At 38.1% G+C, this 288358-nt stretch overlaps 2 protein-coding genes across 3 annotated transcripts; both read left to right on the top strand.

Moving 5' to 3' along the window:
• Nucleotides 1-102476: 102476 nt before the first annotated feature.
• LOC120306619 (protoheme IX farnesyltransferase, mitochondrial) lies at nucleotides 102477-225508 on the top strand. Of its 2 annotated transcripts, XM_039340206.1 has the most exons (8): nucleotides 102477-102640; nucleotides 102737-102938; nucleotides 106136-106262; nucleotides 107057-107378; nucleotides 113381-113505; nucleotides 176362-176432; nucleotides 204722-204954; nucleotides 224913-225508. In XM_039340206.1, exons 3-8 carry the CDS (start codon nucleotides 106170-106172, stop codon nucleotides 225317-225319), a joined length of 1251 nt encoding a protein of 416 aa, XP_039196140.1. In that variant the 5' UTR covers nucleotides 102477-102640; nucleotides 102737-102938; nucleotides 106136-106169; the 3' UTR covers nucleotides 225320-225508. The 2 variants fall into 2 exon arrangements, with proteins under 2 accessions (XP_039196140.1, XP_039196139.1); XM_039340205.1 differs by lacking the exon at nucleotides 102737-102938 and having other exon boundaries at nucleotides 102479-102640.
• A 21201-nt stretch (nucleotides 225509-246709) lies between these two features.
• Nucleotides 246710-285816, top strand: LOC120306618 (heparan sulfate glucosamine 3-O-sulfotransferase 3B1-like). The gene is made up of 2 exons (XM_039340203.1): nucleotides 246710-247446; nucleotides 282728-285816. Exons 1-2 carry the CDS (start codon nucleotides 246887-246889, stop codon nucleotides 283344-283346), a joined length of 1179 nt encoding a protein of 392 aa, XP_039196137.1. The 5' UTR covers nucleotides 246710-246886; the 3' UTR covers nucleotides 283347-285816.
• The last annotated feature ends 2542 nt before the right edge of the window (nucleotides 285817-288358 follow it).

Here is a 288358-nt window from a genome sequence, read left to right as displayed (position 1 = left end):
AACAGGACAAACTGAAACTTGAAAACAGGAATTGCAATAGGAAATTGAAATTGAAGATCAGTGGAGATGGTTGAAATAAACAATGCCTGAGTGAAGGAGAAACAATTGGATAAAGGAGAGCAATACAGAAAGAATGTTGCATACAATACAGAATCTGGCAATTGATTGATGAAGACAAAAATAACAAAGCTACAAAAGGACCCAAGTTGCTAAGCAAGAAAGCAAAATCTATGGAAAAATACCAGTCCTTGGACTGTAAAGTCAAAAGAAATTGCCAGCCTGACAAGAAAGAATGGTCAGGACACAAAGGAGCCAAAACACAACAAGTAACAACAAAATTGATACCAAGGTACTATAGTGCCATGTTCAGAAATTAACAGGAGCAAGAAATAATACAAGTCTTCCTATTCAGGAAAGCATGGGAAAATTTTGCTTAATAAAGATCGGGGGACATGTTAGGCAGAGTAAAATTTGGTTAAGCAGTGAATAAATGAAGATTATACAAGTTGATAATTCTCAAGGAAATGCATGGACACCAATACATTGAGGATGTGCAGAATTTTATCTACTTAGGAAGCATCACCTCTAATAATGAAAGCACTGAGGCAGGTGTTAACTGCAGCTTTGGAAAAACAGCACTATTCCAGCAAATTTGCCAATTGGTCTTTGTAAATAATCAAGACTGAAACAGAGGTTCAACTCTTCACAGCTTTCTTGTTCTTTGGTAAAAGAATGCAGTATTAACTTGGCTGGTCTTTTTGAGCCTCTAATGAGCAAATATTAATTTAGCAGAAGGAGAAAGCTTATAGACAAATTGCAGGATGAAGACTGAGATCAGAGTGACTATCATTTTGTTTTCCAAAAACAAGCAAGGTAACCATAGTTTGTGAAGTAACTTTTCAAGAACTGCATGATTCTAATCAAGCATATATACTTGTTTTGAGTTATGCAATTTTTAAAATGGCACGCAAAAGGGATCAACTTCCCTTGTCTCAAAGCAAGGCATTCACAGAAACCAAACTCATGGACTGGTTTGCATGGCTGTAGCCTAGACTTGGATACAGCTGCATGCAATGTATATAAGTTTCATTAGCATTTGCACCAAGGTGGTAGTTATTCTTTCCATCTTTATACCATCTGTCGTTGTAATAGATATTATGGAAAATGCAATGAATGCAATGAATGTCGCAAAAAAGGATATACAATGGGAGAAAAGTGGAAATTGTAGCAGCTGCTGAATTAATGACATAATGTGTGATTCTTGGTGCTCTCAGAGCAGAGCGGTTTTCTTGCAGACATTTCATTATAAAACCAGGTAACGCCATCAGATGGTGATGATGTTACCTAGTTTGGTAATGAAATGTCTGCAAGAAAACAATCAAGCTTAGGGAGCACTAAGACCCGACAGTTCAATCCCAAGCTACAAATATTCTCTGCTATTGGTAATGGTACATAATATGTACCAGCATATAAGACGACTTTTCCAGCATATAAGACGACTCGGCGTATAAGACGACGAGAAGATTTGCATGGTTTAGAAAGTCATCTTATACACTGGAAAATACGGTATATTAATGTATAATAAATAGCAGGAATATGGTAGGAGAGTCTACAGATCTGGCAGGGAAGAGGGTATAACAGGATTTCTGACAGAAGCAGATGGGGATGGACTAGGTGAGCTTTATGATTCCAGTTCTGTAATTAGAAAACCACAGCCCAATTTGATAGGTCTTCATTATCTAAATAAAGTCACAGAAGTTCCATACTTAGCTGCAGCTTGGTATTTCTGTCCACACAGAACAGTCCAATAAAATATCACTACAATGACCCTATCAACTGAAATGTCAATCCAGTGATAGTAAGCACCTGCAGGGCAGTGCTAAGCCACTGAAGCATCCATTGTGTGGTAGCTATTTTGATGTAGTCTCAAGTAAAGATGTTGTTAAACAGAGTGGGAGGGGGAGTGTCCTTTCCCATTATTATTATTTATTTTGGCTGTTTTCTTTGTTTTTTATCTTTTTTGTCTTCCTCCCAGGGCTGGTGTGAAATATAATAAAGACAGAAGAAGATTTTCAAAATGATAGAAGGCCCAAAATAGATTTTTTCTCTTCCAAACAAGCGTTTGCTAGCAAGAGGAGAAAAAGCAAGGATTCAACTCTCTTTTCATCCTGTTTTGCCTCAATCTTCTTCATTTCATTCCAGGCCCTCCCTTTGGTACTTAGTTTTTTATTGTTATAATAAATTAATCTACCGAGCTGTTCAAAGTTTTTATTGTTTCCCTAAGAACACAAAGTTTGCTCTCTTCCCAGGGCTCCTGTGATGTTCGTTGATGAAATTTATCTTATTTGTCTGCAAAACTTGTGCTCTAATGAAGCTCTTGCACGTTCTCTTTCTGATGCTTTATGACTTTCTCAATTTGGTACCACATTAGTCAGTGAGGCTGGAGTCCAGCTCATCAGCTATCTAGCCAAGTAATAAATCTACTAGGGGAGTGTGAAAACCTGCTTCAATTAACCTGATGAGCAGTTTGGGGAGCAACAAGCTGGTAATTTTCAGTATTTACATAGTGACGTGCCAGATCTAGGATGCGAGATACATTTTTATGCAATTTCTTCTCAAGAGGTATGCAGAGTACAAGCATATATTTGGTGAATCTCTAAAACGCTAAGCACAAGTCAACTTGTATGGGTAATTTACTTTATTTTACTAATTTACACTGCAATCTTCCTTATACCAAATAAGAGTTTCTCATTTCTGAATCTCAACAATGGGGGCTTGCCTTAGGTCTAGAGTAGGGGTGTCAAACTGCTGGCCCAAGGGCCGGATGCATCATACCAAAACCTCACCCACCCCATTGCTGGCAATGGCAAAAAGTCATGATATGTCACGACACGTCACGTGACGTTGCAAGTTTGACACCCCTGCTCTAGAGTAATAAAATATGCCCTCTCCCTCACAGATAAAGCCAGTTTTGTAAATCTCACCTGCACATCAAATGGGAAGAGCTGCTAGAAATTGTAGGTCTCCTTTCTCTTTGCGGTGCCTTATGCCTTCAGAAAATGGAGGACTCCTTCAAATAGCACAGAAAGTGATGTAGAAGCTAAAAGAGAAACTATGAATTTGAGAATGACTCCTACTTCTGTTTCCTATAAAAGCCTTCGTTACACTCAAGAGTCTTTTGTGAACTAAAGGATCCAGGTAGATACACAGTAGTGTGTTATGCAGGATGCTGATGAAGAAAAAAAAGATCCAAACTATAAAGCTGTTTTCTTGATTGGTAGCCACTGGTTTAGGATAAGATGGTATAAGGGTTTTTATTAAATAAGTTATGCATATACACAGGCATATACTGTATGTATCAATATATACATATGGTGAGAGGGAAGTGTTGCAAAAAGACAAATGCATTAAGTTTACTTACAAAGTAACATTTAGAGGCATCTTGTCCAATTAGTTTCCTTTTATTCATGGCCAGGATAAATCCTATTTATTTAATAAATTTATTTGCTGCCCATCTCATTGCAAGATGACTCTTATGCTCTAACACTGGGGTAATCGCATTCACAACCTTAGATTAGAGTAGTCAGTTCTACTTTAAAGAGTTGCCTTTTTATAACAGAGATTATTTACCACATCATGCACTAAAATGGCACAGTTTAGCTTGATGAACTCCATTGCACTGAGATCACAAATCCCAGTCGTAGTGGTTCTAGTCTCTCTAGAGCTAAAGGATCCTAGTTTGGCTGATCAACAAAGAAGTGAATTCTATTTAGCTCAATGGGACTAACTTTCAGGAATGCATCCCCCAGGCATCAGGCAGCTTCCATATATAGATATGAAAATAGTTTGTGCCTCCCACAAAATGTTTATCTTCTTGTTTAATGCTGGATTAATGCTAATTATATATAATAATAAAGTCTATTGATTAAGGCAACCAGAAGGCATTAAAAACTTCTTTGGCTTGCCTCATCATCAGTTAAGCATCCTGCCTCTATCACATGCCACGATGACAATGTGCCAACAGTCTATGAACTATACTGGACATAAAGTAGCTTTTGCTTCTGATGCCCTTCAATGGAGGTGGAATGGACAGAAAGGGAAATTATCAAATAAATGGAACAACAGGTTATTTTCATATACAGGTCGTCCTCAACTTATGAGCACAATTGAGCCCAAAATTTCCGTTGTAAAGCCAGAGTTTTGTTGAGTAGTTTTGCCCCATTTTATAACATTTTTTGCCACAGTTGTTAAGAGAATCACTGCAGTTGTTTAGTATCATGGCTGTTAAGGGAATCTGGCTCCCCCATTGACTTTGCTTGTCAGAAGGTCGCAAAAGGTGATCACATGATCCCCCCCCCCGGGACACTGCAACCATCATAAATATGAGTCAGTTGCTAGTCATAAGTGTGAAAAATGATCATTTTTACAGTGCCATTGTAACTTCAAACAGTCACTAAATGAACTATTGTTAAGTCAAGGCCTGCCTGTGCGCTGATTATGACTATCCATTTCATAAACCCAGTAATGGTTTCTTTTCCTGAAACTGCAAACTCTTAAACTAAAATTGAAAGTTCAGATTAGAGCTTGGATTTCCTTTTTGTGTTTTTCACCTGTCTATTAGCATTGAACTTGCAAATATTCCCTGAAGGAAGTCTAGAAGCCTATTGTTTAGAGACAAGAGAAATAAGAAATAAAAACCATAAAAGCTGCAAAAAACTCCTCCTTGAAAAGATAAGAGCCTTATCTGTCTCTCAGTGCACATGAATTCTACCACTGGATTTTTAAAAAAATAATAATGGAAGAATAAGAATTTCTTCTCTCCTTATCATTATTTAAATTTTAAGCCCAGCAGCTGTGTGGCTCAAAGGGGATATACTGTGGCATTATGGGAGAATGTTATAGGCCAGTAGCAAAGCATATGCTGTGCATGCAGAAGGCTCCAATTTTAATCCTGGTGTCTCAAGGATAGTTAGGAAAGATTCCTGTTACAGATGATGGACAACTCAACTATTTGCTCCATATAGAAAAGAATAAAGCAAATGGATTAATTCAGAAGAATGGCCAATTGAGTTTTGTACTGGGGGCTTTCTAGCCCCTGACAAAAAAGGAAAGGCCTCTTTTCTCCATTGGAAAAGAGGTTGGAGCAATTGTTATTTAATCTTCTTTACCAAGAAAATAAAATATTTCCAGGAAGAATAGAGCTATGGCTCCCAGGCCCTTTCTTCATACAGAAGGAAGAAAAGAGTGATTGCTCCCTTCTTCTTTCCATACTGAGAAATAGAATCCTTCTTCTGTGCAAAATGGAAGATCAGGACAATTTTCCTCTCCCTCTTTCTGAGCAGAAGTAGAAGTAGACACTGAAAGCCCACCTAATATCTTCTTCCCTGCTGGGATTATGTGAGAATACTCCAAGGTTTGTCTGGATTTCACTTGCTCAACATTGTCTTCACTGATCTTTGTTTCAGGCGGAATCAGAAGGTGTCAGAAACTGAATCTAAGATCTGTTGAATGTGTCCTTCCTAACCAATCCTCATGAAGAGTCCCAGCAAAAATGTTGGGCATATAAATAGTCTTCAAGTTATGACAGTAATTGGGACTGGAATTTCCATCACTAAGCAACGTGTTTGTAATGTGCAATAGCATGTGACTTTATTACATAGCAATAGTGTTCCATTTCATGGCTGCTGTTAAATGAATTTCACTGATCATTTGCTGAGGATCCACCCCACTCCAAACATTTCTAAGTTTTGTCCCTCCCATCCCCGATCCTCAGTTCTTTTAGGGTAAGGATCTGTCTCCTTTTCAACTCCTCCCTAATTGTCTATTTCATCTATCTCTGACCTTTTGACCATCCTGCACCCAGCCTTGTGGGGTGGCCAGAAACCCCAGAACTACGCAGGTCTGAGGCTGTTGCTATCCTGCAGCTCCAGGGCTTCTTGCAATGGTTTTGGAGCTGGAAGATTCCCTGAGCCACAGCAAAGCTGCAATCTCCCCTGGAAGCCTTGGATGCCCCAGCCTGGCCCAGCAGCATGGCATGGTGTGAAGTCGCAGCTGCTGCAGACAGGCCCAGCCTGGCCCAGCAGCATCATACACAGCTTCAGCTATCCTGGGAAGCCACAGCTGCCTCAGCCCAGTTCCAGGTGCAGTCACCCTTCCCCAGTGGTGGGATTCAAATATGTGAACAACTGGTTCTCTGTGTGGATACCACTACCAGAAGTCCATTCTGGGCCTGGGCAACAAAAAAATAGCTACCGATTCTGCCAAACTGGTGCGAACTGGCTGAATCCCACCACTGCCCTTGCCACTCTGCACCCCAAAACCCTGCTGCCCCTATGGTCCTCTCTGCCAACTAATCTTCACTGTCTTTTTTCTCCTGCTGCTCAGAGCTCAACCCGCTTTGGCTCTTTGTGAAGCAACTGTGGTGAGCCATCTTTCCCAGGAATGAAGGCAGGATAATGTTGCAGGATCCAATCTGCGCTTGTCACCAGGACCAGAGGTTTAGTCTTCTGAGATTTTGAACTCGTGCTGGAGCCCATCCTTAGGGAAGCTCAAAAGACAAAACCTCTGATCCTAGTGACCCATCCAGATTGGATCTTGCATCTTCCCCCGGTGTCATGAGGGAACCTCCATATATGATCTGGTGGCTAGCAATGGGTGGAGGCTGGGCATGCTTGATCAGCAGTGGAAGCAAGAAAACAGTGAAGGTCAGCTAGGGTGCCAGGGACACCACAGAATTCGGGGGGGGGGGCTAAGGAGCATAATTGGCTGGGAGATTGACGGGTGGAGCAACACAAGTTCCCCTGTGGTTGTAAGTGCAAACGGGCTGCCAAGTGCCTAAATTTTGATCATGTGACCACAGAGGCTCTGCAATGGCCATAACTTCAGGGACTGGCTGTAAATGCCTTCATTCAGTGCTGCTATAAGTTCAAACAGTTGCTGAATGAATTATTGTTAAGCAAGGACAACATGTATTATTTTCTTAATATTTGTGATTCCTGTTTGCAAATGCCTGTGGTGCTATGTACTTGATTAATTTGGCTCCTGTTCTGTAATGTTATTTTGGACTTGGGTCAAATTTGCTGTTTTTTGCTTCCAGGAAGGATAGTGAACATGTAGTATGTTTCTTCAATTGAATTGGAATTAATCTAGGTTATGCCTATTAAATTCTCTAGCAAACAGAATGGTTCCCTTTTTTTGCAGAAGAAAGAATACAAAATATCTCTCATCTTCAATTGGATGAACTTTCCTGAAAGGGTCAGAATCCTCTATCTTTTTGGCAAGGAAAAGTATTGTAATGGTTAAGATGAATGCCACTAAGAGGCCAGGCTTTTAATCTTTCCCTGAGGTTTGAAGAAGTTATTATACTCAGGTGAAAAGATTAATGCGTCTATTATTTAAAGTGTCTCACAATTTGCTAGGCTGTATAGCTCATGGCGTCTAAGAATGTCCCAGTTCTGAAGAAATGAAGGGAAGTTGTTACTACCTTGTCCCAGATAGAACTCTGAGAATTGCCAGCATCTTGAGACCAAGAGGTTAAAAAAAAAGTCTTAGAAAAAGGCAATATCAAACCACTTCCATATTTTTATATTAATAAGGTGAAAACATTTTCTCCCTTTTCCGTTGTCTTTCTCCAGGATTTTTTAAAAAACTTACTAGTCTTCTCTGCAGTCATGGGATTTTTCTAGTAGTTTTGTATACAGTTGCTAATGAGGTCTGATCCTACTTAGCTCTTTTGAGATCTGCCAAGCTCAGCTAGATGCTACCATCTGCCATAACTATCTGTAATTGTCACAACCTGGTTTAAAAGTTTATCTGTACTCTAAGATATTGTGTCATGAGTATGAGCATCGTTTTTCCTTTCCTTTCCTTTCCTTTCCTTTCCTTTTGTGTGCTTTCAAGTTAGTTTTGACTCCTGGCAATTGCCTGGAGAGGTCTGTGCAGTTTTCTTTTCTTTTTTTTTATTAAATTTTTTTTATTTTCCATTTATCTAACATATACAACAAAATTCACTTTACAAAATAAAATAAATTCATAATCATAACCATAACCATAACCAGCCGAGCCGAGGTGGCGCAGCAGTTAGAGTGCAGTACTGCAGGCCACTTTAGCTGACTATGTTCAGCAGGTCAGTGGTTCAAATCTCACCGGCTCAAGGTTGACTCAGCCTTCCATCCTTCTGGGGTAGGTAAAATGAGGACCCAGATTGTTGGGGGCAATGTAAATATATACATATATTGCTTACTGGTGTACACCGCTTAGAGAGTGCTTGCACTTAAAGCGGTATATAAGTCTCATAAATAAATAAATAAATAAACCATAGGTGTCGCTTGCTCATTCCCCCCAAGCTGCATCCACCCTCTCTAATACCTTCCCTACTTCCCTCCTCTTTCTCTCCTCCCCTCACTACTCTCTTCCCCTCCCCTTCTCCTCTTACCATCCTACGTCCTTCCTTCACCTTCCTCTCCTCTCATCCCTCTCAAACGCAGGAATACAGCATAGGGGAAATGCCCAAGCAGCACCTCTCCATAAATTACCGTATCTATATTATTCTATTCTACCTATTTACCCACCCACTCACCCACCCTCAAACCCCCCCTCACTTCCCAGAGCAGAGTACAAGATTATTAATAACAAAATTAACAATATACAATAAAGAGAGAAAAAAGAAAAGGAAAGAAAAAAAACATACTTAGCCCTTAACTCCCCTTAAATTACATCATCATAAACAAATCTCTTATACAATATTTTCTATAAAATTTACTCATAAAATAAATGAAACTTTATAGTCCCATACTTCTTTTGAATATAATCTATCCATCTTCTCCATACAATAATATATCTTTCTTGTGTATGATCCTTTAAATAAGCAGAAATTTTTGCCATTTCTGCAAAATTAGAAACTTTAAATATCCACTCTTCTAAAGTAGGCAACGAATCTTTCTTCCAATATGAACCTACTAGTAACCTTGCTGCAGTTAATAAATTCAACATTAAAACAGTTTCTTTATCATCTAAATCCACAAAAATACCCAATAAGAATAATTGAGGAGTAAACTTTATCTTCCTTTTAAAAATCTTTTGAATGTTCCACCAAAGCATAATCCAAAAAGCCTTTACCTTTTTACAATTCCACCAAACGTGAAAATAAGTCGCATCCGTGTTACCACATCTCCAACATTTAGGTTGTAAATTAGAGTACATACAAGATATTTTTTTAGGATCTAGATGCCACCTATAAAACATTTTATAAAAATTTTCCCTCAAATTTTGAGCTTGTGTAAATTTAACATTTCTGATCCAAATGATCTCCCATAAATCCAATGGGATCGGTTCCTGGATATTCTGAGCCCATTTAACCATACAGTCTTTAACCAATTCTGTTTCCGAATCTAATTCTATTAAAACATTATAAATTCTTTTTATATGAGCCTAATTCTGATCTTTAATCTGAATTACCAGATTTTCATCTTCTAATGTTATTCCCTCTTTCTTATCTACAGTCCACCTATCCACTATTTGTAAATATTGAAACCATGACTGTAAAATATTTTCTTCCCTTAATACATCTAAAGATTTTAAATGCCAGTCCAAACCTGACCAAATTAATAATTCTTTATATGAGATTTTGTAAAAGTTCATCCCCTTAGAAATTCCCTCAATTGTGTGTCCAGGAATCCCCCAGATAGGTATTTTGTAATTTAACCTATAATAATACTTTTTCCAAACTCGAAGTAAGGCATTCCTCAAGATATGTGATTTAAAAGCCCCGTCAACTTTCTTGTTAAAAATTAAATATGCATGCCAACCATACATTAAGTCCCACCCTTCAAGAAAAAGAATATCCTTATTTGTAGGTCCATGCAGTTTTCTTGACAATGTTTGTAGAAGTGGTTTGCCATTGCCACCTTCCTAAGGCTCAGAAGGAAGGATTGGTGTTTGGTTGTGGCTCTGTATTATTTTACATGTTTAAAATGGAGAATTTATTTATTTGTCTTGTGTTGTACTGTACCATATTATTGTTATTAGCTTTGAAGAGATGCAGCTGCATACATATTTAGAAAATTAAAAAGTGACTGGCATTTGAGTAAAAAAATGTGATGTAAGAGACAGAACAAGAAGCAATTGGACTTATGACATATTTTATGGCTGGATCACAAAGCCCTTTTCAAACAAAAATAGTATTATCTGCCTCAAATTCCTTGTGTGTCTAATCACACTTGGCCAAATAAAGCATTCAATTCAATTCAATATGAAAGAACACAAAGAATATCAAATGTGAATACCTACTCAAGCAGGATGGTGAAACTGTGATCAATTTCAAAGCCTGTAATAAAACAAAATCCTTATTTTAGTGAATTTTCATTAAATTATTAACAATAACTCTATCTTTATATAAGGAAATCCAGTCCCTGTTTTTTATTTGACACTATCAGGTTTAAGTTTATTAGTGGCTTGGCCATTGGTTCAATAGCAGCACTGATAACTCTGCATTAGTCTTGACTGTTATGTATTGAGGGTTATTAAATTGGCTGGCAGGTATATAAATCTATCAAGCAGCACCTCCTTCTTTCTCTTTGCAGTTTATTTCCCTCCACTCTCTGCTAAGATACAACATAAAGGGGAAAGGGTGTATTGAGGTACCGGTATATTTCAGAAAGGCTGGAACTAGGGAAGAGAATTCCAAATGTATATTTTTAGTTAGGAGGGTTTTTTTGCAACAAAATAAAATCAGAATTGACAAAAATGAACACTCAGCAAAAAGGATAGTGAGTGAGCATGGTAGGAATAGTTGCAGATGAAAGTAAAATAGTTGAGAAGAGGAAAGAGGGTAAAATGAAGAAAATGCTAAGGATGTGTCCTGTCATTTTTCCATGGGGTATTTTTGAATGTCTTCTCCTCTTTAATCTCTGGACAAAATACGTTCTTTTTCTGTACCAATCATATAAATATATGACCAGGGACCTTTCCATTCTAAAGGAAATGACAACCTGATTAAGTATCCTGAATTTTCTATTGATGGCATAACCAGATCCTTTCTGGTTATCCATGCATGATTGGCAAATGTTAAAGCACAGGGTTTTAAATTAATGACTTCAATTAATCATTAAAGTCCATCGATTTCAACAGACATATTTCATGGATGAGTATATCTGAATGTAACAAATAATCTATTAGGTGCTCTTGATGATAGAATTTAAAGATAACTCTATAGATTCCATATTTTGAAATTTAGGTTCAGCAAGTATTCTGCATATTTGCGCATATATGCACTAGTGTGAGTGTGGGTGAATTCAGAATTGACGTATTCTAAATCTTTAAAATAATGCTTGCTGTGTGTGAAGAAAGAATGTAGTGACTTGTCAGGTTGAGATTAGATTCTTCCAAGCAGGCAAAAGGTTTATTGATGGGTGATAGGATTTATAATTAATCTTCAGGGAATGGCAGAATCAGTTACAGAATATGGTTTATGATCTGCTATCCCAGCACATTATGAAGCTCATATGTGATTTAATTTCAGCTTTATTTATAACTTTGTTGTATACTTTTTCTTGTCTGAACTAAAAGAGTGTTCCCACAAGCAAGTTGCCTTGAGAAAGTCATGAAGATTGTAAGAACCAGAAAGAAATAGAATCCAATTCTGTTTTTAAATCATGGGTAAGTCTATTTCTAGGATGGGAGAGACCTTGGTAATAATTCTTGCATTACTGTATTAAATGGTAATGATTTCCCGAATCATTATTGCACATGGTCAAAAGTTAATGAGTCTGCCTCTTCTGAAGCATCAGAGCGAGAAGTATTCACTGAGTTCAGCTGACGTTCAGTACCTGGCATTATCACTCTTTAGTCAGAAAATACTCTTTATTAATGAAAATACTGTCTGTTCTGTCAAACATGCTTGAAGAACGAGGATATACTTTGTTCCAACATGCATACAATGCCTTATTTTTCATTATATACCAATATGGCTTGTGTTTGGGTCTTCCAGAAATAATATGTAATAAACATTGTGTACTTACATATTGGGATTTTGCATGCATTCAACACGCACTGAGTACTATGAGACTTGGGGGCAAAGTTCTACATTTCTGTAAGTACTAGACACAATTTTAAAAGACCTGGAATTGGAAACTCTATGCCCCACTGGGTATTTCATCATCAGACATAGAATCAAGATCATGTGAAGTGTTAATACCACTTTATAACGTATTGGTAAGGCCACACTTGGTATGCTGCATCCAGTTTTGGTCACCACAATGTAAAATATGTAGATGTTGAGACTCTAGAAAGAGTACAGAGAAGAGCAACAAAGATGATTAGGGAACTGGAGGCTAAAACGGTTGCTGGAATTGGGTATGACTAGTTTAATGAAGAGAAGGACGAGGGGTGACATGATAGCAATGTTCCAGTATCTCAGGGGTTGCCACAAAGAAGAGGGAGTCAAGCTACTCTCCAAAGCACCTGAACACAGGACTAGAAGCAACAGATGGAAACTAATCAAAGAGAGAAGCAATCTAGAATTAAGGAGAAATTTCCTGACAGTTAGAACAATTAATCAGTGGAACAACCTGCCTCCAGAAAACATGGGTGCTCCAACACTGGAAGTTTTTAAGAACTTTGTCTTAAATGGTATAGGTTTCCTGCCTAAACAGGGGGTTGGACTAGAAGACCTCCAAGGTCTCTTCCAACTCTGCTATTCTATCATTGTCATTGTCATCGTTGTCACATAATATTGAGAAAAATGTTTTAAACACTCGAGGTAAACTCACTCTGCACACCGTAACTACTAGCATCCTTTCGATATCCAAATATAATCTATACAGATTCACACACACTACAAAAAGTTATTATTCATTTAACTATGATTTGTTAAATAAACCTCATTCAGCTGGTTTCACTCAACCACGTTAAAAAAAGAAAACAAAAACAAAACAACACATTACAATTTGAGCATGAATTTAGTCACTCTATGAAACTGCTGTTCTTTGTGTTCTTTTGATTTCACGTAAAAGTATTTCTAAACCACAGATTTTAAAGACTCATTCAAAGTCTAGAAGTCCACAGTGAAAAGGATGATCTCAACATTACATTTTATTATCTGCACCAAGATCAGTTGGTGAATGTTAAGAAGACTCTTGATCAGTCTATGGTTGAGTTTGTACATCTTCCTATACTCTTAGTTAGTTAGTTAGTTAGTTAGTTAGTTAGTTAGTTAGTTAGTTAAGTTAGTTTACAGCGTATCATACATGGACTATCACAGCTGCATCATTAGCCACTTTAAACCCCTCCAATCCATACATGAAGCAAACTGACACCCACCATGAAGATGAGGCACGACCACAAATGCGAAGCCAAACAATAGCAATGCAGCTCACCATCTCACATCCCCCTGCAACTCAGACTAACCTGAGCACAACAAAGCCTCCACCCAAACAGAACACTCCCCCATCCAATCAGAGCACAGCCAAACCCCTAACCAATCAGAACACACTTCCACCCAATCAGAACACAGCCAAGTTCTCACCCAATCAGTTCATACCCCCACTGGCAGTTAAAAGGAACAAACAGCTATGATCACACATTGCTCCTAGAAGCACAAAGCCGAAAACAGCAGCCTGAAGATGACGAATGGGACTTTGTCGAAACGTCGCCAAGACGTTTTATTCTATTCATATATATATGAATAGAATAAATAATATGTGATCACCAGGAGAGTTTAAGTAAGAAAAATACTTTACTAAAAGCTGCCAAGCTTTCGTTGGGAACTCCCAACATCGTCAGGGAGGATCTAACTGCAAATAGGAGCGTTCCTCATTCATTGCTTCTCATCCATTCATGAAATGAGGGGGAGGAGTTTTTCTCCCTCCTTTACTGAATGAGCGAGTCATCATTCCACATCTTCTCTCCCTCTTCCGTACTGGGAATCCCTCTCCGTTACTGCAAACAGCACCAAGCTCAGGGATCTCACCATTAGATCTTCCGGATTCCCTATTGTCATTGTCATTGTTTCTCTTCCACCTGAAAGGTGGGGATCTATCGTGACACTGTTGAAGAGTATACAAGTTGTCTACCCGGTGGATTTCCCCCCCTTTCTCTTCCGGAGGGAAGTCCACCATCAGTGCGCGTCTACGTGTGTCCAACAGCGGGGGATTCCTCAGCTGTTCAGGTTGTTGTTGATTGGATGTTGAGGAGGCATCAGTGGAGTATTGGTGGTCAGTTGGAATTCCATGCACCCATTCAGAGCAAGAATCAGATATAACATCATATCTATGATGTTGTAGATGTCGGTCTGGTCGTTTACAATGAGTGGGGTGATGATTAGAGTCCCACTTTCTCAATGCTTGTTGTGCTGGACACAGGTCGATATGGCAGTTAATTGAATTATTTTCGAGAACCAAGCTTCCGTCAGCAGCTGGCCTCCTTTGTGGTGTCACTGGATATAATATGTGTCTTATCAAAGTCAAATTGATGCCCATGTTGTGCCATGTGCATCCATATTTGAGAATGTTGTTCACCCCGTCATATGGCTAGCTTGTGCTCGTGGAGCCGAGTCTTTAGCCGTTTAGCTGTTTCACCCATGTAATTGCCAGGGCATAGACGTAAACGTGCACTGATGGTGGACTTCCCTCCAGAAGAGAAAGGGGGGGAAACCCACCGGGTAGACAACTCGTATACTCTTCAACAGTGTCCCGATAGATCCCCACCATTCAGGTGGAAGAGAAACAATGACAATGACAATAAGGAATCCGGAAGATCTAATGGTGAGATCCCTGAGCTTGGTGCTCTTTGCAGTAACGGAGAGGGATTCCCAATATGGAGGAGGGAGAGAAGATGTGGAATGACGACTCACTCATTCAGTAAAGGAGGGAGAAAAACTCCTCCCCCTCATTTCATGAACGGACGAGAAGCAATGAATGAGGAACGCTCCTATTTGCAGTTAGATCCTCCCCAGGAGGAACGTGAAAGATCTACTCTGGACACTAAACAACGAAAGACGGTTGATGTAGAGAATGCTATGGTGGGAGGTGGAAACATAAGCACCGGAACGCACAATGCCCGGATAAATGTTACTCATATGGTTAAGGGAGAGGGAAATACAGAACAGGAAGAAAACATCGATCCACAATCAAAGGGGGTGAAAAGTACCTGGAGCCCTAATGGAATGAGGATTAACACTGAATCAAACGCCCCTGAGACCCGTAGCAGAAAGAAGGATGTCATGAGAGTAAATATCACCGAAGGGGAGGGGGATACGAGGGTATCAATAGACTTAAAAATTAACAACAAAGGGGCAGGTAGGAAGATCCGAAGGAATGACAGAAGAGAATGTAACACCAAAGAAACATCTGGAACATTAATTGACCGGCTGGGGCCGGTAACGTGGTCTAGGAGCCGGGTGCAGATGTCAGCCAAACCCATTTAAGTCATTCTTGTTAAACTGGCTTTTTAGCCCTGAAGATGTTGGGAGTTCCCAACGAAAGCTTGGCAGCTTTTAGTAAAGTATTTTTCTTACTTAAACTCTCCTGGTGATCGCATATTATTTATTCTATTCATAATTATGCCCAGGAGTTGTATTTTTACAGATATTATCGAATATATATATATGTTTTCTGAGGTTTTCGCGGGTGTTTGTATGTAGGTCTTTGGTTGTTCGGGTTTTCTCCCGCGTAAAATTGGAAGTGTCTTGGCAACGTTTTGACGAAGTCCCATTCGTCATCTTCAGGCTGGTGTTTTCAGCTTCGTGCTTTGAGCAGCAATGTGTGCTCTTAGCTGTTTCTTCCTTTTAACTTCCAGTGGGGGTATGAACTGATTGGGTGGGAGCTTGGCTGTGTTCTGATTGGGTGGAGGTGTGTTCTGAAGGGGCTTGGCTGGTTAGGGGCTTGGCTGTGCTCTGATTGGCTGGGGGCGTGTTCTGTTTGGTTGTGCTCAGGTTAGTCTGAGTTGCAGGGGGGTTTAAGATTTTGGGCTGCCTTGCTATTTTTTGGCTTCATGTTCGTGGTCGTGCTTCATCTTCATGGAGGGTGTCAGTTTGCTTCATGTATGGATTGGAGGGGTTTAAAGTGGCTAATGATGCAGCTGTGGTCTGGCTTCTGGTTTGTGGTCGTGCCTCATCATCGGTGTGGCTTTGGGTTTGCTTTTTGCGTGGATGTGTGGTGGTGACATCCTGTGTGGTTTTTGTGAGTGTGGGTCTGGTATCATTTTTTGTGTTAGGGAGTCGTTTGTCAATAAGGGCGGGTTTCCAAATGGCTGGTAGGCGGGAGGTATCATCTCGCTTGTTCATGCTGTGTGGGCGTTTTTCTATCTCGATGGCTTCTCTGATTATTCTGTTATTAAAATGTTCACTTTTGGCAATGGTTCTGGTATTTTTAAAGTCAATTTCATGTCCTGTGGCTTTAAGGTGTTGGACCAGGGAAGATGTTGGTTCCTCTTTTTTGACTGAGTTCTTATGTTCTTCAATGCGTGTACTTATTCTTCTGTTGGTTTGTCCGATGTATGTGGGTGACAAGTGGTGCATGGGATTTCGTATACTCCTTGATTTTCTAATTCAATTTTATCTTTGGGGTTTCTAAGGATGGTAGATATTTTTCTGTTTGTGCAGAATGCTGTTTTGATGTTGTGTTTATGGAGGATCTTACTGATTCTGTCTGTGGTGCCTTTTATGTATGGGAGGAGGGCTTTGCCGTTTTCTTGTTCTTTGTCTTAGATTTTAGTGGGGGTTTCTTTTTGGATTAGGTTTGTAATCTTATTTCTATGGAATCCATTGGATGTTAGTACATTGGTGAGAGTGTGTAGTTCAGGTTTTAGGTGTTGTTCGTCAGCTAAGCGTTTTGTTCTGGAGATGAGTGTCTTGGCTACAGAGTTGATCTGTGATGGGTGGTGGTGTGAGAGAGCGTGCAGATAGCGGTTTGTGTGTGTTTTCTTCTGGTAGATGGTGTGTCCTAGGGAGCCATTGGATTTCTTGTAGACTAAGACATCCAGGAAGGGAAGTTGGTTGTTAGCTTCTGTTTCCATGGTGAACTGTATTTTGGGGTGTAGGCTGTTGAGGTGTGTGAGGAACTTGTCCAGTTTTTCTTTCCCATGTGGCCAGATTATGAAGGTGTCGTCTATGTATCTGAGCCAGAGTTTGGGTTTGTGATCCGATTTTTCTAGAGCTTGGGTTTCAAAGTGTTCCATGTAGAGGTTTGCAATGACAGGTGAGAGGGGTGATCCCATGGGTGCTCCTTCTGTTTGTTTGTATTTTTGTCCATTATAGATGAAGTATGTGTTGGATAGGCAGTGGTTGGTCAGATCTAAGATGTGTTTGGGGGGGTTTATATTTGTTTTGAATAGCTGTCAAGGCTTCTTTGATAGGCACTTGGGTGAAGAGGGATATGACATCGAAGCTCACTAGTAGGTCGCTGGGCTGTAAGTTTTGTTTCTTTATGATCTCTATAAACTGGAATGAGTTTTTTACGTGTGAGGTGATGGATTATGCATAGGGCTGTAGTTGTTTGGCGAGAAATTTGGCTAGGTTTTGTAGAGGTGAGCCTATGGAGCTGACTATAGGTCTGAGTGGGTTCCTTCTTTGTGTATTTTGGGGAGACCATAGAGTTTGGGGCATCTGGATGATTTCTCTCTGGGAATGATTCTTTGCTGGATCTCTTCGCTAATGGGGGAGGCTTTTATTTTGGATCTGGTGGTTTTTTCCAGGTAGGTGGTGGGATCTGTATTTAGGGGTTTGTATGTGGAGTCTTGGAGTAGGTTGGTTAATTTGGTTTGGTAGTCAGATGTGTTCATAACCACCGTGGCGTTGCCCTTGTCTGCTGGTAGGATTATTATGCTGGTGTCTTCTTTCAGGTTACTTAGTGCTGTCTGTTCCTCTTTTGGTAAGTTGCTTTTTGGTGGCTTGCTGGTGCAGAGGATGTTGGTGATTTCGAGTCTGATTCTGTTAGCGTCGTCGGGGTTGATTTTGGTCAGGCTGGTTTCAACTCCACATATAATGGTTTCAGTGGGGATGTGTCACCACCACACATCCACGCAAAAAGCAAACCCAAAGCCACACCGATGATGAGGCATGACCACAAACCAGAAGCTAGATCACAGCTGCATCATTAGCCACTTTAAACCCCTCCAATCCATACATGAAGCAAACTGACACCCTCCATGAAGATGAAGCACGACCACGAACGCGAAGCCAAAAAATAGCAAGGCAGCCCAAAATGTTAAACCCCCCTGCAACTCAGACTAACCTGAGCACAACCAAACAGAACACACCCCCAGCCAATCAGAGCACAGCCAATCCCCCCAGCGAATCAGAGCACAGCCAATCCCCTAACCAATCAGAACACACCTCCACCCAATCAGAACACAGCCAAGCTCCCACCCAATCAGTTCATACCCCCACTGGCAGTTAAAAGGAAGAAACAGCTAAGAGCACACATTGCTGCTCGAAGCACGAAGCACACATTGACTGCTCGCCAAGACACTTCCAATTTTACGCGGGAGAAAACCCGAAGCTATATATATATATATATATATATGTGTGTGTGTGTGTGTGTGTGTGTGTGTGTGTGTGTGTGTGTGTGTGTGTATACATACATACATACACACACACACACATACATACAGAATGCTATTAGCATATATGTATATGTATGATATACATATATGCTAATAACATTCTGTATTCTACCTTAACTGGAAAAAAACAGGAACCTGATTTACTAAGTGTGCAACCTGATTTAATGCATGGTGCATTTGAAACAGGATTAAGAAGGGCAGCACCAATGAAAACCAGATTTAAAGCTTATGCTTTAGTAGTTCCTGAATAAATTAATTTGAGCGGTTTCCTTTGCTCTTGGAGGCAGCTGCTTTGGGTACATCACCAAGATGCGGCTTGCTTGCACATGGCACCTGCAGGCCTCCCAAGATGGCTTCAGGAGGTGGAACTGAGCCAAGTACAGCAGGCTTGTGTGCCTACCCTCCAGGCTAGCAGCTGTGGAGGTATGAAATGCTGACACACCAGCTGCCAGGACCATTTATAACTCTGAGATTGCTCTCTCAGGACAATAATGGATGTTGGACAAACGACGATAGGGAGCAAAAAGTGCTATTAGTCATTACTGAAACTTTGCATTGCTCTCTGGCCAGAGCTAAAGCCATAAAGTCAGCATCCAATGGGCAAGCTTGTCTTCACCTCTGCCTCTAAACTAAAAGCTTTGGGAAGGCGAGCTGAAGTGCCATCAATCCTGGGGAGGCTGACAGTCAACATTTGTCACCGAAACATTTAAGGCTTGGCTTAATCTCTTCCTTTTGGAGAGTTCATCATAACAAATAACTGGGTGGCTTAACCTTGGCCAGCAAATCTCACTCCAGCTGAAAAGAAAAAGTGGTTGTCGGGTTGGACTGCTGGCTCGCAAGCTGGCAATGTTTTTGCCTTGTGTGGTCCTAGACACATCCTAAATGGATCCAGAGTTAGCCAGTGTTTATGTGTTCTGATTGTTACTGAGATACCAGCTCGGCCCACACATCTTAAAATCTTGCACATATGCATATGCTGTTATCCATTAATCTTCTAGTGTAAAGCAAAGGAAACTATTTGTATTGCGGATATTCTAAAGAATTGTTCCTGCATTAATACTTCATTTAGTGGTGTTCAATCTGTCCATCAGAGTGAATGAGTGATTTCAGTTGTTGGATAACTCGTCCTGAGATAGCATCCATCCCAGAAGCTCATTCAGGAATAAATATTCCACCCACTGGAAAATGAAAGTTGTCTCCAAATTGTCCACTTAAAAGGAAGCTCAACAGTCAGAGGATACAATTATAGATCCAGAGCAATGTAAACAGGAATTGGGTACACATATTATGATAACATTGGTTTTGATAATGGCCATTTGAATCCAACCTTTCTTTCTTTTTTTTTCTAAACTACAGCTTGAGGCTGAGAAATTCAACAAATCCTAACTTACTTTCACATGCCAGGTCACTGAGGCTCCTGCTTTAGTACATAGAGCAACAGAAGAATGACTTGTCACATTATCTGGACATTATAAATCCAAAACATTTTGTTGACAAATATTCTTCTCAACTGTATTACATCTCTGAAGCAGCAGCTGTATTAGACATAAACTCAAACTGATTTTAGGTAATTTATATACTGTAGATAGATTCTGCATGCCACGTAAGACAACAAATAGAAAGCAGATGGGTTAAGTCAGTTTCAATATTTAGACCAATGGCTAGCTTCCATGAAAATCCATGAGATAAATTGGGCACTTGGTTGCGGTCTACTGAGAAATAGTTGCTGAGATCAAACACAAAATTCTAAGCACAAGCAAATTAAGCTGCTGTGCAGAGTAGTCTGGAATGGAAAGAGATTTTTTTTTCTTCCATTCAGTTTTGTCCAATTCTCAGAGACTGCCTGAACAAGTTTCTGCAGTTTCCTTGGCTATATTTTTCAAATGTAGTTTGCCTTTGCCTCTTTCCTTGGACTGAGAGAAAGTGACTGGCCAAAGGTCACCCAGCTGGCTTTGTGCCTAAGGCAGGACTAGAACCCACAGCCTCCAAGTTTCTAGCCTGATATCTTAACCACCACATCAAACTGGCGCTAGCAATTCTGAGAAGAGTCACTGGCACAAAGGAGGGCATTAAATCTACTATTAGCCCATTACAGATTCTGGAGGATGCTCTATGCCGTAAAGGGGAAGGTCTGTCGATTGCCACTTGAACATGTCTGGCTTTTCCATCTTTAAGGCTTGGTCATCTTGTTAAATCTTTTCTAACTCAAGGAAACTTGCTTAGTTTTCTCTGTTTGCTTTTTTGTTTCCAAGGACAATTGTCCAATTAAAGTCAAGTGATGCTGGAATAATAGTATACGAACAGCTGGGATTATGAGATAGATTCTAGAGCCACTCATCACTCTGAATAAAACACCTGGAGCCATTCACATGGTTTCAGCATTATTCTCTTTTTACATAGCTCAAGAGTGCTGTTCAGGATGAAATAAACCACATTTCAATGCACTTGAATGAAGCACGTCAGTTGATGCTTAGTCTCTTTGTTTTCCAGAGAATTAAATATGATATATTTCTTGGATTCAAAAGTCATTCTAGTCTCATGATAAAAATTATTATAGCTTTTAATTTGTCTTCTAATTTTCCAAACACTGAATATTTTAAGCTTTGTGGGGTGAGAGGGGTTAAGGAAAAATGCGTGTGAGGGGATGTTTAGCTTATTTTATTGTTGGAGTGGTGGAGATTGCTGCTTTTGTTGTGTTTTTTTTTTTTTCTGTTGTCTTTCTTTCTGTATTCTGCTTTAAAAAGAGCCCAAGTTAAGGAATTCCTTCCTGATGTTTTCTCTTACAATTTCCACGATTGCAAGCCACTGCAGGAAAAAAATGCACAATGAAAGAAAGGATTTTTATGTATGTACTATGTAGGCAGATTTTAAATACAGGAGCCCATGCTCATTAGGAATATGCAAGTCATTAAAAAAATCAGCTCATTTTCATTAAGCAGCTTTCTGTTCCATCATTTCTTCGTAAGGGTTTTTTTTTCCTCCTTTCCAAAATTCATAAATAAAAAAGGTCCAGGTGTTGAGGGTTCTTTGCTTTCCAAAGACTGGACACATCACTGCACAAATTCACCAACAATATATGGCTCTCTCCCCTTTCTAAAACTTGCAAGGGGATGTCGCCGTGTAAAAATGTCTTTAATAATCATTGCTTTAGTACTTAGTTCAAGCAAAAGTATAGCAGTCTGTAATTTAATCTTTGCCTCCTTCCGAAAATTCTTATACTAGTTGGGATGAGGTGCTATTTCAGTGTGGTTGTTCCACTTCTAGTGGTTACTGACTCTGGCAAAGCTCCAGGCAGGACCCCCACCAGGATATGCTACTCACCATAGTTTGTGATCCTGGCAGTTGAATGGTAGTCTTCTTGCCTGCTTGTAATAGCTGCCAATCTCCAGAGGTCATCTCCTCTGCATGTCAGTTGCTTATCTCCTTTTCTTCTGAAGACCTTCCATTCTGTCTTAGCATTTGTATTCGTACCGTTACTCACCTGGGTGAGTGCCTCTGGACAACTGCATCCTTGAAACTGCCAGGGTGTGGCTCAATTATTGCTGGTGAGTAAAGTTGTGAGCAAACGAATGAAATCCATGAGCAAAATGGGGTGAGAAGCATTTCTGCCTGGCTGCAGCTACCCTTCCCAAATGCAGACAGCAATCCCAACTTCATTCCTTCACACCAGGCCAGATGGATTTCACAGCTCCTTTTTTTTTTTTTTTTTTTTAGTGTGAAAAGTGGCTGACATATTTCTTCTAACTTTTAAAATCCTAGAGCACTTCTAGGGATATAGGGGTCAACCCATTTGTCAGAAATGTTATAGGATTTCCTGCTGGAGCAGGATGTTGGATTAGAAGACCTCCAAGATCCCTTCCAACTCTGTTATTTTGTCTTTTCAAAGGAGTTTCTTCCTTTTCATATTGCCTGGGACAGTGTTTCTCAACCTTGACAATTTTAAGGCACGTGGACTTCAACTCCCAGAATTCCACAGCCAGCAATGCTGGCTATGGAATTCTGGGAGTTGAAGTCCACGTGCCTTAAAATTGTCAAGGTTGAGAAACACTGGCCTGGGATAACTTTTATAGGTAGGCTCAGTGATGGGATTCAGCCGCCGGCAGAACTGGTAGCTAATTTTTTGTTGCCCAGGCCTAGAATGAACTTCCGGAAGTGGCATCCACACAGAGAACCGGTTGTTCACATATTTGAATCCCACCACTGGGTAGGCTGCAAAGGTGATAAAAATTGCACGCACACACACTGCCTGATCAATCATTGCTCATTTGGGGGCTAATAAGACACAAGTCACACCTGTAGCATTCTATGGTCCACATTCAACTGTCCTGCAGTTGCAAAAATTTAGTCGGATCTGCTGGAGGAAGATACCAAAAGAAATATAGCAATGAATGTTGGCTAAAAGTCCCATTACAACCTTCCCAAATGTAAAAAGACTGCTTTCTCTTCCATGATTTGCATGTAAAATTGTGAGATTTCACGGACCCTGCTTTTGGAGAAATGGATTTCTGTGTCTGCATGTATTCTCCAGAGAACAACCATTTGCAGAGTCTGTTGGAAAAAGCAAAAGGGCAGGCTCTGAAGATCTGACCAGGGAAGATGAGTCTGTTAATGGAAATATTGATTGTCTCAGAGGTTCAGTGCTGCCAACCGCCCTGCGCATATGGTACCAGTTTTATTGATATATGAATAAGATTAAACATGACACCTGTGTCAAGCAAATCCCCAGGTACCATTTAACTAACACTTAAAGCAGCTGCTTTTGAAGGATTACCTTCAGGCACAGGCCACCCAAGCAGAACAATATCATCACCATAAGTACTTTCCCAGTTGTCGACAAATGGGAATTCTTGCCGTATGGCAGCAATCATTACAGTCTATTAGTGCAAACCAAAGAAGGGGGCACTTAAGGCCTGGATTCTCACTCAGCCTTACATGAAGGCTTACAGAAAGAGCCATTGGTGATGAAGCCCAGAGAGGGTTTGCCTCATTCCTCCATCACTGAGGCAGAGCGCCATTTTATGGGTGAATTGGGAAAGAAAGAACCCAAGAGTTGGGAGGGATGTTCCAACAAGGTGATAGCAAAATGAAGTCTGGTTTTCTTTCATGATAAAGTTACCTAAACCTCTTTGAGGTTTGAGCCACCTTTGTCCTCTATGGGCAAATTTCAAAAAGCGGGCAACTTCCAAACTTCCTGTTGTTGTTTTCCTTTATTATCTTCCCATTCCTATATTTTAAATAAAATCCGGCAATAGCCAGATTCTCAAATAACCTCATTATCAAGGGCATCCTAACTGACCCAACTTTCTTTCTTATAGCTAATAATGTTGAGGCACACAGAATATCAGTTTTTTCAACTTTTGAAGAAAAGGGGTCTTCTTTTCCAGGATTTGGAATGAACAGGAGTATATACATCAGCCAAAATTCAGTTTGGTGGTGACATGGCTCAGTTTGAATTTGTCTTCTGAAATTCAAGATTCAGTTTGAACCAATTTGGGTCATAGACTATAATGGATAAGCATCCAATTCCCCATAACACTAATGTGTATTACAATTATTACACACACACACGCACGCACGCACACACACACACACACACATACACTATGATACTTTATATTATAATGGAGCAGTCTGTATTATATGCAATAACTTAACAGCACACCCATCTCAGATCATCTCACAAGAGTTTTTTTCTTCCTTTCCAAGTAAATTTACTTAAGTAAATTCTGTCAAAAGAGGAGACAAAAATACATTTCCTCAAGTGTTCTAGCAGGCTATAGAATCAACTAGCTACTTACTATCACAAAATTTAATGCTCTTTCCATTTATTTTTCTGTATATGGAAAAATGTTATACTGCGTGAGACTCTTCAAAGCCAAACAATCTGTCATATCTCCAAATTGCCTTTTTTTCTGAAGAGAATTGAAAGCACCCAATTTGATTTGATGCTTCAACCAAATTTGAGGACTCCCTGAAGTTTCAAAGATTTGATTGAATATCCTTTAAATTAAACCACCTGTTTGAAGATTCATAGAGCCCTAATAATAAATTGATAATATAATAGTTTGACTGTCTAATTTCAAAAAGTATATCATAGAATAAAATAACAAACAGAATCATTATAAATTAGAAGTAAGATTCTTGAGGCTTTGTACATCATCTGAAAGACAAAAACAATGGATTTGGGAGTCTCAAAATATCATACCGGTAGTTTGAAGTAGAGTTTATTTGCTTGTTTGTTTTTTTGGACTCATGGATCATAAATCACACATAGACATCATGGAGTGGGAGTACACACTGTTCATCCATATGATACCAGGAATTTATACGCTGCCATTGTGATGGCCACTCGCACAGATAATTTTCAGCAAAAGCATATGCAATTTTATAAAGAATAGGTCTAATAATTGAGGGATATTTGGATGAGTAACAACTGGAGGGTGTTTGATGCACAAGTCAAATAAGTGAAACAGACAAAAGCTCAACATTTGTACATTTGTATGGGTTACAGCAAAATTAATATCTTTCTTACCTTCCATCCTTCAAGTAAAAATGTGAGGCCCTTTCCTTGTGGCTCAGCTGCAGCTGATTTCACATCCTGCTTCAGAGTCCCATAACTTTCCACTGACACCAAGAACTTTAAAAGTAAAACAGACTGTAAAGTAAAAATATCAGCGTATTTATGAAATTTCTCCATTATCATCATTATTCATTATGCAGGTCATTAATGCCACACCTTGCCACAGTATACCATTGGTAATCTCAGATACTAAATTAAATGGATCTTCAAGTAGATCCATCAATAATTCATATATTCTTACTGTAAAAATAGTCTTTGTTACCTTCATGCATTTAAATGTTATTTATGTCTACTGAATATAGCAAAAATGAATATTTATACATTTCTATATTGTGTCCTCTCAAAGGACTCCATAGCAGTTTAGAAAAGAAGGAGAAAAAGATAAGTATTGTTTTAAAAGATAGGAACAGAATTAACAGTACTTAAAAACAATTCACAAGAGGAAAAAAATATTCATGAATAGGAAAGGCAAGACTCAGCTGAGTCTTTCATGACAAGGATCTCCTAAATCTGGACAAAAAAAAAAAATAGTCAAGGAAATCAAAATAAATCACAGGCAGATTTAAACCTGGCTAGATCATACAATATTATTACCCTGTAAGTGTCTCTGCAAACACCCACATCTTCAACTGTTTTCTAAAACAACATGTGTGGTGTCACTGAAGCATCTCCATTGAAAGGATTCCATCACAGGAGTTGTGCCTATAAGAAGGCCAGACTTCCAGCTGCCATCTTGTTGGCCAGACCCAGTAATGTGTCAGACGTGTTTCTTCTTAGAGGTTTCTTAATCCAAATTCTACAATAAAATTTTAGACTCATAATAATTTGGGACACTCTACTCCCCAATCTTTGACATATCTGGGTCAGTCATAAACTATTTAGGGCCTTATAGATGTCAAGACCCCGAAGGGGGAATGGTCTTTTCGGCAAAATATTTCATTATTCCATGTAAAACTCCACCAGCTAAAATGGTTGCTAGCGTTGAATCAAAATGTATTATGGTGCAATTTCTAATTAAGGTGCTTGTTATTTTAATTCCAGTCCTGCTTTCCTTTTTTTGATGTTATAATTTAAAAAATTATGAAGATTTTCCTAATTTGCAGTTTAAAATATACCAAGGAAATGTTTTCCAGTTCCTCATTATCAGTTTTATTTTTGGTTTTTATGTTTTTTTCTTTATTTCTCTTTTCAGTATGAAGTCTGTTATTAACGTGCTGGAATGATATTAAAGAGGCAGTGGAATGGTGACTGCCATGCATTTTAACTAGTGTGTTTTTAACGCATGACTTGAATCTTTTTAATCAAAGCAACATTTATGGTAAATCAACAAGAACAAGGCAAATACTTTTCTGGAGAGATTGCAAACCTGAACTGTATCATGACTACATTATAGTTTTTAAACTTTGTTAAACTCTAGAGCAGGGGTGGGCAACCTTGGCTCTTTTATGACTCATAAACTTTTATGACTCTATGCTGACTCAGGAATTCTGGGAGTTGAAGTCCATGAGTCATAAAAGAGCCAAGGTTGCCTACCTGCTCTAGAGTTTAACAAAGGTTCCCTAACGAGACAAACAGGGCTGAGTTTTCTGAGGAATGCTATATCTGTGCTGTAAAATTTTAGATAACAGGCTGGATGTTCATAAACTCTCCTTGCTGCACTGAGTGATAATTTAGATTTTTACAGCTCAGATAGGGTAGACCCACTTAAAGGTTGGCTTGTTTATCACTTGGAATATACCAGGAAAGAATGATCTTCAGCTCCACAATCTAGGCTTTATTATTGAGAAGCAAAATTAACTGTCAATATTAAATGTAACAGAGACAAAACTGGAAAAGAGCTATGAGATGAACTTCAGGGACAGAGTGGTTCTGCATTAGATTATATCATATCAGGCTTCCTGTACTGTAACAAGGAATTTGAATTGCGTCCCAAAAGTTTTTTGTAATCAAAGCAGTTATTTCAACACAGAGTAATAGATTTCCCATATCTTGTCCTTTTCACCCCAAAGACAATCAGATGTTATTTATTGATTGGTTCAGTACATAAATTCCTTTCATTCAGAAATGTAAGCTGTGTACATAGTCCTCCCACTTCCTGATTTTCCCTGCAATAACAATCTAGTAACTTCGATTCATTGTGAAAAGAGTGACTGGCATAAAGTCGCTGGATTAACTTCCATGGACTAGAACTTGGTTCTTTCTGCTGCCCTCTGTATCTTAAGCTGGTCTTCCGGAGTGTTAGCTAGTGTTCCTGCCAGCCTGGTGTCATCTGCAGGTTAACTGATTTCCTTTTTTCATAAGCAATTAGGAATTCAGCTATCCTAGTAATAAGTTAGATAGACAGGACTGGCTTGTTTTAGCCATTCTATCATGTTATAGAGCAGTGGTTCTCAACCTGTGGGTCGGGACCCCATTTGGGGTCGAACGACCATTTCACGGGGGTCGCCAAACAAGACTGTCTGCCATTTTTCCCCCTTTTCTTTGGCCACGCCCCTGGCACCTGGTGATGTATAAGTGGTTGGGGGTCATCACAACATGGGGAACTGTATTATGGGGTCGCAGCATTAGAAAGGTTGAGAACCACTGTTATAGAGGCTCTTCAATGTGGCAGTTAAAACAACCAACTTAGGAAACAGCGCCATTGTTGGTCCATAACAGTGGTGTCATGTATGTAGGCATTGACTCCAGTATAAAGTAAGCTAATCATGATATATGTAGGGCAGGATTTATATGCAATATTTCTTCATAATTATATAGGAGAACAAGAACATCCAGACTCAGCCAGAGGTTTCCAACAACTACGCAGTCTCTGTAGTAGAATAAAACCGTTACTGAGCTCACTGGTACATTCAAGTCTGCGTGTGTGTGTGTGTGTATGTGTGTGTATGTGTGTGTTTGTAATTGTGGTGGTAGTGGTGTTCTTGTGGTGTGATAGAAAGAGAGAGAGAGATCAGCAGATAGTTTAATTTCCTTGTTGTGACAGGTGGAATTAAAAACAAGGAGGAAAGTATCTTGTCTGATCTCATCCCAGCATGACTCCAATGACCTCTTGAGGCTTTGAAGGAACATTCAGAGTCTTCTGTGACTGTTCAAGATGTGACTTCAGGCCAGACTTTCTTAACAGGCATCTGTAGTGGCCTAAGATCTTTTCATTAAATATGAAAAGACTTCCCTGTCTTTCCCTTTCATAATATGTGCAATTCAAAGAAATGTGATCAAAGTTCTGGAAATTAGCTTGTTGACTCAGGATAATGAGTTTCTCAGAAAGGATCTGGAGATGTCACGGTTGCCACAGGAGTGCATGCTTTGAATAAGCAGAAAGCATTTTTAGCCCATCAGATGTCTTTTGAGATATTTGCTGGTTCTTAATGTGTCTAACTCCTTCTGTGGTTAGAAACCTGTCTGATGATGGGGAAGACGAAGAGAAGATAACAGCTTTGTTTTTAACAAGCTTGGATAATTCAGGTGCAGAGATAATAATCAAATCCAAAAATAAAACCCCAGTGTCCTTTAGAATGCTGCCTGATAGAACTGCTGAACAATTTAGTTCTATCAGTAAGTAAGAAAGCAGGCAACACAAAGAGAAAATTAGCAAGTCACATGTACAGTTATTATAATAATGTGTTCTTTTGGCATTATTTTTCATCCTGAGTAAGATGAACACATTGCAGGAAAAGAGGATGCTATAGAGAAAATTAATAGAAAAGAGTTTTAAAGGAAGCAGGTGAAGTTGCAACAAAAGCTCCATGAAAAGTTATTGTTGTTGTTACAGATGCTGGGCAAAGAGTGAAGCTCTCTGCCAAAATCAATCAATCAATTAATGACACTGTAGTTTAGCATGGTATGTAAATCCAGATGGTCAATCTAAGATACTCTAGAACAGACATGTCAAACTCGCAACGTTATGTGACATCGTGCAACGTATCGGAGCTTTTTTGCCATTGCCGGCAATGGGGTGGGCGCAGCTCTGGTATGATGAAACTGGCCCATGGGCCGGCAGTTTGACAACCCTGCTCTAGAATCCAAGGTTAATTTCTATCTAAGAGAATGTGGGTTCAACCTGATCCAACTCAGTTGTTTTTTGTGTCCCCAAACAGTGTCATAGCTTAGTCACTCAAAATCATCATCAGTTCAAAGAATACATTCTGTCTCCAAGGTAGTGTGGACTTGGATGAGCAGATTACATAACATGGAAAGTGCCAACTGGAGAAAGGACAGTTTGGGAAAATATTTTGGGATTCATATAGCCTATAATACAGCATGCAGATATCCTCACCATAGGACCTCATGATTCCAAATGACAAATCTGCATCATGACATCAGTCCTGCTTTTTTGTACTTCCATTGCAAGTAGATAAGAAGAGACTTTGTGATGCACTGGTCATTACTCACCCCCTTGCAAGTGCCTATGTGCTGTATAATCAAAGAGACAGGCAGTTGAGATGGACTGTCTAGAAATTTGATAAATAAACAAATAAAAATAATGTTTCAATTTACTGTATGTTATTAACAATAACAGAATCCAAGCCACTGGCGAACTTAACGATGAAAAAGGAAAATCAACAAAACCTATAGGTACTTTATTCAGTTCTGTCTCGGTGTAATGTGATAAACTCAGAATTGAGCTATTTTTTAACTGCTTTGCAATTTAACCAGAATTTGAGATGGTTGCTCTGATTCCTAGAAATCTGTCAGAACCCTCATTTATTAATTCCCCTATTTCCCATATTCTCTGTGCAATCGCTGTCAGGTTCTGCCATTCTCCCTGGGGAGGAAGAGGAGGGGGAGAAAGTTTGTAGTGTTTGTAGTGCATGCTTCCTCTGTCTACTTTGATGTATCCTTTTCGGGGTGTGAATGAAATGCTCGGGGCCATCTGCCTTATCTCAGTGCAGAAGGAGGAAACCTCAAAGACCTGAGATCCTTAAGACAGATGCCTTATCGGCCAGTTTCCATGGCTCATTGTCATCTATGGATTGGACTGTTTGAACCAACTGGATGGAGAGTTGGGGTGGGGTTATTATTATGTGGTTTTTACCTATTGATTTTGGCAGGAAACCCTCAGATGCTGCCTAGCTTTCCTGCTGTCTGTACCTGCCAATAAAAGTTCCTTTTGAAATGATGCAAGTTTCAAGAGTTCTGCTTTCTTGGTAGGGAAACAGAGGCAGGTTCTTACAAAACCTCTGTCCCACTCACTCATCTGTGTAGACTAGGAGAAGATAAAATGAAAAATCCTCCTCTCATTCACTTCTTCCTGGCTGACTGTACTAAGAGAAAGACAAATCTAGCTTCTATAATTTACATGGGACAGTTACCTCAAGGATGGCAACAAGGTAAAAATTAGGTTATTTGGAATAAGCAAGGAACCAGCTTTATTTAAATTGCCCCACATTATCCTTTTGATCTTCTATTGCATAGATTGTAGGAGGAAAAAAACTTAAATAGCACATATCCAGGGTTCTGTACTTATGTCTAGACCAGTGATTCCCAACTTCGGCAACTTTAAGATATGTGGATTTCAATTTCCAGAATTTCCCAGCAAGGAGAAATAAGGAATGTTGACTGGGGAATTCTGGGAGTTGAAGTTCAGACATTTTAAAGTTGTCAAGGTTGAGAAGCACATATTTGATAGTATTTTTCTGTCTAGTGATTTTGAGAAGTGATGAAACTATCCCATCAATAAGAAAGGACTGAAAGTCATTACTACAGAAATATCTCTTGATTGGTTCTTGGTCACCAAATTATTCACCTTAATCATTCTTTCTTGTCAAAGTTAATATGCTTCCCTGATGGGTGGATTGACTTCTTTATAACGATCAACCCACCTGCCAAATCTGGTGCTTCCAGGTGTGATGGAATACATCTTCTAAAATTTCTAGCCAGTATATATGCTAGTCAATACTTCTTACAGCTATCAAACCTGGCTGTGGAAATCCAGACAACCACAAAAAGCATCCAATGTCTTCAAATTAGAGTTTTCAGTCTTTTTGCTACCATCTAGAAGTCTTTTTTTTTTCAGCCATAGCTGACCTGTAGCATCAGGCTATATCTGGATTGCTGGCCTTATGCAATATTCTTTCATTTAGCACAAGGTTACATTAATTTCAGATGTATGATTTTTCAGTATATACCTCTATTGAATAAATGCTGTGATCCAATTTGAAGAACTTTAGCTAGTAAAAGAAATTAGATATCTCTACAGATTGTGAGAAACATATGTCAGCCTACCTTACTTTGGCTTCAGGTAAGATTGAAATTATTATTTACTTATACAAAGAGAAATTTGTACTGCAAAGTGGTGGTGCAGTGGTTAGAATGCAATACTGGAGGCTAATTCTGCTGATTGTCGACTGCCAGCAGTTTGGCAGTTCGATTCCCACCGGCTCAAGGTTGACTCAGCCTTCCATCCTTGTGAGGTCAGTAAAATGAGGATCCAGATTGTTGGGAGCAATATGCTGATTTGGTAAACTGCTTAGAGAGGGCTATAAAACACTGTGAAGTGGTATATAAGTCTAAGTGCTATTGCTATTGCTATTTATCTGGCAGTATATACTCCTCAATTCATATATAATCATGTATCAGATTTTACAACTAGTGCTAATTGAAACTTTCAGGAAAAAGGAAAAGTTTAATATCTATCTCTATAAAATGGTGAAGAAAAATTAGCATTCCACAATTCACAAAATCTTTGTATACATGTGTGATATTTCCAATGGAATTTTTATGCACATTTTCTCCTCTTGCACTACACTATCGTTTATATAGATGGCTCAAAGGCACCCAACCATACCAGTTCAGGCTTGATTTGCATAGATTGCACCATTGCCATCAGCCTTCCTAGGAAATCATCCATCTTCACAGAATTATGTGCAGTCTCCCCGCTTGGTTACATCAGAATATGACAGTTGGAAAACTTTTTCATGTACTCTGCTTCAAGTAACCTTGTTTTAGTGGTTGTTTGAATTCTTTCCACACACCCTACCTAGACTTGCCTTGATTTGATTTCAGCCAGCCTCCTTTTATTCTCTTTTTTAAAAGTGTTCAGCCATTAAAAGTTGTCATATCTACAATTCTGTTTTTGAAAATTGATCTTCACAGACTTTGTATCTATTCCAAGGTCTGGAGTATCTGTAGACAACTACAGATTAATCTGTACTTTCAATAAAAAGGTGTACAGTACATATGTGTGTACCTGTGTATGCATGTATAAGTATGTATGTACATACATATACACATACAATATAGAACCCTACAGTATAGAAATGTGGAAGACATCCAACTTTTGAAAGTTACAACATGAATTGATATATTCAATCAACTCCAAATTAATGGATGGACTGGAACCTAATTATCAATTAGCTTTTTCACATGTCACAGATTCCATTTCAAAGACAGAAAGAAACAAATTTAAAAATTAGAAATGTGTAGAGCAGTGATGGCGAACCTTTTAGAGACCGAATGCCCCAAAACTGGCCCCACCCCTGCGCAACCCCCCTACCCCACCCCCGCTCTGCCCCCCCATCCTCCACCCCACCTGTCCACAGGATCACTCACCACCTACAGGGCCTGCTGCAGATCGCCCAGGCCGCCCAGTAGCACTATGGCAGCCACACCCTCTGCCGCGCCCTGCAGTATCAACTGCATGAGGGCAGAGTCTTGTCTATGCTGCCTGGCTGTCATGTCCTTGGCTGCGCTGCTCCGTGTGGGCCATGCTCAAGGGCAACTCTCCTTCAGGAGGGGCTTCTGGAGGGGAGGGGGTTGCAGGGGGAGGCAAGACTGGGGCAACAACATGTGTGCCCACAGGGAGGGCTCCAAGTGCCACCTCTGGCACCCATGCCATAGGTTCGCCACCACTGGTGTAGAGTCTATCCAATCTTGTTTAAAAGAATCTATTTGGAGCTCTGAAAATCTTCCATAGTCCAGCAAGTACATGTGATAGAGGAAGATGAGGAGGAGGAGAAAGAGGAGGAGGAAGCAAAGGAGGAGGAAGAGGAAGAGGAAGAGGAAGAGGAGAAGGAAGAAGAATCACACAAGATTGAAAAGGAACCATTTTCAAAAGTGCTTAGGAGAGCTGATTACATGGAAGCTGAAAATCACATGTCTTGTTCCTTCTCCATCTTTTTTCCTAGACATCTGACAAGTTTATTAGCCATGATGGTTGCACAGTGAGTTTTCATTCGGCATGGTTTTTTTTCCTCCTGTATTAATACAATGAAACTTGAAACCAATGTTTCAGCAGTTTAGGCATTAGTTCTTGGCAGTTTGAGCATTCTTTAATTATTTTTGTTTTGTAACAATGAACTTTTGTCATGTCCATAAAGCAGTAATGTTGGTATAAAACCACATCATCAAAATGCAGATGAATAAGCCTGATGGTGGTTGGGCAACAGAATATGTGAGAGTATTTGGGCACAAAAGGCTCTTAACAGTTGATTACATTCCTTTCCCACACTACCTAGCCTAATAGGTCATAATTCTGCCTTAATAACATGGCCTATTGCTCCGCAAGGAGTGGACTGTGATCTGGGAAAAGGATGATCTCTCAGACAAAATGAGAGGATACAGGTTCTTACTCTAAGAGATAAATAAAAGATTAACAAGATGTGAGTTCCGGCACCTTTTTTCTTACAAAAAAAGCACTGGCTACAATGGACAGGTGGGCAATAGGAAAGCAAAAGTTTGCTTACTTTTCTCTCTCCATTTTCACTTGATTGGTTCAGAGCAAAAAAAAAAAAAAAAACACCCCTAAATGAGTATGACAAGATTTTTGACAATATACTCTGATGTGTTTCATTCGGGCTTTTAAAATTCAGGAATGTAGGCAGTGAATATCTGTAAGTTGTGATTTGAAATCAAAGCATAAGCCATTATTTGGTATCCTGATCAAGTGTTGTGGTTAATGTGTTGGCCTTGGACCAGAAAAAAAAGATTAACCCTCTTTCTTACAGACCCCACTGTGTAGCTATCAACCAATCACACCTACCTACCCATCCACCATCCTTCTTTCTCTTTCTCTGTCTCTTAAATTATTCTATTTCACACAATTACTACTATGGTATAAAATTAGAGGGTATTGTCTTGTACTTCACCTTGAGTTTTAAGAGAAGAGGTAGGATATGAATGTGATAAATTAACGATCTGGAACATGTCCTTGATATTTATTGCAATAAATGTAAAAAAGTTGGTCTTGAACCACAGGATTATAGAATTGGATTACAGAATTGGAAGGATCTAATCTAATTAGATCTGCACTCACAGGTCTAATGCCCTGTGAGTGCAAGATCTGCTAAAATATTTCTGATAGATGACCATCCAGCTTCAGTTTGTAGATCTCCAGCAAAGAACTCATCACTTCATGTGGTAACCTGTTCTCCTGAGTTGATAAATCATATATTAGGAGAGCCAGTTTGGTCTAGTGGTTGAGACAATAAACTAGAAAGCTAGTGAACTCAAGTCACCTAAGCCATGAAACCAGTCACTCTCTCTCAGCCCAACTCACCTCACAGGATTGTTGTTGTGAAATAGGAGAAAAGTGTGCTGGATATTTTCTACAAATAAATATAACAGATAGATGGACGGATGGACGGATGGACAGACAGACAGACAGACAGACAGACAGACAGACAGATAGATAATATAGTCAGGAAGTTCTGTCTATATTGTAAGTTTGGGGTGTAATCAAAATTTTCTCCTTGCAGTTTGAACAAATTTTGTTCTGGTCGTGCTTTCTGTGGCATTAGGGAATTTTCATCCCTCCTATGACAATTCTTCTCATATTTAAACCTGCTATTATTTCCCTCAGGCATCTTTTCCAGTCCAGATTCTTTAATCATACCTCACTGGGCTTGATTGCCAGAACCTTCATAATCTTGATGAAGTTTTGAAACTTCATCAATTTTTGATAAACAAGTAGAAGATAATTATTTGCCCAATCTTAAATCACAGACCCTCATTTTTTAAAGGTTAAAACTGGGTAGATGACTGCTGATTTAGCAAGAGAGTTCTGAGATTATCGATTAATGTATACAATCTTCTGACATCACTTACAGGAATAGGAAAAGGAAGCTAACCTGGTATCAAACCTCATGTTGATTTTTTTTTCCTATTTCTCATTTAGCAGATTTTTTTTTATTTTTTTTTAGCAAAAGAAACATATTGATAGTGGCAACAGCTTCCTGAGCTGGATTAAATTTTGTAAGAAAAATATACCAAACACCAAGTGAAAGTGATCCTGGGAAATATGATTCTTTAGTCCTATTTCTTTATAGTGTTGCAATGAGAGAGAGATTATAACAATGTTATTGAACCTTAGCAACTTGTCTGGAATGTGGAGTTCTAAGGGTTGAAGTCCAGACATCTTAAAGTTGCTAAGGTTGAAAAAATAGTGGACTATGCTATAATTATACAAGTTATGACCAGGTCCAAATGCTATGTCATTCATCCTTTTTTTTCAGTTCAAGTTAAAGCAATGGCTGTATTGGCCATTGATAAAAAAAAGACTGAGATGAAAATCTGTTTGTCTAAAAATGCTGAACTACAGTTTGATTTAATCTTGTGTGACATCCAGATGAAAAATGGAAAACGTTGTTTCCCAAAAGTGACTAATGCATGCATTGTTAATGTATCCATTTGGAAGAATAAGCTTCTTTTCTTCCAGCATAACATACTTCTAGTAAAAGCCAACTTATGATCACAGCCTTGAAAAAGCAAAACAAAATTAAGGGCCAGTGGGTGAAGTCAAGATAATCAAGTGTGGTGAATATGGTCTGGCACTTGAAGAATAAAGAAGCTGCTGTTTTGAAATATAGTCTTTGCTTCTGAGGGTTTTTTTGTTTTTGTTTTTGTTTCCTGGAAGTCTGGCTTTTTCATGGAATGATCAAGCCAATGGGGCTTTTTTAATGGTTTTTGTTTTTAACTTTCAATAAATTAATGTCATACTTAGGTGGCTTTTAAATGTTGTTAGCCCTCCTTGAATATTACTTCCTTGAGTATTTTTATCTTAAACTATGTTGCTTCTAAACAGATGGCTCTTAATACTAATACATCATTTACCTTTTCACACTGTTGAAGACATTACACCTGTTTGTATTTTTTTCCTTCCATGCTTTGGGCATTCCAGTAACCAAGAAAAAGCTAATGTGAATGAATGAATGAAAAAAAAATTGGCAGTCATCAAAGAAAGAGCTATCATATTTGAGCTGCATAAATCTGGATGACTGTTAGACAAAAAAAAATCATTGCATATATGTTAGTTTGAACATTTCCTTTTAAGATGTATATTATTATTTTCTTATTATTTTGCTTTTGGTACACTATCCAAGTCTTATAGACCCAAAGAAAAGGGAAAGGGAAAGGAAAAACAAAAGAAAAGGAAAGGAAAAAGGAGGAGGGAGGGAGGGAGGGAGGAAGGAAGGAAGCAAGGAAGGAAGCAAGGAAGGAAGGAAGGAAGGAAGGAAGGAAAAAATACATTCAACATTCTAAGTTTTATTTTTACTTTTTTTAATGGATTGGCTTATTATGTGGCTTATTTTAGTGTATGTTACAAAAGTGCCTAACTGTAGCATATGCAATAAACCATAGCAAACAAATTGGTGACTCAGAGTGATCTTTAAACCTAGCTAAAGTGTTTTAATATTTATTTGGAATAAGAAATATAGACTTCTTTAGAATTTTATAAAAGGGTAGTAACCATTTAAAAAGACTGTAATGCTATACTATTACTATACTGTTTAATTTATAAAGTGTGAGTGTATGTGTGTGTGTGTGTGGAGAGAGAGAGAAAGTGAGAGTAAAATTTTGCACATACACACACAGAGAGACTCACACCAGATCAATCCATTGCAGGATGAAGATATCTGCAATGAAGGTTATGGACTATAATCTACAATGTGGATCTAAAGACAGTTGGAAGATTGCTTTTTAATTTCCCATGCTAAAGCTGAAACAGAATGATTGGCTAAAAGCCATCCTGTTGGCTTTCATGTTTGAAGAAAAACCAGAACATGGGTTTCCTCACTCTTGTGTGTGTGCATGTGTAATGGTGTGTAAGAAAGACCTTGAGAGATAGAGCAAAGAAATGCTGCCTAAGGAATAGTCAGATAAGAGAGGGCATAGCCTGCAGCTGCACAATGGGCAAAGAAAGAGACTCAGAGACTTCTTAGCTTCTCAGGCTGTTAAGGAGATAGCAGGGTAATTTGTACTTGTGGAAGTCTGTTGATGTAGCCTTACAGTTAAATAGAATTAGCTGGTCTGGTCATATTTTCTGTTGATTTACCTGGAAAGGCTGACAGCATCTGTATCCACACACTTCAGAAAAACACTTGGATACTAATTATACTATCAATTACAGAGAAACAGGCTTTATTTGGCTTCTGTCTCAAAAATTACAGCAAGTTCTGTGATATGATAAATTTACCTGTTCAGTATTTTACCAGACTCTTGTGGAGTTGGGAAATTTCTAAATCAAATCAATCAATTGGCTGCAAAAGTCTTGATGACCACCAGAGGATAGCAAAGAGACATGGAAAATCCTAATTTTTGCCTGTAGTGTTTGAATAGATAACTTTAAAAGATGCCCAAGCATAGAATACTATAGAAGATATCTATATCTGTGAGATGGCACAGCCCTTGTATTCTTCAGAATACAGACTTTCAGCAGTAAGAAAAAAAAAATAAATACAAATATACAAACCTACTTTATTTTATCTGACCGGTTTTTGGATTGCATAAGATAGATGAGCTTAGCTACATCAGATACGGTGATAAAGATCAGAAGACTAATAGTGACTCAGCTTACCGAATGGCTAGAGTTGTTGCTGTTTTCTTCCTTTTCAATTTTCTTTGGCTTGCTTACAAAATCATAACATTCTGATAAACTGCAGCATAGATTGAAAAAAGGCTAACAATATTCCTGTTGTTAACATTAAAAGACTCCTTTCAGGGATGATAGTTACTTCCTAATTAAACTCTTCTTAATCTCTCCTTCACTCTGCCTTCTCTGAGAAGCTGTTTTTCAGTAGGATTGAACTTTATCTCCCATGATCCCTGCAATTTCACAACAGGCTGCTGCAACCATCCTTCCCATTGCTGGGTAAATATTCATGAGCTCTTTTTGTTTACACCATCGGAGCCTGTTCAGTGTTCCATTAAACCTAAGAGAAAGAACTCTATAGGTAGATCATGGATTACAGTAACAATTGGGACCTGAATTACTATCACTAAGTGACATGGTAATAAAGTGTGACTTCATATAACTGTGTCACTTAGCAAAAGCAATCCTGGCAATCTGGTTGCTGTCACTAAGCAAGGACCACATGGCTCATTAGGTGAGGAACTCTCCTGACTGCAACTTTTGACTTCCTGCCAGTTTCCCCATTGACTATGCTATGGGAAGCCAGCAGGAAATGTCAAAAATCACAATTGTGTGACCATGGCTTGCTGAAACATTGTAATCATGAGCTGTTATGTGACTATGGGGACACTGTGACAACTGGAACTGTGATGACTTGTCCTAGGTTCCCCCTTGATCAGCACAGCTCAAGTCTGAATGGTCACTGAGTGAATGCTCATAACCTGAAGACCACCAATATGCTGATAGCTCCTGCAAACTACAGTGTTCCTGCTGGAAACCTCCTATGGCTAACAACTAGATGTCTAACCCATTTTTGCCTCTCATTCCTTATAAATGTCGCTCCGCATCCACCAGATTCACTTACAGTTGATTAGAGCCACACATTATACTGTTTCATAACAGTGTTTGGCTTTGAGAATGGATGGTTCAGTTTGAAATCTCAGTGATGTCCATGGCTGAGGGTGGGACATTTGTTTATTTGTTTGTTTAATTTTTATGTTGCACATCTGTCCTAAAAGATGACTTGGGGTAGCTTACAGGTCATAAAACAAGCAAAAAAATAATTAAACATTTAAAACAACACAAAGTTAAAATATTATTAAGAACTATACTAAAACAGAACTAAGAGAGCTAAGAACTGGATGAGATTGGGGATGAGGTCTTCTTACTGAACTGATGAAAAATGAAGAAGGTAATATTTGATCGGGAAAGATTCTGTGGTTTACATATAATAGTTTCCAATCTACATCTCTGCTTACTCTGTAGCTTATTCTTACACAAGGAAAAGCAACTGGTATCAATAGGTGTATGATAGGCCTGAATTTAACCATATCTGCTGGTTTGGTCATGTATTCAATCTTCCAAGCAAAACCCAAGCAATACTCTGTACTTGCTTTGCTGATAACAAAAAGCTGACAAAAGTTAATAGTTAGATATTTGATTCTCATAAGATAAGCAGCACTTAGGCAATAAATGTGGCTACAGATGTTGAAATGGCAATGAGAGACCTGGCAAGGGAAGACAAATGAAAGTAATAGTAGATTGTGAATTTAGATGTTCCACCTGTTAAACCCCCATGCTTTTTAATAAAGAACCATCCAGGTTAGTAACGTTTAAAATGTATTGGCTGGTGTTACATCACTGGAGTTATATTGCTGTTGTGAGAGAACCATATGTGTAATGAAATCAGAAGAGGTGTTTTAGGGATGTATCAACCTGATGTTGAAAGGCTTTAGGTGTGGGTGAAGATGATGGAGCAAGAAAATTGCCACTATATTCTCTAAATCCTTCTTTAAATCTACATCAGGATATCAGCAGTGTTAGAAACAAAATGGTTACATGTAAGTTAAGTTCACATCATAAATAATTGATATGTGTTTGTGTATGTGTGGGAAAATAGCAAGCAGTAGCAGCAGTTGCTTTGTGAAATCATAAATCTCCTGCACATTATCTCCTGCTGGAGAAACGTGACTGGCTAAAAGCAAAAATAAGTAGACTATTGTGTGTTTTATCAGATGTCTGTGTAGTTAAAAAAAACTTTGATGGTGTGTGTGAGAGAGAGAGAGACAATTTGGAATGCTGCTTTGTTTTGTACTGAATTTTAATCAAAATTTCAAACGCTGTACCTATATGCTGTGGCAGTTACTGAACCCGGGCTGCAAATATCTGAGCAAGAACCAACAGAAAACTAATTTTTATTTCTATTTAGCAGTTATCTTTATATTTTGCAGCTGTGATCTAAGAGCCATGTCTTAGAAAATATTCATAGAATTGTTATGAGTTTGGTAGACTGGGTGATGAGTATGGGGGGGAGGAGAGGGAACTGCTTTACAGTGAAATGTTTTATGGTTAAAAATGCTCATGTCTTAAGCCCTATAAGCACACTCTACAGTTTGCCTCGATGCCTTGGAAAGCCTCCAAATGAATGGGTTTAGGGTCAGGGACTTCAAAGTTGCAAACAGCTTCTGATCTATACTAAAAAGAAGGAATTAATTGCATTTATTTAGATGTAGTTCTGGAGCTGGCTAGTGTTAGTAGCTAGGAAATGTGCTAGTAATTTATATTCAATAATAATCACAAGCTGCTATTTTAGCTTCATAAAAATGTAGTTAAGAACTTTGAAACATACAGACTGCGATGGATTTTCCCTAAAAATAATAATACTGCAGTATTTTGGTGTGATCAGCAAACAGTGAATTTCCCCAAAGGCTTTGGGATAGAAGAAAGAAATACTGGGTTTCTTGTTCTCATAAAAGCCAGGATCCTGACATACAAAGTTGCCTCAAATTATAGAGTCGGCTCAACTTAAATTGCAGGATGGGTCACTTTAATGGCCCACCAAAAGACAAATCAGGACATCCCAAGGTGGAACTCCCAGCTAGCTTGGGAAGAGATTTAAAATTATGCACCACATCAATATATGGGAGATTTCTTTCTCCCATATTTGGGCCGACAGGGTGCATCAAGAAACACTCAAGGTAAATCTCCTCCCCCTGTCTCTTCCCTCCCTGATACAGCTGACAAAGTGAGAAGGAGCCTCACTCGAAATAGCTATCCCATTTTCCCTTAATTCTTTGTTAGCAGTCCAAATTTTATTATATATAATATATATATATATATATATATATATTATGTGTGTGTGTGTGTATATGTATATATATATATGTATATATATATATATGTGTGTGTGTGTGTGTGTGTGTGTGTGTGTGTGTGTGTGTAAAGAGGTGGTAGGTTAATTCCCCAAATTCTTACTTGTTGATTTAAGAGGACAACAGAAGCATTTCTTCAGCATTGATTATACAGAAATATCCAGAAATGTGCACTGATTATCAAATCCACATCACCATCAAAAACATTCCCTCAGCTGTAGACATCTGAGCTTCAAATAAGATATAATGGAAAGGTAACTTACAAGAGAATATACAGTATGATGTTGGAATAAGCCATACAATGTGACCCAACATTCCTTTTAGCTATAATGCTAATACATTTCTCTTTTCTAGACCTCCACATTTCTTAAAATTATTTCAATGTATTTCAACAAATATTTTTTTTGTATATAGAATGAGGTAACCTTATTTACATTTATGGAATCTTTGAACTGAAATGAATTTCACAGTGTATAAAAAGAATGCAGGAAGGAAGACAGGAAGGACAAGCTACCTCTTGCATCAGAATGGCTATGTGGTCTTCTAGTTAGCTCAAAAATAGTGATGAGTAATGGTGTTTGAGTGCAACAAGATGGAAAAGAATGCAATTTATCTTCCCCTCTTTCAACTCGTAATGTGTAAGTAGACAGACCATAAGTTCAGCACCAAATACAGATGTTCACTAAATGACTTCAGAAGAATATGGGGGGAAAAAAAACAAGCTCCTTCTTGACTTCTGGTGATTTCTGTATTTTTGCAATCCAGCTATGATAATCCTAGTATAAATACATTTATTTGGAGGGATATATAAATATAATATTCCTTAAATCAGTGGTTCTCAACCTGTGGGTCGGGACCTCATTTGGGGTCGAACGACCATTTCACGGGGGTCGCCAACCCATGCTGTCCGCCATTTTTTTCCCTTTTCCCTAGCTGTCCTACTCCCTCTTATTGGTGGCCACACCCACTTGGGGGTCACCACAACATGGGGAACTGTATTATGGGGTCACGGCATTAGAAAGGTTGAGAACCACTGCCTTAAATAGAAGAAGAGCATTGTTTAAATTTACTTTGGTTATTTTGTTCTAGACATATAACTCTGCATAATAGTATGGAGTCAGGAACTATTCTGCATTTTAAGCATTAAGACCCCCACAAATGGGTTAAGAGTTCCAGGTATAGTGTTCAGCATTACCTGGAGGCCCACAGATTGTCCATTGTCATCTTTGAGGCTGAGAAAATATAACAATTCAAAACAGCCATTAATCATCAATTCTTTCCAACTGATGAAGGCTCCATCCATTGTGGATCTGGTTAATCACCATCACTCAATGCCCGATTAGAATCAATGGGATTCTTCATGCTTCCAAAGTTGAAAGTAGATCCCCAAATTAGTCCAAATGGAATATAGCACTGCATACATAGTTTAGTCATACCATAATAAATAAATGGAAAGAACCAGTGGCCCTGCAGAGATTAATGAACAAGGGTGAAGTCATTTTTTAAAAAAAGTCTAAGCATCAGTGCTGAAACTTCTTTCATCTTTTCCTCCCTCTTACTGTTAAGAGTACATTTGCTACACTAAATCTCGCCTTCATTTAGCTTGTATAAGCATTCTGAAACAAGATTTATCAGTAGTTTAACCCTTTGCTAACATTACCTTGAGTCTTTGAGTCTAACCAGAAATGCTGTGACAACTTCAACTCCGGCAGTAATTAAAAACTTTTTAAAGATCTGTCGCAGGTGCCAAAGGAGAAGTGCTTTGGCACTGTGCCATCCATTGACATTGTTATGTGTTAACCACAGCATTTTCTTCTTTAGAAAGACTTGCCTCTTGCTTTTTGCTGAATAGTGTTCCTTTATAACAGGGGTGTCAAACTTGCCGCATTACATGACGTGTCGCAATGTATCACAACTTTTTCCCCCTTGCCAGAGCTGGGGTGGGTGTGACTTCTGTGTGACACATCCAGCCTGCAGGCCAGCTGTTTGACACCCCTGCTTTATAAGTAAACCTTGGCTATGACTCGCCTCAGGGATAATGTTTGATATTAAACTGTATAGTCTAATCTGAAGAGTGTAGAGAAAGCCTTCTCAGAGAAGAAGATGAGGGTGTTCAGAATCAATTGATTTCAATTTATTTCTAGGAATCAACATTTCCATTTGGGGGGGGGAGAAACAGAAGAATGCAGTTACAGGTAGTCCTCAACTTACCACCATAACTGAGCCTGCAATTTTGGTTGTAATTCATGATGGTCATAGAGTGGATCATCAAATGACTATCCCAATTTTATGATCTTTATGGAGAATTTTGTAAAGCAAATGCCACGATTCTTAAGTGAACCCATTGATCGCTGTGGTATATTTTTTTCCCAGACATTCAAAGTAAACACCAGTTTCTGGGGGGAAAATTATAAATCATGACCATGTGACTGTGGCGTACTGCAAACTGTTGTAAATATGGGCCACTTGCCAAGTACCCAACCAGTAGTCATGTGATTGCAAGGAGGAATAGACGTCAGAACTTCACATTTGGGTTGTAAATCCCTTTTGCAAGATCTGTCCTAAGTCAAGGACTATCTGGATTTAGATTGGGAGGTCCGTGATCAACCTCAGTTAAAAATTATCCAAGTGAGAAGTGGAACATTATCCTGGAAAGTGATGAGATGCTTCTGGGATTAGCATTACACTTCAACGTCTGGGAAATTTTTTAATAAGTATGTGAAAAAATGAGATGGTTTGGAATCTGAAATAGAGTAGAACACTAGGCATTTAGGAGCATAGTGTATTTGAGTCATAACACCTAATGAATTCAATAATAAAATAAAGCAACACACTTAAGGGCAATATTGTGATAAAGGCAAAAGAGACCATCACTATATCTTTCCCCCATAGACGTGAATGGCAGCTTTTCCCTTGGAAGAAAGAAGCATTTTGTTGTTTTGCATATTCATCTCCAAAGGCAGGATACTGGCTCTGAATCCATGATAAAAATGCATGCTGATTTTCTATTTATATAAGGTTTATCTCACTTCGAAGCCCTAGTAATTGGTTTCAAGAGTAGCAAGAAGTTCTTTTCCCAGTATGTATGTATGTATGTATGTATGTATGTATACACATACACCCACATGTATATATGAGGGGGCCTTGGTGCTCTCTAAGCTTGGTTGTTTTCTTGCAGATGTTTCATTATTCTAACTAGGTAACATTGGCAGTGCTGTTAGCCATGGAATGACTAAACTATCTGTTTAATAGCAATGGTCTGCCTTTATCACAATACGGCAGCAATTCACTTGGAAGAAAGATAATATGAATCCATGATATAAAAATGCATGCCCATTAATGATTTTCTACTCTCCGCTCTTGTGTTAGAAGAAACAAAACCATAATCAGAGCTGGTCTGAATCGATACAGCAGATGATGTATAAACAGGATATCCCAAAGATTACCTCCCTCCTTCTGATTATCATATAATTCTCCACTGGAGTTTCTAGCAGTACTATATACTAAGACTAGATTGGCTTCAAAAAAAAAATTGTAGCAGCAAAAATTGTATTAATTTTATGAACTTTTAATGGTCTCTGATGACTTTTAAATCTGTTTTTTGGCTTGCATTAAAGTGTATTTTGTTCTTGCCTTTATTTTATTGTGATTTATTGTGCCTTGCTTCAAACAAGCTAAGAGGTAAAATGTTATTTATAAACCCTTGTTTAGAAAGAAAATAAAATAACTAAAATGCTAACAAGAGGAAGGTGACATTTTTTATACCTCTACTGCAAGGTTCAGCATGAAATACTAATCAGCTGAGAGGACATAGCAGAGAAGGATTGCAGCAAAGTCAGGGACTTTTGTACTGCCTTGGAGTGCTAGTTAGGCTATGAATGATCAACGGCTGGTTTTCATTTCCATGGGAAGTGTGCGTGGGCTGTAGCACTTCAACCTGCAGGTGGGCTCACACAAATGAAAGCTGTTCTCCCCCAAACCAACAAAAACAAATTCCCATATTCTAAGTGGCAGGATAAGGGTTGAAATAGCCTTTTCCATAATTATCTTATTTTCTGCTTTAACAATTTCAGGGGAGCATCTAATTCTCTGCACCCCACTATGAGCCACACGGCTTCGCAGACCTCAGCTGAAGTTTTGTTCACTGCTCAAGTTGGGATTCATTTTATGAAAACAAAATGGGCCGCCAAGAGCAAAAGAGGTGGCTCAGTAATAAAGGCCAACTGCAGATTGTTCAAATCGGCTTGATTTGAATAAGCCAGTACAACTTGGCAAGGATGCATAATTGAAAACAATTGTGAAAGGTTATGCTTTGGAGAACAGTGCCATCCTTGATTAAATAACACATTTCTTGGTATGGGCTGTGTATAAGTGTTGGAAGCAACAGCTGGCTCAAAGGCACGTGCAAACAAGTTGGCTTGCTGCAGTGCATGAAATTCTGTGGTTTTACCTCTGTGTTTCATGAGTGTTGTGTTAATCCCTGAGAAGTAGAAAAACAAAATAAGCAAAGTGATGGATCAGCTCTCATTGACAATGGAGCCCACTTTGTTTCCTATTGTTTTACAATTGGCATATGCAGGAAGGCATTATACTTTTCTTTAAATTCATATTCATACCTGCCTACCAAAGAATCCCAGAATTTATGGACATTACTTAAGACAATAGACTATACTCTTATTTTAATTCAACCATTGCACTGGTAGCTCTCCCATGTGTAGATAATGAATTATGTCTTTCTTCATCACAGGCTATTATTTAACTGGTAGCACACCTGACTACCTTTCCTTGATGGACTTGTACCTGAGCAAGTGACAGTCACAGCAGTTCTTTCTTCATTCTCCACTGCCATCCCAAGCTTCTGGCCACCTAAGTGAACTAGTCTCATCTGTTTTTAATTGGAGCCTTTATGGCAGGGCCCAGATATACTGAGAAGAGGAACAACTCATTGCTTCTATAAACTCATTGAATGCCAACATCCCACCTATAGAAAAAGAGGTCCCAAGCCTCCTGAATGAATCATAAAACTTATCACCCATGATGGCAAAGAGAAGATAACAAACTGAGCAGAAAGTCCAGGAACCTGCAAATGGCCTAGGTGACTATAGGACTTAATCTGTTCTACCAGAGAGATGAGAAGGGGAAGATAGGGACTCCAATCTAAATAAAATCTCCATCTAAAACCAATGAGTACGCATACAAAGATTTCCTTGGGGAGTTCTGTCAGGCTCATCCTTGTGGTTGATCAGGTGGTTGGTGTCACCTATTTGCTTCTGTCGTGGCATGGATAACTAGGTAGTAGGCCTGGGGAGATCCAGAGCTGACCTATGTGAATTGTACATTCAATATGGGAATTACTCCATATTTTTCTGTAGGCAAAGTTTGCTAGCAAGAGAAATACTGGCAGCATCAGTGGATATTTTGACTGTGAAATCCCTTTCTTATACAATTTACCTACATTTCAGGGCATAATGGCAGGTTATTCATTGCACAATCAAATGCTTGGCTAAGATATTTGGGAATTAGTGCTGATCTACAGCTTTAGCATTACTGCCAGCACATGAGAGACTTCGATCCACACATTTTTGGACTGCTGTTTCTTCCTCCCATTTGAAAGGAGAGCAACTACATAACTCCATCCCAGTGCATGGCATCCTAAACTGATCCCCAAATTCCTGAGCCCAATTTAAATTGGACTTTATTGTGTTTAATAGAGAACAGTATGAAAAACCATTACAAGAACCAAAACTTTGCTTCGACTTTAAGCAAAGCACATTTGCCTGCACCAAAAACTTTATATTAGCCAGAATAATATAGAGCCATTCAATGGGCAGTCAGGGCAGAAAAAGTATGGCACATAAAGCATATGTAGTATGTGAGAACCTAGAAAAAGTATTCGGTAAAGTCCAATTTTGCCCACATTGTCAACCATAAATTTGTTGGATTCTAATTCTATTAGAATCTTCCATTTTTATTTTTTTTTTAAATATCAGAAATATTCTTTCCCCAATGTCTCTCTCCCCTCCCCACATATACGTTTTTTTCCTTAATGAACATAGTTTTTGCCAGCTTCTTTTCCCTTCAATGTTTTTTTAATATGCATATTGTATGTATTGTTTCCCATCTCTTTTGCAATATTTGCATTTTATGCACAGCTTTTGAATTACTAGCAACATTGAAAAAATTGGAAGGGTGAAGAAATCAGCATATAATGATGCCATGTTTATATTCAGGAAATGAAATTAGGTGAATTTGCATTACACATTTCTCCCTAACTTTAGTGAGAAGTTATGGGTCAATTCAAAGGTTCAACACAAAATATATCCATATATTACCATAAATAGAAAGCGTAACCAGTCGTATTATGTTCTTATATTTGCACTCACTTTATAATCCCCACTGGCATTTAATCAATTTCTTTCTCCTTAGCTGTGCCTTCATTTCCTCCAATGTATATCCTGCCTGAACAATTTCTGTGAAAGAATGCACGTATTTAATATCGCTTTAACACCAGCACTTACTCTCTTCAAAGCATTTTATGATGGGATTGTCAAGAACTTCACGGGCTTTTCCATAACTCCAAATTTATATGGAATAATATTATTTGATCATTCAAGAGGGCAGGCTGTTTAAAGGGGCTTCCTCTGGAAGACTGAACTTCCCTTTCCATAAAGTATTTGAATGCAGTCATGTGTGTTTTATGACACCTTTTCCTAGTTTGGTACCTCCAGATATATTGGGGAAACAACTCCCACAATTATAGCTAATAGATGGAGATATTCCTGCTTATTCTCACAATCCTCTTCTGCTACGTTGAACCTGCTAGCCTATTTCCATTGCTCCAAGCAACTAAGTGTGATTTCTTTTATTTGAGGATAATGGGGTGCCATGTGTTCCTGTACCTTTGAAAAAATGGACAGATTGTCTCCTCAATCATTTCAAAAGAACTTCTAGCCACTACATCACATTTATTTTTCCCCCACAACTTTAAATGGGGATGACAGATATAACTATAGCTGAAGTGAAACTGAGCACTTTCCCACAAGTGAAGATCAGGCAATTTAAATTTATTTTATCCATTTATATATATGAAGAGGCAGATGTCAAAAAAGTAAATGTAGCATTACTGATTATTAGAGATGGAATGAAGTAGCAAATGTCTCTTTTTGCATGTAAGGTCCTATCTTTCTCTCTCTCTCTGACTTCAGTTTGAATATTTTATATAGGGCACAGATTCTTCTAGAAAATATAAAGGGCAGGAAATCACTAGGGGTTTTTTTTTTAAGGAAAGAAATCCATAACCCTATTTTTAACCTAACAAATCATGACCTCAAATATAACGTTAGAAGTTAGGTTGTGCGCTCTGGATACAATAACTTTGATGTGGTTTTTTGACTTTGATGTTTAATATCTTAATTTCCAGATCCATGCACATGTTATCTAAGTCATTCAGTTTCGCCTATCCCAGTTCTGACTTTAGAGGTTTGAGAACAAAAAATATATACTTTACATGGAATGCTGTCCGCAGCGCTAAATGATTATAAATGTCATGGTTCCGACAGATGAATCTCTTCAAAAGAACTTTGAGGCATTGTTTACCTTAAATAATCTTTTATTCGAGAAACAAAGTATCGGCACTACACAGTTGAAACCAAAAACTAAATTCCCCTCCCCTGGATACAAAGTAACAAAGCACAATTCCCTCCTCCAATAAATAGTCATAAATCACATTCCTCCATTAGCTTGAAGTGCAGACTTTCTCCCCAGTTTTCCAGCCTGCCAAAACTCTATCAACTTTGGCCCAATGACCTTGAGTTCCCATGGCTGAGTTATTATTGTTATGACTAGCTGGACTCTCATCTACATTCCCCCTCCCAGCATCAACTAACTCTAAAAGCAATAGAGAAAAATGGCTTCATTTCCATCTGTTGTCAAAGCAAGAACATCCAATGTTAGCAGCATTGACAATAAAACTGAGTTTGGCTCTGCTAAAATTCAACAGCTTGGTATGTTCTAGTGGGAATTTGGTATTAACTAAGCTACGCCTATTATAATATTTGAATACGTTAACCTAATTATTAACTTCTACAATGCTTTGCTATCAGAAATGGGAAAGTCATCCTTAAATGTGTAACAGATGTTTTCAGTATCCTAACACTGTCCTATAATTCAGAAAGTGAGCAGTCTTGGATTGAATATATTTACCTGTTTATTTGAATTTTAGGGCTATCCCTCTTGAAATAACAATTGTAAGTGGCTAGCAACAAATAAAACCACAATTAAAATATCAAAGCAGCATAAAGTAGTAAGGACAAACATGTAAAAGCCAATTGGATAACTTGAAAATCACAATTACTTGCACTACAACTAACTACCCAACTTCAAGCAACCTTCCCCTAAAGTTTGAGAATGGTATTGGATGTAGCTCTCTGATTTATTTTATTTTATTTTATTTTTTTATTATTTTATTTTATTTATAAAATCTATTAGTTGTCCATCTTACCTCAGGCAAGGTAACTCTGGGTGGCTTACAATCATAAAAAAATAAAAACTATATAAAGAGAAAACCATGAATAAAATACTACCCACAGCAAATGCAACAGTCAAATAAAAAGATGGGGAGGGCAGAAGCAGGAGGATGGGGAGGTGGAACCTGTTGTTAATCAATGCTCAGGTTGCTGCTGTGGCTAGAAATGGCTGATTTTTAATACTATATTCCTAGATAAGATTGTTTTTGGACTGGAAAAGCTGAGACACAGTTGCCCAGGCGCAGAATGGACTTCTGGAAGTGGCATCCAAGGAGAGAAGCAACCTAGAATTAAGGAGAAACTTCCTGACAGTAAGAACAATTAACCAGTGGAACAACCTGCCTCCAGAAGTGGTGAATGCTCCAACACTGGAAGTTTTTAAGAGAAGACTGGACAGCATTTGTCTGAAATGGTATAGGGTTTCCTGCCTGAGCAGAGGGTTGGACTAGATGACCTCCAAGGTCCCTTCCAACTTTTTATTATTATTATTATTATTATTATTATTATTATTATTATTATTATTATTATTATTATTATTATGGATCATCGCACAGTCAGCCAGATGTTCAGACTGGATTTGGCATTTTGTCTACCTATCAAGTCCTTACCCAGGACCTGGGATAGGCAGATGTGGATGTTTGATGGTATTACAAATATGGTCGCAGGATGGAAGCAGTTCCTAGTAAGACCGCCTTTTGCAATTGACTAATAGCGAATTTGTCAATGCCAATGGTGTTCAAGTGGTGCTCCAGTTGTTTTGGGATTGCACCCAAGGAGCCTATGACTATTGGTACTACCCTTGCTTGCTTTTGCCACAGTCTTTCTATTTCTGTTTGCAGGTCTTTGTATTTTGTTATCCACTGCTGTCTCCAGGACTGCCACATCCACTAGCCAGACTTTTTTGTCTTTCTTATTGACAATTGTTAAGTCTGGGGTGTTATGTTGCAGGTGCTTGTCTGTTTGAATTCTGAAGTCCCAGAGCAGTTTAATTTTATCATTTTATATGACTTTCTCTATTTTATGATCCCACCAGTTTTTGCTTACAGGCAAATGATACTTTTTGCAGATCTTCCAATGCACCATTGTTGCTACTTTGTCATGCCGCTGCTTGTAGTCAGTCTGTGCAATCTTGCAACAGCTTACCAGGTGGTCCACTGTTTCTTCAGCTTCTTTGCATAGGCGGCACTTACTGTCTGTTGCTGTCTTCTCAATTTTGACTTTATATGCATTTGTCCTTAAGGCTTGGTCTTGTGCAGCCAGAATTAGTCCCTCGGTCTCTTTCTTCGATTTTCCTGCTCTTAGCCATTGCCAGGTCTTGTTATTATCTGCTTTCCCAGCTATTTTTTAATGTATTGGCCATGTAGTGCTTTGTCTTCCCATGCCTCTGTTCTGTTCTTCATTTTGGTCTTTCTTGTAGGCCAGTTTGGTCTCTCCAGTAGTCAGTAAGCCTTCCTGATATACTAATTTCAGTGCATCTTCATCATTGTTCTTCAGATATTCTTCCAAAGCCATTTTTTCTTCTTCAACCATCTGATGTACTTGTAGCATTCCACGCCCATCTATTTGCCTTGGTAGATAAAGTCTGTCAATGTCACTGCGTGGATGAAGGGCATGATTTATTCTCATTATTTTTCTGGTCTTCCTATCCATTGCTTTTAGTTCTGCTTGAGTCCAGTCCACTAGTCCAGCTATGTACCTAATGACTGGAATTGCCCAGGTGTTGATTGCCTTTATGGTATTTCCTCCATTGAGTTTGGACTTTAAGATCTTCTTCATTCTCTTGATGTATTCACCTCTAATCTTTTTCTTGACTTCAGTGTGCTTGATGTTGTCAGTTTGAAGGATACCCAAGTATTTGTAGTAATCTTCCTCATCCAGACTCTTAATGTTATTTTTGTGGGGCATCTTGATTCCTTCAGTTTTCACTACTTTTTCTTGTTTGATAGTAAGTGTGGCACATTTGTCCAAGCAAACTCATTATTATTATTATTATTATTATTATTATTATTATTAACTTTTTTTCACATATTTGAACCCCACCACTGAATCTACTATAGAATGACTCCAACAAGTACAACATAATGTGGCAGTTGTGAGATTCATAGGACTGGATCCACATTTCAAGTATTTTCAGAGATGTTCTCAGGCTTCTTAAAAAACATAAGATGTTAAGAGTAGGGATATTGGTACTAGCATTTTTATTTGTATGTTTATACCTAGGGTTAAGGTTAAATCTAGCAATACAAAGAAACCAATAATTGTACAAAAAGTACAATCCGGTATCAACAATAAAACAGAAGTGTTATGCAATCCCATAATTTAATGATAACAAGTATTCCCACAGAAAAGAAAACTTCTTGCAATTTTTTAAAACTCCTGAAAAAAAAAAGCATGATGACAGAACTTTTTAACTCTTGGGAGTTAAATGTAATTCAAGTGGGAGCCATTAAGCAACTTGAGCTTAGACCTTTCTCACAAAGTCTTGAAACATCACAATCTTTGAAGTGACCCTTGTTTTTGCTGCTACTGGAAGGCAGTTATCAAACGGGATTTTCTTGGTCACACTCATCTTGGAATGCCTTGCTTCTCCTGGGATATTGTGCCTTTTTAACACACATCTCTTTATTCATATCTTTGATTTGTCTTCTGGACTGCTATAGAGTGTTTTTTAATCTTATCTTCTGTTGCTGACACCTTTTGTTATTGTGATCTGTAACAAAATACCAAAGACACCTTGGTATAAATAATCTTGTCTATGGAGACAAGCCCCTGCCACATAACACTTCAGACTTAACTCTTGATATGAAAGACTAAAAAGTCTGGATGAGAGATGTCTAGCAGTGCCTGAAGACAGCAGAACAGAAGAAAAGGAATTGGAGAAAATCACAAAATACAATGAATACAATGCAATACAGGACAATTGTGGCAAAAGAAAGCAAAAACAGTACCAATATTAGTAGGCACTTTGGGTGCAATCCCCAAACAATTGGAGCGCCACTTACATCCTGCGACAATACCTCTAACACCATCAGACCTCCATATCTGCTTATCCAGGTCCTTGGGAAGGACTCAAGAGGCAGACAAAAATGCCAAATCCAGTTTGAACATCTGGCTGACTATGTGATGAACAACACCAACAACAACAATAATAAAAATTGGTACCGTTGCTACATGATCTACAATGTTTATAGCTTCCCATTCCCTCTGGCTGAAGGGGAGGTGTATTGGGATGAATTGGCTTCTTCCATCATCTCTTCAAACTTATTGGGCTACTCACCAGCAGCCATTCCTCAGCTAGGCAATTTGCCACCTAATGGATTCCCAAGATAAATTCTGTCCAGCCCCCTTCTTCACAGCATTGAACAGCTTTCAGACAACTCAAGTGTCCCACAAATAGAGCTATACAAGGGGAGTGCAGGGATTCATTCACTGATCATGGTGCCTCTGTTGAAATGAAAAAAACAAACAACACAACCCCCCCCCCACAGCTTTCCATATAAGGCTTTCTATGCAATCAGGATTCTAAATAATGGGACACGTCTTTGCCTCACACCTTTGCCATCTGAACCAAAGAAGGGGGTGGATCTGAATAACCCAGGGGACAGTATTAATGAGCATGCTGCTGGTCTCTCCTCAATCCAGAAAGATAAAAACATTAGAAAGGGGCCATTTATTTATTTATTGCTATTGTTGCCACTACTATTATATTAACCATTAATAATGAAGGTCACAGCCATCCAGCTACTTTTAAAAATTAAGTATGCAGTTTTACTCTTAATCACAGTGGATCTTTCTCCCAGGTAAAATGATTACTGTACAAAACTGTAGCCTTAGGCTTGCTCTTGGCATATGCAGAGAATTTTCTTTGAAACTGATTCAGTTCAAGTTCAGTGACAGATTTCCTCCCTAATAATATCAGAAAAGGGCGGATTATGATTTTTGTGCCTTTTTAAGCTATTTGCAATTTTTAGCTTCCTCTTTATTCTTCATTTTTTCTCTTTCCATTTATTTCACTATGCTGCCAAATCAAAGATCTCTGGACACTTGGTACATTTTTTTTAAAAAATAATAAAGTGCGCTTTTCTACCATTCATAATACCAGGAACGATTCAGAGACATAAAATTATCTTTTTTCTTAAAGCAGTCCTGGATTGTTCAAATCAGCATGAGCCGCTGTGGAAGATTTGAAAAGAAGGCCTATATAGCATGGGAAAGGGTTACTTCTTCCACTACTAGATACACCTGATTTAACTTTTGAGAGAAAAGAAACGCGCAAGACATTAAACCTCTTACTCCACCTGATAGTGCAATATTGGGAAAAAAAACCCTGTTATTTGGCTGCAAACGGGATTATTAACTTCTAAAAGACACCATGTGTTTGGATGAGATAGGGAAAGAAGCATTTGGCAGAGTGCTCATTGGATCAAAAGATGAATTAATCCTTTGAAGAAACTTAGCATTTCAAATCTGCAACTTTAAACAATCTACTAGGCTACAGACAGAGCCTCGGAAATACAGCCTAATCCTTTTCATCACACTGAAAGTTGATATGCTGTTTTTGCTTTCATACCTAGGAAGTGGATCGGCTGCTCCTGGTTTGGGAAAGTGAGGGCAATCTGGAATTCTTTGTAGATGGAAATAGGACTGACTTGAAGATAGCAAACATCTGGCAGAGTGTGGTAGAGGGAAGACACAAACATGTTAGGAGAATAAAATAAATGGTAACACAAGCTTCAGTGCACCATAAGGTTGAGGAATTCCATCATTGTGAATTCTAACACAAGCCACCCTGATGCATTCTTCTCAGCTCAAATTTTCAGCAGAGCAAATCCTTGATATTCTTCTACATATTGCCATTCCTACAACTCTTCAAAAGAAGTACTTATATGGACTTAAAATATGTACTTTGAGATGAAATGTGTTCCAAAACAATACAATTATTAGTATGCTGAAGATATCTAGATTTCCCAAGCCACTGAAGCTTTGTCTCATTCCTCTATGCTGTGAGGGCCTGGGATGAGATAGAATAGGCTAACACTAAGCCTAAGCAAGACACAGTTCATTGAGGTTTTTTGTCTGCTTCAGTAGTACTTAATAATAAAGAAGTCCAGACAGAGAAGATCCATGAATCAGAGATATTTCTAGACTTATTTCTCTTGCTTGAATAACAAAATAAGACTGTTGTGGCAGGGGCCTTTGCTCAACTTTGATTAGTGTATCAGTTTTGTGGGCCGACCCAAGGCAGGAGGATCTTACTACAGTCCTCATGCCTTCATCACCATTTGTTTGGACCTCTGTAAGATGCTCTAGAGCCTTTAAAAACATTGCATTTAAAACACTTAGAAACTTCAGATAGTCTCTAGTGCTGTAGCCAGTGGTGGGATTCAGCCAGTTCGCACCAGTTTGGCCGAACCGGTAGCTATTTTTTTGTAGCCCAGGCCCAGAATGGACTTCTGGAAGCAGCATCCACACAGCGAACTGGTTGTTCACATATTTGAATCCCACCACTGGCTGTAGCCCATGTACTCACTAACATCTGTATTGTGAGCACATTATATTTCTGTGGTGTTGGCTCTTCCTGAAAGAACTGGAAAACCCAATTCATTGATTAAGAAAGTGATGTCATCTTTCAAAATAGTATTACTCCCCACTGTTTCCATAATTTTGCTTTGATAGACATTATAATAAAGGACCTCTTTCATATCTGAGTAAGTGAATCCAGAATTAGCAAACAAGGACAGCTAACAAGAGTTTAATGGGAAAGTAAGAAAATATCAGATCATGGGAAGATTGCAAGTTGAGGGCTAGAATAGTCTTCTGAATAGTTGCTGGTTGAAAGAAATTATTCTATGAGCTCTTGATCAAGTTATTGATTCCTGCTGAGTAAACAGAGTATTAAAAAAAATACAAGGCAGCCAAGTTCTGAAAATCAAGCACAAGGAGTAAATGTGCAAGGAGATTTAAGAACAGTTTGCCAGGGGTGTTTAAAAGCCAAGACTTTGTACTTGATCATCTTAATAGCCTGTAAAGGGATCAAGAAGAAATAAAAATCTGTTTGTTGGCTTTGTCCTAGGAAGTAAAAGTGAAGATGAAAGGACAGGAGTCTGTAATTGTCTTTTGTTTCTCTTTCTATCAATCTGGCATGCATTTGCAGGAAATGCAGGCTCTGGTAGGAACGAAACAGTTAATTATACTTTAGTCGATAAGAGTTAAAAGTTATTAGTTCAAAGAAAGAAAGCTCTATAACAATAGAAAAAGTGGAAACAACTTTATGGTACTTAGTGACTCACTACTATGAAAAACAAACAAATATAATATATGTGGATATATGCATAATTCTGTATTTATTTATTTTTTTACATATTTATGTGGTGTATATTGGAGGTGGTGACCCTCTGAGAGCTGTATGCAACAAAATTTAATTTTAATGTATGCCGATTAGTATACATTCAAAATGACAATAAAGTTTCTATTCTATTCTATTCTAATTTTTGCTGACCAGATGCATCAGCTCATGATATGAGCAGGATCAGGGACATGATAGGACTTCACTCTGCCCATTGACAATTATCAATTCCTGCTAATAGATGGGGAAATAATTGTATTTGTATCAGCGTAGACTTTGAAAATGAAAAAAAAATCAATATCCAGTCATTTCAAATGGTAGATTTGTTCATCCTTTGAGATCATGGAAGAGAATCAGAAAAGGAATACTTGCAAATCATTAACTATTTACACAAATCAAGTTGATGGGAAATAGTTGATTTCTGGGATGATGCTTTGAATTTCTAGATGATGGATTATTATCCAGGATGAGGTTCAACTCATAAGAATCAGTAACAATGTGTCTGTATAAAGCATTGTAAGTTTGATTAGGAGGGCTTTAAATGGAATCCTGTGAAGATGAAAAGTGTGAAGTAAAGTCCTAGATAAAGATTTGAGCACTGTGGAAAATGGAAGTGTTGCTATAATTGAGCCTTTTAAGCCACTTAAAGAAAAATCAGAAAGAACATTGGCTTCTATAGTTCATGACCTTCATTGTATATACACTAATGCTCAGAGCGTGGGAAATAAATAAGTTTGGTCTGGACTTTTAGATAGAGAATGAGAACTATGATCTAAAATGTATAATGGGAACCTGGTGGGATAACTCCACTGACCTTTAATTGAATCTAATTAAAAAATACAATTTGTTCAAAAGGAACAGAAATGATAAAATGGCAAGAGAGATAGTGCTGTGTGTTAAAAATATCCAGTCCTGCTGAGAAATCTAAATGAATGAATTTGGCAGTTCAGTAAAGAGCATATGGTTCAAAATATGTGGAGAAACAAATAAAATATTGTTGTTGGTAACTACTATTTCTTGCCAAGGCAAGGAAAAGATGTGGATGACACCTTCAAAAGCAAAAGTGCATTTTTCAAAGATGCTTGCACTGAAATTCCAGTGATTTTTGTTGAGATACAACCCTTGATTTCTTTCAGGTTTGAAACTCTTGGGTCTTGTGAGAAGATAGGGTCCTTGGGGGACTGTGAGCTCAGCTATCGGCTCTTTAGATTCATGCCACTCCAGGCTTGTTAAAGCAAGCATGAGGAGCCATTTGTGTATGGGCTCTCATGATGGTAAATTCCTTCCTGGATGAGGAGTTTGTTCCTTTACCTCTTAAGAAGACTTTGGTCTAGTCCTGCCTCAAGAAGCCAATGCTGAGCCACATGATTCTGGATATTTTTGTCCAGAATCCAACTTTCCCTTTTAGGAGGCAGGTGATTGAGAAGGTGGTTGCACAGCAGCTCCATGGGACTGTGGATGAAGCAGATTATCTGGTTCTTTTTCAGGCAGGATTCAGAGCTGGATATGGAATGGAAATAGCATAGGTTGTACTTTGGATGATCTATGCCATGGGTGGGATGGGCATTCACTTTTATCTTATTTGATGTCTTGGCAGATTCCATACAATTGATCATGGTATCCTTCTAAATCAACTCAGTGGATTGGGGTGGGCAAAACAGTGTTGTGCTAGTTCACCTCCTTTCTTCAGGATCAATTCCAATCAGTGATGATTGGGGAGGACATCCTTCCATAGACTCTAATTGTGTGGGATGCTGCAGAGTCCATGCTCTCTTCTCTCCTATGTAACATTTACATGAGGTCACTGGGTGAGCTTAACTGTTGCTGGTGAGGTATCATTAATATGAAACCCATTTATACATCTCTGCCCTAACACATTGAGCCATGTTGTGGACATATTGTCCCAATAAATGGAAGCTATGCGAATCTGGATAGGAAACAACAGACTTCAATTGAATCCTGCAAGACTGAGTGGCTTTGGGTTTTGAGATTCTCAAGTCCAGAAACTATGCCATCTTTAGTATTAGATAGGGTTACACTGCTCTAAACAGACCCTATAAACAATCTGTGGGTCCTGGATACATGACGTCTGCTCAAAGAGCAGGTAGCAGTCATGGCTAACTGGGCCTTCACACAACTTTGTATTGTAACCAGTTGTGCTCATTCCTAGATCTAGGGGCCCTACTCATGATCACCCGTGCTCTCTCAGTTGAACTATTGTAATGTACTCTATGTGGGACTGCCCTTGAAGAGTACCTGGAAACTTCAGCTGGTGCAAAATACAGTGATGTGAGCAGTTATATAGTTCCTCATAGAACATGTTACACCTCTGCTCCATGATTGGTTACTAGTTTATGTCTGAGTCCAATTCAAGGTGCTGCATTTGACCTTTAAAATCCTACATGGCATGGGACCATGTTATCTGAGGAAAACCTCTACCCAGTTACATCTTCCCATCCCACCCAGATCTAGTAGACAGAACATGCTGCAGGTTCCATCATTCGGGGGGGATGTTTGACGGGTCGTAGGTGGTGGGCCTTCAAGACTGGGATGTGTATGTTGTGGAAAATCCTCGCTCCTGAGGATAGGCTGGCACCATTGCTCTTAACTTTCTGAAAGTCCCTCAAGACCTGGTTGTATTATTAAGCCTGGGAACCTCAGGAAATGTGAACAAGTGAGGTGACTCCATTATTATTAACATCTCTTCACCCATTATTTCTTTTTATCTGTATTTTACAGTTTGTAATGTTTTTAATAATACTAGTTGTCATTTGGGTATTATTGTTTCTTTACCTTTGTTGTATGCCTCTAAGAGTCACTTGTTTTGCAAGATGGGTAGCTTTATAAATTTGAAAACTACACAAATAAACTAATAACCTGGTTTGCTGACAGCTTTCTCCTTGCAAGAGTGGAGAACAGTACAAGGGAATCAGATATCATTGCCTTGATGCAATCATCACAGAAGAATTAAGGAAGTAATAAAAGCAGGAACAATGGTGAAAGGTAATCATATAATGGTGGAATCCTTACTTCTAAGGGAAAACAGAACTGAAAAGAAATTATCAATCTGTCAGTGCTGAAAGAACACATTAAGATGCTATATATATAGTATGTTCCACATGAAAACTATGAAGAGCAACATGAAAAAAAAGTAAAACAGGAATATGGCCAGGGAATGGTGTGGGTTTTTTTTAATTGTATTGTATTGTATGACTAGACCAGGTACTGGGACAACTGTTAAAATAATAGACTAGATAAAATGGGACGTGAGAATGATCTTGGGAAATAAGATGAAGAGCTGCATATTAAAAAAAATGGTCAGACAAATGGCAGTTTAGTCTGCAGAAGGAAGAGGGGCAAATGTCTCAGAAGGGACCCTCCCACATTTTGTGGACTGTAAAAATGAGGGAAGAGAGATGTATTTTCACTTGTGCAAGAGTCTGTTAATGTAACCTTACAATAGATAGATGTGCTTCTTATCTAGACTCTCTTACAAGGCTGACACAACCAGACCCAAGTGTAATCCTATTTTCACCACTGGCTAGAGCTTGCAGTTTATAAATAAATGTATGAGTCTTGTGCAACTTTTCAGAGTGGAACTGCTCTTATTATGGTTTTTATTTTTATTTTTTAAAAAATCCTCTATTAAAAAGTTTGTCAGACCTGCAGCATTCAAATAAGTGTCCTGATGGCCCTCTTCTTCATTTTTCCCCATTTTTACACCATCCTCTCTAGGATCAGCAATCACCTGTGTGCAAGAATTACCGTGCTAACTCTATTGCTTCATTTCTCTTCCTTGTCTCCTAAGAATAGCTGTGATTTCAGACTTTGTAGTTCATATTATTTTCTGGAGGGCAGATTAAAGGTATTAAAAGGTAACACCCAAGAATAATTAGTGATCTAACTGGATCAATGCCCTGACTGTTTATAGCCTGCAGGCACCAATCCTCTTAAGTTTGCTTCCTGTGGCTTCATTTTTTCTGCAGTTGCCCTGCAGTGAAGCTATAAGAAGTCTAAACCTTCCTGACTCACAGATTGATGCCTGTTATTCTGCCTGGTCAGGATTGCAGTGCTCAATAAAGAATTTCCAGTGAAATTACTGGGATGGTAGGAATGATAATTTGGCCAAAATCAACCACAGATTGTGAATCTTAAAAGAGAGGAAACAATTTGTTTCTTTGTTTCTGAGTAGGCTATTTTTAATCCAAAACATTGTAAGATCAGTTTTTAGTTATGCATAGCTATCTTTATATTGAATGTGCTCGTATAGAGTGCATATAAAGCTGATGAGCATAGTGATTGCTTGAAGTATCAGATGAATAGATTTTCCTGGAAAAAAAAGAGGCTTTTAAATACTATGTACCTCTTTAGTTTCATGGAAATGTGACTTCGGGGATGTTTTTTTCCATAATGTAAGATCAGTTGATAGGATGCTCTAAAACAGTGATGCAGGAATAATTACGTAAGTCAGGATATTTGATCTGAGATAGCAAAGCAAGATCACGGATGTTATATGCTGAAAGCTCAGTATCAAAACACATGCTATCACAAAGCATAGTTCTCTATGAAGCTGGTGAAAATTGCTTGATACTTTCTATTTGAAACAAAATTCATTGTGAACTTTATCTGAAATATAAGATGCAGTCCTACTTTTTGGGGCATCATTAACAAGTATATTTCAAACAAATTGTAGATGAGACTGCTGTTTTACATAGACACATGTATTAATTTTTTGCAGGTTCCAATGGACTTCTAGATGTTGCTGAACTACAACTTCCAGAAGTCACAGCCAGCAAAGTTCAGCAACATCTTGGAAGGCAATATATTCCTATCCATAGTTAGAAAGATGAAGCTGCCCCCCTATGATTATTTTTCTATAGAATAAACATTCCCAAATGTACAACTAAGACAGACTACTAACGCTCATTGTTTTACTTCCAGCATAAAATGCATGGCTAAGATGCACATTTTTGTTGCAATTATTTGTTAAAAATTTTCCAGCCTTGAAAATGCTTTGAATATTGCAATTCAGCCTTGGAGATCAGATGTTCAGATATTTTTGGCAAGCTCTAATTCATTATGGGTTAATTCTCTAATGCTATTTGATTATTCTCCCATTTTGGCTTTGCAGAATATCATTAATCAGCATATCCCATATTTACGTATATGTGTATACATGTATGTACACACATACACAAACATATATCCATTGATATTGCATATTTGGTATATCCATGGTGGAATTCTCATTGTAAAGAACTTTCTTTGTGTTCCCAAATCAAGTACATGCTAATTGTCTGCAACAATGCCTTATAAGCACAGAATTGGTTTGTGTTAATAATTGACAGGAAAGTAGGGAGAATCAAATTATCAAGAAAAGGTTGAATGAAAATTTTAGATAAGAAGTTTAAATATAAGTATTTAGTTTAATTATTTAAATGGGTATCCAGTTTTGATGGTATAATGAATGTTTATATGCTTATTTTTGTGTCCAAGAGTAAAGAAAGAGGGAGATTAGATTTTATATTGTAGGTACAGATATTTAAAGAAAGTAATGTTTAAATTTGTGTTTTGGGGATTCTTTATAGAATGATGGATAATAACATAAGTACAATATTAGAAAAGGTTTAGAGTATATTATAATGTGTGTTTAATGTTTGCAATTATTATCTTTTAGAGAAGATATTTTGTTTAATTTAATGTATTTAGATTGTTTAGGATTTATATGTGTTTTAAGTTTTTTTTTATTTTTTATTTTCTTTGAAAAATTTTAATTAAGCCTGTACTCAGCTCTGGGAAGGTTGAGGGAGGGTATGGGAGGGTGGGGGGTTTGGGGAAGGAATTTGCTTTGTAAAATTCAAAAACTTTCAATAAAAAAAAGAAAAGGGAGGTGATCTAGAATGAAGAATGGGTTATTCTTTTATTTTCAGCCACTGACAAAGTTGTAGCAAGGAATAGACCATTTCCCCCATTTTGAGATAATTTCGTAACAGACAGCCAAGAGGAACCACTTCACGATGAACAACCTGGCAGTAATCCTTCAAGTTTAACATAGTTTTATTCAGCCAGTTGTTATGCACCCAGTAAAACTATTAATGATCTTTACAATGCCTGTGATGGTAAAGAAGTACTTGAACATTACCCAGTCATAGACATTTTTTTTTATTTTTTATTTTTTTTTGCTGTCAGTTTTACAACGACTGGAAATTTGAGCAATGAGCCTGCACAAACCAGCAATGAGAAACTATACCAATTTCTATTTTAATAGCAGGTTCCCAGGCTTATAAAAATTCAAAGTTATGGTTTTATACAGTCACCTGCAAGTTTCTTTGTTATCTTGAAAAGGACTTGCCAGTTGACCAATTCAACAGACAGAAAACGAGACAAAAGATAGACTCTGCTCTAACATATGCTAGGAATATCTTGATTGGATTTTTTATGTAAATATTTCAATTCCTATAGCCTCATCCCTTTGTTCTTAATAGAGTGAAATATGAGAATTGTATTTAAAGAAATAATTTTGGTTTTAGGAGAGGTGAAGAAACTGATATTCATTAGAATATATATACTGTGTAGTATTTGTGTAATATTTCCTTAAGTGGTCTCATATTTTATTTATAACTCTCACTATAGGTTTTTCACTCTAGTTATGTTCTACAGACATTTTAAGAAACATTATGCTGTCTAGTTCTGACATATTTATCAGCCCCAATCACTGCTGGTAAGAAGAGAGTGACAGTTTAGTGAGATCTAAAATGTGAGCAGACAAAAGAAATATGTTGAAATTTAGTAACAATTACGTTTTCTTTCTTACATTAATCCAAATGACCTCTTTCTTTATGAGATTGCATTGGAAAAAAATGCCTTTTATAGTGGACAAAGCCTGTTGCTTCTGTCACAGAAGCTCACCAAACATAGGAAACATATACCATGGTTTTTATTCCATATAAAGTTATCACAAGAGAGACAAGCCAACCAAACATGCCTGGACAGGAAATGCACCCTAACAGATGTGTAATATCATTAAAGCTGCCTCTAATATAATCTAAGCCACAGTTTGGTGTATTAATGCTTTGTTTATATTGAAGCACAGATGGATATTTTTATTAATATTGCTCTGTTGATGCAGCATCAGGAAAGGTTAGTCCAGGGGGCAGAAATCTACATTATGCAGGGGAATTTGTTCTGATGCTGATAAGTGGAAAAGGTAAATGTCAATTAGTGAATTAAATCTCACAAATATTGGCAGCCAGGAATGGTATCACAGACCTTAGAAGCAATTAAACCCAACCACATATATTCTCTATTCACTCCTACTCCAGGAAATAAGTTTTTTTTCCCCTGGACCTTTTTCAAAGATGGTAATCCAAGCTTTTTATTTCAGTAAGATTAATGAGCGCATTCCTTTATATCCCTGTGGGCAGGTCAGTGGAAAATATTTCCCCTGGTTCAGGAATGAAGGAAAAGAAAGGAGGTGTTGAATCTGAGGTCCTTGATAATGGAAAGGACATGTGTAAGCCTTTTTTCATTCCCTTTTAAGGACCACTGATGTTAGGACTTTATGACTTAACATGTAATACATGTAATTTGGGAGTGCCATTCCACAGGGTTTAAGGGTTTATGGAATTATTCATATAGGAAAGAGTGAGTCAACTTGTCCCTGTAGCCAAACTGGAACCTTTGAGAATGTGTCAAGTTCTGGCTCATAATATCCTAGCTCTGATAGGCAGATGAGCTCAAGTTTCAAACTATTGCTCTTTAAATGAAAAAAATAAATTCAAACTTAGTCACCCTTAGAATCATCCTTAATATTGTTCTATTGGTTTCAATGGGTCACTCTAAAGTATGAGAACCAACCCCCTGAATTCATATAATAAACTTTGTTTTTTTTCCTGAACAAATTAAACATCAAGACAAAACTAAGAATAAAATGTTTAAAATACAAATCAAGTATAAGAAGAACATCAATCAAAAAGAAAATAAAGAGATTAAGCAAAGCTTCACAATGTGTGTAAGTTTAATACACATGCTTTTTTTTGTAACTTATTATAAAAAAACATGTTTAAAGACATATCTTATTGAAAAGTAAGCCTCTGTTACTTAGAACCTGAAATAAAGGGTAAAAGATACAGTTTCTCAACTAACATCTGTACTGCAGGTTAGACATATAAGAAATCTAAATGAGATACAAGATAAGTTAATAAAACTTCAATCTTTAAAAATATCATAACAGATAAATTTGACATCCTTCTTGGGAAAAGTGTTGCGTTTCTATCTTATTTGGACCCAGGATCTTTGACAGAGTGATAGATGAGACTTAAAATATGAAATGTGGGGAACTATTGATAAAAGTTAGATATGGATTTTTCATACCACATCTTTCTTGTCTCATATAAAAAAAATGAGATGATATTGATATAGTTGTCCTCTCCCTGTCCCAAGGCTGACGTTTAATTACTATTTTCAGAGAAAAATCTGGGAAGGAGACCATACAGAATAAAATTAAGTCAAGACATCTGTTTCATTTAATAATTCTATGTTATCTTAACTGCTATATTCTTACAAATCTATCTTTCCTAGGAAATAATCATTTTTTTTGGGGGGGGGAGTTATCTTTTCCCATTCCTATCTTTTCCCATTCCTAATTAATGGTTGCCAAAGGGGATCTTTCCAGGACTTTCCACACAGCATGCATGAGATTTGATATTATTTTTTTCAGTCAAAACTCAATAATGTCTTTTTGTTGGAATTATTACCAGATCCATAAAGTTATGATAAGTAGAACAGAGCTAGGTATTGAAATACCAGTCCATTTGTAGCTGATAGAATCAATGACTTTTCCAGGTCAAGCATGAAGGGGTGTGAACTTGATTCACCATTCAGAATCTAATCTAAGTTAGGTTCAAAGTGATAGGGGAAAAAAATCAGTATTGTACTCATAACTACATAGAATAAATTAAGATGAAGTTAATTTCACTATGAAAATAAGAAAAAGGTGACTTGCCATGTTTGACCCTCCTTAACAAGAGATTTAAACTTCTTCATGTATATAGTACATGAAATGTGTTTGTTACCAACACTTATGAAAACTAAGTATTAATTATGGTTCTTCATCATAACCATCATTATACTAAATGCTATGCAAAAATAAAGCAGATGGGCAGACTGATACATGAAAAAACATGTTCTACCATTTTTCATGTCAATCAAGATAGCTTCTTCATATTAAATTGGAGTTTTCACATACACACCACACATACTGGGTAGCCTGATACTATTATGTACCATTATATATAACTACAGTATATAGTATACCAACTGACATAAATTTCTACTGCTTTGCCTATAATACAAAATGTTTCAATATTAGTTTCTTCCTTCTCCTACATGTACTAATCAACAGCAGAGGCTTAGAAATGCTAACTATCTCCCTCCTTCTCAATACATTTTTACCCTGTTCCTCAGCACTTAAACCACATGGTGTTTGCAACTCCACCATCCAGAGTTCAGGGTTGTGTTTTCTTTGTGCTGGCACTTTTCTGCAGGTTCTTCTTTGACTTCAGGTGCAATATGAGTATGTCTTACTGTGGCCCCAAAACCCCCACCTTGGTCCTGGTAGAACTGGAACTATGTAGCATCTCGTTTGGACTGCACAAACTCCAGCCATAGCTTCCTCCTCCCTATCAAGCGGTAACCATGAGTCCAGGAGGACCGACAAATACCACCTCCCATCGAAAGTTAAGGCAATGATAATGAAAACATGGAGGATCTAATGCAAATTAGGTTGCTTGACAGCCACATATAATAAAGGCAACTTAAGACTGGAAACTGGAATTTGATGAGATGCAAGATGTAGAACTGCAATGTGATTTCCATTTTTATTTCATTGCTTTTGGATTGCCTGGGAAGAGGGAATGCATAAACCATTAACATTTTTTCTGCTATGAATTTCTCCTATCCCAATCCAGCGACGTGCTTTTTATTAATAGGTGAGATTAAAGATAGACTCACTCATATGCTTTGGATCAATGTGGATCATCTACTTCAAGGCTATCACAAACAAGTATGTCATCCTTAGGTGATGCTTCTTTTAATTAATGACAGAAAAGGAGGTAGCAGTTTCCTTAATCAGAATAATGTGCATGCCAACATCTGTTCTAGCAGGAGGAGTAAAAGGAGGAGGAGTTCTCAGTCATAGAATGAGACTAGAAGTTTTTTGGAAAGTCATTGAGGAATCGAAGAGTGCAAGTGACATTCTAAAGCTGTTTTGTAGATACATCTAAAGAATTCTACAAGATAAAACACTCTTCCTACCTTTCTTACATTACACACAACAGATTAATGCTAATTGTGTTCATGCTCTGTTACAGTTAGTCAGCTTTGTGTGGAGAGGTGAAGTCTGTGCTTTGTCATCTTGGCATTTAAAAAAAAAAATGGATGAAAAATCATCGGGAGCATACACGGAGCCAGGAGGAAGAAAGATAAATAATGCCAGGAAGCTGATAGCTGCCCCTCTATCATAAAATTTCATTAGTTCTGACAGCCTGTACAACATAAGCAATGAATGAATGCTAACTATACTTCCTCTCTGTCTGCTTCCATATTTCACTCATATCACTTAACTTACAGAAAACACTAAGCTTGGCTGGCCAGAGAAAACAGTTGCTAGAGCATTCACACACTAAATTATAGGTAACCCTATTATAGGATTATCTATGAAATAAAAGAAAAAAGTGGTGATGATAGCGGTGGTCATACACAGACTTTCCCAAGCTTGATGTGATTCATAACTGAAGACTAGAGGAATCACTGAAAAATTAAATTAAAAGAAGACACTGTAGTCACCCCACCTACTTATTTGTGATTGCTTCTGTGATCACATGGAAGACAAATAAGCATTTTTCTCTAGTTGTGGATGTTGATGGTGTTTAATCTAGTGCATGCCAGAAATCAATTGCTATCTATTTCATCATACTGCCAAAATGATGATAAAAGTGGGAGATTATTGTGTAGACCTTCAACAAACTTTCCACATGGAAAGAGGCTGGAAGGGAGATGGAGTGGAAAAATAACTTTAAACATCCTTAAAACCTCTATACTTGTTCCTTCTTGTTCCTACTTTTCTCCATGAGAAGTAATCATTGGTGTTGTATACTTGTTTGAGTGCAGTGAATTATTTTGATTGCATGTGCAATAGCTATAACGTGTTTAACACAATTTAGCTGCTTGAAAAATTATTTCCTGAACGTTTCTGGATTCCCAGAAAATTATGATAGATAGATAGATAGATAGATAGATAAATAGATAGATAGATAGATAGATAGATAGATAGATAGATAGATAGATAGATAGATAGATAGATAGATGTGTGTGTGTGTGTGTGTGTGAGAGAGAGAGAGAGAGAGAGGGGGGGGGTAGATTCAGTACATAGGTAAATAATTTTAAAAAGGACTCTACAGTATGTTTAGGGTCTATGTATAAATAATTATTTTTGGACATATCCTTTGGGGCTGATCATCCCCATCTCTATCTTCAAGTTTAAGTAATGAGGATGAATGGAATGAGATCTTTAATCACCCACCGGAGATGGCATATTGCATTATTGTATTAATTGCTCAAGCTGTTGCTATTACAGCTGCTACAATGGAACACATTCTCTCAAGGCAAGCTTTATATTTATATTTAAACATAAGTGACCTTCACAAGAATACAAAGGAAATCTGAAACACAAATGGATGTGCTGCAGTAGGTAGCAACTGATAATTCATTTTATAAGAAACTTTATATTTCATGTATCTGAAGTCATTCTTCAGAAGCAAATCTATTCATGAAGTTTCTGATTATTTCCAAAGCATCAAGGTGAATACCAAATGAAGTCTCCACAATTTTAAGTTTATTTTCCTTTCAAACAGAATTACTAGTTATATAAACTTTAAGGTTTAAGTGTAAATACTAAAAATATAAGGAAGTTTTCACAGCTGTTATCTGAATCTGTTAAATGGGTGCTTTCATTGCACAGTATTTATCATAGTAATTATAATAATAAGAGGTACATCTGATCTGTGACTATTTTTAAAGTAAATTTCAATTGCACAAAAATCAACTCAGTTATTTCCCCATGTAATCAGAATCAACTGTAACACCTATTGTGCAATTGCAAAAAAAAGTATTTAGACTTCAGTGTCCTTTGTTCTAGTGCAGGAACAAGGGCTAAAGTTTAGGCTTGATTACAGAAGCAGTAAATCAGAATGTTTTGATGGAAATGAAAATAATGTTCTGGAAGTGGATGAAAACAGTTAAGCAAGGGGACACCAGTAGTTTAACTGAATTAAAAATAAAAGTAAAGAAACACAGTGAGAGAATTCTGTAAGAAATGTTTTATTTGTACATAGTATATCCAGAGTCAACCCCCATAGGCCAATTAAATTATGTTTTAACTTTTTTTTACAAAAATGTTAATATTTTTTTAAATATTATGCATTAAACAAGAAAGGAAATCTTCAGAGAAAAATGGCAACCAATTTGAACATCATTTATATAATACAGTATCTATGGATCTTGATTTTGTGTATGGAGCCCGACTTTCGGTATTCCAGGCATATACATAGAAAGGACAGTAATATTTTGAAGTGTAAAGCCAAAACTAAAACTATAAATATTATTGTCCAAGAAAAAATGATGAACATGTCATCATAAATGCTATGAAAATGTTGAAAAATTGTAAAGATGCGTTTGAAAGGTGGTACAATTGGAGAAATGTTGAAAACAGATCTATTGAAGTTTGCTAATTGGAGTGGCTATGTTCCTGGAAGGATTGAGACAGGAAATTTTAAAGAAGCTATTTGTCTATTTGGAATTAATGGAAATCTCTTATGATCTTGTCATGCTAAGGGTTACTAATAAGGTGAAATAGTCTCAGGAATATCCTGGACGTAGTCTTTCAGTGCAGCTCTAAAAGACTTTATTCACTCTGGACCTAAATATTTAATTAATGACATTCATTTTCACCTGGCTTTCAAACTAGCTCTGGCTCCAGTGGGTATATTCAATCAAACAGTTTCTTCTGTTTTATTATTTTTATTAAGGATGTAAAGTTTATTCACAGTTATTAGATATGTTTTGCAATTTTTTACTGGGATTTTCATATATTCAGAACAGAGAAGGCTCTTGTGTGTCCTGCACAACAAGTTTTCTTCACCAGCTTCTTTACAATGCACACCATTCCAAAGCAGGCCTTGAGTGCACACCCCCCTTCAGGGTTTCTGGCCAACCAGCATGGGATCTCACAAATAAACAGAGCTGCAGCTCGAAAGGTGAGCTGAGAATAAATCTGTTTTGCTCCAAAATGAGATGGAAAATAAAGGTCAAGCTTGCTTAGCAAATTGGTGACCAAATGCCAAATCCAGTCACCTCAGGGCAGCACAAATGATTCATTGGTTAACTTAACCAAACAAATGTGCATTTTTGGGGAGGGGAAGTGGAGGGGGGAGGTGGTACACCTTTCCACTTAGAACATTGACTGAAAATGTTTTTTATAGCGGTGTTTTCTGAATGCTTACATATGTCCATTAAACATTCTCCTCCTTCTACTTATTGTGTTATTATTATTCAAAACACATTTTAGTTGGGATTCATTTACCTTTGGTATTTTGGGGGATAGCAATGGGAGAAGGGCTGCTTTAGGTTTCCTGACACATCTGGTTGGCCTCCAGATGAGACAGAATACAGCTGGACGGGAGCTAGGACTGGTCTAGTTCAAATATCTAGTTCATTGTCAATTTTTTTTCTGACATAAATTTGAAAGTATAGTGGAGGATATAGGTTTTGTTGAGTAATATTGGAAAATTTCAAGGTTAAGCAAGAAAAATAATCAGAAGCACTAAGGAAGAAGAAGCTAAAGGAGTTGTTATAAGTATAAGTAACATTATGGATACTAGCAAAAGCACTTAGATTTATGTACCACTCCATAGTGCTTTACAGCACTCTTTGAATGGTTTACAATGTCAGCATATTGCCCTCAACAATCTGGGTCATTTTACTGTTCTCGGAAGGATGTAAGGCTGAGCCAATCTTGAGCACAGTCAGGATCATATGCCAGGCTGTAGGCAGAGTCAGCCTGCAATACTGCATTCTAACCACTGTGCCATCAGGGCTCTAAATTGGGGGGTGGGAATCAAATAGAGAGCTCTTTCTCTTTTTAGTGGGGCTGCAACCAATGCAGTCTATAAAAGGTTAACATAAGCAAATTTAAAATGAAATCGTTCAGCTTAGCCAGGTCATCTCCTGCAGAAATATTGCCGTTTGAAATTTGCCTCCATCAGAAGCAGTTACAGGTAGACACATTTCTGAGTGTATAAAATAAACATAGTTTTCATTTAGGAACTGCCTTGTTTACCAAACATTCGCAGCTAAGGCGGTGATGAAAACTTTATGACCAGTCCTCACATTTACAACCTTCGCAGGTCTGTAAAGCAAAAGAAAGCTGATCATAAACAAAATCACAGCTTCATTTAGAAATTGCTTCCCTTAACAACTAAATTGCTAGTCCTAATTGTGATGTTAAACAAAGACTATCTGTACGGGAATACCAGAAATTCAGTCAAATGAATAGTCCACATGTGGCATATTGGACTTTATGTCATATAGAAGTGATGGAAGTGGAATGCAGAAGATTTATTTATTTATCACATTTATATAGCTGCCCAATTCATATAGTGACTTTGGGAGGTGTACATATGGTATAAATTAATTCCATAAGAGTCCAGATTTGCTAGTTTTTGAATGATGGCATAATCATTTTCCAATAGGTAACTTACCAAAGAACACTAACAATACCTGGAGGGTCAGCTCTATTTAATGCCTGTTGGATACCTCAAATTGCTCCTTTTATTGTCCAGAGTAAAAGTGGGATCATCTGGTGTCTTACCTTTCATCTCTATTGTTATGCAAATAAAAAAAGTTTAAAACTGAGATAGGCCATACAAATGACACACAGCCATTTTTCTGGAAAGTTTTGATACAGATCAGGCATGTCCAATCGGCAGCCCTCAGGTTCATAAACTTTTAACATTATTATGTGATTTATATAGATTTAACTATATAATTTGTATGTAGCCCATGACAATTCCTCTTCATTCAGTGCAGCTCTGACAAGGACAAGGTTGTTGTTTAAGTCCTTGTGCCTGTTCTCGTCTTTCTCTTCCTGCTTTTGCTTGACTTTTATTTCATTTTCACCAGTTACAAATGTTTCTAATATTTACTGATGTTTAATAAACAAACATCATGGTTTTTTTTTTTTTTTGCTGTTTTGCTTTCCTTTTGCTAGCTGAATTGAGTGATATGTGTGCTTGCATTGACCTCACCTGGATATTGAGAGTGTGCTAGGTGTAAACTAAACCAAAGATTATCTACAGTATAGATATAGTTTATAATTTTCTTTACTCTCATGGTGGGGAGAATTTGATAAAATTCTGAAGCTAAGTGTTTTATAAAATCTATACACATTGTAAATCCCAGGTTTTTTTCAGTAATCTATAACTATAGTAGATTCCTAAGACAATAAATTGGGCTTTTCCCCATTGATAGCATAAACAGAATATAAACTATATTGCTGTACAATTTCAATAAGCTTCAGTAACAACACTAAGTAATTTCCAAAATAACCCATGACATATAAAAACAATTTGTATTCAATATCAAGTGTCATCAACAACCTTAATATCTTGAGATTGTCTAATGGGAAAAACTAAGTGTTCAAGAACCAGATTATAAATAAATGGGGACAAGGGGCATCCTTCATGAATGCCACAATATAATAATGTGTCAAAAAAGAAAGCCATTTGTAATGACTCTGGCCATTGAATAAAGATACAAAATTGCAATTTAGTGGATTAAAAAAAAGATGGAAATCTGTATCTTCTTAGAGCACACTTCACAAATTAAATCAAAATCATATCAGATGACTTTTCAATGACAACAAGATTAGAAAAGTGGATTCTAACTTATCCACTGCAAAATCCAACATACCAATAGTCATATGATATTAGTATTTTAGCATCCACATAAAGATATTAGTCTATAGCGATGGTGGGGGTCTTTCTTAGGCTTTCCTATAATTGTAATATAAGCCTCATAAAGTGAGCGAGGGAAAATTTGGACAGTTTTAATGATTCTTTATAACAGGGGTGTCAAACTCGCTGCGTCACGTGACGTGTCACGGCATATTGTGACTTTTTTCCCCTTGCCGGAGCTGGCGTGGGTGCGGCTTCCGCATGATGCATCCAGCCCACGGGCTGGCAGTTTCGCATCTTCTGAAAACATACATACCAATAGTCTATAAAGGTTCTATATCATTCTGTTAGAAATCCATCAGGTTCAGCGGCTTTCTCAGATTTCATAAATTAATTTGGTTTTTTTCCTTGTAATTTTAATGATTATGGCACTTTAAAAAAAAATCTTCTTGATAGATCTTTTCCACTTCGATACTTCTCCCAAAATTTAATGAATTGTTGTTTAATTACAACACACACACACACACACGCACACCTTCTTTGTGTCATAATGAGTTCAGTCTCAGTATATAATTATTGTCAGTCTTGATTCAAGCTATAAAATGCTGTTTTTGTTGTTTCAAGCTGATTTCCAGCTTTCTTTCCTGAATCCCAGTAATTTAATGCATTTTAAAGAATATTCAGACTTATCCGAATATAATAGCCCCTTTTAGCTACACTTGGCTTTAGTTTCCTTTATAATCAAGAACTCCAGGATTATAGTCATTTTTCATAAATAAGTTCAATCAGGAATAGGTAATCTTCTTGCTCACTTCCTCTTCTGCTGAAGAAAACATTAACTAGCAATTTCCAGAATTTGGTGGAAGGTCCACACCCTCTACCCGCATCCCACAGCATCATCTGTGTGCGACGGGGCACGAGGGTGGAGTTTGTCCTCGCTGCCCAGCTGCCATGTCCTTGGCTGCACTGCTCCACGTGGGCCATATCCAGGTGCGACTCTCCTTTGGGGAGGCTGCTGGTGAGGAGGGGGCCGTAGGGGGAGGCGGGGCTGGGTCGCGACGCACGTGCCCACAGAGAGGGCTCTGAGAGGGCTACCTCTGGCACGCATGCCATAGGTTTGCCACCAGTGGCCTAGGCAACATTAACAAGAGAAAAGTGTATTTCAGAAGCACAGCAGAAAAACACACCCTAAGAACACTTTAATGGTTGAAATGATAAATGAAAACAAGCAATGTTATCCATTTCTATCCTCCTTGAAATACTTGTCTGCCTGTTCTGGCAGCAGGACATCTAGGCAATGCTGATAAACTTTGATTTCATCTGGACTTTGGTCCTAGTTCTTTGGTTTCTCATTTCCTGCCCATTTATCTCATTCTTCTATCTGTAATTAAACTCTGGCACTATTGTTCATTATCAGCCTTGCCAAATGACAATCCAATAGAGAATTGTGAACACAGCCCAATCATAAACACCACTTTCATTTATGGCAGCTCCACAGTTTAGGACAAGGCTTTTCAACTAGTGGTACAGATACCACCTGTTGTACATTGGCACCTGGCAGATGATACGTGACCATCCTAGAAAAGTGGTAGCGGGGGAGGGGAATGAGCTCAACTGGTGGCAGCACTGCACAAGCCTGAGCAAGAGATGGCTGGAGCTGCAGGCTCAGTGGAAGCACCAGGATCAGCGCCAGGCTCCAACTGGAGCTCAGCGCTGATCCTGGCACTTCTGCTGAGCCCAGAAGAAGTGCTGATCAGCTGGAATTTGCAGCATCTCCAGGGTCTTGTGATTTACATTCAGATGCTTGGCAACTGATTCATATTTATGACGGTCACAGTGTCCCAGGGTCATATGAAGTGACCAAAACCTGCTGAAACCACCCAGCAGATGGGGGGGGAATAAAAACCAAACAGCCCCCCACCCCACCCCCGCTGCCAATCCTCAACAGAAATAGGGGTTATTCCTCTATCCTGGTGCTTCTTGACCTCTCAGCGGCTTTCGATACCATCGACCATGGTATCCTTCTGCGTCGTCTCGGAGAGGTGGGGGTGGGCGGCACCGTATTGCTGTGGTTCTCCTCCTACCTCTCTGACAGGTCGCAGTCGGTGTTGGCGGGCGGACAGAGATCGACCCCTAGGCGCCTCGATTATGGGGTGCCTCAGGGCTCGGTCCTGTCCCCCCTCCTTTTTAATATCTACATGAAACCGCTGGGTGAGATCATTCGGCGACACGGGGTGAGGTATCATCAGTACGCGGATGATACCCAATTGTATATCTCCACCCCGTGTCCTTTCAGTGAAGCAGTCGACGTGATGTGCCGGTGCCTGGAAGATGTGAGGGTCTGGATGGGGGTGAACAGGCTTAGACTCAACCCTGACAAGACCGAGTGGCTCTGGGTCTTGCCTCCCAAAGGCCAACTGGATGGTCCATCTTTAGTCCTGGGGGGGGGCAAATTTACCTCCCTCAGTGCAGGCACGCAACTTGGGTGTCCTCCTGGACTCACAACTAATTTGGAACAACATCTATCGGCTGTGGCCAGGGGGACCTTTGCACAGGTTCGCCTAGTGCACCAGTTGCGGCCTTATTTGGATCGGGAGGCTTTACTCACAGTCACTCATGCCCTTGTCACCTCAAGACTGGATTACTGTAATGCGCTCTACATGGGGCTACCCTTGAAGGGCGTTCGAAGGCTGCAGTTGGTTCAGAACGCAGCCGCGAGAGCGATTGTGGGTGCACCAAGGTATGCCCACGTGTCACCTATCCTCCGCGAGCTGCACTGGCTTCCTGTGGGTCTCCGGACGCAGTTCAAGGTGTTGGTTATCACCTTCAAAGCCCTTCATGGCATAGGGCCAGGTTACTTACAGGACTGCATTCTGCCGCACAGCTTCCAGAGACCAGTGAGGTCCCATAGATTGGGCCTCCTTCAGGTCCCGTTGGCCAGACAATGTCGGCTGGCGGGCCCTCGGGGAAGGGCCTTTTCTGTGGTGGCTCCGACCTGGTGGAATCAACTTCCCCCCAAGGTTCGAACTACTCCCACCCTGCCGGCCTTTAAGAAAGCCGTTAAAACTCTCCTGTTCCGGCAGGCCTGGGGCTGATGTCCCCGGGGGGCCGGGATATGATCGGACTCGCGGTATGACTGGATTATTTTATTGTTTTACAACTGTTTTTAACTTTGTACGCCGCCCTGAGTCCTTTGGGATTGGGCGGCATATAAATATTTGTAAATACAAATACAAATACAAAAATGCTCACAACAATGAAAACCTCAGACAGGAGGAAGAGCACCGCCGGGTGGACAGGCAGGTGTCTTGCTCAGCTGTGACTTGGGGGCACTTTTTTCAGTGCAATTGTAACTTTGAACAGTCACTAAGCAAACTGTTGTAAGTCGAGGACTACCTGTACTTCATCACTTCCCCCCCCCCCTTTTTTGGTTATCAAGTTTTGCTAGATGACTAGTGGTACTCGGATATTGCCATATCCTAAAAGTGGTACAATGAGTGAAAAGATTTAAAAGTCCTGGTTTAGGAGACAATGAATACAGTTGGGAGTTCCCCCTGACAGTGTTCACTGAAAAATCAAAAAGTTGGGGGAAAATACTAATTGTGTATTCTTCCAACCAAACTTGAGAGATAAGCAGGACAAAAGACATTGTTGCTTTAAGTTTGCAATGTGGTCCTGGGTCTATGCGACCCTCACTTTTATATCTTGAAGTATATCTTGGTATACACTGTATGTAGTACATTTATGTGTACTACAGACTCTTCCATCAACACTTATGTGTTCATGAAAGGGTAACTCCAAAGACCAATTTATATCATCAGGGACATAATATATGGCTAAAATATTGTTTGGACCTTATCTCTTCCAGACACAGTAGAGAGTTGCGTACTTGAATGTTTATTATGAAATGTTTATTATGAAAAATCTTGGGAAAGTATCTGGGGAAAGTATTTATCGATTTCTTGTTCTAGTAGATTGCAATTAATGTATGCAAGTCGGTGGGAATAAGAATTCCGTATGGAGTAAGCAAAAGTAAGAGAGGATATCAGCAGCTGCGTTTAGAGCAGTAGTTCTCAACCTTTTTAATGCCACGACCCCCCAACTGGTTGTAAGTCGAGGACTACTCAACCAGTCGTAAGTCGAGGACTACTCAACTGGTGCAGCACCGTTTGCAGAATGGAACTTTTGGCGGGCTCAGCAGGGCAGAGACAGCCTGGACAATTCCTATTGGCTTTTGAAAGCCAATAGAATTAGACTCTATTCAAGAGAGTCTATTCTATTGGCTTTCAAAAGCCAATAGAATAAAAGGGAGTAGCACAGCTAAGGAAAAGGGGGAAAAAATGGCAGACTGCATTGTTTGGCGACCCCTGTGAAATGGTCGTTCGACCCCAAATGGGGTCCCGACCCACAGGTTGAGAACCACTGGTTTAGAGCAACATTCAGCCACAACTTCACTGCCATGATTATTCTTCTGTTTGCTTCTTAGGAGCCACAACTTTGCTAAGTGTTCTTTCAGACAGATTTTTTTAATGCAGTTGCAAACATCATCACAACAAGAAGTTAATAAGGATACATTGCATTACAGCTTTCCATATTTCTATCCTAATGGAAATATCCTGACTGCTTGGGAGGGGGGGGGAAGCCTTTCAGAATAGAGACTATGAACATCATCATCCAGTTTTACCACCCATGAGCTCTGTGTATGCATCATTTCAAGCTTATTTGCTATAACCCAGTCTCGTTCTTTGCAGGTAGTCACTGAAAACTAAGTTGCTTGCATATATGAGGTGTTTTACAGAGAGGAAGAAGGCTGTGGTAAACATCCTAATAAGTCTTATTGTATTATTTGCCTTGCATCAGCTTTAGCTTCTCTGCAGAATGGATATCAAAATGGTTCTGTTTTTTCATCCGGCATTGCATCAGCTTTGTTTGAATTCAGCTATTTTATCTCCAATGAAATTCTATCATGCAGCTTTTCTGCTTCTCATGAACTTGCTGGCTTCTGCCTTTCTGTCTTCTATCAAGTGTTTACTTCATACACTGAATAACCTACAGAGGTTTATAGAAAGTCTCATATCACACATGGGTGGCAAATGAGACCTGGAGTGATTACAAAGAAGATATGACACAAAAGGAAATCATAATGAGTAAGTGACTGGTGGAAATTCAGGCGACTAACAACACTGGCAGTTTAAAAATAAGAAAATGAATCCAAACAAGCATATGCCCATCTCCAGACATCATGGCACCTCTATTTCTTTATGGCACCAGTTTCAAAAGTGACCTCAGCTTCACATCACTTCATAGACCTTTTCTAGCTGACATCCCAGACCCAGAGTATAATTCTCACTTACGTTAAATTCTTTCTTAAACCATTAAAAAATGTTTTAAAAGGGTGAAAATGTAATGCACAACCATTCCTGAAGGCGTACAGGAATTCAGTCATTACAAAGGTGATTTATGCCACTTTTTGACTGCAGATGAAAGTGGCAATATACAAAGAATTGTTTATGAATCATTGTTGACAATATTAAAACTAACAGTTACTGTAAAATTGTATTAATAACGAAGGTAGCCACAGAGGATTTTATATTATGGAGCCAAAGTCACTGCAATTACAGTAGCAATGCAATAAATAAATTTGATGTTCAGTAGCAGCCATGAAGTAAAAGCAATGACTTTTCTATAACAATGGAATTAAGATGAATGCTAGAAATGTTAATGTTCACAAAAATGATATATGAAAAAGTCAGAAATCTTGTGATAATGTTGAAAAACTATAAAGCTGCAAGTATAGCCTTGGACAACAAGAGTATAAATTTAATAAAATGAATAAATGAATGAATGAATGAATAAGTAAGTAAATAAGTAGGTAAGTAAGTAAGTAAGTAAATAAATGGAGAAGCATTAAAATAAAGATGTGAGTTTGGTTATAGCATGACTGTATGTCTTGTCTAATATTTGTATGAAGATTGCATCTGTGCCTGACAATTGGAAGATATAATGATTGTTCCCGAATATAAACTGTAAAGTAGCAAGAATAAATTGAAACATTATAAAAGGATTCTTTTCCTAATTGTCCCTGGGAAAGTATTTGGAAGAATTTCCATAGAAAATAAACAAGATGCGACAATGAGCAAAATTTGAAAAATGCAGTGTGGCTTTCTGCTCTGGGACATGCACACCAGAGTTTAGCTTTTAAGTAGGCCATTAAGAAATGTATGAATGTGAAAAAAAAAATTGCATATTTGTTCACTTAAAAAGCATAAAATAAAGGGAATAGACTTGAATTATGGAATGTTTTGTGCAATTATGTTTAGTTTTCTGATGCAATAAAGAGTAATGTAAAGATAAAACATGTATGAGAATAAATGGAATGCTTAGCAAATATTTCAACATTTAGCAGAGAGCAAATGTTCATTGTAGTGTTTGTTGTTTAATATATTTATGGTTAAATATATAAGGAACATTTGGGATGACATTGGAGATAAGTTAGTTGGAAATACGAATGTGTAAATGCATATGTGCAGATGATATTATATTTTTGGCTGAGAACTTGCATGATTTGGCTGAGAACTTGCAAATATTAGAGACTGTATAATGCAATAAAGGATTATGAATCTGAAAATCAATGTATAAAAGACCAAGTAATTGTGTTTCATAAAACAAATGCAGTGACCAATTGTGAATTATGCATAAATGACAAAAAGTTCAACAAGCAGATGATTTTTCTATCCTGGTGAAAAGTTTACTGAAGTTTTAAAAAGGAATGGAGAAAGTTTAAGACAGGGGTGTCAAACTTGCAACATCATGTGATGTGTCGCGACGTATCATGACTTTTTTTCCATTGCTGGCAATCCGGTGGTTGTGGTTTTGTCATGATGCATCCTGCGTTTGACACCCCTGGTTTAAGATATGCAAATGCTACTAAAACAATAGTGGATAGTTTGTGGTCTTTTACAAGGGATGAATGTTTGTTGAAAGAAACAAAAATAGCTCTATCTAATAGCCTGCTTCTGCCCATGATGTTATGTGAAAGTAATACTTGGGTATGCCTGGAAAAACATACTGTAAATAACTTAAATACAGAGAGGGAATGGATTACTTAAGAAGTGCATGTAGTAAAACAAAAAGATGATTTTTAGAAAGAATGGATATAGGATAAATATGGAAATAATACAAAAGTGACTACACAATATTTATTAAGTATGTTGAGGTATTTTAATCAGAAAGAGAGAATCAAAGAGGATCAGATCACTAGGCAAATATAGGAAGGAGCATTGGCCACTTTCAGGGAACTCTTCAATACATAAGTTTGTTTAGCGACCATTCAAAGTTACAACAGCACTGAAAAAAGTGATTTACGACCGTTTTATGCACTTAGGACCATTTTAGCATCCCCATGGTCATGTGATCAAACTTCAGACTCTTGGCAACTGACTCACATTTATGATGGTTGCTGCATCCCTAGGTCATGTGATCACCTTTTGCAACCTACTGACGAGCAAAGTCATTGGGGAAGCCAGATTCACTTAACAACCATGTTATCAGCTTAACAACTGCAGTGATTCACTTAACAACTGGGGCAAGAAAGGTCGTAAAATAGGGCCAAAATTCACTTCATAATTTGGGCTCAATTGTGGTCATAAGTTGAGGACTACCTATATACGGACTACAGAAAAACCTAATGCTTTGCACCAATGTTTTTCAACCCTGGCAATTTTAAGATGGGCAGACTTCGAATCCAAATCCCCAAAAGCATGCTGGTTAGAGAAATCTAGGAGTTGAAGTCCACCCATCTTAAAAGTTGACAAGATTAAGAAACACCACCCTGTATGATTATCATTGGAAAACAAACTTTTTACCCTTATAAACCTATGTGGCTTTCATGCAAGTTTTTATTCCTCAAGGGATCAGAGATCAATTAACATGTTTTAATTACGTTTTTACCCATGCTTTTGTTTTTGGTTCATTCTTACGTTAATTACCATAATGATAGATGACCAACCAAATAAATACAGACAGGTTCAGTTCCGCACAATAAAACAGCATTTCTCAAAGTGGGGTTTCACTGGAGTCCCCCAAAATCCTTTCAGGGGAGCCACAAAAATCAAATAAATATTTTTAAATTTCTAGTTTTAATTTCTAATACAGTAAATATCAATTGCACAAACCAAAGTTCTTTGTGATCCCCAATCATTTTTAAAAATATAAGAAGCCCTGAGACCAAAATGTTTGAGAACTGCTGCAGTAAATTATTGTTACTATTTCCCTGGAATTCCCTTTTCAATGATATTGATCAGTTATTCTCCACTGTTTATTAAGTGATGCAGTGTGACATTGCTGGTTGCAGGCTTTATTTTAACCCAATAAACAGTATTTTAATTCTAAAGTATTTTAATTCTTCTAGGGTTCTCCTGCAGGCTGCATTAGGGACTATTCTCTCTTAAAGCATCACATGCTCCATAAACTTATTTTAGCTTCAGCTGTTTGTGATGCCTATACCAACTCTGAAGTAGTAAAGTGGATGTTACAGTTCCCCAGGCAACTCCTGAACTTTCACTATGCAGCTGGAAGACACAGGGATACCCAGAGACAGTAGCAGTATGTTCTCAAGGGCATGACCATTTTATTACTTGCTACTTTTTTTCCCTGTCATCTCTTCTGTCATTACTTCTCTCTTTTAAAATGCATGATATTAAACATAAAGTTGAACATTGTTGTTAGCAATGCCTGGTGATCCTGCAATACAGAAACCATAAAAGGTGATGGGATAATCTTAGCTCTCACATACACACAAAAAAATGAACATCTGAAGGTGCCTTTTGCATTAAGAGAGAAAGCGTTGACTATTGCCGCTGAAAATTACTCTCAATGCCAATACCGGCTTCTAAGGAGCTCATGAAAAAGTTATTTTAAGAGACAGCGCAGTACCACCAAAATTATGTATTAAAATGTGGGTCAAACTCACAACCAATGCCCAGGTTTCTCAAAAATGACATCCCTCTTCAGTTCAATAGACTTCCAGTCTATTGAACTGAGTGAAAGTTCCTCAGCTGTGAGTGGAAAGTTGTGTCTACAGTTCATCTTCCACTTACAACCACAAGTTGGGACCAGAATTTCCATTGTGGCTGTTATATATGTTGTGCCTCATTTTATGACCTTTTTTGCCAAGGTTGTTAAGCAAATACTACAATTAAACGAATCCAGCTTCACGCATTAGCTTTGCTTGTCAGATATGGTCTGAGAAGGTCCCAGATGGCCATGACATGACCGTGGGACAATGCAGCCATCATAAATACATGCACCTGAATTTTGGCCATGGGGATGCTGTGATGCAAGAACTGGTTTTAAGTCACTTAATAATAATAATAATAATAATAATAATAATAATAATAATAATAATAATAATAGTAAAGTTGGAAGGGACCTTGGAGGTCATCTAGTCCAACCCCCTGCTCAGGCAGGAAACCCTATACCATTTCGGACAAAGGGCTGTCCAGTCTCTTCTTAAAAACTTCCAGTGTTGGAGCATTTACCGCTTCTGGAAGCAGGTTGTTCCACTGATTAATTGTTCTCACTGTCAGAAAATTTCTCCTTAGTTCTAGGTTGCTTCTCTCCTTGATTAGTTTCCACCCGTTGCTTCTTGTCCTGCCTTCAGGTGCTTTGGAAAATAGCTTGATTCCCTCTTCTTTGTGGCAGCCCCTGAGATATTGGAATACTGCTATCATGTCCCCCCTCATCCTTCTCTTCGTTGAACTAGACATACCCAGTTCCAGCAACTGTTCCTTATATGTTTTAGCCTCCAGTCCCCTAACTTTTTTCAATGCTGTTGTAACTTTGGCACTAAATAAATGGTTGCAACTTGAGGCCTATCTGTACAACTTTTACATTTCCTATATGTTCCAGATCCGTGAAAAGATGGCATGCATTTGGGTAGTATTGTTTCATATCAATGGCTACTATATAAATCAGGCAAGTGACATACCTCCCTCAACATACAATATCCTAGCATCTCTTTTAATTTTCCCTGCAACTTGGAAATGTCACCCTCAGCTTGCCTTCTCAGACAAATGAACATAAATAAATTAGAGTGCTAATTTGCTTACCACTTGTAAATCAACGTAAGATTATCAGGATAGATACTCTGATGTCAGTGTAGAGTCCCTATTATTATACTGGAAGAATCATCATCAGAAGTAAGGCTACTAATAACAGTTATTTTTAAAATAAATGTTATAATAATTTATCCAGGAGGAGGACCTCTATCTTTTCCAACTGGTCTTGAGTTTTTCAGGGTATGGTTGCCCTTCTGACAGTTGGAAATTTAATGGGAGGATGGATTTTTCCTTCAGCAAGAGGTAACTGCTTTAGTATAGACCAGGGATCTCCAAACTTGGCAACTTTAAGACTTGTGGACTTCAACTCCCAGAATTCCCATGCTGGCTGCGGAATTCTTGGAGTTGAAATCCACAAGTCTTAAAGTTGCCAAGTTTGGAGATCCCTGGTATAGACAGATGAATGTATTTCATCATTAGACCTTGGCTGGTTTGACCCCCCCCTCCCCAATCCAGAAACATAGGTTAGGAATCATCAGCATTGACATTTTAATAAATGTGGAGATACTGGTTTTCCAGATTTCCAAACAGAAGCTTGTTTTGAAAACTTCCCTGACAAACTCCTCATTCCCATTTCCTGAGCTATGAGAATTCATCAATGTAGTGTTTCTGACTGGAATAAACACTTGGAATACTACATCCAGTTTTGGCCACCATGATGTAAAAAAGATGTTGAGACTCTAGAACAGTGGTTCTCAACCTTTCTAATGCCGTGACCCCATAATACAGTTCCCCATGTTGTGGTGACCACCAAGTGGGTGTGGCCACCAATAAGAGGGAGTAGGACAGCTAGGGAAAAGGGAAAAAAATGGCGGACAGCGTGGTTTGGCGACCCCCGTGAAATGGGGGTCATTCGACCCCAAATGGGGTCCCGACCCACAGGTTGAGAACCACTGCTCTAGAAAGAGTACAAAGAGCAACAAAGATGATTAAGGGACTGGAGGCATACAAGGAACGGTTGCTGGAATTGGGAATGTCTAGTTTAATGAAGAGAAAGACAAGGGGTGACATGATAGCAGTGTTCCAATATCTTAGGGGTTGCTACAAAGAAGAGGGAGACAAGCTATTCTCCAAAGCACCTGAAGGTAAGACAAGAAGTAATCAATTGAAACTAACCAAAGAGAGAAGCAACCTAGAACTAAGGAGAACCTTCCTGACAGTTAGAACAATTAATCAGTGGAACAACCTGCCCCCAGAAGCTGTGAATGCTCCAACACTGGAAGTCTTTAAGAAGAGCATTTGTCTGAAATGGTAGCAGGGGGTTGGACTAGATGACCTCTAAGGTCCCTTCCAACTTTATTATTATTATAAACAACCTTGGAATCTCCCAGTATTGAACCTTAAATGATGGCTTGAATGCGAACCACAGATTTTATGACTAATGCAAGAGCTGGTATTATATTGTGAACTGCCAGGTTTGAGAGGGAAGTTTGCAGCTGTTCTGAGAGAAGACTGCTTTATGCAACTGGGATGGCCTCTTTGTTTTTCAGATGGGTTATAGATGGCTCTGTATGCTATAAATGGCAGCACAGCTTTTTCCTATAAAGTATATGAAAGCCCTTCACTGTTCGCATGGATTTAGCTTTCCCACCCAGAGGCCACCAAGAAGGAGCGCATGGAAACTTTTAATTAAACAGAGGACTGAATTCCTTTCTGATAGAGCCAAGTTATTTTCTGGGCTGCTGGAGAAAGTTAAGAACATTTAGGACAGAAAAGAAAGCTTGCTCTTCAACTTAGAAGTTTTGATTAAACTAAGGCAAGAGAAAGCCTTTCTCATATCTTTGAACTCAAGTTGAAAAAGCATAATTATGCTGTGTGAAACTACTTTCTATAAGCAAACGAGTATGATTATGTGTAGCTCCCATTCATTTTAATGGTATTACACAGAAATACTTCCAAAGGGACTGATGCTTAGTGGTTTTGAAAACCACAGAAAATATGGCAACATTGGGGGGGGAAAGAATTAAGAGAAAAATTGTGAAAAAGAAGCAGAAACAGCAATATAGTTATTCCTGGCATGATTAGCCCTTATGTAGTACTTTTCATGTTCAGCATTCAATATTCCTCATCTTTTCTTCCAAAAGTAATCTTTGGGAAGTTATTATATTTCAATGACAGATAACATGATTTGCAATGCCTCAGTTCAGACCCTGACATCTTAAAAAGGACCATGAAAAAAGAAAGTGATGAAAAACACCTCAACCTGAGACTTTGGAAACAACTGTTGGAAATATCACATACCTAGATGGAGTACCAATCTGAGATAAATAAACCATGTTAATTTCTTAAGTATTATAAAAGTATTTGGTATATGGCAAGAAATTGGCTTGAAAGTAACCAGTTTCACCTTATGTTGATTGGGAGAATACTTCAGCCTGACTTTTACCCAATTCTGGATTCTGAATATGGAACTTGGAGGTTTGACTTCCCTTCATCTACATGGAAATACATAAATGCATAACAGTATTTACTATTATTTGAAGTTAAATAGTCAAAATTCGTAGAAAAAGGGCAGTATTAGAGGACAGAGTCTACCATATTTCCTAGAATTCAATGTAGGAGCTCTTGAGATACATTCTTTTATGCTTTTGGCTTTCTGATGAACTGTCTGCTGGTTACTATATTTTTGAGTTCTTCTAATCCAATACTGATGCAATAAAAAAAATCAGCCAATTGAACCTTTGCTTCTTTTTATATATGTGATATATTTGTGGCATTTTTATGGCTTGGATTCTGAAGATATTGTGGGTTTGTCTGGAATGATAAAATCTTTATGGAATTTTGAAAAACTGAAAAATGTTAGAACTTGAGTAGAATATGAATAGGCAATAAGTATAAAGATATATATCCTGTCCCTGTTTAAAATTGATGAACATGGATTTTTAATTGCTATTTCTTTAACAATAGCTGCCAAATAATTCTTTCCCTCTTCTACAGAAATTATGCATCTGAAATTAAGATGGGTGACGATAACCAAGAGTGGATGTTTATGTAAAAGGTGTGAAAGCTCCTTAATTTTTGTACTCACAATAATTTCCTGGGGTTAGAATTATTTAATACAACTTCCTTTATTTTGGTTGGAGGCTCTTGAAGTTTTAGAGGAAATAAATAGATCCCTCTTGCCAGAAAATACATAGTCAGATCACATGCACAAACTGTTTGTATATATGTATATAAAATGTATATAAAAATCAACATGACAGAGGTCTCAACTTTTCAGTATTATGCTTTGTTCTCTAACTATAAAGTTGGTGCCATTGACTCAGGTGAGACTTACTTCTAGAATGCTTGACTGTTTGCAACCATTGAATAAAACTTGGAATAAGCCTCATTGAATACAGTGGAATTAATGATCTAGTCATTTTGCACATTTTGTACCTATGGAAAAAAGATCCAATACAATTGAAGAGAAGACTAGAAGCAGCAAGTGCTTACAGGGAAGTGATAAGAGTAGCAACACAAGATAACATTTCTCTAGTGTTGAAGGAAAAGTCTTCATCATGGTTCAGTCCAAGCTGGGAATAAACAACATGGCAACTGCTTTAGAAAGAAGGTTGCAGTTTATTGAAGAGGAGAGCCAGACAGAAAGATGGTTCTGGCAGAAAAGAGAGAGAAGGCATATGTAGGGAGTTGGTTTTTATACCCTCTGGATCCTTTTGTTTGGAGTTGTTCCTGTGGCATGAACTTTGACCTGAGTCTGAATGTGCCTTTCTGGTATTCTGATAGTGGTGGGTTGATCCTATTATGCTTCCCTGTGGCTGTGGCTGATGACTCTTAGATTTTTGGTGTGAGGGACTGTTGATTCTAGGGATCTTTCTTCCTAATCCCAGTTTCCTGACTCCAATCTGATAAGATTATCACATCTGCATTTCTGCAGACTTGGTTTCTGTTTGGGACAGAGAGACTTGGGGGGGGAGGGTTGGTTTCTGCCTTTAAAATCCTTTAGGGAAATATATTCTGCCTTTTAAATATTTCCAAGAATATTTTTTTCTCAGGGGGGGACTGACTTCCCACATTAAGTATTAAGAACTTTTAGAAACTATAGTACAGAAGGGCAACTAAAAAAACAAAAGTGGTTTCTATAATAAACAGAGATGAAATAAATTGTGACTTCAGAATCACCAAACTGATGAAACTCCTTTAAAGGAGCAAAATAAAAGGTAAGTAAAATAAGACTACTATACAGGTATTCCCCAACTTGCAACAGTTTAATGACCACTTGAAGTTATAATGGCACTAAAAATTGATTTATGACCATTTTTCACACTTACGACAGTTTCAGCATCCCCATGGTCACATAATCAAAATTCAGATGCTTGGCAACTGACTCATATTTATGTTGGTTGCATGTGATCGTCTTTTGCAAAGTCAATGGGGAAGCCAGATTCACTTAACAACCATGTTACTGACTTATCAACTGCAGTGGTTCACTTTACAAGTGTGCCAAGAAAGGTTGTAAAATGGAACAAAATTCATGTAACTACTGTCTCGCTTTGCAACAACATTTTTGTTACAATTGTGAGTTGTTAAATTGAAGATTACCTGTATTGCTCTGCCCTCAGCCCAGGAGGGTTGGATCACAGGTGCTTTTGGTTTCAGAAGCAATGACATGAGCACTGAAAGTTTTCTGTAAAGGCAGTATAAGACACTAACATAAAAACAGAACATGATGTAATAATTAAAGCATATTCAGGAATACTGAAAAATGTGATAAAACAAAGAAAAAAAGTATGTCCTTTCTGCCAGTTAGGGAAGCCCCCCCCCCAAAATAAAGATAGTTGGTGAATGCTTTCAAGGCCAGTAAATACGTAACACTCCCCCAGCCAGCTCTGCATCAAAGCTCCATCCCAGAAAGATTTCTGATTAACTTTTATAGGTTCTGAACCATAATTAAGTACTCCTGTTTTTCAATGGTCTTAATTCACTGGATTTTGCTAAAGTAAGGAGGACATGTCTACCTTAGATTGGAATGTTTTTGCCCTCTTACTAAGAATGCAGCTATCAAGGTTCAAGGCTTGGTTTCCTGCCAGGAATGAGATAATCAAGGTTAAGGAGTCTTTGTTTATACCAGGTGATAATGAGACTAGATCACAGTTAGGGACTATTTGTCAGGTTTAATTGGATTGAAGATGAAAAAGATCATCTTTCTTACACAGGTGTCTCACCAGGGACAAGGTAGAACAAATGTAACCCAACTATAATATGTCAGAGACGTCTGTATTACAATATTGACCCATAACATGAATATATAAAATCATACAGAGCTCTATGTACCATGTACCCTAAGGGAAAGGGGTTCATGCCTCTGCTTAATTTATCTGCATCAATCTTCTGGCAAAACCACCAATGCAATAGCAGTCTCAGAGTTAATGACATAGTATCATTCTCTGCCTTTCTCTCAGACTCAGAAACATCTGGACAAATAACACCCACACCAATTTACATCACACTAAAAGATATTTAAAGGCCAGTGCTCTGACAGATGAGCACAATCCAAAGCTACTGAAGATGTGCCCCCCCCCACAATGGAGGCGAAATGTTTGCAGCCAAATCACTAGGCTCACAGATCAAAGTAGCAGCCCAGAAAGGCATCTTTAAAATAAGTTCATTTAATATGTGGCTGGAATTGTCTATGTTCACATGCAAGGGATATTCAATCAATTTCTGTAATAATATAGGACAGTACAGTACAATGGCAAAGTATTTTAGTTGTTTCTCAAAAAGATGAGCCAAGGAATTTACAGGAGAGTTAATAGTGTATATATGATCGTGTCACTCTGCATCTGTACTAAATGAGATGGGCAGATGATTGACAATACTTCATTAAAAACTGGGAGGTAGGCTAGAAAGAATTAGGCAGCACTAGGAAGGAGCTGGGCTTAGACCTTGATATGGCTGTGCTTTTGAAATGTGTGTGTGCGTGCGTGCGTGCGCGCGCATGCGCCCACATATTCAGGCTGTAAAAATTGAATGGACAATATTGCTTCATACAGAGAACTTCTCTAAAGCAATTCACTTCACTGCTTCTAAAGAGCAAAACAAAGCTGCTATGTTTGTCTTATATCTGAGGCTTCTTTCAGTAGTCCAGCAGCAGAAGCAGATATTAACAGGTTGTTAAGTGAAGTATACTGTGATCAGACTCAATTTTATGATATTTGTTTTCCAGGGACATTAAGCAAGACATCAGGTGAACGCAACTTGTGACTTTCGCTGCTGGCTTCCCTGATGACTTTGCTTGGAATCCAGTTGGAGACCTACTAGGAAAGGTGGAAATGATGATCATGTGATTGCAGAACACTATGACCATCATAAATGTGCGAGAGTTGCCAAGCTTCCAAATCATGACTGTGAGGTCACTGATGTCATAAGAGTAAGGATCAATCATAAATCATATTTTTCAGCGCCATCGTAATTTCAAACAGTTGCTAAATAAATGGTCACAAGTCAAGGACTACCTGTAGGCAACCTTGCACAAAATTTAGAGCAGAGCAGGAACTTCTGAGAAGTTAGGATTGTCCTTCTTCTAAAGGGGTTCTCAGGTAAATAAAACCACTACTAATGCCTTTCCTCCCACCCCCAAGTCCAAAAACATATTACTGAAAACAGAAACCAAAGTTTGAAGATGTAGTCTCAGGGTCTGGGGTCCATAAGTGGGGTTCTTGGAGGCTGAATGAACTGTGGTTTGTTCTTCTGACTTAGGGAAAAACATGATGGTGGCCTTGCATATGGATGAGTGACAACAGTTATTTGCGAGTTGGCTCCACAGTTAGATAGAATGAGAAAACCATCCCAGGTACGTAATTTCAGACTTTTTAAAAGAAGTCAATTTGTTAGTTATTTCTTAGCATTATATTTTTAATGCTAAGGAGGAAAGTATCATTTTACAATTTTTTTACTAGTGCTTTCAGTAATATAGGGTGGAGAGTGCCAACTCTACCTCAAACCTTCTATAACAGAGGTATAGAAAAAAAAAATGCAGCCAGCTTTTCTTTGGCCAAGAGTGAATTTTGCACATGGATTGCTTAAGTACAAACCCTCTCATAAACTATTCAGTCATTTTGTGGTTTGTTAAGTCTTGGCTTAGCCTGTTGTGTGAACCCAGCCAATTGTGGCTTATTCAGCCAACATGGTAAAGCAAGCCATAGCTTAGCTCTTTCTCCCTCACAATAAAATGAAAATGAACAGGGATAAATCAATGAGTTGCTGCAAATTAGCTATTTACAAATGATTTGGCATAAATAGAGTTTCTTCCATGTCTTACTTTCCAATTGGTTATGGATGGATGTTTTTCAAGCAAGATACTTTGGCAGGAATAGTGAATATGTTTGCAAGGTAGAATATATTCTGGGTGATTTGAACAACTAAGAAAGAGAGGAGGCAAATTCAACAGCTTGGATTATAGCCAGAATTAAAGAGTGCCCTGATATAGGAAAATATACTGCTCAAAAAAATAAAGGGAACACAAACATATAGGATCCTATACGTTTGTGTTCCCTTTATTTTTGTGAGCAGTATATATACTATTTTCTTAAACTAATCAAAAATTCGCTCCAGGGAACAGAAACACAAATCTACAAAGAATGTAACTGCCATCATCTTTGGCGGGCCTGATGGACAAGAGTTTTCCATAGGATAGATATTATTCTTCCTATCGATGTGGCTCATGAAACAGCAATTGCGTCTAGCTTTGAAAGAGTAAGGGAGGAAAAATAAATAAATCCTAGCATGAGCTTTGCTGATGCATTTTCTCATCTCTGGAAAATGGAAACGTAAAAACATCAAGGAAAAATGTGTAAAAAAAAACCCCCAACCAACCAACCAAACTCCAAATAATGCCTGTATGATGATGCAAAGAAATTGGCCATATTCTGTGTGCTACAGAGGAATATTGTGAATTACAAACTGGCAGAACAGTCTGAAAAGAACCTCTGCTTGTCACTGAAAAGCATTCAGCTGCTTTCAGAAATTCAAGAAAATGTTGAGCCAAGGAGAGCTGCTGCCAACAGACTGGAAGAACTGCAAATGTTTTCAAATGCCATGAGAATGAGGGAGAAAGTATATATTTGGGGACAGACATGAATTATTCTGTGTACATATAAATAAAAAAATTTCCCCAGGTCTGCTTCGGGCTCCCATCCAGCACATTGCAGATTTTAAAGAAATGAATGGCACAGTGTGTTAACAAGCGTTTGATGAAGAAAACTACCCTAAGGGAACAGTCTTAAAAATGGAGCCTTCGGTGGGAATTGCTTGGCTCAAAATGGTGATACGAGAATGAAAACACTATTCCTATACTGATGTATGCTGTTTTTAAGATTTTTGAAAGAGGTGTTAAGGAATGTGTGGGAGTGGATATGAAACACCCCCTTTTTTGAATAGTTAAAGCATTGTATTGTTTTTTGTGGCTTACAGTTACATTTGAAGCTGCTCTTGGATCTCTTTAATATGACTTGAAGTAGACTTGAAAGTCTGAAAAAAAGTCTGATTTAATGGTTCTGAGTTGTACTGTATTGCTCTACTAATTTTTATGTCACCCTCATGATGGGAAAGGCTATTTGTTAAGAATTTTCAGAAATCTTTAGATTCACCTCTCTTCTAATAAAAATTGCATTAAAATAGAAGAAATTAAGTTGTTTTGAATGATTTTTCTGTTTACTATATTCTGTTTCCTTAAAAAATTAAGGTTGTTTTTAAAGAAAAAACTCAACATTACCTTTTCTATATACTGACTAAAGAGTTCTACAAATTTTATCTGGGAATAAGTCTCACTGAATTGGAATTTATTTCCAAGTAGGCACAGATCGGTTAGAACTGCAATCTGTTGGAGATATAGAAGATTGTGTTAAGAGACTTTTTACGCATCTTGATAATCTTTTGATTTTCCTCAGCATTTCTCAGGTTTTTGCCTGAGAAGATTCCTCCTTTCAAATTTAATCAAAATATTTGTTTGCCTCTGATTTCTAGGCCACCCAGTGTTAAGTAGGTTCTGTTGGCAATAACTCTGTGTTGGGCTTCCTTATTATGGCTTTATGTGTATTGTTTTCTTCATTTCTGTCTCTTGCAAGATAATCTAATTTTTGCATTGACCATTCTGTAGTATACATTACATTTTCATCACATCGCTTCATCTGAAGAGCTGTAGGCAGCACTGATTGTTCTTCTCGTGTCACTCATTCATGGACAACAATCTTGTGAAGGTGAAGCTGTAAGACAACTAGCCTTTAGACATTAATGTATTACATTAATGTATTAGTATTATGACTACAGGAGAATCTGAGCCTGAATCTACCTGATGCTAGAATGATAGGAAACACATTCCTCATCTTGAGGCCTCTCAAATATGTTGGATTTCATCACTCATCAGCCTAATTTGGGAGGAGTTGTAGTCCAACACATCAGGAGGGTATTAGCCTGGGAAGGTTGCTTTGAAGGACATTATCACCTGGGATTACTACTACGAGACTACTGGTATAATGAAACTCAAGTCTATCAAGCATATGTATTACTTCCATAGCCTATAACTAAATGGTTAAAAATGGTTTGTTTATGGTAACGTTAGTCCTAATAATAGGTATAAATGACTTCAAATGATGTTTTGAAATCCAAGATCCTATTTTTAATTTTTAAAGGTTCGTTGTAAAATACTTATGGATCATTCATTTGAAATCCTTAACATATTTGAAATTATTTGATTGGAGTTCCATTGATTTTTCCCATTTTAAAAGTGCCATTTTGGCAACTAAACAATATTTTATAGGATCTTAACAAACCTCTCAAAACTTCCTGACATAGTCAATAATAATATCACTGCTCTGGGTTTAGGGTCACTCAAAAGAATAAGTGACGCTTAAAGAAACACCGGTTTCTGCTAGTTTTGTCTCATTCAGATTGCTAGTTCAGAGCCTCCCCCCCCAAAACATACTGTTTTCTTCTCTGTCAAAAACTGGCTTAATTATTATTATTATTATTATTTGGCACTTTTGGTGGTATCAGTATACTGTCATGATCTCATCACCAAAAAAATCATCCAAAGTGCAGAGCTGGGATGTGAGGAAGGTTTCAACCCTCTGCACAAAGCTAAGCTACAAGGTCTGGAGATTTTCAAACCTTATCAGAAAATAGCAGTTTGTGGCACTGAGTCTGTATAGTATGAAAGAGAATATAGAGGGTACCATGTTAAATAGAATTTTGGGTAATAAGGTGAAGACATTTGTCAGACTGATAAAAATGAGTGAATATGTTTTTCAATATCCTGAAAATCCTACCCTATTCTACTGTTGATTTATTTGCAATGAAAGCATATGTAACACAATTTCACCAATATAAAATTATCTCCTTTCAGTGAAATAGGTAAAGCAAACATCGGAGTTCTCCTTAAATTGACCTTGGGTTGTCTTCATAAGTATAAAAGGATTATTTATGGAACCCCTGCATCAGCAAAATAATTGCATTGCTAGGCCTATTTATATGACTTAGGAATTATATTTCCATTATAAGCCAGTCAGCTCTACTGACTGATATCTATTATTAACATGGAAACTATGCATATATAATGTAGGATGGAAACGGCTCTTCCTCAATAATTTTTTTTTTGCCTGAATTTTTGAAAAATCTGAATTTTCTAACAATGTCCCTTAAATCAGTAATACTCTAATAAGGATTTAAGATATTCATTCTGTATGCAGAGATAACCAAAATAAAATTGATACTGTTGAGAAAAAAAGATTGAAAATTCCAATATTCAGACAAACAGAAAATTTGACAGAAGGGAAACAGCAATTAGGTTCAAAGGAGTGAAACAGAAAATAAGAAAAGTTTCACAGGATGCAATTATAATTACTGTATACTAATATATCGTTCATTTGGTATCTTTCTGTAGATTAGCTGTTGCATCCAGAGCCTTTCTATCACAAAAATAATGGTGACAGGATACTTATATCCTTATCACATGTTAGCAGCCACTAGTGTTTCCAGTTCATTGTTAAATATGGATAAAATATGAAGAAAAAGTGTAAGTAAAGTTGAATGAGAAGCAGGTAAGGATGGAGCATGTGCAGATAAAGGTTTGTAACCAAATTTTAAGCATGTTTGGAGAGAGTCAGATGGATATACAGTGCCCATAAAAAGCAGGTGAAATATATGCAGAAGGATGAACGACTGGATAAGAACAACTGGTTATGAGGATTATGTGCCACCAACTCGCTGTCAGCTCTTAGTGACCTCATACATATGACCCGTTCCGAACCTGGTCCTGCAGCTGGATATGGAATAGATATATATTAATAGATACAGAGTGTATGCTGATAGAGATTGAAATATGAGTTGCTTGCAAATGAAGATGGAAGGACACACAGGTCTTTTTCAAATCAATCATACTTGAAAAGAAGCAACAATGTATTTGAAGCTCCTTGAAATTCCTAAATGTTATTCTCATATAAAACAATCAGTAGGAAGAACTTGTTAAGATCAAAAGCTTTTGGTAGAGCCATTATTCTTTCTGAAATTTTCTCCTTCAAACAGTAGAATGTTAATATGGTAAAAAAAAATGCATATATTTTACTTTTTAGATCTTGGATAGATCTATACAGGTTACACAAGCATATGCATTTGGTCAAACCAAGCACACTAGGCTGGCAAAACAGTACTAAAACCATGCACAATTTTTAATTAAGTAATAGCACTTTATGAAATAACCTGAGAAGTACAAATTTAAAAGAAGCTATAAAAGTCTACAATAATAATAACTGCTCCCTCTTCTTGTACTTAAAAATATCTGTATTGGATAATACACCAAGTATCTGTGCTTGGATAACTTCAAAACCATTTTGGACTATTAGCATAGTTTATATAGGGTATGAATGTATGTGTGTACACACATCAAGACCAACCAACCTAGTAAGGCTTATTGATGTTCTATTGCATGAAGAAAGGTAGCACTGAAAATAATAAAAAGCAGTTAAATTTGCCTTTTGTCATACGAAGCCAGTGCATTTGACTTCAAAAACTTAATTGAGTTTTCCAGTCCTCTTCATCTTTGGTACTAATAGCAAAGTAACTGCACATTGCTATTAATTTGTGGCTATAACTAACATTAATGTGTCTTCTATTGTTAAATATCACAGATCTCTGCAAAGCAAGATATACAGTGATGTGCTGTTTATATAGCACTCAATGAAACATGAGCAATAAAAACAGATCTCACCCATTAGCTTAATAAAATATAGCCTATTAAAAGGTGTTTTAGAACATTTGACTTTGAACTATAATAGAATATTATCATTAAAACATCAAAGCCAAACAGGAAACTGAAAATATAGAAGCAGCCAGCCTCAAAGGAATAATCACTTTCTATAAGAAAATCTTTGAATAATTAAGAAATGAGTTACAAATAACACATCCCATTTGACTTCATAAACCATACTTAAGAGAAAGTATGGAGTCTTTAAGGTAAGGACATGCAAAAATTAGGGAAAAAATAAGCTTATGCATAAAGCTTGAGTTATTTGAAAAGGAAGTTTAACTACTATATGGAACTAGGCTTATCTGATTTTTAAATAATCAAACTTTGCTTTTGCATATGTACAATGTAAATTGCTGTTTTACTAGATCATCAAGGTAATTTGGCATCCTGCACATATGATGGTTACAAACTCCATGGTCCCTAGCAGCTTTGGGAAAGGTTTTCTTTTCTGACACCAGAGCACTTAGGAACAACTTAGTTGTCTATATTTAAAGCAGGTTCTTATTCTAACCAGCCTTTCTGACTAGCCACAACTATGATTGAATAAAGGCCAGAATATCCCAGCTAACAGTTTCTACCAGGGAGCAAGTTAAGTGGAGCGATGACTTTTATATAAGCCATGATAACTTTCCTGAAAATCCTAACCTTTGCCTGGACTGATGGCATCTTGCTACTCAGCCATTTGAACCCTTGTTGCAGATCCTGAACTTCAAATACTTTTACTGATGTGATTGTAAATATTACTAATAGGATTTTGTCTAAGGATTAGTCTTGCAATTTCAAACCAGATAAGGTACATGGAAGTTATAAAGACAAGGATCTTATCATGATAAGTAATTTCCATCCACAACTAATGGAGAATATGTGTTTGGCCACAGAAGGGTGTGAAACTGTTCTGAAAAGAGTTTTTTCTCTTATTGACAATTAATTGGAAAGCTAGTTGGTAGCACTAAAATGTAATAGTTCAATAGAATCATGCAGTGGATAGAAGAAAATGGTAAAGAAGCAAAGGGAGAGGTCTAGACTTCTCAGAATAATCCACCCTTGCAAAATCAAGGACTGTTTTCTTGAGCCCAAAGAGTTAACACTTTGATACAATCAAGCACCTCACCCTTAAAAAAAAAAAGGAAGAAAATAGGAAGAGCCAAATAAAACCTATTACAGCAAAATCGCAAAATTATCGGTGAGCAAATTATTTTATGCAGAACTTCCCAATTTTAAATCAGTATGGTACATTAACTTCAGAAACGTTTGTTTTAACAATTGGATTGATAAATGGACTATGATTATAAATATTGTACATGTAGAAACACAATGTTAAGCTCAAGAAAATTACAGAAAGTTCTGACTAGCATGCCTGATATCCAAAATTGGATTAAACTCCTTTATATACTTAAAAGTGCAAATATGACAATTTCCTTCAAAAGTAGCATTTATAATGAAAATTACATTTAAAACCAAACAACAAATATTTGCTACTTTCTGTATGCAAGGAACAATATACACATAGAATCAATTCTATTTAGAATCAGATCATAAGGTAACTTTTATTTTCAAAATTTCAAACAGCTGTATAAAAATATATACAAGACTATATACACACACACACACACACACACACACACACACACACACACACACACACATTCAATGTAGTCTTCCAAGAACTGATAATAGCATGCACATTATTTTATAAAATTAAAAAATGAGAAAAGGAAATGTTGGAATTCCTTGAGAAGTCAGTTTAATTAGATGACAAATTAAAACAGGACATTACAAAATAAAATCATGCCCAAACGTTCCGGATTCTTCCGCCTTTTTTCAACTGTTCCACACTGTCCCTTTAAAGTTCCTGTCTCAGGAATTAAAAGCAACTGAAAACTGGGTTAATTGCATAGCTGCCATGTTGGAACCTTTTTTTTTTTGCTGCACCTCTGATCTCCCAATCCCTTTCCTGAGGCCAAGAAAGACACAGGCAAACAAAAGGTTTTGTGAAGAAAGGAGTGTGATGTCTCTATAGCCTTTTAAAGAAAAAGTAGGCATGAAGCACCAACCAAAAGTATTTGGCAGCTTCAGCTCATAATTGGCAGGTAGGCAGGTACTGAATAAGTATCCATTTCTCATTCAAATCTTCACTGACAATTTTGAACTGAAGAACCAGCACATTTAGAAAAATGTAGATGTTTTCCTTCCCTATGGCAATTATCAAGCAACTTTCACAAGTCAGTTGAGAACCTCCTGAGCTAATACGTTAAATGCAGATCATCAGCCATAGACTGTATTGTGACCTTAGCACCCTCTCCTTCATTCTGTATTTGCAGTTTGGGAAACACTATGAAAATAAGCAGTTTATTAAGAACTTGATGAATTAACATATCTGGCTGTTTAGAACTGGCTCAGAGGCCCACAAGTTTAACAGGCCTATAAAGAACTTGTGTTGTTCCTTATCTTTATTATTACTGCAAAGAAACAGCCTCTCAACAAGGATTTACTTCAGCACTTAAACTGTGATGAATGTAAGCTAGAGTCCAATGGAGAAAGGTTATTCAAGGCTCTCAGCATTTTCCTTCCCACTTTCTACTACAAAGGGAGAGAAATCCATAGTCCCATTCAAAACTCCTCAGGGAAGGTAAACACACAAGCTTCCAGCTTGTCTATAATTCTGAAACCAACACTAGATTATTTGGCTAAGCAAACTAAAGAGGCTTCTGAATACTTTCCACCCACAGTTTCTTTAGGAACTACCAGAACAGCTTCTAATATCACAGTAATCAACAGAGTGTAAACATGCCAGTGTCTAACAAAAAATGTAGCCAAAGGATGAAGGACCATGCTACATGACCTTAAAAGTTTATATATAAGTTCTCTTTGTTTGCAGCTGCAGTCTTCAGCCATGAGTTGAGTGAACCATCTCATATTATACCTTACTCTACTATACAAGCTGTTGGCTGGGGAATTCTGGAGGTTGAAGTATACATATCTTAAAGTTGCTGAGATTGAGAAACACTGAGGTAGACAGCAGGAAAGGGCAATTTATTTGTTTTGTTCTGTAATCTAGCAGACTATTGTAGGAATAGGATATTGGACCACTGAGTTAATCTAACTGGCCTCTCCTTATGGTTTTTATGCCAAGGAAAACTGTTATCCTTTATCTCTCTACTGGTTTTATGTACAAGATCATAGCCCTTATGAATGGAAAGTTACAAATACTTACGAAAGGAAGGGGCCAAAACCACAACATACACCAAGATTAAAATCCCATGGTATTAAATAAGCAAGATATTATTACCTTCAGTCTGTGGGGTCACTTTTATTTGCCTGGCGGTATTTATTATCTGAGTGCATTTGTTGCTAAGAAACTGAATGTTCAGGTATTAATATGTAATTCCAGAATATACTTTGGGTGAGAGGGGGTTTAGAATTTCAAAACATGATGAAAATCATGTATGTAGCTTAGATTTGATAATGAAGTGAAAAAATAGGCAAGTTTGGATGTTTCACATACTATAAAAGCTCAGTTTTACGACATTTATCTGGCAGTTCTAGGGATTATCTAGTGAATTTGATTGATATTTTTAAAACTTATATTATCTTTAGCTGTTTTCTGGAATGTAAAAGTCTTCAGATATGCCTCTAAGGAGATAAATGACTTACTAAAGTGGGTAATTAAAAAACATATATCCTTCCACACAAGAAAGGTATTTTATCTAGAAGAGGGTTTGACCAAATATGTATCAATGGGAAATTGAAATGGAAAGTTATTTTTACTATCAAATCTTAAAATATGTAGAACAAGAAATAAGTGATCCAGAATATTCTTTGTCCATGATTTAATGATTTACTGTTTTGTATTTATAATTCTAGCCCTACATAGGACTATACGTACATTTTGTTTTGTATTTTGAATATCATTTAATTTAGTTGAAGATCATGTAAATATTACTGGGAGTTTAATCCAATTTTCCATCCTTGTATCTTCTTAATGTTGTTCCAGCTAAATATAGTTATTGTTCATAGTAAATATTAAAACTTTTATGTTGAAATTTAATTAGATAGATACATGACAACTTAGAGTCCTTAGTGGTCTTTGAGCTTGGTTGTTACTTGCAGAGGTTTCATTTCATCTAATGATAAATATCACCAGATATATAGCAATAGCAATAACACTTAGACTTATATACTGCTTCACAATGCTTTATAGCCCTCTTTAAGGGGTTTACAGAGCCAGCATATTGCCACCAGCAATCTAGGTCTTCATTTTACTGATCTCGGAAGGACGGAAGGCTGAGTCAACCTTGAGCTGGTGAGACTCAAACTGCTGGCAGCAGGCAATCAGCAGAAGTAGCCTGCAGTACTGCATTCTAACCACTGCACCATCAGGGCTCTTTTAAAAGACTTTTAAATTTCTTGCAAGAAAAATATCCTTTTTCCCCCCAAACTGTATCAGACTTGTTTCTCACTTGATTATTATTTTAGTATTTTAATTTTTTGTCATTCAGACAGATAGGTCCTACAATACCCAATCATGCTCTAGTAACCTCAGTGACTATAAGGGAAAATCATCCTATTTTTTTCAGTGAGTATTCCAATTAATTATTTGATAAAACATCTTATAACACATATCAAACAAAAATTTGAATATTTTCAAAATATAACAGACACTCTAAGACAGGGGTCCCCAACCACTGGGCTGCAACCCACTACCGGGCCGTGGCCCATTCGGAACCTGCCCGTGAGAGCAGCTGACCATTGCACATAGCTCAACTTGTGTAACTATATTTTTGTCCCACTGCTAGTGGGTGCATACTGGTTCCCGTCTCCCCCACCCAATCAGGCCACCAAGCCATAACAGTTGGCGACTGCTGTTTTAAGTGTTCAATGATTGCCTGAAATCCTTTTAAAGCATATATTAATAGACATATTACTGTTTCTTCTTTTGGGGGGGGAGAATAAAACAAATAAATGTTGAAAAGTAAAATTAAGGAACTTTAGAATGTAAAATACCCAGAATTAGTTAAAAGTTGCTAAACCGAAGCTTAGTTTCCTGATATAGAATAATAATGAACTGCATTCTGTGAATAAGAAGAAATAAATGGTAAATTATTGCCCTCTGGATTGAAACAGCAACTACATTAGTATCATTTCAACTATTAAGGATGCAGTAAATATATAATGGCTGTAATAAATCAGCAGTTTGTTTAGTGAAATCTATAATAAGTCAAAAGATTAGTGAGCAAAGTTATTCTTATTGTAAATGATGATGAAGCTACTTAGACACTATTAAATAGATACTATTAAATTTGTAGAAATAATTTCAATGTATCACATGGAACTTATTACAATGCCTTATCTGTTTTTTTTAATCTTTATTGGACATCTCACAGCATGTTTTTAAAAACTGGGCTATCAAATTAATTTTGCTGGAATTGTGAAAAGGAGAGTATACTTGCAAATATATTTTGTCCCATTAATGTATTGGTTTGGTTTAATTAATATTTTGGCAAGAGTGAATGTGATTCTGAATTGTACAACAAAAATTTGGAATTGTGAGAAGCAAAAAATCAGGAGCCACGGTTAGGTCCAAAATGAGTACAAATTTATTCCCTGCTGCCTCTAGACAAGAATTTGAACTCCTAGTGGTCAAGGCAAATTGGTGGTAGATAAGGATCGAGGGAATTAAAGGAGGGCTGGACTTAGATCTCTTATGGGCACAAAGGGACTCCAAACTGATGACACGCCTGACACCCCCCCCCAGGCTTAGCCCAGTCATCTCTTACAGGAATATACCTCATTCTATGAAGATATACGCATTTCTCAAGAATGGGTTGTAGTATATATGACTGCTCTTTTATGATTTATAGTTGTACAATTTGCAATCTTTGATTCATGGTACTATATGTGGACTCATGGAAAGACTGTGCAATATAATTCCATGTGGTCAGGATTTAACACTGCATTTAAAAATGGAAATATTTCCCATTTATTTATGTGAATTTGTTTAACTGAGGATCTTATTTGGAACAGATGGCTCAAGATCAATCTTGTAGTAATTAAAATAGAGAATCTAGCTTCCAAAGCAAATCAAATATACACAAATTACACAAGTACTTTAATGTATCTTGATCAGGATATAAGATATATGAATAAGCTCAAGGTTTTGGTTATGGATAACAGCTTTCAGCACTTTTTCCACAAATACATCACTAAATTTACATTTTAAAATCCAACCAAATAATAATAAAAAAAAGCTTGGCAAATAAAATCATTTCAAACATTCTTCACCTTAAAATGATCAATGTAGCAAGCCAAATGCTGGTCAAAAACCAGGCTGCAGCAAAATAAGATGGAGATCAAGTAACATACTGTTGCAATTCAGGAAAGCAATCTAATTGTCTATTCTGTCAAATCTTGGCCTTGATATGCAATATAACTGTTCTGTCTTTCAGTGGGATGTTTGTGTAGTACGGTATTATATTATGTTCCTTGGTACACAGATGGAAGTTGTATTACATTATGTATTGTTTCAAACTGAATATAAACTATTCAGAGATAGCATAAGATAAACAATAATTTGGTTAGGGACAGAAGCCTTCTTTTGGGGCCAGGAAAAGGGATTTTTTTTTTAACAAATCAGTGGAAAACTAGGATGGGAGGAAAGATTTCTTCAGGTATGCTGAACCAAAACTTTTTGCTATAAAAGCAAATAACATTCAACACTTGTGAATGTTTATGCTAACTTAGGCACAAACATGCAAATGATGTTAAACAATTCAAATAAAAAAGCAATTTGTATAATGAGTAAAATAAAAGTCAGCATATGCAATTGAAATATATATAACTAATCAAAGGCTATGTACCTCAGAATTAAATTAAGCTATTAGTCATTCCAGGTCTGCCAAGGAAAAGCATTAAGTACTAGACACAGGAATTTTGGAAAATTCTCTTTGCCCCTCTTTTATTCCACAGTAGGAACACGAAGGAAGCCAAAGGTGGTACAATAAAAATGTGTGAGTAGCTATTTCTGCAGACATACATAAAACAGCACTGATTTGTTTAAACACAGACACGCAATGGTCTGTGCCAAGAATTTTGTAAGCAAATGAAAAAACTTAACAGTCTGTATTTTTTTTTATTGTGAATGGAACATTTGACCTACAACTAAATTTATTTTCTTAATGAGTATGTAGCCTATTATTTGGGCATCAACTCTACAATTAAAGTCCTGAATTGTGCAAAAATGCATTTCCTTCCCCAGCAAAGAAAAATAGCTTAGACTAAACATATTTCTCATTCTATTTGAAATGTATTTATATTCTACTTTTCAGCGTTAACAATCCTCCCAAAGCTTAGAATCTGTCTAGACTCTAGGGCTATCTCTAAATGATTTTTTCATGCAAGACCTTATAGCAGTGTTTCTCAACCTTGACAATTTTAAGGCATGTGGACTTCAACTCCCAGAATTCCACAGCCAGCACTGCCTTATAGCAAAGACCCTATAGCAAAGATTTTGTGGAAAAGTTAACTGAACAAGTTTCAGTTGAACATGTCATTTACTTTTCCTTCCCTCCACTTTTAGGAAGCCTTCCCACTCTATCTGAACACCCCCAAACTAAAAGCATTTGGACACTCAATTTGGAAAACCCCAAATTAAAGGCATCACCTAAAAAACGGACATGACCTCTTGTCACAAGTCCCCTAAGTAAACCAGCTCTTAAGAGAAATGATAAGGACCGTGTATGATGTGCAAGAGTTTGGAAGAGCTTAGCGATCAAGTCAAAGCCTTGGTCAGCCATGAAGTCTCAGGCGCTTCTGTGCAGGAAAAGAAACCACCTTTGCCGACTCAATATCCATAAAAAAAAAAATGACGGCAAGCATGAAAAGGGATTCCGTGTTCCAACACTAGAAGCACCAACCCACTTCCGCAGCAGGGCAACCCTCTGCCAGCCTTTAGAGAGCACCGCGTGGCAACATCTCACGTGGGAGGAGGAGAGGGAAGGCGGCGCCAACCCTACCAATAAACCCTTTCCCGAGCTCATTTCAGCGACAACCCGAAGTTGCTCGCTCTCCGGAAGTCCCACCTAATGAACCGGAAACAAAAAGATATCCGTAGCCGGGAAAGGTCGTTCTCTTGTCCAAGATGGCGGCGTCCAGAGAGTCGTGTTGAAGGAAATGAAGGGCAGGCAGAGCGCCGGGGCCGGTCCCTCCGTTATCCGCTTTACCTCCCGTTACGGCCGGCACTGAGATTGAAACGCCTCACCTGACCGTAGGTTTTGTTTACTTCGCGGCGGTTGGAGGGTGGTGGTGGCTCAAGGTAGCTACAAGTCGATGCCTCAGACTTGCTTGCTTGCTTCCACTTTAGAGCCCCTCCCTGGATTTATTATACCATAGAAGCCGGTGGATTGGAATGGTTGATGGGAGATGCTTCTTCCGCCCATCCTTTTCTCTTCATCAGATTTCTGCTTTCCCTCCGGATGTTTCAAAGGGTGACTGGAGGTCAAGGTCGTGTTTTTAGGCAGCCCGTCGAGCTCAACGCTGCTTGGCTAATTGCTTTCCAAGACTCCGTAAGATCAGAGGTTTAAATCTGAGATCATCCGCGGGCGATTGTTAAACTTTAGCTAATAAGAGGCTTTAAGCCATAATTAAAGACAAGAATGATTTTCGATTTATTTCATGTTACTTATCCTAATCGACTTCTAAATCCCGGTGACAGCACAGAACTAAGGAGAAACTTCCTGACAGTTAGAACAATTAGCCAGTGGAACAACTTGCCTCCAGAAGAGGTGAATGCTCCAACACTGGAAGTTTTTAAGAAGAGACTGAACAACCATTTGTCTGAAATGGTATAGGGTTTCCTGCCTGAGCAGGGGGTTGGACTAGATGACCTCTTTTCCAACTTTATTATTATTAAGGTGACCAACTTTTTTACAATGAGAAAGAGGACACAAATAAATTGAAGAAAAAAATATTGTAAATAAAACATTTTATTCATTGCAACAATACGGAATACACTATAATATGATAAATGCATAATAAAAAACATTTGTAACAATAGCATTTTATATTGTAATTATACTTACATGCCTATTAATTATTATTTAAATGAGTACAAAAGAAGGACTGTCCTCCCTAAAGGAGGACGATTGGTCACCTTACTATTATTATTATTTAAATATTAGCCATTTTGATCAGTCCTAACATTAAATCAAAGCTCTTGCAAGGATGTTTTTGGCAATTTGTTTCTGCGTATTTATGCAATCCTAAATCTTGTCAAGCATTTTTTTCTAATTCATCATTTTCTTGCACCACACACCAAAATATTTCTCCTTAATCTCATAGAGCTAATTAGTGAAAGTAAAACTTTTAATAATGTAAATGTTTTAAGTTTTCCCCTTCACTGTAAAATAGTTTCTAATTTTAAAATGTGTGGCTAAAAGAGGGTCTCTCTGCTTTCTGGAGACATATTCCATTAAAGACTTGTATGCTTTAATACTTATGTCAAAATTAACACATATATAGAAGCATATTTTATGCTTTTGAGTCAGTTTTTGACTTCTCACATTAGCATCGATAAGTCCTGGCAGGTTTCTTGGCAAGATTTCAAAAGTGGCTTGCCATTGGTTCCTTCCTAGGGCTGAGACAGAGTAACTGGCTCAAAGTCAGCCAGCTGGCTTTGTGCATAAGATACAGTCACAACTCACCATTTCTGGCTTTCTACCCAGATTATTTAATCACTATAACAAACTAGCTCTGAAGCATATTTTATGTATATATAAAATATAGGGGTATCCTTGGTACTCTATGAGCTGGCTTATTTTCTGATGATGTTACCTAGTTTGGGTAATGAAACATCTGCAAGAAAACAAGCCAGCTCAGAGAGCACCAAGTTCACACACACACACACACACACACCCCACACACACCCCACACACCCATTTCAACCCTGAGCTACATTTTTTAGTTTGAGATTACTGAAGCTGCTTTTTAGGGGTATTTAGCAGATCTATAGTACATGAGTTTGAGCAGGAACACATACTTTGGATTCTTAAAACATTGTTTCAGCATTTTGCTTATTTGTCATGGCTTTTTTACTACAACTATTGAAAAGCTGAAGATTTATGGTTGCTTTATATCATAGCAAGTAATTTTAAAGTTCTGTAATAAGCATGTTGCAGCTGGTTCAACAATAAAATAAAAAGTCCTGATGTTAATGTTCAGAACTTTTATGAGGTACTTTTATTATGAGGTACTTTTAAGCAAATGTTCCATCTTAATGATGCTTGACTAATTGTAAACAATTTTGTAGCCAATGGGTCTAGTAAAAGAATTTAGCTTGATTGTTTGAAAATACATACTAAGTTATTTTCCTTTGTATTTGGTAAATTGTATGTAATTTCATTTTTTTAAAAAAATCTTATTTCTCTTGTGTATCCTCTTGCTGTTGAATTTGAAGATCTATATAATTTTGTTTTAGGAAATGCAAAATGTCCTGCACAGAACAACTATTTTTGAAATGGTTTATGTCCGAATTAAAGTGTGTGGTTGAATATGGATTGAAACTGATTCAGTCCAGCTATGGTCTAAAACAGTGGTTCTCAACCTGTGGGTCGGGACCCCATTTGGGGTCGAACGACCATTTCACGGGGGTCGCCAAACAACGCAGTCCGCCATTTTTTCCCCCTTTTCCTTAGCTGTGCTACTCCCTTTTATTCTATTGGCTTTTGAAAGCCAACAGAATAGACTCTCTTGAACAGAGTCTAATTCTATTGGCTTTCAAAAGCCAATAGAAATTGTCCAGGCTGCCTCTGCCCTGCTGAGCCCGCCAAAAGTCCCATTCTGCAAATGGTGCTGCACCAGTTGAGTAGTCCTCGACTTACAACCAGTTGGGGGTCGCGGCATTAAAAAGGTTGAGAACCACTGGTCTAAAACATAGCTATTCTTGCACAAGTGTTGTGGTTTAGGAATGGAAAAACCCTAAAAATATTGGCAGTGAAAACTGAGGAAAAGGAGGAAAGGAAATATACTGGTAGGTAGGACACTAGAACATGCCACCCTAGGATGGACACAGTAAGAGAAGGGAAAAGATCAGGGGGAGGTAGGCTGGTGGGATATAACACATTGGAACACTGGTCCTGACGATTGAGACGAGGGAGAAGAAGGTGGGAAGAGAAAACACTGGAAAGATCAGTGCAAAGTTAGCTTGGTTCCCAGTTTGCTCCTATTTGATAAAACTATGAAATCAGTATTTGAGAGAGCATCTGGACTATAATGGTTGCCACTGAGATTAGGTACTGTGGGTAAAAGGTTTTTAGTGCATATTTTTCATTTAATGTGCTTTTTAATTTGTATTTTATTGTTTTATAGTTTTTATTTGTATTTTATTTTAGATAAACTGCTGGGAGTAGCACTACAAAGAAACAATATACCAATGTTATTAAATAAGTAAATGGCCTGTGTCAGTGGTAGAGGGGAAGAAAGAAAAAGGATGAATGGATACTGGGAAGCATGTGGACTGGTGACATAAACTGTCTTCAAAATAGCTTCCTGGAAGAAGGTAACCAGTGTTACCTTTCTTGCACTGGGATTCCTGCAGACTTTACTTGGGCAACTGAGAACAGCAACGTTTTGAATTTTGTTTTGCTGAAATGTTCTTATAGGATGGCTTGGCAGAACTTCCCCTGTTTTATGTTTGAGGCACACACCTATAGTTTGCTGTAATATTTATTGTAAATGTTTTTTTAAGAGGAATTCTCTTTTGCAGGAAAATTTTTGCAGCACATCCAAGAAAAAACATCATGCAACAGATGCCATGCAAGTTTGCATGTTTCTTTAGAGTCATCAAAGTAAAGGGAGTTACATTTCAACAGCTGAACTTCTTCAGGAGAAAAGTAAGCTTGTAACATTGCATACCACCTCAAAAGCTGGATTGATTACAACTGTACAGTTTCTGGATTGATTAATTATGAGTCATCATGTCATTGTTTGCTCTTAGCAACAACATAGATAAATCATCTGGTCTTTTAAGCCTTTCAACATTTTGCCCATCACCATCCACTTTGCTGCTGGTTCTCCTCTTCTTTCTTACTGTCTCTGCTAGCACATTTTCTTTACTCTCATATCCACTTGGATATGATGGCACTTCAGTATTTGGAATTTACAAATGCAGATGAAGATACATATGTTATATATCCCAAAGGGAGAAAAAAGTAACACTGAGATAGAATTAAACAGTTGCTGCTCTTGGGTTATATTTTAATCACATCATCCATGGATAGCATTTGTATAGCTAGGAAGAACTGTAATTTATTTAAGGTAGCATTCATTTGTGATTGATAGAATGTAGCTAGAAAAACAGGCACATCTTTTATTTTTTTGTGTATTTCTGTAAGCCAAACAGATAATGCTTAATGATTCACATGAAACATTCAACTAGAATTTAAGATAATCTTAGTAATAATCTTGTATTAGGGTTTTAAAATATAAAATAGCTCTAAGATAAAGAAGTATCCCTGGATGTGTTACTGGGGAGAAAAAAGCCTCCATGAAATTATCATACATAAATTCAATCAATACAGTGGGACTTTTTCAGAAGCACATAGGAAGTGAAAATGACCATATGATTTAAAGAAACCCAAATATGTTAAAATGGCTGTTTTACAAAAAAAATGTTTTTCTTTTCCAGTATGCAATGCAGCATAAGAAAACACTTTTCCAGCAAGTAAAGCTGAAGCCAGAATCAACTGTACCACCTTGCCTTGAAGGAGAGCGTTCAAATGAAGAGACAATGATTGTCCATGAAGTGAAATCAATTTCACCTCTTCGGCCTCCCTTTTTAGAGAAACCAGTGATGAATGAAGAAACACCAAAGTTCACAGCAGTTGCTACTGTTGCAAAAACTGTGGAAGAATCAGCATTGAAAGAAGAAAAAGATTGGAAAGAAATGAAATTAAATTTGGATACTTTACCTAACATTTTGGCTCGTTTGACCAAAATTAAACTTACAGGTAGGTCTTTTTCTTTTCTTTCATGGAACTGTTTTCATTACATGTATTTTTTTATTTTGATTTTTCAATCTTTTTTTTTAAAGTTCTGCAGCCTAATACAGTGCTTTCCAAATATTGATAAGTTACCCAAAATTTAGTAGAAGTGGTTTATCTTCCAACAGTGACACACAAACCCATTACCCAATCACAACAGGGACATTTAAATTAACTTAAAGTGTTTTACCTACCTTGGGTAAAAAGGACTTTCAAAGTATCAGTTTTGAGTAATGAAGGAAAAGGTTTGGAAAGCACTGGTCTAATCTTACATCTATTGAACAAAAACGAAGACTTTTTGAATTCAGTAAATTTCAGCTTGGCATTATTGCAGCCTTATTTCCTTGTCTATTATTAGTCACTTCGTTTAAGGAAATATAGCATTAGAAAGTTGGTTTTCATATTCTCACATGAAGAGGCACAGTTACAGATTTCCCTTTTTTGTGCTTTCAGTTGTTCCTCACAAAATATCAGTATTTGAAATAGTTCTTCATAAGCTGTCTTGAAATTTCTTTGGATTTTAAACTTGTTATTTGTTCTATATTAGAGAACATTTTCATTTAAAAGCGTGGACAATTCTATTTTTAAACTAAGATTGAATTTTGGGGAAAAACCTCTATAGATGAATAAGGTTTGTATTGATTTTCTTTTAACTGCGCTCTTAATATATTTCATGCACAGCAGAGAGGGAGGGAGATCCACAATTTTTCCAATGGCTTTTAAGATTTTGAGATATTTGCTAGAATATCTCTGCATCAAAACAGCTGTTTCTGCTATGATATTCATTCTGCCAGGGAACATTGGTGCCTCTGTACCATCAGACAGCTATTTAGTTAAATGGTGGAGAATGGCAGTAAGGATGGGCAGAAACTGTTTTTTAAAGTATATTTTAAAAAAGCATAGATTATCCTTATTTAATGTTGGTAATTGGGCCAAAATTTCCATTGCCAAGATATGCAGTCCTGAAGCACAAAATCATGTGACTAAACCACTTATCAGTGAATATTCCAGCACTACCCATTTCCATGATTAAGTGAATCACCATTGGTCATTAAATGAGGATATCATGTGACTGTAACTTTTGATTTCCTGCTGGCTTCCCCATTGGCTTTGCTAATGGTAAAGTCGCAAATTGTGATCAGGTGACCATGGGACACTGAGATGGTCAAGAATACAGGCCTACTTGGCAAAGTGCTTGAATGTGGGGTTCTATAACACCTGGAACTTTAGGAACCAACTGTAAGTACCACTTGTTCAGCAGTGTTGTAAGTTTGAATGCTTGCTGAATGAGTGGTTGTTAACTGAGAATCACCTATATGTTTTTGTGGGGGAGTTGTGTTAAAATGTTGAAAAACAGTATAGCTGATTTTTGGCAGTTATCCATGTTTGCCTATAGCTGTCCATGTTTGATGGAACAGTCAAAAATGCTTCCAGGGCCTACAAGTTGTCCACATTCCTTGTCCACTAAGTCCTTGAAGTGAGAAGAATAAAAAGTTTAACGGGGAAGGGTAAGAGAGATCTTCATGTATTCATATATGTTCACTTGAATGCATGAAGAATTACAAATTAATTTTATTTAGAAATAATTTGAGAATAGTAATTGGCTTATCTTTTTGAATAGCTATTTTGGAGCAGATACATTGATTTATTTCAGTTATCAGATCCTACTTCTGTATTGCATTTAGGTTTCTGACAAGTTATTTGTTTATATCAATTTGCACTCTGACAAACTGGTATTCAATTTGTGATAAGTGCTATGTTCCTACAGCAGCTGTTCTATAACAGAGCCCATCGCTTTTAAAAAAAAATAACATTCATGTTCACGGTCCAAAAATAATTTGAAACAATTTTTTCCAAATATTATAATATGTGTATTAGTGACAAATCTGTTACATATGTAGCTTACTAACTGCTTCGTTTAGCATCCATTTGAAGTTATGATGGTGTAAAAAAAAATAACACAAAAAAGGGAAGTGAGGTTGTAAGCCTGTTGCAAGACAGGATTTTCTGCTCAACAACTATGGTTGCTAAATGACTACTTATAGTGTTAAAATATTTTTTTCCAGCTGAACAACTTGATAGCAGATAGCATTAAAATGTCAACTTTTATTTTAATTTAATTTTCTAAATATCTTGCTGCTCTCCTTTACTGTGCACATACTTATCATATAAGTATCGTGTTGATTTTACTTATGTAGCCACTGTAGTCATTTATTATTACTTTTTTGCTTGAGTTCTCAGGACAGCAAAGTTAGAGTATTATATCTATGTCTTAAGTAGGCCATTAAATTGTACTACTTTGAATCTGGAGGAAGAAAAAAATTAAGTGTCTTATTCTATGAATAGCAAAAAAAAAAAAGTCACGTGATCACCATTACAGTCAGTATGTATTGTTCTGTGCCTGACCTGCATTCTCCCCCCCCCCTTTTTTTTTTTTTTTCTCCCTTCACCGGGAGCAGATTGATTGGAAAGAAAGGGACTGCAAGAAAGCCCAGGGCTGGAAGCTGTGGGTAAACTGTGCAAACCTCTTACAGGATTGTTTTGAAAACTTTTTTCTTTCCAATCAATTTCAAATAGGAATTCTCTCTAACCCTTTTCTGCTGCTGGCTTGATTGAGTTGTTCTCAGGTATGCAAGAGCAAACAACTTATAACCCCAATTCTGTCACAAAGGGAAGTGATCATTAAATGAGAAATACCTGATTGTACAACCTTTTTTTGCTATGGTCATTAAGTGAATCACATGATCATTAAGTGAATCTGGCTTCCCTCATTGACTTTGCTTGTCAGAAGCTGGCTAGGAAGGGTTGTGAATTGCTATCATGTAACTCTGGAAAGATATACTGGTTGCCAGGCTTCCAAATTTTGATCACATGACTGTGAAGGTTCTGCATTGGTTACACAATAAGTGCAAGGACTGGTCAAAGGTCATTTTTTTTCTTTTGATGTCTAAAAGTGCAAACAACTTACTCGCTTAAAATCCTTGTCTCCCATCTCTCTGCTATGTGAGCGATAAGGCTCAAGCAAAGGAGAGATTGCTTGCTTTTTTTCTCTCTTCCTACCTTCACAGAGCAGAGAAATTGGAGAGGAAGAGAGTTCAAGAGGAAAGCATGTTGGTTGCCTAGTGCACCTAGCCTCAAGTTGTGATTGATTGCATTGCTTTTGATGTGTACAAAACAGTAAGCAGGACTTGAGTATTCCAAAGGGTGAGGGAGTGGTTAGGAGGCAAACAAAAGCCGAAAGTGAGAAACTGGGTAGTCTTGCGTCTTTTCAACCGGAAAGCACAGTGGTGGTCAAGTGGTTTCCAAAGTGACGGCTTTGCTTAGCAGTGGAGTTGTCAATAAGGATCACCAGTAGTATACTACATTGGTTCCACTGCTGCCTAACTGAGTGGATTTAATCAGGGGGTGGGAAGCTGAAAGGCAATCCCAGAATTTCCTTTAAAGTTCATTTAAAAGCAAGATTCATGCCTTTTACCCCTACTTTTTAGGCATATGCAAACTTTGAGGGACGTCAATCGGCTGGATAGGGTGAGGTGATAATATTCAGATGTACATCATTACCCAGGCTATAGTGGGGATCCCATGGTAGTCTTGACCCAATGTCTGGAGGCTCTGAAGGACTGGAAGAGAAGTATCAGCCCTACAAGTAGGCCAGATTAAGAATCCAATGCCATATAACTCAGAACTATTACTGTAACATAATCTTGCAAGACTGAATGTGCTTCTTGCTTCCCTCATATACTAGGGAAGGGCTTGTCTGAGGCATTTTCCAAAACTAATTTCTTGCCCTAGGCCCCAGCTCTGCTGTTCTGACCGTTGCCTTGGTAGTGACTTCCACAAGTCCTTCAAGGCCATTTCTTATGCTGTGTACAAGAAAGAAGAAACTGAAACTAAACCCTTATAATGTAAATAGAGGTACTGTTTTTAAAATTTGATCCGATTATTGTTTGGCTGATGTTATTACTGTGGACAAGATAACACTGCCAGATAACAGTGTTCTTTAAGGAACAAATTTGTGACTGAAAAGTCATCCTAGATCCATAGTTACTACTAGATACAAAAGTGGAAGGCCTGGGTAGGAGTGTTTGTACAAATTCAACTAGTATATCAGTTATAGTTCTCTTTGGAGTATGAAGTCCTGACAACAATCACCCATGACCTTATCACCTCTAGCAAGGACTACTGAATTATATTCTATATGGGGCTGCCTTTAGGGACTGTCTGGAAACTGTGATTAGTACATAATGCAGAAGCCGATCTTCTGATGAGTGAAAGCCTCGGATATTCTGTATACCACCAATGTTGAGGTACCTTACTGATTGCCATTCAGTATGCAAGTACAATTCAGAGAGTGGGTTGTCTCCTCTAGAGCCCTATGTGGCTCAGTTCCTAGGTACTTAGAAGATTTCGTACTCTGAATAGAATATTCTTCCCTAACTAGGAAGCTTAAGACTTGAGATTTAGGGAAGGAGAGTGAGAAAACAATGGCTCTTGAATATACTTTCCATTTGTAAGGAATTCCTTTTAGAAATTCAGACTGAACTCTCCCTGCTGATTTTTAACAGGGTGTTCAAGTGAAATTGTTCCAGAGAGTATTATGTAATTGTTCCTGAAATGGATGCCAAAGGTTATGATGCTCTTTGTAGGACATTATGATTGCTTTATTCTTGATATGCAAAAATCTTCAGAAATCCTGATAGAGTCTATGGTATGCAGAAGTTATAATTAATAAATATATGAAATGCTAACCCCTTATCTGGGGTGAGTTCACCATGTTCCGTGACAACTATACCTTTCAAGAAGCTATAGGAAGCTTAACATGAGAATACTTTTAACAGTCGGCCTGAAATGTAAAGACATGTTTATTTGCTTATAAAGACTGAGATGATGTACTTGACATAAGAACTTTGTTTATGGGTATAAGGTACTGAGCCAGCTTTCAGCAATAGCCACCCAACTGGATAAAGTAGAATGTATTACAGCTACTTTAATGAGATCCTGATAAGTTGCAATGAAATTAACTTGGAGAAATCAATGAAGACTTTAATTAGAACCCAGGCTCTGGTATGCTAGAATTCTTTAGGGGCATTAGAATAATAATGTTACATAGACTTCTCCTCATTTCCCTATTTGTAAATGGGCTAGTGTCTTGCTATTATACATAAGTTTAAAGCAGTCTCCCTGATAAGTTTTAATTAAACTTCTAGTCGCAGTGTAAAAGAAAATATATGCCTTATTAATGGAAATCTGGTACGTATAGCAAAACTTGATAAATAGGGAAATCAGCAACATATGCCATTTGTAATTTTAGCTGTTCCCACCTATTTCTATGTTGTTCTTTTTGTTCATAATCAAGAGTTGCTACAGAGTCAAGTGGCCTCTAAATGTGGATGAATAAATACAGATAAAATGTGGATGAATAACTGTCAGTACAGACAGTCCTCGACTTATGACCACAATTGAACCCAATATTTCTGTTGTTAACTAAGACATTTGTTAAGTGAGTTTTGCCCTATTTTATGACTTTTCTTGCCCCAGTTGTTAAGTGAATCACTGCAGTTGATAAGTCAGTAATCCAGTTGTTAAGTTCCCCATTGACTTCACTTGTCAGTAGGTTGCAAAAGGTGATCACATGATCTTGGGACACAGCAGTGGTCATAAATATGAACTAGTTGCCAAGCAGCTGAATTTTGATCACATGATCATGGGGATGCTGGAAAGATCGTAACTGTTTTGTAGCAACACTACTTATTTGAAACTACTGGAAACAGTTAATCAAAATTTGCCCTGTTTTTCCTGCATTCTGTTCAGGCAAAAGTTAGGATTGTTGCTGTTTCACAAATGTAGCACTGCTGTCCATTATTGTCCATTATTATGTTATTGATAACGTAACTGATGTGTAATGGATTCAAAAGTATAAATTATCTTCTTTTAGTTTATTAGTGCTGAATTGTTTGTTTATATTACAGTCCTGGTTTTAGGTACAGGTTCAGCTGGATTTGCACTTGCACCCGTGCCGTTTGACTTAAGCTGCTTCCTATTGGTCACCCTTGGAACAGGCCTGTCATCGTGTGCAGCTAATTCCATTAATCAGGTCAGTGTTTTATTTATATTTTTTCACATGTTTTTCTGAAAAATAAAGTCCAGTTACCTTTTGAAAAAAGCACTTTGGGGACAGCCATAGCCTGGATGACTGAGAATCTCCATAGACATTTGAAGCATTGCCTGTCATTCCATCAGTATCACTAATGAATCCAAACTTTCTTTTTTTAGATTTAAAAAACAGTTTGGGAATATCCTTTCCCCATCCACTCCTGAAAAATAAATGAAGCTTTCGTCTGCATTCTGCATGCTATGTCTTAATTTCCAATTTAGAGAGTTCAGCTTCATTGGAATGAATTTAAAAAGAATTTGAAAGAAATAATAAGTGTATAAAAATAAACACATTCATTAAAATGTATCACTAAATAACTTCTTATTTTTATATATATGACTCTCTAAGCCTCTTGTAGTTCTCCCTTCCAAGCCAAGAAAAGTCTACCAGAAGGCTTAATTTTCATTTTTAAATAATTGTATCTTTGAATTATGTCCAACGTCAAACTATAATTTATTCAAATTATGTTTTATTCTAAATCAACAAACTGATTTTAATTAAACTATATTTAATTTTAAGGTTAGTTGATATTAAGGTTTGGCTGACTAAAACCGGGCTAATTGAAAAGATGCATGAAAGAATAAGGATGCATGCAAAATCTGCAGACTCATCATGTAAAAATAGAGTACAGTTTATTGCTACATTCAAACTAAGCTATAATGTGTGGGTTGCTTTGAATTGTAGTCTTATTTGAGGACATGTGTTTTTTAGACAAGATAGCAGATTCTGGAAAGTAAAGTTTATATAATCATAAAACATAAGGATTGGAACATACATTTGAGAACTTCTAGTGCAACCTATTTTCCAATGAGCAATCCATCACTACCATGTCCCAAATGCCATGTCCAGATTGGACAGATTGGTAGTCTATAATATGAGTTTTCATTTTTTTTTTCCTGATGTGAATGTTTTTGTTTCCTGGAATGCCTGATCAAGAGGCATTTTTTTTCCTTAGTTTCCTGTGGGACCCCATCAAGTTCTCCTGGGGTCATCCTAGGACAGTGGTGGCAAACGTATGGCACGTGTGCCAGAGGAAGCACTCAGAGCCCTCTCTGTGGGCACGCGCATCATCGCTCCAGCCCCGCCTCCTCCCATGGCCCACGTGTAGCATTGCAGCCAAGGACATGGCAGCTGGGCAGCAGGGACAAGACTCCACCCTCGTACTCTGTCATGCGCAGAAGATGCTGTGGGATACAGGTGGAGGACGTGGCCACCATGGCGCTGCTGGGCCACCTGGGCGATCTGCGGTGGACCGTGGAGGCAGTGGGTGGCCCTGTGGGCAGGCGGGGGCAGGGCGGGGTGGGGGGGCAGTTTTGGGGCACTCAGTCTTTAAAAGGCTCGCCATCACTGTCCTAGGATATCAAGGAATACAGTTTGAAAAAAACCTTTTGTGTAGCATACCTCCCCAATAATATTATAATTGTTTCCCTTTTCCTGTATTTGGGCACCTTCATGCCCAAATGTTTAGATATAACTTCCTTTATATATAAAATGCATCCTCTGCCTGGCATAGGATTCAGTTTAAAGACCTTTGGATTAGACTTACAACGTATCTTCCCAGTATATCCTTCATAGCTCTCATGAGGTATATTCCATTTCTTGTCAGGTATCTGTCTTCATGGAAATTCATGCTATGATTAAAGAATCCAAAGTATTTCCATAGTCAGTTGTTCACTTCCAGTATTCCTCCTTGTAGTGTTTTCAAAGCATGAATGGCCTGGATCAATAGAAGGAGATTTTTCTTCCTGTTCATACACATTGTCCATTTCTTCCGGGCCTATGGAATAATGTTCCATAATAAGAAAGGCAAAAGGAATTATGTGTTCCATTTTCATTCAATAGCTTCTTTAAATATTATTAGCAAAGTATATACCAGGCATATATAATTTGTTGATTGACTAATTCAAGCTGTGATGATGACTCAGGTTTAGTTGGCCAACATTTGTTCAGTGCATTGATTAGGCTTTTGATCAAAGTTGCCTTTATCGATTTTAAAGTGGCTTTGATTCATTGAGAATAATTATGGAAAGACTGATAGTTACAACTGTAAATTGCAATCGACTTCATTTAATTGTAATGATGTATGAAAATGACTGTATGCAAGATTGATGTGTCATGCCTGGAGGTCTCTCTGTTTTAATACCTATTTTTAAAAAGTTAAAGGTCCATAATTGCTTTTCTCCTTTTCATTTTTTTCATTCACCCATTAGTGTCCTTTGTAAAAGCATGTTTTATCATCCAATAATGATTACTGTACACCTGTTAAAATATGTGTTTGACAGAGTGCTGCTTAGATTGCCCTCAATAGGATTTTTGTCACTTCCTTCTCTTTGGGGCAGAGACTTGAATCCACTCCTTTTCAGAGCTGAACAATCCTCTTCCTCAATCCCTGAGGCTTTTGGCAGCAGGTCTTCATCTGGAGGACTAGAAATAGTGTTAGCAAGAAGACTCTGGAATGCCCTCTAAAGCTGCAGAGAAAAAGAGCTTTCATTTATGTTAATTCCTCCATCTGGATTTTTTGTGTATATTAATTATATTTCCTACTCTAGCAGTATATCCTTAAGTATAGAACCCTTTCAAAAAGTCAGTGTAATATACATGGAATGTTTTATTGTTCAAAAACTATGGATAAAGCAAAAGAAACGATACACTTAAATGGATCAATATATCTTCTATTCTAAAACAATTTCCCTGGCATTTAATTCCAGATAAATTGTTTTGGAACAGAAGTCGTATCTGACTCATTTAACTGTGTTGTTTCTTTTGCTTCATCCATTGTTTTTATATTTTGTAATTCACAATAGTTCTTTACCTCTAAAATTGTCTGTGGAAGTTATCATGGCATAAGCATTTGTCTTCCTATACTTTTGAAACTGAAGAGGTGGGGAGAAATCATGGTGGCAGCCTTGCAGCGAGATCTTCCTTGTCTTTGCTTTTAATTTTGGGTTGAAGCCTGTTGGGTATGAAATGCTTGGACCATTTCAGCCAATGCAGGATGTAAAAGCTGTTATTATGTTTACAACTGTTGCTGTTGATGGCCTCAACCAGGTAACAATTAAACCAGCAAGTTTCCTGTAGAAGAGAAGCCTCCTTAGCTGTCTAGCTTCTGTACCTAAAGGTGAGATATAATTTTAAAAATGTGGACTGCTGCCTCAGTAATTTTACATTCAAAAGCCTTCCTCTGCGAATATATGAATCTTATCAGGTACTCCCTCTAAGACCTTATTCTAATATCCTCTCTCCCCCCCAATAAATCATTTATTTATTAAATGTGTAGGCCACCAATCTCACTGTCATGCAACTCTGGGTGGCTTACCATATGGTAAAACAACATTATATAACATTAAAACAATAAATAAATATAATCCTAAAATTAACAAAGAATTGGCCAAAGTAGGGAGTAGTATACGATAGGTAACAAGTAGGATCTACTATTTAATCAATTAACCATTTCTACAGTGGCATTCTCCCATCTGGTCCTCAGGCCAATTGGCAGAGCCAAAAGTTTTAAAGCCTGTTCAGAAGGTGAAGAGGATGGGGGCAGATCATCTCAAGGGATCGGATGTTCCAGAGTGCGAGAGCCACAGCAGAAAAGGCTCTTTGCCTGACTGACAGGGTGGGTCTACAGTGTGCCTCTACTGCTGGCGCGAGTGGAGAGATCAATCCCATTGGGATGAGATGGGACTAAAACAGAAAGAGAAAATATCAGCGATAAACAAAGAAATTCAGCTTTGTTTCACTTTCTGATGCTTGACTTTAGAATTTGATCAATGGGGAAGCTTTCCGATTTCTTTTTTTTTTCTATTTGTTCAGTAGAAAATTTTATTTGCAAAGGATTCTTAGGTGTTTAATTTTAACAATATCCAGTATTGATTTCTTCTCTCCTTTTTGATACATTTTATTGCTACTTTTTTCATACTTTCCAATTTTTAAATAACTTCAGTTAATAAACAAATACTTATGGCTAATTCAAATATTGATGGTCAATTCAGTTTTCACTTTCTATTTAATTAGCATGAATATGTATGAAAATGTAACTTTATATATTGAGAGTGACACTTTTTTGTTGCATAAGGGCATTTTTTCCATAGCTAAATTTTATTCTTAACTACAGGTGAGCGGTTAAAAGGATTAACAGAGAATTAATCTCTGTTATTCTTGGATTCTCTTCCTGTATCAAGCCAACTTTTCGCTTCTCCAACTGAAGTACATAAAGTCAAAAGGAAGCTATCCTGCTGCTGGTGCTTGGTCACCACCATATCACTTATTCACTTAAATCAGTTAGGTGGGTAATTTTTTGGCTTTAATTTTTTGTAGAAAAATCAAAAGCAAGAAACCTAAAAAGTAAGCAACTTCCTAGTGATCTTTATCAGATTGTATTGACTGGAGTATTGGAAAATATAGCCCAAATAATTGTCCATATTTCATAAATTGAGAGGGCGAAGATTGGCTTGTTGTCCTCGGTTTAGAAAATGATGAGAAGACTTTATTTAGCATTACAACCTGCACTTTGCTTTCTTTAAAAAGAAAGTTTTGTATTTCCCAAGAGTAAAAGTGAAATTTGATCTTGTGAGTATGTCTCAATTTAATCTGGATAAATCTTTCAAGTTATATGTAATACATTGTGATCCTTCAATGAAATACTTTAAAAAAATAGAACTAGTAGCCTAGTGATATTTTTGAATGAACAGAAAATGGGAAGACAATACGGGTGACTTCTGTGTATTTCATTTGAGATTAACACCTGATGCATCTCTGATTTTCTCTGAAGTTTCTTTTTGTTTTGACTGAGCAGAGGGTCTGCAGCAGGCAGTTTTTCCTTTCATCTTTCTCCGATGATCAAAAGATTCCAAGTTGTGGTTATTAAAACCTGATGTTTAAGTTCTGGAGAACAAGACTGTCGATGTAGGAGGCAGCCGATGATGTAATTTACAGTATGTAATAAATATCTGGGAAGTGCAATGCTGGAATCTATCTCTATACTCAAAAAAAGTTCTGAAATATGTTGCTTTGATATTTAACTGCTTGGCAGGCTTCATTAGTGGTTACTGTGAGACTCATAACTTATGGGTCGTATAATTCATAACTGGAACTCCACAAGATCAAGTGAGCATGAAGAAATCTTCAATATTGAGGAAGAACGGCTCAACCATAAGCAGTAAAAATGGCAAGCACTTAGAGACCCAACCTTCATAAGTACAATAAATTTTAAAAGCAGAGATCATCTTTCCAAAGCATGAATTATTTGACCTATGACTGAAACTTGATAAAGTATCTTTAGTAGAATGAAATAAATTAGTGAATGATGTTAGAAGACATCTTGAGTTATAAGCATGTTATGGATACCCATGGAGCATGCAGGCGGTGGTGGGGAGACTTTTCTATTATTTGGTCTCTGGGTTTATTTTATAAGCCAAGTTAAATGACTTTATAAACCAACAAAATAATAATAATAAAGTAAAGAAGATCATACCGTTTTTTCTCTTTTTGATACTACTTTATTTACTTATGTACTTTCAAACCACTAGAGTGGAGCAATGTTCAGGTTGCTTGCAATCTCATAACTTTGTAGCTCTCAGCTGTATTTTTTTTTTTTTTTTTTTTGAAAAAAAAAACAGTTTTCAACTTTGGTGTACAATTTTTGTGATGTATTCAATTCACTGGGAATGTTCTTAAGCTAAAATGTATTGTTTAGGCACTCGTTTCATTTGTTAAAAAAAAGAAAACTTGCAAAAAAGAAGTCTTAGATTTGTTTCCATTACAGAATCTCTTCTAATAAATACTAATAGATTTCTTTTTAAGAAAATGAAGGGAAGATGCATTCCATAAAGCAGGTGCTACATGAGAGAAGGTAGAAAAGGCACAGAGACAAAGGGAGCATGCTTCTTAGATCCTGCCAAATAACATTGCTTAGAAGACAACCTGGAGATATCTGGTGAGATAGGGAGAACTGTGGAGAAGGGATCCCAGAAATAACCCGGCTCTGTGCCACATAAGTGCCCAGTAGAACCTTAATTTAGATCTGGAAGCCCACTGGGAACCAATGCAACGTGAAGCAGTAGTGCTATGTTAGGCATACCATAGTGCACCCAAAACTGCTCACACAACTGCATTCTAGACTGGCTGAAGTTTCTGAATGATCTTTAAAGAAGATTGTGAGTAAAGTACATTACAATAGTCTGCTGGGAGGCAACTAAGACATAGTGACTGTGAACCAAAATCTCCTGTTCCAGAAAAATGACACAGAGTTACTATAAATAGTCGTGTAAGATGAATTAGTTCAGCGGACCTACTGTCCATGCTTGCCATTTGCTCTTGAGCAAAGCTACAAACCCACACCATTCAGTCTTGCTGGAGTTGACTTGAGGCCTTGAAGCCTCCAGCCATTGGGAAAAAGTGATGAGATCATTTGAATAATGAAGGGCAGAATATAGATGAGTGCATTAGTATGCAAAGGCATTTAAGCCTGTGCCAATAAATGACCCTATTCAGCAGCTTCATGTAGATGTTAAATAGGAGTGAGAAGATGAAGGTGGAGATTTCAGAATGCAGAGATATGAAACTAGATCCTTTCTAGTTTCTTTTCAACTTTGAGTAGGGCTAGCTTGGCAAAGGGAGAAGATCCAACCAAAACAATATCACTAACTCCTTAAGGCAGTCCAGAAGGATACCATAATCAATGATACTGAAAACTGCTGAGAGGTCATTGAGGGTCAGGATACATGCCCAGGCTCCATCCTGAGACTGCCAGACATTCACATGCACCAACAGTGCCATCTTGGTACTATAGCCTGGCCTAGAACTTGATTGAAAACAATCTAGATCAGTGGTTCTCAACCTTTCTAATGCTGTGACCCCATAATACAGTTCCCCATGTTGTGGTGACCCCCAACCACTTATACATCACCGGGTGCCAGGGGCGTGGCCAAAGAAAAGGGGGGAAAATGGTGGACAGCCTTGCTTGGCGACCCCCGTGAAATGGTCATTCGACCCCAAATGAGGTCCCGACCCACAGGTTGAGAACCACTGATCTAGATAATCCGCTTTCTCTAGATATCGTTTAAGCTGCAAGTCTACCACCCAATCAACAACTTTCCCCCAAAAGGGAAGTTTGGAAATCAAATGAAAACTGTTCAGTTCAATAAGATTCAACAATGGTTGAATTAGTTGGATCCAGCTATAAGTCATCTTCCAGGAGGTCTTAGCCAGCCAGGTTGGACGGCTAAAGTCGATAAGGTTCTTGGGGCTTTAAGGATCTCATATCCTTAAAGCCCCAAGAACCTTATCGACTTTATCAGAACAAATCAACTCAGATTCCTCCCACATAATAGAATAAGACAGCATCAAGCATTAGGAGAGATCAATTAAGTAGGCCCTTCCAGCAGGGACCACGAATTGTTTGGAATAAGGGATTAACATAAATCACCACCACTACCACCCATGTCAGAATATGTTATCACTGCCCTGATACACAACCCAGATTTATTATGTGGCCTTTGCAGAGGTCAGGGCATCAATAGATCAAGTCCATGGATTCCAAAGTAGCTTTTGATCAAGGGCCCAGGGAAGGCAAATTGAAGACCCCCAGAAACAAGTCTGGGGATTTTATTGCCAACCCATTTACAATGGGAAGCTTCTTAGGGAGGAAAAAAACTATGCAGGAGGGAGGATGATATGAAAGCAGCAATCTTATCTGTTCCTTCAGGCCAACTTCACAAAGAGAGTTTCACATCAGACTGTGTAGTGTACCATTCCTGCCCCAGAATCGGAGCTGGTGTCATGCAAAAAAAAAAAAAAAAAAGGTGGGCATATCTCTGAGACAGGGTCCTCCCACCTCATATGCAGCCAAGTTTCAGTAATCCATATGTGGTTGGCCCACTGATTCACAATTATATGAAGGGGCAAACCTTATTACAGACTGATTTCAAATTAAGCAGTGACTGCCAGAGATTGCACATTTACTCTTGGGTTTAGGGGTTTGCACATGTTTGTGTGCATGAATTGCATTCTATATTAGTTCTACTATATAGTTAATCTATATTCTCTCCATATGTTTTTTAGAGTCTGTGACAACTACAGTGTGTTGTCATTTAATTAACCTTTTTAAAGTGGGAGTGTGGAGAGAGTGAAATAATTTACCTTTATGATGGATCTTCAGAAAAACTTCAGTTGCGTTCCTCCTTTTTAGATGCACTCCAGATTTTTCCTATAAACTGATGGCTGGAAGAACAAAGACATATTAAAGAGCAGCAGTGATGAAATGTAGAGATAACATCAGACAAAGAGAATTTAGTAGTTAATAAGATTAATCTGCCTATGTAATCTACAGTGGCCTTGCATTCCAAAATATACTAGTCTCTTAAAACATAAGAATTATTAGGTTTCATTTTGTAGGCTGTATCTTAATAACTGCCTCAACTGTTTTAAATTAAGAATATATGTTGTATGGACAAACATTACAATTTAATATTAAATGTATGAAAAATTGCTTACTTATAATTAATATAGAATGGGAACTATAGTTCTATATTTCCTTTACCATTCACTTTGGTACTCAGCATTAGCACCTGATTGTTTTCTGATGTGGTTCCAGAATGTTCTTTTTGAGAACATTACACAGAAGTGATCTAGACCTATCACTGAAAGTATAAAGAAATTTTTGTTGCTTTCCCTGAAGCCCCTTTCTACTACTTTCTCTTTTTATGTGGGAGAAGAAGAAACAATTCAAAATCATATTGTCCTTCCTTCTGGAGCTTTTTTATTTTGAGAACTCTAATTGCAAGCATCTAGACCAGACATGTCAAACACAAGGCCTGTGGGCCGGATGCGGCCCGCAAAGTGGTTTCATGTAGCCCGTGAAGCCATCCTGAAACAATGAGGGAATGGCCCCCGCCGCCTTGGCCCTGGCCCAGGCCAGCCGGGAGCCAATGTACAATTTTGTGGTGGCCTTCTATGCTGAAATGTATTCAGTCTTAGCTCCACAAGGTCGTCTAGAAACAGTGAGGAACCAGCTCCTACTGCTTCGACCCCGCTCCCTGGGTGCATGCTGGGGAGGTGTCACCCTTTGTGAGGAATGAAGGAATGCACCATCGCCTGGAAGTGGCCAGCAAATGGCCCTGGCCTACTCCACATATCCGGCTTGATGGGTCTAGGGAAGGGGTTTTGGCAGGCAGTGGGGCGCTCTCCTCACAGCGCCAAGAGGCTGAGCCCCCTCAGGCACCCTTGACGTGAACGATGTAGAGCTAGCCAGGCCCACCCAGTAGACCGCACCCACCCTGGCCACACCTACCCGGCCCCCGAGGGCAACCGCAATGCTGAAACTCAATGAAATTGAGTTTGACACCCCTGATCTAGACTATGAATAAAATTTATTTCATTCTAGTGTAACATTGTACTAGGAGTCTGGTATTAGTAAGCATAAAACATACATGTTGATCTGATTTAATTTTGTTTGGTCTGTCTGTCTGTCTACCTACCTACCTATCTATCTATCTATCATCTATCCACTTACCTATCTACCATCTATCCAGCTTTGCCTGTCTTATGATTTTATAAAATCATAATAATTCAAACAATAAATTGGTAAACTATTTTTACAAGAAAATACCCACCAATAATTTTACATAGGAAATGTGTGTTTTAATCAAAGTGATCTCTTTACTACAAGACATTCCACTGCATAGATGAGAAACAGATAGCAGGAATAATATAAATCTATAATTACACTTGTTGTTAACAAGTGCAAAGTAAAGGTGTATTATTCTAACCTATAACAATAGCGTTCCAATAGTCCTTGTCCAGGCCTAGCTGCAAGGACTGATAGTATGTGTTATAGTGAATACCGTGAGCATAAAAACACTAGCAACATCAATTTTTTTTCTGGTCTTTTCCTAGGCTTAAATTTTGAGGAGCATTTGTGTTTTGTTTATCATGAAAACATAGTTCTCCAGCATGATGAGTGTAGAATCCACCAGTGGGTAATCTCAGCCTTCCTGCTCAGATGAGACTAAGTCAGAACTTTGGCCATGCCTCCCTCTGGCTGTGCCTTCCCAGTTTTTACTTAATCTCAGCTCAGTAGGACGCAAATTATTTGGCTCCTTTCTTAGACTAGGTTTTAAAATTATTCCTTTTTTCCCTTTTCCCTGTTTCCTTTAAGGATTGATTAGGTAGTTGAGTTAGCATTTATAATCTATACTCACTTGAAATTGTTTCTTCTTTCAATTTGGCTCAAATTTTATCAACTTTTGAGTTGCGGTTTAAGTTTATTTCGGCTCCAACGAGCTTTGCAGGCTTGTTACGAGCTGAAATTCAGCCATTCCGGATCACCGGAGCAGCTTTAGCTCGGGCCCAGCTGCTCAGCGCGAAAGCAAGGAGGCCCGTTGTTGCTGGTGATTCCTCGGAGCTCGCTTAGGCCAGATGGCCTAATTCTACCACATCGTCTCCACGAGGTCTCCACTGAACCAGGCAGCCAATTTGTGTCAGCCTGTTGTATCAGGCTTCTAACGGCGGGATTTCTCCAGCGCTCCTTCAGGCAGAATTCTTTGCATTCTCACAGAAGAAACCAGGCAGTAAGGGGCGGCCGCCGTTTTGATTGCATTTATTGATCCTATTTATTTATTACATCACATCTTCTATTCCCTTCTGTAACACTCTACGAGGGGGAATTATAATTAGAATCCACCTATTCCAATTAGTTTGTGGCATTGTGCCACAAGGCCTAGACAGGCAGTTCTAGTAGACTGTCTGGCTGTTTGCCATTGCTGTTGTTCAGAGCACGGGATTTTCCTCTCTGACAACCAGATCTGCATCTTGGTTTCCCCCCACTTATGGACATCTCCTATCCGGAATATCCAGGGTGCAATGGCAGACAGTGCATCGCTCCAGGCATCTCAGGACTCTGAGGTTTCCCCCGCACAAAGAAAGCACAGATCATCTGATTTGGAAGCGGGGGGAAAGAAAAAACCCAAAACAAAGGCCTCAGCCTCAAAAGAGACTTCCAAAGCAGCCGAGCGAGAGGCCTCAAGGAGACATCAGGCGCTGGAGAAGGACTTTTCCAGAGCTCAAAGGCTCATGTCCAGGGAAGCAGTAGTGGTTCCCCCCGTTTCACTGGACCATTCCCCATATGAGCCTCAATTTGCACCTTCCCATGATGCCCCTAGGGCATGGTCTCCTCAGGGGGAAACTGAACAGGTTGGTCCCCCTCTCTCTTCCTCTTCCACTACACAACAAGCACCTGAAGCCACGTATATTCCCACTGCAGCTGGGGTGTTCATTCTACAGACCCACAGGACATATGGCCTGAACAGTTCCAGGCATTCATGCATCATGCGTTCGCACAATTTATTACCTCCTCCATGGGGCAACGTCCCTCGCAGGTAACACCTCCTCCACCCATATCTTTGCCTCAAACAGGGTGTGCTCTGTTAACTGGTTCTGGCAATTCTGAGACATCTTCTCAGTTGGGTGAGGAGCGGTCTGTAGACCTTGAGACAGTGGACATGCCTATATCAGAGCACGAAGAGACGGGGCTGGAACTGGCACCGACATCTGGCTTCTTTGATCCTTCCCTATTCAGGTCACTACTCATGAAAGCCTGTACCATGGCCAACCTGGCTCCTGAATAGGAGCCTAGGCCATCTACCTCCACTACACAAGAATCGAATCCCTTGTTTTCAGAGCAGGTGGTGGAGGAGAAACAAATTCCTTGTCCCAATGTCTTCCATGCGACAGTGGAGAAACACTGGTCCACTCTACCTTCTCCCAATAGCACAGAAAAGAAACTTTTCAATGTTTCCTCATCATTTTCCTCCCTCTTGGAGGTGCCTACTGTGGACACTCCATTAATTTCTCTATTTTCTACATCAACAATTCCAGGAGATATGGCAGAAGCTCTAAAGGCGGAGGACAAGAGGTTCAAGTTTTCTCTCTGTAGAGCCCACCAGGCCTCGGCATGGGTGATTAAGGCGGCGATTTCTTCGTCTTTCTTCGCAAGGGCATCCATCATGTGGCTCCACGAACTACAGGCCCTCATTCCTCCTGACCAGGTGCGAGCACACCAGACATTAGGAAAATTAGTTGCAGCGTCTGAATACATGGCAGACACATCACTTCATTCAGCCAGGTACTCCATTGCGGCCACAGTCTCATCTCGCAGACTGCTGTGGTTGAAACAGTGGCAGACCGACTTGAAATCCAAGTGGTGACTATTGACAGCCACGTACGGTGGAACACATCTATTCGGTCCAGTTCTTGAACCGTACCTTATAGAAGGGAAAGATAAGCACAAGATTCTGGTGCACCCCTCTAAGAAGTTGGATAGGAGGCCTCAACAAGACTTTTGTAGAGAGTCCTTTTGTGCAGGAGGTGCCTGGGATTGGAGACAGCCCTTTCGGGCCGGGCAGTCCTGGGATTGGCCCAGCAGTTCTTGATCCTTTCCTCCTAGACAGGATCGACAGCAGGACCGCCAAAACCCTGGAACCAAGGGTCAATTCCAGTCCAAACGTCCCTTCTATGGATCGGGGGTCGTCCTTACTGGTGGACCAAGTGACGCCAAGGAGGACGCTCCTATAGGCGGTCGCTTGTCACTATTCAGTGACACTTGGGAGATTACTACATCGACTCTTGGTTGAGAGATACCATAAGAAACGGTCTCGCCTTAGAATTTTTCCGCAATCCCCCGGACTGCTTTCTGTAGTGCCCCACCTCAAGAAACACAGCCAAGGCCGAGTTGGTATCCACAGCCATCTCTCATCTACTAGAGATACAGGCCAAAGAGCCCGTACCTCCGGAACAGAGAGGACAGGGATTTTACTCCATCCTGTTCATGGTTCCAAAACCCTTGGGGGGATGGAGGGCCTTATTGGACTTGAAGGGTCTAAACCACTTCTTGACCTACAGGAGGTTCAAAATGTAGACCCTAAAGTCCATTCTGGTCGGCATCAGGAAAGGAGATTTCCTTTCCTCCATAGACCTGACAGAGGCGTATCTTCATGTTCCGATCCTCCCAGAACACCGCAGATTCCTCCGGTTTTGTTACGTGCATCGGCATCACCAGTACAGGGTTCTACCCTTTGGTCTTTCCTCAGCCCCTCGGGTATTCACAAAGATCCTGGAGGTCTTGGCAGCCCATCTCAGGTTGATCTCGGTGCACGTACAATGTTATCTGAACGATATAATCATCCAATCCAATTCTTTCCATTCAGCTCAATCGGATCTGGAAATCACAATCAATACTCTTCAGGAGCACGGGTTCTCCGTGAACTTCAAGAAGAGTCACATAATCCCCTCGACTCGACTCCTTCATTTAGGAGCAATAATAGATTCACAGCTTTGCAAGGTTTATCTTTCTCAGGATCGCAGGATCAGTATCCGGACACTCGTCCACCGAGTTCGGAGAGAGAAGGTAGTTCCTCTGGTACAGCTGTCGCAGCTGTTGGGGAAAATGGTCTGTTGTCTGGGAATCGTCCTCTGGGCCAGACTACATTCCAGAAACCTCCAGTGGTTTCTCCTCCCTTTCCAGAAATGGAATATGAATGCATCCACAAGGAAGGTAAGGGTTCCACACCACATACTGTCATCCCTCCTGTGGTGGACTTTGTCTACAGACGCCAGCCTGTTTGGCTGGGGCACACATCTACAGACTCACATGGCTCAGGGTCAGTGGTCCCAATCGGACTTAACCCACAACATCAATTGGCTCGAGCTCAGGGCAATTCATTTGCACTCCGTCAGTTCTCTGCCCTTGTGGCGGGAAAACACGTTCTAATACTAACGGACAACGTGGTAGCCAAAGCACACATCAACAGACATGGAGGGACCAGGTCATGAACTCTCATGCTAGAAGCCTTGGACCTGGGTCTGTGGGCAGAGTCCAATCTGGGGTCCATATGGGAACACATATCTGGAGTGGCGAATCGACAAGCAGATTACCTGAGCAGAGCTACGGTCGACCACTCGGAGTGGCGCCTGGATCTGTCTCTGTACAGGGAAATCTTGGTCAGATTCGGGCAACCACAATTGGATCTGTTTGCCTCCCCGGCAAACTCCCAACTACCCAGGTACTTCACCAGGTTCCTGTCCCTGGGGGCGGAGGGAACAGACGCTCTCCGCAGCGAGTGGCCCAGGGGACTGCTTTACCCATTCCCTCCCCTTCCTTTGATACCGGCAACCATCCACAAGCTCCTGCAGGAACAGGCGGAAGTCATCTTAGTTGTTCCACACTGGCCAAGGTGACCGTGGTTTGCCAACCTTGTGGATCTGTCCCTCTCTTTGCCATGGAGGATTCCACCGGATCGCGTCTCTCTCAGTCAGGGGAATCTCCAACATCCAGATCCCCAGTGGCTCCAGTTGGCCACCTGGCACTTGAGCGGGAGAGTTTAGCTAGGCAGTCCTATTTGTCTGGGGTGATCTCGATGATTCAAGCCTCGAGACGCCCCTTGACCAATAGAATTTACGATGCCACGTGGAGGAACTTTTGCACGTGGTGTGCTAAGCAGAATCTTAGATCGTTGTCGGTCACCATTCCTAACATCTTGGACTATCTTTTGGAAGGTATAAATAAGGGATTGTCACATAGCACCATCCGCAGACAGGTTGCTGCCTTATCAACGGTCCTTTCCTGCGACAATCAGGTTCCATTATCGCAACATCCAGCAGTGGGTGCCTTTCTTAAAGGGGTGGTTAACGCTAGACCGCCTGCGGTGCATCATTATCCCTCGTGGGACTTGCCAAGGGTGCTGCACGCTCTATTACCTCCACAGTTCGAGCCCATCCGGTCTTGCTCACTTCAATTTTTGTCTCTGAAGGTTGCCTTTTTAGTAGCCATCACGTCGGCCAGACGTATTTCGGAACTGGCAGCGCTTTCGGTCAGGAGCGACTGTGCACTTTTTTCAAAGATAGAATAGTCCTTCGATTGGACCCTTCCTTCATCCCGAAAGTCAATACCTGGTTCCATAGGTCCCAGGATCTGGTTCTTCCTGACTTTTGTCCTAACCCATCACATCGTCTGGAGAGACAGTGGCATAAGTTGGACGTGCGCAGGACCTCTCCTTTCGTAAGTCAGAGGCCCTGTTCGTATCTTTCCAACCCTCTTCCATTGGTCAGAAGGTCTCTTCTTCGACCATTGGACGATGGATTAGAGCATGTATTGCTCGCGCCTATCAGTCACAGTCTCTCGTGGTTCCTACACACATCACTGCTCACTCCACACATAATGCGGCCACGTCAGCGGCCTGGTCTACCCAGGCTTCCGTTGAGGAGATCTGTAGGGCAGCGACTTGGTCTTCTCCCTCTTCCTTTATAAGGCATTACAAGCTTGATAAATTTGCTACGGCGGGTGCCTCGTTTGGTAGAAGGGTTTTACAACAGGTGGTTTCTTCTCAGGGGACACAAGCCTAGACTCTTCCCCCCCCCGTAGGGACATGAGTGGCTTTGGTATGTCCCACCAGTGGATTCTACACTCATCATGCTGGGGAAGGGGCGTTGTCTTACCTGAACGCCTTTTCTCAGCATGATGGTGTAGAATCCACATCCACCCTTCACAGCTGTCTAGGCAGGTGTCATATTAGAGGAAACCATTGCGTTGGACTTTGTCATGAAAGCTTCACCTCGTCAGAACTGGAAGGCACAGCCAGAGGGAGGGGTGGCTAAAGTTCTGACTTAGTCTCATCTGAGCAGGAAGGCTGAGATTACCCACCAGTGGATTCTACATCATCATGCTGAGAAAAAGCGTTCAGGTACGACAATGCCCCTTTCCATAGTGCTATCATTTTTATCACTGCTAATGTAATGCCTTACTTGCCCAATTAATTCTTGTTTGAAGTTATAGCAATCAGTCATATAACAAATCTTTCCACTTTCAGCAAACAAACAATTTTGGTGCAAAAGTAGCTCTATTTTACATAATCAACAGCACTTGATCACTATCATAAGGGAAGAGTAGGAAACATTGTCTGAAATACTAGCACATTTTCTAATAATGGGAATCTAGTATTACACTACTTTATACATAGTTTTAACACCAGGACATGTGTATAATTTGTAAGTGCACAATAGCTTTAACTGTTTTGTTTTGCTCTATTCCGTACACATGCAAAGAAATGAGTATTTATGGATTTACTTTCATGAAATGTCACTAAGAAAAAAATAACTTCTTTCTTATTATATATAAAACATATTTTGTCAGAAAGACACATAGTAACCCAATTCAACCTTGTTTTCCCATCTATGACAACCCAGTTCAGCCGTTTTACCCTCTAAAACTGAACTTCTTTATTTAATTTTTTTATTTTCAAAACTTTAGAAAATATGTGCGTTTGTGTGTGTGTGTCTCTCTGTGTGTGTATTCTAGTAGTCTTTTTACAAGGTACATTAGCAGTTCAGAAAGTAAGTCCTCTGTTTATTACATAGTGCAGGAGACAAAACAGTTTCTTGGAAGTGTTCCCTTTCGCAAAAATATTTGACAAATACTTTTGGCAAGCTGACTGAGCTAATAACTGGGGGAAAAAGTTAAACACAAACTTAGAATCTGCCCTCTTTAACTTGTCACTTTGTGACAGGTACAGCCTGATGTTTGTATCCCAACTTCTACAAAATTTTAGACAATTAAAGTGTGATAGAGAGAGAGAGAGCAGCCTCCTTAATCCTAGCTGTCTCCTCTCTGACATTGAAGTTTTTCTCATTGTAAACAATTTAAGTTTCTTTATGGGTAAAACCATAAAGTTCCCAGTAGTAGTACATGTCTCAAAAGTACAGTATTTCCTGTAAGGTATTTAATTTTCACGGGTGTCCTTAGAATTTCTGATGAAGAATTTTCTGGCCTTTATCCTTCAATGAACATTTTCATTGACAGAGGATGCTAAATTTCAAAATAAATACATTGTAGAACGTAAATAAGACTAAGATTGTTGGAATAAGATTGATGGTTGTAATTGTTATTGCTTCTGCTAAATTACATAATATTTATATGCATGCTCTAGAACAGGTATGTCAAACTGCTGGCCTGCGGGCTGGATGCATCGCATCGAAACCGCACCCACCATTGCCGGTAATGGGGAAAAAGTCCTGATACGTCGTGCGACATCACATGATGTCACGAGCTTGACATGCCTGCTCTGGAAAGTGTTAGAATGAAATTTATGTGTGGTTTTCCCCATGTATAAGAGTAGTAGTGGACAGTAGTTGGGTACTTTGCAATGCAAGCAGAGGTCCTTCCACATTTCTCTGAGATGTTTAAAACTCTTTTCCGTTTTTTTGATCATGAATGTCTGTGATCAGGTTAGGGACAGATCATCATGAAGCAAATCTATGTGGTCACTAACAATAAAAATTGACTTTATGCCACATGATCAATCAATGGCTATCATTAGAAGGCATTTCTGCTGAGATTTAAGATATAGTGAAACACATATGCTCAAAAGACTGAGAAAAGCCCCCCAGGTGTCTCCTCTGAATTGTTAGTAAAGCCCTAATAAACAAAGAACAAGGGAAAATTATATGATTCAGTGTTTAGTGTTTCACCCTGATTATCCTGACTTTTCTCTTACCTCTTTAATGATTTTCTTGTCTGCTCCAGGACCATGAGATTGCTACTATCTTGGGTGCCTGTAAATTGCGCATGTAAATGGATAACACACGGTTCCTTCAGTCTTTATGTTTACTTACTGCCATTTCAATCTTGCCATATTTGCTGAACCCTTGATATTTGGTTCAGCAAAATTTCTTCATGTGATTATTATGATATGAGGGATCCTTGGTGTTCCCCAAGCTTGCTTGTTTTCTTGCAGACATTTCATTACCCAACTAGGTAACATCATCAGTGCTAGTACTGGCACTGATGTTGCCTAGTTCGGGTAACAAAACGTGTGCAGGTAAACAAGCAAGCTCAGGGAGTACCAAGGACCCCTCATATCCACCCTGAGCTACAAATATTCTCCTTAATTATTGTGATAGTTTACCTACAATCTTTCCCTTTTCTATTTTCACTCTATTGACCCAGATTCCCAGTACTGTAGTCTGAGTTGTTTTAAAACTTGTTCTTTTTTTTTTTTTATGTTCCTATGCACTACAGCAGACATGTCAAACACAAGGCCTGGGGCCCGGATGCAGCCCGCAAAGTGGTTTCATGTGGGCCACGAAACCCTCCTGGAAACAGTGAGGCAACGGCCCTGGCCCAGGCCGTCCGGGAGCCAATGTACAATTTTGTGGTGGCCATCTATGCTGAAATGCATTCAGTCTTAGCTCCACAATGCCGTCTAGAAACAGCAAGGAACCAGCTCCTTCTGTGTCGGCCCTGCCCCCAGGGTGCATGCTGGAGAGGTGTCACCCCTTCTGCCAGAGACTCTCAGATCTGTCCCACTCTTGCCCAGGCCCCCACAGGCACCCTTGATATGAACGATGTAGAGCTGGCCATGCCCATCCAGTAGGCCACACCCACTCCATCCACACCCACCCAGTAGGCCGCCCCCCGCCCCCCCGAGGGCAACCACAATGCTGATGCGGCCCTCAATGAAATTGAATTTGAAACCCCTGCACTACAGATTCCCGTACTGGCTGCTATTTAGAGCTAAGTGCCATTATAAAGTTTAATTTTGGGCACTGTGGTGTTGTACTCTCTTCTCTACATTATTAACAGATACAGCCAATAAAGGTTATTTGTTCTTGGCACTTTTGGCTATTCCTGTTATTCTGACAGCAAATTCAAAGTTAAAGTCAAAATCCCAGAGCTTTGAAATTCACTTCTCCTACTCAATGAATGATTGATGACTTTTTAGTGTTTAAATCAAACTGTAAACTTGCTGTAAGCCCTATCTGCAAAAGAATGCCATCTGATGGAACCTAGGAGATGAACCATTTCTGCTACAGTACCCACCCTTTGGAAGATTATCAGCCCCTAGGTGAGGTTAACCCCAATTCCTATAGCCTTCCAGAATGCTCTTAAAATATGTTTTTTTCTTTAGAATTTGGGATATCCTGACAGCAGGGAGCCCCTTTGACGCCTGCATCATAAATTGTGATTGTGACCCTGTCACAAGTTAATTGTTTTAATTGGTTTTACCATACAGGTTATCTTCGATTTACAACAGTAATTGGACCCAGAATTTCCATCGTATGTCATGATGGTCATAAATTGAGGCACCCACATGACCAATCCAATTTTACAACATTTTTTTTTTTTTTTTGCGGTGATCACTTAGGTCACTAACCACTTTGCTGTGGTTGTTAGGCAAGTCCTTTATCCATAATTAGTGCCTTTGCTGGAAACTGGAACTAAACACTGGTTACCAGGAAAAACTTCATAAATCGTCATGTGACCAAGGGGTGTTGCAAACTGCCATAAACAGCTGGAGTGGGTGGGGTGATAGGGTTCCTCAAGTAACTGGGCTGCCTTGCAGGACTTTAAAGGTGATAACCAACACCTTGAATTGCACCCGGAAGCAGATCGGCAGCTAGTGTGGCTTGTGGAGCAGTGGTGTAACATGGGTCACTAGAACTGCCTGCACCGCCTCACTCTGCACCAGTTGAAGCTTCCAAATGCTCTTTAAGGGTAGCCCCATGTAGAGCACATTGCAGTAGCCCAGACATGATATGACCAAAGCTTGAATGATTGAGCACAGGGACTCCCGATCCAGGAAAGGCCGCAATTGGCACATAAGACAAAGTTATGCAAAGGCTCTCTAGTTGCGACTTCCATTTGCTCTTTGAGCAGGACTTGCGAGTCCAAGAGTACCTCCAAGTTGCAGACCGGGTTTGCCTGGGCTAGCACAACTCCATACAGAACTAAGTTGATTAAACTTCCAGATCTTGAAGCTCTGTGCACCCAAAGCCATTCGGTCTTGCCAGGGTTCAGCCGAAGCCTGTTGTCCACCATCCAGGCCTCCACAGCCTTTCTGAAATATCTATTAGTTATTTATTAAATTTAGAAGTGGTAGGCTAAATAGTTGGTTCTGAATTGTCTAATTTTTATTCTTATAAGCATTTCCTAAAAACATTATTACAAGTCACAAATGCTTATTTACAGTTATTTGGTATCTATCAGAAATGGGGTTCTATTTTCCAAAATACCATAATCTCAAAAAAAAAAAAAAAATACAGTACATTGAAGTTCTTTGTGTTTCTTAAATTACTTTAACCTTATCAACTTTAAAGACAATAAAAATTCCAGTCTACATTTATCTATTTTCATGTGAAAATTATTATAGTATACGTTACATATTTCCATGGGAATTTCTTTGGTTTAATAGTTTTATTTCTAGACAATTGTCTGAAGTCAGTTTTCTTTTTGCAGTTGTCAAACAGCTGTCAAATTAAGCTGTTTTACTCCAACATTCATTTACATCTTGTGCCATTCTTAGACTGTCTGCTTCGTGTCTTAATAGAACTAATGATTGAACTTCAAAACTCAGTCATCTTTCCCCATAGACAGTCACACCCTCTTGTTCTTTAAGTGGTTAGGAAATAGCTGTGTTTCTTCCAAACTTAATAAAGTTTAGTGGTTTTAGAATGGAATGCTGTCTGTCTCCCTACCAGAAAACAAAAAAAAAAAATGTAGCAGGCAGTAAGTGAAATTTAATTTTGTAGTATTTCACTTGAGAGCTTTTAAAAAGTCTCTAAAATTCTAGTTTTTAGGTTGCCGGAGAGACAGGGAGAAGCAGAAATTAACACCTGTAAAATCCCCAAGATTTTGGGGGCTTGCGTGATGTTTTTGTGATATTTGCTTTCCACCTTCTAGTAATTTTGTATGCTTTAATAAACTGGATAAGTTGGAATTAAGCGGAATCTGCCTAATGAGGCATTATTTATTTTTGAAAATATCAAAGGATTTCATTTTAATGAGGGACTATAGACATAAGTGGAATTCATTGTAGCATTTTTCTTGGTGTAAATTTTCATACACGGATGACATATTCTGGATCTTTTTTGAAGCAGCAACATGATCAAAGGAATATATATCTCATATATGCCATTGATGTCTTGCTACAAAGTAAAGTAGCCTAAGGTTACTTTATAAGCATTCCTTAAAGACAGGTGGACTTTGGGTTTAAATGAGTATTTTAGAGTTCAGTACATTTTCCGCATTAGGATTCAGTAGAGATGCATTCACAAATATTTCTGTTCAGTATTGAACTGAGTCTTAGAGAGTCCTTTTGAAAAAGTAACCTTCAGTCATAGCCACCAAGAATAATTCAGTATGGAAATATAATTTTGAGTATTTGTTTGTTTGTTTGTTTAATTATTTCCTGCTTTATTTGATTTATAAATAAGGTGGTAACCATACCCAGTATTCCTTCATCCTCCTATTTTCCCCACAACAATAACTCTGGGAGATGGGTTGGATTTAGAAAAGGCTGAGGGGATTGTGGGGACTGGCCCAAAGTTACTTAACTGGCTTTCATCGCTAAGGCGGGAATTGACTAATTACACATCATAATGAATAAAAGCTACTTCTTGAGAATACAGTATGCTCTCTCTTTTTCTCGTTTGAAAGCTTATTGATGATTGTTTGTAAATATTTAAATAGTCTGCATTTTCTCTGGTTAAGGAAAAGAATACAGTTTCTAACTTATATACTTTCTTGGGCAGTGATTGGTGTTTTTCATATGCGAATTCAACTAAATTACAGTAAAATGCAAGGCAAGGTGAAATTGTATGCTAGCTAGGGGAGCAGATAAATCCAACTGAAAATTAATTGCAGCTGTGAAAGTTATTGATAATAGTATGCTTATTTCTTAGCAGTCTTTTGGTAAACCACATTATTCATTACCATATGTATCATGCTGTATCTTCAAGGTAAATTATCTGTTTGACTCTAAGGTTACATATTTTATTCATTAAAAATGGTTAAATTAAGGTGTTTTCCAACTAGTATACCAGTTTGTGGTACTCAGAGAAATAAAAGTGTGTTGTCTTTTATATGTAAATGTATTGAATAACAGCTGCTAAAATGTTAGCAATAGCTTACTTTTACTAACTTTTTTCTGGACTGATTTAAGTTTCCATGTCTAATATACTTACACAAACATCTCCCTAACATTGTGCATAATACTGTTTAGAGCAGACAAGGCCCGCGGGCTGGATCTGGATCTGGCCCACAGAGGGCCCAGATTTGGTCCCTGGGGCTGTCCCAGATGTGGCTAGAGACTGGCCCCCACTGCCCCAGCCCTGTCCCACCCCAACCTGGCTGGGCGCCCTCCCGGCACACACACATGAAACAATGTTTTGTAAGCCTAGAGCCCTAGGGCATGCCCAGCCTGTGGGATGAAAGGCGTGGAGATGGGAGCATGCGATGGCACAAGCTGAGCATCAGCTGGCTCCTGGTTTCCCTTTCCACCACATGGTAGGGCCAGAGAGGGAAACATAGCACTCACACTGGATGCAGAGCCACAGCATGGAACTGCCAGAGGCCAGCAATGTGTGAGCCTCTGTGGCAGCTGGAGAGAAAGGGTGAGAAAGAAGAGAAAGCAGGAAGAGTTTCTGTGTGTGTGTGTGTGTGTGTGAGAGAGAGAGAGAGAGAGACAGAGAGAGAGAGAGAGAGAGAGAGAGAGAGAGAGCGAGAAGGAGGAGGAGGAGGAGGAGGAGGAAGCTGATTAAGTACAATAATTCATACTCTTGTTATCATTTATCTTTTTTTTTAACTTCCTCCCGCTGCATTCAGGTGCAGCTGGAGGAAAAGAGAGAGAAGGGAGAGAAAGCAGGGAGAGTTTTTGTGTGAGTATGAAGAGAAAGAGAGATTGAGCCAGCAGGGAAGCAGAAGTGTGGGGAACGGGGAATATTACAAAGTAAGCAAACTTACAAAAAGGGGGTCTCTCTCCCTCCCCCCCCCCTCTCTCTCTCTCTCTCTCTCTCTCACACACACACACACACACACACACACACACACACACACACACGTGCTGCATCAGGAAGGTGGTGTGCAGGCAGGTGAGAGAGCAAACTCTCAGATTGGCTTTGTGGTCTATTCTTGCCGCTTTCCCTCTCTAAAATCCAGCTGATAATAGAACTCTTGGGATTGAATGGGAAGTTAAGAGGAATGGGTGTGAGTTAAAATTAAAAGGCCGAGTCAATCCCCCCCCCCAATTATTTTGTCGGAGACATGGAAAGTGTTTCTTGCTTCTACTTCCTCTCATCTGCTCTTTTATAATTTAATCAAGCCTTACCCAAACTAATGTCTTTTGGGTGTCATGGACCACAGTTCCCATCATCCTGTGGCTATGCTGGCTAGAAATGGAATGCCTTATTTTCTCTGCAGTATGTGCCTAGGAAGAAGTAGGTCTGTGGGATTTAGATGTATTTAAACATTTGTTTCTTCTGCCTAATTTATTAAATCAACGTCTAATTCGAAATTAAATGATTCGGAGAAATCCAGGGTGGTTTACAAGCAAACTCTCAAAGACAGCTATTGTGAAGCATCACGGTAGTAACTGTGAGAGGGACCTCGGAGTCCTAGTGGACAATCACTTAAATATGAGCAGCAGTGTGCTGCAGCTGCCAAAAAGGCCAACACAGTACTAGTCTGCATTAACAGAGGGATAGAATCAAGATCACGTGAAGAATTAATACCATTTTACAATGCCCTGGTAAGGCCACACTTGGAATACTGCATCCAGTTTTGGTCACCACGATGTAAAAAAGATGTAGAAAGACTACAGAGAAGAGCAACAGAGATGATTAGGGGACTGGAGGCTAAAGCATATAAGAAAAGGCTGCTGGAATTGGGTATGTCTAGTTTAATAAAGAGAAGGACGAGGGGGGACAAGATAGCAGTGGTCCAATATCTCAGGGGCTGCCATAAAGAAGAGGAAGTCAAGCTATTTTCCAAGGCACCTGAAGGCAGGACAAGAAGCAACAGATGGAAACTAATCAAGGAAAGAAGCAACCTAGAACTAAGGAGAAACTTCCTGACAGTTAGAACAATTAACCAGTGGAACAACCTGCCTCTAGAAGCAGTGAATGCTCCAACACTGGAAGTTTTTAAGAAGAGACTGGACAGCCATTTGTCTGAAATGGTATAGGGTTTCCTGCCTGAGCAGGAGGTTGAACTAGATGACTTCCAAGGTCCCTTCCAGCTTTATTATTGTTGTTGTTGTTGTTGTTATTATTATTATTATTATTATTATTATTATTATTATTACCAGCACTGCTTAAAACAATATTAAAAGTGTGTATTTTAAGAAAGAAAAATGTTAGTAGTAATTTACTTAGTGCTGTTTGATCATAAAATGTGTTGTTATTCTACATATGCCTGGCTGAACAGTGTGTTTGGAGTTCCCTCTAAACAGGTGAGATATATACTGTTCATATTTTCCTTGGGAGAAAGTTCTATAATTGGGGTGCTGTCTCTGAGAAGGCTCTGCTTGTGGCCACTGTTCTATAAACCAACCAGGGGGACCATCTGGTCTAAATGGATGATAAACAAAGGTGGTTGGGCTGGAGGCTAAAATATATGACAAATGTTTGTGGAAATTGGGTATATCTAGCTTAGTGAAAAGGACTAGGGGTGGTGACATGATAGCAATGTTCTAAAATTTGACAGGCTGCCACAGAGAAGAGGTCAACCTATTTTCCAAAGCATCAGAAGGCAATAATAGATGGAAACTAATCAAGAAGAAAACCAGCCTAGAACTAAGGACTTGTGAAAACAACTAACCAGTGAAAAGGCCTGCCTTCAGAAGTTGTGATGCTCCATCACTGGAGGCTTTTAAGAAAAGATTGGATATTCCATTGTCTGGAATGGCATAGGTCCCCTGCTTGAGCAGGGGGTTAGCTTAGACATCAAAGGTCTCTTCCAACTCTGTTATTCTTTGAGAGAAGAGCTGCCAACCTCGTTCCTTCCTGGGCACAGAGAGAGGGAAGGAGGGAGGAAAGGAAGGAGGGGAAGGAAATGGAGAAAAGAAAGGGAAGGAAGGAGCTGGGAATGAAAAGGAGGGAGGCAGGGAAGAAGGGGAGGGAGGAAGGAAGGAGGGAGATTGGAATGAGAGTGAAGGAGGCCCTGATTGAAGTCCTACCTCAGCACTTGGCCACCAGAAGCCCTGTTGCCCTTTCACCATCCCCTGGTGCTCTCCCATCCTATTATTGAGGATGCTTTGGTTACAAAGCCAGGTCTCCTCGCATGGAGAGGGAGTGAGCCTCCCTCTGACCCACGCACTTTGCCCTCCTGCACCCACTATGAGCAACCTGGCCAAGGAGAGCAAGCACAGCAGCAGCAGCCTCAAGGAGGTAAGCACAGCTGGACGCCCCCTTGGGGAAGAGCGGCTGGGCTAGGCAGGGCTGTGGTGTCTCAGTGCCATGGGAGCTCAAGGGATGGGCTGGGCGCTTGACCTCTGCTGCCTAGGGCTCCCGCAAGTGATGTCGAACTGGCCATGCCCACCCAGTAGGCTGCACCCACCCCAGCCACACATAGCCCGAGGGCAACCACCACAATGCTAATGTGGCTCTCAATGAAATTGAGTTTGACACCTCTAGTTTAGAGCATCAACTTTTCTATCACCAGGCAAAAAGCAAAAAAATAATTTCTAGTAATACTGTATAAAGAAATGTATGTAATGTGGACTGCTTATGTAAGTATTTTTATGTATAATATTAAATAGTAAAAATTATTCAGAAAATAACTGTACTTTGAATGATTGAATATATTTTAATTTGTGATATAACTAGAGCTATAATCTGTCAGACTTTTAAAGCTGCCAATTCTATCACTATCAAGCAAAATATTAATGAAAAGTATTAATGTTTAAGTCAGGCAAAACCTGTCTTTAACATTAATACACGAGTATTACAATTAATTGTTACATTCTGACTGTTGATCTCCAGTGTTGACCCTCCCCCAAACACACATAAAAAAAGTTTAGGATTTTTATTCTCCACTGCAACAAACAGATAGATACTGAATACACTTTTTTGCTAAAATGTGAGAAAAATTGGAGAATTAAGATAAATTCTACTTGCACATGAAACATTGCCTAATCAATCTCATTTTCTGAATCTGAAATACCATTATTATAAGCAGAACAACTGATTTATTTTTCCCCATAATTTTTAGTGAGTTTCAAACACACAAATTGAAACATGGCTTGCATTAAGCAAGTTTTTGTACATTTGAGCATACGGTCATTGACAAACTTAGTGTTTGGATATTCTTTTGCTGTTGTTGTTTTGTTTTCATGGATTTGGCTAAATGTGCCGGTTTTAGTTTTTTCCCGTTAGTTCCCTTGAGTGTTAGAAGAATGTCTTGTTTACTTAAAAATGAAATTAAATGAAGGGAAATATTTGGCAATCATGAAAAAAATAGAAGTAGAGCAATGTACTCTATAATTAGGGATAATGATCTAAAAAGAGTAAACTGGAAAACTGTACAGGAAACTCTTTCTGCTAGTTCTATAGCATTTAACAGATTGGGAAAGGCAATTTCTTAGGTATCCTTGATTTTCCATTTTGATCTGTACTTTGTTTATGGTGGAGGAGGAAACAAAGGAGTACTTTGTTGATGATCTTGAACCAATAATACCTTCTAATATTGATGTTTTGTAGACTTAACAGTATTGGAACAGATAAAACCAAAAAGATAAATAATAATTTATTCATTCTGAAACAGTCCAGTATTACTTCTCGATACCAAAGTCAGTCTATACTGCATTTGAGTTGTCATTTAAGGAAAAGAGAATGAAACTTCAGGTAAACCAACTATATAATTAAAAACAACAAACCTTTTCCTCCTGAGTTATACAGATAGCATCTGGCTGGCCATATATACTTTTACAAGTTTTTGTTGACTGAGAAAAGATTTGAACAGAATTGTGAAACCTTATCATTTTTTTTTCAACTTGGTACCTAGTAAACCTAATATGAATACATTCAAACATTTATTGATACACTATCCCTTTTTACCTCTCACAGCTTTCTTAACCAAGTATTTTCCTGGGAATGCCCAATTACTATGCACATATAATTGTTTCAACTGTATTGTTACCATTATGCTATTGTTTGCATAAAGCAAGTTTTACTAAACTCCCATACTGACATTTTTATAAGGAAAACACAGTGTAGCAATAAAATGTCCAAATATATACACCAAAGTTAATACAAGCAACAGTTATTCACTAAAAATGTAACTGTACCAAACAAGAGGTTGAAATACACACACACACACACACACACACACACACACACACACAACAGTGATGGTGTCAGTCAAATTTTGTTTTGGATGGAATTTTACAGTACAAGTTGTCTGATTTCCTTAGCAATTATATATTCTTTGCTGCCATTTTCTCAATCATTCAGTTTCAGATCCTTTTTATCAGTGGTCCCCAATCTTTGTGGCTTGGTGGCCCATCTGGGGGGGAGAGGGGAACTGGGCTGGCGCTCATGCGTGCAGCTTGTCTTTCACAAGCAGTGGGTCAATGCATGTGAGTGTCCACCAGCCCACCGCTTGCACAAATTGACTTGCTTGTGCATTCTGGCCAGCTAGATGCATTTACTCAGTTGCTGTAATTTCTTAGGTTGAAAATATAGATAGATAGATAGATAGATAGATAGATAGATAGATAGATAGATAGATAGATAGATAGATAGATAGATAGATAGATACGTTTTCTGAGGTTTTCGCGGGTGTTTGTATGTAGGTCTTTGGTTGTTCGGGTTTTCTCCCGCGTAAAATTGGAAGTGTCTTCGCGACGTTTCGACGAAGTCCCATTCGTCATCTTCAGGCTGGTGTTTTCAGCTTCGTGCTTCGAGCAGCAATGTGTGGTCTTAGCTGTTTCTTCCTTTTAACTGCCAGTGGGGGTATGAACTGATTGGGTGGGAGCTTGGCTGTGTTCTGATTGGGTGGAGGTGTGTTCTGATTGGTTAGGGGCTTGGCTGTGCTCTGATTGGCTGGGGGGTTGGCTGTGCTCTGATTGGCTGGGGAGTGTTCTGTTTGGTTATGAACACATCTGACTACCAAACCAAATTAACCAACCTACTCCAAGACTCCACATACAAACCCCTAAATACAGATCCCACCACCTACCTGGAAAAAACCACCAGATCCAAAATAAAAGCCTCCCCCATTAGCGAAGAGATCCAGCAAAGAATCATTCCCAGAGAGAAATCATCCAGATGCCCCAAACTCTATGGTCTCCCCAAGATACACAAAGAAGGAACCCCACTCAGACCTATAGTCAGCTCCATAGGCTCACCTCTACAAAACCTAGCCAAATTTCTCGCCAAACAACTACAGCCCTATGCAGAATCCATCACCTCACACGTAAAAAACTCATTCCAGTTTATAGAGATCATAAAGAAACAAAACTTACAGCCCAGCGACCTACTAGTGAGCTTCGATGTCATATCCCTCTTCACCCAAGTGCCTATCAAAGAAGCCTTGACAGCTATCCAAAACAAATATAACCCCCCCAAACACATCTTAGATCTGACCAACCACTGCCTATCCAACACATACTTCATCTATAATGGACAAAAATACAAACAAACAGAAGGAGCACCCATGGGATCACCCCTCTCACCTGTCATTGCAAACCTCTATATGGAACACTTTGAAACCCAAGCTCTAGAAAAATCGGATCACAAACCCAAACTCTGGCTCAGATACGTAGACGACACCTTCATAATCTGGCCACATGGGAAAGAAAAACTGGACAACTTCCTCACACACCTCAACAGCCTACACCCCAAAATACAGTTCACCATGGAAACAGAAGCTAACAACCAACTTCCCTTCCTGGATGTCTTAGTCTACAAGAAATCCAATGGCTCCCTAGGACACACCATCTACCAGAAGAAAACACACACAAACCGCTATCTGCACACTCTCTCACACCACCACCCAGCACAGATCAACTCTGTAGCCAAGACACTCATCTCCAGAACAAAACGCTTAGCTGACGAACAACACCTAAAAACCGAACTACACACTCTCACCAATGTACTAACATCCAATGGATTCCAAAGAAATAAGATTACAAACCTAATCCAAAAAGAAACCCCCACTAAAATCCAAGACGAAGAACAAGAAAACGGCAAAGCCCTCCTCCCATACATAAAAGGCACCACAGACAGAATCAGTAAGATCCTCCATAAACACAACATCAAAACAGCATTCTGCACAAACAGAAAAATATCCACCATCCTTAGAAACCCCAAAGATAAAATTGAATTAGAAAATCAAGGAGTATACGAAATCCCATGCACCACTTGTCCCACCACATACATCGGACAAACCAACAGAAGAATAAGTGCACGCATTGAAGAACATAAGAACTCAGTCAAAAAAGAGGAACCAACATCTTCCCTGGTCCAACACCTTAAAGCCACAGGACATGAAATTGACTTTAAAAATACCAGAACCATTGCCAAAAGTGAACATTTTAATAACAGAATAATCAGAGAAGCCATCGAGATAGAAAAATGCCCACACAGCATGAACAAGCGAGATGATACCTCCCGCCTACCAGCCATTTGGAAACCCGCCCTTATTGACAAACGACTCCCTAACACAAAAAATGATACCAGACCCACACTCACAAAAACCACACAGGATGTCACCACCACACATCCACGCAAAAAGCAAACCCAAAGCCACACCGATGATGAGGCACGACCACAAACCAGAAGCCAGACCACAGCTGCATCATTAGCCACTTTAAAGCCCTCCAATCCATACATGAAGCAAACTGACACCCTCCATGAAATGAGGCACGACCACAAACGCGAAGCCAAAAAATAGCAAGGCAGCCCAAAATCTTAAACCCCTCTGCAACTCAGACTAACCTGAGCACAACCAAACAGAACACTCCCCCAGCCAATCAGAGCACAGCCAACCCCCCAGCCAATCAGAGCACAGCCAAGCCCCTAACCAATCAGAACACACCTCCACCCAATCAGAACACAGCCAAGCTCCCACCCAATCAGTTCATACCCCCACTGGCAGTTAAAAGGAAGAAACAGCTAAGACCACACATTGCTGCTCGAAGCACGAAGCTGAAAACACCAGCCTGAAGATGACGAATGGGACTTCGTCGAAACGTCGCCAAGACACTTCCAATTTTACGCGGGAGAAAACCCGAACAACCAAAGACATATATATATATATATATATATATATATATATATATATATATATATATATATATATATATGCAGAATTAGTCCTTGAAACTCTACAGAGTTTTAAAGGTAAAAGCCTGCACCTTAAATTGCACTTGAAAACATGCTGATAGCCAGTGCAACTCCTAAAGCAGTGATATGATATGGTAGAAGCAAGTGGGATTTCTGCTAACTGAAGTTTTGAGTAGTTTTGCAAGGTAGCCCCATATTATCAAATGATAACAAGAGTATGAATTATTGTACTTAATCGGGCCACTGGATCAGGACTTCTAGTGCAATAACCACAGGGTTTGGATTGATGATGTATAAGATTCGTGGCGGCACAATGGTTAGAATGCAGTATTGCCAGCAGTTCGATTCTCACCGGCTCAAGGTTGACTCAGCCTTCCATCCTTCTGAGGTTGGTAAAATAAGGACCCAGATTATTGGAGACATTATGATGACTCTATAAACCTTGTGTAAAGCACTGTGAAGTGATATATAAATTAAGTGCTATTGCTGTTGCTATAGCTGGGTAGCATTAGCATTTTGATGACATCTCATTCCAAACCCAATTAGTTATCAGAATTTTTTGTTTTTGCACTCCAACTCACAGAAGAATGTATTATTAGCTATCCTGGATAAAATTATGTTATTTAAAGATTAAATGTGCTAAGTAATGATATCTATATCCTATTGTTTTTTTTTTATTACATATGTTTAATTCCAGCCCCATAGAAGCAAGTAATCTTTTAATAGCTATCACATTGAAAAAGAAATGGGAAAAGAAATCAATGCTCTTAAATTTTGTACTGTTAATTTAATAATTTGACCTCTGGAAAACTATGTGAGGTAAAATAATTGGCTTTATTAATGAGTGAAGTTAAACCTATAACAGGAATTTTCTCATCCCATGACGTAGTTGTGTAAAGGTTAAAAATATATAAAGCAAGAAGGGTGATAAAATACTATTTTATGCAGATCATAAAGTTAATTATACAAAATTGTAATAAAAATTTAAATTGGCCAAACATTATTTTTATGAGTTATTCCTTAGATTTATTTTAAAGTAAATGGTTTTTTTCCCAAGGAAACTATGAAATTGAGGCATAAATCTGCTTTGTTCTGGAGCTAAGCATTTGAAATGTATTCTGTATTAGTTTGGTATCTATAGGTTAGTATGCTCATTTTGCAGTGAAGCTTAGATGTTATTACTGGTGCAATAAGTGTATGTAATTTAGCTTGAAAGCTTATAAAATACTTAAATCTTTCCATATAAAATTGTGCTATGTAGGTAAGTTTTCTTTGTTCTGTATTTTAAATGTGCTCGTTACAAGCGTGATATGCACCATTATTTTATCTCTCTTTGCTCCGTTCTGTTTTAAGAATGAAGCTTAACTGGTGTTATCAAGAAAGTAATTTCCTTCATCTCCTAGTTTTATGTTATATGCCCTTGAAAAAATAGCTACAGTAGTCTTTTACTAAAATAACACAAATAGAATAACCTTGTAGTAAATTTTCTCCCTAACAACTTCTGGACTGATTGGATCAGTTAATGTTTTCTGTGAAGACAATCCAATTTTATAAAATATTTTGTTATTCTTAAAGTTTACACCATGGTTGTTTTCTTTTACTTAATTAATTATGAGTTTTGGTTTAGTGGATATGTATTAATATGTATAATGTGTTGATAACTGCCAGCAATCTTTGTCAAGTTCAATGGTATATAAGAATAATTAAAAGATATATAAACCTATCCTATTATTTAATTGTATACATTGAACTATAATATTTGCAAAAAGAAGTGATATATCCTTATTGGATTTGATCCAAAGAGAAACAGGATGGATAACATTAAACATATTTTGAATGGTATTGATTATTTAAACCGAATTTAAAAACATGGACATGATTTCTTACATATGGAGAATGCCTCTGATAATTTGGAATGGCCTTTTTTATTTACAACTCTGAAAAAAATAACTGGTATGACTTTTATTATATAGAGGTTGTCCCCAACTCATGACAGTTGCTTAGATTTTTAAATGCTTATGACCTGGTTTCAAAGTTATGACTGCTGCAATGCACCTCAGTCATCTGCACAAAATTCAGGCAGTTTGGTTCTTATGACTGACTACCCCACCAAGTTCCACACCCTCATTTATCACACACTTATCACACACTTACCTTTGGAAGATTTCTGGAGCTCTCATTGAGGAGGGAGGGCAGGGCATTCCACCTCTCAGTATTCCTAAGCCTTGTGACTCCATCCTGGAACTGGGCACCATTTTCATTCAGTTAATTGCAACCACTCCAAAAATGGCACTCACACAGAGCCACATAGCCTAGGGAGGCCAAGTCATCTGCCCTGCTTCCTCAACACAAGCTTCGGAGTTCCAGAGCTTTACAGAGGGTGAGTGAGCATCCAGTGATGGGGCATAGGAAGGAGGGTGTGTGACCTGGTAGTTTGGCAACCAGGCCCAAGGTCTTTAGGGACCCTGGCGGTTGGGAAGAGGAGCACAAGGTGCATCAAGGTGTCTCAAAGGGTAGAGAAGACCTTGGGAGACCTGGGGCAGGCAGGTCTGGGCCATAAGCCTCCCAGAACCTCCTCCACCCCGAGGCCTCTCATGGTGCACTTAACCCACAGTCACTTAATGAATGCATTGGGAGTGTAGGGAGATTGTTAAGAGAGGCGATCACATAGTTGCCTCACTTATCAACCCTTATGACTTGTGACCTTAGTGGGTAGATTACATTATGGTCATAAGTCAAGGACTACCTGTAGACACAAAGTATCTAAAAAGAGCAAATAGCAAAATTGATTGTAAATGAACTTTATAAAAATGTACTACAATGAAGGGAATGCTAGAAGGTTGTCTCCATTCTGTCTTTTTTTTTCCTTTTTTTGGCATTAGAATTACTGGCAAAGAAGATACTAATGTTAGAAATTCATGAATCAAACATCAACAACATAAATTAAAATTGCTTGTGAGTGACATCAGTTTCTCCTTCATAATTGACAGTGGAATATATACAACAGTATAGTTTATTAATAAAAACATGACATGGAATTTATATGAAAAAGAATAGTATTTACAATGAATTTTAACATTAGTGTTAAAGAAATCAAGTATCTGGGGATTAATGTAATAAAAAGTAATTTATGTAAGAATAATTATTCCCAGTTTCAGAAAAATGTAATGAAAGATGTTCAAGATAAAAAAAAGCTGAAACTGTCCTGGTTAGCAAGAATTACAGCAATAAAAAAATCCCTTCTTGACAAATTCTTAACTTTTTTATTCCACATGACCCCTATTTATTGAAGAAAATACACTAAATGACTGGTAGAGGCAGATAATTAGTTTTATATAATCTAATGAAAGGCCCAAAATGAAGTTAAAAAATTTTCAAGACTTGAAAGAATGACATGTCATGTCATCAAGCCATGGCTTGATAATACTACATTTTAAGTTAAGTTCCTAAGCTAGTTGTTTGATTGGGAAACTCATTGGATTATAATTGGATGATTGGATTGCTTCTGTAGAAGCAATAGGACTTTCAGAAGGGCTGCACAAATATTTTGGTATGATACAAATAAAAAGGCAATACAAATGTATTAGGGTTATTCAATTATAAAAAGTCATAAAAGCACAACTTTGAGCCATTTTTGGTGTAGTATAGACAGCAAGTTTGGGTTAATGGTTAAAGCCTTGGACTAAAAACCAGGAGACCTGACACCTTGGACACAAAGCCAGTCATCCCCTCTTAGCCCTAGAAAGGAGACAATGGCAAACAATTTCTGAAATCTTGCCAAGAAAATTGTCCCAACTTGCAGAGGTAATAACCAGAAATCAAAAACTTTTTGTAAAAAGAACGGGACAAAAGAATCACTTTAGATATATCTGTCCTCAAAATTAAATATTTAGTTTCATGAAGTAGAACATACAAAGACATTTGACTAGTGGATGGGCAATAATTCATATGATCTGCAAGAATTAATTGTTACTATGCCAAGGATTAAATCCTTCAAGGCTCTCTTGAATGGCCAGATTCACTTAATTGGTTTAGTAGCTAGAAATAAGTAGCATAGTCTTAATAGAAGTACAAAAACACAGGGGAACACTTAGAGAACTGACCTGATTTTAAAACTACTGTATACAAATTTTAGATCATTTATTAAAATTTAACTATAAATTGTGGGTGCATTAACTTTTAGAAAGTGAACTACTCAGAAACTGTTTAATTAAACTGCTAAAGAAGTTCTACTAATGGAACATTACTCCATTATTGATTGGCAAAATAGATAATATATTGTTTAAAAATTGTTGGAAAGGCAGTTATAACATTGGATCTCTCATTTTTTTCAGATCAGATATCAATGTTGTAAAGCCCAACAATTCTGGAAAATGCTTTATCACAGCATGAAACAAATTTTAAAGGTGGAATTTTCCTTCCTTTCCCTCTAGACTGTAATTTTTAAAAATAAATATTACTAAATCCTGTATGATTTAGAATTTACTGGATGGGCTTTATATGTGGTAATAGCACCAAAAATTCTGGATCATGAATAATTCTTTCCATACAAGAATGGAAAACTAAATTACAGGAAGATGCTTCAATATTAAAATTAATTTCATACTTGAAAAATCTGGTAAGAGAATTTAACAATATGGGGTTTTATTTTACAAATAGTTCATATTCAAAATTTGGGTTTTCTTTAACATAAGATCATAATTTTAAGATTTGCTAAGTGTGTTCAACTCCATAGATCAGACAATTTATTTAAATTGTGATTTATATTTGAGCTATAATTGTTATAGTAGTTTATTTTAATTTAAATAGTATTTTTAAATTTAAATAGTGACTTATATTAGTATACCATTTCAAACTGATGTAAAATATATCAGCATAAATATTTATATATGGCTTTCGAAGTTTATTAGCCCTTACAATGTTTGTACATTTCTTGTCACTCTTTAACTTTTTTTGTTCTTTTTATACTTTTCTTGTTTTTTTCTTTGATTATTATTATTACAAAACAATAAATTACTGGCAAATAGGTTAATAACCCATATTCAGTAGTTACCAACATTTTTTATAACAGCTTGAGCAAGAAGCAGGCAAAGTATCTGGAAAAATAAGAACAATATATATGCAGAAAATAATATTTCTCAAAGCATATTTTTTAGGGGACTGGAGACTAAAACATATAAAGAACGGGTGCTGGAATTGGGTATGTCTAGTTCAGGGGTATTCAACCTTGGCTCTTTTATGACTCATGGACTTCAATCCCAGAATTCCTGAACCAGCATGGCTGGCTTAGGAATTCTGGGAGTTGAAATCCACAAGTCATAAAAGAGCCAAGGTTGCCTACCTCTGGTTTAGTTTAATGAAGAGAAGGATGAGGGGGGACATGATAGCAGTGTTCCAATATCTCAGGGGTTGCCACAAAGAAGGAGTCAAGCTATTCTCCAAAGCACCTGAAGACAAGACAAGAAGCAATGGATGGAAACTAACCAAAGAGAGAAGCAACCTAGAACTAAGGAGAAATTTCCTGACAGAACAATTAATCAGTGGAACAACCTGCCTAAATGCTCCAACACTGGAAGTTTTAAGAGGAAACTGGACAACCTTTTGTCTGAAATGGTATGGGGTTTCCTGCCTGAGCAGGGGTTGGACTAGAAGACCTCCAAGATCCCTTCCAAGTTTATTATTATTGTTGTTGTTGTTAATAATAATAATAATAATAATTATTATTATTATTATAATACCGGGATTTTTAGTCCTTTTTTGGCTGCAGGGCAAATTTCATAAAATGGCTGTTATGATGGATGTGGCCAGTCATAAAAAACTTGCTCATCAAAGGGCTAGTGCTGAGGTTGTTGAAACCACTCCTTTAGGACTCCCAGAATGCTATATCTGATCTCAGGTTACCCTTGTTTCCTAAGTAACTGTCATTCTTTTAAAATTGCGAACTGAGTTGCACTATGTCATCGTTTTTATTTTATAAGCTCTTATTAGTTGACAAAAGAGAAAATTCTTGCTCCATGTAGCTAACCGGGTGGTCTTCCAAACATTATAATCAGCACACACAATCTTTCTCATCAATGTGCAGTTTGGCACTTTAAATTTACCTTATCATGTGCTAACAGCAAAGGTTTACTCTTAGAATTGTGTGAAACTGTCTGCAAATGGTTTCTCAAAAGTGAGCATTATGAATTGTATTTAGATTTGGGTTTTCTTTGCAGCTGTGAAGATATTCCCCTGGCAGCTAGCTGTAGTGGTGTTCTAATTTTTATTTTATTTCATTTATAAAAGGGGAGAATATACTTATTTCTCCTGTGCAATAGATTCTTGTTTTTGGAATAAGCCATAACAGTTAAGCTGGGTTTGTTTTCCAGATTAACAGCCATTTGTATTGGATTAATTATAAACACATACATGCTAGAAATAATCATGATGGACGTTCAAAATTAGTTGATGATAGGTAGGCTATGAAAGTATTATGAAAATTGAAATAACACACATGCATTATTTTATTGGTTGCTTAAATATAAGTTTTGAAATACTGCTGTGAAATGTGTAACCCTAATCCATTTTGCTTCAGCACAAAACTACATTGTTTGTAAAAGGAAGCTAAAAATCAAGTTATTAAGTAGAGTGAAATATTATAGATAATTTTAAGCAAATTATTAAGGTAGCTCCTTTCTAAGATTTTTTTTATAAGTATATTCTGGAATGTTGAACATTAATCATTGGGAGAGAGTCTTTTTTTCTTTCCCTATTCTTCCCTTCTCTTTGGGTCTTCATTGAAATAAAGAATAGCCCCCCAGACAGTACGAAAAGAGTATATTGACTGGTTTCTTTTATGGTTCTTTTGAGAAGGTTCCACTTTTAGTATTCAAGCACTGAGAGGATTTCAGAATTAATGTTCTGGATATCAGAAGACATCGTACCCCCACTTTTAGTTTTTGAAATACATGTCAGTCCTTAAGTTGGGTAGACAGCAGCACTAATCATATTAAGCACAGTCTCTAAACTCATGGGGAATGCATAATTAATTCATTGTTTTAGTTGTGCCCATTTACTGGTCAAAGGCAAGTGGGCCATGCATAGCTTCCCATGTGGATAAAAAGAAGAAAGCCAATGTACTGTTCAGTATGACATTGCTGTTCCCTCTTCCCACTAAATCTTATTTGTTACACCTATTCCATGAGCCAAAACCATCAAGCAGTTTCCATTAAAGCGCTTGCCAGAAAGAGAGCTAATTCAATGTCAATTAGAAAAAATGCTTCAAATGTGGGGAAGGGGTGCAATTAAAAAGAAGCATCTATTGATTTGTTACTAAGTCTCAATCTTACTCCTCTCTTCACCATTTTGCAGTCTTGTACCGTACGGTATACTGTTTTTTTCCCGCACGTTTTCTGTTACTATTCTAAAATGAAGCATATTAAGCAATATTCCAAGTATGTCAACCAAAACCACTTGTATAAAAGGTTGTGCTAGTAAATATTTATTAATTAAAAATTTGAAAAGTTGGAAAGATTTTTTTCACAACTTTGTTGAACTCTGAACTATTCCCTTCATTACAAATTTAAAATAATAATAATAAAGTAAGTAATGAAATACATTTTAAAGTATTTAGAAGCAAATAAGAGTGTAACTAGTAGAGAAAGAGTCTGAATTCAGTTAAAAGTAAATAAAACCAATTGCACAGAGAGGTAGTAGACTCTCCTCATTGAATGCAGCTATATAAAGGCTAGATGGCCCTGTAGTTGAGATTTTTTCATTTATATTCCTGTTCTTGGATTTGATATTCCATGGTCTGATACCAGTGTTAAAAATAGCAGAGTGATGTTATTTGCTGAAAATTCGGTTTTGGAAGAAGATACATTTTTCTGCCTGACCTTTCCTTACTGAGGCATAGATATGATAGTTGGTATAACCATCTTAAATTCAGTCTTGTCTTTCTTTCATATTAGTATAAATATATTGAGCTGAACCAATAACCTTTGTAATGCACATGGGTTTCTTCATTTATTACTTTTTTATTTTTGAAGTGAGGGCAGCTTTGTATTATAAGGCGTACACACTTAAAATGTCTAGCATTTTTTCAGCCTTTAACATTCGCATACATTCAAGAGCTTCTTCATTTGCTGAAGAAGCTGTTGAATGTATGGGAATCTTAGAGGCTGAAAAAAATATTTTAATGTTGTGTCTCCTGGATAACATTTATTTATTTGTATTAGTTTCTTTAATAGATTGGTAATTGATTTAACAAGAGAAATGCTCATTCATTGCAATGAAGAGATATAAAAAGTGTGATTCCCCCCCCCCAAAGTTTTTTATAAAATCATTGCTTTTAAATTTGTTTACAAATGATTCCAAATGAAAGTTTAGGATATGTTTGTTCACAGTTCCAGAAGCAGCAATGAAAGTGTAGAGTTCTGAACTAATATCTCCTTTAGGCTGAAGAATGAATAATGAAGTACTATCTTAATTTGCTTTTAAATTACTTATCATGCTATGCATATAATATCTGGAATCTTTTATTTGAGCAGCCTAGTTTGTCTGTCCTCAAAGAAGCTGCCTGTGGCTTGTATATCCTGAAGAATACTGAATCATAATGAATTACCATGACCCAGAGAGTATAAGTGGACCTGATTTTGCTTCTCTCTCTCTCTCTCTCTCTCTCTCTCTCTCTCTCCCCCTCTCTCTCCCCCTCTCCCTCCATCCATCTGAATACAGATCCTCTTGGAAGTTTAACTGATGCTTGAGGTTCTCCTTAAGAGTTTTATTTTGTTTTGGCAGGAAGCTTCAAGTCCTCTATGTTGTTGTCAAACTATAATTGTCAAGAAGGATTTCTTCTGAGCCTTAAAATCCTCATATAGTAGAAAATCTACGTCTTCCACTATATCAGTCTAGTCTGGTCAAGCAGTGGAATAAAGAAGATACTTGAGGTTCCCTTGAAGTTGGGTATTCTGGGATTTATTGGATTTTGGATTATCTTCTAGATACTCTTAATCTTGAGAACAAAGCCAGATGAACAGTAATAATGCCCACCAACTTTAAATGACTTTAAAAATTGATTTGACAAAGGCATGGAGATGTAATATATCAAAATCTAAAAGTCAATGAACTATTATCACTGATATGAGAGGCATGATAGTGGTGGTCTTTTTGTTGGTATATTGTTGACTAGTGTGGGAATACAAATCTGAATTAAATGGATATTGCATCTGAGACAGCACATTTTTTTTGGTATGATTATCTTTGTCCAGTCAGTATCTATACCATCCGTGTCAGGATAAAGGCTATGAAAAATGCAGTTATTGGGTAATATATGCAAAATCCAAGTAAAAAATACGATGACTGGTAATGTATGAAATGCCATTTTTATGGTGCCAAGTTATGCCAAGTTTCCAGCATAGTTTGGCAACTACAGACATTGACACTGCATTTCTGTATATTATCTACAGTGTTAAGAGAATATATCCAACTACTTCACGGTTGAGCACATTTACCATTAAATTTGCCATAATAACATGATCTATAGCAACAAAAGCATGAAAGACAATATTGTAAGAAATACTCGTTGACTTTAGCATAACAGCTGCTTCCACACACTAGAGATACAGTGTGCGCCAAAGCTCTGCCTGATCAAGGACTTGTTATTAACTTCACTTGAGGGACCAGCTTCATAAGTCAATCCCTATGGTATATTGAACTGTCTTCTTTTTTAACGTGAATGGGGAAGCCAAATTATCATGTAGTTTTGTGTGTGCTGTGGGAGGGCTGTTGAGGTTATAGAATGTTTTAAATGTAAGCAAAGTTCTGTTTTTCCAATAATGTAGTTTCAGAAGGAATTTATTTGGCAATTGCTATTCTAATTTACTATTGAGATGTCATCATTATAAATAAAATTTAAATATTTCACAAAGATAGTGTGGTTTAGGAAATATTGATTAAGCATTCACATAATTTCTATCGATCTGAACACACTTAAAACTATAGAGATTTTAGGAGCAGCCCTCCTATTCTACAACCTCTTACAATATTAGACAAGACAGTATCAACAGTAGAGAATTTCAAGTTTCTGAGTTCTGTAATCTCCCAAGACTTGAAATGTACACTTAACATTAGAACAGTAATTAAAAAGGCACAACAAAAACTCAAACTGCCCAAGGAACTGCTGATACAGTTCTGCAGAGGAATTCTTGAGTTTCTCATTTGTACTTCTATAACTTTCTGGTTTGATACAGCAACTAAATAAGTAAGGCATAGGCTTCAATGGATAGTTAGGACTGCAGAAAAAACAACTGCATCCAGCCTACCTTCCATTGGGAATCTTTCTGCATGAGCCAAAAAGAGCTGAGAAAATATCTACAGACCCATCATATCCTGGACATAAACTGTTACAACTTCTCCCCTCAGGACGCCGCTATAGGGCATTGCATGCGAAAACAACTAGACATGCCATCATTCTCCCATGCCATCACTCTGCTAAACACATAATTCCCACAGCACTGTCTTATGCCTAAGGATATAGATGTAGTAGGGATATAATGCTATTATCCTTCCTATTTTTTCTATTACCTACTATTGGTATCTTATGATTTATGATTGTATTTTATGATTTATCACTTTGTTGCTTGTGTGTATACTGAGAGCTTATGCACCAGAGTCAAATTCCTTGTGTATCCAATCAGACGTGGTCAATAAAGAATATTCTAATTCTATCTTAAGGTGTTGTTAACAAACCAAACATTTTTAATTTCCAAAAGGAAACACCATAATTTATTAAATTCAGTTAGTGCAGTTGCTATAAAATGCATGTAAATATGGGAGCATACTATTTGGAAGTAATAGGATGAGTTAGAAACAAAAGCCTGATACCATCTGTGTTCTTGGTTTTTAACCTTCATTTAATTGTTATTAATGTTAATGCTATTAATGCTTTTACATTTGTGCTTTTATGCTACTGTAAGCTGGATTAATTCATTACGTCCTATATATGAACTTTTCTACTTCATCTGAAAATGGTTAGTTTTCTTCCATGAAAATATATCATTTGTTATAACTGTGTCCAGATGAATGTAATACTATCTAAAATGGCAGATTTATGCACATTCATATATCGATCTTCCACAGTTGTAAAGAAATATGTAACCATTGGGTTTTTATTGATTGTAAAGTCCTACCTTCCCTCATCACTGCTCATTACCAAACAGTATTTGATAGGAGCTTGAATACAGTAAGTTTTGGAAAACCACACAATGCTACTTTTCTTTCCAGATAATCTATTTGAACTGAAGGTAGAATTTAAAGCCAGTGGAGGGCACTTTTTGAACACACTGGTGCTTTTTACTAATCATTTATATTTTGTAAGCACCAACAGTTTATAAAATAAAAACATTGCTTTCTTTTCATCCTGTCTCTTTCCTTTCCTCTCTACTTTGACACTTTATTTTAAAGAAATAGAGATGCACAGTTTTTGGTAATTTAGTGTATTCATAATTAAACTAAATCTTCAGAGGATTACATTTTTGTAGAATCTGATCATAAAAAATATTTTTAAAGTAATGATAAGTATCTTTTTTCTATCTTGAATATTTTTCAGAACATTGACTTCTTTTTTCATCCAATATAATGCAATCCATGCACATGTTTTAAAGTGAAAAATTGATAGAAAAAAATAAAATAACTAGCAGTACTTGTTAGAATGATTTCTTAAATGGCGGTGATTTGACACTTTTTATTGTCTTGGGAGGGTCTGATCAGTATTTTAAAAATGAGATGTGATGTTTAGAAAGTAATCCTTTCCCCTAGTCTATGTGGTGGCATTGTTTTCTATGACTTTAGCCAGTTGAAATTGCACCCTTAGGCAAGAATGAAAATACTATGCAATGTGAAAAATAATCTCAAAGAGGGAGCTTATTCATTTGTTGAATTGCTGACCCTTAAATAAACATTTTAGTTGACTATCTGCTGATATATATTTAAGTCATAGTCCTGAAGATTTATTTTATATTGGGTTTTGCTTATCTGCTATAGTGTATTTATAATAAAATATTGCATGCTTCTTAAATTAAAATATCATTGTAATAAACTAGGTGAAAATTATTTTGTCAAACTTTGATGTTGAAGAATATATTTGTTTTTGTGAAAATTACCTTTCTTTAGTCATAGCCTGTACATTTTATCCACTGAGATATTTTTCTGATTTGTTATTGTGTGATCTGATATTTCCATAAGTATGATAGTATGCTTCGTTTGATATTATTAGTGAGAAATAAGGAATGGATTGATTTCTGTCCTATTCCATGAAACTAATACTTTGGAAAGACTCTGACACTCTCCAGATGTTATCATCAATTTCTTTCCTTTTCGTGCACCTTTGAATCAGTTAAAAAGCTATAATTCCTAATGATCTTTACATTACATTATGTGATTATCATATAAATATAATTTTCTTGTCTAACCTTATTTAAAGCAAATATAACTCTCGGCACAGAATTTGCTTTAATGTTTAGCATTCTTCTATTTTGTGTAATAACAAAATTCCACTTTATTTTTAGTTGTTTAATTTAAACAGTTGTGAATATGTTTTACCATTAACAGTATTTAATCTTTTGTAAATATTACATCTTTGGAAAAGTAGATTTATTTTATAAAGAAGTACTGGGAAGAAAAAAATAATCCTAATATTTTTTTAGTTTTAAAGGCTCTGAATATACATCAGTAACAGTAATGGAAGGCTAAAGCTGTAATCCAGTACCCACTAACTTTAAAAACTTTTCCATTGAAATAATACATTTTCTTTTAGGTAGACATATTTAAGATTTTATAGTAAGCTGAAGACATTTACTACTTCTTAATGGAATGTTGTATATATTTCTGCATCCCTCTGATTCCATACATTTTATGGCCAGGAAGCTAACATGAATAGTGTTAAAGTTCTTTTTAAATTGCTCAGGATCTCAATACCTTTTTTCAGTGTTTTTGAATTGATTTTTAAAAAATAAATTTTAAGTTCTTAAGCATAATTGCAATATATTTTGAAACATCTAAAATATATGCCATTTATTGATGAAGTTAGCTTCTTTGGAATGTAAATGGTTCTGTTTGATAGTGAGGCTGGCAATCAGAAAGATATGATGAACAAAAGTAAATCTTATATTTGTCTGATTTACTCACTCTGTCAAATTTAATTTCAAGTTTGCAGGTTGGTGTATGAAAAGTTCTAGCATATTTTTATGAAAGGAAATAGAAGATAATATATGTTTATCTTCAAGAAAAAAAAGGAGTCCTGCCCTACAAAATCCTAAATAATATATATTCTACTTAGTAACCTGTATAAAATTTTGATGTAATAATACTATTTAAAGATTTACCATAATATTTCTGCTGAAATAAATACTAATTTGGCATCTTTTCATCTTGAAAATTAACCCTTGTGTAAATCAGTGTAATCTTAATATTTAAGGGTTTTCTTTTCATTACTTTCTCAGTAATATTTAAAACTCTTCCAGAAGTGAGCAGAAAAACTAATGGATCAAATCTGATTCATCACAGTAACTCAATATATAACGTATTGTAATATGTAATAATTCAATATTTAATTTATTAAATTTGTTTGCCGCCCATCTCACTGCAAGGCAACTCTAATAAGACTACTGTTCATAAGAATTGTGGTAATTTATAAAATAATTGATAAAAAAATTTGAGGAAGGGAGAAACCTGAGAGTGCTTTCTGATTTTAAAGTTTCCAACTGAATACTTTGTTTTTGTGAACATGAAGTTTTTGGATACAAGACTCTTACTGTTTTTTATAACCATTGTTTTATTCTTTTTAGTGAGCTCATGTGGAGTAAAAAGCCATGTTTCTCACATTTTCAAACAGAAAAAAAATAAATATATTTAAGTTGTTTGAATAGCAAAACTATTTGTAGTTCTAATTTTATTAAGATCATTACACATATAAAAAAACGTAGTTTAAAAACAAATTTTACCAATAAAATATGGATATTGGTGATAGCATTCTGTGACTAAAAATAAAAATAACTAATAAAAATAATATCAGTAAATAAAAAATATAAATAATACATAAAATAATATAAAAGTAAACTAAAAATGAAAATAATAACTAATTCCCACAACGCTATCTTATGCCCTAGAACAGTGGTTCTCAACCTTTTTAATGCCGCGACCCCCAACCGGTTGTAAGTCGAGGACTACTCAACAGGTCGTAAGTCGAGGACTACTCAACTGGTGCAGCACCGTTTGCAGAATGGGACTTTTGGCAGGCTCATCAGGGCAGAGACAGCCTGGACAATTCCTATTGGCTTTTGAAAGCCAATAGAATTAGACTCTATTCAAGAGAGTCTATTCTATTGGCTTTCAAAAGCCAATAGAATAAAAGGGAGTAACACAGCTAAGGAAAAGGGGAAAAAAATGGCGGACTGTGTTGTTTGGCGACCCCCATGAAATGGTCATTCGACCCCAAATGGGGTCCCGACCCACAGGTTGAGAACCACTGCCCTAGAATGTCAAACCACTTAGTTAGGCTGTATTATTATTATTCTCATCTTTCCTATTACCCATTCCTTTAAGCATCTTACAACTGCAACTGTTGTTTGTATCTTATGGCTTATGTTGATTGCTTTATTTAGTATCTTATACTATCACTGAGTATTGTATCTTATGTTTTATGATTGTATTTTATGATTATGATCATGATTTATCATTTGTTGCTTGCATGTACACTGAGGAACTTATGCACTGGAGACAAATTCCTTATATGTCCAATTATACTTGGCCAATAAAGAATTGAATTCTATTCTATTCTATTCTATTCTATTCTATTCTATTCTATTCTATTCTATTCTATTCTATTCTATTCTATTTCTAGGGAAAAGAACTATTTGCAGAACAATTAGTAATAAATATACTGTATATTGCCTATTTATCTTGAAATCTTCTAAGATTTCCTATAGCGTAGGAAACATATAATTCGGAAAACCAATAAAGTCTGGAAGTGTTTCTGAAAACATCAAAAAGTATTTGTCTACAAGCAACTGCAAAATGGCATGTTCTGATGAGCTTTCATGGGACCTTTGGAATTTCTTTCTTTCCAAAGAATACAGATTAAAAAGCAAGGTCATATACTGTGAAGAACTATAATGATACAAGTCTTTGCTACTGGAGGGTAGGACTGTGGCCCCAGTAAAATTTAAAAATCTCTCTCTGTGATTTGTTATGCAGTTCTGACATTGGGTTTAGGTATTGTTCCAACAATTGACAAGCCTCCATTGAAGCATTTTGTACTATGGATTCCAAAGATTTTTTGTTGTTGTTAATTGCGAAGTCGTGTCCGACCCATCGCAACCCCATGGACAACGTTCCTCCAGATCTTCCTGTCCTCTACCATCTTCTGGAGTCCATTTAAGTTCACACCTACTGCTACAGTGACTCCATCCAGCCATCTCATTCTCTGTCGTCCCCTTCTTCTATTGCCCTCAATCTTTCCCAGCATTAGGCCCTTCTCCAGTGAGTCTTTCCTTCTCATTAGGTGGCCAAAGTATTTGAGTTTCAACTTCAGGATCTGGCCTTCTAAAGAGCAGTCGGGGTTGATCTCTTCTAGGACTGACCGGTTTGAACGCCTTGCAGTCCAAGGGACTCGCAGGAGTCTTCTCCAGCACCATAGTTCAAAGGCCTCAATTCTTTGGCGCTCAGCCTTTCTTATGGTCCAACTTTCACAGCCATACATTGCAACTGGGAAAACCATGGCCTGGACTATACGCACTTTTGTTGGCAGGGTGATGTCTCTGCTTTTTAGTATGCTGTCTAGATTTGCCATAGCTTTCCTCCCCAGGAGCAAGCGTCTTTTAATTTCTTGGCTGCAGTCCCCATCTGAGGTGATCTTTGAGCCCAGAAAAATAAAATCTGTCACTACCTCCATTTTCGTCCCCATCTATTTGCCAGGAATTGAGAGGGCCGGATGCCATGATTTAGCTCAGTGGTTCTCAACCTGTGGGTCGGGACCCCATTTGGGGTCGAACAACCATTTCACGGGGGTCATCAAACAACGCAGTCCGCCATTTTTTCCCCCTTTTCCTTAGCTGTGCTACTCCCTTTTATTCTATTGGCTTTTGAAAGCCAATAGAATAGACTCTCTTGAATAGAGTCTAATTCTGTTGGCTTTCAAAAGCCAATAGGAATTGTCCAGGCTGTCTCTGCCCTGCTGAGCCCTCCACAAGTCCCATTCTGCAAACGGTGCTGCACCAGTTGAGTAGTCCTCGACTTACGACCGGTTGGGGGTCGCGGCATTAAAAAGGTTGAGAACCACTGATTTAGCTGCAGGGAATTCCCCATGACTCTGATGATTCTCCTTTCATAGTAAGCTGCTACTCTCAAGTAGCCCTTTAGAGTGTTCAAGTGAGCACTTCTGTGTCAAGAGGCTGCTTGAACCTCTGCAATTTCCAAGCATTTTGTGATGTCTCCTATAGAATCTCCTCTGTGAGCTTTGAAACTCACAGTATCAGTTATGGCTCAGGATCTTCTGGCTTGCTAGCGAAGGTTGGGACCTGGCCAGGAAAGTATATAATTGTGCTTTCAAAGCACTGCTATTTATGCGGAGAAAGGTACACTAGTTTATCTTCTTACAATCCCTTCATTTATATTTCATTATACAAAGTGATTGTTTGAAATATTAGATCAAATATTATTTTGGTGATTCATATCTCGAATATACTGCTCTACCTGTATGTAGAATGGCTTTTAAAATTACATAGTCAATAATATATAGCCTGTTGACATAGTGAAAAACATGTGGAATGTTGGAACCGTTGTGTAAGGCACAATATTTGTTTATGCACCCTTTCCTTCCTGCAGATGACATCAGTATTTTTTCAGCCTTTCAGCAATCTTTCCATAGTTCCATGCATCTCCATCTTCCAGGTGAATTAACAAGCCTATGTTGTGTTATCTTCATTTGATGTGGATACAAAGTGACAAGCAGGAGAGTAGTAGTGATCTCAGCAGTTGGCAGGAGCAAAGTCAAATAGTAGAGACCACAGGTACAGCTGCTGAAAGCTGTCAGAATGTTGTCTGGTTTCCTACTTAAATGATCTTCAGTGATGGTCTCCCTTCATAGCTGGAGACCTTTCAGAATCCCAACATGTGCTCTCCTTAAGTTTCTGGGCAGAATCACGTGGTGTTTTCTCTGGAAGTATGGCCAAGATTTGATTTTTTTTTTCTACTTTGCATGAAAACATCTGTGCTTTTATTCCTTCAACACTCTGAACTTTGCTCACTCCATGTCCCTAATATTTATCCATTTTTCCCTTGGGTATGGCTTTCCAATTCTTTTTTATTAATTAGATGAAATAAACAACAGAAAAGCAAAACCATACAAACACACACACAATAAACTTTACACTAGAGGGTGATTGAAGTGAAAGTATTATTACAAAAGAACATACATTTTAAAAAGACAAATCAAACAAAAAATACAGGAAAAATCCTGCTAGTATCCTCTCTTCTTTTTTTCCCCCTTTCTTTTTTTTTCTAACTAGTAATTGCTGCTTAAATTATTTTATATGCTTTGGACATCTGTGATTGTAGCTCATTTCAGTTTGGATCATTTAAACCATTTCTGTTTTTCTTCAAAAATCATGTTCTATTGTTGCATAATATTCACTTGTTTGTTCATCATATTTATATGGCCATCTATCTTAAAAAATATGACTCTGGGAGGCATACAATAAGAACAGTAATATAAAATAGGTATAAAAAGCAATCAATGGATCCAAAGAATTAAAAATTGTGATTAAAAGCAAAAAGAAATATTAACAGTGATGAAGCCATCTGAGCAACTCATTGGTCCCTTGGAGCCTTCAGGCCTAATGGCATAACCAGGTTTTGAGGGACTTCTGGAAAATCAACAGAGATGGAGCCAACTTTACTTCAGGGAAGATGTTTCTAAGATAAGTACCATGGGAGAAAAGGCCTTTCTCCTGCATCCCACCAAATGTGGCTCTTTGGCAGACGAGTGTAATATACCTCTTCGGCCAGATCTGATCTGAAGGGCAGATGTAATCTGGGAGAGGCAGTCTCTTAAATATATGGTAATATAAGCGGGTCAGTCCTTCTTGAATTTGGTTAGACTTCTGCTGTGAAGATATACAATTTTCCCATTAGCATGTATTCTCCAATTTTAGTCTCTCAATCTTACATTGTTGGCAAGATTTCTCATTTCCAATATGGTCCCAGATTGATTCTAGCTACTGTCAGATATATCTTAATAAATTGTGCAATTTTTCGTTTATATCCTCTGGGATTATAGCTTATAAAAGTATTCGTGGTTTTAAATTGAATTTTACTTTTCAGAACTTTCTAGATGTTTTGGTGTATTTCTTTCCAGTAGTTTTATGTAAAACATTTTTTCTTTGTTGTGACATTTCCAACATTTATTGTTGTATGATTTGTTCATCTTGGTAATCTAATTGTTTCAAAAGCATTTTGTGGGTGTGTGTGCATATGTGCCGCTGTGTATGTGTGTGAGAGAAAATTTCCTTTAAAAGCATTTCTTATCTGTTATGTATAAAGTATATCAGTTTATGAGTTATTCAAATGAGTATTGTTTGATGAACACTCAGTGATCTTTACTATAAGCATTCCACTAAAAACAATTTATCATAACACTGTTCTTATTTGTGTCAGTACTAAGAACAGAGTTAATGAATCAATTCCTGCCCTTGCTACACTATAGTTTGTAAAGATTCAGATTTATTGTGGTTATTTCTTATTCTAGAATTTCACCTAAATTCATCTTTTTATCCATCAACACTCCCTCCTATCAGTGAATTATCTATAACTTTACAGTCTATCAGTATTTAGGGACTCTCTTTTCTGTATCCTATGTACTTTAACATTTTAGCTGTCTATGTGTATATAGCGTGTTTTACTACTCTATTGTTGCTTTCTCTGAAATCTTCATTAATAACATTATCCCATAATGCTTTTACTATTTTAGTAGAAGTCTACTATACACTTTGTTCCTAGATTACTGCTGCTGTGTTTCAACAACAAGAAGTTCTGATCCATTATCATCTGACATATCTAATAAATGTTTGATTTTTGCTTTTTCACCTGACAAGACCACATACCTGGTATGATCTTCTCTCTAGATTAAGTTTAGAATGTTGGTAAATCTTGCTGCCGATAGCTGAATTGAATGAATAACATCTCCATAGGAAGGTGTTCTTTTCCTTATATTTCTTGCTTGTAATAAGATATATAAATATATAAATAAATGGAAGTATTACATGAATCTGGTGAAGTAGAAAAGTATACTTTTTCCTGCTAGATTAATTAAAGGCTTTTTCTCTTGGCTACTGTTTCTTATTTACACACTTCATTTACTATATGAAATTTATATAGCATAAAAATAGTTGCACTATTTTCTGAGTAGAAATTCATCTCTCAATTTTCCTGAAAATCTTTTAATCTAGATTGCATTTGGTGGATGTGCCTATGTAATTTAGTTAAGGAAAGATGAAATGTAGCCTAGGCTGCAAGAAGTATGCTTTATGTAGTATCCACGTATTTGGGGGGCATGCAGAAAATGAAATAGAGGCAAAAATCAAGTATTTATAAAGCTTTTATTCATAACCAGGCTCCCCAGCTAACAAAATTCCCATACAGCACATGCCAGTTGCCTCTTTTGCCTTCTGTGGAGATAGGCAAGCATTTCTAATATGGTGTTTGTTTCCCTCTGTGCCAGAGAAATGGTAATATATTTGTTGATGACAAAACCAACAGGTGCCAAAGCTGTTGGGTACTGAAGCTATTTGGCTCTTTGCCTACAGTAATACAGCGGATATATTGTATGTCTGTAGCTTTTGTGTGTTTCTGTGTTCTTTTGAGCAATGGGATAACCCAGTTGAAATACATACTTAAACTCCAGAGGGATTAAATATGTTTCCTTTCTTTTACAGTTCAGAATTTTACAGTTTCTTTGTTCAGGGATTCTCAGATTGCTTAATGATTTGTTCCCTCCTTTTTTGCCCAGATGTGTATAATGGCTGTATTTGAACCTTACTAAGTTTGCTAATTTTATTACTCAACATATGGTATAGTCCTTAATTTTTCCCCCTCATTGTATCAGTCTTTTGCTTTAGGGGCCCAGTAAAATATGATGGGAGTCTACTTTAATTGGATTTCATGAATTTAACCTTTAATCTTTTTTTGTTGAGTTTTAAGGTAGCAGGACTTAAGTTTCATTTTAACTGATTTTGAAAAAAAAATATTAAGTGCAACAGTTTTCCTGTTTGAATACAATAGTTTATGAGTTTATTATAATTGATTATGACATACAACCATTGCCAAAATGTAGACAGCATTTTTTAAAAATATGTTTAAAGATTTTTTTTAACCAAATAAACTAATAATAAGCTAGAGTCAGTCTTCTAAAAGAGCAAATGCCAATTCCTGGATTATTTTCTCCCTTGTATTTCCAGTTTTTTCCTTGTCTCTCTAGTTAAACTGAGCAAGGCATAATACAAGTGAGCTATGTAAGAAGAAGGACCAGTAATAAGCAGGATTCCACTTTGCGTATCTTTGTTAACAGTTTTTATATTTGGTAAGCAACTACAAAACATATTCTCAACCCACTTTGTAAACTTAAAGAAACCATACCATATTTGTTTATTCCTTATCGCATATCAGTCTGAATAAAAAGTAAATCCTGATATGGTTTAACACAGGGGTCCCCAACCCCCGGTCCATGGACTGGTACCAATCTGCAGCATGCCAGCAACCGGTCCAAACAAACAAGCAAAACCCCATCCGTGGGATGCAGGCAGCACACAAAATCATGTACTCTCTGATCCATGGAAAAACCTTTCTCCATGGAACCGGTCCCTGGTGCCCAAAAGGTTGAGGACCTCTGGTTTAACACATTGGGAACTCAGCCGTACATGTATCAGTGAAAATGTTATAACATGCTCTCCATGATATTTATTACTCAACATCAGGATCAGGAAATCATCTTTTTGTTCTGTCATATAAAGATTATTGCCACTGGTGCCATAATTCTGGATGTTCTTGAATTTGACTAAAAGGAAATCTATTAACAGTGATTTACTCTATAGAATTTATATCCTTTATTCCCAGGATTTCTACATGGTATTTAATCTATCTGACTGCTTCTTCATAATCACTTTGGTTTTCATCAACTTGACTCAGATATTATGTGGGCCAATGATTTTCACAATAGAGATCCATTTGAAATATTCATTTTAATGGTATATCCTAGCTGCATTCCAGGTGAGATTGATTTCCTTTATCACCTGTCTTGTCCTCTAGCTCAACACTCTTTACAAAGAGTGTCTTTTTTTGTCCAGTATATAATCTCCACTTTGGGGGAAGGTGATTGAGAAGATGATTGCATAGTAATTTTGGAATTTCTTCAAGGAGGTGAATTATCTGAATCTCATTATGAGTATGGGACAAAAACATCATTGGATAATCTCTGGCGAGGGCAGAACAAAAGGTATGCATCTTATGCATCCATCCTCGACCTACTTAATCTCTTCACAGAACTTTCTATAGCATTAACCATGGATTAACTCTGAGGATTGAGGATGGATAGCACAGTGTTGTGCTAGTTCACCTCCTTCCTCCAGGGCCAATTTAACTTGGCAGTGATTGGGGAGGAGAGATCCTGTCCTTGGTCCCTGCTCTGTAAGGTGCCACTGGGTTCAATATCCCCCCCCCCTTTTATTTACTATCTACATGAGGCTGTTAGGTAAGCTAATTTGTTGTCATAGGGTGGAATATCATCAGTATGTTTACGACACCCAATTATGCATTTCTGTCCCTGACAAATTAAGCAGTGCTGTGTATGTTGTATCCCAGTGCCTGGAGGCTATGAGAATCTGGATGGGAAACAAAGACTTATCTCAAAACTAGCAAGACTGAGTGACTTTGGGAGTCTTCAAGTTCTACAAATATGCCATTTGATGCTAGATGAGGGGCACTGTCCCAAAGAAAGCTTGTGTGCAATTTGTAGGTCCTCCTGGACTCATGACACCTGCTCGAAGAGCCTTGCATGTTGTCCCCCAAGGTGAGGTCTGCTCCCACCCTCCTTTCATAAGGGCTTGAAGACCTGGCTCTGTCAGCTGGCTTGGGCCAATGGGTAGTATCATGCTGAAGGTGGTTGATGGACCAATAGCAGATCCTACCTCACACCCTGTGTATTTTGCTCCTTCCCTTTCCAGCTTTTAATTGTAATTTGTAATTTCATTTTGTTAGAAATATATTTCTTTTTATTGTTTTATTTTTTTTAATCTTGCAAGTCACCCAGATGGCAAGATGGGCAGCAAACAAATTTAATAAATAAATAAAATAAATGTCCCCTATAGCCCCAAGTGAGGTAAGAAAGAAAAATGTCTTTATATGAAATAATTATTTCCTCATTCCTTTGCCTTCTGAGGGAAATCAACTCCCTCTAAGTGTGCAAATCAAGAAACTATAGTTTAAAACATCCTTCCTAACCTAGTTTAGAAATTACATTTTTATGACTCTATGTTGAATAGAATGAATGGAGTGCTAAAGGGATAGTTGCTGTTTTGCTCACAATTCTGGATCAATGTTATAGGTTCAGAATTGTTAGAATACAACCTGCTACATGCTTATTTTCATTTTAGTAATCTAACATTCAACAAAACACTGTATGCAGTAAGACTATATTTTTCCCATAATAATAACTGTGCCCTACAATGACATTTTTGTCTCATTTTATTGTTCTTTACCATAGTTAGTCATTTCATGTTGCATGATAAAAAAAAATTATAATTTAAAATTTGTTGGCTCAAATTTCATTGTTTGAAAAGTAACACTTTAATTTGTCTTCATTACATAGGCATTGTGTCTTAGTTAATTCAGTATAAAGGCATGAGGAACATTTAATTCTAGTAGCATTTCTGAAGTATATGTACCTAGTATATCTGAAGATACAGAAGATACGTGTATATCTTCCCAGTTTGAACAATCAAATAATTTTGCTTTGCTATTACCATATCTTTTGTGTTTCTCTATGAAAGTGAGATAATTAACCTGCAAAAATACTCAAAACTAATTTTAACAGTGCTTTATGTTTCTTTGAAGATGTGAAAAAATGTGTCTTTATTTAAAGAATAAAATGTTTAACTCTTGCATAGTAAGCAACATTCAGCAGCCTCCATGAATTGTAGATTGGGAATGCTAGAATAAATAACTGTACAAAGTATTTAAGTTACTTAATGTATTCATATATTTCAGCACAAAGTTTTCCACAGGCAATTGACAACTGGATTCATTAGTTCATTAGCAAGAACATGCTTTCAATGATTGATAGCTCAATCTACCTTCAATGTTTCCAGACCAAACTCTAATGACTATTAGTCATATTTGTAGACTTTTTGCTTATGCTGTTCATTTCAAGCTACTTTCCATTTATTCTTTAGATAAAGATGTGCCTACTTGTGAAATTTTGTTACATAACAATAGAGAGGCTATTAATCTGAAGCTAAGTAGTGTTCAGATTTATTCTACTTTTGATAGGAATCTATCAGAGCTGCAAAGTAGACTAGGAGTTAAAAGCCACCGCCAGAAGGTGATGGCAAACCACTTCTGTACAGTACTGTAGGCAAGGAAGCCTCATGGCCATATCTGTTGAGGTCACCAGGAATCAAATTTGATTTGATGGACTAAACTTCACTTTCATTTAGATGTGGTTTACACTTTTCTTCAAAGATGTTCAGATGAATTATAGGCAGTAATTTAGCAGGATAATGGAAATGAGCTGAATACATTGGAAAGCTGTTGGCCTCAACAGTAGCAACTGAGAATAGAAAGGACAGTAAGAGTTTGTGGCATCCATGGCAATGAAATCCCCTTTCGATCCAAGTACCACATATGCATACATATATGCATATATGCATATTTAATATGAGGAATGCTCCAAGGAATGCCCTTCTTGATAAAACAAATAACTGGCTGTTTTGGGAAGTCTTTAAGAATTGGTAAAATAGAGAATGCCTACCCTAGCAATAAGTGATTGGCTGTTGTTCGGACCATCATTGTAATGATGAATAAGAAGATGCTTATTATAATGGTTTTATTTATTTATATCCCATCTTTATTATTTATTATTATTATTTTTAGAAATAACTCCAGGCAGTGAACATATTCAACATATCTGCCTCCTACTATTTTCCCCAAAACACAACCACGTGAGGTGAATTGGGCTGAAAGAGCAACTGACCCAAAGTCACCCCACTGGCTTTCATGGCTAAGGCAGGACTAGAACTCATGGCCTCCTAATTTCTAGCCTAGTATCTTAACCACTAAACAAATTTGGCGATATCTTTTTGTTATTGCTTAAATGGTACATCAGCTGTCAGTATGGGATTCTTGAAGTGTATTCTGAGGGTATATTTGAACTACATGGTGGGATTCAGGAAACACGTCTTTAGATTATAAATCCACTTGTTGCATACTGATCAAAATGTGTTGAAACTGAACAGTATTTTTCTTACTGTTAGCAGATTGATACACATGACATGCATACAAATAAGTCTACTCTTTCTTTCTTTAAAGAATGTAAAGCTTTTATTTATCAGAAACCAGAAACCTATTTCCTTATGACCATGCAGTATGGAAACACGTGGAAGGTAAGAAGAACAAAGTTTTTGAATTAATGAATGAAATTAACAGAGAAAGAAGTGGTAGATTTGAATTAATGCAGTCTGACTTTATGGAAAATAGTTGGTGAATAATAGATCTGTGAAAAATCTCCTTTCTGGATTTTTTTATTTTTCACATTTTGGCAAATTTAAATATTATCAGAGCTTCTGGGGCTTCTGATAGATAAAGGGGGAGGAGAGAGGAGAGGAACCCAAATATGGTTTCATTATTGTTCATTTTTTTATTCATTTACACAAAGCCATCCAATATGCATTGAGCAAGTAAGTGGCTGCACCATCTTGAGTGATAACACATGCAATCAACTTCTTCCTTATAATTGGTGATCACCCTCTTTCAAACTTTGCTGGATAGGAAATTTGGCGCATTTCTCCATAACATACTGCTTGAACTCAGTAACAGCTCATCCAGCTTTTGTAGGATGTAGGATGAAAATAGATGCAGATGCAGTATATTGTATTATAGTAAAATAAAGTCCAATTTCTTTCTTTTTTTAAATTGAAATTACACCAAACATGTTCCAGTGCCAGATTAATAAATACTATTTTGGATGGATAAAATAATGTTCTCATTATTTCCTGAAAGTTTAATTCACTGAACCCATTAGGGGATTGCAATGTTGACTTTTTCCTCCATGTATTTGTTTTAGGAATCTGATTTACTACCATTTTGTCAAATAGCTTTCACTTTGATTTAATTAAAATATGAAGAATATTAATTTACCACAACTAATCATATGTCGGAAACTTCTATATTTCTCAGTAGAAACAAAAGTTGTACTCGGAGACCAATTAAATAAATGTTACTACTTCTTACACAGTAGAAACAACTTTATTCAGTATAAGTAGAATTATACTAAACAGTATTATAGTATAAATGAGTGTTGATTTTTGTGGTATGTGTCTTTAAAGTTGGTCCTTGATCACCTGTTTCTAGCTAAGCTATCTGGAATTTTTCACACAATCATATCACATTAAATAACTTTATTTAAAGAGCATTTTAGTTCTACAAACCTCAACAAGCTTACATAAAAGTAGAACATATAGGTATTAGAAAAGTTATGTATGTTTCAGTGCTGAAATTAGATAAGATTTTAAACCATATAAAAATATTTCTATGCCTTGAGCAATAGCATATATTTTTCTTCATCTAATTTTTCAGTTTAAATTCAATTTAAGCTGTTTAGAATTAACCCACCTAGTTTCTGTGCTTAACAATATGTTTATTGTTTAAAAATAGGAAAAGAAAAACTGTGTGCTCCCTCAGATTACTATAATTCTGCCAGTAAAAATTTTGAAACTTAATCCAAGTGAAAAGCAACACTGGTCATTATTAACATTTAGAGTAGCTTAGAGCAAACATAGAATAAATAAAATGGTCCAACAAATCCAAGGCAGCAATATCTGTTTCTTAAAAACAATAATCAAAGAAAATGCAATCTCACTTTAAAATATTCAGAAAAAATCAATATGGCAAGGAGAGTCTCAAATTATATTTTTAACATATAAGAATTTGGGTGCAGTCCAAATCCACAGTTTAATGGATAATGTTTGACAACTATTCTATATTACTCGGTTTTGAAAAATGTATTTTTGAATGGGTATTCCCCAAAACTATTACAAATACTTTAAAATTGGGGATTCACAATTCTTAGTATCATACAAATGTATACTGAAGTCCACCCTATTAATTCTTTCTACTGTAGTAATGCAAAATGTAGAAAAACAGGGAAAGCAGTGGACAAATAAAGGCAGGAAATGAGGGGAAAGAAAAGGAAATATAGCAAAAACTAACTTATATCAACATCATTTACTGTACACCTTTTGTCCTTGCAAAGCAATTTTGCTTCTATCTCATCCTCACATAAGATACATACATCATGTTTTTTTCTTTAAATTTCTCACCTATTCTTGAACATCTTGTCAACATTATTTCTCTACAATTTTATCCATCATTTCTTTCCTCTCAACCTATTCCACCTTTCCTAGTTTGGTTTTACAAAGCTGACTTTATTATTTTTCTCTAAGTGGTGAAATGTTCTCAGCCTTCCTCCCTCCCTTTCTTTCTTTCTTTCTTTCTTTCTTTCTTTCTTTCTTTCTTTCTTTCTTTCTTTCTTATTTCTTTCCAACTTTCTGTCCATCTTTCTTTCTTTCTCTCACATTCCTTTTTGGGAGGATAGGTGTGTGATCACACACACTTCTTTACTATTACATTTCCTATGCATTCCATTTAGTTCTCTGTGTCTCCTGACTCATCTACTCTGAGGTTTAAATAACAGAGTAGCAAAAAGCATTCTCTTACATATAACCATTTTTGCTACATTCAACAAACATTCATTCCTTATAAGAGGCCAGAGATAAACCACCTTCTCCTTTTTACCAGTATTTGCATGTCTTAAATTTTCTCTACCAGTGTTCCTGTCTTTGGTAAACATTCTATCAAGGTACACAAGTTTAGCAACCTACTCTAGTTTTCATCATTTATAACCAACAGTTTTTCATTCCATTTTCCATGTCACTCATAATTGTCTTAGAGATTTTTTATTAATATGCAGAGCCATTGTTCTTGCTAAATAAAGAACAATGTTTGTTCTATGCTGAAAGAAACCAAGCATCAATTTGCTGAAATCCTTTGCACAGTATTAAGTATGAGTTTTGTTATATTTTGCTGTATCATTAGGATTTCACATAACTTTGAAGGTGCTGTATTTTCTTTATTTATTTTTTAAAAGCCATGCTTTCTTCTTAACCTTCTCAATTGGAAGAATGTTTTGACAAAGTTTTTGCATACTTCATATACTCATCAATTACATGTCACTTTAGAGATACCTCTTATTTTTATGTTTGAATACAAGTGTTAAAGGCAGAATATTCAATAATGCAAACTATTTGAATTAGAGGCGTGTTTCAGTATCTAACAGGAGATACTATCTTATCTGTTAAAGGAATGGAGCAAACCCTCTCATATAGCCTCTCATCCTCCAAAATGTTTCTTAAAGAGAAAAGCTTTGTGAATGTTACTTCATTGTATGACTGACTTAGCCTACTCACATGTAAACTAATTCCAAGCTTGTCCCCATAAGCATATAGTGCATATGCTTGTTAATACAACTAGCATATGCACTAGACTATAACTAGAACTATTTCATTTAAATCATTTATACATAATGTTATACATTTGGGGTAAGAACTACAGCAAAGCTTTAACATTTAATTGGAAAAATGTTGAATTAATATTTTACCAAATTGGCCAGGGACAGAATAGTTTCCTTCTATTTGAGAAGATCAAATAATTGCAGATTTTTGTGTAAATATTGTAAACAGACTGTGGCTATTTAGTTTTTAGTGCAAGTTAAAGCCTAAGCAACCTACAATCTATGGTGTTTTATTTCATTTTAGCATACCTTAGATCAGGGGTGCGAAAACTTGAGTTTTCAAAATTATAGTGTATATGCATAATTCATTGCCATTATTTCAAACTTTTGTAACAGGTATGAGAATATATCAGAAGCATTCTAGGGGTGCGGCGTATAGAAAAGGTTGGGAGCCGCTGCCTTAGATGTATGTTGAACTTGTTTTTAATTAGATGCTAATTTGAAGAGGAAAATTATGAAGAGATTTGTAAATAGCAAATTAGTTGCATTGAATATGTTTTTAGCTGTCCAAAAGTTTCAAAAAAGACCTACTTCTAACCCCATTGGTTCTGCTTTATGTTCACATCTTGACGACAGACAGGTGTTAGGTGCAGTTTCTGAAATCAAACATTCTCTACTATTCCTACTCCCAAAAGACTTCTGAGATTTTCCTTTGATGAACAAGTATAGATTTTCCTTTGATGAACTAGTATATTTTCAAGATTTGCTCAGGCTGTGTTATAGACTTTTGTTTCTCATAATGATTAGTTAAAACACAAAAATAATCTTAAAAATATGTAGGCAGAAAGTGATCTTAAGGTGATCTTAATGCTATTAAAAATAATAAAAAAATAAGTAGGATCTCCTTCAAATCCTAGTCACTTTACAGTATGCAGGATGAATTTCATACAAGATGCTAATCCATTTAGCACAGCAAACATGTGCTATCTATATATTTTATCAAAAGCTTCAGTATCTAATGACAAAATTGCAAATAAATTTTTATTTTTATTGAAGTAGTAAATATACAGCTAATCTAATATTATCTGTTGCTTGCCTAGTTTTCATAAGCTCTGCTTATAAAATGTATCTGCTTGATAATTCTTAATAATGAATGATATCACTTACTATAATCAAGTTGATAGCTATTAATTCGTGATTGTTGTTAAATTCTTTCATCAACATTAATCAGTGAAATTGGACAATAATTAGTACATAGAGTACCTTTACCTGATTCTGGTATAATTGCAGTATAAACCTGATTAAATGCGTCTGATGATATCCCCTTATCAAGTATCTCAATATTTAATTTTTTAAGGGAAGCAACTTCTTAGACTTATCCAGGTCAACAAAAAGAAGTAAGAATCTTTCACTGCATAGTTTGTCCAAATTAATAATTATTTTTTATGAAGAAGCAAGGAAAAATGTATTAAATGCATTACTTCAATGATCTTGGATGTTTCAATAAAATTATCATTCTCTTTGTGAATTTAAACTGTTGCTGTTTTATGCCTAATGTTCTGACAACAAATTTTCAGTGATAGCTAATAATTCTATTTTTCCCATTCATAATGCACTTTTTCCTTTTTTGTTTGTGAAAAGCCATTTCCTGTAAGTAAAAATTATGCATGAATATATTTGAAAATGAAAACATGTTGTTTCCAACATGTTCACTCTATGTGTTATTTCAAAGAAACTATTGCCAAAATAGGATTTCAGAATGGGTATAAGCAATAAATGGAATAAATTTTATAATTGCCGCATAAGCCCTTCATTTTCTGATTGACAGTTCCTTAGTTTTTCATAATCATTCTCCTGCAGTTTTTGACCATATCTCTGACTCTATAACTTTATTAGACAAGGATAAGATTTTGTTCTCATGTCAGAATACAGCATTGTCTAATGAGTTAATGGAAGATCCAAAACAAAGAGAGTATTCACACAATACTTAGTTAAATACAGAATTCTGTAGGTTGTGCATCCTTTGAAAACGATGTGGAAGAAGGCCTTTATAATATGCCAGAGTGTTATTGCTGCATCTCTAGCAGCATTTTTTTTTTCAAATTTGCACAGAATTCTGAAAATAAAATGACCTTTCTTAATTAAATGAGTGCTGAAGTTGGGCATTCCAGATTCCAAAACATGTTTACCAAATCATGTTCAAAGGATGCATAGCCATATAAAAATCAATATTACAATAATACATTAACTTTAAACTATAATTATATAGTATCATAGAACATAGAGCCGTGGTGGCGAACCTATGGCAGGCGTGCCACAGGTGGCACACAGAGCCATCTCTGTGGGTATGTGTGCCGTCGCCCCAGTCCTAGGCCTTCAGCTAGGCTTAATTAAAAAAAACGTTTCACTTTAGGCCTCCGCTGCTGTGTGCAAAAAGAATCAATCAATTTCAACTTCTTGCGGGAAAAAAAGATCTCACAAAGGTTGGAATTGATTTATTGAACTTTTTAGTCCCACCCAGTCTGCCGTTACCACCGCAGCCATGCCCACCCAATTGGCCATGCTCACCTGGCACCCAATGATACATAAGTGGGTTTTGGGTTGCAGTTTGGGCACTTGGTGTCTAAAAGGTTCGCCATCACTGACATTGAGCATTAGTTTTTCAGTAGCTCTTTTTTGTAAAAGCTGTACATTACAACTTCATTCTTTCATCTGTATATCTTTTTCTCTTTCTCTACTTCACTGAAAAGATATATATTACTGTCTTTTTAGAATGACTTATCAAATACATTTAATAGCCACTAAAAGAGAAAATTGTGGCAGTGTCTTAAGTTGTCCCATAACAGATTTGTGAGTCATGACCTATCAGCTGAAAACCACTGAGCAAGAGAGCTCTTTAATCTGTGCTCTAAATCTGATTGATATTCAAGCATCAGTTTTATATTTGTATGTAAAATCTGACATTTTCACACAGTCCTAATTCTTTCATAAACATGGTAAGTGAAGGCCAGTCCAAAAGAAAACTGATGAGAAACATATGATTGTTCCTAACATTAAACAATAAAATAGCAGTTGACCTCACACTTTTAGAACCACAAAATGTAATTAGGTTGTCAATTCAATGAAAGCTATGTAATGGGAATGATCTTTAACAGAAATTTACCCACAAGTCATATTTAATGTGGTTTTTCTCAACATCATGATTTAAATATTTATTTTTTCTGATTTCAAAAGTTCTGTATGCTCTTAATGTCACTGCCTATTTATGAGAGTTAATGGTGCTCTATCACTGTAGATTTAATTCTCTCTGCATCATCCTGCTGTTAAATTTGCCAGAATTGTAGGAAAGGTAATATTCTGCTTCAGTCAAATGAAATGATGCATTCAGACTTCCTGAGGAAACAGTTTTGTAAGCAGCTAAAATATTTATTTATCCAGGTTTTACCTTACAGGTTTTTTTTAATTTGCTAAAACAAGCAAAACTATCAAATCTCTAATGATATAATCTAAAACCAAGTCTAACCCCCTGCTTGTAAAAACATAAAAAAGATGTGCTGGATTAGACTTATACCCATTTAATTTAACATTTTTTTCCCATAGTGGTCAACAAAATGCTTCTATAAGAGCACAATCCTTCTTTGAAGACAGGATTATTCTCAAAACATATGGTGTTTAAAAGCATCCTTACTGAAGCTAAAAACAAAACAATGCGACTTGAACCATTGATAGCCAAATCTATGTGAATTCTTTATTTAATGGTTATGGACACGTTTTCTTTGCAAAATGGATTCACAGGTTTACCATGTTTACCCAAAAGTAAGAGCTACCCCAAAAAGAAGCCCTAGCTTGATTTTTTTGGGGGGTGGGCCTAATGTAAGCCTTACCCCAAAAATAAGCCCTAGTTTTGGGGCAAGGCACACACCTAAAAAACAAGTTGGAGTGGGGGGTGGAGCTACCCCATATGCCCTGCACCATCTTACCGTTGCAGCCAGACCTATCATGAATCAACATCTGCCTCACCTCGCTAGCTCACTTCTTCTGCGGTGCCCCCCCCCCCCCAGCCTGCATTTTGCAATCAGAGACCTTCTGGAAAGGCCTCTGCAGCCGAGAATGGAGCTATGGATTTCCGTAGCTCGATTCTTGGCTGCAGAGACCTTTCCAGAAGGCCTCTGACAGTGAAATGAGACTAGGGAACGCCACATTTGTCAGGCAAGCACTCCATTCTCAGCTGCAGAGGCATTTCCTTTGGCCACAGAAGTGGGCCGGCTGGGTGGGGCTCTTGGTGTCGCTGCTGTTAGGTGAGACCATGGAAAAGACCTCTGGAAAGTAAAATCTGGTGCCTCTTTTGGAGGCCAAAAAAAAAAAAAGACTGGGTCTTATTTTCAGAGAAACACGGTATATGGTTGAGCTGCCATGTTAACCCATCTGACTGGACTGGAAAAGGAGTCCAGTCAGTAATAGCAGTAGCATTTGCTAGAATTGACTGACTCTTGATTGGGTCAAAGGCCTCCAATTTTGATGATCTTAAATTGTTATAATGTTAATCTTTAAAACAAAGTATTTGCAATTAACAATGATTGTGCAGTTTTATTTAAAAAATTAGGAAAAAGAAAGAAAGGTGTTTTTATGGAAGTATTGCCAGACTTGTCAAAAGCTCTGAGGGGAATGGATTTTGGGCACATATTTTTCAAAGTTTTTGTTCATGCACTTCTCCTGCCCTTTAAGGAAATGTTGGAAAAGTTAATGTAAAATAAAATTGCACTATTTCAGTTGTACTTTGAAAAAGTTTTGCATTAAGACCAAGCAGCTGCACAAATAATTCATACAGTTCAAATGCATCTCTTAAAGTTATTTTCTTTTTTTTTCTTTTGTAGTTCTTTGAGGTTCCATTTGATGCAAATATGAATAGGACAAAAAACAGACCTCTAGTACAAGGACAGATCAGGTAAGGTTGCACATCTGCTTTCTTTAAGCAGAAATGAATCTCGTTGTATTTCCCCTATTTTCAATCTTTCTTTGTGCTTAGTTAAATAAAGAATAAAAAGAAATGGAAAGAAAATGTTTTGAATGCTTTGATGATTCTGACATTTATAATGCCATCCAAAAAATTTATCAACTTGCCTTCATGATATTTATATATTGTATAAGGACCATTAGAGAAATGTGTATTAAGAGTTACAGACTTCAACATTTTTGTATAAAAATAAACAAACATTAGAATCAAAATGCTGATCCTACTAGGTCCGGGGTAGGCAACCGTGGACTTCAACTCCCAGCTGGTTCAGGAATTCTGGGAGTTGAAGTCCACGAGTCATAAAAGAGCCAAGGTTGCCTACCCCTGTACTAGGTCTTGTAAATTTCCAGAAAAATTAAACTATGGATCTCTTGTATTAATTCTTAAAAGAAACTTACCTTGCCTATCACAAGTAAATAGGCTAATACTTTTTAAATATTTGGGATAGAAACCACATAATACCTGATCACTGGTTTATGATATTCTACTAGAATGAAAGCACAATAAGTTTTCTATTGCCAGCAACATAAACACTGGGGATTTACATTATTAGAATGATTCAGGAGCCATGGCAGTTTAAATAATATATCATTGTGATTCCCATGAATTAATGGTAACATTTTGGGGCCAAAATGTATGCATACATAATTATTCAAAAATTACACGTTCACAAAACATATTAATATTATGGACAATGATGTTCCAGTTCGGCCTACCAACTCTTAAAAAAATATTCTGCCTGTTTCTTTGGGAAAAAAACAAATGTTTGCTTTTTGCTTCCTAAGGTTCTAGCACAACAGTGTTATCTAATAGCTCATGTGATATAAAGAAATACAAAGTTTTAATCTTATCTCAGACACTATAAAATGTAACATTCAGTGGCTGATTTACAATGGGAATTGATCTTATTGAAATATTTGGAGACCTAATTTCTGTGAGAGAACATAATATTTCCTTACTGTAATATATTCAAATCAAGGTGTGACAAGACAGTGTTAACTTTTAATGTGTCGGTATGAATAATTTTAAATCAAATTTGTAGCAGCTTTTATGCTATTTTAATTTTTGATGTTCATTTATGATGAAAAAAATCTGTTTACAGCAAGAGTTTATTCTAAGGTATTATTATTATTATCAGGGAGGGAAAACACTGTTGTAATATGTTGTTCAAAGAAGCTATTACAGAAACACAAATAATCAGATGAGGACAAATATAAAAAGAGGTATAGTATCCCGATGTGCCAAAAAGCAAGTTAATCCTTCCATTCTCTTGATTTATCATTGAAGTAGCAGCCAAATCACAGCCATATTGCAGCATTTAGAACTAGCTGAGACCATTCTATTTCCTACAACTGCTGGACATGTTAGTCCTGCATTCTTTTGGGTCTTTGGTACTCTCTGAACTTGGTGGTTTTCTTGCAGACATTTTATTACCAAATTGGGTAGCATCCTCATACACTGTATGACCTAACATCTTAACACTGATGATGTTACCTAGTTTGGTAATGAAATGTCTGCAAGAAAACCACTAAGCTCAGAGAGCACCAGGGAACCCACAGTTTAACACTGAGCTAGCTACAGATATTCTCTTCTATTGCTCTTCTTGCCTCAAATCGTAATTGTGTCATTTTATGCATGCATGTTACATTTCATGATAGAGTACTTTTTAAACTTTCCATTTAAAATATTACAACTCTGCAAATGAAGTGTGACTTCTGTGAAAAAACTTAGATGACTGAATGTATATCATAACTTTCTCATTTCTTTATCTAAAGACCTTGAGAGTGTGCTGCTAAATACTATATATGATATATAGTTATCCTTCTATAAATAGTTGCAATACTTTTTTGCCAATATTTAACAAAAATAATTCTTAAATATGCCTCATCTTTTGTGCATACACTTTTCTCTGTATATACATATAAATAAAAAGGCAAGGTCCCATGAGGCTTCTGTTTGAACATAAAACAACCTTGATTTCTACTTGTGTGTCTGTTCAGTTTCTTAAAGGATTCAGTTCCAAGTTCTAGGGGGAATGGAGAATGCTGCACCTTATTTGCAAACTTTAAACTAAAGCCCTTATTCATAAACTATTCAACAAACAATTTTCAGATAGCATTTCCATGATTTGTGCCAAGGATTATTTATAACAAAATTATGTTTTCCTTTAGGCATCTGTGAACAGTTGGTCCTATTTATTTCTGTGTTTTATCCATCATCTTTGGAGGATTGAAGAAAAGTGATGGATGAAATTACATGAAAATTGAAACAAAATAGTAAAGCAAGCCCTGGGGTAAACTCACCCTCACTGTAAATAGAGTACTTTAGTAAACTTGTTCTGATTTGTTCTGTGAGGTGGTGCTAATTATAGATTTCTAACTTCAGTTAATTTTATTTTAAAAACATCATGAGGAAAATTTTAATGAGAACATCTGTTGAACACACAGTAAGCCAAAAATTGAGCCCAGCCAAAATTCAGTGAAATGGATCTATACCTTTCGCTCTAGTCTTTCAGTTTGGTTAAGTAACTATATATGAAGTAAAACTCCTCCTTTCTCATTCCCAGATAAAATTAAAGGTTTTTTTTTTTCTGATCTGAATTACATTCACAGTAATTCCACATAGGCAATCCAGTGCTTACATGTATTTCCCATAGAAAAATGCTCTAAAATACATTAAGGGACAGAGCTCTCAATCACTTAAGCACATATATAAAATGCCTTTTTCCTCACATAATTATTTAGGTGAAATTGGAAAGATTTGAAAGAAACACCATTTGGCCAAAATCATATTTAAAAAATTGAAACTATATACTGTATTTAAATTGTCCTCTTTGCCCTGTTTGTTGTAATCATTGCGGGGGGGGGGGGGGAGTGTCCCAAGCAATTACTCATCCATCCATGTATAGCCAGTTTAATGCTCTTTAAAATGTCACATAGCTTTAAATGATAAGTTCCTATAGATTTCATGTCTATGTGCTATCAACTGCCACTATTTCTTCAGCTGGCCAAAAGTATGCCTAGCATGAGATCCATCTTATTGTGGGGTGTTGTTCTAATGTTTGAAACTTCCATTTATTATTATTGTTGTTGTTGTTGTTATATTTTCTTCTATAGTTCAACACTGGAGGCAAATCAAAACTACATAGAGATAGTTGTATTTGAAAAATTGGTATCGCGTATTCTGGGAATCATTCCAAACGTGTTTGGGGCATGCATAAGGAATTTTGCATGCCTTCAAAGCATTGTTTGGGGGGGGGGGTTGTGTGTGATACATTTGACTTTCATCAAGTTTAATGATGGGCTAGTCTATTCTTGTTCTTTTAGTTTAACTTTTAGATGTTGTAAATACAGAAACAACTACTTACAGAGAAAATGTTTTGAAGTCTATTAATTTTATATGAATGTGAAATTGTAAAATTGTCACTGATCAAAACACTTTAAGATTCATGAACTTAACACATCATCTTTTGATAGCCTTTATATATGTACACATACATACATACATACATACATACATACATACATACTTGTTGGTGTCTTCAGACCAATAGAGGGAGGGGTTTTCACCATGTAGCCCTGTGAGCAATGCCTCATTTTTCCAATATTTCAACATGCTTGTATGTCTCTCTTCTCTTACATCTATCAAACTTTTTAAAGAAAAATAGTTTGTTTCCATCTGTTCTGATTTTATGTTTGATACATAAATGGATGCATCTTGATTGAATCCATAGATTCTGTTAGATGCCTACTCTCTATTAAATCCATTGGATTTTTAAATTATTTGTGCAGATTATTGTGCATTGTGTTCTCAATCCAGATTCAATTATTATTATTTGTTTATAATAGAGCTATAATGGACCAAACTTTGAAATTATTTTAGATTTAATGTTATTTTACTTTAATCTTATAAGAATCAATAATCTTGTATTAATTATATTTTGCCTTTAAAAGGGTAGCTGCTTGCTTGCTTATTTGTTTGTTTGTTTGTTTGTTTACTTATTTAGTATGAATATAGCTGCCTTTTTGACATACCATGACAAATATTATGCAGAGTAAATACAAGATAACATTGGGCCATTTTTCCCTATCATGGTAAGCTATAATTTGGAAGAGATCTTGTTAATTGTTTCAACCAGAAATTGCCCCAAGGCTGAGGAAATTGTTCAAGTTTTTTATTCTTTCACAGTTTTTGAAATGAGTCAATGCATTATGAGAGTTTTGCCAAAACTCCACTAAATGACATCAAGGAAGCCAGTTGGATATGGCAGTAACAAATGTGATCCTTATGAAAGCATTACACTCCTAATTATTATTAGGATACTAATTCCATCACTTCTGACCAGGTAACAAAGAAACATTTATATTTGATAGGCATATTTTATCCTCAAGTAGTTTTGACAATGTATCATAGAACACCAGATGGATTCGTAGCTGGCTGACCGGCCGTACTCAGCGTGTGGTCCTCAATGGAACCGCATCTACATGGAGGGAAATGTGTAGTGGGGTGCCCCAGGACTCTGTTCCGCGCCCAGTGCTCTTCAACATCTTCATCAGTGATATGGACGAGGGGATAGATGGGGAAATCATCAAATTTGCAGACGACACCAAGCTGGCAGGAATAGCCAACATTCCAAAAGACAGGCTTAAGATACAGGAGAATCTGGACAGATTTGACACTGGGCGCTATCTAACAAAATGAAATTCAATGGTGAAAAAAGTAAGGTTCTACATTTAGGCAAGAAAAACCAAATGTACAGGTATAGTATAGGGGTACCTTACTCAATAATAGTAACTGTGAGAGGGAGCTCGGACTCCTAGTGGACAATCATTTAAATATGAGCCAGCAGTATACTGCAGCTGCCAAAAAAGCCAACACAGTGCTAGGCTGCATTAACAAAGGGATAGAATCAAGATCACGTGAAGTATTAATACCACTTTACAATGCCTTGGTAAGGCCACACTTGGAATACTGCATCCAGTTTTGGTCACCACGATGTAAAAAAGATGTTGAGACTCTAGAAAGAGTACAGAAAAGACCAACAAAGATGATTAGGTGACTGGAGGGTAAAACATATAAGGAATGGTTACTGGAATTGGGTATGTCTAGTTTAACGAAGAGAAGGACGGGGGACATGATAGCAGTCTTCCAATATCTCAGGGGCTGCCACAAAGAAAAGGGAGTCAAGCTATTTTCCAAAGCACTTGAAGGCAGGACAAGAAGCAACGAATGGAAACTAACCAAAGAGAGAAGCAACCTAGAACTAAGGAGAAACTTCCTGACAGATAGAACAATTAACCAGTGGAACAACCTGCCTCCAGAAGCAGTGAATGCTCCAACACTGGAAGTTTTTAAGAAGAGACTGGACAGACATTTGTATGAAATGGTATAGGGTTTCCTGCCTGAGCAGGGGGTTGAACTAGATGACCTCCAAGCTCCCTTCCAACTTTATTATTATTATTATTTGATAGTTTGTTAAAGTAATTCCATTCAGCACCCACTCTCAACTTATCATCTTGGTAAACTTCCTTTACACTCTGCGTATTATCCTCTGATAAACAATGGACTGTGAGTTTGTATGATATGACAAGATTCAAATCTTATCTAAATAAAGTGCAACTGAACTTTCCATTATGTATTTTTCAAACCTTTTTTTTAGACTTTTACCACTGAATTTACATGGTACTTGGAACACACGACTCCCAAGGGATCTCCTATAGACCTACTTATGTTCATTATTATTTTTTTCTTATTGCTTGCCAGGCCTGGTATCTCTTTTAATTTTGCTTGAATTGCTTTTAAAATACCATTATAAAGAAAGGTTTGCTTTCTGTGAAATTATTATTTTGTTCTGCTCTATGGAGACAATTAAATTGTTTGGCATTTGTAGTTTAAATCCCACCTCTACTTTGTAGTTAATTTCTTTGCCTGAATTCCTGATTTGGACTCAGTGTTAAGTTGTTGCTTGTTATTTTTTTATCCTTATCACTCTATCCTCTATGTATTGTTTATAGATTGGCTATACCTATCATAATTGCTTTCTAATAACAGGACCCAGACCACTGCCTCAAAATTCCAAGAGTGTTCATTTGGCTTGAAATAGTTACGACTCCCAATTCTCTGCATAAAGATACTTGAAAAAAAAAAATCTGCTATAACACATCAATTTTTAAAAAATGAAAAAGTCTATACTTTCATGAGTTTTCTCAGCGATAAGAAAATTACAAATGAATAACTTGGGGTGCCAGACTGTTATAAACAGGGATTATTTAAAGTCTGTACATTATTGGTCATAAATGTTTTCATAAGGTTAATTTGCTATATTTATTCTTCATATAAATTCAGATCCTATAGAACCAAAGTAAGCTTTCTTATTTTAGCATTTTCTGCTGTTATCATTCAAATAATCAAAATACACACCTTTATTTTAATGTTATTTTGTCATTACATGATTAATATAACAAAAACATGAGATTGAGATGGCAGATTGGGACTTCCAGTGAGGATTAACAGGAGTCTAGTTCATCTCAGAGTTGCAGAGATGACATCACAGCTTGATTGGCACCCAGCAGCCAGCACTAGATGCCAAAAGTCCTCCAGAGGAAGCATGAAATTAACTAATTTATGTTTACCTGAATTGTATACAATTCCATAAACCTCCCTATGTTGTCTAATAGCACAAATCAAGGATGTCCAACAAATATCAAAAAACAAGACTGAAAGTGGACATCCTTGCCTAATTTCTTTAAATAATGGAAGTAGCAGAAAACAAATGATTAATCTTCATTTTAGATGTGGGAAACTCATATATTATCTTCGTTTATTTTATAAATTTGAAAGGGAATCCAAACTTGTTCAACAGATCAAACATACACTGTCTTATATTTCATCAAAGGCTTTTCAATGTCTAATGACAGGATTACAAATTGGTTGTCATTTTATTCAATTTTTTTAAATCTGCAGTTAACCTAATATTGTCTGTAGCTTCCCTAGTTTTTATAAACCAGCTTGATTGTTCTTAATAATTAGTGGTAACACTTGTTATAATCTGTTTGCTAGCATTGCTAAGATCTTTGTGTCAAGATTAATCAATTAGATTAGTTGATATAAAAAATGGCAAAATTGACAAAAAAAAATTGATTAGAGAAAGACAATGATTAATTTTAATAATGGTTGGATGGCCCTTTTGGATATTCTGCGTGAAACTGGAAAAAATGAAATTATGATGTATGGGTTTGATGATTAGAAAAAATAGATAATAGAAAAAATGAAAGCTATGTTGTAGTTAATGTAAATTTATACTTAGATCTGCTGTAAAAGAAAATCACATGTTGTTTCTTTGTATTCCTTTTTCTGCACTTTCGGCTTTGCCTTCTTTTATTCTTTACTTTTTTCCTCCTTTCTATCAAATTACTAGTTTTGTCTTTCTAGACCAAATAAAAGAGGTGGTGGAGTTGCTCTCTATATAAGAAATAACTACATCTCTACAGAAATAGAGCACAACAATGATAAAAACTGTCTTGAATGAATTTGGGTCAATATAAAGGGGGGGGGGAATGACATTGCCATAGGTGTATACTACAGACCACCCAACCAAACAGAGGAAATAGATGAACTTTTTGCTAATCAGCTAACTAAGGTATGTAGGAAGCACATCACAATAGTAATGGGGAACTTTAACTACCCTGACATCAACTGGGAGACAAACCCCGCACCAAGTGGAAGATCAAACAGGTTCCTGGCAAACCTAGCAGACAACTTTGTCTCCCAAAAAGTAGAGAAGGGAACTAGGGGATTAGCCATTTTGGATCTAATTCTCACTAACAGAGATGAAATGATAGACGGTGTTGAAGCCATAGGAACCCTGGGAGGAAGTGATCATGCAATATTAGAATTCAACATTATAGAAGCACAAGCAATAGAACCCAGTCAAACTAGAGTCTTGGACTTCAAGAGAGCTAATTTCAATAAACTTAGAGAGGGCTTGGGAAGGATTCCATGGATGAGAATCCTCAAGGGGAAAACAACTCAAGAAGCTTGGGAAATTTTGAAAAATGAGATAATAAAAGCACAGTCTAGCACAATACCAATAAAGAGGAAAAACAACAGCTCTCAAAAGAAACCAGCATGGCTGCATAAAGAACTCTCTGGCCAATTGAAAGATAAAAAGGACAAGTATAGAAAGTGGAAAGAGGGGAACATAACTAAGTCAGAATATCAGCAAATAGCCCAAGCCTGCAAAGATAAAGTGAAGAAAGCCAAGGCTCAAAATGACCAAAGTCAAAAATAACAAAAAAAGCTTCTTTCAACATGTAAAAAACAAGAAAAAAGTGAAGGAAATTCCATTAGTGGGTGGAAGTGGCAAGAAGGTGACAAGCAACAGGGAGAAAGCAGAACTATTTAACTCGTTTTTTGCATCTGTCTTTACACAAAGGGAAAAAAACAGACCAACCTATCAAAAATAGTGCCATAAAAAACAAAATAGAAACACAAGTTAAGATAGGCAAGAAAATGGTAAGTGAGCACCTGTCCAGCCTAGATGAGTTCAAATCGCCAGGACTAGATGGATTACACCCCAAGGTTCTCAAGGAACTGGCAGATGTGATATCGGAGCCACTGAACTATATTTTTCAAAGATCCTGGAACACAGGAGAACTACCAGAGGACTGGAAAAGAGCTGATGTAGTTCCCATCCTCAAAAAAGGAAAAAAAATGGATCCAGGAAATTACAGACTATCAGCCTGACCTCAATACCTGGGAAGATCCTGGAAAAGATAATCAAACAACGAATCAACGAACACCTAGAGGCAAACAAAGTCATTACTAAAAGCCAACATGGGTTTGTCAAAAATAGATCACGCCAGACAAATCTTATTGCATTCTTTGACCAAGTGACAAAATTAGTGGATCAGAGGAATGCTGTGGACATAATTTACTTGGACTTCAGTAAGGCATTTGATAAAGTAGATCACAACCTACTACTTGATAAGATGGAAAAATGGTTCCGATATTATTATTATTATAGTTTTAAAAAAATCTAGTAAAGTTATCTAAAAGAGAAAGACAGATTGAGATGACATGTTAACTCTTCAAACAATTCAAGCACTTCCTGCACCCACCAGCAGCTGCACCAATCCATTAAGGACTATCAGTAATGGCTTTTCTGATATCTGTTATAAAAATTATTATCAAGAACTATGTCCTTAAATCCCTGTCTGCAAGACTTTTGGTTCAAGTATTGACATGGAATCAAACAAGGTAACATCCATAGAAGCCAATCATATTTCCATAATTTAAGTAAAAATACATTACCAAACTGGTAGAAGCTTCTACAACATCCAAGGGCAGCCTACTAACTTAATGGTGAGAAATGGACTATGTGGCATATTCATTCCGCCCTCCAGGAAAAAAAAATGATGGGCTGGAAAATGGTTACTCCTGTTTCCCAGCATCTGCCAAGTGAAGCAAATACCTTCCCTTGACTAATGGAAAAGCCAATTCTGTTCTTTGAAGCACAGTAAGTCTTTTTTCAAACCTAGTTATACTTCTTTCTTACTTTGCCCTTGTATTTTTTTCTTTTCACCAGAACAACATTGAAGAATTCTGTATTTCATTCCTTCACTCTTATCAAGAAAATTGCAAGGACTTGTCTAGGCAATCACCAGGAGTCAATAATGACTTGAAGTCACCAAAAAATAACACTCATCTGACCACAACTTTTAGTATAGAAACATCTCAGTGTTTATTGGCCTTGAACTAAAGACCAATGGAAGTTCTTTTAGGGTAAATCGTCAGATTAACAAACAGCTTAGCCCCTTAGAAAGGTTGAGATAGGGATAAATATATATTTTCTTCTTTAGCTTCAGTATCCCGATTCAAGGATACTTCTGAAAGTAATCCAACTCTTACATATTATAACCTTCTCAATCATATATATTGTTGTCTAATGCTTAATTTTATTTGTGTTTCTGAATAAAAACAGATGCACGAACAAAAGCATGATTATGTGGCATGTAACCTTTTGTATTAAATAATTAATAGCTTTTTCACAGTGCCAAGTACTCATTCTTCATTGGGCATTTCATTGCCAGTGCTGCTTGCATTACATGACAGACGTCTCTTATCATATGAATAATGTCTGCCATTATTATACTAATACAAATGAAACAATCTCAAACACTAAACATCACTTCTTGTTCATTTCAAGTAATTGGGATATTTTTGCACTACCAGATACTTAAGCACAATTCACAGAAAATTTCCAAATGTCACTTGTCTCATAAATATCTGTTTATGAGTAGCTGGCTTTGAACTAAAGCTGCAAATACTTTTCTTTAATTTCATGCTTGATAATGCAGGAAACATTTCTTTTTAAAATGGCATAGTTCTAAAAAGTCAATGCAGCCATGTTCTCTTCAAATGTTTATCCTGGACATTTGTAGTTTTTTATAAAATTAAGTATACCACCCTGCTGGATGTCTTCTGTACGTTTTCTCTTAAAAGTAAAAAGCTGACATTGGCTGAACATGATAAACAAAAAATTTAATAAGGTAGCTTTATAGTTTGACATGTCCAACTATTTGGTGAAAATGTTCCCCTTGCTTTCTAAGTTGTGGGGTACTTATTCGTTTCTCTCATTCAGGTAGTTGCATCACAGTCACTGAAAGCAAAATCCTTGGGCTAGACCATAATTTAGAGGACAGAAAACCCACATTAAAGGGTGGACTAATGGAATATTATAATGCCTACTGTCTGGAGCAGCAGTGGCTATTTATCCTCACAATCTGCAGATTACTTGGTTTATGGACAATACAAGATCTCCTACTCTGCTTCTGTATGTTTTTCTCAGATCAGAATTTATATTTCTGGCGTGTAAATTAGTATTCTGCATTTTTAAAAGAAATTCTGTGCAAGAATAAAACTTGTATGTGCAAAATGGCTTTACTTTAATGTTTGCGGGAGTCATTGTCTATTCAGTGTTTCTCTTGGTTATGCTCTCTGGAAAAGGACTGCTGCAAGTTGGTAGGGACATTCCATTATCAGCAGTTGCATGTGTTAAATAGAAATCCTACGGAAACATTTGACCCTCACGCTTTGTTGCTTTTCAATTCAGCTGTGAGGCCTTTGCCATGGTATTATTTATCAAGGCCTTTAATTGCATGGGGGACAGTTGATAAATTTAAGTGCATTGTGCATCACATCCAGTTAGGAAACATCCCAGATGCTCATGTATAAGCCAGGAGTCATGGTGCATTTGAATAAATAGCCCTCCATCTGCTTCTGAAGACCACTGCTGAGGAGTAATACAGACTCCTAATGGAGTTGTCTTAGCCTACTGTGTCACAACACAGCAGGGGCTAGAGCCTATAGGACAACAATTGTATCCTATAATCGTTTTCATTGTGACCTCCAATCTAAGTAAACTTTTAGGATGTACCATTTTTGCTATTTCAGTTTTCTTGAGAAATAAGGGCAGACAACTTTTTTTTCCTTCAAAAGCAGCCATGACAAAATAGAATCTTAGATTATGGTCTATTGTGATATTCAACTAAAAATTAGTTGTATGGTAGATATGTCAATATAAGATATTTGCTAGTTCATCTGGATAAACAGTAGGAAAGATGTCAGTAGGAAAATGTACACAAATTATTTTTTTTCACCCTGATGAAACTAGTGTGAGATTGTTTATTAAATATTTTCTGCATTTGGGGAGATGGTGAATAGCATGAGAGTCTTTGGACTCTCAGTCAAAATTCTGCCCAGTCCCTACAGTACCATTTATGTGTGAAATAGTTGAACACATGCCTTCCATTGAGGGGCGATTGGGCACTTCTTTGTAAGTGGGCATGGCAGAAAACTAAGAGAAGAGGGAGAAAGGGGTGAGGGAAGAAGTAAGAGAGTAAGGAGATAGTATGTATAAAAGAAATAAAAAGAGAAAAAATGGTGGTCCATTCAAAAAAAGTAAACTATCATTCCATAAGTAAGTAAAGAATTCTGTGTCTCTAAACAATACCTATAATCGTACAATGTTATTGTTCAACAAAGTTTTAATTATTCATAATGTTCCTGTCAATAAAAGGTGTAGAATATATTTCTTGACTCCATATAGCATACTATATTGGAAGAAAAACCAATAAGAGAGGAGATAATCTTAATATAAGAGCCTATTATTATTGGGGTAGTACTGGGGTAGCAAGGTTTTAAACTTAGATAAACATTATAAAACTGCTTGTTTTAAGATTTGCTGGCATAAACTTTTCTGTTACTAGTTTCCAAAAATTTCAAGGGGAAATCCAACATTAGATTTCCCTCTCCTAAATGGAAACCTGTATTTGACATTGGAGAGGAAAATTCAAGGATAATCTCTGTAATATCATACTAGCGATCATATGTTTGCCCTTTATAGTATTAAATAATATGAGTTTTGGCAATTCACTATTAAAGGCATCAATCAAACAAATTTAGGAACACTGATTCTGTGATTTTATAGAAGATCCACTAGTGGTTTTAAAAATCTTACTGGAGTTAGAGATAATGTGCATGAATATGATATGCATGAATATATTTGCTAAGGAAACATTGGCAAGTTAGCATAATAACAGTAGCTGTTACACTAGTAAAACTAAAATCAAGTCAAATCATTTCTTTATAATGGTAAACTATACTAATATACCATGTCATATGTAGCACAATTATAAGTGATGAGTGTTTGAACCAAAAATCTACCTCAGAGACATGAAATGCAACATCAGAGTCTCTCAGAATATAGTTTTACATAACCATTTGTTTCACAGTGATCAGTTTGAAAGTTGATCCAAAGTATCACAACATGTATACTACTGAAAAAATTTCCTTAAGTCCCTTAAAATACATAGCCATTTTTACAAAGAACTAAAAAGTACAAAGAGTTTCTTACCAAGTGTGCTTTTAGGCATCAACCCTCATTCTAATAATATCACTAAAGTCAGTTCCCAATATAATAATTATGAATGTGAAAAGTTCTTGTTTTCAGCCACAAAATTGCTATGTTGTGTGAATCGAGGCACCCCCGGGGGTATGCTGTGGTTTGCAATGAAAGATTGTAGCCTAAGCTTTATGTGTGCCAAAACTCAGAAGAATGTTCACATCAGAAGATGCAGGTCTCTCTACTGAATTCTTAGGCAAGATCTAAAATGCTCTAAATGGCTCCTTGGTGTTTTAATAGTCATTGGGAACTAGAAAGAAGGCAATCTAGGCAAATAATTCTTTCAACATTAAGCAGAAATAAACTGATCTTTTTTTTATTTAAAAAGTTTTATTAATAATTAACAAAATAACCCACCCACCCCCTCCCCCTACCCACCCCCCACTTCCCAGAGCCAAATACAGGGTATTACAAGCATATTAAACATAATCTAATTAAATTTAATGAATATATTAAACATAATCTAATTAAATTTAATAATTTATACAACAATTAAAATCAGACTTAACCCTTAACTCCCTTTAAACCTTAATAACATAGTATATGTAAGCAATTACATATACATATACATTTGTAAGCAATTATTATATAAACAATTATTATAAAAAAATAATACTTATTATTTTTTCTTTTTTAAAGATTTAATCATAAAATAAATGGAACTTTTAGTTCCATATTTAATCTGAATATAATCTATCCATCTTCTCCATACCATAATATATCTTTCTTGTGTATGATCCTTTAAATAAGCAGAAATTTTAGCCATTTCTGCTAAATTAGAAACCTTAAGTGTCCATTCTTCTAATGTAGGCAACGAATCTTTCTTCCAATATTGGAGCAGAAATAAACTCCCCAGTTTTGGCCCAGCGCTAATTCTTTTAAACTCTTTCCCTTCCAACTATTATGTAGACTTGACTCAGCATAACTTCCAAGCCCAGTGAAGACAAGCAGAAATAAACTGATTTTCACTGGGCTTGGAAGTTATGCTGAGTCAAGTCTACATAATAGTTGGAAGGGAAAGAGTTTAAAAGAATTAGCGCTGGGCCAAAACTGGGGAGTTGACCTCCTGACCGCAGATAATGTCAAAGTGCTTCCTACTGCTGTCAAGAAATGTGCAAGAGTACGCCTACAAATCTGAGCAAAAGGAGAATTGACTTTTTGTTATGGAAATAACAAGCAAAAATTTGTATTTCTTAAAAATTGGAAACCAGAAAGCAACTGGATATATATTCTCAAAAATATCAATTTGGTTGGGTTAAATAATAAAATTTGTCTGAGAATAGACTCTCCTTATGGGGCCTATTAAATTTATTTGCATTTGTATTTATGTACATTTGTATACATTTTGTTTTAAGTCAGTCCAACTCTCTGGCACTCTGCTCTGTTTTTAATCTTGGAAGACTTTATCTTACCAACAGTGGCCCGTTATTCAACATGTGCCAAGTAGTTTCAAAAATGACACTACTCAGCAAGTACCATTGCCATTACCAAACTGTCTCAGATGCTAAATGGCTTTCAACTCAAATTCTATTTGCAGTAAGTCACGTAAAAAGTGCATTTCTTCTGTAAATGGTTGAGTTTATTAGGTCTTTAAACAAGGGACAGCTTACATATTAGCAACTTGGCAAGTCAGGTTTCCACTTTAATTAGGCATTGCTAGCATAGTCATTGCTGCAGAGTTTGCATTCCAGAGACTAAGATACACAAAGAACTGTCTCACCCATTTTATTGGAGTCTACTTGATAAAAATCACAGTTTATATTCTAATAATTTTTGCTGAAAGGGGGCCTATCTGGGTAATGGGATTTGTATATTCATTTCTATGCTAGTTTGCTGTACTTTAAATTTCTAATGATCTGCTCGGGGTCCCTGCACAAATATTTAAAGGGATGAACACCTTTTGTAGAAAAGGTGATAATGTGCTAAAAACAGAAACCATTGAAATCTAAATGTAGGAAAGGTTGAATAGGAAATAGACATCCTGCCCATAATAGATATCCTGCCCATAAAAAATAATATTGAAGGGAGAAGAAGAAACAGTCACAGTATAAAATAATATATGTTGTTACTATTTCTTATACCATCCTTAATTATAGTCCCAGGACAATTAATAACTGAATAATGATGAATATATTCACCGTCATTAGCTGTAATATTATATATTACTGGTTATGATGTTATTATCTAAGAGCAAGTAGGATCAGTATTTTATGGCAAAATCTCCCTCATTTGGACTCCAACCATTCTCTGTTCTCTTTTTCGTTTCTTTCTGTTTTTCTATTTCTTGGCATTCAGTTAAATGACCAATCCCGTTGGACATGGATAGGATATAAATAAGAGGCATGCTATTAATACGTAGTTTATTGTGCAAGTTGTGAATAAGAATTCATGTACATAATTTCATAGGAAGCTAGAGTTATGAGATTGATAGAGTGAAGCCTCAAAGTCCTTTGAAGCAGGTTGTTGCTTTCTCAGAATTATGTTGCCTTATAGAACGAAGTACCCCAACCTTTCCAGCTTTGTGGACCGGCCAGGGGGGGAAGAGACAAATGGAGCGCACGTGCTCGCACAAATGGGGATCCATATGCAGTCGCTCACCTGCTGCTTCTGCAGCCAGTTTTGAAAGGCTCACAGCCCAGAGACTGGGGACCCTTGTTAAAGAAGATCCCTTTTGAATGAGATGATGAGTTGAAACTGACTGCAGGGGATGTTTAGATTACAGGTAGTCCTTAACAACCATTCATTAAAATCATAACGGCACTGAAAAAGTGACTTATGACCGTTTTTCATTCTTATGAGCACTGCAGCATCCCCATGGTCATGTGACCACTTGGCAACTAGCATCTGTTTGTGACAGTTGCAGTGTCCCCGGGGGTCCTGTGATCATCTTGTGACCTTCTGACAAGCAGAATCAATGGCACAGCCAGATTCACTTAATAACCATGTTACTGAATTAACAACTGCAGTGATTCACTTAACAACTGGCAAGACAGTTTATAAAGTGGGGCAAAATTCCGTTAACAACTTCTTGCTTCAGAACAGAAATTTTGGGCTCAATTGTTGTCATAAGTCGAAGACTACCTGCACTGTGTTTCAAACTCTGGGTGATTCTGAATTGTAAATGTTGTTCATAATTTCATCTAAGAGCAACACTAAAATAATGAAAAGCTGGGGCTCCATATGCAGTCGCTCACCTGCTGCTTCTGCAGCCAGTTTTGAAAGGCTCACAGCCCAGAGACTGGGGACCCTTGTTAAAGAAGATCCCTTTTGAATGAGATGATACACAAATGAAACCATAATGAATTTAGGCCTCATTGCATTGATATCATTCTTCTCCTCCCTTTCCAACTGGAAAAAAAAATACATTTGGAAATAAGAATTTAATTTTCTCCAGAATATGTGCTTGAAGGAAAAGAAGGACTTATGGCACTTTTAACATGCTGTTTCTGTTCTCATATCGTATCTTGTAAGTTTAGTGCAATAGAGATTCTCATGAGAACTGCTAAAATAATATAAAAATAAAGTTAAATAAATTGTTCTCTTCATTGTTTTACTTTCTAAATATCTTTTGATTGATTGCCTTGTAATCAGTCACTGTAATTTGATAATTTTATTGCCCTTCTAAATCACAAATAATGTCAGCTTTCTGGGTGTATAAATAAATAGAAACCATTGAAAAATCTATCTAAGAACAGCATGAAAAACAAGAAACAATGATAGCAATGATAATTATAGCAAATTTTTAAAAAATCCAAGTTCAAAAATATAAATGCAAAAATGCAAACATTGAAACTCATAATTTTAAAAAAAGAAATGAAATATTCTTAAAAATGGTTGTAATGTAAAAATTTAGAGAGATGAGGCTATTTTTTGAGAAATAATTGGCTTCTTTAAACCAGGCTGATTTGTTTATAAAGTTGCTAACATCTGTAATTCTGGGCAAAGGAGATGGAACATCTGCAACTGAGATTGGTTAAGATCTGGGAAAACTAATTGCCTTCAGTTTGGTTAAAATGCAGGGTCAATTACATTTTCAAACAACAGCTTATATACTCTCTGACAGCAAAGCTGGGATGTCATATATTATCTGTTTCCTTGTTTAGAGAGAAAGAAATGAATTTACATAGATACGTGATATTTTAATGTAGCCAATACAAATTTCTTTGCAAAGAAAGGGAAGCTGGCAACTTTGGACTAAAAATGCCATGTCAGGAATCCAAGAGATATTTGTTTTTCTCAGCCACAGTTCTGTCAGTTGAATTGGTTTTTAATAGCAGCAATCAAAAGAAGTGGCTTTTAAAAGATGGTTTCTTATAAACATCTACTCTTGATGTAACAGAGTGAAACAGATTACCACTCTTTCCTTTAACCCCCAGAATCCACACAAACTATTCCTGGGGGGGTGGGAAACAATTTAGAGGTGAACAAGTGACAGTGGGAAACAGAAAAAGTCTCAGTCACTATATGAGCAAAGGTGTCTTCATAAAATGTTGGCTATTACTCAGAATTTCTGAATAAAAATTCAAACTGGTTCATTGTTGTAGCCTTTATAATATATTGACTCAGAAATCAGTTGTTAAATGGTAATAAACCTTTTTGTATGGAAAACAGTGATAATGCAATATGTTTGATACATAGCTTACTTTTGATACAAATCAGATAGATAGGTAGGTAAGTAGGTAGGCAGGTAGGCAGGCAGGCAGGCAGACAGACAATGAATAGATACAGATGTACACACACATATTCACATACATGTGTGTATATGTCTGTCTGTCTCTGTGTGTGGGTATATACCTCACTTGTTTCACAGAATTAAAGTGCTGTCATATTTCATATTTCCATATTTGTGAGTAGGTAAATATTGGGGACCTCTATTCATGGTTTTGAAGTCTTTTGGTGCATAGATCCCTGAGACATATAATTTTGCAGTAGAGTAGGGAAGTTAAGAATCAGATTTCCATTTCCCACCACTATTATGCCATTGTTCCAGACTGCTTCTTTGTTGCAATTACTTTAAATCATTGATCAGAGGTAAAATAATGACTTTCATGGAGCTCAAATAGCCCATAGTCTACAAAACATCTTTTTGGGGAATGTTGGCAATGAGAATATTTCTTCTAGCTAATAAGTTTCTGAGAATGAAACAAACGCATTTGCTGTTCTTAGCTACAAGAAAATCTAAAAGCCTATTATAAAATAGAAAAGCTGTAGATTAGCTTTTTCATCTTGTTTTACTCCATGAGGTTATACTTAATGCTTGAAGAAAAATGACACTGCAAGAAGATGATACTTTTATTATGTATTTTTGATTAGCTTAACGTTCTCTAACTTCACATATGAAGCCATGGTGACACAATGGTTAGAATGCAGTACTGCAGCCTACTTCTGCTACTTCTCTGAGGACCCATATTGTTGGGGGCAATATGCTGACTCTGTAAACCGCTTAGAAAGGGCTGTAAAGCATTGTGAAGTGGTATATAAGTCTTAAGTGCTATTGCTATTGCGAAAACAATCTCTCTCTCTCTCTCTCTCTTTCACACACACACACACACACACACACACACACAAAATCCAACTCTTTATAGAGTTGCTATTGTGAGAAAAATAGGAGGAAGGAATATCAGGTATGCTTGCTGCCTTGAGTTATTTATAAAAATAATAAAGGTGGGATTAAAGAACATAATCTAATCTAAAATAATGCTAAATCCTGTAATTTGATTTTTATTAAAAACTGATCTATTAATAAAGCACAAATTGTTGTACACACCGCCCCTGCTCATCTGAAATTTGGAGGTGTTCAATACTACGGTATATTAAAAGAAAAATATAATAAAAAAAAACATATAATTTGGCTCTTCAGTTTTCTTCAGAACTTGAGAAATATATTTCTACAATAATTTCAGTCATTGTTCTACTATGTCTATGCATATACAGAAGTCTATCAAGCATTCATATTATTTAGCTACCACACTATCCAAATGTAACTGAAAGCAGATATTCAATTAATAATTCTTAAAATGTCTTTATTTTTATTCAAAAGCCTTTGTGCATATATACAGTGCAAATTAGCCCTTTTTGTTGAAGATTTTAGCCTTTATTATGCTTCTTTCATCTCAGCCAGATTATTTCAGTATGAGTCAAGAATACTTCAGTTTATCACTGATGAGACTAGATTCCCACATACACTATCAGAGGTATTAGCAGCTCAACTATTCTTCCTTTCTAAGTCTTTGCACATCAAAGACATTTCTGCTTTCTAAACAATTGAAGTTGTTAAACCTTTATCAGGAGATTAAATATTATGATGTTTGTCAAAATTCCTTCCTTAAGTGCTTTTAAGCATAAAGGCCTTTACTTTACTTAATGAGTTTTTCTGGATTCCACTTTATTCCTTAACAAAATAAAGCATCTTGTTAGCTGTTATATTAAGATGAATGTAAATGGGAATGTATTGGCTGTATTGTATGCCATTTTAGCATACAATACCACTATGCCTTAGTAGGGGTGATGCTTCTGAATTGGTTGGTGTATCTTCCTCTCTACAGCTGTCTGATTTAATCAAATATCGGTAATTCTATCACATTTATTTTCCTCAGATTTCTCAGTTTACAGATCATATTCCATACTTACGATAATGGAAACAAAGATCTGCCTGAATATTGGTAATACATGGTAATATAGGGCCATGTATTGAAACCTATGCAGTTGGCATACATTTTTAAAAGTGCAAATGTCAGAATAATATGTTTATAGTCCCAGTCTTTTTGCTTATTAATGAAGTGTTTAAAGTAGGCATATCCGATGAGAAAATTTTCTCCCCTGTTCTTAACCCCGATTAACTTTTAAAATTAGTTGATATACTTTCATTACTGGATTTGTGTGCTATCTCTATAAAGGAGACACTCAGCACTCATAACAATTACAGAAATATATTTTAAAAATATATTGTATTTATTAATCTATCATTTAAACAAAATAAAACAGATCATTCCCAGCCAACTAGAACTTGAGCCAGGAGCTTATTGGAACTGTCCAGTACACAACTGTGAGCAATAAATCCTGGAATTTCAGAGTTAAATTCTCTCCAAAACAGAATAATTTCCCCCCCCCCAAAAAAAAATTCATGTTAATTTTGAAGATTTCTAGAAAGTTCTTTGTCCTGATATCAGTACAAAATATTTGCTAACAGGAAAGGAAACATTACAGTGACAATGGCTATATTCAGTAACTTTGAATATTGTTTTCTATGGAGCCCTTGGTATTTTCTGAGATTAGCGGTTTGCTTGCAGACATTTTATTACCCAACTAGGTAGCATCATCAGTGCAAGAGAGTGTGGCTTGCTTCCTATTTACATACAGTATCATTATACATTATCTCTTCTGTTGGTAATTGTTTTCTTCATATTAGATGAAAGTGAGAAATTAGACTAATAATAATGTATTGATTGCTCAGTCTTGGAGATTTCTCTTTCACTGAAATAAAAGTGCAGCAGCCTAGGATGTTAAAAGTGACCTCTCTTATTTCATAGATTTAAACTTTTCAGCCAAGTTGGGTATTTTTGCATCCTTATGCCAGTGTATACAGAACAATAAAAAATGGATAGATTGTGGCAAAAACAAGTCAGGAATTCATTATTTGCTTTACTCAGTTTCTATTCTCTGAGGTGAAATATTCAGCTAAGCTGCATAATTTTCTTTCAAACATGCATAAAGGACTTTTTGCATTATCTTTACTTTCCTGATTTATATTAAGTCCCGTGTTGTGACGACTGATAAAGTCTACATGTCCAGAAAGCAAAGTCAGCATACTATATAGTTATTTGCATAGGTAAGTAAATAAAGATTTTCAGAAATCCTAGGAGAAGAACTTTGAGATCTTCTCATTCTTTTCCACCCTCACCTAAGACAGCACCATTTCTCATGCTGTAGGCATGTGTGGTGGAGAGGAACCCAAAGCCTCTGGATTGATTGAAGGAGACTTGAGTTCTCAATTAAAACTGTAATTTAGTTTTGCATTTCAATTTTAAAACCAAACAGTCTCCAGTCCTTTTCATGAGTCATGAACCTTTTTGCATGAGTGACTGGAGGAATTAGTGAATATGTATATTAGTATTCTCCCCCTCCCCCTTTCAGTAATGCCTATTTTGTTTGCTTAAATGCGTGCCCTTTTACTTCATTACACTTTGGGTTAATGTAATTTTGTGTCTTTGCAAAGAGCAGATCTGGTGTCAGTTTTCCTGCTCATTCATAAACATTAAAAACCCAGAGAAAGTGCAATAACAGTGTTCTTTCCCTTAAAGGATGTCATTGTTACTTCCTATATGTGCCCACCATCGAAGAAGAGGTGGCTCTAGCAATAAATTACTACTGCTCAGGCTTAGACTATGTTTTCCTTTTAATTGGAAGATATATCTCATTAGTCATGAACAAAATTTCTGATTAAATCCACTAATTGAATGTTAAAACGTATTTGCCTCATTTGTGTTGAACATTCTGGAAGTGCCACCTTTAAGTTGTATTAAACGCCACCTTTAAGTTTCATTAAATGAGAAGCATAATGGACACTTTTTAATAATAATTTAAAGCTTAAGATTGATATATGAATGGCAGTATTTTATGCAGTTGCCAGATAAATCTCCTGTAATTTTGACAGTGCATGAGTTAAATTTATGGGCTTGGGGGTTTTTTTCTCTTTGTTTTCTTTCATTGTAAATAAAAATAATCTTCCATGAAATAAGTATTAGTATGGAGGGGAGGGGTATTTCTTCCATATTAGTTTCACTTTATCATTACTGCTGTGGTATTTTTCAAACCTGAAAATGCTGGTAAATGTGGTTTGCATTATATTACATATAAATATAACTGCCTGAAATGGTATGCGGATCAAGTTAGCATGTGCTTTCAGCACTGAGGAAGTGCCAGGATTCTCATGTTTGTGGTGACTTCTTAATTTGTTACAAATGCTTTCTTCATTATCATTCACCAGTCAGTAGCTTGTTCTGTGGGTGAACACAAGGTAACAGCATACCAAGTCACAAACATGAGGACCCCAAGATGTTAATTAAAGATACGCTTCATACAATTGACCATTGCAGATCTCACAATTGCTGTGGTTGCCCAGCTAATATCTGGTTTGTTCTGTTGTTACAGAGCAGAGCCAGTCAGCTTTTTAATGCACCAAATGTGGTATTCAGGTTTCCACATTTTGGCAGGCCAAGATTGCACTCAAAAAGTGGTCAGGCCCGGAAAAAGAGGCCAGGAATAAATGAGAAAACCTGGCAGGGATATAGCATAAAAAAGAAAGGGGTAGGGGCATAATTTAATACTTACAAAATAAAATACAAGAACAGCATCATTTCTTATAGTAGTTAACCAGGCACTTTTTTATGCAAATGAAATAAAACTTGAGTCAGGGCAAGGACTTTTGATTTGATGTTATCTACTTTTGTAGTCATTTATAATTGCTTTAGGCCATTGAGTAGCTTTTCTTAGCCACAAGGATTGGTGATTCTATTTAAATCAGTGGTTCTCAACCTTTTTAATGCCGCGACCCCCAACCGGTCGTAAATCGAGGACTACTCAACCAGTCGTAAGTCGAGGACTACTCAACTGGTGCAGCACCATTTGCAGAATGGGACTTTTGGTGGGCTCAGCAGGGCAGAGACAGCCTGGACAATTCCTATTGGCTTTGAAAGCCAATAGAATTAGACTCTATTCAAGAGAGTCTATTCTATTGGCTTTCAAAAGCCAATAGAATAAAAGGGAGTAGCACAGCTAAGGAAAAGGGGGGGAAAAATGGCGGACTGCGTTGTTTGGCGACCCCCATGAAATGGTCGTTCGACCCCAAATGGGGTCCCGACCCACAGGTTGAGAACCACTGATTTAAATAAATAAAAGGGTGAGACTACAAATATATAAGTTTGGGTTTCAATTACTATAGATGCTGTCAAAGCGAGACTGTGTATTGTGGAAAGAAAGGTTTGAAAAATCCTGTTCTGTTCTTCTCTTCTGTATTTTTTAGGTTGTTTGCTTGTTTGTTTTTGATGTCTTGCATATTGACTCTTTCAAAAGAATCCATCTGGAAATAGTGTAACATTGTGAGAGAAGAAACAAAAGATTAAAGGAGTTATGTCTTCCAAGTCTGTGTTTATTATCTTAAAGAGCTGCTGTCTTTAGAATAAACAAGATTAATGTTCATAATTTAATTTCTGAAGTATTTTCATTGTTAACCACTGTATAATCAAAAAACATGTCTCTGCTATGCCTTGGTACCTTTTTTCAAATAGAGTTTAGAAGAATGTAGGATATGACATGCTGTGCTTTGAGTAACTAGTAGTACCATGAAGGTTCATTGATGTTCATTGAAACATTATGAAAGTAAATTAAAATAATCTGTTCTATAAAATAATTATCCACTTCTGTTTTCAGCAAGACCTAGTTGTTTGCCTTTTGGCACTGTGGGAATAAGTGGAGATGGTTCAGAGGAATGTCAGAAAAAGCTGTATATGTTTGCTTGAGATTTCCATATTTTATTGATGCAAACTAGCTTTGACTGCCTTTTCCTTATCTTAAGTGTACAGAATATATCCCGTTCATCCTGCATCAAAGATTTGTCATAATTCTTGATTACTATTTTGTTACAATTGGTGATTTAGAAGCAGAATACACCAGCTGGATTATCAGGTTCCAGGCTATGCCTGCAAACAGAAAAATCTGCTTGAGACTTGTCAACTGAACAGATGTTACACTTAGGGAAATGGAACATATTGTACCCTGCGGGGTCTGTCACTGTCACACAAATACTTTTAACAGTGATTGCATTGAATTTGCCAGAGTAAACTTGCTCTTTTTCTCTCTGTCTCTCTACTGTAGACTTTGAACCTGAGTTGAATTTTTTCTTTCTAGAATTAAGTGTTGGATAGTCAGTGTTTTGTGAGAGAAAATGTTCCATCTTATACAAAATGCAGGTATTTATTTCAGGTAGAAAATGTTTCAAGGTTTATATACTGACAGTATAAATAGCTTCTATTATTAAGCTCCACTTGTGAGTGAGTCACCTATTGCTGTATCAAATACATTTGTATATAGTAGCTTTTATGGGAGGGTAAATTTTAACCAGCCCCATCACAGACTATTACCTGTGTTCGTTTAAGAATGTTTCAGTCATAGTGTAATCCTGTGACAGTGTTTTTTCCACACAGAATAATCAGCCCTTCACTGAGATGAATTTGTAAAATGTGGAAAATTATTTATTTTGACCAGTGATCCAAAGCTGTTTAGCCCATTAAAGTAGATGACTTCTGTAACCTCATGGAACCAGAAAAACAATTCTTTTTGACCATTTACATTTCCCTGCTATAAACATGCTCAGGGAGAGTTTAGTGCATATAATTATAAATAAAACATATCAGATTTTTGAAAAATTTTGCCTATTCAGAAGATAAAGATTCTGGTTAACATTGTCTTTTGGATTTAATGTGCATCAGGTGGCATGATACTGTATTTTTACTCTGAGAGAGATTCAAAATAGCAACAGTATGTATATTATACTGTATCATTAATGCCCTTCAAAACCTTCAACACTATTGAAGGTGTGGGTTTTGATTTAGAGATAAATAGATTATAGCATATTAATTGCACTGTAAGGTACTTAAAGAAAGCTACTGTTCAATTGAATGAAATCTTAACTTGCTACTTGATTTCTCAAAAATTATTAGATAAGCATGCTTCTAAGACCTTATTAAGTTTTCATTTATGGAAACAAGTCAGTTGTCATGGCTTATTAATTAATTATCATCAAAGGTGAAAGATAAAGTAATCTTTGAACTAGTATCCAGGTTTTTTTTATTTATTAAATTTATATGCCACCCATCTCACTGTACAAGGCAAAATCTTGATACTTTCATTTCAGGAGAGGATGTCAAATTAAAATATTTTACATGCACAATCATAGAAGCTCTGAGTTTCAGTGGTCCTTTTTTTATACACAATTTTGATAACACCAGGTATTTATTAAGCTGTGTAAGCCCTTTAAATCATTAAAGCTGTCACAACATTTTTCCAAGTGGTTATGCATGCAAAACTAACTTGAGACAGCCAGGACTGGCTTATGACTCCTTATAAGCCTGAAAAAAGATGTGGCTTCTTTAATTATTTAAAGGAAGGTGCTTCATGAATTTTCCTGCTCAGTGTGATGTACCTCTTTTGAGTAATCCTAATTTTGAGGTGTTTTCTTCATCTTTTCTACTCAGTTTCTTCCATGGAATTACATATCTTGTAATTTGGACCAAATGCTATAATTATTAGCCTCTTAGCTTTTATTTAAAATCAAAACATATAGATAAAAAACAATTCCCATAGTTAATTTGCATTTTTTTTAATCTGTTACTTTTCATTGATATCATTCAGGCAGCAAACATGGAACAACCCCATTTTGTCCTCTCAGATTTTTCTGGAGTATGTTAGGGGAAATTGTCCTAAACCAGGGATGTCAAACTTGCAATATCACATGACTTTTTCCTTATTGCCAGAGCTGGGATGGGCGCGGTTCCGGCATGGCGCCTGCAGCCTATAGGCCAGCAGTTTGACACCCTGTCCTAAACTGTCATTGATCTTGATGTTTTAATAGGGATTTGACTCTCAACATTTTACATCAACTCCAGTCATACTACAGCTAAATGATAAAATGCCAAGGGGAAAAACTTGGATTTTGGTACAGTTCTCCCAACAAAATTTGACCACTACAGTATTCTCTTGTCTTTGATTTTGACAATCATCCAAACCTCCCAGCTCAATGTTTGGAAACAGAAGGATCTGCTTAAAGGGGAAGTGCACCTGGTAACAATTAAATTGCAAAAAAATGGTCTAGTGCCTGAGGATCTGGTAACTTTCTTGTGAAGCTACAAAAACAGCTTTTTTCTTCTTCTTTTAAAAAAATTATTCCTGGAATGATCTGTATTATTATTACTATATTGGTGTTTTCAGAATCTAGACACATAACAGCATCCATATATTGAAAAATATTTGGGCAAACCATGAATGCAATGTTGGGTACTGTTTAACTGTCCAGATGTTCAGACTCTTCTTATGAACTCCTAACTAGAAAGGCCAATGGGATGGGAGATGGAAGCTGCTCCATTTGAAGAATCACCCATTGCATACCATTGATTTACAGCAATGTGATTTATTTAATTACATTAAATAAGAATTGTAAAGCACACATAAGAAATCTACACATGTTTGTTGATCAGTGTAGCTGGCCTCATTTAAAGTCTTTTAGGCTCACATAAAGAATTTGGGTAGGGTGTGTGTTAATCTTTAATCTCATACCTCATTTTATAAACTCTTGAAAAAAATATATTTTTATAGGTTGAATCAATTATAAAGTCCAGTGTGAAAAAGACCCGTTACTATTCTGAGAACTAAACAAAGAGGCAAAATCAGTTTCTCTCACTCAGCCTGAAGACTCTCACTTTACTGACATTAAAGAGAGATTTATGATAGCTGCTGGCTTTATTTGTGGAATCTCACTTTGCATAATATCAGTAAATCTTAATGATACCTTGATTAGTATTTGTATATGTTCATGTGTACTGTTAAGATTATTTTGAAAAGATTATTTTCAGAAGCTGCATTACATAACTTGCATTTGCTCTACTGAATTATAAGCAGGAATATAAATCAAAGCATTACATTTGTTTCTCTCATGCAGAGGTTGCAAAGCAGATATTTGGAAATAAACATTTTTTAAAAAAAAAACGAATTCTATGATTTCAGGATAGAATAAATTGAGACAATTTAACTATTAAAAGAAACAATCAGTTTTAACTCTTGTATTTAACGCTTCATGACTAATAATGAACCTTAAGCCCAGTTTCAGCCACAGACACCCACAGTCATTCACCTCTGGAACAATGGTACCAGTCACTCAATGATCACAGCAGCCTTCCTCCCAACCTTAATGTCTGACTGTACAGGACCTATAATCAAGGGAGACAGAATTCCAACAGGGCTATGATCCTATTTACTGTTTTCTGTTTCTACTGTAAGAAGAAAAATTGTTTAATTATTGCTTTTGTGCAGCAAAATATCTGTAAAATCCAGAGCAATAAACAAAAGTGCAGACTGCTTCTTCTTTCTTGTTAGAGTCCTTCCTTCTCTTCAGCCCATTCAGCAAAAATATGATCTTTAACATTTGCTAATGGCTTGAATTGGGGTCAGTTCAGACATCCTGTTGAGGCAGAATTAATCAATCAGTAGGCTTGCCTCCATTTGCAAGTGATGGGTTCACACAATAGAGCTTGTCATATAACAATATTTTGCCATAGTTTACACTGTGGTATCAAATTAGGTCCCTGTTTTTAGTGTTTCACATGTTTTCATTGAAAGCTGTGTATAATTTTCTTGGCTCCAAAGCTTGTGAAAAAAATGTAATAAACATTGCAATCCGCTAAATTAAATTACCAAAATCCACAGTTGGGCTTGTAAAATGGGTCAAATTATGTTTCAGTTTATCAAATTGTTGGCCTGGTCCATTTAATTAAAAGTTAAATTAAAGGCAGATATCTCTTCCTTCTTAGCATTCTAACAAGATTTATGCCGAGCTGGTCCTGGGGTTATTTTGCGATTCTAAATAAACACTATAAATGGTCTGTATGAAACTATAAAAATCCACACCAAATGTTTAGATGTGTTATTAAAAATAATTTCTTCTGTGCTTTTGAGAGTTGACACTGTTATGGCTGGAAGACTAATGAAATCCATAGTTTAGGTTTATAGAGTTTTGATAAATTATTTTTTTTCCAGGGCAGTACATTTTGAGTACAGCTTTCTATAAATGGTTAATTAAAATTTAGTACAGAAAATATGTCTATAACTATGTACAAGCAACATTAGAATTTCAGGATGGATACTTAATGCATGATAATATTTAACGCAAATCACATATATTTCCATCTACCTACTTAATCTGCCTCCAGAGATTCACCATATTTCCCACATTTTCATCGTGCTGTGTAAAAAACAAGGAAGCAAAGTACAGTAAGGATGCAATGTGTTTTGCCTTTCTTTTTCACCTGCCTGTCACTTTTGCTGCTTACTTAGTATACCACCAAAGATATACCCTTCTATAGATGCTCATTGTCATCACTGAACTTAAAAAATATGAAAAGTTTAGGACAAGAAAAAATGCTAATAGATGTTGGTCTTAGATCCTTTACTGATATCTTCCTAATTCTTTGTTCTTGTTTTTAAACAGTCCTCTACTTGCTGTCTCCTTCGGAATCTGCTGTGCAGTTCCAGCAATAACCTTGCTGATCCTTGGAGTAAATCCTCTTATTGGTGCCTTAGGAGCCTTCAACATTTTCTTGTATTCCTGCTGCTATACGCCTCTAAAAAGAATTAGCATTGTGAATACATGGGTAGGAGCTGTGGTTGGTGCCGTTCCGCCAGTCGTGGGTTGGATAGCAGCAACTGGTAGTCTGGATGCAGGTGAGTATAAAGTGAAAATCCATCAGATCATAGAGAGGAATGGGAATTTTAAAAATTCATTTTTTCTTTGGGACTGGCAAAAAGCAACTATACTATGGAAATAAGTGCTTTGTTTCGCAAATAAGACATTCTCTTTTTAATCAACACTTGCTGGAATAGCATTTATATTTTCTAGAATTTACATCTTACATATTGAATTCCATAGCAGTCCCTCCTATATACTGATATATGAATAAAAATCAAGATTATCTTTGTTTCAGATACCCCCAAGCTTATGGTTCTTGGAGAACATACTCAAAGGCATAAGATTGGCATCCCAATCTGATGGTGGAAAAGAGTCTTTAATAAGAATGAGATCACTCCAAGGGAGAGTAAAACACTTTAAAAAATTACTTTAATAATAGGCCGTTATATCCTGGGAAGACTCCAGGCCTGGAGACCATGGACTTTGTAATAGTGGGAAATGCAATAAAATCACAGAAAAATGGGTAACGTGCATATAAACCACATGGTTAGCTTGACTTCTGGTTCAAAGCTCATGGAGTTCATGGTTTATTTTAAAAAGCTTGGAGATAGTACACTGCTAGAGAAGAATAGTATTGATGATTTGAAGAGATTTACAATGTTTATGTGGTCGTGTAAAATTAATCTATCACTGCTAGGTACTGTAAGAAATTGACAGGTATAGCCTGCAAGATAGCTTTCTTTAAATGCTATTTATTTAACACAAATCCTCTTGGCAAGTTACAATTGAGAGGTTTTACCTCATGGATTTGATAAAGGTACCAAGAAAGAAGTGAAATAGATGCTGCCAGATAATTCGTACAACAATATTTGTACAACATCTACACTTGAACCAAAATGGAAGCTGATTGCTATTCCTGAGCAGAAAGATGAGATGGCAGAACAGTTTCGAATTGATCTCTAGAAGAAACCAGGAATTGGGGGTCATGTGGTTTAGAAACAATGATTACCAGAAGGTTAGAATGATTTCCTTGTACCAGAAGTTACGTTTAACCTGTGACTTTCAATAATGCTGTGTTTGGATATGTCAAAAACCAAGCAAGCTATTAATGTGTATCTGTTCTGTGCAATTACCTGTGCCTGATCTCTTCTTGCTTAGCCTTTGCCACCAGCATTTTCACATACCTTGAAATCTTGTTGTCTATTCATTCCTAAGATATAAGCAATCTTTTAATAGCCCAGGGGCTATGCTTAACTTTTTTTTTTTTTTTTTTTTTTGAGGGGCATAATGGCCTGATGGTACAAAACGCATGGAGCCATTTTTTTTCTCTTGAATTGTAGAAAAAAATGAAGAATTCGTTTATATATATATATATATATATATATATATATATATATATATATATATATATATATATATATATATATATATATATATAATAAAATATAAAAATGAACACTAGGGTAATAAAAACTAAGGAAGTTTTTAATAGGTTAAAACTATAAAAGTTTTAAAAAGCGCCAAGCTTTCGCCGTCACCTGCCGGCATCCTCAGGGCTGGCGTGCCAGAGAATGAGAAGGTCTTTTTATAGGCGTGCCGAGGTTTGCACTCGGCTCCTTGATCTTGTTATGGGGCCTGATTGGTTCAGCCGTGTGTAGTTGGCCTGCGCTTTTTTTCTCTTCTTAGTTGTATTTTTATCCTCGTCCGTCTCCAGTTCTCCCAACCTCAGATTAGCTGAATGGCAATTCCAGTTATTTCGGTTGCTTTCATGTTCCGATCTCCCCTCAGGCTTGGGTGGTGGTGGACGTTCCAAGTTCCTTTCTCCACCCCGTTCTGTCCGGTTGCTACTTTTAGAGTCCCATATATTTCCGGTCTCAATGCTTTCGGTTTTAATATGTTTATCATCCTGGTAATCCCGTAAATTGTTACGAGTCTGGTGTAGCGTGGGGGGGTATTCCGCATGGTGGAGGGGTCGTCTCTTGTTCGTTGTCATGCCCAGCTGTCTCGCACGTGTCTTACTCCGAGTGCTCAATCCTGGGGGTGTGTGCACAGCCATCGAGGCGCGTCCCTCCTGGTTACAGTGTTCTTCCTCAGTTCTCCCCTTTTTTACCTTGTTGGAAGCGCTCGCGTATGTTCTATGGGAGTCCTCAGGATCGTCAGGTAGGGGGTATGACAGCTCGATCTCTCGCCCCCTGCCGCTCTCCGACTTTCCTTCCTCCTCTCTAACGGTATGTAGGGGTTCATCATCAACCACCTCCCGTGGTTTGTCCTCGTAGGAGCTGATCGTTCCAGCTGCATGGGGGGGTCTTCTCCTCCTTTCCCGACCAGCTGCGATGTTTCTTTTGGTGTGTGGGCAGGCCATTGCGTTTGGTGATTCCTCCGCATTTCCACCTGCCGTATCTTCCCTCATCTCCTCTTTGTAGCCGGGGGTCCGGACCTTGGTTCCTGTCCCTCCCCTGATCTTCTGGGATTGCGGCAGTCCCGCGGGGATGGTCGAGGTGCCTCGCGTTTGTTTCCCTTCTTTCGAATTGCACCTGATTCGTTGGGCGGTGCGGGTGCTACCCAGATTGTTATCAGGCCGTCGGGGGTGTTGCCGCTGATTATTGGCACTCCATGATCTTAAGGCTAGATAGGATGGGCATAGATCAATGTGCCTATTAATAGACTTACTGTCTGAGAGCCATGCCTCTCTAAGGAGGCGGCCCCCTTTGGTGTTATCATTTGCCAATACACTGACGTCACTAAAGTTAAACTTATGGCCTAGATCCACCATATGGGCCCATATTTGGGAGTGACAGTCTCTCCTTCTCACTGCTAATTCGTGCTCGTGGACCCTGGTCTTAATGCGTTTAGCAGTCTCCCCAGTATAATTACATTGGCAGTCCGTACAGTCAATCCTATAGACGGCTGCTGATCTTTCGGTACTGGGGAGCGGGTCCTTAGGGCGCATTATGGCCGCTCGCAGTGTTTGGTTGGGTCTATGGGCCACCTGTATTTTGTGTGGTGCCAGGATCCTAGCTGTGGCTTCCGATACGTTATGGATATAGGGGAGGGCAATACGTGTGGTGGCTTGAGGCACGGGTTCTTGAGATGCAGGGTTACTCCGGAGTCCAGGTGGTCTCCTGAACTGATTAATGATTTTAACCGGGTAGCCGTTGCCTCTACATATTCGGAAGAGGTGGTTTCTCTCTTCTTTTTTGGCTTTGACGGTGCTGCAGTGTGTCTCCACTCGTTTGAATAGCGTCCTGACACAACTGGCTTTATGGGCCATCGGGTGATTACTCCTAAAGTGGAGAATCCTCTCTGTACACGTTGGTTTTCGGTATACCCTGGTAGCTAGACATCCATCCACCTGGCGCTGCACTAGTACATCCAAAAATGCTAGACTGCCCTGATCTTCTTCCTCCATGGTGAATTGGATGTCCGGGTATACCGAATTCAGGATGCCCATAAATTCAGTTTTGTGTCTTTTCTTAATGACCGCAAACGTATCATCCACATAGCGGGCCCAAAATTTTGGTTGGTATTGGGCCATCGCTATGTGTTCCAGCTGCTGGAGTACCATCTCTGCAACCACACTAGAGATCGGCGACCCCATAGGTGTTCCTTTAATTTGCTCATATATAAACCCCTGGAAGGTGAAGTAGGTGTTAAGACATATTTCCATGAGCTTTACCAAGTCCTCCGTTTGAAGGGAGTCCTGGTGTTGCCCATGGTCTCCTTGGTTAAGCCGGTCTCTTAGGACCTCAACCGCAAGTTTCTGCGGGATGGACGTAAATAAAGAAACTACGTCAAAGGAGACCATGAGCTCATCCTCTTCTACCTTCAGGGTTTTTATTCTATTGAGGAATTCTTCCGCCGATCTTACGGTGGTGTCGCTGTTACTTGCCAAGTGGCCGATGCGAACGCTCAGCCACTTGGCAAGTTCAGAGATGGGGGTACCCCTAAATGCTACAATGGGGCGGAGGGGGACATTGGGCTTATGTATCTTAGGTAAGCCATAGAATCTGGCGAGTGCTGAGTCACCAGGGCGGATCCTTCTCAGCACTTCTTCCCCCATCCTCCCCTTACGTTTGAGGTCATCTAGGAGCTTGTTAGTACGGTTTCTCAAAGTGGTGGAGGGATCTTTACTAACCACTCTATAGGCAGCACCGTCTTGGAGTAAATCCAATGCCTTTCTTACGTATGTCTCTTTGTCTAAAACGACAGTTGCCCTCCCCTTATCGGCTGGGAGGATGACAATGGTGTCATCTTTTCTAAGTTGGCTTAAAGCCACCCTTTCCTCTGCCGATAAAACTTGTCTGTGGCTCATAATTAGGCTCGTGACCTGTTGCCTGATTACATTCTTGGTTTCCTCTCCTATCCCAGTATGGTGTAGGGCGGGCTCTAATGCCGCCACAAAGTCCAGTGTATCCGCATCATTAAGGTTGTGTCCTGCATCTCGTTGCAGTAGGGATAACTGTGGCTGGCTTAACACCCTTGAAGATAGGTTATGCACCACCCCAGGTAAATTGTTATTACAAGACTCACGTATTACAAGGTAGAAGAGGATGAGCTCATGGTCTCCTTTGACGTAGTTTCTTTATTTACGTCCATCCCGCAGAAACTTGCGGTTGAGGTCCTAAGAGACCGGCTTAACCAAGGAGACCATGGGCAACACCAGGACTCCCTTCAAACGGAGGACTTGGTAAAGCTCATGGAAATATGTCTTAACACCTACTTCACCTTCCAGGGGGTTATATATGAGCAAATTAAAGGAACACCTATGGGGTCGCCGATCTCTAGTGTGGTTGCAGAGATGGTACTCCAGCAGCTGGAACACATAGCGATGGCCCAACACCAACCAAAATTTTGGGCCCGCTATGTGGATGATACGTTTGCGGTCATTAAGAAAAGACACAAAACTGAATTTATGGGCATCCTGAATTCGGTATACCCGGACATCCAATTCACCATGGAGGAAGAAGATCAGGGCAGTCTAGCATTTTTGGATGTACTAGTGCAGCGCCAGGTGGATGGATGTCTAGCTACCAGGGTATACCGAAAACCAACGTGTACAGAGAGGATTCTCCACTTTAGGAGTAATCACCCGATGGCCCATAAAGCCAGTTGTGTCAGGACGCTATTCAAACGAGTGGAGACACACTGCAGCACCGTCAAAGCCAAAAAAGAAGAGAGAAACCACCTCTTCCGAATATGTAGAGGCAACGGCTACCCGGTTAAAATCATTAATCAGTTCAGGAGACCACCTGGACTCCGGAGTAACCCTGCATCTCAAGAACCCGTGCCTCAAGCCACCACACGTATTGCCCTCCCCTATATCCATAACGTATCGGAAGCCACAGCTAGGATCCTGGCACCACACAAAATACAGGTGGCCCATAGACCCAACCAAACACTGCGAGCGGCCATAATGCGCCCTAAGGACCCGCTCCCCAGTACCGAAAGATCAGCAGCCGTCTATAGGATTGACTGTACGGACTGCCAATGTAATTATACTGGGGAGACTGCTAAACGCATTAAGACCAGGGTCCACGAGCACGAATTAGCAGTGAGAAGGAGAGACTGTCACTCCCAAATATGGGCCCATATGGTGGATCTAGGCCATAAGTTTAACTTTAGTGACGTCAGTGTATTGGCAAATGATAACACCAAAGGGGGCCGCCTCCTTAGAGAGGCATGGCTCTCAGACAGTAAGTCTATTAATAGGCACATTGATCTATGCCCATCCTATCTAGCCTTAAGATCATGGAGTGCCAATAATCAGCGGCAACACCCCCGACGGCCTGATAACAATCTGGGTAGCACCCGCACCGCCCAACGAATCAGGTGCAATTCGAAAGAAGGGAAACAAACGCGAGGCACCTCGACCATCCCCGCGGGACTGCCGCAATCCCAGAAGATCAGGGGAGGGACAGGAACCAAGGTCCGGACCCCCGGCTACAAAGAGGAGATGAGGGAAGATACGGCAGGTGGAAATGCGGAGGAATCACCAAACGCAATGGCCTGCCCACACACCAAAAGAAACATCGCAGCTGGTCGGGAAAGGAGGAGAAGACCCCCCCCATGCAGCTGGAACGATCAGCTCCTACGAGGACAAACCACGGGAGGTGGTTGATGATGAACCCCTACATACCGTTAGAGAGGAGGAAGGAAAGTCGGAGAGCGGCAGGGGGCGAGAGATCGAGCTGTCATACCCCCTACCTGACGATCCTGAGGACTCCCATAGAACATACGCGAGCGCTTCCAACAAGGTAAAAAAGGGGAGAACTGAGGAAGAACACTGTAACCAGGAGGGACGCGCCTCGATGGCTGTGCACACACCCCCAGGATTGAGCACTCGGAGTAAGACACGTGCGAGACAGCTGGGCATGACAACGAACAAGAGACGACCCCTCCACCATGCGGAATACCCCCCCACGCTACACCAGACTCGTAACAATTTACGGGATTACCAGGATGATAAACATATTAAAACCGAAAGCATTGAGACCGGAAATATATGGGACTCTAAAAGTAGCAACCGGACAGAACGGGGTGGAGAAAGGAACTTGGAACGTCCACCACCACCCAAGCCTGAGGGGAGATCGGAACATGAAAGCAACCGAAATAACTGGAATTGCCATTCAGCTAATCTGAGGTTGGGAGAACTGGAGACGGACGAGGATAAAAATACAACTAAGAAGAGAAAAAAAGTGCAGGCCAACTACATACGGCTGAACCAATCAGGCCCCATAACAAGATCAAGGAGCCGAGCGCAAACCTCGGCACGCCTATAAAAAGACCTTCTCATTCTCTGGCACGCCAGCCCTGAGGATGCCGGCAGGTGACGGCGAAAGCTTGGCGCTTTTTAAAACTTTTATAGTTTTAACCTATTAAAAACTTCCTTAGTTTTTATTACCCTAGTGTTCATTTTTATATTTTATTATGAATATCCCTAGGGTTCACATTTTTAACCTTTTTAATCGCATATATATATAGATAGAGAGAGAGAGAGAGAGAGAGAGAGAGAGAGAGAGAGAGAGAGAGAGAATTTTAGATCTTACAATTGTTTTCCTGATTTTAAAATCTGAGGCCGAAGGTGGCTTCAAGGGTAACCCATCTCTGTCTTTGATATCATGTGAAACCACTGCCTTTTATTAATCTTTCTTGTCTTGTTCCAAGCCAGTCTCATAATGCATGCGCACCAAGGAGTTTACTTGAAAGACAATTTCAAGCAACGGCAAACAGGGAGAGTGTTCAAGTACACCCACAGAGCAACAAAATCCCAGTCCCTAGAGGGTTTACTTGCAAAAAAGGATTCAAAATAGCCAGAATCCAGGTGGTAAGAGCAAAATTATAGTCAGGTCATTGTCCAGATGCCCTGTAGTCTAAATGTAGGTTGTGAGTTGATCTGAGTTCCAAGGGGCAGCTTCACAGGCAACAGGTTGGACAATTCCCTTGATACCTTGGACAATTTAGTTGATACGTCCTTAGATGTCAGCTTGGGGGAGGATGAGCCAATTCCTGGCACATAGGAATTGAATTAATTGATGGCTTTGAATGGCCATCCAGAAGGGATTTGACTTAGGCTCCAGCTGGGGAAAGTTTGCAGTGGCAGACAGCCGGAAACAAGAGGAAGAACTGCCTTCTGCACCTGATCCGAGAGCTCGTAGAACAGAGAAAAGGCAGTAGCAGAGAAGGTTAGCCAGACTACTCGAGAGGAGAAAGCCCTGCCCATCTTGATGGGCTCCACTGGAAGCTGGCTATTTATCACAGCAGACAGATGGCAGCATTACTAGGAACAATGTGTTTGTTTCCTAGCTGTGTGTTTTCTGGTTGTCATGATTCCTGCCTCACTCTGGATTGATTCCATATTTGGAATGGAATCATGCCTTGAAAACTCTAGACTTTTCTTGCCTCTTGTGAGTGGATTTAAGTTTGCCTGGTGAAGTTATTTTGTTTGATAAAATTTCAAGGCTTTGTGGACTATTTAGCCATTGCTCAGTTGACTAACCTTGGTCTGCTCATGGCTGGAGTGAATTGGGACATTTTTCAATTTTAGTAAAGGGAATTGCTGGGGAATATTAATAAACTTACTAAACCACAATTACAGGTGTGTATGTGAGTATGTGTGACTAAGCAGGGCAGCACACATACGCATAACGTTACAGTAGTCAAAGTAGTTGTTTCCAACAGAGGATTTCTGGTGATGATAGCTATTCAGTAGTATCTGCTTCTGATGTAGACAACAAAAGGCAGGACAACCCTGACAGACAAGAAATCATGCAAAATGCTTTTGCGTTCCTTAACCTTCGGCACAATGTACTTTAGGATTGGAGGGAAGTCTTGGATCTAGCCCCTCATCATATTTCCCTGATGGCTAGGCTCTTCCAGAGACTCACATTTGTCCAATACTCTCCAGAAATTCCAGGTGTTCATCTGGTATGTCAGATAGCATGGATGAGAACCTACCGATGACCAGCATTTCATACCACTGAATCTGCCATATAGAAGTCTTTGGAAAGCATCCATGAAAAAAAGAATGGTTTTCACCTTTGTTTTCGCAGGGAACTGCTTTGACTTGCTGAGCTTTGCAAACTCAGCTGTTTGCTCACTTTAAGCATTATTTCAAGACATCTTCCATTAAATAGAAATGTATCCAATCCATGCCAGGTCTGTCTCACATCATTCTTTTATTGTTGTTGGACTTGCAGGCAGTAGCATTCACTCTGGAAGTTGTATTGAATTGCCACTTGCTGACATTCGGTATGCTCTGGGTCTGTTCTATGCAATATAGTAAAAAGTTTTGATTGCATAGATTGCATATTCTCTCATTGTCAGTTTGACATTTATATTTTCTTTATAAATGTTGGAACTCCTGTCAAACATTTAAATGTAAGCAGTATTTCATTATTTATACATAATCTCTAGGATGGGCAGTACAAAATCAATGTAAATAAATACAAAATTACTAATAAATGAAGGGCAGTTCTCAAAACACCTATTTCAGGGCTTCATTTCATAAGAATTCATTCAGAAGTTACTCCATAAGAGAGAAGAAAAAAGGGGGGATTTTTTTTAAAAAAAAATTAATGACAGATTGTGAATACCTTTGTTAGTATGGGCAAGGAGACAGACTTCCATGCCAGATTTCTGGAATCCATTAGTATTTCATCATTAATTAGCATATATAACTTTAAGTAAAAAGGCAGAAATACATTTGTGCATGGTTAAAAATAGAGAAAGTAAAGTTCTTTTACTTAAAAAGTAATTCAACAAGAAAAAGAGAATTAGACAAAAAGAAGTTCAAGATTTTATTGGCACTTGCTGTATTTTATTTTTTATAAGAAGGGGAATTTGTTTATTTGCTTTGTTAAATCTAGCCATTCAGAGTGAATCATCAATTCATTTTTCCTTTGGGCTAGAATTTATTACTAATATACCCTTTTTCTTCTTGATTCATGGCATACTATCTAGTCCTGCTTAGTGGTTCTGCAATTCGATGACTAGAATTGTGTTGTAAATAAGAGAATCTAAAAGCCAATTTCAATTTTGCAAAAAAATAAAATAAAAATTAAAAATGCAATTAATCTAGATAGAAAGGGCTAGTTAAAGATGTTTATATATTCACAAGCCTCTCCAGAAAGTAAAGTTATTTTTTTCAATTTAAAGATAAATTGGGGTCGTTGAAATATAGCACAAGTATTAGTATTTATGAAGAACTTTTCTTTTTTAAATGTTCCTTTTATCTTTTCAACAAAAAAAATACAACATACAAAATTACCGTATTTTCCGGCGTATAAGATGACTTTCTAAACCATGAAAATCTTCTCAAAAGTCGGGGGTCGTCTTATACACCCAGTCGTCTTATACTCCGGAAAATACGCCCAGTCGTCTTATACACCGGAAAATATTCTATTTTATTCCTTTACACATGTGGTTTGGCATACTGCCTCCTTCTCTCTTCTTCACTCTCCTTCACCATCCCAATCCCTTGCCCACCCCTCCAAAACTGCAGATTGGTAGTGGCCATCCCATGATTAATTCATTTGAAGGAAGTAGAAAGGGATGGCCCATGTAATGGGAAGGGGGGGGAAAGAGTTGTAGGGTGGTTTTTTTATATAATGAAAACAAACCTAAGCATCTGCGTCCATTCAAGGCACTTCTCAGCGCTTCTTCCGCCGTCATCCGGGGCCTTTTCGGCGTTGACCTCTCACCCCTAGTGGGAGTAGCTTGGAGGAGGTGGAGATTGAAAGGAGGCAGGGCGGTAGGAGATGCTCATGGGGGATGCAGTGGCGGCTCATACTGAGTGTGCGACCAGCAGCTGCAGAGGTGGGCAGGCAGGCAGTGGCGCGAGGCATTCCCTCTTTCCTTGCACCCCACATGGTAGGGAGGAAGGAGGAGGAGGCTATGGGTCTGGAAGGGGAGGGAGGTGTGTCAGCTAAATTCCTCTCAGATTTACGAAGCAGGAATGGAGGGGGGACAGAAAACAGCTACACGGTCCTTTCGCCCGTCGACTTCCACCCGCCTAAATAAATTTGCATGGTGCATTTGTGGTGTTATTTATGACAGATCGTGGCTGGTCAATCTGGCTCCCATCAATAAGTACTGTAGTGCACTGAGTTTTAATAACAAATTAAAAGGAAAGCCGAAATTAAAAGGAAAGCATTTACTTCCCCTCCCCCCCATTACCTGAAAAGGGGGCAACTTATCACATTTGTGGAAATGCAAGTTTTCGAAGGATGAATGCCTTTCTTACTCGGTTTATTAACTGCTTCCTTTCCTTCTTCCCTAAACATTCTGGCTGTCACCAATTTCATTCTTGGTAGTGTTGCTTTAAAAAACTGCTGAGAAGTCCTTTTGCAGGCAGGGCAATTTTCATCAAGGTGTATGTGCGATTGACAAGCCAGAGCCCCAAAGTTTCCCGGCTCACAAACAGGCAGGCTTTCCGCTCGCTCCCAGCTCCATATCCCAATCCGTCATCTCAACAGGGGGGGAGCTTTGCGAGTACATCCCACCAGGGAGGAGGGAGTTCGGCTCAGGGAAGCTGTGGAGGATTCGCGGGGTGGAAGACCGAGAGGAGGAGATCCCATCTCCGGAGATCCCAGTGTGCAGCCCGCTTGCTCCAAGCCGGAGCTTGCTACCGGGGGGTAACGGAAGGGACCCGCTCGCTCCTTCTCTTCCTCCTTCGTCTCGCCCCGCAGCCGCTGCTCACAAAGGTTACAGAGGTGTCGTAGGCCGCCACCGTCCCCGCGGCTCACCTCTAGCAGGCGTGTGGTTTGCAGCTGCTTTTTGCTGACCTGAAGTCACAGGCTGGTAAATGTTCACCCTGGGAAATTAGCGACAAAACTCAATCTGTCTCCTGGCTGCTTTGCACTTTCCGAGCTGCAAATTGGGGTAGAGGGAGGGGTGAAGGATTGGAGGGAGAGTGAGGAGGGAAAGGAGGCGTGTGTGTGTGTGTGCATGTCATAAACATTTGAATTAAAATTACGGTACCATATTGAAATCAAATCTGATGTTTTTTAATTTTTATTTGGTGTGCGTTGGAAGAGGGATAGTCTTATACGGCGAGTATAGCCCAAACTCTATATTTTAACTGGAAAAGTTGGGGGTCGTCTTATACGCCGGAAAATACGGTATACATCAAAATTAGAGAAATCTCCATTTCTCAGTTGATCTTGTTTAATAACTTGCATTTCTAGTATTATTTAATTTGCTTGGTTTTATTTGAAAAAAGATCTAGTTTAGGAATTGAGATGCATTTAAATTTATCATGCTTCAAATTCAAATCATTATTGTGGTTAATAATTCGTATGTATAATTTGTTAGTTGATGAAAAAACTAATTTTAAGTTTTGGGCAACTTTTCTGAGTTAAACTATTATTGTAATATCAGTTATCATTACTACAAAGCATCTCAGTGATCTCTGCCTTAATTTTGTAATTTTATGTAGTCACCTCTCCCGTGTATCAAAATCTTGTCTTTATTTAGTTCCAAACAGTAACTAGAAAGTTAAAATAATAAACCTAATAAGAAAAACAAGAAAAAAGAAAGACAGATTGGAACAGAATAACCCTAATTACAGCAAGTATTGTCATCTACAGTCTAGATATTTCTATTATTATCACATTTCCATATGAAAGCAGTAGGTCCATAGGAAAGCAGTAGCCTTGCAAGATGGTGTCTAGTTCCCACTTTCACAGTGGACTCTAGAGACTGTAGAGCATGACATCTCTATGCTGAGAGAATGTATCGAATGTGAAACAATCCTGTTTGCTAGAGGGATATTTGCCAGAAAAGGCTTCATCAGATAAAAGGATTTACTCTGGTACAGTTGTGATGGTGACATGGCAGATAACCACAGCCTGCCAACTCTATTAGACTTTAGAGACCACAATAACCTAGACCCATTGGTATTACTGGGCCCAAGAATGTTTATCTCAAGAGACTATTTAGTTTATCTCAGACTCCCCATTTCTGCCTTCTATGTTTCCTGAAAGACATCCTTGCCCTAATTTTCGTTCATTTTCAGATAATTTAAATAATTCCTGGGGCTGTGGAATTTATAGACTGCCTGTGTGTACTAATGTTAATCACACTGAGCCCGATTTTCAAATTGCCTTGACTTTGTAATTCAAATTGGGTTGTAGGGTAGACATTAATTATGTCAGCCCACATCTATTTACAACTGGGGATTTTAAACTGGGCACTTCTTATCAGTAAGTGAGAGGTGGCAGATGGATTGGTTTAACAACAAAACACCAAGGGGAAAAGAAAACTACAATTGTGTGTGCCCTTCCTCTTGGAAAAGCCCTCAACTACCCAGAAGAAGGGTGGTGAAGAAAACCCTTCACTTTATTTGGAAGCAAATAACTTCAAGTGAAGTTTCCTTCAATAGATAGGATGATAGAGAGGCAGTTCATGTTTTGAACCACCTTCAAACAAAATATGTAACTGAGTGGTTGCAAAAAAGGGGGGGGCGTGGTAAATCTTTGCCTGGAGCATATTATTCTGGTTTTGGAGAATTATATAGAGCATTGAGCTGCTTATCTCTTCAGTAAAACGCTGGATTTTTTTATCTTCTTCAAAAATCACAACAATCCAAAAAATACCTTACTCGGTTTGTAAAAGAGACAAACATCTCAACAGTGATGGATAGTACATGGTACTTGAAGGCAAAGTACTTTGCTGCTCATCTAACAAATGTGGAAACATATGGGTAGTGCTTGTAGGCAGTTGTTTTAAATGTAATAAGGCAAAAGTTAGTTGATTCTTCTTCCCCACTCAGACAGAAATATTGGTCATTCTGCCATTGAGATACTTGAGGGATTGGTGCAATCAAAGTCCGGGCCCGGTCAATAAATTCATTGTCATCTCCACTGTACACAGCTGTGTTAAGTTCCTGGTGCTTTCAAATAAAAGAAAAAAATACTCAACCACCCATATGGGACAGCTGCTCCAGTTTGTTCTACCCTGGGTCTCTATTACAAAGTAATCAGCAGGGGGCACCAAAGTAGTAGCAAGAACAATGAGTTGACTTGACAATAATGTGTGAGAATAATAGGACTGAAATTGATTTGATTACAGCCTCATTAACTGAAACAATATTATGGAAACATATTGTAAACATGTTATGAATACAGCTTTGGATGCTTGTCGAAAATTCTAATTCAAAAAGTGATGAACTCTTGTTTAATTAATGCAGCCTCATCCTCTCTAGTCATCTACTGTTCACCTTCCGGTCTCTTATTTCTGTTCAGAGTATTTGCCATCCTTTGGGCAAGACAAATCCTTCCATATGTCAATCCAGGGGAAGTACATGGTTTGTGCCTGCAAGTTCCTGCCATTCTTTTTCTTTCTTGCTCCTTTAAATTCTGTTGTTGATTCAAGGATGGAGGAAGAAAACAACAGCTGATAATAGGGAAAGAGCCTAAGAAGCCTAGGGCCTATATCATCCCTCTGAAAAGCATCAAACAATGGGGTTACATGGAAGTAAGTTCTAAATAGACGTATTTTGATCATGCTGGAGTCTTTTAAACCACATAAAATTCAATATAGTCGTAGCAGGTGTTTGATCTCCCACTGGAAATGAACCAGACTTTCACAGAACTTCTCTTCTTCTGTTCTCCCTTTAATAAGAGTTAAATCACCTAGGTCATCTACTTTCTTGGAAGTGAGGGGGAAGAAGTTATTCCATAAGGTCAGATTTCTAACTTACTGATCCTGAACTCCTACTGGATTTAAATCAACCAATAGCCTAACTTTTTAAAAGAGACCTGATATTTTAAAATAAAAAATAAAAACCCTCTGAGACTTACTCTGTTCATATAATTATTGGAAAGTAAGCTCCAGTGGACTCAAAGTGACTGATTATTCTCAGATCAGTTTAGATCAGGAGTGTCAAACTGCTGGCCCGTGAGCCAGACGCGTCACAAGGAAACTGCACCCACCCCATTGCCGGCAATTGGGGAAAAGTTCCGATATGTCGCACGACATCATGTGGCATCGCAAGTTTGACATGTCTGGTTTAGATGGAGCTCCTGCTTTAATGATGCTGTACATTGGTCCTGATAGAAAAAGTTGATCATTTTGTATTAGGTAACTTGGTGATTCTACGGAAGAAAGGAAGCACCTGTGGTTAACTTCTCCTGTAGAGAATTGATGCATTCAGGTTTGCTTTGAAGCAGAAGATTAAAAGTGAAATATCAAAATGCAGTTCATATTTTAAATTCTTCCCATTTGGGTTCATACCACAAGCTTACCCCATTGTTAACAGGCATGGTTTATTCTGCTAATCCAATTTTCTGGGTATCCCTGTCACACTGAGCTATAAACTGTCATGCAGGCAAGATTCATGCAACACACAAGATTGAAATGTGGCTAAGGTAATTTGTAGCTCAATCTATCATGGAAACACAGTATGTTTGATTTGGAGAAATAAGAAGTTTAGACTACTCTGGAGCTGCAAATCAACTAAGGCTACTATAAGAATCAACACACACACTCCATTTTATTTATTACTTTTGTATGCCATTTCCAAAAGCTCTGAGCATTTGACAATAAAAATCAATTCATAAAAAAAAACTCCCTCAAAAATAATAATAGAACCTGAGCATAATATATCAACAACTATCAAAACTATCAGTAGTAGACAAAATTATACACTCACTAGTTTCATCCCAACATACCAACTGGATCTCTGTAGAGAGAAAATCCAAAAGTATGGCAACAGCAATAAAAAAATATTCATTTCTTGGATCACATCATAATGTAGATGATGCGACCCAAATATTTTAATGTAGATGATTGGATCTGATGGGATGAGCAGATCAGTGCAGAAATTGCAGTCGCACAGATAGCCTGATCTGAATCCAAGTCGGGCTTTAAAGCCAACACCGGCACCTTAAAATACTCCCAGAAGTCCACTGGCAACCAATGTAGATCCTGAAGCAACAGGATCACCCAGGTATATTAAGGTATACCTATCACTCTTCAGGCTGCCACATTTTATACCAATTGCAGTTTCCAATTGTTTGTTGTAGATTTATAGACTGCATTACAGTGATAACAAACAATGGCTATAGCTGTTTTTCTACCTTGAAAATAGTCCATGATTGTGCAGCTTGTATGACTTGTATGACATGACTTATATCTAATTGGGGACCAATTGTAAAATTAACACTTTCTTTTGTAATTCACTATATTCATATAAAAAAGATGTCTTTCTTGGTGACGTACATTTCCCAAAGCAAAAGCTGTACATTGCTAATCAGGAGACAGTTATGCTACTTCGATAGACTAATTTTAATAATAAAAGTAAACATGACCTGTTGTGTTATCCATAATCCTTATCTCAGAAGTCACTTTTTTTCATATAAAAGTAGTTGTTTATAATTTCTTTAAAAAAATATTATTTTTCTGGTATTTATGTTTTTATACATATATTATTGTTAATTATCTTATAGTTTGTTTAATTAATGTATTCAGTATTTAGATTTATTCATGGTTTATATTTTTTTTAGATTATTGGAAGAAATTTTAATTAAGCCTATGTTCAGCTCTGGGAAGGTCGGGGGAGGGAATGGGAGGGTTGGGGAGGTTTGGGGATGGGTTGTTTTGTTTTTGTAAAATTTTAAAAACTTAATAAATATTAACATTAAAAAAAAAATTCTTTAAAAACTGAATCAAACTTTTTAGGTCACAATGGGTAATTCAGCCAAAGCTAAATACTTTAAGTGGCCCTTGTAGTTCATAAAAGAAAAGCATATCCTTAAATTTCAACACTAGAATTAATGAAAGTTAAAAGTGGTCTACATTTGCTCAGTATATTTTCTTAAGAGTCTGGTTCCCTGATAAAAGATATAATTATTTTTGAGGAAATAAGCTATATTTTAAGTAAGTAAGAATTTTTGTATAAGAATCTTTTTTTCAGTTGTTCTTGCATCGTAGCAACCTTGCCACTTTCTCATCAAAATATTTTCCATCATACTGGGTTATATAAAATATATTTTGATGTGTTGTACAGTGTAGAAATTAGACTAATGACATGCTTCAGGAATTTTAATAAATCTGTCAACCTATTATAGCTATAACTTTACTTCTAAAAAATAGTTTACTTATTTTACTAGATCAGGTTTTTCAGGGCAGTATTCTGATAATGAAACAAAGTTGTTTATATATAAATAAGGCTTAGTTATAGTGCATCTCATTTTCCAGGTTAAATTTGAAATATATATAGTCAGGGCTTTTTTTCTCATAGAACGCCCAGAACGGAGTTCCGGCACCTTTTTTGGATGGAACCTTATAGGGTAGGTAAAGCAGGTTGTATGATGTGTGTGAGTTCCGGAGCCTTTTTTTTTTTTTTTTTTTAGAAAAAAAGCACTGTATATAGTTAGGTAACTGACACTAGTGTTTCTCCTATTGCAAAATGTAGCTGGATTTATGCTTGTTTTCTGGTTCTGGTATCAGCTGTCCAAACCAGTGTTTCTTAAAGTCTGGTCTGAGGGCCCCTTGTGACTACCCCAAGACTTCTTAGGGGTCTACAATTCCAAATTATTTGCCAGATATTGAAGATATTTCCAAAAAAATTAAATGTTACTCTTCCCATTATTTATTTTGTTAAAAAAAGGTAAGTTAATATCTAATAATTTAATATTTTTATTTTTACTTGATTCAATAAATAAATATTGTATGAATGTGACATTTTTAATGTTTAATATAGTAAGTATCAATAAATATAACCCATACAAACAAAAGCTCCTTTGGGGTCTTCCATAATTTTTAGAAGTGGGAAGTCCTGAGAACAAAAAGTTTAAGAAACACTGATCTAGACTAAAGGAGATTGATTTATTTAGTATCTTATAAGCTAGGAGGACCTATGATTTTTATTAAAACCAATTAAAACAACTATACAACCCTTCTAAACAGAAATTCTTAAAGACTGAATTTAAACTTCAGAATACCTACATTATCTTACATAACTAGTAAAGTCTTAGACATGTATTCACCATTACCAACCACCATGCACAAATAAGTATATCAACCCCCTAAGCCTAAGTATATCAACTAGCTCCTAGAATGTAGAAATAATTTTAAAATTCCTTCATATTATTCAAAAAGAATTACTCAAATTGAGCGTTTAACAAAACAGTGTTTTTTGGTAGCCAAAGCAATAAACATTGCCTTTAGGAACAGTAATAAGAGTTCCAACATCTGTTTTTGAGCTGATATTGTTACCATTCAGTGTTGACTATACAGTGCCTGGTTGGCTGTCTCTGTTATACGCATATGAAGCCAGAAACTAAGACTTCGAAAGAGGTAGTAAATTAGTTTAAGTTCCAATTTGGAAATTGTGAGTGATACAAAGTTGAATGAACCAAAGTTTTACATTACAAGATTTTTTGCAAAACATTATTACCGTGAGTTTCCATTCAAATATATGTATGCAGACATAACTAAGAGATAAAAGATATTTTATTTTTTGTGCATAAAAGATTTATATACTTTGACAGAATGGGGAATAATTATTTCTGATGTGGAGGGGATTAGATCAAACAGTGCTCAAGTCCAAATTTGCAGATTTTATTTTTAATACAGGCACGTAGATTATAACAGAAAAAAATTACTTGAGTACTGGAGCAAAATATTTTTTTTAATAGAAGTTGTACATCAGAGAAGTTACTATTAGCCAAAAAAAGAGTGGAAGGAAGTACAGACCATGGCAAAATATTGTTCAACACCATTAGAAGAATTTGTCCTCTCTCTTGTGAATAAAACAGATTTTCCTGTTATGCTTTGAAGTTTGATAAAACTCATTCAGAACTTGACCTGTGAAATTCAGTTAAGCTTTTGGATATAGTAATGCTTATTAAAAAGTATCTCAGGAAAGACAGATTTTCTGAAGAGACTATTGGGTAACTTTGCTAAGGTTCAGTCTTTTGAAACATAAAATTTTGAACATGGACTGTAATTATAAGAAAATGTTCCATAATTATTGTAACAATTACAGTGCCCAAGTGCCTAAGCTCTTATTATAGAATGATTCTCGTTTCCCCTTTAATTTTTGCTTTTGCATCAACTTTTAAATAATTAAGGTTCTTTTTTTTATCCTGCACATTTAAATGTTGTACTCTGATGTGCACAGAGCAACAGTAAAATGTTATGGCATATGGAGTTTGTAGTGCTGAATGGTCACATGCTTATCCACACTAATAGCACTTTCAGCTTTATATACATCTAAATTATATGACTACCACAAGATTATTCTCATGCATTTCTGCTTAATAAATCTGCACCAGAAATGTAAGATAATATTCAGGTGCCATTTTAAAAAAAATGGTACTGTTATATAGTTCTTTTTTTGTAAAAAAAAAAAAAAGTGCCGGAACTCACACGTCATACAACCCGCCTTGCCTACCCTACAAGGTTTCATCCAAAAAAGGTACTAGAACTCCGTTCTGGGCGTTCTATGAGAAAAAAACCCCTGCTGTTATAGTTTTGCTGCCCAGTCCTCACCTTTTCATTTATTTTATTTAAACTACTTCTGTACCTGTTGAAAGCATGCCTGGATGAGGAATTTTGGGAGTTGAAGTCCACAAGTCATAAAAGGGCCAATTCTGAAGACCACTGGTATAAGTGGTCATATAGAATATTTTTCTTTCCATGAATTTTGCAGCTCTTTTGTAAGATATAATGTCAGAGTAAATTGCACTTTTCTGAATTATGGTATGAAATGTAATGCTTTATTCTGTTTTTAAATAATTTCATTAATAAACATTGTAATTCCATTTACCCACAGAGATGACTGCTAGTGATGAATCCTAATTAACCAGAAAATTTCTGTGGGCAACAATTGAAGGGAGCTGACCTGAACATAGAGTAATTAAGATCAAGAGTTATCTAGGGTTGTTCCTTTTGAGAATGTTTTGTGTATTTTTTTTTATTTCATACATCATGCTAATAGTAATAAAAACACATATCATACATAATACACATAACACTTGGTCATCTGTCACTTGATTTTATCACTTTGTTACTTTCACATATAAAGGTTACATGGGCAAACTACATGAACTGTTCCTTGCAGCTGCATTATGTGTACTTTTCACTGCCTTGCGGCAAGTTGGCAGTCACAACAAATTTTAATAATAATAATAATAACAACAACAACTTGGCTGAACTTTCCGTTTGTTATTTTATACAGCCAGTAAATCATTTGCAGATGCATAAATTGCACAATGATGTGATTTCTGCATCTGCAAATGATTTACTGGCTATGTAAAATAACAAACGGAAAGTTTCATCCAAGTTGTTGTTGTTGTTGTTGTTGTTGTTAAAATTTGTCGTGACTGCCAACTCCAGAAGACTTTGGGCATAAAAAAATTTAAAGAACAGAACAATAAAACATTACCACCCAGACTAAAGGCAAATCTAGCAGTAAAGTTTCTATCATTGAAGTGTTCATTTTAGTCACTGTATGAGCAATTGAATACTTTAAATTTCTCTTTTGCAGGATCACTAGTGCTTGGAGGAATTCTTTACTCCTGGCAGTTCCCTCATTTCAACGCCCTGAGCTGGAGCCTCCGCGAAGATTACTCCCGAAGTGGCTACTGCATGATGTCTGTCACTCACCCTGCAATGTGCAGGCGAGTGGCCCTGCGTCACTGCCTAGCCTTAATTGGACTGACGTCGCTGGCTCCCGTCCTTGATGTCACCACGTGGACTTTCCCTGTAATTTCTCTCCCAATCAACTTATACATTTCCTACCTTGGCTTCCGTTTCTACAGAGATGCAGACCGTGCCAGTTCGAGGAAGTTGTTTTTGTGCAGCCTCTGGCACTTGCCATTGCTCATTTTCCTTATGTTAGCCTGCAAGAAGTCATTGCCCCATGAGGACAAGCCAAAGCCACCTACAACCTGAGATTACCTCATGTTGAAAAAGTCATATATTTTGAAATTAAAGATGGCTTCAGAAGCTTTCCTTCCAAATGGAGAGTTTTGATTAATCATGGCAGATGGGAAAAGTTGGTGTTGATATGGTCTGAATCGTTTCTGTCCAATAAATACAGTGTTTATTATGTTCAAATTAAATGATTTTGTTTAAGGCATATTTGTGGCTCTTGGGTTTGAGTATTGTGACTCTTATTAATTTATTTTATAGCTACCCTACTCCTTCAGAAGATCCCGAAGTACTGCACAGAAAATATTTTGTAAAGGTAAATGTTCAATAATAGCATAAAACAAAGACAAAGAAGTATAATACACTTTGTAATGCATTATACTACATCTTTGTAAAACCATTATACAAAAGTTAATCCCCTTTGTGACAATCAATAGCATATCTGAGATAATGAACATCTGTCTCTAATCTAAGCAATACCTATCCCATATTTGAAACGGCCTACGTTTCTTGAACCACTTTCCTAAGCTTGGACAGCTGTAAACTTCCTACAGAACTCTGCTTTTAATTGACCCCTTTTGTCCTAACACAATCACATTGTATTGTATGAATGAAATAGCCACATTTCCATTTGCTTCTACCTTCTCTGATATTTTGGGACTGACTCCTCCCTATTATTTATATATTTTGAAAGACAAGCATATCTCATTGCTCAAATGACTGTTAAGATGGTTTGATTAGCAAACAGTATGTCAGATATCTCTACATAAAACTTATTGATTGACTTACTCAACCAAAGGTATTGACTGACAAAATGGCTTGAGGCCAGGAGGTTAACATGATCAATGCATCATACTGCATAACTTAGAGGATGCAGTGGCATAGTGGCTTAATGAGGTGAGCTCCCACCACTTGCTCCCCAGCTCCTGCCCACCCAGCAGTTTGAAAGTATGCAATACTGCGAGTAGATAATTGGGTACCACTTCAGTAGCTGTGTTCATGTGTGTGTGGAGAGCAGGAGCAGGCATTGGACCTAGCCGGAAGTGAGGCAATGCAACACAAGGCAAGACCAGCAAAGGAGCCCAGAAGAGCCAGCAACCTGAGCTAGTTTACCCCCTGTGGTGCAAGGATAGGCACACAAGTGCTGAACAGAATGAACTAGTAACTTTAAGTAGTCTGACCTACATTGTGTTTAGCATTTGTAGATTTCCCTGAGGCTGTATGCCATACACTAAATAAATATCGCATAACTGATAGAAAAATATTCCAACTACCCAGGAGGAACTCTTTATACAATTTTTATTTGTTTAAGGTTGGCTTTCAATTAAAATTCCAAAATGAGGCTTTGGAGGAAATGGAGAGCCCTCTTTATAGACCAACTTTTACTAAGATTGATCATGATGCTGTATGAAAACCTTTCTTTGCAAGTAAGGTGCAGCTACGGAAGAGCTCTGCTTCAGTTCCCTTTCTCAAGGATATTAAGCAAGGGCTATATTTTAATACAACTTCTATTTAATTTTTACACTGGTTCTGTTGTAATTTTTTTCCTTTAACTGTAGTAAAAAAAATTCTCTATGTATCTTTACTGTATTTTGCTTAAACTTTCCAGTCCTATGCCTGTTTGTTGTGTCTAAACTGGGAACACCGGTCTTCACAAGGTATGTACTGTATGTAATGTTGATTATATTGTAGGTAGAACTACCAGTCCCCAATGGCAGAAATATATACAAATACTAGAGGGCAGCAAAGAGATATACTTAATGCTTTAGTCCTTCCTAGAGTTGGTGTGGATTTTTGCAGCCCACCTCTGGGCTATTTATTCAGTCCTACTTTGGCTGAAGCCTACAATACTAGGTTCCAATAGCACACATTGCATATGGGTTCACAGCAAACGTTTCAAGCCATAATTGAATCCATGCACAAAATACACAAAGTCAAAACCATGCAAACTACCTTATAGCTTAGTCCCGGGGTCCTTAAACTGGACGGGGCACAATTTGTAATTGTTTATGTGTGAGTTAAAGATCTAATTTGGGACTTCAACTGCCAAGATACTTGTGTAAATCAATAGATGTTTGGTTGGTTTTTTGCTTTGTTTTAATTTGTTTGTTTGGATAATGGAAAAAAGGGTAACTGGACCAGTTTAGGGATCACTGACTTATAAATCAGGCCACAGAGATCTCTGTCTGATTTTCTTCCCAATATGAAGGAATTTTAACTTCAAGGGACTTTCCACACAACAAGAAAAGAACTCCTGCATTCTCCAGTCATCGACCAGTATTGAACAAACGAGTTGTTTTCAGCACAACAGTAGTGTTAAAGTTCATGTACAACTAGAGTTTGTCTTCAGAAGCTGTGCCTTTCTTTCCTCAGAACTCCTAAGCATCAAATCCTCTAAGAAAAATGTTAAAGTGACAAGGGGGTGACATTTCCTCAGTGACCCAGAGAGAAGGAGCTGGGTGATACTGACTGGGGTGCCCATTTTAATTTTCTCTTCAGTACTGGGGAGCTGGAGACAAAGTGCCAGGCTGAGATCATTATTTTTTTCTTGCCTATTTCTTGTTTTCCTGGAATGCAGCTGAGGGGATTTTCATTATGCAGAACCTACTGTAAGACCAACAGGATGAAGCAGTGGTTTTTCATTCCTGTTTCTTAATATTTCCTATTGGCAGAAATGAACACAGTCATTGATCACTTTTAAATGCTTTTCAGGGCTTGGGGGCCTGAAAATGACAATTTGGGTTAGTGGAAGTTTGGATGGGCCTCTAGGGAAAATTTTGAAAGAGGAAGTGCCACTGCGTTGCTCATTTCATTCAGTGTGAGAATTAATAATGCACTTATTTTCTCTCTCTTTTCAAAAGAAACTAAATGAAAATAAAAGTTCCACTTTTGTAGAAGTTTCCTGAACACCAAATGTTTATAGCAACATGGGAAAGACTTCTGTGTAAAATTCTGGGTAGCTACTGTCAATCATTTTCTATTCTAATGCCTTGCCAATGTGTTGGTTTATAAATCCCATTATTAGCATTGGTGATGGAATTACCAAAACTTAGTAACATACAATTGGAGGAAACCACTGAGGCTATAAATTCCTGCACTCTGCTCAGAGCAAATATCTAGTTTAAAGCATCCCATCTCATCCAAAAGTTACCTTGAGGTAAAATGGATGGCTAAATAAACAAAAAAACAAATAAATAAATTCTGATGACCATCTAATCCTCCAAATGAAAAGCCACCATCTCATTAATTTAATTTGTTCCACTGTCAAACTGCTTTTTATAGTAGATAGACCACAGCCCACCCCTTTATATTAAATTTTCTAATATTACTTCCCATATCTTAACAGTATCTTTCCATGCCCTAAATCCTAGAATGATAGAGAGCAGATCAGGATAGCAATCCCATAGCATTTAGACTTCTATACCATTCCATAGTGTTTTACAGCACTCTCTGAGCAGCATTATTGCCTCCAACAATCTTGGTCTTCATTTTAACAACTTCGGAAGAATGGAAGGCTGAGTCAACCTTGAGCCTGACAGGATTGAACTCTGGATTGTGGGCAGAGTTTTCTTGCAATATTGCACTTTAACCACTGCACCACCAGGATATATTATATCCCTGCTCAAAGTCAAATATGTTGAATCATAAATACATATCTCATTCTAGTAACTCAACAAACCAATAGCTTTAGGAGCATGTTGTTCCATATTAATACTTTCTGAAAAAGTACATTGAACTAATACATTTATTATGGCGTTATCATTAGATCTTCTGTATTTATACCTAGGGAAATTGGAATGCCAAGCTCCATTACTCATCCAGGGAGTATATTAAGTTGTAGGCAATTTGTAGACAAGATGGTTATTCCTGCCTGGTGTGTTCTGAACTAAGGCCAAAATGTGACCACTTCCCATAAGCTATCTCACACTTCATTTTAATACTTTGTGAGCATTAGGGAGGTTCTGCTACTTTCAGGATTCTTGTTTGGTTTTTACAAAAAAAGAGAAAAAAGAACTCTGAACTCTGTGGATCATGAAATAGAACGAAAGACAAATTCCTTTTGCCTGCAACTAAAAGACTGGATGGTGTTGAAAGTAGGGGAAACAGTTACAAGAGGAGATCAAACAAAGTGATCTGGATTTATTTAAGTAAACTTGGGAGTAATGTGGTGTTATGTGTTATAGTGGAAAATAAGAAAATGAAATTTGACAACGAAAAGCATTAAACATGACACATTGGAAAGGAATACCAAATGTATAATTACCAAACTGGGAGGAAGATTGTCTAAGCTCTAACATTACTGAGAAGGAATTAGAAGTCACGGAATAAATCTGAAGTGGAGCCAGCAATATAGTATTTCTTAAAACACAACATAAACTACTTGCAGTGGTTTTAACAGCATCCCAGCTTGCCAGACAGGAGAAGGTAATAATGTTATTTGATTTGGCACAGATGAGGCCTCAAGTGCAGCCTCGTGTCCAGTTGCTGTCACCATATTGAAAAAAAAGTTTAAACTAAAGTAAAAAGGGAAGAGAGCTGATATTATGGAATATAAAGCATAAAAGGAGAAACTGGGGGGTGGTGACCTCAAGAAAGGGATGGAGAGGCCAATCGGAGCTCTCTCCTATAGCTAAATTACTCTCCATACCAAGTAGGAATGTAAAAGTTTTACTTGATGCATCTGAAGAAGAGAGTGGTAACAAAACAAAGCATGGCGCCTTAATAAATGCCTATTTTTCACTTCTTGTTGGAAGTAGTTCATTTCAGATAGGAAGTAGGCATCACACAATCCTACCAGTGACATTGTAATATTTATACATGGCTGATAATCTTTTTTTTATTAAAAAGTTTTACAAAAATTACAAAATATACTCCAAACCCACCCACCCTACCCCTCCTACCCCCCCCCCACTTCCCAGAGCTGAATACAGGGTAATAAATATAATAATCATAATCTAACTAACATTAACCAACTATGTAAATAAACAAATATAATGCGCTTTAACTCCCTTTTAACAGAATAAACAATTTGCAAATAAACTTAATCACATAAACAAATTAAAACCCTAATTCATAAACAATACAATATAATAAAAATTCCACTATACTAAACTATTAATAATAATAATAACAATAATAATATTCTAAAATTTATTCATAAAATAAATGGAACTTTTTAGACCTATATTTATTCTGAATATAATCTATCCATCTTCTCCAAACCGAAATGTATCTTTCTTGTGAATGATCCTTCAAATAAGCAGAAATCTTAGCCATTTCTGCTAAATTTGAGACTTTAAGTGTCCATACTTCTATAGTTGCGAAAATATTTTAGTCTTATTATTATTTACCTTAAAACCAGAAACTTTCTCATACTGGTTTATAATTTCTACCAAATCCCTAACCGAATCTGTCGGTTGAGATAATGTCACAACCAAATCATCAGCAAAAGCTCTCAACCTATAATCATTCTGTTTTATTTGTATTCCCTTTATTGTAGCTGATTCACAAATTTTAATTAATAAAATCTCCATTGTTAAAACAAATAACAATGGGGATAGTGGACATCCTTGTCTAGTACCCTTTTCAATTTTAAATGCATCTGTTAATCCTCCATTAATTATAATTTGTGCCGATTGCTGTTGGTATATAGCCTTAAGAGCATACAAAAATTTATCCCCAAAATTCATTTTCTCTACAACTCTCAATAAAAATTGACATGGCTGCTAATCTTGATATGTGATTTCTATTCAGACCACTGCATGCCCCATTTAGAAAAGGGATGCAACTTAAATGTAAAACGTGTGTGTATGTGCGTGCATGGGCAGAAATGTTTGGGCCAAAGAACACGAGTTCAATTCCCATCATCTCCAAGGTTACGGTATATCTGCCTTTCCAAAAGAACTAATGCCTGTCAATGTAACAGTTCTGATCTAGATTGATTGATGGACTGATTTAGCAAAAGCATATTTTTGCTGAAGAGTTTATGCCAATCATTCTGTCTGTCTGGGCATAAAAAAACCCACATCCCACTGTCATGGTTCCAGAACATTCTTTCCTGATGTGCCAGTTTCTTATTTGTAAGAATCTTTCCAAGATATTTTTAATGAAGTATGAAGCATTCTCATCATAAGATTGGAGTAAATAAGTTGTGGGAAAACTCTGTAATGTTGAAAGAAAACTACTCAGAGAAGTTGTAGAATGTCCAGTTATAAAAACCTTTAAGGATGAGTGGATGAAGCTGATCTTTAATCTTTCTCATGGTATGCTAAGTTTTTAGGACCTGATATTCTGCCTGTAAGGGTGGATGGGTGGTTTTCAAATTAATATCTCATAGCAGAGCTATGCGTTACTTTCTTGCTACCCCATTGTGCTTGAAGAAATGTCATATTTGACATAGACAGACTTAAGCAGTTTTTAAAGATGAGTGATGTTTTGCTGTGGTGGTCTTAAAGGGCTTCTAGCAACAATATGCCAGCCTTGCATGGAGAGAATTTAAATGAAACATGAAGCCACTTTTCTTTCTGGCCCATTTCAAAAGACTGTGGCAATGTATCCACCCAAGAGATGCGAAAACATCTGCTCAAGCCAGGCTGGAGCCTTTTCAGCCCCTGTTTTCCCCTTGGTAATTATTGTCTATGTTCTGCAATCTAGAGAGGAGATGTTGTATGTTCTCTCCCAGGTATTCTAATGCTAATTTGTTTGGCTAAAAAAAGAGAAGAAACTAAACAGATGTTAGCCCTTTGGTTAAGTTGTACTTCATTTGTTAAGAAATGCAAAGGCTTCTTGGGAGGATATTAAATATTACCTTAGCTATTCCCCAACACTTAATATTTCAAAAGACGCAGGGCAGTGGGGATTGCACTCCATAAATCAACTTTGTTCTTTAGAAAGAAAGAATGCAAACATTTGATAAATCTATGTCATTATGTCTGCAGATCAAAGAGCTTTGCATATGTATTTATGCAAGTGGCAACCTAAGAAACAATAATAACAAACATAGACAACTTTGCAAAAATAAAAATTAGCCTGTTCTAATCTGTAATTATCTGGGAAACGTACAAGGTAAGAGGTTGCTGGCTGTGAAGCCTTCACACCTATGATGCCAATATGATGGAACTGTGATCGTTTTGAATGTCAGCAGCAAATTCCAAACCTGGAAAATCTGAAGCTGGCTAATATTGTGAAATGCCCTGCACTCAGCTTAAGTCTGGCTTAATGCCGCAGCAATATATACATCAGTATAGCTGATCAATAAATATCAAATCATTTGTAATGCAATCTTTCATGCAGAAGACATTCATGATGACATCCTACATGCACTAATCTGAATCCAGCAACCTGTTATTTCTAAAGAAACAACACATAGGAGTCAGCTCTAAGCTTCTGTCTTGTGCTTTGCTTTATTATATGGTGGGAATTCTATTAAAGGGAATAGAAATCAGGGAACATATAACGGAGCTTAAAGAACCATATTTTAGCTTTGCATGTTGGCAAATCTACCCTGTTAGTTTATGGTTCTGCATATCTTTTAAAAGTGCAGAATGGGTGAATTCCCTGAACTATGGCTTCATTTAGACTGACCTTCCAAAAATGTAGTCCTAATTGTATACACCCCAAAGTAAGGCTGAAATTCTGAAATATGAAAGCACTGGAACTGGAGAAAGTACACATGAGTCTTGGAAAGAACATCAGATTAACATATACAAGTACTCCATGTTAAATTCACAAAACGTTTTGTTTCTTTCTCTTTCTAGACTGCAAAAAATCATGCACTTGAACTCAAGAAATATAAATAGTAAGAAAAATGATTTATTTTATTTGTTCACATGCACAGCCTCCCATTTTCTCCTTGCCCTCAACCACAATTGTTCTTTGTATCTCCTCCTGTTCTGCAGAGCTCTTCTAAATATTCCTACCTTTTGATTCTCTAACCCTCCCCTCAGGCAGCATCCACACTCCATCCATCTCACTAAAAACTTTCTTTGACATTCGGCCCACATTTCTTTCTTCCTTCCATTCTGTCACATCACTCCTACTCATCTCTCCTTGGAACACTTGAAAATGCTCCTTCCCATTCAAGCCAAATGGGCTGTGAGCCAGCAAAAAGAAGGATTAAAACTTTCCAGCAGGTCAGGAGGGAAGGGGGGGGGAGTCTAATGGCTTCCAGTTTCTCGAAGAGGAGATGGAACTGTGAGATGTTTATGGTGAAGCGGAAGAACATGTCCCCTCTTAAATCAACTGGTGAAAACCAGTTAAGGACTAATATGAAAATGATCTTCTTTGGCCAGACATGGCCACAGCTCAAAATAAAACTATGGTTAATTTGTGCATGACAGCCACAATGAGGAGAAAGCCGCAATTGTTCCTCAAGGTGCCTGATGCAACCACAAGGTCAGCAGAAAAGGCTAAAGAGACACCATTGTACTACAGCTATCAAAGTAAGAGTCATCCTTTCTAATGCGATAACCAAGGAGAAAATGAAGCAACTACTCTGTCCAAGCAACTTTACTATAGCATCCTCCAGAGGACCTACATCACTCAAGGGCCTGATTCATACACTAAGTAGAATGTGCTTGGTTTGGTGGTTTTTTGCGTGTTTGTTATTGGTACATGCTCAAGAAAACCTACACTAGTTTTAAAAATTATTGACTAGCATTAGATGTGTTTTCAACCGGTATTTTCATCACTTAACACAGCCACATTCAACATTTATAATGGATGGTTGTGAGGAAAAAGAGTCCTTGATCGTTATGCAGAGTGCTATTAACAAACGTAGGATAGTTTTCCGCAACTTGGTGCCATCCAAAGCAATGGACTGCAATTTCCATCATTCTGAGCCAGACACTCCCCATGGAAGAAAAGGGACTGGCAACAGATCAGACAGACAGACATACTCTTGCATATTTCACAGTCTCTGAGTTCTATGGCTGTCAAAACATTAATTTGGAAAGATAATAGTCATGTATGGAAAATTGATAAACAGCAATCTTGCCAGATAGCTACATGCTTATTACCTAGTGTCTTGTACATGAACACTTTCAAAGATGTGACATGCCACCATAGGAAATTGTGTTCCAAGTCTGAAAAATTAGTCTTCCTAGCTCCATATCTTCTACAAAAGCGGCCCCCAACCTTTTGGGCACCAGGGACTGGTTCCATGGAGAGAGGTGTTCTGTGGACCAGAGGGGATGTGGTTTTGTGTACTGCCTGCATCCCACAGATGGGGCTTTGCTTGTTTGCATGGCTGGTTTCTGGCATGCTGCAGACCAGTGCTGGTCCATTGACGAGGGGTTGGGGACCTCTGTTCTACAAGAATTGATGTTGTGTAAGAAGTTCAGCCAAAAATCATTTTTAAATCAGCTGTGCCACTGACTAATTTGTGCTCAGAAATGAACCCACCTAATGGCAATACCTACTGAAGAGGTGTCACACAAGACGTACTGCTGCTGCTGGGAAGAAAAAGGGTGTCTAGGGGGTGGTGGGTGTCATGTTAAAAAAATACATGGCACAAATCCCCATCCTCGTGCACACATAAAGACATGGGGGTTCAGTCACATGGTCATGCCTGCCACTTGGATTTTGTTCCTTACTTCCTAAGGATGCCTCTGAGGAGTATGATCTCTATTCCCTGATACATTTTTTTCCTCCCTGTTTGGTTTAGAATTGGAAGAATGGAAGAATTTTACCCCTTAATACTATATACCTAAGAGAGTTTCTTCAGAGTAATGGAACATGGGCCAAATGGTCATAAATATCCCAAATGTATAAGTATACTCTAGGTGAAACCTGGCTTAATGCCAATTATTGCAAGAGGGATCTTTGAGTCCTAATAGACAATCACTTAAATATGAGCCAACAGCGTATAGCAGCAGACAAAAGGGTCAATGCAATCCTAGACTGCATTAATAGAAGGATAGAATCAAGATCATGTGAAGTTCTAGTACTTCTCTATAAAGCCTTAGTAAGACCACACTTTTCTGCTTACCACAATACAAAAAAGATGTTGAGACTCTGGAAACAGTGCAGAGATGAACAACAAAGATGATTAGAGGGCTGGAAGCTAAAATGTTCAAAGAACGTTTACAGGAATTGGGTAGTTCTAATCCAGGGGTAGGCAACCTTGGCTCTTTTATGAGTCATGGACTTCAACTCCTAGGAATTCTGGAAATCATAAAAGAGCCAAGGTTGCCTAGCTCTGGTTTAGTCTAATGAAAAGAAGGGCTGGGGGGACGTGATAGTATGTTCCAATATTTGAGGATCTTCTACAAAGATGAGGGGGGTCAAACTATTTTCCAAAGTAGCAAGAGGCAAGACAAGAATAAATGGTTAGAAACTAACCAAGGAGAGAAGTGACCTAGAACTAAGGAGAAACTTCCTAACAATGAGAGCAATTAACTAATAGAGTAGTTTGCCTTCAGAAGTTGTGGGTGCCCAATCACTGATGGCTTTCAAAAAGAGACTGGACAATCATTTGTCTGAAATAATATAAGATCTGCTTGAGCAGGGATTTGGACTAGAAGACCTCCGAGGTCCCTCCCAACTCTACATTCTATGTTTTACGTGCCATCATAAGAAAGGCTGAGCGCCAAAGAATTGAGGCCTTTGAACTATGGTGCTGGAGAAGACTCCTGCGAGTCCCTTGGACTGCAAGGCATTCAAACCGGTCAGTCCTAGAAGAGATCAACCCCGACTGCTCTTTAGAAGGCCAGATCCTGAAGTTGAAACTCAAATACCTTGGCCACCTAATGAGAAGGAAGGAATCACTGGAGAAGGGCCTAATGCTGGGAAAGATTGAGGGCAATAGAAGAAGGGGACGACAGAGAATGAGGTGGCTGGATGGAGACACTGAAGCAGTAGGTGTGAACTTAAATGGACTCCAGAAGATGGTAGAGGACAGGAAGACCTAGAGGAACGTTGTCCATGGGGTCGCGATGGGTCGGACACGACTTTGCAATTAACAACAACAACAAATAATTGAATTCATTTCAAGTCTATCCATTCAGCAATATATTTTTGGGAGATTGGATGCTCCTCCAGAGAGCTGCCTCAGGAGCACATTAGAAAAGGAAGCAGCAAAGCTCTTGAGGGTATCCGCTCCATGGGTTTGCTTTGAAAGACCTCTCTTAAGAATGAAGCAGTCAGTCATTCTGACAACCACTGTCAGGGAGAAAACCAGCCAGCAATGTAGTGGATTTGATGGAGATGGCTCTGTCATATTTGACACCAGTTTTCTTCATGAGAGACCCAGACTTATTGATGAAGGACTGCACTCTGAAAACTGGATAATCCAGTGAGATATAGAAACCACTATTAAGTAAAATGACAAAACTTGAGAAAGGAAATCAGGCTGATTTGCAGGCAATAAAGGTAGTCCTTAGAACTGTTCCTTTAGAAAAGAAAAGAAAAATTATTAGCCCTAAATATGAGATAGGAGACTGAGAAATTGGGATCATTTAAAATCTGGAAATGATAAAGATTAAACATGAAATTTAAATATTAATGCAAAATTAAAGTTAAGAAAAACTTATTAGGTTATTGTCTAAAAGATGGAATGCCAAATTAATTAAGATATGTATAGACTGAAGATTATTGATGAATATTAGAAAGGTATTTTTTGTTTGATTGATAGAATAAGAACTGTATTGATCTGAATATGATAGTAGATCTTATGGGGGAAAGAGAGGGAATTTGTTGTTGTAGTACTTTGAGATTTGTACTGATGATATTTAAATGTAATGGAATTATGATGCTCAACCGCCACGCTACTTTTCAAATATGTAAATGCAATATTGGAAAATTAATAAAAAACTTGGACATAAAAAAATAACTGTTTCTTTAGTGACTGTTCAAAGTTACAATGGCACTGAAAAAAAGTGACTTGTGGCCATTTTTCACACGACAGCCACAATGAGGAGAAAGCCACAATGGTCACCCGTATGAACATTGTAGCATTCCCATTCTCACATAAGCAGAATTCAGATGCTTTGTAACTGGTTCATATTTGTGATGGCTGCAGGGTCCCGTGTGTGTGTGTGTGTGTGTGTGTGTGTGTGTGTGTGTGTGACGTGATCCCCTTTTGCAACCTTCTGACAAGCAAAGTCAATGGGGAAGCCAGATACGCTTAACAACCATGTTGCTAACCTAACAACTGCAATGATTCATTTACCAACTGTGGCAAGAAAGGTCATAAAATGGGGCAAACCCACTGAACAAATGTCTCACTTAGCAACATAATTTTGGGGCTCAGTTGTGGTTGTAAGTGGAGGACTACCTGAAGTATTAATGCCTACAATGTTTTACTTGGATGTATTTTGAGGAAATAAAAAAGAGGTTAGCTATATAAGCTGACGTGACTCAGATAATTGATTCAAATCAAATTCTGCAAGAAGGGCCACTGCCTGTCAAACAACACCCCCCCTCCTCTCCATCTCTTTTTCCTTATTGGCCCAAAACTGGGATGACATGTAAACTACGTTTTCCAGGAAAGAACTGGAAATGAATAAAAAATTCAACAAAGGATAACAACTGTGTAGACAAAAAAGGTGCCCTGGGCTTTATTTTTTATAGGAAACACATGAAGGGTGAATAACAGATTGCATCCTGAAATTACCTTGGTTCACAAAGTGAAGAATTGTGTTTTACTACTCTAGGTTAACATATTGATAGTCTGTACACATCTTTGTTCATAAGCAAAATTCTACTGTCTTCTCCAAGACCATATACCCAACTGTAGACTTAAATTGCTTTAACCTATGTTTTGGATGAGAACTCTGCATTTTTGCAAAGAAACTACAAGTAAGTCCATGACATTTCTGGAGCTGAATTTCTTTTACATCTGCTTTGGCATCGCACCAGACTTTTGATAAAATCCAGTTATATGCATCTCGATCTAGCCCCTGAATGAACATTTTAAAATTCATGTGTTCTTTATTTTATCACTGGAGATTTGGAAATAGCCATTTTTTTAAACAAAAAACCCTTTGATTCATTTATTGACTTTTCATCTACTGCTGATAGGTGTGATTTTGCTTGTGGTTTCTGATTTTATAGCACAGAAGTTGCCATCATCTCAAAATCATTACAGTATGTCAGCATACATGCCAGAGAGGTTTATAATAGCAAACTGAATGTAGTGATTATTAAACTGATTTCCTTAACAGCAGAAACTTCTGTATAGATTTGCTAGATCAGTGATGGCGAACCTTTTAGAGAGCGAGTGCCCCAAAACTGCCTCGTCCCCGGCCCAGCCCTGCCTCTCCTGCCCTCAGGGCTACCCACCACCTCCACAGCCCACCACAGCAGCTCATCCAGGCAGCCCAGCAGTGTCATGGCGACCATGCCCTCTGTCTGCGCCACACAGCATCATCTGCCCGTGATGGGGCACAAGGGCGGAGTCTTGTCCTCGCTGCCTGGCTGCCATGTCCTTGGCTGCGCTGCTCTGCGCAGGCTGCGCCCAAGGCAATTCTCCAGGAAAGCTGCTGGTAAGGAGGGGGCCACGGGGGGTGGGGGGGCTGGAGCAATGATGTGCGTGCCCACAGAGAGGGCTCTGAGTGCTGCCTCTGGCACACGTGTCATAGGCTCACCACCACTGTGCTAGATCATTCCATTTGGTGTCTGGGTGTCAATTCCTGGTTTAAATGTTCCTTCTATCACAGGAAGAGAAAGAGCACACAGCACATAGGACATAAAGAAATGTGTTTAGTTGGACCTGTCTCCCTGATAAGTTTCTTTTTTAATTTAGTTAAGAAGGAACTTAACATGGCAAACATGTATAATACTCCTTCGTCCTCCTATTATTCACACAACAACTATCCTATGAGGTAGATTGGGTTGAGAATGACTGGTGCTGGACTAGAACCTACAGTCTTCTGGTTTCTAGGCCAGCAACTTCACCACTATACAAAACTGACTCTAACATTTCCCAGTCAACTCCCAGAATAAAGCTGCAGGAAGAAATGTACATATCACAGCCCGCTGTTTGTGAAGTGTCTAACTAAAAGTGAGCAACCCAACCCTACTCACAATGGGACAACTCGCCACACAGCCCAGCTGTGGCCAATTCACCACAGTCAACTTGCGGTGGGACAATTTGCCACAGGACAACTGGCTGTGGGACAATTCAACAATTCAGTTTAATTATTTGAAATAGTTAAAAAAATATTTTAATTTTTGTCACTCACATTTCACTTTGTCCCTCCTTTAATGATTCTATTCCACTATTTCCTCAATATTAATGTAACTCTGGTCCCGCAGCGAGTCGTCCCCAGTGAGCTGGCCATGGCGAATTGTCCTGTGGCTAGTTGGCTGTGGCGAGTTGTATTAGACCCATCCTACTATGAGAGAGCATGCAGCTTTCTAGGGGTGCAAAGTTTAAATGTTTATGGTTACTGAAGTGTGCGCTATATTATTGGCCCTACAAAAATGCCTGGAACTGTCTCAGGTAAGCTAAGTGGATTTGCCTGTTCACAATCTGTATAATATCAAGAAGGTGAGAAGGAGGATTTGTTTTACTTGGGAATGGTGAACTTTCCTCAGTGAGTCATGCCTGAGGAACAGAGAGCATCCAGATCAGTGTTTCTCAACCTTGACAATTTTAAGGCATGTGGACTTCAACTCCCAGAATTCCACAGCCAGCAATGCTGGCTGTGGAATTCTGGGAGTTGAAGTCCACATGCCTTAAAATTGTCAAGGTTGAGAAACACTGATCCAGATCCACATTCTCCTTCCAGTATGCTCCTTAGTTTGGTGTTCTCCTTCCCTCTCCCCCCCCCCCCATACAGAATTAACATGATGGTCCTGGAACGAATTTCCTTTGATGTTTGCACCAATTGAGAAACCAGGTGAGGAGGAGAAAAAGGGAGTGGAGGCCCAAATGAAAGGATTTTTAAAATGTGTCTGCTGCCAAGAAATTGCACCTGTAGTCTGACTTCAAACATAACCTTCCTTTCCCCTCCATACGTTAAGAGTTTGGCTTCCCAGCTGGAAGAGTTCTAAGATTCATCATCAGGCAAATTTGCTGGTTTGGACACATCAGATGCCATTTCCTATAAAATTACAGCATTTTTAATAGCATGACCCAGCTGTCATTGTATTGATTTTTTTTTTTTAAAAAAAAGACCTTGTTGCAGTTACCATAACAATCGCATAAGTCTAGAAAATACAATAAATCACTCGTAAGGATGGTCTTTTAACAGTTGTTTGGGAAGCATTTAGTGAGTGTTGCTGTTTATGCAAAAAGCAGAGCGGTGGCTGGGGCTGAATCATGAGCGTCTTTGAGCTATCGCTGTAACCATGAATGGCTGCATGCCTGTGATGCTATGGCTGCTAGAAACCATTAGCGTGGAAATGCCCACAGACCTGGCTTCAGTAAAAGTGAGGAACTCTTATTTCGGGTGACTTTGTGGGTATGGACATGTAATTTTCAGGGAGTAATAGGGAACCGGTTTGCATTGCCTTTTTCTCAGGTTTCCCCCCCCCCTCTCCAGTTTAGACAACAACCTAGAGGTTTCCTAGTGGCCTCCCATCCAACAGTAACTACGACCGAATCAATTTAACTGTTCTGGATCAGCCAGGCTAGGTGCCAATCCAGCTAGGGAGTCCCCAGTGCTGGCCATTTCTGCCCAATCTACTCCCACCGGGAGGTTTCGGAGCGGAATTGGAAGGCAAGGCCTCGACTGTTCGCTCCGATTTGGGAGAGGCGTCGTGGGCGTCTCCAAAGCCAAAAAGTTCACCGGCACAGACTAGTCACCCTCAGTCAACTCCGGGCTTGAGTCAGTCGGCCAGGCGCGGACCGGCGGGGTCGGAGCGCGCCTCCGAAGAACGCCAAAGCAGGTGCCCAGCAGCGTCCATTGGTTTCGCTCCGCGCAGGATCCGCTCAGCCAAGTTTGCCCGGCAGCCTCACTCGGCGTGCAGCGCTTGGCTTGCCCGGGGCTTTCGGCTTCACGTGAACTGCTGGGCTCGGGGAGTAATTCTGGGCATCCCTGGGAGAGGCCGCCTTGGATTCCCACGCCTTGCATGGGAATGGGGGGGAGTGGGGGGTGGGAGAGAGAGAGAGGCGCAGATTTGAACCAAGGATATTCCCCCCCCCCTCCTCGCCTTGAACTCCTCCCGGCTCCGACAGGATCTGAAAAGTCCTGTTCCTTTGGGGGCCACTGAATCCTTGCGGGGTTTCCGTTTTGATGGAGGCGGGGGAGAATTATTGGCAGGTTCTCGAGACGCCGAGGGCCGGCCATTCAATACAAATCCCTTCCACCCTGCGAAAGGAAGGGGCGGGGTGGTGGTGGTGGGAGGGGGGGGGTTGAGGAGAGAGAGAAAGGCATTCTAAGCAGGCTCGTGGGATTTTGAGAAAGAAGAAGAAAAGAAGCGGTGGGTGGAAAGGCGAGCTACCCGTCCGATCGCCCTCGACTGAGGCCGGTGGGGTTTAAGTGAAGGCAGGCAGGGCGGCCGCGAACGGGTAAAGAAGGAACACCTTAGGGCAGTGTTTCCCAAACTTGACAATTTTAAGGCATGTGGACTTCAACTCCCAGAATTCCACAGCCAGCGTTGCTGGCTGTGGAATTCTGGGAGTTGAAGTCCTCATGCCTTAAAATTGTCAAGTTTGGGAAACACTGCCTTAGGGGCATCTTGAGAAAGGGGTGAAATTGAGCGAAAGATTGATGGGCCTTATTTGGGAGGGGAGCAAGTAGGGAAAGAATAGGGCATTCTTCTCTCCACTTCCTGTGAGGTTTGTTCTCGTTGCTTCCCCGAATCGAAATCGTTCCAGTGGCACTTCGGAGGGACTCCGTGCGCTTCTTCCAAGAGAATCTCTGTTCACAGTTAACAGCTTTGTCGACGACATCCGCAAGTTCCCCCCGCGGCCAAGTCTGGGGGATCCGGGAGAATCTTATCCTCCTCCACTTCCTTGCCGCGAAGAGAGTGCGGAAAAGGGAAAGCTTTTATTTTTCTGTAATGTTGTGGGTTGCGCAATCAAGAAAACCTACCCTCCATCTCGCCCCCCCCCCCGAGCGCGCAGTTATATAGATCTTTCTTCACACACACACACACACACACACACACACACACACACACACAGAGAGAGAGAGAGAGAGAGAGAGAGAGAGAGAGAGATGTTTTGCATAGTGAAATGTTAACAGCCACATTAGAAAGACGCGCCAGAATGGGACTTGTATTCACTTCGACTCCAGCCTCCTGTCCTGAAAAAATAATTTTAATGTAGGTTTTTCTGAACCAAAACTGATGCCCTAGTACACTAGTCATCAAGAAGATTTGCACCCGACCCACAGTTTTCATATAAACAAGGGCAGAACACGGACAGCCCCCCCACACACACGTCCTTTGCCCTGCATTGGTGGCCAAGAGTTTAACTACCCGCCTTAGCAATTTGGCTGCGGAATCTTTTAGATCCCGCGCTCCGAAGTCGAAGGAGAAATGCCCAAGTGGTCTGCGAGAAAACTTTTCTTCTGTCCTCTACGGTTTGCTGGGTGTGTGTGTGTGTGTGTGTCAAAGTCTCAGTGAAGTGAACGGGACCCTTCCGATTATAAATCCACTCCTAACGTCCCAAAGTTCATTCAGCCTAAGAACACAATTTATGACAGGCGGGGAGGGGAGGGGAGGGAAGGGGTGGAAGTCTTCTTGTTGCCCTTGTCAACCACAATCAAGACCGAGAAACTTTCCGTGGTCTGCTCCGATTCATCTCGACGAGTTCGAGAGCCAGCTCCCAATCTAACCCTGCCCGAGCAAAGAGAACAAACAAACTCTGGAGCGGGGAGGACAAAGTTTCTCTCTCTCTCTCTCTCTGTCTCTCTCTTACTACTTCGGCTTTTTTTTGATTTTTGTCTCTCTTTTAAACTCCTGGCTGTTTGCTCAAATCGGAGCGCCCAGCCGGCGCAATCCGTTAGGCGGCGTGCCGTCCTGGGCAGAAGGGAATCGGAACGGCTTCTTTCGACTTCACGGATTTATTCCCGGTAGAAGTCGCTCAAAGGCCCGCGATCCGTCGAAGGCAGCTGAGACGCTGGGATTACTCCGGAGGAAGCAGACTAAAGATGGGATTGTCGGCGACCCCTTCGGATTTTCGACTAAGTGCCGCGTAGTTCAGGATCCAAATCACGTGCACTCGGGAAGTCAACCCGATTTAGCTCCGTTGAGATTTTTTTTTTTTTAAAAAAAACAACCTCAAAAAAAGAAAAGCGAGGAGAAGTCGCTGAGAGCTCCTAAAGGTTTATTTCAACTAACGGAAGCTTAACCAGCCTCACTTTCATATTAGGTCGAATGAAGAGGCCAAAAATAATCCGAATCTCAATCTGTCACAGGGGTAATTAATTTCCAGGGACAAAGACAGAAGGAAAACATCGCCTGTGTCCCTCTTTCTCCTTTTCCTTTTCCTATGCTATGAAAAAATGTCATTTTCCGAGGTTTAAGGGTTTTGAAGTGGTTAGATCCGACATTCCAGAGCATTTAGACTACGAACAACAAAGGGAAACAATTTTAAATAAAGTATTCTTTAATCTTACAAAAGCTTTAGTTTCCTAATACTTGTGTATTTAATTTACAAACAATAAGCTTCCACCCTTCGTTTTTAAAAACAATTCCAGTTACTCCAACAATGCACTTAAAACAAGAATGGGTGGCAATATTAACAAGCGGGGACCGATTTATCACATTTTCATCTTCTTTCGCAATATTTCAGGACTCCCTTTCGACCTCCACCTACCCAGCAGCGCGCATCCGGTTCGCACGCAAATAACATTTCTTTCGCAAGAATAATTAATAGCGTCCCATTTTAAGCAGCTCTTCGTGGATCATTAATCCGAGGCTGACTTGCAAAGCGGGAACCGGGTCCTCGGTTCGAATTCTGGCTCGCAGGAAATCCTTCAGTTCCTCAAACAATACCTGGCGTGTAAACGCGCTATTCAGAACAAAATCTCAAGCCTTTTAGCGCAATATGCCTTGGAGATTCCCTTCTGTAAGGGGAGGGGATAGAGGGGGGGGGCAGAGGACGCTTTCACACGACGTCGGCGCGTTTCTTATTCAATGTATTTTTTTGCTAACAGTAGACCCGATTGAGCCATGGGCCTTTTCCTGCACTTTTATGACACTTCTTCTCTTTCACTTCCAAATCCGTTTTATTTTATTTAACTGTCCCCACCTGTGAAGCGCCTCGCCTGTGATACTGGGGACAAATTGACCGCCTCTCGCGCTTTATTTAGCTTGACTTCACTTGACCCAAAGAGCCAAGGTTTTATAGCATTTTAATGCGTCAATCCAGCCGCAGGGGCGAGGAAAAGACAGACCTGATACCTGTGTGACACTAGAATAGCCGGATAAATTCGGTACCGAAAAAATGGCCTCTACAAACGTTCAGCCCGGCTTTTAGCCAAGGAGCTGAGCTCGGGAGAACCGAACGGAACTTCTCGAGTGAGACCTTAGGTCTCTTTTAGCGGACCAGGTTTACCGCTCTGGCCTCTACTGTATTGATTTTTTTTTTTTTCCCAGCGGAAGAAACTTTCTTCTCTATTTGGGACGATGCACCTCTCTGCAAAATGCGTGTGTGTGTGTGTGTGTGGGGGAAACCTATTTCAATACCTGAAAATGCTGAATTAATTAAATTAATACAAAATGGGAATCAGAGGCAAAGGAAGAGAAAAGGGGACCTTTTCCCAGATTCCAAAGGAACTGCCAGAAGGTCGATAGGGAGGAGAAATTAATAAGAGACCCTGGCCTGCGACAAAAGAGAGATAAAGTAGAGGAGGAGGAGAGGACGAAATGTGAAACGAAATGTGAGACATTCAGGTTTGGGGAATGGGGAATTCAGGAGAATCGGGGAGGGGCAGATAACATTCGGAAGCATCAAATCGCCTCCCCCCCCCATGTCGGGGCGGATCAGGCCCAGCTTATGCCTTTTGTCTGTGGGTTGGGGAGGGGGCCCAAACGAACGCCTCCTAAATTATTTGGGAGAATAGCCAGAGCAGGCCTTACAGGGGAGACAAGAGGAAGCGAAGAACTGGGGGGGGGGGCTGTTGTGGTAGCGGGTGGTAGGGCTTCCTGGAGTGAAGGAAGGCTCGGGATCTCAGAGATCCTGGTCTCTGCCAGTCTAACCTTGACCTTAAAGAAGCTCTTACTGAACCTTTTTTGAACCTGGCTACTCAGAAGTCGATGGGTGGATTCTATTTCTGAGCAGTCAGAGGGGTACAGACCTTAAGCTGTCCCCTCTGGCTGAGCAACTTAGAAACGTTTGTCTTCCTTCCTCCCTTTTTCCAGCAAGGAGGCGGGAACTCTGAGCCTACCAAATTCCAACCATCGAGTCTGTGGAAAAATGAGTGCTGGGGGGAGGAGGGAGAGGGAAGTCTCCATTGGTGATGCGGCCAGGACTATATGCGGCTCCAGACGAAGCCTAACATACGGCGCTACTCTTGAGATGGGACGAGGCTCCCCCATTACATGGAAGACAAGGTCTAGCCCTGGAAATGTAAAGGTCCCAGCAGTCCCAATGAAAGGGATGCTTTGGAACCTCCGATATCAACACTAATTCGTACCAAAGAAAATGGCCGTTTGCTAAAATACCCTAATTACTTCGACTTAGTCTTAGCCAAACATACTGGGCTTAAAGATAACCACTGGGATCCAGATGCCTGGGAACACAGTCGTCGAGAGCCCCCGAGTTACTCCTAAGTCGCTGCAGCAAAGCCGGAACGAGCTCAGCGTGACTCTTTTGCTCACGATCGCGGAGGACTGTAAACTTCGGGCCAAAAGCGGTCCCGCGCGACAACCTAGGTTCAACCGAGGTTCAATATTTTGTGGGAATAACCGCCACGATGCGTGTGTGCGCGTGGGTGTGTGGACGCGCCTATATGCTAATAAAGGGCTAATGCAGGGCTCAGTCTTTGCTTCGCAAAGGAAGAGCGCTCCCCGGCTAGTTGGCCGTGGGGGGGGGGCAGCCTCTTCTCAGCCCCGCTCCCATCCTACCCCGCCCTTGCACGGTTCATTTTGGCCACTGCACAGTTGTGCTTTCCCACGTGGCGCCATCTATTCAAAGAAGCGGCTTTGCTCGCGGCCTCAAGACCGCCGCCTTCAACAGAGCTTGGCGGAGCCAGGTCGACTTCAAGCAGGATCCCCGAATAAGCAGCAGCGGAGGAAAAGAGCGAAGGCGCCGGCACCGCAGCGCAGCCTCCACCGGCTAAGCCTCAACTCAAATAGCCTCCTGGCCTCGCAGCTCCGTAACCTTTTCGCCTCCCCGGCTCTTTAACGGCTCATTAGCCAATAAGAATGGCTAATCGCTTCCCGCAGTCCTCCGCTCCCCGCCCTACGGGGGGAGACCCGGCTCACCATTGGCTGCTTTTGATCAACAAAAGGGGGGGCTAATTACCATGCGGCGGGCTGCTCTTATAGGCTCCGAAGGGTGCCAGTCAGGCGCGCCTGTTCTCCGCCCTCCTAAGCTCCAGCCTGGCCGGCAAAGGCGCCTCGGTGCGGCAGCCACTCGTCGGCTCGGAGCTGGGCGGCGAAGGTGCGAGCGATGCTGCGCGGCTGACCCGTGCCGGCCGGGCCCCCTCGCACCATGCTCCCGGGGTTACCGCCCGCGGGCTGCTGCCTATGGGCCAGCTGCGCCTGATCGGCGGCCGTCTCCCAGATGCTCCCGGCCCCCCTGCCTCGTCGCCGCTGCTCCCGCCGGGACGAAGGAGGTGGTGGCTGCTTCTCCTCTTCATCATGCTCGCCTTGTGGCTTTGCATGGTTTACTCTTGCGTCGCCGGATCGTGCGCCTCGGCCGCGCCGGGGCTGGTGCTGCTGGGCTCTTCGCCCTCTGCTCGGAAGGCGCCCGGTCCGGAACTCGGCCAGCTGCTGCTACCACCATCCCGGACGGCCAAGATCCAGTTGAGAGCGGATCCGGAGAACGACGAAGACGAAGACGACGAAGAGTTGGGGGGTGGCAGCAACAACAACAACGGAGTGGCCCCGGATTCCCCCAGCTTCCTTTCCAGTTTCTTGAATGGCTCTGGGACGAAGCGGCTACCCCAGGCAGTGATAATCGGCGTGAAGAAGGGTGGGACTCGGGCGTTGCTCGAGTTCCTGCGGGTCCACCCGGACGTGCGGGCGGTGGGCGCCGAGCCTCACTTTTTTGATCGCAACTACGAGCGAGGACTCACCTGGTACAGGTATGCCCGACTTGAGAGATAGGGCGTCCCATCCCACTTTCATTGAAATTAGCACCGTCGGTGTGTGGGGAGGGTGAACCTTATCTAAAGACGGGGATGTCTTGCCGTTTTCGGCCCGATCGGCTTCCCCCTTGCTCCCGGACGTAGAATCGAGTTGGAACTGCGGCGTGGAGCCAATGCGCGGCGTGGTGGCCTGCGTGTCTATTAACTTTCTGCCTTAATAGCATAGAGCAGTCTGTTCTTTTTCCTTTGAAAAGCCCAAGTTAAGAAAGCGCCTTCTCCTTTCCTTTCCCCGCGCTCCTCCCAGATAATTGCTACTAGCTTGGTCGCGAGAGTGCTTTAGTGGCCGGGGGCTACTCTTCCAAAAAGGACCTTCCCTTCGCCCGTTAATTGCTCCATCCCTGCGCCTTCCTCTTAAATTAGCCCCTGAAAGGCCCCGTTACCCCGTGGAGTCTCGAATGAAAGTCTATGAACGCCGGCTCTTTTGCAATCTACTCTCCCTATTTTAACTCCGCTTTCCTGAAAGAGAAAGAGAAAGAGAGATTGTTTTAAACGCATCTAGGAGGAGAAGAAAATATTTGGAAGAGGTTGGTATCAGTTGGCAGGGAGGGGAGAAAATCAACTGCTTTCTCCTCTGAGCAGAAGTATTCTTTAGCTGCGAAAGAAAGAAGGAAAGAAAAGAAAAGAAAAAGAAAAAGGAAAGGAAAGAAAGACTCTAACGGAATCCCGAAATCGCCGTTTGGGGTCCGTTTCTTAAACGAAGCGTCGCCAAAGGATTTGCCCGTTTGTGGTGCTGGGTAGCAATTAAGGGTCCCTCCTGTAACGCTCGAGGTGGGAACTCGCAGGGCTTCTTTGCCCACCCGCACTGCCCAGGACCATTCCTCAAGACGCGTCGCGGGAGCGGGATGATGGTGGTGGTGGTGGTGGTGGTGTCGGGGGGGGGCAGAAAATCCTCTCTCCCTTTTGCACATCGCGGACCAATGGAGAGGTGGCAGATCAAAGCGGCGCTTCTCCCGCTTTTCTCCACCTCTAACGGCGAGGGCTGCCTCCCGGCGTTCACCTCTAGCTCCTTCAGGGGTGGAGGAGGCAAACGCCTCCGGTGCGCAGTAAACTCTGCTGGGCGGAAGGAAGCACTGCAAGCTCTGGGGCTGCGCTTCGGCTTCCGCGCTCTTAGCTGGGGAATTCAGCGGTCCTCCGTTATCCAGGCCTGAAGAAAGCTTAAGGCACCTTCAGGCCCTCTCCAAACCTAACTTCGAAGGAACCGCCCCGCCCCGGCGTCCGCTCGAGGGTTTGCCGACAGAGACGCGTTTTAAAATCGGGAACTTCTCTGGGGGGTGGGGCAGGAATGCCGTTAAATCGGGAATGGGGGAAATGTCCCTTCTCTTTACTCCTCTGAATGTGACTTAAGGCAACAGAACGAGAAATCGGTGTGGCGGACACGAGGTCGGGATCAGTTTCCAACCTACAAATCTCTGGCTCCAGCTGGTCTGCTTCCTGGCCCTTTTAAATCTTTGCTCCCTCGGTCCTTTCTCTTGCTGGTTGGTTTACAGGTTGATCTGTGGCACTTTCTCCTTGCCTTTTCACCTCTTTTTCAACTTTGTTTCCAAACCAAAGCCAACTTTATGAGAACGGAAGTTAGCATCCAAGCTGCACATGAACAGACACTTCTTCAGTTGTATGTGATCCTGTTCCTTTGAGGGGAAAGGAGCTCGACCACCATTCAAGTTGAAAATAGAGATGTGTGATTTATATAGGATAGCTGATGGGAGAGAAGGAGATAGAAAGTTGGAAGCACTAACTAAAGTGTACTTGGCAGTTTTGCTGGAAAAAGTTAAGCAAAACTTGTCTCTCATCTTCTGAGGCAAATAAGCTTTTTGAGCGTGGAGGCATAGGGGATGTGAACTGCAGTGCATAAAAAATCCATAGGCGTAAGACTATGGAGTATGTACAACAGGTTGCAGGAATATATAAAAGAAAGTAAATCACATTCTCTAAAATGTATGGTGGCTGTGATTTAAATAAAGTTTAATGCTTCAATTAAAAGTGGTTTAATTTTGTATTCCTTGACCTGTCCCTAAGATCTAATTTGTATTCCTCCTTATTTACACTCCCCCCCCCTTTGCACTTCTTTCAGAAAAAGTATGGAGAGAAAAATCAAGGGAGAATTTTCTACTCTGTTTCATATTATGTGAACATCACCAAACTGATGTTTTTTTAATCAACTTTTGGTTTGTATGTTTAATTATTATTATTTTTTGATTAAAACATCTCAAAGGAAATAGGAGCTTGGCTAAAAAAAAAATCTAGGAGCACTCACTGCTTTGAAAAGTTATGACAAATGGCACTAACTAATTGTTGCAGTAGACTTTCTTTATTGGAGGGTTTGTTTTTCAGTGTTTTACAGAGTCTGCTATCAAGAACATTTAAAAAGGGACAAAACTAAATCCTAAAAAAGAATGAAATTAAATTAAAAACCGAATCGCCAAATGTTCTCTTTGTTTTCTGAGGATTTGTGATGGATTTATGGCTTACTTGATAAAATTGCTCAGACATTTTGGGGGGGGGTCAATTTCCCCCCCATAGATTTGTTCTGCTGCCGACTTTCCTGGCTCTGCCCTTTTGTCACATAGTACTTGGTGATTGTGTGAGTTTGTGTGGATGTCCTTAGTGGAATCCAGGAGGCAGAGATCCCTGGCTTTCCCCAGATGGAAGAGACAAGTAAAGGAAGACAGTTTTTAAAAGATCCTCCTCAGCCTGCCCCTGATGAGCAGAGCTGTCAGGAAGACAAGAAATGTTAGTTATTACTGCAAGATGAACTAAGAAAAGTTTCCAAGTAATTTAGGAGTTTGGGGATGTGGATGAAAAAAATGTGCCTTTACAGCTTTTCTCAGCACATTAACCCTAGATTTTCTAACTGTTGGGGATAAAATGAAACCTGAGCATTGCTTCCATTCTAATATGGCCTTGTAATCAGAAGCTTAGGTTTGGATAGATTGTGTTGCTCAGGTTATGTCATGAGAGAAGTGTCGAATGCCCAACCTGTAGCTGGGAAATACGGCCCGAGTTTGTTTTGCATATGGCTCAGGGTTTGCCTGCCAATAACAGGAAATTCATAGCAATGATTAAGACCCCCTTGAACTCAGGTTTCAAAGGTTTTCTAAAAACGTGCATTGTTCATTTTTATGTAACTCTTAACGTAATCTATGAAATTGCAGCCAGATGAAAAACTACATTGGGAGGCATAACGGTTTTACTTAGAAAGGTGCCTTGGTGCCTTGTTGTATACTTTGGTTAAGAAAAAGATATGAACTGTGTTGATTAAGGAGATCTGATGGCAGACTAATTGTTGCAGAACTTGAAAAGATGGGAGTTGTTATTCAGTATGGTGGACAAATAAAGCAAAATGGAATTAACCAAAAAAAGCTACTGTACTAGGTTGGTAGTTTTACCATTGGCATTATAATACATGCGTATACAGTATATCTCACTTCCTCTCCCCTGCCAATATGTTGCTCATTATGCATTTCTATTCTCAGTCCAAGAGAATAGTGTTGCCATTTTCATATGAAAAATTGATGTTCTTTTTTAAACTACTTTTTCTTGTTGCTACCTTGTTCAAGCAGAGCATTCCATATTTTGAAAGCAGTAAGAGGTCTTAATATGCTTTATCCAAACTTAATTTTTATTAAATTATTGTTTGCTTGAAGAAAGTTATCCTAAACTTGTAACATGCTGAAATATATTGTAGGCGTTTATTTAATTGACCAGGAATATAACAATTTCCTAATCAAGTACCAGTGAACAAACACTTCCTTACCTTATGTTATGCTTCTCCAAACAAGGTTAAGGTGAAATAATAAGTTTCTGGATGTGTAAGATCAGTTTCTTGAGTTAAGTAAGCCCATGAAAACTATTTAAAAATACAACAAACTGATTAAGGTATTCCGAAGAAGGAAGTAAAAATAATAAAATAATAATGGGAAAAATAAGTGGTCATAAACTGACAAAAAAGCTGCCTGCATAAAGACAAACTGCAAACAAGAATATTTTAATCCAGTATTTATCCACTTATCTGGCAATTTATGAGCAGCACAACTACATTCCTTTAGTTTTAATATAATTGGCTTTTTGAAGACTTTAAATACACATGAAGTTGACTCCTGTTTGGAACTGTAGCACCAACATAACAACTGAAAACTGAAGCATTTCATTTCAATTATGTACAATATTTGTTCATAGATAATTTTTATGAGCTCTTCAATTCCAGGGTTAAGATATTTTTTAATCAGTTAAACTTACTGTTCTACACAGACTTTGTTTAGAGTAGCCTTCAGTTGAGGTCAGTAGAACAAACATCTGATTAGATATGTGTGTGAATGTGAAATTAGGCTATGATTTAGAAATGGAAGCTTTGGGATGAAATAGATACAGAGCGATCCAGAAGGGATAATGTTAATTGTCAGTTTAATGATTTTGGCTATAAAACACTTAATTTAAATGTTGAGATAAATTCTGTGTGTACTCTTATATAAGGAGCAGAGCTGATAGCATTTAAAGGGCAATCAATAGTTTAATTTACTGGTGTCAGTAATGCTTTCATAAAGTTTCCTTCCCCTTCAACAATCAAAGAATTGAAATAATCTTACAATGAAAACCCCATGCGTGTCTATTTTAAAAAGTCTACCAGCATGGTGTGGGATTTCTAAGTGAATGTGAAGGTTTGCAGCCTTAAAATGCCATATTAAGGATGATTTTTTTTCTGTTTTCCTCTGCCCTGCCAATTCCACTTCAGAGTTGGCTATATTTCATGCAATAGCAAGTTAATCATGGTAGAACCCTTGAAGTTATTAGTAACCATTGATTTATTTGGTGACTCTAAATGACTGATTTTTACTAGAGTAAGAGCAAACACTTTGTCTTTTATGTCTCTTAATGAATTACGTTTTAGCATTTAGACATGATTGTTCAAATGTAATATTAAGACATTGTTTAATCATGGTTTATCTAGGAAAGAGAAACTGCAGCGGTGATCCTGTTTTCTATGAATCAGAACTTTTCCAAATGGGTAGTTCTGAACAGATCTTCCACCAAAGACAAGTTTGAGTTGTGCAATAATTTTCATTGCTTCTTTTGATGTGATCATCTTAGATCCAGTTAAGAGTTTTGCTCCAGGGAATGTTGCCCTGAAAGAAGCCGATGCTGAGAATGGCCATAATGTGTGTTTCTAATTTTCATTTATATTACTGCTTTTTCTATCTACCTTCAGCTTTTGAATTCTGAAACCATCCTGAAGAAAATACTGCCTCTGGGAAAAATTGAAACCAGAGAGGGGTGTGTCTGTTTGGCTTATTTAGGATTGCTAGCAATGTTAACTGTTTCTAGATGTACCTTCTAAGTAAATACATCTGTTTACATTACCTGTAAAATTGCCTGTGTTTTCTGCTTACCTTGATATTTTATTTGCTTCTAGGGAGACATTAAAAAACATAGTTTAGGAAAAAGATGCAAACGTGAACAGTTTTGGAATGATCTGTTGATCTCAATTTCAACAACAGCTTAATCTTTGCTGAGAAAAACATGCTGAAAATATAGTTGAATAGTTCTGCATAAATGGGAGTCTTCTGTGTTATGAAGGAAGGAATTTAGAATTTGTTGCCTGCATCTAGTTTCATCACTTTGCATTATAGCAGTTTGGAAAGGGAAATCTAAAGAGTTGTCATGGTTTGTTAAGGCAGACAATGTTAAAGCATCTTGAGAGTTCTGCATTAAATTAGCTGCTTGAACTAGACTGTAAAATGGCTGATCAGTCCTTCTGGATAAGAAATAGGAGGAAAAACTAATTGCAGATAGGATCCCTAACCTCCAATGAGTGGAATAAGTCAATATTTAAGAGCATGGCATAGCCTGTTCTAGTTCAATCACCCTTGTTCAGTTTAAGCGATTCATTACAATAAAATGCTTTCTAATTAATGTATCTAATCTATTATTCTAAGGCGAATTCAGCAAATATGCAAGCAGTTTTTTCTCCTGGAAGGAAAAATAGTTTTGTGAAACTAGTAATTATACAATTGCATGGTTCAGACTCTTAGGAAGAGCTATTAAAAGATCACGGGGAAAAAAAAGAAATACTATTGAAATAAGTACAGTGCTGCAGTTTATATGGGCAGCACATAAGAGATCTGCATAATATGGTTTCAAAGCAACTTGTCTGAAACTCTTGCAGCCCAATCCAAAATTTTTAAATTGATATGACTGGGAAGTAAGTTCCATTGAGCAGAAATTGATAGGTTTGGGATTGCAGACACGTGGCGTAAAATGTTGGCATATTTACTCAGAAATAGGTCCCACTATGGGAGTATGCCAAAATAAGCAGAGATAGGAAAATCTAGCCACCTAATTCAACAGTCTGCTCGGTGCTTCAGAGCTTTAATTAAAACCAGCTCATGCCTGCTGGAGTCAGTAGTACTGTGCAACTTGAGTTTTAAAATTTATGTATAGCCATTTTGAATATTTGGCACTGAAAGGCATTCTGGCTGTTTAGGAACTTTAAAACCTGCATGCCAAAGTTAGAAGCAATATTATAACTCTGTCTAGCAGCATTTATATCAGAGAACTAAAGTCTGACCCTTGAGTAATTGTATGGAAAGAAAAAAATATAGAACTTGATGCATTATTGTTTGAATAGATATTCTGTTTGTAAAAATCCTTAAACCACATAGTTAACTGCTAAATGGTTGTGCCTTACTTTATTTTAACTACTGTATAAGCATAGTTTAAAAAAATCCAACAAAATTTCAAGAGAAATGGGACAGAAAAATGTTTTCATTGATAAATTCTCCTTAGATTGTATATCCCAAACTTGGAAAATGTTCTTTAAGTTAAGTTTTATAAGTGAACAGAATAAACCAAAAGGCAGAAGCAAGTGTATAAAAATATACCTCTTGGACTTTTATTTACTAGCAATAATTATTTAGTGATGTATAAACTAAGTTTCTGGTTTAAGGATGATCTGTAATTAAGAAGAGAGCCTTTTGTGGCAAAATTTGAGTTAAATACACAATGGTTCAAATTAATTACCAAATACTACTTATATTACAATATACGAATAGTATTATGCAATAATACTGTTTCAGCCTACGTACAAATGTAACTTAAGAACAGACCTTGGGAATGGAACTTGACTCTGTACTGCAAAAAAAAGATCTTTTATTGGATTGAACATAGATCTGCAAAATATGAGAACCAATGCAGTTTTGCTTGCAACAATGACAGTTTGTATTATCCAACTCCAAATGTTCAAGTGAACACTACTAAAGATCTATGGAATTTTTTTCCTAACTTAACCTTTTTCTTCAGTACCTTTAAATGGAAATATTTTCCATAGTATTTTTTTTAAAAGATAGACAATAAAGGAGAAAAAGTAAGTAGGCGCAAATCCCTAAATGTGTGAAAATACACGTCCATATAGTCAAGCTTTAGCATGCAGCAATTGCCTAAAACTTTCAGAATTACTTTCTTTAATGTGCAAAAGCTTTCACTTTGACTTTTCCCAGTACATTAGTCGATCATCAAGACATAGCTAATTTTGTGGTTGGGAGCAATATTTTTTTAAGCAGCTTTTTTAATGGCTGTGAATGTCAGCCCTTCAGGATAACTCACACCATGCAATAGACTCTACAGGAAGACTAGAACCATATTATATTAAGATTGCAAGTCTACCTGTATCTTCCTTCCCTCCTATAACTTAGGGAGCTGTGGAGGCAGGCATGAGAGTCTCAGTTTTTCCGGGGCACTCTTCAATATGTCTTCTCCAACTTCTCTTTACAGTCTTTCTGTTCCTTCCCCCAGACTATTTTCTCAGCTCTTTATACCAACAAGCTTGGGAATGTCACTGGGGAAGGAGGGCAAGGGCAGATTTTTTTTTATCCCGTCCCTGGTTTTTTTTTTAAAGGTGCATTAAGCCTAATCAAGATTTAATGGAGGTCTAATCTGATTTCTCAGGAGCTCTGGGCAGTCACATGACCATGGGATGCTGCAAATAGCATCCAAGCACCCAAAATGTGATCACATTTCCAGGGGTGGCGGCCATCAAAACCAGGTCATAAATACCTTTTTTCGGGGGGGGGGGGGAGAGGGTTTCATTGTAACTTCAAATGGTTGCTATATTCATAGCAGATAAGTGGAGGATTACCTGTAGTTAAACTTGTTAATATGGAATTTTGTATGGTTTTATCTAACACTTTGTAATGCATTTGTGCTGAAAATATATTGATGGAATGTTTGTTACAGTAACCAAGCTGAGTTGTGTAGAGTCTGCCCTCAAGCCTCCCTTGATCACAAGGGCCTGTTTTCCAAAAGGAACAACTGGTTCTAGCAGCCTTCCATAGGAGGCTGAGGTTGAAGTCTTCACAACCATGGAGCCAGTTTATTTTTGAGAATGTTGAAACAACATTCATTGCAAATAAATGCAGTTGTGGATTCAGGAAATCTTAGCTGCTGCCATTTTGAAGGAGCTGAAACTGATCCTATTTGCCTTCAGACTATAAATTGCCTGGAGAAAATGGAAGCTGTTCCTTATTCTCCATCTCAGTTTGTTAAAACTAAAACAGTTTCTTCTCTTTAAGACAATGTATTTTAAAAATGAGTTTTCTTTGGTGTTGGAGAAATCTGTCCCTCTTTTTTCTGCTTCTGAATGTAAACAGAAGGTGCATTTTCATCTTCTTTTCTCCCATACCCTAAAAATCTTTGCATGCAGTTTCCTGTTTTCACTATTCCAGTTAACTGTTCTGTTTCTATGGGAATTCTAGCACCATTATTATCCTCATTGTCAGTTTCTTGATTTAGGCAGACTGGTTGTAATAGTCTTGAAGCACCCTTGCTCTATCATATTGGAAGATGACCAACTGAGTAAGCAGCTACAGCTGCCCTGGAGCCTGACAGGTGGTTCTTCACAAAATGGATTCTTGAATTCTGAGGACTGTTCTGAAATTGGTGTTTATCTTTATTGAAGTTTATGTTCATCTGAAATTAATGGTCAGTTTAGGGACCTCAAGCTGCCTCATTACCTTGTTTTTTGGAGGACATAAAATTCTAATTGCAAATTATGAAAGGCTTTCTATGATGTTGTTCTATTTGGAGTTAGAGAGATATCTTAAGAAACCTGGTCCTATCTGGTGCATTATGGAAGTTTTTGATAATATAGGATATAGTACATTTCACATATCGCGGCCTATAATCATTGAGCATGTCTGCTTATTGTAGAATGTATAGTCCATAAGACCTGAGAGACACTGGATAATCCTTTACTAATTCAACATACTTTGCCTTTGTCTAGAAATAAACCAAGCAGTATGAGCCTAGGACTGATTTCATGCTATTCCAACTTTAAGGCTCTTCATTTCTATTTCAGACTGTATCTGCAGCATCTTAAATAGTTGAAATTCCTTTGAAACAAGAGCCCAATATGAGTCCATATGGGTCTCTGTTTCTACTTTAACCTGCAATACAAGGCTTAATATGCTTTCCAGCAGATCCCACAACAAATGAGTTTGTTGCAGCATGGTAGTTACAAAGAACATGATCACAAAGAAAGAATGAGCTCTTGTGATCCATCAGCTACACCCTTGTGCTTTTGTGGGATTGCTATTTAAAAAATAAATTGTTTTATTAGATGACAAGAACACTTACTATTGCTGATAAATATACTACTATTTCATGCATGTCTTTTGATATGGTGCAACTGCTGTATTCTTCCCAGCAGGTCACTGATGGGAATGGCTTTGTCTTCCCTGATCAGGTTTCACAGTTTCAGCTGTCCAGTTGAAATCCCTCATCAACCCAAAATCAAATGTGTATTTGGACTGGGCAAGTCTGATTGGTGAATCCAGAATATTGTGGTTCTAAGGGTGGAACTTCATGCTATGCAATAAAATGGCACAGTCTTGAAATTAAGGCAAGGCAGGAAGGAAAGATTGTAAGATTTTTTTGCAGGTTTCTTTGTATTGTAAGGAGTTGTTTCTCTTCAACTTCCTGTATAATGACGGATCTCCGGCACAACCTTCCTAACTGCCTAATTGTTAGGGATACACAAATCTCTTTTCTTGACTTACTCAGAATGAACAATGATAAATAGCTTTTTTAGTCTTATAGAGACACATTCAGTTCCTGATAAAACAATTAACAGTATACCTCTGTGTGGATCTTGAAGTTTCCCATATCTTTCATCCATAGTTCTAACTTCTCAGTATATCCTGCAGTTGAACAAACCATCAGCCATCAATCATTACCCCTGAATAACTCATAGTATTGGATGTGCTTTCTTGTAATAGAGTATAGCGTAGCATAGAATCTTTTCTGCAGGAGCTGATTGTTAATAAGTCCCAACAAGAATCAATACACTAATAGGTCAAACAAATGGTGTATATCTCAGTGTGGGTTGCTGGCTGAACTGAAAATATTAGCTGCATCTAAAATGGGTGCACCTTAATAACCCAGGAACTACATATGGTGTTTACGTTATCAAACAGCTTCTTAGATGTGCAAAAAGACAGAGGAGGGCAGAGAGCTGCTAAGCCACCATCGGCTCCTTAGTGCTGAAAGATGACAGACATTATTCCTCCCAAGTCTTTTCCCTTCTGTCAAGAGGAGTGGTGATCAATGAGTTAAGAAGATAATAAATAGGCCAGAGCTCTCTGGGTAGTTAACCATGTGGCCTCCAAGCACAACAAATACTAGATCTCACTTACTCCTATAGTCTAATTACAGGATTGGAAAGCAACCAGAGATATCCACTGCTATCTGTTGTCACTCTATGGTGTCCAAAGTGATGGAAGAGCTCTAGTGGTATTTTTTGTATGCAAGGATTCTATGCTCAGTGCACAGTATTTGAGAGAGAATCAATACTTTGCTCTGTTTCTAGCATTCCTGATGTTTTATCTGGCTTTAGGGTGTGCTCATTGTATGGAACCTCTCTATCTGAACAGGTCTCTAAAAAGTTAAAATATTTTTTAATCCTCAGAAATATTTGCTGCATTGTGGAACTGTCTAAAAACTTTTGTCTCTGTTTAACTCAATCAATTCTCAGGGTTTTTTTTCCCATAAAACTAAAGATGCAGTCTAAAAACAGACTCTCAGGGCCATGGTTTGGAAGACTTATTTAAGCTATACTAGTTACTAACTTTCCATTTAACTACTAGTAGACAAAATGTTAAAAAGATACTCCCCCCCCCCCGTGGTGCAATGTATGAATAAAATATGTTGTGGAATTAAAAATGCCAATGGCATTTAAGTAAAGAATTCAAATGTTTTTTCAACAGTTGTATTCCTCAAATAATACATCAATAACAAAAATTACCAATATTCAAATAGATTAACATTTACAGAATTAAATTTCCTTTCTTTGCCTCAGAAATCTCTGAAACCTTTAACACTATCCTGGCACTGATGGAGTCACTCTAAGATAATTCTGTTTCTTAAATTGGAAAAGATTATCAGAAATTGACACCTTATAAACCCATCTCACTTCTTAATACAAACTATAAACTAACTTATTAGCTATCAGTTTAAAAGTGATTATAAGTTATTAAATATTGCACAAAATCAATAAACTCCCTGGCTGTACATTCTTTGTATGTATTTGAAGACTTTGATTCTCTGAAATTACAGATCTTAGAGCAAATATTAAACAGATTTAAATCAGCTTTTGTAAGATGATTGAACTTATTTATGGACAGACTAAAAAGCCCAGATAAGATTTAACAGTTATGATTCAGATTCTATTATGACTTTAAGAGATATCAAGCAGGGTTATCCCTTATCACCTTTACTATTCAACTTCCACTGTAGAAGTACTAGCAATAGAACTTGGCTTTAATATTCAGATTTGCAAGATAAAACTGGGTAACAAGACATAGCTTTTAAATTTATCTGCTGATTATATGGTTCTGCCTCTCAAATGCTTCTCAGTCAGCTAACTGCATTAAGAAGGAGTTAGAGGAATTTGCAGGGGCATCTGTACTACCAGTTAATTTTCAGAAATACAGTTGATATTTTTTCACCACCCCCCAAAAGAAAATTTTGAAAAGAAATTTCTATAGATTTAGGAATATCAACAGTGTATAAATCTTTAACATATTTAGGCATCACTATTACTAAAACATTAATTATTTTTTATTAATAATTAAAAACATGAATCTAAATTGAAGTTAAAACCGAATAATTTTATAAATCAATGGTTCTTCCACCCAAAATATTTGTCTAATAAAAATATTAATATTTTTGCTAAAATGATGCTTCAAGTTTGGAAAAGTATATAACTAGTTAATAAATGATACTTCTCTTTTAACTTAATAACATATATAGATCAGAGTTATCATTATGACTTAGCATCTTTACAAACTACAAGATTGTTACAGTAATAGGGAAGTTTTCTATAAAGATCAGATAGAGCAATGACTAGGCGATAAGTTATCATGGTTCTTCCGATATTAACTCAAATCTCTTTTGGGCAATAGAAATGTTAGAGCTACAAAAACATGGACCTGTAGCAAATCTGAGAATTTAATATTTCACTACTTAGAATAGCCAAAAGGAACAATCTAAAAAAATATATAACTTCTTCTTGCAATTAGAAATAGAAGATTCACCCCATGATTTTAAAGGAAGCTTGGGATAATGATCTTGGTAAAGTCATACAGATGAAAAATTGGCATGACTTAGGCAAACTAAGTGGATTCACCTCAGTTTCAGTGCAAGAATTGCCGTGGAAAATTATACATCATTACACACCTGACTCCAGTCAGATAGGCACATACTGTATATATCGCAATTATTTTTCCAAATGTTGAAAAGGTTGCCAAACAAAAGTTGTCAAACGAATGCTCTTTCATTTGTGTATTTGTGAAATAAAGTCTTTTGGTGTAATTTTTTTGGGGAGGAGGATAAGTAATATTACTTAACAAAGAATTAAATGCTCCCCAGAATTAAGCTTACTACATATGTTTACAAGTCCAAATCCCTTAAAAATAAAGAACTTATCTATTTCCTTTTAGCAGCCAAAATAATAATTAGCCAATGTTGAAAAGGTCTAGATAATGGCTTAGATCCCAAAGATTAAACAAAATCTAACTAGATAAAATAATCTGCAATGGTTCTGCATAGAGTCACCTTGTAGGGGAGGATGGTGAACCATAAAAAATTAAATAAATAAATAAAATGATATCAGGTCTACCCCTAAATTTGCAATATTAATCCATAGTATTCTAAAGATGGACACCAAATATCAGCAATACAGCTGACTGCTATGTATGTTGAATAGCAAGTAATTTAATTTTAAAAAATTGTAATCCAAGGATTGAGAAGACTGAAAAATCTTAAGAAGACTCTTGAGACTTCTCTTTGTTGTTTTTTCTTCTGCAAACTATGGATATCTAGGTTGTTGGTTTGAATTTCTCCTAATCTGCTTTTCTCACTTTGCTCTTTGCTTCCTACTATAACTCCAGAGCTATTCCTACCCCCACTTTAAGCACTCTGCCTCAATTTTACTTGACATAGTTGTGATTCATTGTACAGTTCCTCCTCCTTTCTGGGTAGTCAAGGGAGTGCAACCTATTGTACAAGGAGACAAGGAGAAAACCTCAGGCTCAGACTTGAAGTAGACTTGAAGAACACTCCTGTTCAGCACCATGGAAGAACATGCCAACCACTGATTAGTAATAATATGTATGCGTTTACTCATTCATTGCATTTTAATTCCCTCTGAGAATGAGAGCTCAAGATGGTTTACATGAAAATTTCCCACAAATCCATTCTCTAGGAACAATCCTGTTTAAGTTGCTTGGGCTAAGAAGAAGTGATTGCTCCAAAATTGCTGATGGAAACTCCTAGGTGCAGGTCTGAAAACTTAACCACTTACTATACTTTACTTCTAATTGCACTGAGGGTGTAGAAGTTACTTGCTGCTTATTTCATGAAACAGGTCACATTTATGATAAAGAAACCCAGATAAAAACTGAACATTGGAAAAATGCCAACTCCTTTTTTGAATGAGATTATGTTTTTTCCAGTACATAATGGCTTATTTTGTATTGGGGTTGTTAAAACAACAATTTTTATTTATTTGGTGCCTTCAAGTCAATATTGACTCCTGGCAACTACCTGGACCAGTCTCTGAAGTTTTCTTGGCAAGATTTCAGAAGTGGTTTGCCATTGCCTGCTTCCTAAGTCTGAGAGATGAGGCTGGTCCAAAGTCATCCAGCTGTCTTCATGCCTAAGGCAGGAGTTGAACTCAGGGTTTCCTGGTTTCTAACCTGCTGTCTTAACCATTGCACCAACTTAGCAATCCCAATGAATAAAAAATTCCCAATGTTTTAGCAAGTGCTTTGCACAGTGGCAGAGAAATTGTGATACCTACAATCAGGGCTTTTTTTCTCATAGAACGCCCAGAACGAAGTTCCAGCACCTTTTTTGGATGGGACCTTTTTTTTTTTTTTAGAAAAAAAGCACTGCCTACAACCAATAGCCAGATAATAATAGCAGCACTATCTGATTGATCCCGGTTACTTTCAGAAGCTAAACAGGGCTGAGCTAGTTGATATTTGGATGAGAGATGACCAGAAGATCCCAGGATTGTAGGCTAGAATTAAGATATTGAAAAATCAACTCAGAGGAAGGCAGTGAGACTTCATGTCTTTATTATTGCCAAAACTATGTGAATATAGCCATAAAGATATCAGAAGTTAGGTTTGATGTAAAAGAAAGTAGCTACACCTTTAATTCTTTAAAAATTATGAAGATAAAATATTTCGATAGGGTACATACACATTTACTTAGATCTGACTCCTTAGATCTGATTCCAGTTACTGGGAGGTCACTTTAGACTATTAACTTATTTTAAGATTTTATGATTTAAAGTTTTGAAAATAATTTCTCTGAGCATTTCATTGCCCAAAGTTCAAGCACCCTACCATTTTGGGGGTTTGTATGTATGTGTGTGTGTGTTTATGTATGCACCCTCGCCTCCAGAAAAACTACGAAAGAGAAACTAAAAAAAACTATAAAAAGAGAAAAAAGATGGAAAAAAGGAACTAACAAAAATATATGCTCTTCCATTCAAAGATTCCACTCTATACTTCCAAGTTGACAGCCAATCCTTTCTAAATCTTCCTTCGGGATAGCTAGTAAACATGAGGAAAAAAATGTGCAATATAATATATATTCGATGTTCTTTTAGACCCTTAGTCACCAAAACTCTTAATTCCAGCTTTTTATTTCACAGTTATTACAAGTGCTATAACCTAGACTGGAGAGTTAAAAAATGTCCCAAAGAAAGCAATAGTAAAGTAGAATATTTTCATAACATTGCTAAGAAAACTGTAGGGATCCAGCTATATTAAAAGTAATTTTGCTGCTGTCATGGGAATTGACACTTCAGTGTTTGATTCAAAGTCTCAATATATCTTGAGCAACTTTTTCTGAGAGAGGTTGAACTTCTGCTGGTGAAGTCCAGTAATCAAGATCCAATTGTTTCTTTGGAAAGAGATTAGATTATCCAGCCAAAGTATATAGCCAGTTTAAATAGGAGGGAAAACAACATCCAGAGCTGTAGTTAATTGGAATGTAATGTCTATAAACTGAATATATACATATATAATGCAGCTGTATTGAGTAATTGCAAAAGGGCAAAGCATGTTTATTTCTGATTGTAATACTAAAAAAAATATTATTCATGAAGCCAGCTGTTATGCCCTGGTGGCCTCCAGCTGTGTTTGCACTACAGCTTTTTAAATTCCCAGCTAGGCATTGCCCGTTGTATGTTGGGAACTCAGGGTGTTGGCATCACAGTACAGCACTGTATATTTAAAGGATAGCAAGCTGTGGGAGGATGTGGACTAGTTTTCTTAATGCTGGGATTTTACTCCAGGTCTTTTAACTGATAGAAATATATATATATATCTCAGTCCTTCTGCAAAAGTCTTCATAACAAAGGCCATGTGAGTTGTCTGAATTTACAGGATTTGAGATAGAGGCCTTGGCCAACTGTGTTCTTGTAACAGGATGAATGCTTGAAAATGAGTCTTTCTTCTTTAGTAGCAGTTAAGACCATCACAGGCTATGGATGTGGAAAATATCTACTCCATCCATCTTTGAAAAATCTGCTCCCCTTCATTCCATGTGTCATTCCCAGTAATGCAAAAGTGCAGAAAGTAAAAGGAAGATGTGTGTGTATGTGTGCCTCTGTGAGTATGAGAAAGTGATAAGAAGAATCCTCACCTTTTTCTGCGGAAAGGAAAACATATTTTTACATGATTCCTCCCAAGATCGTTATTGATTTGGGTCCAGTATGAGTTGTGCCTGTGCCTGCCTCAGTGTCTTTCAGATTATTCTATGATTCAAGAGATTTGAAAGTTGTCAGGTCTGATTTAGAAGTCCTGTGTGCCTCAGTTCTATTGCCTCACCTGATCAAGAAGAGGTTAGGTTGTGAAATGCTTGGTGCTGCCTTCTCAACCTTCCATGATGATGTCTTAAAACAGTTACTCGATAAGCATATGATGGAAGGAGACATAGCTTTTCATTGTTTCCATAAACCTCAGCCAGCATAATCAGAGGCTGAATATTAGGGGGCTGATAGTACAAAACATCTGAAGGCATCTGGTTACTTATAAAATGTCAGGTTACATACAAACATGACCATGAGATGTAACTATATTCCCTCCATAGAGAAACAACAATAGCAATGAGAGTGTTCTCAGTTGGGGGCAAGGGGTAAAGCCTGAGCAGGTATATTTCCACAGTTCATCTATGAAGTGTTTAGTTTATCTAGTGGAACTATAGTAATGGTTAGATTAATCACCAGGCTCTATTTTCTGGTTCCAAGGATACTTTCTTTTATTCTCCTAGGAAGAAAACCATAAAAGTGGTGCTTTGGGGATAGAAACCAAATTGATCTTTAAGTGACATTTCAGCATGCAAATCAATGGAGGACAAGACCTTGGAGTGCTAAATTTAGGTTGTGAACAAATCTGTGGGGGAATTGAAGCAGTAGGGCACTGGGTTGAAGATTTAAGTCCTATAGTATGGCATTTCTGCAATCCATTTTCAAAACCTGTTAAACTTGGCACATTTGCCACATGAAACATAACAACCTTATTCCTATATTGTGTAATTAGGGTGTTGAGGAAATCTGGATGCCCAGTTTCACCCTCAAAAATCTGCATTTTGCCATGGCTTATGATAGACAGCAATAACTTCCAGCTGGGCATGGGAGTAGGTCATTTTGGACCAACCAGGGAAATGTCAGTTTCAGGATGTCAGGTCAATTAGCCATTCCAAAGTTGTAGTTCAGTAAGAGTGGGTTCTTTGTTCAGAGGATTTGGAAAGTTTCATACATCTTTGTAATGGAAGAAATTGCTCTGACTGCCGTTATTGGTTAGTAAATGGGGCTGTCAACTAAACCATCTAGTTAATGTAAATTATTTAATAGCTATTGAGGTACTTTGGTTTCCTTAGAAGAGCTAGGTAATCAGTTGCAGAAACTCAGTTCTATGAAGTCTCATGTGGGTCCCATAGCGGTGAATCAATTAAAGCTACAGATTGATACTTTTACTCCCTAAAGTAGGGAGTTTGGACTATATCTTCCATTCATTCTGACTGCAGTTGGTGAAATAGTAGTTCAAAGCATCTGGAGAATATCACTTCCACCCTAGAGTGCATCCCTGAAATATCTAAAGAGCCTGCTTGGTGGCAGAGCTTTTAGCTTTGTGGGAATGAATATGAATTGCTGTTCAGCAATTTCAGACCGGTCTTGGGATCATCCAAAACATCCGAATAAATGAAGAGCGCTCATTCCAAAGGGCTACTTATAATAACATGTTGCTTTGCAGGAGTTCCTGTGAACTTGGATGATTAAGATTACAGGGGCATTGACTTGATTTAAATTCTCTTCCTATCACTGCAGAGTGAAATTGCTACCCTCAAAGTAGCAGCTTCCGGTAAGCCAGGAAAAAGCAATGAATGTGCCCTGATGAACAGCCAGCTTTCTTAGTAATAGTGGAGAGAGGGGAGCCGCTCTTAATTACAACCTTGTTCTGTCCCTGTCAAATTACTGAGCTGGAAATGCGGAGTCTTTCATTAAAACTTATCTATGTAACTAGAAATTATATATACCTACAGCAGAGAGCACCTTCATGCCTCAGTCACTCTCTTTGTCAAAGACACCTTGATGCTATCTGCATAGTTAAACTAAAAGTATCTGAATCTCATTGGACTTCAACAGTCTTCCCCAGGATGGTGCCTACCGGTTGTGTTGGATTCCATTTCCCAACCAGCCTCGGAAATTTGGGAACTTAAGTCTCCCATATGTGGAAGGTACAGTACTAGTTCACAGAAAAGCTGGTTAGATATTGAAACTTTTCTGTCAAAGAGAAAACATTGCTTTGGTTGCCTGTTGTGTTTTGCCTTCATTAGATTACTGACTTTTACTGTTCTCTTTGTCTCCCCCACATCCCAAGCATTAAGATTAATATTCTTTGTGCATTGATCTAATCCCACTCATCTGATGAATTGAATTAACTGTATAGTGAGTGATTAGTACCTGCTTTTGTGGCCTGTCTTGAAACTTCCATGATTCAATTTTGCTAGATCAGACATGTCAACACAAGGCCCGGGGGCCAGATGCGGCCCGCGAAGTGGTTTCATGTGGCCCACGAAGCCATCCTGGAAACAGTGAGGGAATGGCCCCCGCTGCCTTGGCCCTGGCCAAGGCCAGCTGGGAGCCAATGTACAATTTTGTGGTGGCCATTTATGCTGAAATGCATTCAGTCTTAGCTCCATAAACTCCCCCCCCCTGGCATGGCCTGAGAGGAACAGTGAGGCTCCTCCAGTGGACCATGCATTGGTACTTGTCCTGGTCCCACCCCCTTCTGCCAGAGACCCTCAGATCTATCCCACTCCTGCCCAGGCCCCCACAGGCACCCTTGATATGAACGATGTACAGCTGGCCATGCCCACTCAGTAGGCCACATCCACTCAATCCACGCCACCCAGTAGCCTGCACCCACCCTGGCTACACTCACCCAGCCCCCTGAGGGCAACCGCAATGCTGATGCGGCCCTCAATGAAATTGAGTTTGACACCCCTGTGCTAGATGATCCTGAGTTCATGTATTAAGAAAAAAATGGCCCTCATGCTGTTTTGCAACCACAGCACTGCTGTGTAGAAATCTTTGTGATACAAGATTCCCTCTATCTTCTTTATTGTATTGGCATTCCAGTAACATCCCCTTTCTTGTTCTTCGTACCAGGGAGTTCTTTTGGTTCTTCCCATTACCCTATGTTTTCATGCAGTCAATTATATTTTTCTCAAACCAAGCATTCTCTTTTTTTGTTTTGTTTTGTTTTGTAAGCTTCCAACATTCATGAGGATACACACCTCCTCCAAGTGTGGATGGCTTTGTTTTATGCATTGGTATAAACAGATCTTTGCTACTTCATTGCAAAGCCCGCTGAGCTAGTCTGCCTTACTTTGTGCCCATGTTTTAGATTTAGACTGAATTATGAAAATTGTTCACAGTTCTTGCTTGGTAATAACTTGTCTTGAATCTAAGGCTCCCCAATACCAGCTACCTTTTCCTCCTGGTATCAATCTGTGTCTTATCAGGTGTTAAATTCTATCCAATGGTTTCACTTTCTTCCTTCTGGAAGGCATCTCTTTTGTGGCTTGTCTCAAAGCATTTCTCCATGCTGAGCAAATTCAGACCCCTCCTTTCTTACACCATCAGTTCATCAATACCCTGAGATCTGGCCTCAGCTTTGCCTATCTAGCTAGCCTGAAAGGGCAATTCCAGCAAAACTCCATAAACAAAAATATATAACAGTTTCCAGGGCTGCAAACTGTATTTGTGTGAGCATTTTTGTAAACTTCTCTGCAGCATGCTTGTAGTTTATGGATCCTTCTATATCTCCCAGCATGTCTAGCTCACTTTCCATGGTTTCAAGAAGACAAAGCATTGCTTACCAACCAGAACTTTAATGTCCCAAACATTCACCCACAATTCTTGCCGATAGGGCAGATACACATGTGATACACATTTGGGATAAACCTGATTGTCTGTCCTCTTCCAAATGTTAATTGTGTTTGCTTGGAAAATCAACATGAAAATCAGAAGAGAAAGTTTGCTGGACTTAGTTGCCTCGCTGATTTTAAAGTTTGCATAGCAAATTGTATGCACCTGTCAGCTTAAGTATTTACTTCTTGCAATTGAGATGCTTTATCAACTGAAAATGCAGCCATGCTTGGAGAATTCTTTTTCCAGGTGACCTGTTGACATAGAAGTGATGGTAGCCATTGCACCATTGTATCTATCTATTATTGCTGCCTTGATTATATTTGGGGGCCATTTACAGGTCACTGTGACATAGCTGAAGAGCTGAAAGTTGATCAGTGAGTGGCTAACTCTGCAGCAGATCAACAAAAGATTTCCTATTTCTAGTTGTTGAATAAGGGGAAATGATTGCCCTACACTGCTGAAGAGAAGTCAATTTCTATTTGGAAGAACTGTGAGCCGTTTTATTTTGGAACCAAAAACAATTTTTGGGTTTGGACTATATGTGAATTGAGTTAAATTAGTGAGTCATGGGATTCTTCTTGATTCTAATTGAACAATATCCCACTTCCTCAATCTGAGTAACCTTGACAATTAGGGTTCTTAACTCTCAGACAGGGAGGCGGCTGAACTCTGTGATCATGTTAAAAGGGGGAAAACAGATTATAGCTTCATGCCAGTGCTTATACCTATATAGAAAGTTGGCTATCTTCACAAGTCTAGAGACATAATGGCTTCCATTCTAAGCATGCTTTGTAACTGATGTCCCCTGTTCATGACCAGGCTAATCCACTTTCAGATACAGGGTCTGTCTATCTCTATGACTAATCACCCATCCAATAATAGGAGATGGAGAAGGCAATCCCATTTGTATTAAAATGCATTTAAGGCTCAGTGTGCAGAGAAGATCAACAGTATATTAATTTGCTAGACCTCTTATTCCTGCATGAGACAAATTATTGTGCATTTTGCATTGTTGAGGTCACCTTCTGGTTATAAAGTAGTTTTAAAGAGTGACCTTTTCAACTTCTGACATATTGTTCTACCCTCTTATGGAACAGGATCTGATTAAAAAAATTTGTCTCTCATCTTGTCCTTACTCTGACCTGTCTGGTGGCATAATAAATATAAGTCCTTTTTAGAAAGCCTTAACAATCTGCAATAATTCAGGTTGAAGCTCTAAACATACTTAAGAGTAACATGTATTCAAGGTAGTGGAACTCATCTTTCAAAAAAATATATGCACAGAAGTATGCTGAAAACATCTCAAAGCTAACTCATTCTGTTAGAACCCTAATTTCTGTAACATTCCACTCCAGGGTCTTATTACTCTGAGTGCTACAATCTAGACACACTGTGGCTTGACGTGGCACACAGAAAAAGAAGAGGGGAATTTTAACCTAATAAAGGGAATGGGTGAAAACTAAAGAGAAGCTCCTCACATGCTTAAGCTGTCTTGGTTATCTTGTTTAAAGATGGGGCAGAACAGGAAGCAAATCAAGAACTTTGTGGCAGTGTTTAGTTTTGCAGTGTTTGGTTCTGTGAGGCATTTAGTCCATCATTCTTTTCCTGAGAAATGCTACCACTCACTTTTCATTCTCTCTTGGCAATTCTTGCTTCTCTGTGCAGTGTCATCTTTTCAATGACTGTTTTGTATCATATGCTATTTTCAATAGGAGAATAGTGAGTGGAATCTCTAAACAATATTGAATGACTTGTTGAATAATGCTAAATCATGATCTATAGTTTGCAGATGACAGTGATTGAATTGACCCAAGATACAAAGTCAGAGCCATACAAAATCATCTTATGGATCAGCAGAAAGTATAAAACCAGGCACTGCACTGATCAAGAGATAATAATCAGCTGTAAATGGATCAGTTGTAATCTGGTTGAAGTCGCCTGTAAGGATGTAAATCCAAAAGTTGTTTTATCGTGTTTGTGAGTTGCGATTGAACTCCAGTATTGTTGATTCCTGAAGTTTCCCTTTGCTTGTTCAGCATTTTTGAATGTTCGGTATGCTAACTTGAATGATCTCATTGGAATCGTTTGGCTTACAAGTAGTGTTAAGTCAACCATTATAACCCCTGAATGATGAATAGAAGGGTGAGAAGGTATGATTTATTTAAGGCTACCAAATGAATTAATGCAGAGGTCAAATCTGAATGATGGCGGTTTCAATTTCAATTAATAGTTTAACCTTTCAACAGTTACATCACACTTGCTTGTATGTACTATTATTTATAGTAACAAAAGGGGTCCAGGACATTTGGCCTGCACAACGACAGGGGAGATGTGGGACATTGCAAATATGTAAAAAGTCTCTCTTCAGATTTTTCTGTGAATAAGCAACAGTAGGAATGATCTTTGTTCAGTATTGCCTATGTATAAAACTTTGTCACCTTTTTAGTTCAACCATTTCTGTTCCCAAGCTGGCTGAACAACATCTCTTATCTAAATCTTTTCATATCTATCCATTAGAAAGACCACCGATAAGAAGGAAGTATTGATTCTATGTCATAGATGAATAGGACAAAGTGTGCTTTCATAATAACTCCAGCTAAGAGGGGAACAGACCAGGTCAGATGGTTTAATGTTTAAAAAAACCATTCAGGGAATTGAGAACTTTTTCACACAAGCTGAGAAATAAGAATATGAGGTCTATACTTGAAACACACAAGCTGAGAAATAAGAATATGAGGTCTATACTTGAAATGGTCTGGATGTAGCCTTTAAGAAAGTTTTGTTTTATGTTTGGTAGAAAAAGAAACGTCTGGCCACTCTACCAGCAAGGCCTTTGTTTTTTTCCATCAGTGACCTTCCTCAACCTTCCTTGATGTCCTCAAGGTAGAGAGAATTAGTGGAAAGATGTTAAGCTGTGGTTGTTGTGCAGATGTTTGGTCCAGTAACCGAAAGTGCTTGTTGGCTAATTAAAATGACTTTGTCCCTATTGAAAGCTGCTTTCCCTTTCATGTGCTTTTCCCCAGCATAGTGTCAGTGTACCCCTGCTCCTGACAGCCATATAGACAGACCAAAGATAAAAAAGGGTAAAGCTGCTACTGTTTAGCTCTTCCAGGCTTCAAACATTGTCCATTGGCCTCTCAGCAGCTGTGTGTCTTTTGTGCAGTTTCAAAATCCCATCCCTCTCCAGATAGAAGCTGGATTAATTCTTACTGAGGAAGAACAGAAGTGGACTGAATAGTGTGAAGTCTAAGTGATGAGAGGAAGTGATAAGGTGGGCTGTTATTTATAGCCTCCAGCCTGAATGTAGCATACGCAACAGATGAAATAAGATGGCCCTAGAGAAGAAGAATGTTCTGCTACAGTAAGGGGGAAAGCAAATGTTTCCCACAAAGTTACTCAAGACAAGTCTCTCTTGTTGTGTCTTGTGGAAATGTTTCTGTTTGCTTGTTCCTGATCAGTTTGCTTCACCTGAAATTCATTTCAGGGAGTTCTCTCTCCGCTACCTGCTACAGATAAAGTTATCATATTGGAAATGCCGTCTATGGAAACCACATTATCTTCAAGTCCATCATGGGGTGAGCTGAATAGCTTTTGGTGGTTTGGTAGCTGGTTTCTGAGTATTTTGAAGACTGAAATGATTCTGTACAGTATTGTAACTTTTTTTCAAATTAAAGAGAATATCTGTAGCCCAAGGTTGAACGCTCCTTGGTGTGGAACTTTGAGCCTGGTGGTTTGTTTGCAGACATGGATAACATCATCAGTGCACCGATGATATCACCTAGTCAGATAGTGAAACAGTTGCAAGTGAACATCCAAGCTCAGTGTAACTTTTTGTTTACAAAGCCACTCATCTTTATTTCATCTTTATTTGGAAAACAGGCTGGTGAGCAAGGCAAACATCACTTGCTAAGAGGTGTTTCAAAATGTGGGCAGCAGTGATGGCATTCCAATTCAACATATCTGGGGAGAATCTAGTTGGAAAAGATTGGACTTGTTTCTGAAGATAACCACTTTTATTTCAGAGAACCAGTATTTCAAGCGACTAAAAATATTCACCAAAAATATTGGGAGGCTGATAAAAATAATACTTGTTCTTAAGGCAGTAGAGTAATAATTAACTGCTGTGTGAAAGATCCTTGCTGGTAGTCTCTTTGTCTGTTGAAATTCTAGAATGTTACTACTGACTTGACTTCACAGGGGAAATGAGACAGGCATCTTACTCCAACTTTTTCAAGCCAGTCCTTCTCCCTTCTCTTCCCACATTCCCTAACCCTAATTTTAAACTTTTATGGCAAGAAAGAATTGTCTGAGGATATCCCCCCCCCAAATCTGTCTTGATTCAAATTCAGATTCACAGAGTTCCTTCCAAGCTCTGTCCATGTTTTTTCTTTCTTTTTTCTTTCCCCTCACAAAACAAAAAAATTAAGACTGAATTGGCCATTCTGAACATTCTTCCACATGTTCAGGAGAGTAGGGAACCCTTAGGGTTGGAGAGAAAAGGACAAGAGGGAATTTCCCAACTGCTGCCTTGGAACTGCTCCATGTTAAACTCTGTGAAGATGAACCCACAGCATGCCTGTGTTGCTCAGGAGGAAGGAAGCTGTGGACGCAGTACAATTTATGTCAATGTATTTTCCTCTCAACACCATGAGAAACAGTCTTTGAAGAAGATCTTGAGATGCTGCTGAGCTATTCGGACTCTTTTCAAGAATGATTTAATTTGTAATCACTAAATCACATAATGATGCATTGGCATTTCACTATAGCTAAATATTTAAAACATTTCAATTTTAAATAAATGTACAGATGATACACATGATTCGTTTCCCAAATTCATAATACTGTATATGATTAAAATGATTGTACCTTTAAAGACTACCACTCTTTTTATCCTTTAGCAAACCAGCCATATTAAATCCTATAGGAATTGGTGTCCATTTGCTTCCTTCTGTCCAGGAGAGGTCCATGTTCTTGCAGTTTTGAATTTTCTTCAGTTCTTCTTCAAATGCTTGTTAAGCCTGCTCTTGCTGAGCTGTAAGATTGCTAAGTTCAAAACAAATGCAGTTTAACCAATTTAGCTACATGGAAGCAAGACCTAATTAATCATGATGTCCAAATGTCTCCTGCTTTTGGAGCTGCTTCAAATTTTGCATTCCTTCTTGGCCACTTGAAAAGCTTCTGTGTTACTCTTAACTTCTTTGAAGCAGCCCTTATTGAATTTAAATGTATTCACTCACCCGTGATTGCTGCCAAAAAGCCCTTGTCTGTGCTTGCTACTTGTTTGTGTGTTGGGGGGGGGGAGGAAGAGAGAGAGATCTAATGTTTAAACTTCTCCAACCCTCTAGCTTCAGTGTTCTACTCCAATCTCATCTGGATGCTCCAGTGGGGAGGAATGTAATTGTTACCCTTTTCTCCTCTTCTAGGGCTTAGCATCTGAACCTACAGGAATGGACAGTGTGTTACAGTACAAAATTCTTGAGCAACTTTGTCCCAAAGAGTCCTGCAGATACGAAATAGCAATGCTGCAACCAAAATGTGCACTGCAGTTCTCCATGCTTTTAAATACCAAATTAGGAACAGTTGTGCCTTCTTTTTGATTCATTGTTAAAATAATCTGTGGGTTGCTTACTTGGCTGGATGCGACGCATAAAAGTTGCTGATGTCTGGTAATAGGGTTCCCCCCCCCCTTCCCTCCCCTTTGCTCTCAGAACTAAAGGAAACTTATGAATAATGCAGCTTCAGGGAGCAATGGTATTAATGAATGCAAAAACCCTTTGGTCTAGTGAAGCCAGAGCGTCATCCAATGCCTTTGCCAGTGGAGAACGTTAATCAGGTCTCTCTCCACCTCTCATAACCACTGGACCCTGTCATGTAAGCGTTAGGTTAATAAAACAGGACTTTGGCATGGGGGCTAAGCATTCATCCTAGAATATGGTACAGTTTATTTGTTATGCTGCGTGAAAGAGTCTGGAAACACCATAGTAATCATACATAGAAAATCAAGAGGAATTGTAGCTCTTTTAAGACCATTCTTTTGCTGGGAAGGCCCTTAACTGCTTTCTTCTTTCATTTTTTCTCTTTCCCCTCCTCCCCCGCCTTTTGAGTCACCATATTTCCAGGAAACCTTTTGCCTTTTGTTTCTCTAACATGACCAAAACCAATGAAATCCTAAGCAGGAAATGGCTACAGATTACTTGACTCCCGTCCCCAGGCAAGCCATGCTAACAAATCTTCGATGATGGTGAGAGAGTAAAGAAACGGCTTCATAAGCAGTGGTGGCCTCCTCAACTCACTATCCAGTCCTCATGCTCATTTTCCATTGCCTCCCATCAGCTCCTTTCTGGACCAACAACCTAGAGCTGTATTAAATTGAGTTAATCAAAGAAGTACAGTGCACCTCCTCTCCTGGAGAAAGAACACAGAGGCAATTTTGTAATGCTGGGAAACAGGACCTTGCCTGCTGGGTCTGTTTCATTCTTCCTGCAAGAAACCAAGAAAAGCAGATTCCCTGGAAGAAACCAAGAAGAGCAGATTCCCCAAGAGGAAGGTTTATTATGCCTCTCTCCATGTAAATGGAGGGATCCTTATTTTGGAATGCTCTCAAGATGATTGGCCTTCATAGATCAGCTTTTTCTTCAATAATACATTTGGAAGTGAGAGCCTGTACTTGGCTTCCTGTTTGTTCAGGGGTTGAGTAAAAGACAGAGAGAAATACACACACACAGTAATGTGTTTATTTATCTATTTATAATGTTTATATACCACTATATTCCAGTATGACTTTGCTGGTTTACCAATAGAGCACAAAGCAATAAAAGCGCAGCTAAGTAAATACAAATAATTAAAATCATAAATAACTCATCCAGTCCCAGCAGCATGAATCGAAGCCCTGGTGCTGTATTAAATTCTAGAAGGAAAATGAAATAAAAACGCTGTGGGCCCTTGCTATGTCCAGGAATGTCTCAGACTGTAATTATTAACTTACACTTTGCTTATAGATAGACAAATATCTTGGAATGTCCGAAGAGCTGCATCTTGTCCCTCTCTGTCAAAGGTCCACCTCTCTTCTCTGGATATGCTTATGCCTTCCAAAAGCTTTTTGCATCAGTATCAATCTCCCAAAGAAGGCCAAACTACCTGCAAATAACAGCTTGCTTTCTATTTGAATTGTAAGAGATATGTTAGGGCAGGGGTAGGCAACCTCGGCTCTTTTATGACTGACTCAGGAATTCTGGGAGTTGAAGTCCATGAGTCATAAAAGAGCCGAGGTTGCCTACCCCTGTGTTAGGGTGATAGCGGATGCTAGTCCAGAATGTGAGACTCTACATAGTGCAATATTCAATTGAGTAAATAATTTCCTAAATACCTTGTTTCCCCGAAAGTAAGGCCTACCCCAAAAATAAACCCTAGCTTGATTTTTGGGGACAGGCCTAATATAAGCCCTACCCCAAAAATAAGCTCTAGTTTTGGGGTGAGGCACACACCTAAAAATCAAGGTAGGGTGGGGTGTGTGGATCTGCCCCATGAGCCTCGCACCCACTTACCTTCTCCTCACTGGCCCACTTCTTCTGCGACGTTTTCTGCAGCCAGGACTCCATTTCGCAGTCAGAGGCCTTTCCAAGAAGGCCACTGCAGCTGAGAATCAAGCTATGGATTCAATCCATACTTGGTTCTGCAAGAGATCTGCAATTGAATCCATAGCTCGGTACTCATCTGCAGAGGCCTTCTTTCTTGAAAGGCTTGATTACAAAATGCAGGCTGGAATGCAGTTGCAGAATGATACTGTTCCTTCGGCCCAAGAAGAAGTGGGCCGGCTGGGTGGGTGGGGCTGTCCTGGAGGGGAGTAAGATCTCCCAAAAGTCAGACCTAGAGCCTCTTTTGGAGGCAAAAAAATAAAATAAGACCCGGTCTTATTTTCGGAGAAACACAGTAGTTTTATAGCAAGCCAGACATGCTTGAAGCTTACCTCAGATACTGTTGGGTGTAGCAAAAAGTTAATTGATCTAGCAACTGAGTTCTAATCTTTGCTAAAGGATAGGTTTCTCTGAGAAAAGACAAGCCAATCTGCATATTGACTGGATGTAGGGAATACTAGACAGTTTAATGTTTATTTTCACCCATGTGGTAAAAAGGCCATGGGAAATATGTCATTCTGATCCCTGATTGAAGAAAATGGATGTGTAGATGTAAGTTGCCTCAAGGTACACAATGCATGAGATGCATTTATTGTCTTGGTAAGATGCCAAGTGAGTGCAAAGGAATAAGAACTTGCTCGGTTCAGGATTTTTGGCAGCTTGGTTGAAAATTGTGTTGTAGAATCAGTCTTGTGAAATATATATTGAAAAGAGAGACACTCTCTCTCTTTCTCTGCCCCCTCCTTTTTCTCCAGAATAGGAGTGTTTGAAACCCAAGGTTATATTACTTTTCTATTAGTGCTCAGTAAGCTGTGGATTCCCATGGAATATTAAAAGTCAACCCAGCTCCAAGTATTAGAGCTGTGGGAATTTGGGAGTGATAATCTGCATTGGTGTGTGGGAAACATCTTGAGAGAGGCAAAGAGACGGCCTAGGAAATGGTCAGATAAGAGACAGCATAGCCTGTAGCTGGATAGTGGCAGGGCAAGAGGTTCAGAACTGTAGCTTTACAATAAAGTAGAATTAGCTTATCTGTTTGTGTTTCCTGTCTTGTTTTCCTGGTAAGACTGACTTAATTGTAGTCAGGTCAGGATCCTCAAATAGCAGAATTAGCCTTGTCCAGAGGTAGCTGATGCAGTGGGTTAGAGCAAGGGAATCTATTCAGTGCTTATACATCATAACTTTTAAGTACAATATAAATTGTTGGTTTTTGTTCTTTAAAAAAAATCCTCATACAGATTAAGTTGGATGTACAAATTATTTCTTTAAGAGTTCTTGTGATTTACCTCTCTTTCTATTTACACACATAAACACATACACATTTAGAATTTAGAATGTTCTTTATTGGCCAAGTGTGATTAGACTGACAAGGAATTTGTCTCTGGTGCATAAGCTCTTAGTATTAAATTTATTTGCCATCCATCTTGTTACTATATATATATATATATATATATATATATATATATATATATATATATATATATGTGTGTGTGTGTGTGTGTGTGTGTGTGTGTGTGTGTGTGTGTGTGTGTGTTTGTATATTGTTATCCTTCCACCTTGCGGCCTTATACTTTTTATATATAATAAACTAAAAGACCTTGAGGCAGAAGGCTGAAGCCATAGGTTGAAAGCTGGATATTTCCTAGAAACACTCTGGGTCTTTGGCCCCTCTTTCTGCTTTTACAAAGCAGTTGGAAGTTCCTATTCCACCATTTATATCACTTTACCTGGCATCCATCCTGTAACTCCAGTGTGTAAGAGAGAGAGGGTTTGCACAATCTCTCTTCCTATGTGGTAATTAAAAAATTAAAAAATGCAAAATAATTTATATAGTATAACTGCCTGGGTGTGAAGTGGAGAGGTATGTAATTACATTACTCAGACTTTCCTTCCACCTTTCAGAAATGCAGCAAGCCCATCAGTTTGACCATGGGAACCATTGGGCAGAGAATTTTAGTCTCAGTTACTTGTTGCATAAGCTGAAATAAAATGAAGATGAATTACCTGAAAGTGAATACAGGATTTAACTGATTTAGCTATAGCAATAGCCATTAGACTAATATACCGCCCATAGTGCTTTATAGCACTCTCTTAGCAGTTTACAGAGTCAACATATTGTTCCCCTCCCCCAAATCTGGGTCCTCATTTTACCAACTTTGAAAGGATCGAATGCTGAGCCGGAACGAACTCTGGTCTGTGAGCAGTTAGCCTGCAATACTGCATTCTAACCAATGTGCAATCACAGCTCTTACATGTAAATGATCATTATCTGCATTATGGTAATGAACTTGATGACCTTTGAACTGTGGTTTTGCCTAGTACCAGACACCTATTATTCTGAAAGAATGAAAGAATGCTGAACTCAATGTATCCTTGACACAGTTATGTAAAAAGCAAAAAGGAGATAGGCTGTGATTATATAGCTGATCAAAAGCTGACTGGCAGTTGAAAGCAAATGTAGAAATCCAATTGGGCAAAATGGAGCACTTTCTCATAGACAGCCTCGCATACTCCATTCAGTATCAAGGATGCAGCTGTAGAAGTGGCCAACAGTATTAAGTATCTGAGAGTGCAGATAACTAACAATCTGAATTGGTCTCTCCTCACCTCATCCTTAGTGAAGCATGCAAACCAGCGTCTGCATCCAAGGCATGATTGAGAGCATTTTAACAAACTGCATCACTGTCTGGTTTGGTGGTAGCAGTGCCTCAGATAGAAAGTCCATACAAAGATTGGTAAGGACAGCCCAGAAGATCATAAGAAGCTTGCTTCCTGGTATTCAGGATGCTGCTTATAAGTGCTATGTGCTTAGAGCTCAAAGCGTTGTTAGAGACGCCACACACTGACTTTACAATCTGTTTCTGTGGCTTCCCCAACTTTACAATAAAATTAGTGCTGATCAGCATAATGTTGGATTCCTACTCTGATCTACCTTGCAGGGATATCCATAGTCTTGCTGATTGATTCACTGTGTTCAGATATTTTTGTTTTCTCCTCCCATGGATATAAGACTAGGAAAATTACTTAGCCGGCATCAGGAATCTCCTAGTTGAAGATACTTTCAAGAAATCAGCAAGACTGGATATCCCTGCAAGGTAGATCAGAGTAGGAATCCAACATTATGCTGATCAGCACTAATTTTATTGTAAAGTTATAGTAACAGAATCTTGCAAGTCTGAATGTACTTCATCTCTCCCTACCTTTATCTTCCAAGTGAACTAGGGAAAGTTTTGTTGAGTTGTTTACTCAAGATACATTCCTGCCCCAGACTCAGTTCTCTTTTTTCTGACCTTTGTCTTGGAAGGCACATTTCCTCCTGTCCCTCAAGGCCATTCCTTCTTCCCTTTATAATATGTGATTTCATCAACATGGACTGCCAACCTTCTTCCAAGAATTTCTTTATGACCACTGTGTCAATTGATTTTCAAGACTGCTTCTTAAAATTATTTTTGGATAGTTTTCTGACCCCACTTCAATATGCTCCTTGTATTTTTGGGATAACTGGAAACCTTCCATTATATCTAAGAAGCAGCTGATGGCACTTTAATTCACTGCTGCTGGGAATAGATGTTGAAAACATTTCAAAGATAAGCAAAGGAGCAAAACTTTCTGCATGTTCTGGAAATGGTTTGACCTTGGAACAGGTTGGACAACCTATTGGGGTTAGAACATTTCAGTTTCGAAATATGTTTGCGTTCCTCTAGCTTGGGAGTCAGTGATGAAACTTTTGCCCCTTCCACAGCTGTAGGCCCTGCATCTTATTCCTCATTTTATTCCTTCAGTGGAGAAGCTCCTATCATTTCCTTCACTGTGAAACTAAATAAGGCGACAGTGGATTACCCAATGGTTGACTAATATTTGAGAAACCTCAGAAGGAAAATAAGATTGGTGGATTTCTCAGACAAACAAGTGGCCATATCTTCTGTTAGCCATTTCTTTAAAAAAATAAGAAAATAGAAAATGACTCATGCATTTATATCAGATCTTCTTTTATCCTGTTCTTTGTCTGCTGTTGATGTGTTTCCATCTATCCTGGATTTTCTGTAAGAAAGTCCATCAACGTGGATTGTCTCTGCAACCCACTTGCCACAGTTTTAGGAGCTGCAGTAGAAGCTCAGGAGTGTAGCTGTCAATATGTGCCATCTTATTGTTGTAAGCTTGACATAGTCACAGCATATAGAGCACTTCTCCTCATCCAGTGCCTTCTTTCTTAACAAAGTCCTTCCCGCTCAATTTTCTTTATTGAGAAATGTCAACAGATTAGAGGAGGATCCCTCTGGGCAGACAGAACACTGTCACAAGAGGTATTAGGCTTTCTGTGATTGGATTACCACATGGCCACCTGTCATCTGCCTTATCATCTCTGAACTCTTCCTCACATCACAACAAGGTGATATTTTTCTTGAAGAACTTGTTTCCTCCACTCAAGGTTTTTGTATGTTTAAACCAAAGACCTCTGGAGATTAGAACTGTCTGAGCAGAATACTTAAGTTATGAAGACTAAGTAGCTAATGAGCAAAACAGATTAATTCTTTGGCAGGATAAGTACATTGCTGCACCCATGCCAGCATCTTGTGGAGGAAATCTTAAACCACATAGCCTGTTACTATCTGAGGCGGTTCCATTGGATCTGTAGGATAGTCTTGCTTCTCCTGCCAAAATATTGGCCAGTTAGCCTTAGATCTTCTTTGTTGCTTCTGTTTTTTATGGCCACACATTTATACCAAATTTGAAAAAAGTCTGATCCAGCTGATCATCTAGCAAAATTAGAGATGACAATATATTGCAGGATTGACACATGCCAATTATATAAATAGAATTGAATTAAGTATCAGAAACCAGAACCAAGTTGAGTGAGGCTCAGTATTCTGCTTCATTTTGGTCTTCCTTCCTTCCTTCCTTCCTTCCTTCCTTCCTTCCTTCCTTCCTTCCTTCCTTCCTTCCTTCCTTCCTCCCTCCCATCCTGTCCTTAACTTTCACATAAGCTAACTTAGCAACATCCTACCATTTTTGCAAGAGTGCAGATTTTGGAATTCTGAAGGTATATACAATGAGGCTGAGAGCTGCTTGTGGGCCTAGACTTGCTTATCTCATCCTAAAACATGATGCCTGACAGCGATTGACATTTGGATGTCCCCAGTTCAGGGAAGATTTGACCAAAATCCCCCAAAGAAAGAATAGACAGAATCTGTGTATATGCATGTATATATATATACAAACAGAAAAAAAAATCTTGTGTATTTATTATCTTACTTCTGCACCGTGTTACTCCCAAAAAGGCAACTCAGCTGAAACTAATTCTGAACATTTATTTTTTCTCAATAAAAGTGTAAGTGACATCTGTGTATATATCCATACACACACACCATACATACACAAACACACACACACAAACATGTATTTGTGTCTGTTTTTTCCTGCCTATCTACCCATCCATCCATCCCTGAAGCCACAAAGAGTAGAATCAGAACAACAACAATAAAAACATTTTCAACTATGATTAATTTCCTGTAAAAATAATAAATAATATTAAAACATCTCAATACAACTCTGGGATTTCCTGGTCATCTCCTATCCAAATCCTAACCAGCTCAGTCTTGCTCAGCTTCTGAAATTAACCAGGGTGAGTCAGACACTGTTGCTATTACTACCTGGCTATTGTATGTAGGTGCTTTTTCTTTTGTGTGCATGTCCCAGGCACACACAATTTCTGTGCCATTGTGCAAAGCTCTTGCTACAACATTGAGAATCCATTGTAGTGGCTAATTGAAAGCCAGTTTTGTGTAGTGGTTATTAAGGCAGCAGGCTAGAAAGAAGGAAACCATGAATTCTAGTCCTGCCTTAGGCACAAAGCCAGCTGAGTGACCTCAGGCCATTTTTCTCTGCCCTAAAAAGAAAGCAAAGGCAAACCCCTTCTGAAACATTGCTAGGAATACTGCAGGGACTTGTCCAGGCAGTCACCAGGAGTCAACACTGATGCAAAAGCACATAAGAACAAAAACAAAGCACATACCAGCCACTCTCTATTCATGTACAGAGAGAAACACATTAATGCAGACACATGTATTTCATTCCTTCCAGTACAAATTGCAGAAATGTCAGTGGTTTTGTTGTTTAGCTCAGCTGCTTGTGTCTTGGTTGTTGAGAGAGAGAAAACTCCTGTTTAGTCCTTAGAAAAATGATTAAAATTCAGTAGGGAGGCAGCTCCTCCCAAAACTAATCTCCAAAGGCCTCCAGACTCAGCAGTGATGTCTGCAATCCTTTGCAACTCCAGTTCTCCATTTGATTTCAACAGCATCCTTAGTTTATGCTTCTTTGCAAACAGAGATCTCCTTTTTCAATTCACAGTTAATTATTTGCTTAAAAATTAATGATTTTGCCAATTGCTTGGTTAAGAACTATAATTAGCCTCTTCAAATTTTAAGATTATGTGTAGAAGCCTCTTCCTTTATACAAAGTAATACTGAAAGCAACTCAAAAAATTGGTACTGTATTTTTTGGCGACCATGCAAATCTTCTCCGAAGTCGGGGGTCGTCTTATACGCCGAGTCGTCTTATACACCAGAAAATACCGTATTTTCCGGCGTATAAGATGACTTTCTAACCATGCAAATCTTCTCCAAAGTCGGGGGTCGTCTTATACGCCGGAAAATACGGTACCCATATTGTAGGCTTCTGAACTTGAATGTTGAAACCTAGACTTCTGGATAGCAACACAGCAGGAAAGACTGATTAGAACCATGACAATGGCTGTAAATTTCTAGATGTGATAAGTCAGCTGTTTGGTTACTCCTTATTATCCTTTCCTTTGTGTAAGAAATTTGGAATGCCAGAGGGAAATTTCATCCTACAGTTAGGTCATGTCATTTGGCCCATTTAATCTTTTCTATTTGAAAGGGGAGAAAAGAACAAGGTATTTGACTAGTGGTCAACAATATTGAAAACTTAATTGTATTTTTAATCTGCTCATGAATCTTGAGTTCTCTACATGGAATGCAAGGCAATATTTAATAAAATTCAGTAAAATAATAAAAGTGTAGCTATTAGTAATAAATAGCGTAGAGAAATTAATGTTTGTGTATGCATTTGTGTTTTTTTGGTGAACAATGTCTAATCCATACAATGTTTTACTATTCTTGATATAGAGGACAAGAGTAAAGTAATAGTGGGGCAGATATAAGGCAGAAAAAAATGGGACAGAAAGAGAAAAGACCCATCCGTATCCCACCCTCCCTAAGTGGAACTTTCTGTCAGATGTTGCATTTATTAGCACTGTGAGATCTAATATCCCATTTGCCAATGTAATTCTTAAATCGTTCATTTTTAACATGTTTGGCTTACGTATATTTCCCTTCCCAACTTTCTGGTATATTTCAAATTAATCAAATATTTTCATCAGTTTGAATCTTTCAGGTAGGTTTGGATATATTTTGTCTTTGGGGCTCTGAGTGAATTTGCCAAATGGTCAGTAGCAAGAATTGGCTAAACTGCCAGGAGCAGGGATAGTTAAAAACAAAGGAACAAACTTTTGAAGCAAGGCCCTTATTTTTCTCATCAGTCTGCTAATTTCTTTCTTTCTTTGCAGGGAACTGATGCCAAGAACTCTCGATGGCCAGATCACCATGGAGAAGACGCCCAGCTACTTTGTCACTAAGGAAGCACCAGCTCGAATCTCCTCGATGTCAAAGGACACCAAGCTCATTGTGGTGGTGAGGGACCCGGTCACCCGAGCCATTTCTGACTACACACAAACCCTTTCCAAGAAGCCAGACATCCCATCCTTTGAGAGCTTGACCTTCAAAAACAGGACTACGGGTTTGATCGATACCTCCTGGAGTGCCATCCAGATTGGCATTTATGCCAAGCATCTAGAAAATTGGCTCCTGTACTTCCCACTTGGGCAAATCCTTTTTGTCAGTGGGGAGAGACTAATCAGTGATCCAGCAGGTGAGTTGGGCCGTGTCCAGGACTTTCTAGGCCTCAAGAGGATCATCACAGACAAACATTTCTACTTCAACAAAACCAAGGGGTTCCCATGCCTGAAAAAGGCGGAAGGCAGCAGCAAGCCCCACTGCCTGGGCAAGACGAAAGGACGGACCCACCCCAATATTGACCAGAAAGTAGTACAAAGGCTGCGAGAATTCTATCGGCCGTTCAACATGAAGTTTTACCAGATGACTGGCCACGACTTTGGCTGGGATTGACGGCACTTCCCAGAGTTGATGCTATCTTTCAGCTTCCTTTCCCCCTATACATGTAGATAGGTCTATATGTAAAATGTACAGAAATCTATTTTATAATAATTTATTTTTTAATTCTTAAGCAATTAATTCACTAAGCTGCCTAACCCCACTGTAGCTCATAGCTGTGTTCTTGTTTATTTTGGACATTCCACCGGGCTGAGTCCAGCCAGGTTCTTCATTGCCTGGCTTCAGCGTGTGCTCAAAAGTGCTTCCAGGTATTTTCCCAGGAGAACTTTTAATGTTAAAAATAAAAAAAGGGGTGGTGGTGGTGAATGATAGTTAAGAGGCAATGAGAAAAGCACAATCTTTATTATTATAATTATTATTAATCTTTTTTTTCCGATACGGGTACTAGGCATGTCAAAACAATTTTGTACAAGCCATTCATATTGCATATCTGGGCTTTTTTCCTTCCTAGGTCAATCCACAGATATTTGTATTTTTGTTGAGTTGGAAGTAGCTCCGGAAGTAAAAAAAAAAAAAATTAAACCTGAGGCAGTTGTTTTCATGGTTGGGTGTGGCGTATGCACAGAAGGAAACACTCTACAGCTATGGAGTTATTGCTGCCTCTGTTCCCTATTTTTATTAATCAGATCTCAGCATTCTCCCTTTCCACAAAACTTTTGCAACACAGTAGACTTTCATTATGATTATGTACAGCTTATCTGATCTTTCACTCTTGGGATGGGGAACAATGGAAATTTTGCCCAGTTTTAACTTCTCCCTGCTGAAGAAATGTGAAGTGCTTACTTGGGAGACTGGAAATGACATAGTATTTAATTCTTTCAAGCTTAGTTTCAGGCTGCTGTTACAGAAGTAGAGTGTGAAGCCTCTGTTTGTCTTCTGAATTCCACTTTGATTCTTAGACTTCTCACAATGACTGATCATCCTGCAAGTGGTGTCCTATCCCATGAAACAAGCTTATGCCTTTAGCTCATTGCTATATTTAACAAGGCCTTGGCCTGTTTTTATGGGGCTTCCTTTCCTCCCAAAAATAGTTTAAATATAAACACAAAAACGCAATACCATTTGAAATTAATTCAGTTTAATAAATTTACTAAATGGTATACATCAGAGGTGAGTGAAAATTTTACAAGCTTGCTGAAAGAGATGGATATTCAGAAAAGTAGTTTATCCAAACTTCATAAACAACTCTACAAACCCTTCCAACAGCATTGTCCTGTGTTAAGTGCCAAGAGTGAGTTTCTTCAGGGTGGCCCCATCTGTGAGACAAAATCCATTGCGGATTGAGAGGATTTGTCATTGCTTGCTCCATCAGAAGTTTTGTTCTCTAGAGGTACATTATAGAAGAGTCAAAATAATTTCTTAAAGTTCCCAAGACAAATGTGAATCAGATTGGGTGGGATTATCACTTGTATTATCTTGATTGGATATAGTGAATTAATCAATGACAAAATTAATCTGAGGGATACTTCAGAGGAATGCATGGATACCCACACCAATGCATATGCAAATACACCTGTAGACACTGGGTAAGGGCATAGATTTTTCTGTAAATATTCATCCTTTACATTGGGCTTCCTGGTCTTGAGGAATTTACTATATCTTCTGACAGAATGCAGATTATAAGAGGAAAGACATTTGGATCATCTTCTCATTGGATGATGCAGCATATATGGCTACCAAAATATACTTCCATTTAACTCTGATATGTATTTGATAAACAGATAACTTTTTCATATGGTCAATCCAAGTAGCATCCTTTGTTCTGGAACATTGGAGTGAATTTTAATTTCTAGGTCTTATGTTTTCTCTTTCAAAATATTTTGCTTTTGGGGGGATGGAACTGCTGAGTGTATGCTTGGACTTTCTTATCTCTTTTTGGAATGGGTTAAAGATACTTTCCTAGTTGCATAAAGCATAACAGGTATGGTATCCATATACCTTGTTTTCTGTGTGTGAGTGTTGTTTGAGTGATGACATTGCCATTAATTCACTGTTATAATATCGAACTGCTAATTGTGGCTGATCAGCCCACTCAATGGAAACCTTCTGAAGCCAATTTATTGAAGAGGCCTTACCTAAATATTAAATAAAGTAGCCATGAGAGGCATATATCATATGATATTTGAACTGCATAGATAGTAGCCTTCATAAATATTGCCAATTTTTGTTCCATTTGCAAGACTTGGAATCTGGTTACATGTCTTTTCACCGTATAACATTAATTTATGGCTGAGTTCCATTCAGCACTGCAGTATGTCCTGATATTAGCAATATTTTTGAGTTTGCTATAACATGTTGTGGTTTAGAATGGTACACTTGTAAAAGGAAACAAATGACAAGCAAAAACTGTAAATTGAGTATTTTGTGGTATGTACAACACAAATTAATTTTACACAGAGGTTTCTAGGAAAATGGAATTCTGATTCATATTATTTGAAGAAATAAAATATATTTTACCAAATCATGAAGATTATTTCCTTCTTCTTAATTGACAAATCAAAGGTGCAGCTATCTTTGGAAAACTTTGGAACACTGTAATATAGAAAGTAATATTCTGGCCTGGAATACCAGGTGGAAGGGCATGAAGAGAATGTCTCACATCACCTTTGTTACTTTTGTAACAAAGGTGTTATTTCATGGCCTCGGCCAGGGTAGCTAGGGCCCCAAAGATTTTGCAGTTCTTCTGCAGAAGAACGGAGTTCTCCTGCCGTTGTAAAGAGGACAAGAAAGAGAGCAGAACAAAGAAAATCTTTCTGTTTAATTGACATGTACATACGTACATAGATGTGGATAGATACACAAAATACAAACTGTATTTTAGTAGTGGCATCATTTTTCCCCACCCTTTGGAAGAATTGAAAGGCAGTTAAATAAAAACAACCAAACATACATTGCTGCAAACCCCCACCCCACCCCATCTCTCAAATGCTACCGTCCCCAACTTTGGGAAATTAGTACCTTGTCTATCATGGCTTTTCTTTTCACATAACAAGCAGAATTGTTCTGGACATCAAATTTTCCTAGCAAGATACATGATACAAATTGAGAAATCAGACAAAAGTTTTAAAAGCCTTGGCTAAGGTTGAGATACTTCTGCCTTCTCTAAGGACACCAACTAAGGGGAATGGCAGCTGTGATCTGTTGTTGTCTGGAAATGTATGAAAAAACTTTGGTCTTCCCAGTTGTTACTGAATTGACCTTCCAGCAAATGGTCAATGATGAGCACCGCAGTTCCCTAAGATTTGGAGATCACTGCTCCCAGCCTACTATATAGTATAAAACATTAAAGTTTTCAAAAGAAGGAAGAGGCTACTTTTCCCTAGAAGAATAAGCTGTTCTATAGAAGGGGAGGTTTACAGAGAATACCTGAGCCCACTCTTAACTAGATTTTCTGATGAGCCCACTCTTACTAGATTTCCTGATCGGCCCATTCTTACTAGATTTTTTGATCTGCCCACTCTTACTAGATTTCCTGATCCATCCATTCTTACTAGATTTCCTGATCCGCAAGGACTTTCTGATTGGTTTGCTATGACTTTCTGGTGAGGCAAGGAGAACCAGCACCCACATTTTTCCTGGGGGCATTATGGCCCAAAAGATAGCTAGATGAGATCTGGATTACCAAAATTCTCTCTGGAAAAAAGAGAGATCTGGAGATTGATGTACTGTGAACATCTGATTTTTGTGAATCCTGGTTTCCATCATGCTCTGAGCTGCTTAATTGTTATCTGGATTGGACAATTTTTCTTTTGGAAATGCCAAATGCATAGTGGATTATTTATAATATTTTTGATATCTAAATAAGGGGTTACTTCTGGTAATTGTTTTTAATTTTTTTAATGTGTAATTTTTAAGAGAAGGATGAGGGGAGCTTAGACTAAATGGAAAGGGCCTATATACTTAGATTATTTAGTATGTTTATTCAGTTTTATTGGATCTTTGCTGATTAATAAGGCTATCATCTTTTTTAAATGCGTTTTTGTGAACCTGCGGGAGCAGTGGGGGAGAATTTTGGCAACTCGAGCTTTCCTAAAGAGAGGCCCACATTAAGAAACCACATAGTCCCAAACTGGAGGGAGGAGAGAGAAAAAGGTTCAGGGTTGCCATGCCCTAGAATTTCTCAGAATATATTTAGTAGTTTAGAAGGTTATAACTTTAATCTGGCAAGATTCTGCCAATTAGGTGCAAGCAAATAAAGGATTGGACTCAACTGAAATTCTCAGTGTTGTCTCTTGGCTTGGACATGACAAGTTAATATAACCCTTAATAAAATAATGTGTCTTACTGATTGCCTCATTTAATGACTTCAAATTTATGCTGATGTAGAAAATCCCATGATCCTGTGATCCCCATTTGTGTTCTTCACAACTGGCTTCCAACAAGCAGACTTAATGAAGGACAAGGAAGTAAAATTGAAAGTCATGGTCACATGATTGCCCCATCTTTGGTATTAGAGGAAGGGAAAAGGAAAAATGGTCAGCCTTCCAAGCCTTTATTATTATTATTATTTTATTCTGTATAATAGCACCAATATTTCTTGTGTGCCTATTTGCTGAATTGGTCCTCTGTGATTGGCTGATAAGATCTGATTTTCTTTCCATGACAACTGTTTCATGTTATTCGGTGAAAATTGAGGATCCTGTAACTGATCCTCCTCAGCATGGTTGAAGTTTTATTTAGGAGTGTGATTCCCTCACCCTTCTCAAGGTTACTATCAACCCCAGGGAATAGGAATAATGAGATCTGCATTTGTATTAAATTGTTACCTTGGTACTCAGGTAGCCCTTCCACCCCAAAAGTAATAACATCCCACTTATGCCTGAAGGTAAATAAAAGTTTTGCTGCATTGGATATAGGCACATCTAGCTTTCTGAAAATCGGTCTGCTTTTTTTGTATTTATGAGGTGTTAGCAATTTTTATAAACATGAAGAGGGAGAAGCATTTTTGCCAAATGGAAAATTGTCTTTAGGAGCTGTCCAAAGTGTACTTTTGGCATGATTTTCTA

This window comes from Crotalus tigris, unplaced genomic scaffold (assembly GCF_016545835.1).
Source record: "Crotalus tigris isolate CLP2741 ecotype Arizona unplaced genomic scaffold, ASM1654583v1 scf7180000017742.2353718, whole genome shotgun sequence".
Classification (NCBI taxonomy): Eukaryota; Metazoa; Chordata; class Lepidosauria; order Squamata; family Viperidae; genus Crotalus; species Crotalus tigris.
Note: the sequence above shows the minus strand (reverse complement) of the source record. Positions and strands in the feature narration are given on the sequence as shown.

What these genes read in the sequence shown, in the direction of transcription:
- LOC120306618 (XM_039340203.1), top strand. Translation starts at nt 246,887, where the DNA reads ATGGGCCAGCTGCGCCTGATCGGCGGCCGTCTCCCAGATGCTCCCGGC. An exon ending in CGAGGACTCACCTGGTACAG is followed by an intron (nt 247,447 to 282,727) that starts GTATGCCCGACT and finishes CTTTCTTTGCAG; the next exon opens with GGAACTGATGCCAAGAACTC.
- LOC120306619 (XM_039340206.1), top strand. Translation starts at nt 106,170, where the DNA reads ATGCAACAGATGCCATGCAAGTTTGCATGTTTCTTTAGAGTCATCAAA. An exon ending in TGAACTTCTTCAGGAGAAAA is followed by an intron (nt 106,263 to 107,056) that starts GTAAGCTTGTAA and finishes TTTCTTTTCCAG; the next exon opens with TATGCAATGCAGCATAAGAA. An exon ending in GACCAAAATTAAACTTACAG is followed by an intron (nt 107,379 to 113,380) that starts GTAGGTCTTTTT and finishes TTTATATTACAG; the next exon opens with TCCTGGTTTTAGGTACAGGT.